Here is a 240,736-nt window from a genome sequence, read left to right on the forward strand (position 1 = left end):
AGGTTGCAGCATGATGAGCACTGAGCAGATGACAGACAGTCTGTTGATCGCGTGAATAAAGATCTTATCATTGCAACGCAATTTTTGCACTCTCACAAATGCTTACACCAAATCACAATGCAAACACGATGTGAATACACAGTAAGAGCTTCGTTGTGTAGTGTAACACTGTCATTATTTCATCACGAGTTTGGTAAGTGTCCAGATAAGCTCTCGCGGCTCGCGCTGTGCTGTTTGATTGACAGCTTGGGCGAATGGAAAGGGATCGTTCTTTGATCGCTTTCTGTACGTTAATTTAATAACAGTTTAAAAAAGATTATTTTCATAATACTACGAGAAATTATGTGAAGTTGATCGTTTAGTCACTGATGCATAAACAGTATTGAACGATTTAAAGAGAAAGATATCTGAACTTGAATAATTACACATCAGAAATCACTGATCGCAGATCAGGCATTAGAGTACACATGGTTACTTACATGTTGCTGGCAGATCCGTCGGGAAATTGTGATCGACTGATTTAATAAAGTTTAACCATGCTGGAATCCTAAGGAAGCTTAATGCAGACTGTCTTCTTCCACAAACAGGCACGCACAATATTTAGTAAACAGCATGTTTATTGCTTGTAAGTAGCTCGATCCGGTTTAGCAATCATCATGTCGTCCTATGTTATTTAGCATGTTTGGGCGAATCGGTGGGCGGGGCTAAACAGGCCGTGTTGAAGTAGGCGTTGATCTTCTTTTGTGGAGGCGGTGTTTTATCCTCTTTGACGTCATAGTTCCCCACTTTGAAAAACGAGTCGTTTGCTGAGCCTGATGTCTATAAAAGCTTTTATTGGACTAACAAGGTAGTTTTCAGTTCTGAAACTTACAGGATATTATTATAGTATGATGATCTCTTATATGTCAAAAGCTCAAGGAAAATTTGATTTCTCAGTTCATCACCCCTTTAATGCCTCTTCCGGTCTCGCATACAAGCTTCTTTGTTTGCTTCCTATGGTGTGTGGGGAAGTATCTGTACTGTTTTCCACGGTCAACGTGTTCGCAGCCCATTCACATGTAGGAACGCAGTTCTTTGTGGCGTTTATATGGCACTATGGTTAAAAGAAGACTTTTAGTGTGTGTGTGTGTGTGTGTGTGTGTGTGTGTGTGTGCGTGTGTTGTAAGTTTCCAAGGAAGGTGTTGTTTTCTTTGTTTGCTTGCTTTGTAAATATTTTCTTTTTCAGTTTTCTTTTAATGTTATTGGATTTGTTTTTGATTCTGTGTTATGCCAAGTTGTTTACGTGATTCATTTTTTTGTGTATCTTGGTTGATGTCTTGACATCTTTAAGGGTTATTTTGTGCATTTGTGGTTGTTAGTATTTATGTAGTATTGTCTTTTGTAACTTGTGTATTTAATGATTTCTTTGTATGTATGTTTTGTTAGGAGCTAAGAATCTAGGAGCAAGGGGAGTTGACTCGTAGGTTTTTCTTTTGTGATATGTGGTGTATGTGTACAGGTGTGTGAAGGGTTGTGTAGTGATTTGGTTATTTCTTTTTTGGGGGTTGTTTTACACTCATTTGAGTGTTGCCAGTGTCCTTCGAGTCTCCCCCTGCTGGCAACCCTCAGCCCCATCTTTTCATTTATTTATTTTTTGTTTATTTAGTTTTTCTTGTATGCTGCCCTTGAAATGTATAATTGACTTTTGTTTCTAATGAAATCTGTACTAGTCAGCACTTTAGTAATCTTTAAATGTATTGCACTTTTTTCTTGTTCTGTCTTTGTTTGAAATGGGTGTTTTGAACAATTTTTACAAATTTTTGGTAATTTAATAAAAGTGATTTATTTGTTCATCCACATCTCTTATTCTGTGAAGGGAAAGATCTGTGCAGCCTATTTATTGGGTTTGTTGATGAGCTGGTATTCCTGGGTTGGGAGCTCCCAAGTGGCATAGTCATTATACTGTGGTTCTTCAGTAATTCCACTTCTTGCTACATTAACATATTTTGAAATAGTTCTTTTAATATTATTTGGCCCTCGTTGTTTAAAAAATAAAAAAATCGCGGCTGACAATCTTTGCCTGTTTCATGCTCTGTTGTACATAGTACTAAATAGCTTTGTGTCATTTTTCCTTTCAACCTGATTGTGATGCTCTGCAGTCATGATCCTAAAGTTCTCTGATCATATCTGAGATGTTAGCACAGCAAGAATCAATACCACCAATTATCTTGTTCCTCTCCTGGTTAAATTAAATGTCAATATGTGCTTTAAGAAAGAAAAAAAGACCATCACTGTTAAAAGTAGCTGTCATTTAAAGGGATAGTTAATCTAAAAGTGAAAATTTTGTTATTTACTTATTATTTAATAGTATGACTTACCTTCTTCTGTGGAACACGCAAAAAAAAGATATTTTGGAGAAAAAGAAAAAAGTCTCAATGTTGTTTTGGACCCCATAAACTCTTCAAAATATTTTTCCTCTCTGAAAATGCCTGAACACAAATTTCAATATAATGTTAATATTGTTACTAGATGTCAGCTGAACCACCTGTGAGAGACTGGTCATCTTCGCTCCCGCCCTGCTGCTCACTTTCCACGTGAGTGTATTAGAACGGAGGACTCAGTTCACATGCTTCTCACTTACCACCGCAGAACAATCTGCTGCGCTATAAATGATCCGAGGACTATCAACATACAGTGTGAGTCACACTCTACTATTTTCAGATAACTTTTTCAGTGGCAACAGATCAACACTGATAGTGCTCTTTAACGCTTCTGAGTGAAAAGCGATTAAGATCTGGCCTGATTGACACAGTGGAGTGGCACTCTCATCAAGCTGTTTTTGTTAGTTGTGTAGGCACACATTTTCTGGCTGCGTGTTGATACAGGAAATTAGAGGCAGAAGTTCCTGTGAGAGGTGAACAAACATGTTCCTGTCATTCAAATGTGTTAACCCAAATGTAAGTTCCAGTAAACTAATATTTGGTGCAAACATCAGTGTGTAGGCAGAGAATTGAGGGCAGAATCACCTGAACTCTCTGTTACCTTGAATCTGTCACTGTCATGCCACAAATCTAAATAGATGCATTCATAATTTAAACAGGAATTTTATGCATAACATAAAAAGTTGCCAAGTCATTTATGGCCTCCACAGAGCCTCATCTGTTAGCATAATAAAGAAATAAGATATTCATAACTGGGTTTTCTGGTGCTATTTTTCTGAAACCATTCAAGCTGTCTAATTCACCTTAAGCTGAAAAAATGGGCAGACTTTTTCCTACTTTACTGTGTAGGTGCATGATGACAAAACTACACAAACAGGCAGACAGCTGTCCATCCATCCATCCATATCCGTTTGTCCATCCATCCATCCTTTTCAAAATTCAATATTTTTTGGCTGGTGCACATCTAAAGGGAACACTTTTGAGAAACAGTAAAGTGTGACAGTTCTCCCACAGTGCTGCTTTGTGTAGAAAAAGTCAGACTTCCAAAAGCCATTTATCTTTATTACTTTGATATGGGTCAAATACCTCAGTTCCAGTATGCCTCACAACCGGTTTTAAAGCATTTTACTTGAATTTGACAAGATGAGTTTGACATCAGAAGGCATTAGACACAAGCCTGGAAGCCGGCCTAGAATAAAGTTTTGCTTAGCTCTGGTTTTTGCTCTTGTTCCTGACCAACCCCTAGTTCACTCATCACAGAAATCAGAAATTAGAAGTGACTATCACCAACCTGAATGATGGAATGAAACAAACAGAGTTGCAAGATGTTGTTTTGAATGATAAGTACATGATGTTCCATCTGACTCTAAGAGGCACTCCAAACACTGATCTGAGGTCAGTCTTATAGTCTGTCCTGCTTTCTTGGATTAGCTCTTCATCTGATCCTGTTACAGCACTTAGACACACATCCTCCCCAGAGCCAGAAACAGAAGTGTGGATGGATAACTCTGCGCTTCAGCCAAATTGATCTATAATTACAGAAGAGTACAAATGCCAGACAGAACTGATCTCCCCTCTGTCCGCACTGTAATTAATATTAAAAAAAATATACCAATCACTTCAGCTTTAAAGCCTGTGATCTGACAGAGCGCCAGGGACATGTGCTCAGCAGCGTTATCTTTACCTCTAATCCAGAGGTTCTTTACTGAGCTTTACAAAATAATGCAAGCATCCGTTTTGTATTTGTATGGCAGATCTGTCCATTGATGTGCTACTTTCATTTTCAGCAACCAGATGTTAATGATTAAAGTGAAATAAGACACGTAACATTAAATTAGGCAAACACTGCAACCAAACTGTGGTAAACAAGAGAGGACTCATTGAGTTTTATGAGTGGTTATAATGTTTATGCAATTTAGCAATGCTGTGCTCCATGTCACGTTAGTGTAAGAGTTATTCATTAAAGGCGACAGCCTGTTTTATGTTTCTCAAAGCATCAGCACTCCTAAAAAGGTCATGTTGCAAGGTTTTAAGGTGCTTCACAAATGAATAACTTTTATGGGACTCTGCTGAAAGGGCCAGGATATGAATGTGTTGTGCACACAGCACATTAGTAGAGATACAAAGCGAGTTTTATTAAGGGGGTGATTTTGCTGCTCCCTAATGAGAGGTAATAAGAATTACAACAACCTTTCTGAACATTAGCTCAAAGGGCAATAAGCTCATTTGGCAAGTCCATCGCACACATCAGTCAAATGAATATAAAAAGAGTCTTGCCTAATGTAATTCAGTCTTTAGAAACCCAACTATAAAGGACTTCAGCTATAGGGAAACTCTTTCCTTTTGTTTGGTCATAGTGATGTGAAGTTATATTTTACACTTAAGTGAAATAAAATGCCTGAACCTTGTGTAAGCTGGTTTATAACTCAAAATATGTTTAATGCATTGCCTTAGCTTTGGCAATATATTGCTCCCAAAAGTAGTATGCTCTAGGGCCATATGGAGCCTTTGGTACAGTGACAATTCTTTTTTTCTAATGTCAAGGGCACTTTAACAAGCTTGCTATCTGTCTATTGCTGAAGAAATATTTTTGAATAACAACTTGGCATCCTTCCAAACCGAACTAGAACACATATGTCCTCTGATCCCATGAGGTGTGTGAAACTGGAAGAGTTACAGTGATGTAAGAGAGGAGGAGATCTGTCCCTCCAGACACAACGAACAGCCTGACATTCAGCTTTCTGAAGAAATACATGTAGTAGCAGCTAACAAACTACACAAAAATAAAAAGCATAAGACTGTTTTAACTGAACTCAGTAAGGCAGATTCTGATGCTGCTGTGAATTAATTTAACACGCCATTTACACTGCAGATATAAAAAAAGCACTTCCTATATAAAATATGTTGTTTTTTAAGCTGTTTCAAATATGTAGAGGCAGCACTTGCGCTCTCCATCCACACAGACTTGAATAAGCTGTAAAACTCTGACTGCAGGCCACTCTCTTAATTGGTCCGCCTATTATGTTTTTGAACAAGCCCTTGAAGATTTGTTGAAGTTAATATTTTATAGCCAACATTCTGCAAACTCCATCCAACTCTTGAATTAATGAGTTGAGACAAGAAACCAAAGACTTGCCAACAGCAGCTACTGGCTAAAAAGCATTAAAGAAAGCTACATCAGCAAGATACTGCCAATTTAGAAATGGAGGAGGTGAGATGAGAGACTGTGTGCGCACAGGCAAGAGAGAGAAAGAAAAGTGTCAAGAGAAGAAGTGTTTTTTTAATTCCACTTAGTTCTTTCCACTTATTAGAATGTTAGTGGGCATTTAACTGTGGTCAATAAGGTTGCAATGCTCACTGTTACAGATAAAACAGCTAAAAACCTTTCAACAGCTTTGCAGTTTAGTTGACACTTTTATCTAAAGGGACTTACAGCATATAGCCTACTTGTATATATGAACAACCCCCGTAGAGCAAACTAGAGCTAAGTGCCTTGCACAAATGCATAGTGTTGATGTAGCAACCCTTACAGGGTTCACACCTGTCCTGGACCTTTCAGTCAACTCAGGCCTTTACAACTTGGCTACACTGCTCCTCCACAAACTCAAAGGCCTAAAATCAAGCAAATATACAAATTGGTTTATCAAATGGAAAAATTCATAAACCGAATATGCATACTGCGACAGGAAGCTCGAGCTCCAGAATGCCTTGAACATGCTTAGGACTTTTCACGTTTGCAGTAATAATGTTGTAAATAATTTTTAGTTTCTTGCACAGACCGATTCATTTCATAAGACTACAATGTATCATCAGGAGCCATGTGTATTGATTTTGTTTTTGCCTGTATGTTTTTTGACTCTAGCCCTTTTTGTAATAATAGTGTGCCAATACAAAAGCCTTTATGTATTGGTACACTATTATTACAAAAAGCTACGCAGTGTATGTTCTCGCTAAATTGCTCCCAAATGTAAGAATGTTCATTGTTGCCAATCATAATACTAGAATAAGTACACCTCCGTTCTTAAATACTCACAGTACAAACAATTTGTTAATATTCCTGGTTGTTACCCCTTTATTCCCTTAACTTAAAGGGCCCTACACACCGGGACGAATATCGGCGCACGTTATTCGCCAGCATTTTTCAACGCGTTTTTTGTGTTCACACCCAAGCGATTTTCGCTGACGATGAGCCGAGTGAACATGCAAATTCATTCCCTGACATTAGATGGCGCTTAATGTAAAACAGAAACCACTCCATAACAGTTCTCTTTTATCAAGATTTTTGTAGTCGCTGTCGCGTTTGTCATATAGTTCTTTATGTTCTGACACCAACGAGACCAGCAGCTCTACATTCATCTTGCCTTGCATCTTCCTCGTCTTATTTCTTCCCGGCAGTGTAGACGCTACTTGCCGTATATCTTCCTCGCCGTTACGTATGTGTGCTCGGCAAGACCGTTTCGTGTTTGAGCGCCCCCAAGTTGTGTTTTACTGTAACTTCAGAAGCTCCAGACACGTGAACAAAAGCGCCAATCTCATTGGTCGGATAGTTTTTGACGCGGCGCGTCAAACCAAAAAAACACACCCGAGGCGTTTTTTAAAAAATGACGCTTTTACGCGGGGCGTTTTTTGCGCCGGTGTGCACACTCACATTGGCGCCCTTTGTTTAGTCACGAGGCGTTAAACGTTGGCGAATATCGCGCGCGAAATTCGTCCCGGTGTGAACAGGCCTTTACATATTGTTCCCTTATACCTACACGCACATACTTTATAGGTGCACTATAATTATCGAAAAGTACGCTGTAAATTTGTTTTACTTACGTAGTAGTTTCTGGGATGTAATCTAAAGTGTTACTGAATTTTTTTTTTTTTTTTTTGTTTCTGATGCTTTCCAAGGCTGCATTTATTAGATGAAAAATACAGTAAAATAGTAATATTGTGAAATGTTATTACAATTTAAAGTAAAAATATATATATTTTAAAATGTAATTTATTCCTGTGATGACAAAGCTGAATTTTAGCAGCCACGTACATACATGCATACATACAAAAACACACTATATATACACATACACTAGTAAACCTATTAAATTACACTGCAGTTCAAACCGCTTTACCTAACCACACTGATCTTTCTATAAAGGGAAAGCTCACACTACAGCAATCATCCAAGCTGTCATTCCAAAGGTGCTGTGCATTTCCCTGTGAGACAATCCAAGTGCTCACACTTAGTCCACATTGCTGTAATTCAACTTAATATATTTTAATGGTTGATGGCATTTGCTTGGAGAGCAGCATCAACAAGTGTGTAATTATCTCCATAATTAAGCTGCCAAAACACACGTACTGCCAGAGCACCTCTGAAACAGTGAGTGCTCTGTTCATTAGCATCTCTGTAAGCTTATTAATCATCTAACAGGCAATTAGCAAGCCGTTACCATTCATGCCTGCTGTGTAAATATATTCCTGGGTTAATTTTTCCCTCTGATAATATAGAAAACATTATGAAAATGAGCTCTGTGACCATATAAATTATCTGTGTTGGTAAAGGCAGAACAATGGTACTGCAAAGATGAGCATAAATACATTTGTTATATAAAAAAGGATCAACCGTAGGGGGAACAATTAACCTGACAGTCGTTGGCTCACCTCTGAGGCCCTTTATGGGCTGTAGTTATGGCCTCCACCAGGCTTCTGTTGGACAGATCACACAGCTTTATCCTTGCAGGAAGCTACAGATGATAGACAGTCCTATACTTACTACTGCAAGCCAACCTGCACCTTTGACACTAAAAATGAATGAATAAATAAAAACACTCAAACAACAAGGCATAATGAACCACAACACAGGGCAGCAAAGCTAACACTCCATTAGTAAATTAAAGCGCTGCCCCGAGCTGCCCTTCGAGTCACATCTTAGTCCTCATGGAGGATGGGAAATGGAGTGTAAATGGGATTTTCCACTAGATTCAAACCAAATTTGAGCGAGACCCACAAATAACACATACATCATAAATTTCATGCAGGCTCAGCCAGAAGCCCAGGTCCCTTCGGCCTGTGTTGTTAATGTGATGTAGTCTCTGAGAGGACATTATGTCAAGCGTTTCAGCGGTCTGTGGTTCAGGGCTCTGGGACAAACCAAGCTGGTGAAGTTGTGGGGAGATGATGTTCCGTGAAGACCAGTAAATTGCTTGTATTTTTATGCCATCATGGTGTTATCATATTTGAAGAAGCAAGCAGCAGTGTAGTTTTTCATCTACATGACAGCGGAAACACATGAACTCTTCAGTTTTTAATGAAAAAAACATTTAACACACTGCGGAACGCTGACAGACACAGAGGCACAGTGGACTATTTATCAGAGGTTCACAGAACGTTTCGAAGAGGGGCGACAGACATACACATGAACGCCCTTCGATTTGGACGAGAACGTGGAGTCACTCGCCAGATGGTTTAGCCATTTCTCTCTTCCCAAATGGCTGAAAACTCTTTCCCACTCGACTCTGGCAAAAGAGCGGCCACCATGTGCGTCCTAATCAACAGCAATGCAAGAGGCTTGTATATCTAAATATGCGTGACTGCACCAAGTTTTATGCGGCTCAGATGTGCCCTCTCCCCCTAACTGAGGTGATGTATGGAGACTTGGCTTTAGAGAGACACTATGGAGGAGCTGATCTGAAAAGCAGCCCACATCTGAAATTTCAAATGCTGTTTGCCAGACCTACTTAACAGGGTGCGCTTACAAAGTCTTCAGTGTGGGGAGTTTAACAATACAGGCTTGCCAAGGACGAACATTACCGCATGCATCCCAACTCAAAACACACATACATCTTAATTTATTCGGCATGTGATGTGAATTTTCTGTGGAAGAGAAATCTATTGCGTGGATAGACACAGAGCATTCGATTACGCTCAACCCGTGTGCTCCTTTGGGCTGCTGTTAAGAACAGTCGATGACTGAAGCTCTTTCAATTACAGCTAGTTTCTCTCCTCGCTAATTACTGCCACTTGTGTTGATTTCTTCTCAAAAGGGCCATAATTTCTCTCCTCCTCAACCCCTCACTGCCACCCAATCAATTAACATGAGTAATACTAGGGCTATTAGAGGACTGCACGCTGCCTCAGGAGGAAGTTTTGCCATCAGCAGGACGAATGATTGCTTAATTTAGCAGACAGACTCAGAGGAAAGCTTACCACAGGACAATCCGCTGAAATCAATAGCGGCAGTCAGCCTATATTGTTTCAAACTAGGAGAGCCAAGCCACGATAAAAGCGCTCAATAGGAGCGTCTGGGCCACTGAGACGCTGAGCAGGCATTAAGCTCCGGTGGCAACAGGGACACATTACTCTCTTTGGGCGGACACTCAGCACCCTGTCCAATAGCTCAATTTCTGGTGCTGAACACATGCATGCACCAAGAGGAAGTAGATCTTAGTGAGGCTCTAGGGATGTTTTCTGTGGTGAGGAAAAATATGCTGAGCTGTTGGGTCAATGTGTTTTGTTTATCTTGATAAAAGTAGGCAGTGGGTTGTAGGGATGGGTGTTTTTAATCTGCCGTATGGCAGGTTATCAACGCCATCAATGGCCGTATTGTTCTTTATCACAACTGAAACAAGGACAGTTACAAGATAGTTTAAAGGTGGCTTTAATCTCCTCTATTTGTTAAGCCACTTTATTACACTGCTTGCTGAAATACTTTATTCTGATTGGACAATAACAGCATTCAGCGGTCAAATATAACTGTCAAACTGTACGTTTAAATGTTGTCCCTGGGAACCAATCTCTGTTGTAGTTTCATGTCTCTGATATTCATAGGCATGAATAAATATGGACGTAATGACAGCATTTAAAACTTTATTAAGTATGCAAAGCTTCAGAAATTTGAAAATCTGGGCTGACTTACAACATCGCTTTGGATCCAGACCCTGTGACCTCTCTTCATCCCTCATATCAAGTTGCTCTTATCTACAGACTAGTGCAGAGAGGATGAAAGGAGAGAGGGATCATTTAAATCAACAGCAGCTGATCACTGAGCAAATTCACATTTTTCTCATTCTCTGTGCTATTCAGAGCTTACAGACAACAAACTTTCCACATAGGCAGATAGCAAAACAGTTAAAGGCCAGTGTAAAACATTCACTTTATTTATGATTTATTTATACATATATGACAACATGTTATGACAATAACATCATTAGCATATATGCATTAAAATTGATAGAATATCATATGCATGATATTCTAAGTTGTTTTCATGATAAGAGGCACTAATATTCAACAAGATTTATCTGTTTGTGAACACACAATACCATGCACACTTTAAAAGAACATATGAATACTAATCTAAGAGAACACAGCCTAAAGGCAAGACAATTTAATTGACTTAAGACTGTACATATGTGATGAGCCATATGGATACCGCTGCTGTGCATGCTAATTCATTCTTATACAATTATAGGGGGGAGGGGGGGTCTTTGAAAATGCCCCTGCCCTTGCCTCAAGAAAAATGAAATGATCTTGAAATTATGATAGCTAGGCTAGTATTCTCAAAACATATACATCTCCATATGTTATATTGCTAACCAGAATGATGATTAATTGCCTTGTGCAGTTTTGCTTTGTAATTTTCAGGCAATGCAAATGATGTAGCAGCCACTGAACTCTCATCAGCTTTTAAATCACTTCATAGGCCTGAATCTCTTCAAAGAAACAAAGCAGCAGACATGTAACAAAATGTCGCTATGTGTTGTTGTGCAAGACTCTTATGATCTCCCACATCTCTCTTTGCAGTGAAGTCTTCCTCAGAGATTTGCATTGAGCATTAAGATTCCAGAGGCGTCTCCCAATCTCTTCACTCCTTGTAGGGTCAGAGAAATCAAAGCGGCATACATCAGACGAATATCAGAGCAGGACTCAAGGATTAGTGCCCATGGGGTCCGGGCACTAATTAAAAAGAAGTGGGAAAAGGTTCCCATCGGCTCCTGGTGGACACGGTACGGAATGATTAGCTGTAGGTGATCGATACATCCCATCAGCCCATCACAGGTGTACTACAGGGAGTCGGCGAGCGTAGACCAGGCTATCTAGATTCTAAATAAAAACAAGCAAGTGTGCTTGGCAGAGAGGAAGGATAAATGATCGAACTTTTGCAGGGGAATGGAAAGAATGAAATCTGAAACAAACAGAGAAGCCTTGAGATGGCCCGTACAGACAGATCAGGTAGAGTGCTGCTGTAAATAGGCCTTTAAGCTGCCTGATGCCGCTGATGTTTCTGTCTGTAGATACACAAGTATTAATGGGAAGCTCAAGTAGAATCCATTAGACCAGCTTCCTGTGCAAACATTATAGACAGCTCTCCTGTGATGCAGTTAGGCGGCTTAGTTTAACCCTCATGGGAATACTTCCAGAATTTCTTCCAGTCATGTAACACAACTCCAGACAATCAAGCATATGTTATAACCAAAACTAATAAATATATATAAATATATATATATACACGCACACAATATACACACACAATATACACACACAATATACACACAATACAATATTATTTAATTATATTATATATACAGTCTCACAAAAGTGAGTACACCCCTCACATTAAAGCAAAAATGTTTGTATATCTACTCAAGGGACAATACTATAGAAATGAAACTTGGATATATTTTAGAGTAGTCAATGTGCTGCTTGTATAGCAGTATATATTTACTGTCCTCTGAAAATAACTCAACATACAGCCATTACTGTCAAAATAGCTGGCAACAAAATTGAGTATATACACCCTAAAGCCTGTTTTATACTTCTGCGTCGAACTGCCGCCGTAGCTACGTCGTAGGCTGTGTGTAGCGCGCGTACCCTACGGGGTACCCTGACGTGCACCTCTCCAAAAATGTAACAACGCGTCAATTCTACGCGGACACAAGCGCGGTGATTGGTCTGCCAGAACCCCTCCCTCTGGGTTTCACATGCTCCCTAGGTGCGCGTCAACGCGGACAACGACACAGAAGTATAAATTAAAACCAACACGTTGCCTACGGCGTATAGGCTCCGGCGTAGGTCCGACGCAGAAGTATAATGAGGCCTTAAGTGATAATAGCTGTACATCGTTTAACCCTGCAAAGCCACGTCCTATTCATCATGTTCATGTTTTTGTCTGCTTGACAGGACCATACAAATTGTTATATCTTGTATTTGAGCAAGTAAAATATGTGCTTTGAGTACAGTTCTCTCATACTGACCACTGGATGTTCAACATGGCACCTCATGGCAAAGAACTCTTTAAGGATTTGAGAATTAGAATTGTTGCTCTCCACAAAGATGGCCTAGACTATAAGAAGATTAGTAACACCCTGAAACTGAGTTACAGTACAGGCCAGGGCCATACAGAGGTTTTCCAAGACGGGTTCCACTCGGAACAGGCTTTGCAAGGGTCAATCAAAGAAGTTGAGTCCTCGTGCTATGCGTCCAGTGCAGAAGCTGGCTTCAAAAACAGATACATGAGTGCTGCCATCATTGCTTTAGATGTTGCAGAAGCGGAAGGTCAGCTTGTTAGTGCTCAGACCATATGCCTCACACTGCAACAAGTCGGTTTGCATGGCCGTTGTCCCAGAAGGAAGCCTCTTCTGAAGCTGGCTCACAAGAAAGCCCGCAAACAGTTTGCTGAAAGCAACCTGTCCAAGAGCATGAATTACTGGAACCATGTCCTGTGGTCTGATGAGACTAAGATAAACTAGTTTGGCTCAGATGATGTCCAGCATGTGTGGCGACGCCCTGGTAAGGAGTACCAAGAACATTGTGTCTTGACTACAGTCAAGCATGGTGGTGGTAGCATCATGATCTGGGGCTGCATGAGTGCTGCTGGTCCTGAGGAACTGTGCTTCATTGAGGTAAATATGGATTCCAACATGTACTGTGACATTCTGAAGCAGAACATGATGCCCTCCCTTCCAGAACATGCCAGAAGATGCCCTCCCTTCAGAAACTGGTCCGAACGGCATGATAAAGACCCCAAACACATCGCCAAGATGACAGCTGCCTTGCTGAAGGTGAAGGTGATGGACTGGCCAAGTATTTCTCCAGACCTGAAACCTATTGAACACCTGTGGGTCATCCTCAAGCGGAAGGTGGAGAAGCGCCATGTGTCTAACATCCAGCAGCTCTGTGATGTCATTATGGAGGATCCCAGCAACAACCTGTGCAGCTCTGGTGAACTCCATGCCTAGGAGGATTAAGGCAGTGCTAGATAACAATGGTGCTCACACAAAATATTGACACTTTGGACACAGTTTTGACATGTTCACTTAGGGTGTATTCACTTTTGTTGCCAGCTATTTTGACAGTAATGGCTGTATGTTGAGTTATTTTCAGAGGACAGTAAATATATACTGCTATACAAGCAGAACATTGACAACTCTAAAATATATCCAAGTTTCATTTCTAGTTTTGTCCCTTGAGAAGATATACTAAAATGTTTGCTGAAATGTGAGGGGTGTACTCACTTTTGTGAGGTACTTGTACACACACACACACACACACACACACACACACACACACACACACACGTCTGGTTCACTATCTTTGTGGGGACTCTCCATAGACGTAATGGTTTTTATACCGTACAAACTGTACATTCTATCCCCTTACACTGCCCCTGCCCCTAAACCTACCCATCACAGGAAACATTCTGCATTTTTACTTTCTCAAAACAACTCATCCTGTGTGATTTATAAGCCTTTTGAAAAGTGGGGACCGCTGGCTGGTCCCCACAATGTAGGTGATCTCAGGTTTTACTATTCTTATGGGGACATTTGGTCCCCACAATGTAATATAAACAAGGGCACACACACACACACACACACACACACACACACACACACACACACACACACACACACACCCACCATTTAAAGGGTTAGTTCACCCAAAAATGAAAATTATCACATAATTTACTGACCCTCAAGCCATAGGTGTATATGACTTTCTTCTTTCAGTCAAACACAATCTGATATATATTTAAAAATATCCTGCTCTTTCAAGCTTTATAATGGGAGTGAATAGTACCTGAGATTTTGAAGCCCAAAAAAGTGCATCCATCCCTCATAAAAGTAATCCATATGGCTCGAGGGGGTTAATAAAGGCCTTCTGATGCGAAGCGATGTGTATTTATAAGAAAAATATCCATATTTATAACTTTATAAACTATAATCACTAGCTTTCGGTTACAGCCGTGTGCAAGTCGAGTTCCGGCCGAAGAGTGACCTCAGACCCGACGCATGACGTAGGATGTAGGCGTAGCGTAAGCTTAGGTACGAGCTAAAAATCATCCTATGATGTACATGTAAAATCTTCTTCATAGCAAAGCACAGAGCTGTAGGTTACCGTGGTAACATGCCAGGGTTTAGATGCTCCCCCCTGTTGTTAACAGCATGGATCTTCTGAGCAGACAACAATGAGGCAGGTAATTTCCTCTGGCCCCCTGGAGTGCCTATCATCTCTCTTTACTGCCTCCTACACATCTCAATACAAACCTGAGCTTCTGCGCTCACACTGAAAACCAAAGAACACCTGCACTCTCATGCACAGCACAGTGCTCATTAGCTAACAGGCCTTTTACAGGGAACGATACCAGAGGAGTCAACATGTCATAGAGCGACGTTAGAAAAAAACAGCGGTCTGTTACAGCCCGTGCTAAAAGTGTTTCCAGAGACATCAGGCCTAATTTGCCTGTAAATAATTGATTTGCTATCGTTCGGGTCCCATCGGAGACCCTCACTTTGTCAGTAGACTGCAAAGCGACATCCACCGAAAATTAGCCTTTCAAATGTGTCTAACCCACCAGTTCATGGACATCACACACAAATACACATTCACACAAGCACACAGCATGCACAGCAAACATAGCTCCTTCCTCTTTTCATAGCTTCCCGTCAGAAATAACCTTCAACTAACCTTTAAACCATTCTGAATAATTTAGATCTCATTTTCATATCAATGCAGGAGTCAAGCCAGGCAATTATCTTTTATCTGTATATTTCTCTGTCAGACCAAAGCATAATAAAGTTTTCCCAAGTGGGCCTGGAGAGAGAGAGAGAGAAAGGAAACGAAGAGGAAGAAAGCATAGTGCGCTCCACTGTTATCTTAAGATATTAATGATTGATAAATAATGCTATAATACCTTTTGTGAAACACATACCCCACCTGCAGTTAAAAGAAGAGAGAGAGTGAGCATCCTGAGTGCAAAGATAAACAAGAGAAATTGTCAGATCACATATTCAATTAGGCTAGAGGAGCAGGTGTGTGTATGCACCAAGAGAGAGTTTCACCATTAATAGACAGTGACACACTTACAAGCCAATCCAAGAGCATAATGAGAAACACACTATTTAATTGACAGTGTCAAGGGGAACAGTATTTAGGCATCTAAAATAAATCAATTGATTTCAAAAAGAAAGAAATGGATGTTCTAAGGTGATTTGATTCCAGTGGAAATTGACTGCAATGTCCAGTCACATAGACTTTGTCTAAGAATGATCAATGATGATGACATAATTTATTTAGCGGTGTCTGAGCTGTGGCCTAGTGATCAGCACACATGATCTGACATTACGGTTCTTATGAGAGCAAACATAAGGTCAAATCTAGCTTGCATGATTTTTCTAATGCTGCTCTTCTCCCTATCATCTCATGGAGTCTATACTCTCCTTTAGATAAAACTGGCTGCAGGAGTTTAGCCCTTTAATGACTCTGGGAGGAAGTGGATATTGGCGTCACTGGCTTTGCCGGTGTTAGACAAGAGCACGCTACTTGAGGATGCCAAGCCAATAGTTTGCCTAAAGTATCACCTTTCATCATTACTTATTTGATCTTACTAGGAATACCATGGTATATCCTTTGTTTTGTTCTTTATTTATTTCCATTTTTTATATCACATTTGTGGATTTAATCAGACGTCAAACAGACAACAACTTCAAAATACAACTTCACATTCACCAATAACTTCAAGCAAGTTTTTAAGAGTCAACAGAATCAATGGCGCTGTAAGTAAACCACCCTTGTTATAACTCGCATGCTTGGCTAATAAAAATATGGCAGATAGAACAACCAATGTCATATCACTGGCAAACGGTCAAATCATGCCATATCATGGAAAAATGGATTTACACACAAAGATATCTCCAAAAAGTCCAAAAAGGGCTGCAAAAACAGGGCATTCAGAAATCATTATGGTTACAACATCACAACCATGATTGCCCAAATTGCATTGATGACTTGGAGCATCTTTCACTTGTCACTTTTGCACTCACTATAGTTTTATTATCACCATTATTGTTTTGTTCCTGTTCTATGTGTAATGTGGATGGTATAATTTGACTGTATACATGCATGTAGATAGAAACAATATACCAACTTGACTTAAATGCACTGATACTTGAGAGTATTTAACTTACAACAACTCAACCCAAAGAACATTTGGGTGAGGGTGAGAAAACATGCTTTGTTTTGAAATTCCTTTTAAAAAGTTACTGGGTAAATCACAGACTTTGCATGAATGTGGCGCTTGGCAAATTAATGTGACACTGGGTGCAATATCTCAACATTTCTAACCATGTTACATTCCTAACCGTTTTTTCATGGAGCTCAACATTAAGTTACTGGGAACAATTTTTTCTCCCGTTTGGCAGGACCACCTGAATGGTACTCTGAGGTCTTTCTTTCTCCACTGTGCAGTGCTCTCTGGATAAGGAAGCGAGTAATGATATAGCAGTTCCTTAGCCTTATGTGTGCTGTGCGTTCACGGCACTGTTAATTACAGAGGTGCATATAATATACATACACAAGGGAACAAAGCCAATAACATGCCCCCAGTCAAACAAACACACACACAAAGCGCATAAAAAAAACATAAAAAATAAAACATATATACTTTAGTAGAGAAGTATAAATATCATCATGTGGTATTGTGGGTAATTCATTCACTTGAATAAGGGAATATGGTTGCATATAAAAGATGAATCAGAAAGGCTTGCTGTAGTGTTTGACTGTAGCTCCCTGCTGAGAGAGTTATAAAAACCTCAGCCTAGCATTTTCTTGCCATAATAACACAATCTCTCTCTCTAATTATGGAAATTGGGACCGACATTAGCATATCGAGCGGAGAGATGCTTAACAGAATCTGGCAGCTGAATATAGTTGAAACTGGCGAAAAACAAGTGTGTGTTTGGCTTTCTACAAAGAACAAATAAAGATGTAAAAATATCTTTATCTCATTATCTAATCCATCAGAGTGGAATTATTGAGTGTTTGCGAGTAAACTGCATATTACTGCAATTGTTAGCAGATATTTTAAAAATGGTAATGGCAGCAGCAGTGCAAATTCATCCTTCTTCGAACAATCATTACCATCACAGTTTTTTTTCATGATTTTTTCAAGGATTAACTTCAGCCATCTGTTTATAAACGCAAAGCTAATTCAGAGGGTCCAAGCTGTGCTGTTTCAGCAAGTAAGGATCAAAGTATGGTGGTGGCATTGTGGAAAGTGGAAAGATAAATGACTGCAGTGTTTAGCAGGCCTGTAGACCACACGCATCCACATGTGTCGACGGAGAAATAACAAAAGAAGATAAATAGACATATACATATAAATAAAGTTCAAAATGTCTGATAGCCATGTGCACACACAAAAACTTTACAAAGATACAGTAAAAACCCAGAGTGTCACGGACTTGGACTCATATTTTGATCTTCTGTTGTATTTTGTTTAGTTCCTGTTTCTCTGCTCCTTTTAGTTTTGGTTACTGATTATCTCCTTGTTTGTTTCTATGGTTACGTATGAATTTCACCAACAGTCATTTGGTTCATCTTTTATTTAAACTCCCTGTTTTGTTCAGTCCATTGTCGGTTATTTTCTAATGTAAATTATTGTGTTACTCTCGTGTTCATCGTTAAAGTCTATTTAGAGAATTCCTAGAAATTCCAGAAACGTTACAGAATAACGACCCTCAAAACGAGTAAGATTAAAAAAATGGACATACCAGTGTGGTGCCTTCTCCTCCTCCCAGAACACCGGAATGTGCTGGAGTATTCAGGTTGGATGCTATGGCACGGCGACCTCCCCCTCACAGCCTGAAGCACCCACCAAGCTCATCCCAGAACCATCAAAGCATCGAAGTCTACACGCGTCCACTCAGTCCATCACAGAGCCAGGAGTGGACCTCTGCCTAATCGATCTGTGGTCCACAGACCCGGTTCCCTCCGGAGTCCACACCCTCGAGTTTTCACCTTTTCCGCCAGTCCCGTCCAATATTTTTGCCCGACGTCCTGGTCCCATCCGTTTCCAGTGTTCCGTCCAGTCCCCTGGATCCGCCAGTTTCACTGGTGTCGTTCAGCTCCTCGGCTCTGCCCCTGCCACTATCTCTGTGCGACTCGTCAGCTCCGCCTTCCCCTCCACCAGCTCAGCGTGAGGCTGAGTCCCCGTCTGCACCTCGGGCTTCCAAGACCATGTCTCCACCTCGGCCTGTCAGCTCATTGGCTCCGCTCCAGCTCTGCGTTTCCTGGTCTCCACCATGGCCCGTTTTCCGTCAGCTTCCGCCACGGACTTCCAGGTCCCTCCATCCCTTCGGATCCTCCTTCCTTCGGCTTCCCCATCATCCTCGCTCACTCCATCGTCACCCCGGTCAGCTGAGTCCCGTGAGCCAGCAGCTCCACCTTGGGCCTCCGAGCCAAGGATGTTGCCCTGTTCTGTCGGCCTCTCTGCTCTGGCGGATACTCCACGCATCCTGGTTCTGCCAAGCCCTTCAGCCAAAGCTTCACCCTGGCTCCTACCACCGTCAGCTCCACCATGTTGTCCGTCTACACCGACTCCTCTTCATCCAAAACTAGTGCCAAAGCAAGTGCGTCACATTGTGTCAACATTTTTATATTTAGAAACAAACTATTTGTAAAATCAGATAATAGTAACAGTTTAGCGGATATTCCGTATCAGCACTTATAACGTGTCAACTGCGCCCACAACAAGGCGTTTTGAGAAAAGCACTGGTGGACTCCAGTCTTCAATAACACATGATCCTTCAGAAATCATTCTAATATGCTGATTTGGAGCTCAAAAGGCATTTTTTATTATCACAGTTGAAAACAGTTTTGCTGCTTAGTATTTTTGTGGGAATTGAGATACATTTTTTCAGGATTCTTTGATGAATAGAAAGTTCAAAAGAACAGCATTTATTTGAAATATAAATATTTTGTAACTTTATATGTCTTTACTGTCACTTTTGAAGTAAAAAAAAAAAAACCTTACTGACTCCAAACATTTTAACTGTAGTGTGTGTATAAACATATATTCAAACATTTGGGGTCAATAAGATTTTTTTTTTTTATCTGTGAGCCTGCCCAAATGATCTTTCCTGCCTAAAACACCTATTCTTTTGAATGAATATAAAAAAAGGAATATGTATCTGAATAAATGTAGGATCTGTGCACAACAACCACACACCTCTACATATCTAATGATACACATTAACACCTTTGACACGCTCTTTCCACCTCACATCCCCATATTATCACAGGTGAAGTAATGAGCAGTGGGAAATTCATTTATTTCTCTCTCTATCTCTCAGTTGCCGCAGGCAGTCAGGGAGGGTTAGCATTTCTCTAATGTGTTCATAATTTAAATGGCAATGCTGTCTGTTGGCAGAGCGTGCCATGAATTATGCAACAAGACGTCTCAGTCTTCAAGCTGACAAATAGAACAGGCTCATACCTCTGCAAAACAAACAATATTCCAATCAAAATGCCACTATTAATTAGCTAATTAGCGACCTCAAACAAGTGTGAGCTCGTGACAGATAAAGAAACAGCGTTAACCAGTGATCATAAATTAAAAAGATATCATTAGCGCGTGTTAATTACAAAAGAGCATTCAAACAAATTTGAATATTAGTTTTCAGTAAAAAATTATTCCCTCTTTGCTGACTTCTGGTCTTGATCTCACTCTATGCGGAGCCTATGATGACACACACACAACAGGACATAGAGAGGGGGAAAGGCAGAAGGCATTTGTTATGAAGAGACGCTGATTTTGAAAACCCTCGTGTCGTAGTGAAAAAGGAATCATTACTAATGAATGAAGGGAAGATAAAAAAGAAAAGATTTCCCTCAAATCTTTCAGTGTTATGTGAATCTTTAATGCAAATGGAATTTCAAATGAGCTGAAGCTATCTTCAGAGACCTCTACGGTTTTCCACCAGCCCTCGATTAAAATTTATATCACCAATGATTTATAAATTGCATTAATAGCCAAGCTTTGAGGGAACAGGAGAGACAGCACGCATGCTTACATGCTCTTTCTCTCTCTATCCCTCGGTACGGAGTCTGATGTCTCCTGCACCCATTCTCCTCCAAAAGTCGTACTCTCCCTCAGTCTCCCAATCTCCAATTTAATATTCCATTTTCCTCACACATTATAGAAAAATCTAGTCTTGCACTGTCGTCTCCTTCCCTGATGTCAAAATCAGAGTGATTTTATAATTGGGCCCTTGCTCATTGTTATTCAAAACCCAGTAGAGCCAATTAGTTTTACCCTTTCTGACCTGTTCATGCTTTGCATGAGCACTAACTAAAGACTCTAAGTGAGGGAGCTGCAATGGAGGTCTTATCTTCCCCCCCATTCTGATTAATAATCCTGTCACAGCCATCTCGCTCTTTAAAAAGAAAAGCCTGGTTAAGGCCCAGCCTTTCTCCATCACTCCCTTCCCTTTAATGCCTTTCTATTAATCTTTAATGGTGGCTGGGTCACTCACTCCCTTTTGTCTTGTTAGATAAATGTAGTGTTAACAAGATAATGAGCGTTCTGGAGGATGGGGAAGAGAGGAGCTAAGCTAGCTGGGTGACGTGACCCCCGTTCTAGCTGAGATGGGTGGGCTTGGGGGGAACAGAACAGGGAGTGTGGATCAGGTTCTGTAGTATCATGATCTCTGCATGGTTTCATCATCTTGATCATTTCATATGATGAGCGAGAAGACAGGTGTCGAATCTAACAGCAACGAATAGCCCCGTGAATGCACAATCATTTCAATACAGCTCAGTAGACGGATATCATATAGTCACTGATGTATAAGATAAAGAGCTTCCCCAATGGATACTGATGCAATCATGCGCATTGTTTTGCATTCAAACAATGAATTCAATGCAGTAAGATGGTATCTAAATTATGGTGTGGGGGTGATCTGACACAGGTGATGCACCAAAATATTTTATTTATGAAACCAAACTTTTCATTAAGCTGAAAACTGACACCAAAAATAAAGTTTTGGTAATTTAACCTCTTACACTTTTCAGTAGGGTTGTCACGGTACCAAAATTTCAGTAGTCGGTACCAATATCAGTAAAATTACGCAGTTTTTGGTACCAATTTCGGTACTCTTATTTACGTCATGTTTACACTGTTGGTTATAATCAAAGGATTCTATGTTGAACAAAACAAAACCTTGTTTTCAACGTTTTCAGCTGTGTTAAGCTGACTAACTGACTAGCACCTCTGATTTCACATTCACACGCTCAACAGATAGGCTATGATTGTGATTGGCTACAATGCTCAGCATTGATGAAACCCTTGATGTTCAGAGAGCGCTCAAACAAATACGTACGAGAGCGTTTAAAAGCAGCGTCTACCGGCGGGTTCTGAATATCCCCTGTACTATTGGTGCTGCATAAATGCTGGCACCGTCAACTTTTTTTTTTTGCGCACAACCCTTTCTCAAACTGTCGTTCCCTCAGATGATACATTAAAACAGTTGTGATAAAGTTCTTCTGCAACAAGCCGGCTCTCAATAGTTCAGCTGAACAAATTTCATATATTGTTATAATCCAAGCATCATTTTTGGTCATGTTGAAGTGCATCCACACTGTTGACTTGTTTTCCTGTTGTAGCTTATCCACAATGTATGCGTGAAATGGTGAATCATTTACGGCCCTCCAAATTTTTTTTTTTTTTTTATCTTTTAAATTTATCTTTGTTTGCTAACATTTCAGTGCATCACAAGTAGATCTAAGGGATACAGTTAAAAGCAGAACATCAACAGAATTGATCCAGATCAAAAGCATTCAATTTCACAAACATCCTTTTCATCAAAACCAGATGGTGGACAAACTTTTATCCTGTCAGTGTATAGTAATATTTAAAGGAAATGAGAAATGCATCCTATCTACCAGTAAGACGTAACACAGGTGTTTTTCATTGTGCATTTTCATTAAAAGTGAATAGAAAAACTCAGTGAAACTGTAGGAACAATAACTCTGAGAGACTGAAAGGAAACTAATATTATGTCCAGGTAAGATGACTGACATCCCCAAAATAAGTCTGTTTGGCTAAAATCTTACATATAAACCTAAAAAAAAAAAAAGAAATACGATTAATTTAGTATATTTACACTCTCATAGAATTTGAAGGCTGAGATTCAGAGCAAAAATCTGAGTAAATTTGTTTTCTGACATCAAAAGCAATGCCACTGGTTCTGATTTTATCATATGCCTGTGTCCCATTTAAAACAGGCCTTCCTGTGCCATTGCTCATCTTAGAGCTACATGTTTGTCTATCTGTATGGTTTTAAGCAACAGCCCTTTGTTCATCTCTTCTATAGGAACAGAAGAGGGGAATGTAAAAGCAATATGTTGCAAGAATGGGAAATGAGGGACTTGATCCTTCCTGTTTTTCTTTTCTCCTTCGCTCTCCCTCCCTTTTGCAGGATATTGCAATGAAGGGATTGTGGCTAGAGGGGAGAGAGGGATGTTAAATGATGAACACTCAAGGTCTGGCCTTGTCTTTCAACGACAACATATTCCACACATTTGTCCATTATTCAGTCTCTTATACTCATATATATACTCTTATACTCATCAATGATATTATATATGGATATATATTATAAATGAACTATTTCTACACACAAACACTCACATATTGCATTTGCCCTCAGGAAAATCAGGCTGAGATGGGGCAGGTCTAATTGTCTCCCCTGCCTGGGCTGGTCGCCTAGAGGCCTCCTACACAAGCCATTACATTAAATCTGTTATCCAACCAGCTGAAAGTGCGCCGTGGGGGCATTTTAAACACATCCTCCATTTCCACATGCACGCAGACCTACTGCTGCTTTCTTACAAACCACATAACAGTCAGGCTGACTGACCCAAACCAATCAGTACAACCAGACCAAACGCTGTTCTGAAAATTAATACAACAACATTGATTTTCTGGGATGTTAATGGCCAACATGGTATGAGGTTCTATCCGCAAAACATCTCTGGCTTGGACTGCAAGTGTTATGTTAACTGTGCTGTGTCACAAGACTAGTAGAGGTTGGTGTGGTTTCGTAAAGAGGAAATGGTGCTTTAGCTTTGAGGGTGGTTACTGTGGCCAGCACTCTTGGGTCTGACCACGGGCCAGTGAAAAGAGAACTTGGGGCTTTCAGAGCAGTGAAGAAGTCAAGGGTGAGAGTGTAATGGTGGAAGGAAAAGAGGAATGGGTAGAGGAAGGGAAGATGACAGAGAGGGGAAGAGAACAGCATGCTACAGAAAATAGAGAAGCAGGAAATGTCATAGAAAACAAATGTCTGTGGTCTGCCTAAAGTTCAGGGTGGGGCAGAGTTTGTGGCTATGGCCATTGTCAACAACATGCGCAGACATAGTTCTCATACGGTTGCAGAACAACATGCCGATTGAGTCACATGAAAATGAGAGGTCTGAAATTAATGTCAAACCTTCTGGTCCAATAATCTGCATAAAACGCATCTCTCTTTCTCTCCCGCCCACATGATTTCCCCCCAAAGCAGTTCAGCGGAAATCCCCCCTGCAGATAATTTCATTGGTTAAGGTTACGGGTAGGTTTAGGGATCTGGGGGGGGGATCACCGAGAGCTTGCGCAGAAAGTTCTTCCAGTAAAATAAAGTGAACTATTCTAAAAACTTAAGACACAATAAACAGTTTTTAAATTGACATTGACTACACTCGATCGTAATTATGGAATACATTTAGTTCAAATGCATTGATGAATTATGATTTCTCTGTGAAAAGTTAGCAGATTTTATGCGCAAATTGCTGGCCGTGGGAAGATGTTTTCAGTTGGGGGTGCTGTGGGATTGGCGAGGATGCTATTCACCACATTGAATTAAGGAACAATGATGAGTTTATAAAACACGTCAAAACTCAACGAAGCACAAGAAGCGAAACCTCGTTAAAACAGCATTTCACGCTGTTCATGTGATAATGCTTGCGAACTTAAAGTCCAAAGTGTTGATGTAATTTCCAATGAAACAGGAAGATTGGGCGGGACAAACTGAGCAACCCCTTCCCTTTTTTAAAATAGCTAAAAGACTTTAGTTTATATCACAGCTCGACCAGAGCCGTTGCCGCATTTGGCCACTTATGACAGCCACAGGCTAATACATTACCTTTAATATGAAACTGTTATTTAACCAAACCCATCATATCAGAATTTCGCCGGAAATACTGTAGGGCACTCGGGTACTTTTTGCCTACACTTTTATGAGTACTGGGAATTCGGACATGCGTCTTTTGTGTTGACATAGAAACACATAAATACAAGTCTGATCCATGAACAGCTCCCGGTAGAACGTCACGGGTTGCCATCTCATAATTACAGTTACAACATGGCGTGAAAGCAGCATAAGCTTGTTGTTTTGGTTCAGGAGGAACTGTAAAAGGTGACTGCTGTTTGTTTGTGGCGCTCAGAGACTGTTTGTCTACAACTCTGCATAGCCTTACGGAACGCGCTGATGATGTGTTATGTCTGCACGAGCAGGGAGTGCGGAGGAAATATATATGCTATGTTGACATAGATTCAGACCGAATGCAATGATTGGACGAACATTGTTAAGTCCTGAGACTTCCACAGAATATATATGTTCATGTTTTAATATTTCGTCTACTTATTTTTGATTGCCATCAGGATGTGAAGATAATTTCAACCATTATTACAAAAAGTGTTTATAAAACAAATCGCCTACCCTACCTTTAAAATATAGCATTCTGTGTAGAATTCAAATTGGTCTGATACGTTATGTGGTCTGCGTCGACTCGCACACATGACCCACTATAGTGTCTCTGGCCCGGAGCTGGCTGTGTGTGCACTGCGGCAGTTTGCGTGACACTAATGCGAAACCAAACTTTCACCCCCAATGGAAAGCATATTCACACTGTCTGAATCGTTCCCTATCCCCTATATAGTGCATTAAGTGTCGTGTGTGTGCGTTAATTAAAATTCAAAAAGGAAAGATATGATAGGCTAATCCCGTTTTGAGAAATAAAACATCAAATGTAAAATGAATCCTATTAAAAAGAACATGCGCTTAAAATTCACTTACAATTTACATTTAAAGTGTTTATTTAAATAAATAAATGTAAGTGGACAAACATTTGCACTGCATTTACAATCCTGTGAAATGGGGGTGCTGCACCCTACTCCACGCACCCCGTAGATACTGTTAGTGAAAGTGACCCATTGCTTGTATAATTGTGGAGCTCCATTTTTTATTTATTTTTTTATTGAAATAAAGTTGTATAAAGATGCAAATGTTCATGGGTTGGTCAAAGCCTGAACAAAATGTGCACAATAGATACAAAAAAATAATAATAATCATCTATGCTTAAAAAAAAAAATAAAAAAAATAAATAAATAAAAATTGTGTAGAAAAAGGGCAAGGAGTCAGGAAGTTTTACAGCCCAGCTCTTTTCAGTGAGTGCTAAGTGAATCATAATTAACTGGGAGTTAATTACAAAAATCAGCTTGTGACCTTTTGCCCAGTTAATAGTGTCTGTCTGTCCGTCTCTGTCATGATTTTCAGAATAGCAAGCATTGCTAATAAACAACATTTTTAAAACAGGAGTGTTGAAAGAGAAGCTTGAGTCAATGAATTCAACGTTCTTTGTACTCATGACAACCCTGACATAGCCAAACACTCACCCTTGACCAGAACAATCCAGGACGGTATCTTATTTTGCCAATGAACACATCCTTTAAAACCAAAGGCCATAGCTTTAGGTCAAAGGCCAAAGGCCAAACTCTACAACCTTTATTTCAGAAACAATTTTGAATGTACAAAATGTAATGGTCTCAAAGTGCCCAAATACTTTCTTTTGTGATTTTTTTTCTCTGAATTTCTTATTGAACTAACAAGTCAAAAAAGGTATAGTCAATTAAGATAATACTTTTTTCCCCTCAGTACCCTTTAAAAAAAAAAAAAAGTTACATGAGACCATCTTAGCATGAGCAATGTCTGGATCCAAGGCAAAAGGGATGAAAAAAAAAAAACCCAAAAGAGCAAATCAGTATGTTTTTTTTTTTTTTTTGTAGCACAGTGATATTGTGGTTTTTGCAACCATTTCCTCTTTCTCCGCACAATCCACTTGTACAGAGGCTTCTTTCACTTCCAGCTAGATGTTAAACTAGACCCCCGCTTGCCTTTAAATGATACTCCACTACTCACGGTCATAAATATTTCATCCTTCAAACTACATAAAAGTCTTTTAGTATTGGAAATTTCTACATTTCTGCTGGTCTGTGTCCTAGCAGTCTGAAGCATTATAGCATTAGGATCAATCTGGATGGACCTGCCTGTCTTCACACCTGCCTGGCGGGTTGGTCTGAGGACAGGGAACAGAATTATAATATACAGTTCACTAGTGTAGCTGCTGTCAGGACTATATGAATAGAGCAAGGAGAGCCAAGAATGACAAGAGATGGAAGTACCCTAGATTAAATTAGGTTTTTACATAATTTTCCTTCTGCTAGAAAAAGACTGCCAACAGGATCATACATATATACGTATGCCACTGCTCACCAAACAAACTCACATTTGAATAATCATTGTCATCCCCTGAGGCTGACAAGACTTTGGAGTGGTTGCATAAGCATCATATTTTAATACTGCTTCAGTCAATGTTCAGTCATGTTCTCATATAAACTTGGATATTGAATACAGTCACTTGTACTGACCCTCCACTATACTGACAATAAATCACTGTTGATTGAAGAGAGGGTGACACACTGACAAAGTTGTGAGCCTGTTATGACTGAATGAAACCTCTTCATTCTCATATTAACAAGAGAGCTAAATTACCTCAATGACTATGTTTATCCAATATAATTGAAATAGACAGATAAACGACTCAATCGGGCTCAACTGTCCATAAAACTTTTGAATCGGGTGCTGGCTGCTAATGGCTTGATAAACAGGGCAAAGAGTAGTAGTCTTGTGTAGCCAAGGACGCCCACTTAGTCAGGAAAAGGCTGTCTGACTGACATGTACAGTGACCAATCACAGTTTTGTGCTGTGACTTCATATAAAAAAATGTAAGAACCAATGTTTAGTTGCTCCTCTGAAGCGTTCATTGCCAATCAGATTCAGACTTTTGCCCTTGTGAAAGTGTGTCCAGTTTTGTGCGTCATATATAGTCTCAGCCTCATTCGTCAAGCCCATGGACCGCAGCCTGAACGCATTAGGCACACAAAATGGGAAACACTTTCAAAGTCGTCCTCTGATTGGTTGAATTCTCCAGGATTTCCGGGAGACGTGTCTTGATTTCTCGATTGGACTGCAAAAATTGCATTAAAAAAGACAACTAGACACCAGTTACTGTAACAATGTGGTCAATAAAATAGCTGTATTCCTGTACAACTATTTCATATAGAAAAAAAAAAAAAAACTACAGTATGCATGGTATAGTATCCAGCGTATATTACAGTCAGTAGTACACATACAATACCAACATATTTCTTGATTCCACTTTCTAAAAACAACATAATTGTTTCCTCCAATCCCTATCTATAGCACAGAAGTCTGTCAAGATGGACAACCTGGGAAACAGGGAATTTATTGTCGTCACATTAACATGAAGGAAGTAGACACTGAGAGGGAAACAAAGCACAGTGTATGAGAAGAAAAGGTCGAAGAACATTCAATAAGGTTAGCAGCTATTACACAGGAACACTCAATAAGATTAGCTTTAATTGATTGGTTCCATTAAGTTAATTATATGGGGTTAATCAAGTTCATTTTATGAACTGCACTGATGGCGCAGTTGTAACCATGTATATGCTGCGACCATTTCCACTGGAAACACAAACTTTCAACTGTGCGCGCACCCAGGAGAGAATAACACTGAATGCAGCTTTTGAACTATTCCATCATGTTGAAGAATGTGAACACTGACATTTTTACCAAAAATAGGAAATTGGTCCATTCCTGAACAAAGCACAAACGTAAACTCTGTTATATGCAGCAACATCAAAGAGAGTCTAAATGAACAATGAAACTCCAAACACTTGAGGCAGGTTGACCCAGGTTCTTCTCCCTTGAGAAGGAAAATATCAGGTGGGGTCAGGATCTAACAACCACCTGGGATTCATTAGGGTCTCCATTATATCTGGGCTTCTATTACTTTCCCAGCTCGCAAAGCCTCTGAAGTGCGAGTGAGCACTGAGATTGCACGGCTGCCAAGGTTGTTAACCTGCAGGCATTTGTAATGTCGAGCGGGAGTTGCTTTATTAGCGGAGTGAAATAATCTCTACCAAAGTGGTTGAGATGATGACAGATCCAGATTTATGACCCCTGTAAAAGCCCCGGCATTGCAGCTGCTCCAGCATGCATCATGAAAACTAATAAGTGGGACTCACTGCCAATGGCATAAATTCATGCAGATTTTGATCTCAGAACATCTGCAAGGCTAGAATAATTTATGTCATACTCTCCACGAAGGGGCTTACAAGCCCTCTGATAACTTGTTTTGGTCTATTTTGTGAGGAGGCCTCAGGTAATCCTTTGCCTCAGGGACAATACCTGTCAGAACCGCATCCAAAACCACAGAAAGTGCACATCAAAAGCCACAAATTCAGAAGCAGATTCTCTCTGCTCTGAAAAGCCAGCATTTATCTACCGTTGGTGTAGCAGAAAGAAACTAATAATGAATTCTCCTAATATGATTTGGATGAAAATCCAATCCAGTTTATGCAAATGACAGAGATTGACAAGCAGGCAGTACTTACATACATATGCATTCTTATACGCTCACATGCATAGCTCTCTTTTTATGCCGACATATTGAGTTTTGACATCTAAATGGTTATGAAACGGCTCAATTACTTCTTTGTACACAAACACACTTCTCTGCATGTGGCATCTCTAGTTTCACTGCAATCTGGCTGGTTGGGAATCTCTGCAGGCAAAGGGAATAGTTTGGGATTGGCACTCAAGTCTGAAGGCAGCCAACAGCCAAATGCTGATCATTTAAGCCTTGTTGTTTTCATATGATGATAATAGCTCCCATATACATCCACTGCCTTTATAATTTTTTTTTTTTTTTTTTTTTTTTTTTGCCATGCAAAAAAAAAAAAAAAAAAAAAAAAAACAGCAGCACTGTATATGCTCAGATGCCTCGATCCCCACCTCACATCTCTACGGACCCTTTACAATCATTTTAGCAGATGTGGCAGCAGGTGAGCCTGGGTAAATATTCACAGAGGCATTATGATGAGAGCTGGCATGTTATTGCCCATCCAGAATGGGAACGAGTGGCCATGACACACCAGCAAATTTAGTAGATCACCTGCCAACACCTCAGCAAATGAAAATCAAGCATTAAATCACACAAATATTTGATGATAGACCATCTCACCTGTGTAAACAGATACAGGGCCAAAATATTCACTGCAGCTTGTACATTGCAAGAACAGAGATTTATATCCAAGTATTTCCAAGGTACTCTGCTGAACTAGTTGGCTTTTATTTAAAGGCCCTGGATGAGCTTGTTTCATGTTGCTAGACAGGAGTGCAGTAGCTGGATCATCAGGGATGAATCTATTTATCTATCTATCCATCTATCATATCCATCCATTCTTATCTTATCTTTTCTATCTGCCAATTTAATGGCAGACTAATCAGATCCTGGATTCTAAAAGCATCAGTGATCATTCCTGCTAGATCTTGAATCCAAGCCAGTCTTAAAACTTAATGTAGGTCTGCCCTCTGGATGATGGGAGTGGAACTACATCACACTCCTGTCTGACTGCACAGTCAGTAACTCCTGAGGGAAAGTCTTAAAATTCAGATATAAAAACTGGGGGACCATTCTGAGCCCTGATTCATGGTTATGACCCCAGACAGTGATTCAGAAAGGACAACGCTTACTACCAATAAAATGCACATCTCTTGACCATTTAGCCTGCAGAAGCTAATGAGGCATTAGCAGGAGAATATTTAATGGACTCTGCTGGCGTGGTAATTAAGGGCAAATGACAGAACTGGGGAGCGGAGCAATGGGGCCTTTGCAGTTATAACCACTTAACATGATAGAGTCTGTTAGGCACAATATCTTAATTCTAAAGAATTACTTCTTTTTTTTTTTCAAGCAAAAAACTGGATTGAAACTAGGCCATTAAAAGAAAAGCATATGATTATGCAATGTATTTACATAAATGGCTATTAGTTGTAGGTCTTTAAATTGTCATCCCGAACACATTACACTTGCAGAATAGTGCAAAAATAGTACCTAGGGACATCTTTGTACCTCTAAAAGGTTCCTAGTAGTATGTTAAGGGTACATATTACTTCTCTGAGGATACTGATATTCATATTTTAGGGGTAGATTTGTCCCTTTAAGGATACTGCCCTAGTGACTAGCTGTTGTACCCTAAAGGTGGCAAATTTGAATTTGTGATGTCATGATCTTAATTGTTCATTAGCACATCTGACCGGACCATTCCTGTGCAGCGAACCCATGTAATGTGTCATACATGATTTGTTAGACATTTGTCTCTCTCTGTGGGCATTGACACTCAGGATTCAGTCGTTTGTTGTGTAGATGACTAAAAAATATTTCTTTGGGTTTTATGAAGCAGGTGTGAAAGGTAGAAACTGGCTGAGTGAAAGTCAGAGGCGTCAGAGGCATCAAAGGCTGGACGCAGCAGCCACTGTTCCCAACAGGATCCTACTAACTAGCACCTGCAAGCATCCGGAAACTGTTATTCTAGGGATCTGCATTACGATCCAGGGCATGCTGCAATCTTTGCGGTGGAATCAAAGGCAGGCGACGCAAGCAAATCACAGCAACACAAACCTGCAAAAGCTACAGATGAAAGGGGGAAGATTAGAGAGATTTAAAGGACATTTAAAACCATTAATCCACTACCTTGCCTTATAAGAAAAGTGAAAAGCAATTTAATTAACATCTAGAAAAAAGCGAGATGAAGGCTACTTACACTTACACTCATTCCAACATCAAAAGAGCCTGATCTTGATTAAAGACATTTTATAGTAAATATCTGTTATAAAAGCAGGTAAGACAGTTTTTATGGAAATCTTTAAATCTAAAATTTCAAGGTAAATTTGGTTATAAAAAACAACAACAAAAAACACAATTCAAAGTGATTAGAATGTTCTTGCTTGTTAAAATCTACCAAACTCTCACTTTAGGCAAGCTTGTCCCTTTAACTTAACACTACAATAAAGCCTTGTGTAGCTCTCAAAACACATGGTATTCATTTAGCTATCCTTTTTTTTCTTCCAAATTGTTCAACAAGGGTTTGTTAAAGTTTACCAAATGTGGCTGAATTTCAAGAAAAGAAACAAATGCAGATGTAATTTTCCACTTTACAGCCTGTTTATGTATTGTGAATTCCTTCCTAGGAGACGGGGGCTTTCATGTCTTAATTGGATTGTGTGACTGCGGCTTTGTCTAACAAATGCACATTTTCAACGCTAATGATCGACAGTCACAACCCTGATTTTTGCCTAAAGCACTTTGACTGTGAGCCTAATGAGTAATGAATAAACTAATACCTTATGTTCTGCTAGCAGGAAACTCTCCAGGAACATTAACCATTTCAAACACCTCTATAACCGCACCTTCACCCTGCCGGAGGTATTAAATGAAGGAAGTAAACACTGAGAGCTGGGTGCAAAGGACTGCAAAATGAAAAGACAAGCTAACGCAAATCAGTAGAGGATGATCAGCAAGAAAGCGTCTTGGTTCATTAGCTCAATGGCAATAAAAGTCATTGGCAGTAAATGGTTACCACAAGCAATATACAAGTATACATATACACTGCAGATGCACAATATATCAGAAGCATATTGGTTATATTAGAAACTTTTTTAATTTATCAATAGATAATGTGTGTATACATATATTTATATAAACTCACGGTTCAAAAATTAGTATGATTTTTAATAATATTTTTTATTTAGTGAGAACACATTTAATTGATCAAACGTGTCAGTAAAGATATGTATAATGTTTTTGTTAAAAGATTTATCCATTTAAAATGAATTCTGTTCTATTAAATTTTCTTTTCAACAAAAGAATCATGAAAAAAAGAATCATGGTTTGCATAAAAATATAAAGCAACTGTTTTCAACATTGATAATAATAATAATAAATAAAAAGTAAAAATAAATCTCCTTCAATATTACATACTGTATTTAATAGTGCAAGTGCTCAATTATCCTGTTTTCATATTTACAATCTAAAAAAAAGGTACCACCCTGTCTCCTGTGGATTATTGAATTTTTAGAGCATTTCCTTGAAATCTTCATTTTCATGCGCTCTATATAAAGTCACCTGTTACAAGTACAACATTTATATTTTACACTTGCAAGTATAAATATTAATATCTACTATTTATCAGTTTTCAGCATTTTAGTATCTACCAGAATTTTAATATTGGTGCTTTTCTATTATAAAGACTCTTACAAATTAGTTCCTTGACCATTATGTATAAAATCTTCTAAAGTCTGCATGAATTAATGTTTTCTTCTGTGACTTCAGACTGTCAACCAGTTGAGGTCCTTAACAAAGTGAAAGTATAGCAAAGACGGACAAAAAGGGAAAACATAACGCTCTCCTCACCTTTCCCCTCAATTTACCTCTTAACAAGCTTGTAGAGTACCACAGCCCTGCACCACAGAGCAAGAAAAGCAGACAAAACCAAACGCTTAAAAAAAAAAAAAAGGTCTAGAAAGTACATTAGTTGCAGCACTATTTCCAAGCAGCCAACCATCAATTCCGCATGCTTATTCTGTTAAACCACGGACACAGCCCCATGTGTCAGCTCTTAGCAGACATGTGAATGCAGTCGATTTTCCATCGAGGCCTGGGGATTATTAAGAGGTTGAGCTTGGAAGAGAGGACGACCACATGTTTCTTGTTTGACCGGAAAAGGGGGAGAAAGTAAAAATGAGTTGATACACAAGGCATTAGTGGTTAACCGAGAGCTAATGAGGGAAAAAGAACAACAATGAGCTCAGATGTAACCGTTTAAATGGGCAGTTTAAAATTTCAACTTTGGAGTACAACACCCCTGCACAATTACCTCGCGGTTTAAGAGTCTGTTTGAAATGTGCTCAGCAGTATCAAGTTTTTGTACCTGTGTGATCTAAACAAACCCACCTCACCCTCAAACAATTTTATGGAGGTAAAACCTGTTCAGAAGGAAGATCTGGAGGCCAAAATGTGCAGAACACAACTCTATGGTCTTCCCTCGTGCATGAAAACTCAACCACGGATGGAGAGAGCCGCGGCCTGGCGGTGGTAGTCTCTCCAGTGGCCAGCCAATAAATCCTACAAAATAAAAGAGTCTCTTTATTTTTTCAACCATTTTTTTTCCCTCATCCCAGGTGTTAGATGATGGATGATGAGGTCAGGGAGGCACGGATCACATGGCAAGGATCAGAGAGGAGCTGGGCAGGAGACATGTTGAATCCATCTAGTCGAAATCAGCCCCATGTGTCCTCCAGAGCCCTGTTATCCTATAAATGAACTTTATTGAGGCTACAAAGTGCAGGGACCTCTGCAAAAACATTAAAGGGGTGAGCGGAGGTGACCGATCCAGGGTGGCTAATGAGAAAAGATGGGTTTTTTTTTCCATGACATTCTTTTAAAGGTACTAATCCAGAAAGCACAGCCAGCACAACCTAGGAAAACCAGGGTGAGAGACCAAAACGGGATGTTGTGCACATCTGCATTTGTTAAACTATTAAAAGGGAAGGTAAAAAAAACCTTCAGATCCAGATATCAAACAAAAAAAAATGGACAGAAAAGACGTGCAAGAAAGATAAAAAAGGAGAAAATCATTCATGACACGTGGAGGGCTCTGCAGTAAAAGCAAGCTTGAATCACGACACAGAGACTACCGAGTGAACAACTAACCACATTAAAGCAACCCCCCACCCCCCACCACCACCTACCAGGGGGCCAGCTAAACGACAGGGTTACACTGTGATCCTTATGGACATGATTAATGGTAGAGAGAAAGGGAAAGAAAGGGGAGTGATGGGAGGATGTCTGGTTCTGCTTATGGTCCTGGAAATGAGATTAAAGGGAAAGCTCCGAACAGATTGAATTGTATTTGCCATAATTGCTGAGAACAGCTTATGCAGGGCAGGCCACAAATAACAGACTCATAAAAACTATACACTGCTAAGGAAGGGGGAGAGTCATTTAAGCAATCAAATATACAAAAATGAGAAATTAATTAGGTGAGGGATGAGTTTCGAGCTTTAGAAAATAAGTGACTGAGACTACATAAAATGACAGAGACTATAGTGATTTACTAAAGCACATTGTAGAAACTAAGAGGGGAAAACAAAATTGATTATGTTGGAGTGATAACATTTTTACTCTGACCTTAATTTAATAAGAAAAACTATGACCTTTATGGGGAGAAAAAAAAAACAAAAGACTATTTTCTTTGTCTTTGTAAATCTCATTTTAAAGGTAAGTTAAACACTAAGGTACAAATCAATGCAAACCACATGAGTAAAAAAGCTCTCAATCTTGATCTGATTGGATTTAAAGTAACAACATGTGCGTTCACTTCAAGGAGAGCGAGCGGGGCTGGAAAGGCCTGCCAAAGGCAAGGTTCACCTCATGACACTACGAGACTGCTTGGATTAATCTTTTTCATTTGCACAGAGCCAGTTTAGTCTAAAAGAGGCACTTTTATTGATGTTAGACTCAAAATTCTGCAAAACAAAAGGGAAAAAAGGAGAGAAAATGTCCATGAAGGAAATGCACAGACTAACTGATAATCATAATAGCAGTTAGAATGTAATACTAATAAATAATGAAACCATTACAATTAGTCATTCCCGAAAAAAGAGAACCAACAGCATCAGTTAATTCCAATCAAACCAAACAGCACTACAGTGGTGTTTTTAAAATAAATCAAATGAATACTGAAAAGCCATGATTGGGAACTCTAATTCATTTTAGAATATCTGATTGGAAACTCAAATGATAATTTGACTTAAAAATAACAGTTTAGAAGGGAAAAAAACAGATGCACAAAGTATAAAGTGTGTCAGTCTACAGTCATGTTCTGAAACCTGAGCAGATTATTGTGCCTTTCCATTCCAGTCCTGCTGAATTCTGTAATAGTTACCACAAACATGGTGTTCATTAATCAAAAGTAGTACAAATCCATGTAAAAGGTGATATATCAGATTTGGAAAGCGTCAAAAGGGAGAATTCCTAAATGCATCACATTCTCCTACACAAAAGCACACATCAAACTTGGCCAGCCAAGTCACACCACTAGATGGCGATATCAGCCAGGATACAGGAACATGAAGGATAGAGTGTTATGAAAGTCCTCAGTGTTCAATGCTTTGCTCATTCGATCATCCATGAGATGTGGTCTGCTGTTGTCACTGCAGAGGCAAAGCAATTTTACATAAACACTTTATTAAAGACATACTCCATCCTATATCACCCAACCCAATAGACACTCACTGACTCAAATACATCACACGCATTTGAAACAAATGATCCAGTTTATGGACATATGCCCGGTCAAAACCGCAAAAGATACGTGTAAGATGAAGCTGCAGTAATGTGCTCTGATCTTTCATAATGTCTTTGGACTATAACAATTTTGGGACCCTCCAAAACAAGTGTACCAATGATTTTTACTGTGGTACTGTGCTGTTACTGTACACTGTATGAGCATAAGCTTTACATGTGATAAAAATGTAATATTATTACTGTGCAGGATTGCAGGATATTCAACCACTATGCCACTGGCATTTCATAAAACACAGACGGCCCAGGAAATGCCTCTGTGCCCACCACTCCACTAAAGCCTTAAAGCTAATTTCCCTAGTGTTGAAAGATCTATTTCCCCTAACCAGATCATTACTTTAACCATTGCAGTGGACACAGTAATGCTGGACTGAAACATCTCTCTAAAGGGATGCGTCCCTTATTAATACACCACACACGTAGCTTAGATCGAGGCTAAAAGCGTGGAGGGAGGGAATGTTCTTCTTTAAACTGTAGTTAGGTTATTTCAACATGAAATAAGGAGGTACATGAGACTCAATCACTGAATATGCAGTTTACATCTTCACTACATCCTGTACTTCTGATTGACTCTATAGCATGTAGCAACAACATACATAGATGAGCCAATATGCTTAATTATGATTAAATAATTATCCATTGCCTCTCATGTTTATGATTTATGTGTTTTTTGATGAGTTTAGTTATCCCTAGTGCTATATTTAGTACTGTCACTAGGCAAATCAATAATACAGATACTATATTTCATACCGTTAGAACATACAACACCGAACCTAATCAGAACATATCAAACATTACAAAACTTGACTTTCTGAGTGAAGTGCTCCAGAGCAGTATAAAACTGCACTGAGCTGAATGGGAGGTTACTGTGTGAATGATGAATTGGAGTCAGTGTGGTCTCGGTGTGTTGACTTCAACACACAAAACCTTGTCTCATTCGAATGATCTGCAGTAAGGCAGCTTGGACATCTTCATCCATGTGACCCTGAAAGAAAACAAGTCCGGTCAAGTTCAGTCAGGATAAATCCATCTTCAGAATTGCATCCAGAAACTTCTATGCAACTACATGCTACGACCTGCACACTTTTATAATGTCTTACTATAATAGTACTGTTGATCTCTGTATGTCATCTGTGGTACACAGAAGACCATGCGCTATAATATACCTAAGAGGTATGAATGGCCTTGTTATAGGAGCAAAATATAAGGAAATGCTACTGCAAAAGAAACCTTCACACTCAACACACATTCATATACAATTACCTGTGCTGCACTGAGAAGATGAGTTCGATAAATTGAAACAACTTCTCTGTGTTGCCTCTCAGCGTCCTGTTTAGATGGAAAAAGACAGGACATATCAGGCAGTGTTTTACATGCATTATATAATAAGATCTTGCAAGGTTAGATGGTCAATGTGTTTGTAAACACAATGCACCCTCAGTCTACACAAAATACTAAGCAACTGAGCTGACACACACATGTACACAAACATAACATGAAAGTAAAGGAGGGGGGATGGGACACATTGGGTTCATCTAAACCTACATCAGGGGTCAGAATTGTTTTTTCGTTATTTTTATGTCTTTTTCGTTAATGTATTTTTTTTCCTGTATTTAAAGACCAAAGCAATAACATTTACATTATTTAGGTCCATAGCCAACTCAATAGAGATAATAGAGAAAAAGCAACAAACTATAGGTAACGTTTCATTATGGAATTAATTGTGCAGGGCTTTCACGATGATGTTAAGTTTCCATCTGAGCATAAAACCTCTTTATTGTTGTGTGTGTGTCAGTCCAGTCACTGAATTTTCTTTATGCTCCTCTGAATTCTTACTTTTCGACATTTTTACAAACTAGCAAATGCAGCTGCAACCAGAGCACCAGAGGTTGCCAAGACTGTTCACACAGTAAGGTAAGTCCCGCCCCTTCCGTAAAACCCCGCTGGACCTCTAGGTTGAAAAATCGTCAATGCAAGTGAATGGGAGAAAATAATTATTTTCTGGTCCCGTTTGAATTGTGCCATGAATGTGAACATATGTTGTCTGTGAATTTTTTATATAACTTTTCATGTTACGAGTTTGACAGTATATGGTATGATTCTTTGGCTACCAGTTGTGGAAAAGACATAACGAGAAAGACTACATGTCGCCTATGTGACGTCACCCCATAAAGTTGACTTACCCGTGGTTTTCGCCAACCTCAACGATTTTGTCCTCTCCCTGAAAGAAGGCGGTGAAGTGCACCAAAGACACAGCCATGTTTAGCGGGATCCGTGAGCTAGTGTCCGTGTGCGAATGATGGTGACGTTTCAAACGCGTCGAAAGCAGCGAAGAGTTGTAGTCCACAAAGTGCTCTCACACAAAGTCTAACCATATCAAACTTCTACCCGCTAAATTGTAGCATTCTTCACACGAAAGATTATATAAAAAATTCACAGACAACATATGTTCACATTCATGGCACAATTCAAACAGGACCAGAAAATAATTATTTTCTCCCATTCACTTGCATTGACGATTTTTCAACCTAGAGGTCCAGCGGGGTTAGCGGAGGGGGCGGGACTTACCAGCTCTATAGAATATGGTTGTCAGTCCTGTATTTGACTCCTTAATATGGTTGTATACACGCACAGAGTTTAGTTAATTACGGGAGTGACGGCTGCATTCTATCACTGAACTCAAACCTGTAAATTTTCACGACTCACAACCGCATTCTCTGCAAACTCCCAGTGTTTGAACTGGACTGGACAACTAGTTGTCTGTCGCATCATACAGTTTGAAAGAACCACTCTGCACTGCACACAAGCATGTCTTGTGTGTGTGGCGTGTTTTCATTATGGTCCTGTGAAGTTTTTAGATTAAAGTGTAACTCTCGCCAAAATGAAACCTAGGGTATTTTTGTTAATATACCCAAGGCAAACTTTCGTTTAAAAGCATAATTAGAACGGAAACGGCACTTTTAAGTTTGACAGTATTTTCGTTTTCGGTCAAATTGCTTTCAAATTGCTTTGGTTTCGCTATTTTTAAAACACTAAGAAGGCTTGACACAACATGAAACTTTGCTCGAAGTATCACCAGGGGCTCTACACATGAACTCGAGCATTGAGAACATCGTTTGTGTACAGAGAGTTTACTAAAAAGAAAGATTTTGAACAACTCACTGTAGCTGTTGTTGTTTCCTTCCGCCGGCATTTTGTCAGTCAATCTCCGAATGCGAATGAACTGACTCTGAATTTTAGTATTGTTTCTTATATGAGGATCCTTTTTCAAATACAAGGTCAATATTGATTTTCACTAACGACAAAACAACAAATTATCCGTGAATTTAAATGGAACTAGGCTTTAGGAGCTTTCCATCTGTACTCTCCTCCCTGTTACGTTGCATTCGGAGATCGACTATTTTTGACTGACAAAATATTCTAATTGCTTTTAAACTAAAGTTTGCCTCGGGTAGATTAACAAAAAAAAAACCTAGGTTGCATTTTGGCGAGAGTTATGCTTTAAGTCCCTGTCTTCAATCGGAGATGCATAGTGTGTGGTCTGTGCGTGACTCAAATGCTTCGCTTCTCCACTCGGGTATAAAAGCTGCTGTTGGTTAATTAAGATTTGACTGTAAACAACTTAAAGAGCGCTGACTTGTACCACCTGACTGCTGCGGATTCATTTCGCCATTGATAGTGTTGCCATAGAAACGCATACATCCTCGGGCGTTCAGTAATTACGACATGGCGTGAACTTGGCATAAGCTTGTTGTTTTGGTTCATGAGGAACTATAAAGGTGGATGCTGTTTCTTTCCAGCGCTCAGTGACTGTCTGTCTATAACTCTGCATAGCCTTACGGAACGCGCTGATGACGTGTGATGTCTGCAAGATCAGGGAGCGTGGAGGTATGGAAATGCATATGTTGACAGGCAGGTAAGACATCCTATTATTGCATTTAGACCGAATGCAATTATTGGACGAACATATTTTGGTCCTGAGACTCCCACAGAAGATATGTTATTTTTTTTTATATTTAGACCACTTCTATTATTAATTGCTATGAGGAAGAGAGTTTCAACAAGTATAACAAAAAGTGTTTATGCAAAGCATTGCCTACCCTAGCAATAAGTAAAAGGAGACCATTTAAAAGGAGACCAAGACTTCTTAATAATCTAATCCAATTACTGCTGAAATAACCTGAGGGAGAAAGAAATCGGTCCCTCAGTCCATTCCATCACTCCCAGTTTTTTTTAAATATTATGATTATGATTTATATTATATTTGTATTATATACGCAAGTCAGTTAGTAAGTGGGTGTATTTTTCAGTCCAAGGTGATGGCATGTAATATTTGAGGGCAAACAAATCCATCGGTATGTGCATATGTGCTACTCACAGCCAGCTGCTGCTGGAGGCTCTTGACCTGGGCTTGGAGTGTGTCAATGTGTTGAGTCTGTCTCTTGTTGGGAGTGTTGCCAGCATAAGCCAGCTGGGATAAGCCATTCAGAGCCTGTTTCAGCCTTTCAACATCTGCCAACAGTTCCGTGATCTGAAACAGAGAACGCCTTGCTTATAATCAGACAAAATATCAGGCACTTATCGAAAAAACACTTCATTTATAACAAATGAGTATAACCTTCTCACCCTTTTGTCTTTAAGCTCAGTCTGCTCTGAAGACGCTTGAATCCTCTTCTGTAGTTCTCCAATGGTGCGGAGCGATTCCTCATATCTCTCTTTCAGATCTCTGATCTCCTTCTCAATGGAGGCACTTTTCATCTGCAGGGCCTCGGTTTCAGCTCTCGCCCTCTTTTCACCCTCCCTGGCCTGGGTTGTTTCCCTGTACAGATCCTCATATTGCTCATCCAGTCCTGACAGCCGGTCACCAAGTTCACACACCTTCTCCTCAAGCTTGTGCTTTTCAGCTCTGAGCTCGGTCACCTGTTCTTCATAGCTGCGGAGGTCATCGAGAGCGTGTGTGGCTCTGAGGAGCTCAGTCTGCAGAGTGGCTACATCCTCAGCCCTCTGCGCGCTGGTTTCTTCCTCGTCCTGTAGTGCCAAGCGAAGCTTGTTGACCTCATGCTCAAGAGCCTCTTTAACCTGGCTATACTGGGTCTCATCACAGCTCTGACTCTGGAGTTGTTTCTCTAGTTCATGAACACGCTGGACTTCCAGTTTATGAGCTGCCAGTAAGCCCTCGCACTCCTTTTGCGCCTCCTGCAGGCTCCCACTCAGAGAGCTCTGCATGGCCTCAAACTGATCCAGATGGATATACTCACTGTTCAGTTTCTTCTGGAGACTCTGGATCTCAGAGTTGCACAAGGCGTTTTGCTCCTCTAGTTCAGCTCTCTGGATCGTAACCTCTTTATATTGCTGCTCCAGCTCCACCAACTTTAGACTCAGCTCCTCCCCCTGGCTCTTGCAGCGGTCCTCCACTTCTTTGTACTTCTCGTGGGACACAAGCCCCATCTGAAGTTTTTGCTGCAGAGGCGCCATCTCTTCTTTCAATTTTTCATTCTCTAGCCTTTGGCTTTCTCCTTTGGTCTTTTCGTCATTGTACATCCCCTGCAGTTCAGCAAGTTTATCTGCTAAGTCCTTCAAAGTTGTGTTAAAATACATTTCTTTTTCCTCCATAGCAGTCAATGGCACAAACTTCAACTGCAATGCCTCATGAATAGTATCCAACTCTTTCTTCTGTGCTTCGATTTCCTCGTGTAGTTTTGATGCGCTCTCTTGAGCACACTGGTACTTTGAGAAGGCATCTCTAGCTTGTCCCTCTGCTTCTGATAACGCTTTGCTCATTGTGCTTTTTAATATCTCATGTTCCACAAGACTGATATAGTCATTTGCTAACTTGGTCTGCACATTCTCAAACTCTTCTTTCAACCTAGCATTTCCTTCTTTCGCCTTCTGTAACTCCTCATCCCGAACTTTACAATAACCCTCCAACTTTGCGATTTCAATCTTAGCTTTCTCCAAAGCCTCATCTAACACCATCTGCACACTCTCATACTCATTCTTTGTGACAAACTCAATGTCAAAGTTCTGCTTCAGTGTTTCTTTTTCAGCTGCCAAAATCTCAATTTCATTGACTTTCTCCTGATACTGATCTTGAAGGTTATTAAGATCTCCTTCCAGATCTGTGTTGCGTTCTGTGAGTGCAGCTATCTCGCTCTCATAACGTTCACAGGGGATGTACGTGCTCTTCAGGTTAGTAATGTTCTCACAAAGAGAGGTCTTCTCCTCCTGTAGCCTCTGTAGCTGCTCCTCAGCATGCTTGCTCCTCTCCGTCTCCTCTGTTAACCTAATCCTCAACTCCTCCACAGCGAGTCCCATAGACCTCTTCACCTCCTCGTGGTTTTCTAAGGTCACAAACTTGGTCTTCAGATTGTTGCCGAGTTCCTGCAGCTCCTCTCTGAGTAGTTCTCTCTCATCTTCACCCTCCTCCACTTCACATATTAATGACTGACACTTTACAGTGACATCAGCAAGTTTCTTCTTCAGGGTTGAGCTTTGCTCCTCCAGAGCAGCCCGGACTCGCTCATGCTCTTGCAAGGGGACAGTTTGTCGGTCGTCCATTACACGGTGGAGCTCTGCCACTTCCTCCAGCACACGGTCATAATCTTCCCTTAACTCAGCCAACTGTAGCTCCTTCTCATCCACAGCATTGGTGAGGAGGTTCTTCATGTTGTCAAACTTCTCTCCGGGAACCATTGACGTCAACCTGACCTCTGAAGTCTTCACTTGACCCTCCATGTTTAAGAGCGTCTCCTCCATGACTTTATGGTCCTCTTGCATTGCACTCAGCTCTGCAGTGAGCCTCTCAACCTCCACAGCCAGAAGTCCTTCACTTTTTTTATACTCCTCCAATGCTTTCTCACTCTGTTTCAAATGGTTCCTGACCCGTCCAACCTCGGTAGAAGCTCCCTCATATTTTGCCTTCATCTCATTCAGCTGTGCTTTGAGGTCATCAACAACTTGGTTATTGAGATGATCCTTTACCGCTACCACATGAGCCTGAAGCTGTTTCACCTTTGCCTCAGAGTCTATCATTCGCTTCTGCACATCTCCCATGGCTTCCTCCAGCTCATGTACCTGCTGGTCTGACTCACGTTTGATGGCCTCACACTTCCTGGTCAGCTCCTCGCACTCCTGGGACCTGCATGCTAGAGCCTTTTGGAGGCGGCCGACCTCCTCTTGTGCAGCCTCTTGCTGTCGGCGGACACATTCAAGCTCCTGTCGAGGTGACTCAGGATCACCAGCCACCGGCCGAGACAGCTCCAAAGGCCGGGCCAAAGATCGAGATGGTCCTGTAGACTGTAAGACCTGAATTCAAACACAAGTGGACATTCATTATTATGCACAAAAACATTGTCAGAATACCGAGTGGATACTAAGCTTAATGGGAAAAGACAGGAAAGAGTCTACAATTTTTATTTTTCAATAAAAAAATAATATAAAAAAAATTCTATAAGAACAAGAAATTAGGAAAAAGAAATCCAGTCTGTAAAAATCCATGGCCGGCATTCTGTTGAGGAACAGAAGATGGAATGACTCCCATCTTTTTTCTCACATGGGTTCATAACAAGGGGTTAAAACTTTCAAAGAAAACTTTATCTAGGCCACTTCCCAAGTCAAACATCTGATCCTACTTTAGCAGGTGCATATTTTCATATTTTTAAAACGTGTAGTGACCTCTAACGTAGGCTGGTGCTATATGACAACAAAATTGCATCCACCACATCTGCCCAAAAGCTAAAACCAGGTATATTATATCCCTTCAGAGAAAAGTGCTAATAAATCATAAACCCGTCTGACGCTGAAGGCTATGGAGGTTCTGAAATGAAATGAGAGAGAGCAACTTATTTGACTTCCTCTCCTAAGCTTAACACAGCTGACACAGACAGCCTGCTCGCTGCATTAGTGAACATAAGTAAAATTCCAAACCTTAGGAACCTTGTGCATGCTCAGCAAACCTTTAGAATTATTTCTTGATTTTGCATTTAAGCATTTGCACTTGTAGTCTGATGTTGTTGTTAGGCTTCATAAGGGAAATCAGACGTATAAATGTCTGTGTATGTACACTGAACTGACTAGTTCCTGGGTATTAACCCAAGTACATACTGAGTAAAAACATTAAACTGCATTTACGCACTGTGTAACCATTTTGTAGACCTGAATGTTACAGATTGTTATTTTATAGCAATTAATTATAATATTGTATTAGTAATTACTTAACAGTGCCCATGGTATACATGTTTAATGCATAAAAGTGTTACCCTCTTTCTTAATATATCTATAAGTATATATTTACTTATGGACAATGTTTGATATACACACATATTATTTTATTACCAATTGACCATGGTTGGAATACTGGAACAAGGTCAGCAATTTTAATTACAGTAGTTTCAGTAAAAAGTCAATTTTTTTAATTGTTTGTTTTGGAATTGGTTTACACAAAGTTAATGATATATTAGTTATATAAATAGCTAATATATAATATAGATTTTTTTTATATTTATGGTGATTAAGAAGAATTTAAAGAAATTTGTATTCACCTGAGCAGAGTCCAAGCTGTGTGACTGTCGAACTAGTACATTGTCTTTTCCTGCAGAAAATAAGAACCCAGAATGAAAACACACGTGACTGTACTTATAGAAATATGACATTTTAGACATCCCTACAATTAACATAATTTCAACATCAGCACAGTTTATATTGATGTCTCTAACATCAAGGTCATACTGTACTTAATCACAGTCTAAAGACCCAGATTTTAAAAGACAATCACCTTTGATCACGGACTGACCAGGGTAATCTCCCTGTAAAATAAAAACATGCAGATTTGTTCATCATTTCATCACTTTAATCATGAGTTTCTGGAACTGGAGTTAACAAGCAGCAGCCCTTGATGAGCATCTTGCAAAGATTTTCACTGACCAAATGGCTCCGCTGCTGGACTCTCACAGTCTCTATGGCCCGGGCTCCTTCTTCCTTCTCTTTGGCAGAAAGTAAAAGCTTCAGCTGCTCTCTCTGGTGTACAAAACAGATACACATGCATATTCAACAGCAACTCACACCCAACCTTAAAAAAACCCCAAATAAACCATTAAAACTTTGATAGGATGATCAGCCCTGCAAACTCAGAGGTGAAAAAGGTGGTTATGAACTATGTTGTTGTTGGGTGGTCAGGAGACATTCTCCACCAGGAGAATTTTTATTTATTTTTTGTGATTTTAACATGTAAACAAAGCATTATGGTGCACTCTGACAAGAAAAAGGGAAAAGACAACATTTGATTTGCACAATATTTTTTTTTATATAAATATTTAAATGTTGGCTGTCATAAAACAATCAAACATACATTAATTGAAGAACAGGTAAAAATACAACGAATGTGCAATATTGTGCATATGGAAAAATGCTCATCTCTTAAGTTAATTTTTCTTGCTGACTAACGTTTTTGAACATCGAATTTTCTGAGGTAAATGTGACGTTATATGACATTGTTTAAGAGCTGTTTTATTGATGGCTTTCTGCGGTTGAAACTAATTGAGCGATTACATGTGACGCGATTCGGATTTCAATAAGTCCTACTGTATCTTTCAACATATACCTTCTGATGTTCATTCATGTTTATTTCGTCTTGTAACTAGTTAAAGCTGCACTATGCAGGAATTGTGTTTTTGTCAAACAACGACCCCTAGAGTCGCTGTGGAATACTTGCACTGTCGTAAATTCAGTCACAACACAGCAATCAGAGGAAGACGCGCTGAAAACTGTAATGCTGTTCTCTTCCTTCATAACTCATACTGAGAAGGTTTGAGTTGCAGTGGAATTTGTGACTGTTTCACCTGTTCAACCACATCAAAGTTTCGTAATTAGTAAGTCCGTGCTTTTTTTCTTATGTGCTGAAGGGCCGCTGTGCCTTGGTGAAACGTGTTTGTATGTGAAGAGGTCTTTTCCAAAACGCAATAAACATAAAAAGCTGCCTCAGAGAACCAGCAAAAGTAATAATTATGAATATGTAAAATATTGAAATAAGACATTTTAGTTGTTTATTAATTTCTGTGTCGGCTGCAAAGATGAAGTTGACGATTGACTCGTGATCTTCGCAGTAGGCTAGTGAACGCACCGGAGAAATGCACATTTATTAGGCTACATAGTTTTATTTTGTTTTGGATGGTTTTGTTTAGAATCAGCTTTCTGTAAATATATTTCACATTTTTTAGGCCTGTGTGAGGCGAGGCTACGGTTCGGTTCATGATGATCTCCAGTTCAGTGATTGCTAGCCTATACTTTTTATGTAAATCCAGGAAATTGGTTAATTTATTAAAATTAAGATACAATTAATACAAAACGAAATTCGTTTTAAAGAAAGGCTTTGTGCTTTCTGTTTTGAGGTCTCTGTGAAAGTTTGAAAGTCTTATGCGCTTTCAGAGCGCTTTCACTTGCGTTTCAAGTGCTCACGGAAGAGATGGGTTTTCAGCTGGGGGTAGACTAGAGAGTTGAAGACTGAAAGAAAATGAAAAATAAGCATAGAATCCAAGATAGGCTAATTACCTTGAGTCAAAAATAACACTGAATAACAGCAGAACTGGTGTATTTAGAAAAACTACTTGCGCGCTCTCGCCGCGTCCACTAACTGACCGCTTGTCCTGTTTGTGATCTGAATCTCCTAGTATTTATATCTTTCTACAGTTGCTGTCTCGGCGAGCAATTAAGCAAATACAGCGAAAATGGCCCAAATCGAAACTAGCTGCTAGCAGGCAATATTTCAGTGCAATTAAACTGCAATAATAATTTTCACTCGCGGCTGTTATTTAAGTTATAACGCGTCTAGATAAAATACGGATTTGTGAGAAGGTAAAAATAAGTAGAGAATCGAAGATAGGCTTACCTTGAGTCAAATGAAACACTGAATAACAGCAGAACTGGTGTATTTAGAAAAATCACTTGCGCGCTCTCGCCGCGTCCACTGACCGCTTGTCCTGTTTGTGATAGTTTGTAAATTGTGCTCGTTTACACTATTTACAACCTCTAGGCTTATTTATGTCCTGATAATTGTGTGAGATATTGACAACTGTTCTCATGATAATCGCAGGAATCAACTTCAACAGCGTTGTTTCCAAAAAAGAGATTTACTTAGGCTACTAGTCCATCAACAAGATCGCCAGGTCAGCATCGCTGTTGCATCCAGTGCTGCTTTTTAGCTCGACCGAGTGGGACTATGGGACTCTTGTCCGGTTCCTCACACAGTCAGATTCTCTCTTCCTTTTCCTACACTCTTCCGACTGCGCTTTCTTTGTTTTTTTCCATCGTCGAGTCTTCCAAGAATCACGTCTGAAATGCGCGCAAGTGTCTTCGTGCTTCATGTTGTTGTTGATGTGTGTGACATCGTTGCCGTAAAGCAAGTCGTGTTCTCGCGAGATTTGTCGGGGGCGCCTCTCTCAAACTTGCATTGCTGGTTTTTCCAGAGGCGTCCCCCCCCCCCCCGAGCTTTACTACCAGGATTATTCGCCCTACTAGGAGTTTGTTTACCACCGAAATGACTTTGAAGCTGTTATATTAAGGTACAATTCTTGCATAGTGCAGCTTTAAGCGGAAGAGATGATCGGTTCATGTGCGCTCTGCACTGCCACTTCGCTTGAACTGAGGCGCCACAGTGTTCTGTCACACCACAAAAGATTGTGGCAGCAAGAGAGAGACGTCTATGGTCTCACTCCAGTCTATGGGAATTGGGAAATTAGCCCATTAGACTCTTGTGAGGTTTATTGAGCTTGCAATCCAACCACACACCCCTCCCCCCACACACACACACCAGATCTACACGATTCACATGAATGACATATTTTGATTCAAAATAGCAAATTTCTAATTCTAAGACTAATTTGCAGGTATAGATGATGAAGGAATAAAAAAATAAGAATAGACAATGACACTAGGACAGAAGAAAGTCTCTTCCAGGGCAACACATACCTCCTTGTGAATGTCCTCCACTGTTGACTTTTCCTGAAAAAGGAAAGGAAAGAAAGAGAGGTAGAGAAAACATGCATTACAAAAGATGTCTGCAAAACAACTGCAATATAAATACAAAACTGCCTGCTCAGATAAATACAGAAGAGTATTTTGGCTTCAATGCTGAAAACACCTGTGTAAGGTGCAGACTTGCAAATAAATTGGCCAATTATGAAAAGACTGAAGAAACACCTGGCTGAGTTGTTGCTGAAGCATATTAACTTTGTCAAGCAGCGTCCTCTGTTCCAGGTGGAACTTCTTTAGAGATTCCTGTTGGCTCTCATTCTTTTTCTCCAGGTCCTAAAAAACACATGTACACAATTCACACAGTCACTAAATGCCCACTCATTTGCAATAAATGTACAGCTCGCAATACAAAAACTGTCTAAGATCGATGTCTTACAACCCTAAAAATGCAGGTAAAAGAATGTGTAAATTAACATGTAAATGGAATAATAAGACAAGTCCTGGTCTAATAATAACAACATCAAAAGGATGAACAATTTACTGGCAACAGTCATGGAGTTGAATGGCCCTCACCTGTATGATCTTCTCATGGTTAGAGGTTTCAGAGACCATCTCCACAGACTGCAACTGACACAGACAGAAAATAAAATGATAAATCCAACAAAAATGGTCAGGTATAATACATAATTTCAGTCCTTGGCAAAAGCAAAGAAGAAAAAAAAAAAATATATATATATATATATATATTTGTAAATCAGTGGAGTGGTTAGGAGTCTGAGAAATGCTACTTACAACAAAAATTTTAGTCCTAACAGATGGGCTAAATGTTTTTTCTATACACTAGAGAAAACTATTATTCAGATGCAAAACTGTTCTGTGGGCTGTGGGCAGAAATAGCTGCTCTTCATACATTTCTGACAAATCCCAATGTTAGAAACGAGTGGCTGCAGTTTATTTCAACCATGATCCCTGAAAATTACAGCTTGACCGTAAGTGTTTTGCAGCACATTTAATGACTTCAAGGCATTTTTCAAATTATGATTGTTTAGTGCATAAAAAGTGTCTGAATTACAAAAATGACTGGATATGGTATTAGAGAAAAAATTATTTTGCCTTACTTTCATCGAACACTGGCTGGCAGTATTGTGTAAAAATTGCTACAGCACTGCAGCCGCTAATGCAGGTGGGGTCAGATTAATGCGTCAAGACATTGAGATTTGGCATGTGATAAGGAATTATATTAGCCTGAAATAGTTACTTTCCAATTAATATGACAGATGCACAAGTGCTGAAATGACACAAAGAGAAACAAAGAGCCTCTCTGCTCATTAATCATAAATCCCATTTGTATAATTCCAGTTTCACTGCTCTAGACGGCATCAGTGAAATTACAATGAGAATGAAGGCAGCCTTTCTCTGTGCAGTGTGTGGGGAAAAAACACTGTATATCAGTCCATTTGTGAGTCGGTGATAAAACGAAGACACTAACAAAAGTTAATCAGCAAGGGGGAAAACAGTTTTAGCCTTGTGTGATTGAGTACAATCTGTAAAGTGCTTTTTTTTAATCTCATCCACAGGGTGATGCTCAGAATAAAACAAAGGTGAACATGCTGTGTATACCTGTCTCTTTTTCTGTTCTATTTTGGCAGCTTCTTTTGCTGTGAATACAAATGAGTAATCATTAATTAGTAATTCATGGAGCAACTGAAATAAAAAAATAAAAAAGTGCACAGGAGGAGGATTGAGATGTTTAGTTTTTTTTTCTTTCTCATGAGCTATGACATGTATGAGTATCTTTTTCTTTTCAGCTTCCAGACACAGGAGGATTGAGAAGTTTTTTTTTTTCTCATGAGCTATGACATGTATGAGTAGCTTTTTCTTTTCAGTTTCCAGACACAGGAGGAGGATTGAGATGTTTTTTCCCCCCCTCATGAGCTATGACATGTATGAGTAGCTTTTTCTTTACAGTCTGGAAGCTGAAAAGACACTGCTCTACACTCTACTTAGAGTGTGTGCGTCATAAGCTCTTGGAGCTTTGATCTCTATAAACTTACTATATGTTAAGGCCTATTCACATCAAAAATGATGCAACAAAGTAACTGCAGGGGAAAGAAGAATTTAAAACCTCACAAAAAAATGCATTCAACTGATTTACACCAAGAATGGCAGAAATTTTCATCAGCCTCTGTAAAAAGTTTCAAATGTGTGAGAGAAAGCATTCACATACTGGAAAATAAAAACCCATCACTTAAATGAAATGGATAATGGAATGGAACAATGGAAGTAATGAGGTGACATGTTACAATGATAACTGGTCTGCTGTTCGAATATCGTCAGAAATTGCTTGGCATATTACTTCTTTTCGCTCTGCTCGTTTATTGCCATTATGGCTATTTGGAGTGCTTATTCTGGACACATCACCCAAAAGGTTATCGGTCCGTAAATCTACAATGAAGGACTACATTATAATCTTTTGTGCTTTCTCTCTCATTTACATCACTGACTGTCCAGCATATTAGATTTCAGACTACTATCTGTTCTGATGTGACAATACCTGATGCAAATAACTAAATACAACAACCATAAAATTGTACGTTCAATCAGACTTTACAATCTCTGGACACAGTTAACAGTCACTACTGTAATATGGCTAATATTAATTCAATATTTGGTCCAGTGTTCGTTCTATGTCTTTGGCTGGTGAATCTTGTTGTTCATGCATTTACCAACATGTTCCATTTCAGTTTATGTCATGTTAGTAATTTTGAATAGTGTTGGGGCAATTCAGTTGAGGCACATTTTAATTCCTTTCAATTTATGATTTTAAGCACTGCTCTACAATGCTGCTCACATATGGGAGAGAGAGATTTCATAAAAACATGAAGCATAACAAAACCTTTTGAGGCACTGTCCAGATAACTCTTGACAAGAGAGACAAGCTCCTGGTTTTTGCTGAGTCGAGCATAGTGATAACTGTCGTGGCCGAAACCATCCACAGCAGTGACATCAGCCCCATGTTTCAACAAAACGTCCACAGCATCCTTACACGCATATTCACAGCCCAGAATCAACGCTGTTCTGAGTGAACAAAGACAAACACATCTTTAATAGGACTGACAATGACATCAAAATACTAAAATTGCATCTGCAATTTCTCTAAATTAAGACAAGAACACACAAACATTTTAATATCCCTCTATCCACTTTGTTTTGTCAACACAAAAGTAAGCCATTTCCTGTGAACGTGTGAGACTTCAGATTAATTAGCCGCGATAGGTAAATAACTGGATGAATAACAAGATGCCGTTAAAAGTAAAACTGCTTGCGCTACAAACCAATGTGTTTATGATTACGATAATAAATTAAAATAATATGATAACAAACAGCAGCCTGAAATAACTGGTAGCGGCTGACACCAGAAGTCTTGCACATTCTTAAATGGCTGTGCCACTGCCAACTACTGCATTAAAAATAAATTAAAGAGAAGTCAGAGAATTCAATATCTGAATAAAGCATGAAGGGCAAGAATAACAAAAAAAAGAGAAATATGAATGTGATAATATTTACTTATTCTGTTTGTCTCTGACTGTGATGTCACTTCCTCGTTCTAACAGCAGCTGACAGATGTGTGGGTGACACATTTGAGTGGCAAGCACTAATGGGGTCCGACCATCCTACAAACACACACATATGAAAGTGCATAAACTCAAACAGAAAAATCTTGAGAGAACAAAAAAAAGAGAGAACATTTGAGGATAAAGTACATCTGAGGGGAAATAAATACAGAACATTTGTCCAGGAAAAAAATAATAAGACAATATAAAAACGTTGTCAGTATATTAAATATCCCACAAGCCACATATTAACTCACAAAGTCGCTGGCATTAACTGATGCCCCGCTGTCACAGAGCAGCTTCACGCTGGAGGAGCAGCCGGCCATAACTGGAAAGACAAACAATAATAATATTCCTAACCATTTCCCCCAAGCATCTGAATTAGATTCAGTAGACTTATCTGACATCACACTCAAAAAAAAAGAAAGAAAAGAATAAATAAACCAAACCTTCCACTGGGCAAGCGCTCTAAATTTTACATGAAAGCCTTCCGAGGAAAGGAAAATAATTCCATGAACTATATCTTATTGATTTCGACTGGTTCTGCCTCAAAGAATCCCTTTCAAATGTTCATCCATTACCCCTTACCTCCATCCTCTGATTCACTACTTACTGAACGAGGCACTAAAAATGAGGAATGGAGACGCAAGGAAAGTGGAAGGAGTGGGAAACCCCCAAATCAGGTTGAATAGAGAGGACTGCAAAGTTCAATTCCAACAAAACCTCAAAATGTACAAAGCTTTTTGCTTACCAGCATCATGCAAGGCCGTCCTTCCCTGCAGGTCCACATTTCCCACTGGGCAATTGTGCTGAAACACAAAACACTGGTCACACGCTGTCAGGCCATTCAACACTTTATGGCTATTAAGCTTTAAAAGGTCAGAATGACCATTCAAAAACATCCCTGATGACTGATTTCTTTTAAAAATATGAACACAAAACCAAAGAATGGACCAGAAAGACACGGGTGCGTGAGACTCTTGTTTGAATCTTTGAAATGATTCAGAACCCAAGAAACCAGGTCAAGCAAAGGAGACTGTTGCTAAGATACTGGCCTCAGTGGTCTGTATCCCACCACTCTCTGTGCCCTCATTTCTAAAATCTTTTTATTTTTTCCTCCATACTGCACTCTCTGTCCTACTTTCTCAAGCCCAATACTTTCTGTACTGCTTTTTGCTACCTATAACAAAAACAACTCCTCTGACTTCAGTCACTATAAAAACCCCTAATACTCTAGCAACAGCCTCCAAAACCAGTAGCAAGGTCACATGGTCCTGCTGGCTAACTGTGTCCTGGGTAACTCTATCTGATGGGCTCTAGGAGCCAGGCTCAGATTGCACATGATGACGGCATTAGAAATATAGACTTCAGGTTATAGTATGGGCAGCCTGTCAACACTGCAGACACCCGGAAAAAACTCTCATCCAGCCACTCAATCCTGTCTGCATAAGCATTACGCAGTCAGAACACTGGCAGAGCATTATTGTGGATTACACTTTACATTAGCTGGCAGCTAAAGGTGTCACACCAGTGATTTCAAAAACAAGAATTACACAAACTTTTTAACTAAGATTTATTTTTACATAATTAGTCTAGTCAGACTTTTCTAATTTTGCTCCCTGTGGTACAAGTAATTAACACCAACAAATCACTGCGACAAAGAGGCTGTTGTTGGAGTCATCAACAAGCAAGTGATAGGAATCATTTCCTATCTTAATTATCTTGAGTTTTACCCTCTTGCAAAACGTGTTTGTGGAATAATTGATTCAAATTTGCCCCGTATCTGTAAACAAGCTCTGCCCAATTTGCCTTCAAACAGCATAAATAAACACAATGTCAGGTTCAGCATTATGCAATTGAGTTCAGGTCACCCGTTTATTAGTTTGTGAAATAAGCACTGACTTTGTTTATGAGCATGTGGGCTGGAGTAGGCTTGCCAATAGCAATAAAGGTTTGCAAACTTTTTGCTGCTGGGTATTGTCCTATGATACATCAATTAGAATACATGCACTACAGTTCAAAAGTTAAAATTTGAATAGCATTTAAAAAAAATAATAATAATAATATTTGTATTCTGCAAGGATGCATTTAATTGATCAGAAGTGATAGTAAAGACATTTACAATGCCACAAAAAATATGTTCCTTTGAAAAGCATATTCAAAGAATCCTAAAAAATACATATTATGGTTCCACAAAAAAATATTAAGCAGCACAGCTGTTTTTAACATTGATAACAATAAATGTTTCTTGAGCATCAAATCTGCATTTTAGAAAGATATCTGAAGGATCATGTGACACTGAATGCTGATGCTGAAAATTCAGCTTTGCATCACAGAAATAAATTATATTTTAAAACATATTAAAATAAAAAAAACTGTTATCTTAAATCATATTAATATTTCTCAAATGTACCGATGTACCAGTATGTTATGATTCAACATACTGCTATGTAACACAATATCAGAAAGAGTGTTTCTCTTGTATTGTTTGCTTTACTTTTCAGCACTGCATCTCAAAATGTACAGCTTTAACAGCACTGGATGATATAGTTTAGAAAGCGCTTGAATTTCGGGGAATGATACGAGTCATAGTAAATCGTGCAAATATATAACTATAAAAATTGTGACGTGAAATATTGACAATATAGTGAGAAAAAGAACCGGGACACATTGATATATGTTTGTATTGGCAAAGCCCTACAATGGAGACTGCTTTCTGAAGTTCATATCACAGTCCTCAGAAAACCTCACTTACAAAATATGATTCAGTATTTTTCCTCCACATCAAAAAGAGGATACAATAGAGCAGAAATTGTCTGACTTAAAAAAAAAAAGAGAGCACACAAATACATTGAGTTTCTATGCTCTACTTTCAACTGTGTTGACTGTGAAAACAGCTTTACCTGGAGTAGTTTCTGCACGCACAATGACTGGGCATTTCTGGCTGCCAGGTGTAAGGCATTTTTTCCTACAGGAACAAAACACCAAATCAATCAATAAATAGGAGCCATTAGGTAACAAAAGTGTTTCAGATTAACCAATCTTAACTGCTTGTATAGACAAATGTCAACAGTGAGAGTATAACAAAAACACACCACATTAATCCCATTTTACATAAAATAGTTCTTCTATAGATTTCAGTTGATAATGACATATTTATGGCTTGTTTGTCAATACAATTCTTCAATCTCTGGTTCTCTCTCACCATTTACATTTAAAAATAAATAAAAAAAACACCTAAAACTGAAAATTCACTCACGTTGTTCCAAAAAAATGAAATGAAGATTTTTTTTATGAAAACAGAGATTTGTGTGGTCCATTCCACTAAAATGTTAAAAAAAGAGATCGTAAAAGAAATCTATACAAATAAAAGATCAATCCAAGTCTTCTAAATAAACAACCACTTTATATACCATGAACAGATGTATTATAGGCCTTTATTCACATATAAACATTGATCAGTGCACTTACATGGAGCACATCAAATATGGCAAACGGAAGCTAAATTATATTTGCTTGACATGTGAGAACCTCATTGGTTCTTGCAGAAGCTCCTTTCAGCAAAAGCCATTTCAAAACATTTGAATATCTGATAAATGTGGAATGCATTTATTAATGCATCTTACTGGTCATGCATTTTGCATTAGTTTCCAATAAAATATAAAATAATAATAAAAATAATAATAATATAAAAGTCTTGGCCTTTAAGAAATGGGGTACTGTGTTACTCCCAAATCCTGCCATATAAAGAATTGTTGTGCTTCTATATGGACCTGGATGCCTGTTAATTTAGTATTATGTATAGACTTTACTATTACAGCATTTATAAAAAAAATAAAAAAAAGTGATTGATTATATTTTCAGTTTTCATTTCAATATATTTGTGTATCGTTGCAGTTAGTTACCAAGGCAGCATTTCTAATTTTAGTTTAAGTTTTTGAAATTTAACTTTTTCATTTAACATTTTATGTACAAATTTCAATTACCAAAATTAAATTTTTAATAGTTTCAGGTTTAGTTAACAATAACACCACTGTTTTGAGTCCTGCTAGGGTCACGTTCCCACTCTCTCTTCCTGTACTTTTTTGTTGCTTGTGTGATACAAGAGAACAAACCTCATCCGCATATTTAAGCTTCAGTTTACCAAACTCTGTGTGTTCTATGCAAGTGTGTTGATCAATGTTTAAATGTGAATAAAAGCTTAAAACATAAAAACTTAAAACTATTACGATCACTTCACTAACCTTTTAAATCGTCAAAGTTTTGGTAGAACAGACTTTTAATGAAGGGACAAAAATCTTTCAGGTTTCATTAAAAATATCTTCAGTTGTGTTTTGAAGATGAACGAAAGCCTTATTGGTTTGGTACAACAACATTTTTGGGTGAACTATACCTTTAAGGAAATTCACACTCTTACACATAATGACTCTGATATGTTTTAGCATTATGCGTGTTCTCTGGTAAACCAATTCATGATCTAGACTAGAGCAACCCTCACCTGTGGCATCCGTGGCTGTGATATCCACACCATGATTGAGAATGAGACTCAGGCAGTCAAGATGTCCTCTGGAGGCAGCAAGATGGAACCTGGAGAAAAAGAGAGAGAAAAACACAAAATGCTGAAAATTGGCATCAGCATCATCAGCATTATAGAGGAGGAAAGGACTACCATCAGAAGAGAAACTGTCTCTCTCCCCTTAAATGCATCTGCATGCAAAACCCTTCACTTTACATTACATAAGCATACTTCTTATTCATACATATCTCACATTAACATACTTCCATTATTGTAATGCTGGCCATGTAGCTTAAAGTGTCTATAACTGCTTTAGATGCAAGATGAAGTTTCTATTTAACTGATTCACATTCATGTAAGACTCAGAATGGATAAAAATCAGCACTTTGAGCTCAGTTTAAAGAGGCGAGAATGTCCTCTGAGACATGTTGTAAAGATAGATGTGCAAATGTTCACCTTTCTTTGAAAAGTGTTATTTAAGACCATGTTGATGGTGAGAAGTCAAACATGTAGACAGGGCTCTGACCTGAAGCTTGACGTGTGAAGTTGTAGATAACTCCACACAGTCCCAAACAACCACCCATGGAGACATGGATGGGTGGCAAGTGACTTATTATTAGAATTGAGGACATAAAATATGTCTTGTGTGTTTTTAATACTGTTTCAGCAATGGGGTGACTCTCACATGCCTAGTGCAAATCACTTTTTGAAATTTAGTTATGATAGCTTTTTTGTAAGCCATCAAAACAACATTTGCCCAACTACTATAAACTTACATTTGATTCTTTCTAACTTAATCTAAGAAAAAAAATTTTTTTAAAAGCACAATTTCCAGCCAAAAGGGAGCCACAGCTCATTGATCTGGCAGGTTCCTGCAAATATGATTTCATAGCTAAAAACGACTCAATGCAATAACGTTAGGTATATGTAAAGAAGGTGGCTGTTATTACGGTAAGTGACCCTTGGCGATTAGACGAGACTGAAGGGCTCAGATGGTCATGAAGGCCCAGACATGTCATTCTAGCTTGGCTCCAACTTCTTGGCTGACTCGCATATCTGCGGCTCCAAGATACATTATGTATTTTTAGAGGTGCCAGAGAGGTGGGGTGGGGAGCAGTTTGACTTCAAAACAAGACTTTTGCATGCTGCACCAGTCACACCAGAATCTCTGCAGTTCAGCAAAATACATTTCAAAACATCTGAATATCTTAGAAATGTGGAACGCATTAGGAATTTGAATGCTTTAATGAACACAAGACTCATTGGTAACTAAAAGTCTCTAGCAGCAGCAAAACATTAAGTACCTCAATTTTTTTTTTTCCCGGATCTTCCAGAGAAATTTCTGTGGACATTCAGGGTCCAAAATGAACTTTGAGAAAACGTACTAGTGATATATATTCCTTATTGGTCATGCATTTTGCATTAGGTTTCCAATTTAATATTCAAAATAATAATAATAATAATAATAATAATATATCTGTTAATAATATAATAATAAGTCTGGCCTGTGTTACTCCCAAATACAGTCAAATAAAGAACTGTTGTACTTCTAGGGACCTGGAGGCCTGTTATTTTAGTATTATGTATAGACTGTACTATTACAGCATTTATACTTTTTTTTTTTTACTGAAATTGATATTTTCAGTTTTTATTTCAATATATTTCTGTAATATTTATTGCAGTTAGTTGCCAAGGCAGCATTTCTAATTGTAAGTTTTTCATTTAATATTTTGTGTACAAATTTCAATTCCCGAAAATGAAATGTTTAATAGTTTTAGGTTTAGTTAACAATAATACCACTGTTTTGAGTCAGGACTCAGGGCCACGTCTTAGACCTATTTACCTTCCCCCTCTTTTCCTGTACTTATGTATTTATGTTGCTTCTCAGCTGTCATATACAGTATGTTAAAAGGCAAGAATTTCAATTACTTAATTGTTTTTCTATTGTAACATTTGTCTATTTTCTATTGTAATCTTTGACCAACTAGAAGATGTGTGAGCTGTAATAGACTGACACTTTACTAACATCAGCGAGGGGCATATTACCATTTTTGTTTCAGTTCCTAACGAAGTTACTGGTCAACTTATTTACTCATCAAAATCAATTGTGCTCTCATTTGGCACTTGTCAAGTTTTAATTACAGATCTTGGATAAATCTATTTTCAAAAGTGGGGGTGTTAAAGAAACAAAAGGCATGGTCACAGCAGGAAGGCTTAGTCTATGTTTCCTGTGAACTAACCATCCATTAGCAAGATCTGTCAACCAGGTGTATTTCATGTCATACTCTTATTTATACATAAATCTACTCATTTCCAACTGCCCACAAGGCAAAAATGCTCTACTAATGCAGGTTACCAATTTATCTACCCGAACTACTGTATTACACCCTACAAGCCCTGTGGTCTGCCCTCCCTGTGAGCTATTCTGACTGGTGAGGAAAATAACAGGCTGGAGATGCAGTCTACATGTGGGGTCCTGCTATATATGAACAGAGGATTTCCACAAATCCAAAGTCATGTGACCTGTGTATTCCACTACTAGACAAAAAGGCTACATACGCTCATGTTCAGGTCACTTGGCAGCCATTAGGATGCACAGACGTCCACAAGCATGTTTCATATAACAGGCTGGTGTTTATTAATTGAGCTCTGTTACACAAAGGCCGACTCGACGACTGTGACGGCGGCGAATGCACTTGATTTAGTCCTGAGAAATTCTAGCACCTTATTACAAGTCAAGCTCATCTCCACCCAACCGAGCAAGAAGAATCTCACACTATGACAAAAATACCCAAAGGGGAATCTTATGGACTAAATGAGGGAATGAAACAAAGCTGTGGTTAAATCAAGCTGAAATGAGTCCATCGATGCCCTACATATACCATGTCAAAGCAGTAAAAACATCAGGGATGGACGGGAGGCCAGCTTGGCTTTCTAAAACAGGAAAAGACGCAATTGATCTGATAGTGTTGAAGTCTACTGTGTGGTCATTTAATAATGTGGAACATCAATCAGGGATACTGAATAAGAGGGTTCAGCGAATCACCTCTAACTTAAAATACTTTTCTTGCATTCATCCCAAAATAAAGAGGCATCATCTAAAGCTCTCTGGACTGGGAGCTTTCAGAAGATTACATAAGCAGTTAACATGCCAGTTTAAGAAGGAAAAAAACTCCAAGCTCCTAAATTTAGTCAGTGTACACAAGCATAGATTTACTCACTGAAGACCCATTTCCAGCCCAGGAGGCCCATGCTGTTCTGCGCCTGGTCAAGCTTCTCTGACCACATGTTTTCCAATCTTAACTTAAACCCTTGGTCAGGCACAAAATGCCTCAGCCCAGACTGGACAAAAACATAGGCCTATCAGTGCCAATCAAGTTCTGTAAAAACCAAAGCATTTCAAGTTGTTCACAATCATATGCTCTCAAGCACACCTTTACAACCAATATAGAAGAAAGTGCCCTTTTTTTTTTAAATGATCTTATATGTACTCAAATATTTAAATCACATCATTACTAATAATAAAACAAAAGTGAAAAATAAAAGCATAAATAAAAACAAACAACAGTATAAATAAACACATGCAAATATATGCATAAATAAATACCCTTGGGCAAGACAGGCTAATGAAGTGACAATCAGCCTGCTGCATGATAAAGGAGTGTAATATATTGAACGGGTTAGTTGAAGATCGTATTCAAGACAAGAAATGATATAATTCTTTTCCTATAATGAAAACTCTTGAACACAACTGTGTCTATACTATTACAGAAACTACAGTCTATACTATTACAGAAAACTTTATTACAGGTTTAAGAAATATGCAGACCTAAAGAGTGTGAAAGTATGTAAGATGACAAAGTATTATAAATAATCCTGTAGTTTCTATACTGTATGTGACAGGCAGAGATGTGCAACAAAAAAACACATTTTTAAAAGCAGACTAATTGGTATGCTGCCTAGTCGATTAATCTGTCTTAAGGATGCCCTGTACAATTAGGTTGATTTTGGGTTAATCCCACCAAGAGAGGCCACGTTTCTTAGGGACGTGTTCTTATGTTAAACAGTAAGACAGCACGCAAAGAAGTGGATCAGAATACAGGGTTCTGGAAAAAGGTTTTGAAATGTAGGACTGTTTAACTTACCACGCTTTCTTAAATGCACATACAAAAAAATCAAGATAAACTAGTTGACCTTAACAATAGCCTAGTCAGTTGTTGGGTGACAATCGTGACCCATCCCTAGTGACAGGAACTTACGCAGAGCGGCCCTCTACATCGAGTTTGGTAGGGATGATGCCCTTCTTGCCAAGCACTGCTGCAACCTTGTCCACCTCCCTCCTCTCCACTGCCTTCATCAGCCTGTCATCATATTTATTCCAGTCTGTGTTCTGAGAGAGAGAGAGAGAGAGAGAGAGAGAGAGAGAGAGAGAGAGAGAGAGAGAGAGAGAGAGAGAGAGAGAGAGAGAGAGAGAGAGAGAGAGAGAGAGAGAGAGAGAGAGAGAGAGAGAGAGAGAGAGAGAGAGAGAGAGAGAGAGAGAGAGAGAGAGAGAGAGAGAGATCAGCACATTCATAACATCAGCATATATACAAAGACAGCAGTGTCATGTTCAATAAAACTGCAGAGGTGACACCTATTGTTCATGATTCCTCTAATGATCAGGGTGGTGATCGCTAGTGTAATTAGCTGAATGAAGGAATGTGAACAACTCCTGTACACCACATATTCAAATATTCAAAAGCACAACAGGAAATAAAATGCTTGAAGGAAAAGAAAAGGCTTTATATCTTTGCAAAATAAAAAGGGATGACAGAATTAGTCAACCATGAACTGGAAAAATGGGTTTACTATTTACTAAATGGTGCAAGACCCCCATGGGCCTGATTTTATTTTCACAAGGTAATGGTTATGAGGTAAAGAAGATTACTCCCTATTTCTACATAGTCATTCTTTTTTCTTTTCTTTTTTGTGTGTGTTAATGTGCATACTTTCGATAAAGTACCATTTCGAGGAGTATGGTAAACATGAATATATGATATATACTATTTCTGAAATCTGCATCTAATGGAAAGGTTTATTTGATGTTGAACTGGTATGTCAAAACAACATCTGAGGAAATAAATAGCCTACTTTGTCTTAATACACATTTCACAAACCAAATAATAATGTGAGGAGAAAAAAAAGAAAAGAAAAACTATTTCATCATCAACAAAAAAAATGGCTTTTAAGGCATTTAAGCCTAGCATGATCATACAAGTTGACACGCTGTTCAAAAGACCTCTAAGCTCCAAAGATCAAGCAACAATTCACTCTCCAAAGAATGCTGCAGCATTCCTGGATTCCTTGAATTTATGGAGATAGCTATAAGTCATTCTCTCACACAAAACAAGCACACGCACACACACAGACACAATGAAATAACAGCCTCTCTCCCTCCAGCCTTTGCATAGAAGACAAAAAGAACAGAGCACAGCAAAGTTTAAGGGAAAATCACTACTAAGAATCTCTTGATACCTACAAAGTACATGGAGGTGCATTTGAGCCATCGACTCATCTTGGTGGTCCTTTTGCAGTGGTCTGGAGAAGTACAGAAATAAGAAAAAGTTCTTCTTTTGCCTGTCCAACAAAATGAACACTCAGCCAGCGAGTGTTTGTGTGTGTGTTTGTGGTCTTCAGATGAATCCCCCTCTCCAGCAGGCAGCCAGCGCCTCGCAGGGGGACCAGAAACCTCGGCAGAGTCCTCCAACTTCTCTCCAGGCCACAGCCTCTCCCCGAGACTTCATCACGGCATGAGAAACTATGCAAACACACAGAGAGAGAGCCGCTGTAGCGCAGGGACCAGCCCCGGGACAGCAGCTCCTCCTTTCGGGGTTGAGTCTATCTCTTCCCCTCTCTGTTAGACCGTCCTCCTGTCTGCACAGGCTCTATCTTCTAAAGCTAGGCTGCTTTCAGTTCCCTGCTCCTCTCCTTCTGACTCGATCTTCTTTGCTCATCTGTGCCAAATGTTAAGGTTGTTCAACCTCTGGCGGTAAATATGTGAGCTCTTCAAGGTCTAAAATATCCCTGTAAACAGCACGCAGACAAGCTGTTACCTCTTTATTTTTGACCCTCGGACCTTCCTCCAATGACTGATTGAGGTAGAACTGCTAATAATAAACCATCCTAGCATATCTAGTCCATGAGTAACCATTACAGTGACACCCGTGAGCAACAAGGCCAGCCAAACGAGAGGAACCTCAGTGCTGCCGGCACATACTGCATCCCCCTCCGCAGCCATGGACGCACATAAAGCCACAACCATTAATCTCTGGGAGATTAAAGTCTCAGGTCCAGACCAGGTCATCATCTGGCGGTCTGACGAGACGCTTCCAGCCTTTTGCTGGGAGGGGTCTGAGTTGACGGATGAAGCACAGAGTAGCAGGATTAGGTGTCGGCTTTTTACAATCAACTGTCTGGCATATGGAGCATGGAAGCCTGTTTACTATCGCCCCCTGCCATCTCTTTATCTGCAAGACAAACACTACGCAAAAGATCTTTTACAAAAGGCAAGATGTCAGCTTTTAATTTGGTAGATGAGAGATTTGAAAGCTATTCAAAAAGCAGCAGGGACGTGTTCAATTTTCACACCAGCGCCAGTGAGGGAGTTCAGTTACTCCTTAAAATGCCCCACTACCCCCACCGATACAGCAGCATACATGTGAGAATACCCACTCATATAGCATGTCATAAGGGAGTGCTGGGTAGGGTATCGACTCTCAAAACCTGCTCGGCCCCATAGAAACAATGAAACTGAAATGAATGCATATAGGGTCTAGTCCCTTAAATAGGCACAATAGAGAGTGTGTGGATGTGTAAGAGTGAGGACTATTTCGGTTTTGTCTTTTGCAGAGGACACTGGGTGAATGGACTATAAACATCTCGCAACTAATTCAGTGCCAAAAAAAATCTTAAAGAGCAAGACCATAGAAAATATACATTACATGTCAGTTTGGTTGGACACCATTGACTGAATATTATATTAAGAAATATTTATCGTTTAAAACTTGAAATGAAGTTACTAAATTTAGTTTTTTGACAAAGAGATTACTTTGCGAAACTTTGAGGAAGTTTACAAAGTAGTGACAGAAAGGTCAAAAGAAAAAGTGCCCAACATACATAAATTCTGTGTGTAGAGCTGTAATCCATTCTCAGCAAAGGGTGGCAAAAAGAAAGTTAAACTATGATAGATGGTTTTTATTAGTTCAACTGTCACAACATTATCCTCATACTTCCATTTGTGTCATTTCATGGTTTTGCAGAACTTACTATTGTTGTAAAATGTAAAAAAACTGGTGTGTACGCCATAAGACAAACATAAGACGCATACATAAATATTACTAATTCCAGTAATTTTAGCTAAACAAAACCGTTTTTTTGAATGTCACTGTACGATGTAGAACTATGCTGCAACAGTTTGGGGTGAGCCTTAATGAAAGCAACACCATTGTAAAGTGAAAAATAATTATAAATGTAATGCCATAATAATAATAATAATAATAATAATAATAATAATAATAATAATAAAAACCTTGCCTTCTGCTGCAGCTCTCAAATCAAATATGGCATCTTCTTTCAAATGACCTCAAGATAACTTGCATTAATAGCTTGAGTGGTCTATTATCAGTTGTGGTGGTTGTCATCGTAAAATAACAGACCACTAGATTGCGCTATTGAAGAAACAGAATTGAGCATTGAGTATAAAAATATAAATGAATGATGCATGCATTATTCTGCACTAAGCATGGACAAGTTTGTAAAAGGACTGCCAGTGCCAGGTAAACAAAGTAGACAATTAATCTACTGCAAATGACAACTACCAAAACAATGTGTCTACACTAGACAAAAGCAAATAGAAAACAATTATAATCAGTGATGCTTTCTACACTGGATGCGGTGCGGCACGACGACACATTCATGAAGTTCTATTTCTGACCAAGAGCTCACGCAACTTCTGACACAAGAGACAAACGGACTACGTTTTCTTTGTCACGTCCGGTGTAGACACAGTGATTTTATAGAAAAGGTAATATGATGAGGCATATCTCACCCTCAGATTCACCATTACAATGATGGGTAATGAAGAGAGACCAGACCACAGCCTGTTGTGGGTCTCAAAATATTAGCTTCTGACAGAATGAAGCCTTAGAGACTTTGCATCACAAACGCAATGAGAAGCCCATTGAAGTTGATTTGTTGTAGTAATGTATTATTTACGATGTTTCAAATAAATCCTGTAGGATTTTGCAAGCAGGTCAAGTTTGAGAATGTCTTTATGTGGGTGCATGTTGGTGGGGTGGAAAAAGTTTGGTAACCATTGCATTAAGAGAATAGTTCACCCCAAAATTAAAATTCAGTCATCACTTAACTAGGGCTGGGTTAAAAATATTGAATTGTGAATTGTGTGTCAATGGTCAGCCCTATCATTTACTCACCCTCATGTCATTCTAAATCTGTCTAACTTTTTTCTTTATGGACACAAAAGATGTTTCCTGACTTTCATACATGGAAAAAAAAAAAAAACACTTCCAAATGAAAGTCATACAAGCTTGGAACGATATGAGGGTGATTAAAAGAAGTCTTATTTTTGGAATAAAATATTGCTTTAAAGGATACATCAAGAACTTTGACAACCTTAGCATTCTCGCTGAATCATTACACCTGCGAAGATCAGTGCACTCATTTTCTGTTCCAGAACAAAATGAACAAAATCATGACATCCCCTATTTGTATGCATTTACTCAAGAAGAGTCTTAACCTCTGGGGACAGTAAACGAATAGTGTGTGTGTGTGCAATGCATTAACAAAACTCATTTGCATACAAGGGGCAGGTGCAAGCAGGTTGGTTTTTTATAAAGTTGAGCAACAGGGTGTGTCACATCTAGTGTTGATTTAACATGCACCTGTGAAAACTACACAAACACACACTCTCTATGGTGGGTTTTCAATGTGAACACGTTAATAAGACCAACGGGGAATGAAGTGATAAGCTCTCTGGTTGGACAATGTATCTAGGTTGAATCTTGGCTGCCGGGCAGTCTGGATGACTCTATGTGTTATAACTCATGTCAACACCTTGTAAAAATGAAACCCTATCCCTCATCCCAAATCACACCCACAAAGTCTTGCCTGGCAACAGCAAACGTACATGGCCATAAATCAAGACACACAGAAGAAAGCTATAGATACTTGTGTCCAGATATACTAAGATAACACAGAGAGAGAATAAGAGACTGAACATAACCAAGCAGTTATTATGGGTGTGACACAGTGATCAAGTATGTATGAAATTTATTTATTTTTTTATTTTTTTTAAAGAGTAACGTGTCAGTGCTTTAAATACTACCTGCACTAGCCCAGGGCCATATGTTGACAACTATGAATTATTAAATGGCATAAGCTGAAATCTGCACAACAACTCACTCAACAAGCTCATCTTCTCTGCTGCTCCCACATAAGGACACCTGCAGCTATGACATCGCATGACATTTAAATCTGTTTGTCATTTTCCCATAATTCTTACTCAGAAAATCTCTCATCCCATCAGACATGTGACATGCCATCCAAACATCAACAGGTCTGATTTAGTGCTGCACTGACCACAGATGGATGAGTTGCTGTTGAATTAGCCCCCCTGGAGCGGAGCAGAGAGCGGTCACGCTGTATTAGAAAGTTTTGGAGGCAGACGTAACCCTCTCATGTGACTGTAGAGGGTGGGATTGCTGAAGGTGGGAAAAGAGAGGGAGAAAACAGGGATTCTTGGATTTCAGCCTACCCCATCACTAATTCCACATCAAAAACACCGCACAGCTGGATATCACAATCCTTAAGCAGAACCTACTGATGGAATATACTCTTCTTTTTTTTTTTAACCAATATAAAATTATGCAGGAGAAAAAACATCTTGGGTCACATTTTCAATGTGATCCAAATCTTTAGTGCTGCTGAGCATGACGAACTGGTTTAACGTTTTAATGAATACAATTACCCACATCAGTGTTGTTGTTGTTAACAAACTATTAAAATCATTAATTTACTGTATCATATATAAATAAAACACTGGCCCACAATCAAATAAACGTATACCTTTTATGTTAAAAATATATTTTTTTATAATTTATTTCACAACAGCTACAGCTAACACATTCAGATTATATGCAATATCTTGATATTGTTTTATGAACTATTTAGTGAGTCACTGGTGGTTTTAAAGTTGTATTATGAGGGTCTAACCTGTATTACTGCGCACACTGACTGTAGTTAACTAGAGACTATCTGAAGTTCTACGGCTATGCTAAGACCCAGTGTCCGTTGTTGAGTACTGGGATAAACAGATGCTTTAATTAGGGCCTCTATCTTCCCAAAAGGCATCTTGATGATCTCAGCAAAGTGTGTCGGCATGCTAAAGAAAGGCAGAGAGGAACTGTTGGAAGACGTTGTGTTTACATCTACAGTATAGCTAAACGCAGACAGCTACTGGCTGAGAGCAGTCTCGGGCCCACTGACGTGCCGTTATTATGACTGACAAGGCATACTGCTGCCATGGCAACACCGAACATGGTTAATTGAGTTAGGGCGTATCGGTTTCTCACACATTATCTAATCTTCGGTTGTAACTATAGGCTAGTCGGCTCTGACCCCACCAGTTAACGTCAGTTATCTCCTATGGTGTCATTAGAGTCAGCGAAAAAATGCTACACTAGGGAGTAGAGATGCCAGAAATACAGGACAGTAGCAAGGCAATGATACCATGGTCATAATCATTTCTTGGTTAAAATGGCTGGTTGGCAAGGTATTAATTTAAACACCATGTCAAAAGTGAATGTAAACAAGAATAAATAAATACTATAATAAATATATAAAAATACTTATAAAAAAGTATAACTAATTAATAAATAAATAAAAATGTATAAATAAATTCAAAAATGAATAGCCTATATAAAATACATTGGGGTCAAAACATCAGATCAGTGCAACACAGAGACACACTTGGGTCTTGTCCAGCTGTTTGATCACAATGTTCTGATTTGACCTTTGACCCAGTGCCCAGACCACTTCCCTGCTATTTTCCTCCACTTCCGACAGCTGAGTAAAGTGCAAGATCAGATTTCTGCTGACCTGTACAGTGTCATTCTCAGATTTCATCCTTCTGCAGAGCAGACCCCCACTGCATAATTCTCAACACATCCTAAACCATCATGGGACAATCTAGCGAGATTTCAGCGACACTATTAAGAAACTTCATACATTTAAGTGTTGCCTCAGTCTCTTATAAATATTTTCTTATAAAGTCCTTGACCATTTGTCAAAAAGCTTCTCAATTAAAACTAAAAGAGAGTCATGTCTGAGAGCAGAGTGCTCATTATTCTGCAAACACTTGAGAGAATATCAACAGATAAGAGAGGAATGAAAAATTAACATCTCGTCGGCATGCCAGTGCCTGTATTTGGGTAATGTGCGAGCATTTGGCAACAGTAAAAAAAAAAAAAAAAAAAATAATATATATATATATATATATATATATATATATATATATATATATATATATATATATATATATATATATATATATATATATATATATATATATATATAATGTCAGAGGGCAAGATACTTTCATTAATTAAAAGCAAACATATTCTCACTACTATTCTAATATGCTGATTTGGAGCTCAATGTTGTGGAAACTGATTTTTTTCTCCCTCAGGATTCTTTGATGAATCGAAAGATCAAACGAACAGCATTTATTTTGAAACAAATATTTTGTGTAACATTATAAATGTCTTCACTGTCACTTTTGGTCAATTTAAAGGGGTCATGAACTGAGAAATCCAATTTTCCTTGATATTTTGACATGTAAGAGGTCATTGTACTATAAAAACATCCTGTAAGTTTCAGAACTCAAAACTTCCTTGTTAGTCCAAAAAGAGCTTTTACTGAAACCTCTGTGAAAGCTCTGAAATCAACTTTTTTCGGAAATGTCTCCACGATCCTCTTTTGAAGAAATATTGTAGTATCGTGCTACAGTGCATTCTATCAGTTGCAGTTCTGGTGCCTCCGTCTCAACATACTCTACAATGCGATGTAGGCTACTTCACATCACATGTTAACGCAGAGGTAGAGTTACACATACGGGACACTGCAATTCACAAAAGTTCATTATTTGGATGTGCTTTGAAGCCTTACTGATTAAACAATTTAATTTGCGTGCTGATGCGCTGTTCTAACGTGCGCTTTTCTGAGCACATATACCCGAAACACACAGGCAATAAAAGCCTGTCAAACAGCACCTACTGGACTAAGTTATCTTTCAAGTCTTATTGAGCTGATACTGTCAAATACACACAAGGTTTACATAAACGCAGTTGGTTATGTCTTAAAGGGATACTTCACCTCTGGGAAGATGAATGTGTATTTAAAATAGGTCATTTAAGTAGAAGAAATGTGAAGAAATTTTTGAATTTGGAGCTTTCTAGACTGAGAAAAGCCAGAAAATGTATTTTTGGCTTATGTGGATGAAAGACAACAACTCCCAGAATGCACTTGCTTCGCTGCCTTAGGAGGCCACGCCTACCGGTAAGAGTGCGCAGTTGTAAACAACAAAGCTAGCCTACGTGATGAGTTTGCGAGGGATTTAGAGATCGTACAAAATGTCCGGGATTCGGCTTTTGCGTTCTACAGTCGCCATTCATCATGTTTACTGTGGCGAGCAGGACGAGGCTGACGGCCGCGGGAGAACAGCGCGAGGGCGGTGGCGTCATTACTGAGACGCGCCGTGTCTCGCATCTCTCACGGAGGAGCGGGAATTTTTCTTAGCAATGGTAAAACGCACATCAACCGATCACTTGTTTAGCGTTCATGTAAACACTACATTCACATTCACCAATCGGAATGAATTCAGTTAGATTGAAAGGTGTGCATGTAAACAATGAATGGCGACCGCAGAAAGCAAAAGCTGAATCCCGGACATTTTGAACGATCTTGCCCGCTGGACAAGTCCGGGAAAAGGAGGATGGTTACTTACTCAGCTTTCTCCTACTATTCAGCTTTCTCCACAGAACAAGAGCCTGCTAGCTTAGCTTCCAAAGAAAGAGGCTGACAGTGACACTGTGTACATTCTGTGAGTGAGATCCCACCCTGTATGGGCGGGCTGAAAACATGCGGAACAACGCCATCTACTGGCTGTAGTCTTTAGCCTCTGTCCAGAAAATCCTCCGATGACGCAAAATGACGATTTTTGCGTCATCTGAGGATTTTTTCCAGACAAAAAATACATAAATCTCTTGTCTCAGGGGGATATGAGGGTGGAAAGCATGGTAATTCGAAAATACTACAGGTTTTCTACTAATACAAAGCTTAATGCTAAATCCTGAAGTAACCCTTTAAGTGAAAGCAAATATTTGAGAGAAAATCTGGTGCGTGTCATATGTATGTTTATTAGATGCGTACTTAAAGTGACAGTAGCCTAGTAGTAAACATGCTGCCGCTTGTTCTTAAAGAGATAGTTCACCCAAAATATTAAAATATTTTGTTCCAAACCTGAATTAATTTCTTTCTTGTGCTGAACACAAAAGAAGATATTTTGAAGAATGTGGCACTCCAAACAGTTGCTGGTCCCCATTGACTTCCATAGTAGGAATAAACATCAGTTGGGACCAGCAACTGTTTGGTTACCCCCATTTTTCAAAATAACTTTTCTTTTCAACAGAAGAAAAAAACTTATTTGAGTTTAAAACAACATGAGAGATCAAATTATGACAATTTTCATTTGGGGGGGAACTATCCCTTTAATGTTAATAAAACAACAAAACATGAGGAGAAAATCACTCACTGCTCTTGACTGAGAACTTTAATAGTAGCTTTAAAGGTGCATTAAGCAACTTTTCATGTTAAAAATACCCGTTTTCTAACCCATACATGCTTAAACAATTGCCTGATGGGCTGAATGAGCCCTTCTCTGATCACTGAGATTGTCTCTATAATCCTGTAAAGTAAAATAAATAAGAGGGATTCGGGCCGGAATTTTAGACTGGGCGTGACGTCATGCGCGTTCACGGCACGCTCACATAGAGCTGGTAAGTCCCGCCCCTTCCGTAAAACCCCGCTGGACCTCAAAGTTGAAAAACCGTCAATGCAAGTGAATGGGAGAAAATTATTATTTTCTGGTCCCGTTTGAATTGTGCCATGAATGTGAACATATGTTGTCTGTGAATTTTTTATATAACTTTTCATGTTACGAGTTTGACAGTATATGGTATGATTCTTTGGCTAGCAGTTGTGGAAAAGACATAACGAGAAAGACTACATGTCGCCATGTGACGTCACCCCATAAAGTTGACTTTTACCCGTGGTTTTCGCCAACCTCAACGATTTTGTCCTCTCCCTGAAAGAAGGAGGTGAAGTGCACCAAAGACACAGCCATGTTTAGCGGGATCCGTGAGCTAGTCCGTGCTAGTGGTGTTGACGTTTCAAACGCGTCGAGAGTTGTAGTCCACAAAGTGCTCTCACACAAAGTCTAACCGTATCAAACTTCTACCCGCTAAATTGTATCATTCTTTACACGAAAAGTTATATAAAAAATTCACAGACAACATGTTCACATTCATGGCACAATTCAAACGGGATCAGAAAATAATTATTTTCTCCCATTCACTTGCATTGACGGTTTTTCAACTTTGAGGTCCAGCGGGGTTTTGCGGAAGGGGCGGGACTTACCAGCTCTATAGCTATGCCTGGCAGGTTAGTGTATTCGCCGGCATTCTCCGTAGAAGATGGACTGACCTGCTTATAGTTCATTTCAAACACCAACGCAAACTCCACGTAAGATAAAAAAAAGAAAACTTTTGTCCGTGAGCGTGCACACCTCTGGTTGCAGCTTCGCTTGCCGCCAGAGGGGGCATAGTTCTGCAAAAACTCAGAGACTTGCTTAATGCACCTTTAATAAGAATCAATGTATAATTTCTACAGGGAAGTCTATGTAGTTCTCTATTTTTATATTTGTACTATGCAGTATTATTTTACATTTAACTACTTTACTGTTCAGGTAAGTAATATGGCCTAAAAAGAAAACTAATAATGTCAGTAGACATTACTGAAATTAAAAAATCTGTCCTATGTCTTCTGTATATAAAACACAAAAAAGCCTGCACCCTTCTGCATAGCATAGATGTTTTATTTGTTTTGTTAAAGCATTGCTTTTTCTTTTGCTATAGATTTTTATTTTACATTTCAAAATATAAACCAATATTAATTATGTTCTAAATTATTATTTTTTTCCTTTTTTTAATATTACAAAAAGAACCGATAAGAATACTGTTAAAGTACCGGATAGATAAGCAATATCGGTAAGAGTAGTAATACCGTTAAAATCTTAACGATACCCATCCCTAGCGATTTCTGATATGTAATGATTCATGTACAGTCAGACGTTCTTTGTTTCAAAATTGTTTTATTGTGTTTATGCATCAGTAATTCAAGCCTGTGGCTAAACGTCAACTTCACATTGTTTCTCTAGCATGAAAATAATCTGTTATTAAAACTGTGACTAAATTTCATATAGAAAGTGATCAAAGAACCTTCCCTTTATAATCGCTAGAGCTGTCAATCACACAGCGCGAATTTATCAGTGACTGAGTTCTGGACTCACACCAAAACTCCTGTTACAATCAATTACACAGTCTACACTCTTATTTACATCATGTTTGCACTGTTAGTTGTGATGAAAGCATATGTAAGAGTGGATAAATCGAGTTGTAATGACGAGATCACTGCATTCATGCGCTCAACGGACATGTCTGTCATCGGCTCATCGTTGCAACCTTTCATTCGACAGAAGTAGATCAAAATATAATGCAATAATCATCAACACTTTTCACCATTAGTTTATCTCAACAGCTGTAATAGTAAAAACTTAGTAAAAGAATTTGAGAGTGTTCTTATTTCTTAAATAATTTGAAAGTGTTCTTAAATACTTATTTCATTTGCAAAGATGTTAGCCAATCACAGCAGTGGGCTTTTACATTAAAGTCTCAAAGCAGACAGGGCCCTTCAAACAGAGCGTTCAAATCAGAGGGCTTAAATCAGGGTAGGAAAATGCATTTTATTTCTAAATTATGACAATTTGTGATATAAAAATCTTACTAACATTATAAGTGCACCTCAGGAAACATAAAATAATTTTAAAAAATGCAGTTCATGTCTTTAATGTGAATATTAGTATTTGTTCATTTAAAAAAAAAAAAAAAAAAAAAATTACTACACTTTTAAATGATACTGTATGACACAAATGCAATGGGTCAATGCTCTCGGAATGAGTGAAATGCCAAGATAAACGTTCAACCAGACTGAATGCAGTCAGATTGGATGCCTTATTCATCATTCTATCAGGAGGGGCAAAAAGAGACTGTGGGTGGCACAGCATATCTAAGTGAATGCTAGACAGGGGAGTGATGACTTCTGAGTTCATCCTCTGTTGGTTGGCGCCAGTCCGTCCAACGTCTCTATCAAAGCCGAGGCATCTTATTCCACCAGAGCAGAGTCCTATCACCACTCTGATGAATGAGGATGAATTCCAGACTAGAAAACTCCCACTATAAGTCTCTCACACAGTCACCCCTCTTTCAATTGTTATTTCAAACAAAATTAAATACGGCTCCTTCTCATGTCAAGGGGCCAAAATAAACAGCCTCCGCACTCACATTTATTTAAAAGTTCAAGTTTTATGGAGCTTTGGAGTGAGCCTCTCTTAAATGTGCAGGCTGTCTAAACCTAAACCATGAAAAATATGTCCTAGAAACGTGAGCTTGTGGTGCTCTGATATTTCTACAGATTTGTTTATGCACTTGCTGATCTTGAAAAAAAGTTAATAGAAATTATGAAAAAAGCTGGATAAAAGTGACAATCAAAACTCATACGTTTGATTAAATATCTATAACATCAGAGAAAAAGTGAAAATGAAAGGAGTGAAATATCTCAGAAGCCAATAAAGTGAAAAGGAAATGGTCTCTTTAATAACAGTCATGGTGGGGAATGCTTTGGATTTTTGGCATTACATTACAGTGACCTCGCCTGCTCCCATTTCTGTGGATTCTGGCAAGAATAGCAGAGCGTGACAGCACTTTCTCTCACACATTTCAATTCTTTCACCTACAATAACACTGGAGCCCCCTAACGGACTGACTTAACCACTGAGATGGACAACTGTTCCAGCAGTCCTTTCATTCATACATTAAACCCAGCACAAATTACATGCACATTCAACTTCTGATAAGAATTACAACCTACTTCGATAACTAATAATTACAGTCATTGGTTTAAGAAATCAAAACTTAAATTGTAGCTTTTATTATTGTCCATTAGCTCTATAGACATAATTTGCGGGTGGAACGGGTGGGACATGTCCCCACCACTTTTTGAAACATCTCGCGGCATGAATGTACCTAATACAAATGAAACATCTCCAGTGAACTAGCACAGTATTAATTTTGTTTGTTGTGTAAAATAAGAGCCAGTCTGGTGCAGGAATGTGTTGTTTTGAAATCATGCTGAGTGCTTGTTGCTGCTGTTATCTGTGGCTGTGGATACAGTGTTATCCTGTGGCTCGTGCACAGTCTACACACACACACACACACACTTCAATCTATCACTTAATGCCGTTGCGGGGACTCTCTCTTCATTTTGGTGAAATCACTTAACAAAATGCACACAAACGTGTTCTTGCTCTTGATAAACAATCACTGACAAACATCTTTGGTTTTATGAGAAAGAAAAAAAAAAGAATAAACAATTCGAGGGCTGATTAGAAACCAAAACCTCTGACATGCTTAAAATTTCTACCAACAGACCATTAGAGCAGACAAACGTTTAATGTGGAACTATGTATTTATTCAGTGATGTCAAAAACCTTGGGACTAACAATACATTGTATTATCGTAAATGTAAGGATGAAACTATCATGTTACGATGTCGATAAATTAAACTCAATGTTCTTTTGCAATTGATTTCTGGACAACAATATGTTATTATTTCTGCAATTGTTATTGTACATCTCTGATATAGCATTGTATTAGCAAATCATCCCCATCCCCACCCCCAACCTCCTGTCCCACCCACTTTTTAAAACAAAGTTACACCACTTAACAGCTCTGAACCAGACTGGAATGAGAACATGACTAACAAGTATCATGTAACTTGAGCTATTGTCAATGCCTTTACGATCTCTTCAATATGTCCCACCCAAACTTACATCAATACATCAATAATTCTTTAAAAGAACTGATTGCAAAAATTGCTTAGCATTCCAGAAATTCACTGGTCCACATATTTCATTAAAAAAATATTTGCCTGACCTCGATTATCTCATCTATGTCTCAGAAAAATCCCACTGGAAAAACAAGAGAAGAAATGTTCATCTGGCCCAATATTGCATTTGCCTGAGAGAAACACCTGAAACAACATAAAACTAAAACAACACAAGGTACACAAACACTCTGATGAGAACAATGAGAGTTGATCAGTGCAGATGAAGAACAGAAGCACAGATAGTAAAAGATGAGTGTGTGTGTGTCTGTGTTTGTTTGTTTGTGAGTCTGAATGTTAAGTGAAAGGACGGTGCCAGCTAAAGCCTAGCAACCCTCCCGCTCGGGAATCAATGTTGAGAATGGCAGGTTAGGACTTGTCTCACTACACCCTTTGCAATCTCCTTCCCACTCCCCCTCCTCCTCTTACATACCATACCACACACACACAGCCTACTAAATGGTTCCCAACTAAAAAAAAAAAAAAAGTATTCTTTGCATTAGTAGCTCTATCTGGGATGGTAGGCCTCCTTAAGACACTGCCAGGCACTTCTAGGAATTTAAACAAATAATAATAATAATAATAACAACACTTTGTCTAAGTTAAATATTAAATTAAACATATTTCACCCAAAAGTTGTTCACCCTCATGTCATTCCAAACCTATATGACTTACTTTCTGTGAAGCATTAAAGATGTTTTGAAAACATGTTTTTGCACATAAAATGAAAGTCAGTAGGGTCTAAAAAAAAAAAAAAAAAAAAAACTACACTACACAGTTTTGTCTTGCATTGTATGGATGAAAAACAAGAGACATTCTTCCAAATATCTTATTTTGTGTTCTACAAAAGGAAAGAAAGTCATACAGGTTTGGAACGACGAGATTGTGAGTAAATGACAATTTTAATTTTTGAAAGCCTATCCCTTTAAGAAAAAAACATAATAGCATAATATTATGTCAAGTAAACATTTACCAAGGCGGTATAAATAAAAGGGGTTGGATAGTCCCTGCAAGGGGGGGCTGGTTTAACAACAGTTATTTCATGATGGAGCCAAGTAGAAACTCAAGCTCTATGTAAGGGCAATGCATTCAAGCTAATGCCATGTCTCTCCTATAGGAGGCAGTCCTAATGCCTTATTTCCAAACTATTGTTTGAAACCTGAAGTGCATTCACAAGTCTTCTATGATGCATTAGGCAAGCTTGACTATTGCAGATTTGTTCAAATATAACCATCCAATGTGACTGACAAAAGTAAAATCAGCATCTATGCTCCTGTAATATTTTAAATAATTTGGGTGAGCTGTCTGAGAAACACCTTTTGTCAGGTTTCTTTACTGCTGATCATTGTGAACCAACGCAACTGCAGTCAAAGTTACTGTGGTTCAGCGTTGTGTGTGTGTGTGTGTGTGTGTGTGTGTGTGTGTGTGTGTGTGTGTGTGTGTGTGTGTGTGTGTGTGTGTGTGTGTGTGTGTGTGTGTGTGTGTGTGTGTGTGTGTGTGTGTGTGCGCGCGCTGAGGTCAGCAGAACAAGTGCCACACAAAATCACAAGCTGTCACACAGTGTTTGGAGACCCAGTTTCATAGTGTCTCTTTCCAAAACAGCATGTATACTGCATACCTGCACCCAAAAAAACAGATCATCCGCTAAAATGAAATTGCTATACATTTACTACAAATGCTTTGCTGAAGTCGGCATGAAACAGAAGTTGTGATAGTCTTTTCTTCCCTGTTGTGACATATTTCAGAGTGAAACAGCTTTTCGAACAAGAAAAAAATGTGGTACGGGAGTCGGGACTTAATTTTGTCCATCGGGAATTGATTGGATCCATTGACTGGATTTTTGTGAGTGACAGATTGAGAAGAGATGAAAAGAAAAGAGATGTCACTGAAAGTGGGAGGGGAAGTTACTTTGATTAAAGATTACGAGGGCACATGATTTTTTTTTAAATAATGATGTGCATGGACAAATCATTTTTATTAAACACTGCAATATTTCATAAAAAAAAAAAAAAAAGATTTTTTTTATTTTTTTTTATTTCATGGTGACCTTAAAATCAAATCAGCATCTGATATCTGTAATAAATAGAACCAATGCAAAGGTTTTGGGATCCCAGACCCCCCTTGGGGGTGATATAGTCTATGGATACCTGGTCAAATAGCCCATAATTAAAGAGAATTTTCATCAACATCGTGAATGCCATCTCTGCATGCAAGACTGCAGCCTCTTGTTTGTCAAGTACATTCCAAACGATCAATATGCAGCAACACATTTCGCTCATTATCCGACTCTCCAGCTCCTGAGCTGGCACTAAAGTGTTTTCTTTTGCAGATTATAAAAAAACAAGGTATTATCACCTTTTTGTCACAATAGTTGCTTTATGTTGAAACATTAAGTAGATGGGAATATATATATAATGAAGTCAATGATGTGCATCAAAAAAAAAAAAATTCAGTTCCATTAAGTTATTCAAAAATACATAAAAACATAATTTATATACAGTGATTTATTAACAGCCTGAAAAAAAATATATTGTAGAGATGTGCAGGAGTACTCGAGTACTCGGGCGTGACAGCAACGATCGATCATGAAATCAATGATCGCTGTGTGATTTAAAAAAAATATAATTCGTTTTTTCTGATTGGTTGTTACGGCATTTTTGCCGGTACCTAAGGTCTGATTGGTAAGCATTAAGACAGAATGCCATCCAGACCGGCGAAATACATTGAAACTGTGGCTTTGAAAGCTTGCAGTGATACCTGGAATTTTGAAATTTGCAGTGATACACTTTGATCATGACAATACAGTTAAAGGCAGGGTAAGTAGGATTTTTCTAAAAAAAAAAAACATTACAAATTTGTTTAAACTATCTTTATATACCAATACATAATTAAAATGTAAGTACTCTGAAAAAGAGAGTATAAAAATCGAGTGTCTGTAGACCTCTCACAACTGTTGTAAACACAGCTAATTATTTCCATTCACTCCACCCCCTCCCTTCTGGGCTCCTTCCAAAGCCACGCCCCCAAAACACATGAACGCACGACGCCAAACGCTCAGGCTCTGCTGGAAGACACATTTATTTACCTGAGATGAGTGGAGTTTATATACTGTCTATGGTGGAGAGGAAGGAGCGCAGTGCATGCAGTGACATGTCAGAATCACATGTAATAAAATACCTAACTTTATCACTATAAATATAAACAAATAAGATTTCTTTTAGTACTCACTATCAAGCTAGCATATCGATACTGGTAAAGTTTAAAATATACTTTGTTTGATTCGGTAACGAGCTATATTTATACAGACCTGCAAACTCCTCAGAGTAAAAAAGGTGACAGTGTCGCGCGCGCGGGGGGGGGGTCACATACAAATGCAAATGACACATTTCTGAGTGCTTTATTAAACAGAAATTTCATGTTTAACCCCATGCAACAAGAGATTAACACGTTTGCCAAATTGCTTTATGTTACACTTACTCTCGCATCAGCTGTTGTGTAAACAGTAGGGGTGTAACTGTTCACAAAATTCACGGTTCGATATGATACACTTGTGTCACGGTCCGGTTTGGTACATTTTTGATACAGCAAAAAGAAAGAAATACCAGAGAAATTTCCTGGATTTAATTTTTTTTAATCTTTTTTTTTTTTAATTAAAACTAACATCATAAAGTATGAAATTTTTTTACTTTGAGCAATTCTGGAGCTATAACTTAATTGACTCTTCTTAGGAGCATATAAAACAAAACAGCTCCTTGGAAAAAATATTGTATAGTTATAAACAAAGGTTTATTTTAGTTCAGAATGATTAACATTTGAGGCAATTGTATTCATAACATTGTCAAAATAAAACCGACGTAATGTTACTTGAAGGCATTGTAGCCTACTATTCCTGCCAAACTTACATGGTTGCAGTGAGTGTTACTACGGTAAATCCATGGTGAATGTTGCTGATCTGTGGACGCTGGATAGTTCATTCATGCCACAATGTTTATTCCTGGTTTCCACGTCAGAGCTGTTTGATCCGTTAATAACGGAGAAATCTGAATGTTTCTCACTAGATCTCGCAGCGATGTTATTACTTCTGTGGCGAATTCAAACGCTTTCTTTACTGGATCTCTTATCAGCGCTGTGTAGTAACAGTGTCGCTTGATCAAGATCGGCTCGCGCTGCTTTGGTCCAAACTGATAAACGGTCCGTCAACCACGAGCAGTTTCGTTCCGCTTGCATTACGTTTGCCATTTGATGTTGGACAATGTTGTGGTCGCGCCGGCGGATTATGAGCGCGCCCACCACGCGCAACGCGCCTGCATTTGAAATAACGAAATTTCAAATGTATTTTGAAATTTCAAAATACCCCCCCCCCCCCCCCCCCCCCAAACAAAAACTCTCCGGTTCTACGCGATTCACGTAAATGACCCAATTGACCAAGAAAACGGCGATTGTCGCCGAAAAGCGACAAGTTTGCAGGTATGTTTATAGGTAACGAGCTATATTTATAAGGCAAAGCTAAAAACAGGTTGCATTGATACACGTTTTTCCATTACCATCAGTTACACTGTGACGAAGGTGAATTTCGTGTAAGATTCATAACATATACGGTGTTTTGCATGTAAGAGTTTCCATGATGAAAACATTGTTGACATTGTTGACAAGTACTGCATCGTCGGTTCGAGGACAGGTCCGGGGTCGAGGGCGAAGCAGAGGAGGTCGTTCAAGAGTGCGGACAACCAGGGTCCGAGGAAGTAGTTTTTGCCTTGTTTGCCTTCGCTGACTGCATATGCAGGTGCTTTGAATTTTGAATGCTCTTTCTCTGCCATACTTTTACTCTTCGTAGGTTCCGCGCCTCTCTTGCACCCCTCAAATCAAACGGGTGCGCGCATATGGGCAGATCTAGCAACAGGGGTGGTAGCAATGGTTGCGAGAGTGAGTGACAGTCGCCCAAACCAATCAATTGTTTCGTCCCGAATGGAAATAATGAGCTGTGTTTATTGCAGATTAAAAGGTCTACAGTCACTCGATTTTTATACTCTCTGTTTCAGAGCACTTACATTTTAATAATTTATTGGTATATAAAGACAGTTTAAACAAATTTGAAAAAAGTTTTTTATAAAAATCCTACCTACCCTGCCTTTAAAGCAGCACTCAGTAGCTTCGGGATTTCTTCGCTGTATTCTCACTTTTTGCTCGCAGGTTTCTCTCTAGAGCTCCCCCCACAGCTTCGGAATAGATATTTGACAACACTGTTGTAAAAACTCGTTGGTGATTCTCAGACACCAGAGGCTATAGATCAAAGCAGATGGGACATTCTTTAAAACGTCTTCTTCATTCGGGTTCGAACAGCGTGAGGGAGCGCAATAATGACAGCATTTTAGCAGATTTCTTTTGGCCGTAAAGCAATTGTTTACATCGCGAGAACTGATATCACGCGAGACTTCCTGACGCAGCGGCTGGTGGCCCGCCGGCTCAAAGTTGCAAGTGCGTATTTTCCGCTCACGGGCACCAGGGGGGTGCGAAACGACCACCATTCAACCCGAAATAAGTAATATAACCATTCCAATGACTCCGAAGCTGTTCAGTTAAGGTAAAAAAAGTTACTTAGTTCACCTTTAAGTGCAAGATGCGCAGCTAATGAGATTATAATGAGAACACTATTGTAATGGAATGCTGTAAATTCTTTGTGCTTTAGTTGCCCGTGATTCAGCGTTGTTGTTTCGGGAAGAGCACATCCACAAGTGCACAGTCAAGTTCACGTGTGCATGTGTGTCCTTTTGTGCAGAATGATATTACTTTTATGTTGTATCTGATTAATCTCATTTAGGATGTGTTTGGTAGAGTTTATTAACCAGCCTGGAAAGCACTTCAGTTTACCGGTGTCATCCACTCTTCAGCGTCAGCTCAAATGCAATGCCCGACATTGACTATGATTGGGTTATTGGAGACAGTGATATTCCTTTTAGATGTTTCTTTTTCAAAACCTTTGATGATATTGTTAATAATCCAGCAGAGCTACTTTTCATCATATTTTTCAACCGTAGGCCAATTAAAATTGATTCTGGTCATGGCTTTGAAAACGCAGAGGGATGACTGGAATCACTTCATAAAGTAGATGAAAACAGTTAAGTACAAGATGTGCTATTATATAGAATCATCTATATATTTTTTTTTAATTCGCTTTGGTACCATTTTCACAGGTAAGGTGTACATTATCAAAACTCGTAGTACAAAAATTCAAACTGATCACACTTGTTACACAGCTAGTCATTCTTTCAAAACCTGATCCCATGCTTTCATTACAGTTATATACATTTCAGTCCACATAATCATTGTCTCAAACACAAGATTATTGTAATATATAATGAGAACATTAGGTTTAATCACCAACACAACAGTATGATCTTCTTTCAGTTTAGTACTTTTAATAGCAAACAATGCAAGATTCGTGTTTCAAATAACCCTTGTTGCTGAATTACAGTAATACAGGCTAAATTTGCAACATTAGAAAATTAATTACCTAGCCTAACTTATGTAATTGAATTCATGTTATACAGTGTGTTATCAAAAGGTGTGATTAAGTATGACACAGTCACAAGGATTTGATGCCATCTGTTTCCCTTCTATTGATGCATCTCTGGTCAATCTGATGTTACTGTACACCGTCTTTGACTGTTTCCTCTTCCTTGTACTCTATCCTGCTCTATGTTCACAAATAGCAAATCTCTCTCTCTCTCTCTCTCTCTCTCTCTCTCTCTCTCTCTCTCTCTCTCTCTCTCTCTCTCTCTCTCTCTCTCTCTCTCTCTCTCTCTCTCTCTCTCTCTCTCTCTCTCTCTCTCTCTCTCTCTCTCTCTCTCTCTCTCTCTCTCTCTCTCTCTCTCTCTCTCTCTCTCACACACACACACTCTCTGAGGCCACATCCACATTACTGCGTTTTCGTTTAGAAACGGAGACCTTTTGCTACGTTTGCACCTCCCGTCCACACTAAAACGGCAAAAACGGAGATCCAAAACGGAGAAGTTTAGAAATGCTGCCGACCCGTTTTTCGTTTTGAATCTCCGGAGGGCGTTTTGTGGACGGGTCAAAACGGAGGACTTTAGAAATGATGACGTAGTAGAGGCTCACGCTCGGCTCTATGATTGGGTGTCATCAGTCATGGAGTATATCTTTGCTAGCAGCTGTTGTCCAAGTAAATTCTGCCTTTTACAATGCTATAACTGCCTACATGCGCCGGAGGCAAGCTATTATTCGAGCGATCTGTGACAATTCCCATGTGCAGCGGCGGTATCGACCGTACATGGAGCGTCGGTTTTGGGTTAACCCGGGAAGAATCAGCGCATGGTGGGATAATTTTATCAATGAAGTTGTTTTTACACCTGCACGCGCATGCCCAGTGTTGGTGAATGGTCATGTGATCCGCGTTTTCAGTCGTTTTAATGTGGACGGAGATCAATTCTAATACAGCTAAAACGCTGGTGTGGACGGAGATCATATTCGTTTTAATTCTCCGTTTCTAAACTAAAACGCAGTAGTGTGGACGGGGCCTGAATATAGTGGTGGTTATAATCTAAGATAAATCACTTGTGTAAAAAGAAATCATTACATTTGGTAATCCATATCAGAAATTGCAAACATAGAAACTATGTCTATAGAATCAATACCTATAGAAATCTATAGCTGCACCAAATGATTCATTCATAAGATCAGTTGGATTAAATAATAGACAAATGTATTAACGAGAAGAGATGCAAATCAAAAGTTTGATAGTAAGAGCTTTATGAAAGGCAGTTACTGTGAATGGAACATTTATATAGATGAAACGGTTATTTTGTGTAGTGAAAAGGATACTTTGTGATTTTGTTAATCAAATTAAAATGAGCATAGGGTTAAACTGTGCTGCTGTTGACTGCCACAACAACACCAATAAACTGAAGAAATTACTGGAAAGTACGTGTTTTTTTTTTAGCACCAGCAAACCTGAAAAGAGTGTCCGTATATGCCGCCATATGCCTTGCATTTTATGCCAAAGAATGACAAGAGAAAACGAGCATGTCTTGCAGCTCTTAAGTTAAAATACTCTGCATAAATGGTATATGTGTGCTCATCATTTTGAGGACAAAAACACCGAACTTCACCCTGGGAGCTGTGTGTAAGATATGAGAGCCCATATGTTTTCAAAGTAGCAAATTTCAGTCAGCTTCTTGTCATCTATGCACTCATTAAACAAAAAAAGGGTCATTGCGACACTGTAAAGTGACCATTAGCGTTATTGTGAGCATTTACCTTGTCACTAGGCTACATGACAGTTTCATGCGTTTTTAGAATTTACTAGCATAGAGCAGATAAAATGGTTTCAATAAAATAAAAAAGTTCATATATGTGACTGCTTGTATGATTGACGAAAATGTAGCCATGTGCAGTAATATTGCAAAGCATCGTGATGCACTGTGATATTTAACTGAATTGTTGACATGATAAAACGCAATCGAACTGAATCGTGAGACCAGTGCCGATTCACACCCCTATAGGTCTAACATTAGATTATCAGATCGGAAAATGCACTAATTTGACTAGAAACACCGACTGGAAATGTTGTGAATTATTTGTGCTTCAGTTGCCTGTGTTACAGGAAGAGCGCATACACAACAGGAGTAACACCTTCTGGCTAGCACTTGCGTCCTTTTGAGCAGATATAAGTTTATGTTTATATTGTACATAATGTTTATGTTGTGCATCTAGGATATCTGATTAATCTCATATAGGATGTGTCATATAGAACGTGCTTCAGTTTCATTCACTCTTTAGCTTCACCTCAGCTATTCCTTTTAGATGTTTATTTTTCAAAAACATTTATAATATAGCAGTTATTTTTCCAAGTCATATTTTCATATTTTGATAAATTTGTCATTTTTATTTGTCAACATTAATTTTCATAACAGAGGTTTATTAAAATATTTTCATTATCGCCATGACGGGCACGCCCAGCCCGAGTAGGCCTACTCCTTTTTGAGAACTAACAATACTCAAAATGAAAAATTGAAAAATTGGCAAAACTCCCATCCTTGATTGTTGTGTACATTCACTTGTATTAAAGGAAAATATTACACTACATTCATTAAATAGTCATTAAATAAAAATAAATAAAAAAAAAACTATTTTCAACAACAACAAAATTTATGAATAATACAATGAACAATGATTTATTTTCTAAAATGACCGACACTGGTCTCAAATTGTTTTTCCATCCCAGTCCATTCCTACGGAGCCCCTAAAAGGACATGATGATGGAAGAAATATGAGACGATTGGAAAAATTTATTTCAATGCTTTTGCATTCTTGCCGTGGACGTGACACAAAAAATCTTTAACTTTTAGGTGGCAAAATATTTTTTTGTAATTCTGTGAATTACACTGCGCAAACCAAAAGTAATACTACCCACCGGATGAAGAAGGGTTGGCTCTCCACAGAACATAACATATTCATTTTATTTTTCATGTTCGCATTTATGAGGAAAAAACAATGTTACGAACGTGAGCGCTCTGAAAGCGGCACTAAAAGACTGTTTAAAACTTTCACAGAGACCTCAAACAGAAAGCACAAAGCCTTTCTTTAAAATGAATTTCGTTTTGTATTAATTGTATCTTAATTTTAATCAATGTTTCACCAACCAATTGCCTGGATTGAATAAATAAGAATAGGCAGATAATCACGGCACGGAGGCGCCGGCGCGTGAACTGGAGCTCATCTCATAAATGAACCGAAACTCAGCGTAAGGTAGCCTACTTGCCTGACAGACCTGCTATAGAAAGCTTGAAATGTCTTATTTTAAACAGAACAATTCAAAACGAAAGAAAACAGACTGCTGCTTGTGTAGGCTAATCCGTATGAAATGTGCATTTCTCTCTGGCGCGTTCACTACTGCGAAGATCGCGAGTCAGCATCGTCAACTTCATCTATGCAGGGCACTGACACAGAAAACACTTATTAATAAACAATTAAAATGTCAACAGGAGATTTTTTCAACAGGAAAAACTGATCAGAAAATGTAACGAAAATGTAACGAAACGTTGTAGAAATGTAGTGGAGTAGAAAGTATAATAATTGCTGCAAAATGTAACGAAGTAAAATCAAAAGTAGCCCAGTGTTTCCCCTACAATGTATTAAGCAGCGGCGCAGCGCCGCCGCTGGATTTTCAGCGCCGCTGCAAAATCTTCACATGATCAGTAATATCACGACATTCACTTACACACCTCAAAACACTGAAACATGGCCACCGGCGGCGCTGCTAATGTGATTGCTCTGAATCCACTTGTTGACAAAGGAGGAAAGAGCAAATGGAAATATTTTTGATTAGGCTAATGTCACGTTGCCATAATGGGCCGTTCACTTCACATTCACGTTCACATGCAAATATTTCAAATGTGGGCGCGCGGCAAGCACGCTCATATAGAAGCGACGCGGCGCGCTCGTTTTCTCAGGCGCGCCTCTCTTCATGGTTGCATAGCAATGACAGACGCCACGGGAGAGCGAGCAAGCGCTTGTGGAAAGGAGAATGCGGTACGAACTTTTCTCCGTTGAAGTCTATGGGGTCGCTGTGTCCATTTTTTTTTACTGTCTATGGAAAATATGCCGTCCCGCCCTGGTTTCATTCTCGCGCAGCTTGTTTAGTAACTTCACGTGCGGGTCTTTTCCGCTCCATGTTTGCGCCGCGCTCTCCGTTCCGTGCGTGTGTCCGCGTACTGCGCTCTCTGCTCAATGTTCCGCTCCGTCTTTGCGCTGCGCGTTCTGCTCCTTAACAGCCCAAACGCTCCGATCATGTAGGCTACCGATCATGCACTGGAAAAGCAAAGTCCGCTCAAATAACGTGAAATTTCTCAGTAGTAGACTTCTGTTTGCTGAGCTGGTATAGCCATGCTGGGCAACAATGGTAAAATGACCTGCTCTGATCACATGCTCTGGTAATAATAGCTTTGTATGACTACTTTATTTTGATAACTAGTCAACAAATAAATCTGTTAAAGTTGCATAGAACTGAATGAAGAATAATATATTGATGTTTTATATTTTAATATAGGGCTATTTTCTGTCCAATTTGTGTGGACATTTTTCTTTCCCCCCCTTTTTTGTGTGTTGTTTTTATTTAATTAGTGATTCTACATTTAAATATGGATGATTACAAGTTTGGGGGAAATGTGATTAATTGCGATTAATCACTAGAGGTTAGTGAAGTAAAATAGGCTATGCAAGCTAGTCATCTTTTAAACTAATGAAAAGTTTAATTTGGATTTTAATGTTCAAAATGTCTACAGGATAAAATAAATGAAAGTACTGGTTACATGATGATGTATCTAAGTGCTAAAGTGTGTTACAGAAAAAATATCAGTAGTGCAGATGAGGGAGGAAAGAGTTTCATTTTTCCACTATCAATTTCTACCTTACAGCTGAAAATTAACACAAAAGAAAAACAAATAATAATCCTGTCCTAACCCTGTTTGTGACCAGTTCAAGGTACGTGCTGCAATAATCATGCCTTCTGTTGATGGTATGTCAAATTTGTATGTCTTAAAATGTCCATTTCTATCCACAAAACTGGCCAGAAATCATGGTTTAAGGGGTAATTAAAAAAAAAAATCTTCCGGGGGTGCATGCCCCCGGACCCCCCGCGAGCGGCTTGGTAACCTCCGGCACGTAACAGCACCGCTGCTGGAAAAATTTATAGGGGAAACACTGTAGCCTATGCACTATTGATTCGAATTAAGTAAAGTACAGATACATGAAAAATGTACTTAAGTAAAGTAACAAAGTATTTGTACTTCGTTACATTCCACAACTGCTGATTAACAGTAACGTAAATGCTAAATGTCCTAATACCTGTTGATACTACAACAATGCAAAGTATATGCTCTTAACCTTGCAGTTTTTCACATGTCATGTAAGACTCAATTTCTCCATTTCTTTGCACAAAACTCTCCAGAAAATGCCATTTAATGGTTTTTTTTTTTTTTTAATTGCGGGGGAGCAGACCCCCGGACCCCCCCAGGGAGAGCCCCCCCCCCCCCCCCACAATAAATCCCAATTTAACCCCTGATTAGTAATAAGTACAAATGAACATGCGTGTAGTAAACACTAACACAAATACAGATCTTTCTTGAGTGACAAAACACTAATGCTTTGTTCAGCACAGATCTTTCCCTGAATCTTGTCCATTCTCATATTTTGTTTTTAGTGACAAGCATTAATGAGAATTTGGGGCCATTCATGACTATTTTTGCTCGATTGTTCAAATTAGGAGCCAAGTGAAATAGAAACAATATGTGAAAGTCGGAATACCAGGAATACATTAAATGTCTCAAAGTTATGTCACATGAAATGAATACTCAAGGCATTCTATAGAATCTCTGGAAAAAGAGCCAGGTGAAAAACAGGAGAAGAAAGAGCAATGGATGAGTAAAAAAAAACAAAAGTGTTAAGTATTCTCTATCGCATCATGTCTACAGATACATACTGTTATCTGAGCCCACTCTGGGGAGATAAAGAAAGACAGAGGAGAGTCCTGCCCTACTAAGGTCTCAAAATCATACATCAAAGTCATGGAAGTGTGTTGTTTGTACGTGTTTTGAACACACATACTCTAGTGTACAAGACGAGTGTGGGCAAGCATGGCTGTATGGCTCAACTGAAAAACAGCTGCTTTACTGCTTAGCAAGCGCAATGGCTTCAAAGCCCTCAGAAGCAACAGTTCTGGGGGACAAAAAAAAAAAGAATAGAACAAAAAAAACACAGAGAAATATTAATACTGAGAGCTTTAAACACATATCTGTAGCAAGCAACTTCAAAACAAAGCCAATTGCTGGTAAGTTTGATTATCTGCTCAAACTCAAAAAATTACTTAACGACCCTATTTAATGAACACACCATCTAATATAGTTATGCGTCTCTCTCTCCCTGCGAGTTTTATATGCATACAATCTTGAATCAGTCTCTTATCCTTTAGCAGGAAAGTGTCTGCTTTGGTTATGCAAGTTGATTTCAGAAAGGGTGAGGCAAGAAATGTCTCATGTCCTTTCAGATCCATTCCAAGAGAGCGAGACTGATACCGATAAAGAGATTTGGTTTCCAATACAGTGGAAGGGAGGAGTGAAAATAAGTCAAATAGGGGACGATGAGAAAATGTGCCAGATGTTATGCTGTCAACAGCAATCATACAACTGGGTGACATCTGGTACACACATCAGCTCATTCTTCTATCTCACTCCTTTTCCAACCATCCTCTGGATGACTTCAGCGAAAACAGAATGAGGAAGTGCAACAAAAAGCCTGCATACAACCAAAGACTTGCTGATAAGCCCTGCGTTTCAGGATCAATGATCAAATGGCATTAAACATTTGCTCAAATGGCTTCTACTATTTCAAATGAGCAAATAAGTACATAAAACTTGCTGAAATAAAAAGACTCAAAATTCACTTCACAAACTTCATAATAGTTTACCATTCATTGACAGAGTGTGCTACAACATAACGTGGCCACAAACACACATTGTAGTCTTTGTTTCAGTTGTGTTAAAATATGTTCCCAGGTAATTTGATCTTGATCCAATCATAAGCTGAACTGTGGTCAGACCGTCAGAGGATATAATACATAACCAAAAGGCTGGAGCTGCTGTGCAACTCCACATAGGAATGAGATGTCCATTAACTGAATGTGCACCGCATTGGCTGGTTCCTATGCAGACAGCTTTGTTCATACTAATGGGAGCAATCTAGTTTTCTGCTGTCTATTTTTGTGTTGCGTCAGTCTTGCAAGACTGTTTTGAAAAGTTTACTTGGTGAAAACATTATCCTGCCCCTCCACCCCTGGGCCTCTGGTGACAACAGTTCCATGATTCGAGACCGGGAGTTTTTATTGGCCAGCACAGAGCCAAATCTTCCGGCCCAGACCTGCCAATGCACATGCTAAAACTAAGCTGCATTAAAGTGCACACTTATTAATCAGTCTCTGAAATTCATGCAGTGGATCAGCTTAATCATTTCAAGTACAAAATAATGACATTCATGTTTTCAAAAACTGTCTGAAGACAAAAATTTTCTGAAACATCATCTTTCTCCTTTAGTCAGCCTTCCTGAATTAATGAAATCAGATCAAACGAGGCACCAATTGCACATGTTCAGAACAGAGCTCAGATGGCTTTCAAACCACAAACAACTCATAATGCATTGACCATCAGGTTTGAATATTTCTTCGATGCATATTTCTTATCTAACAGAGGATCATAATCAGCTGATATTGTGTGCGGTTCACATACGTGAAACTGAACCTGCTTAGGTGGTTTTCTTTTCCACTTTGAAAAAGCTAAAACCTTGTTTTGGACTTAAATGTACCCCTGCTGTCAATATAATTAATACTTCAGTTCCACATCAAAGCTCAAATGAATTCTCTTTGAGGAATGAAGAGAGAACTGGACTGCAACTACATGTTAATCAAATAGTTCAGTAGAAACTCATTTTACTGCGGTAACATCAGCTCTGCCATATACTGATGACTGGGTTCCGGGTTCCTGTCTTTTGAGCTGTACAGCCTGAGGGCTTTCAACTACAACTAATTCCCACTCCCTGAAATCCCCAGCCGTTTATTCATCCTAGGATAACCTTCAATCCTCACTGTCAGTTTCCCACTACATTGGGGGCCCGAGCTTAACACAGCAAAGCTTTCAGAGAGGCTCAGTGGGCACTAGAGACACGGACACAGCAAAGCTTTCAGACAGACAGGCACAAACACTGACACTGTTTATACACTCCTGAACTTCCACCGATCAATTCGGAAAATAAATAAATAAATAAATAAATACTGCACGATATTCCTGGTGGACTGGATGATTGATTCTTTTCAAAACATTTTACTGATGATGAAAACTAAAACTCTTTATACCATAGTCTGACTAAATACTTGATTCTGTAAGGTGTGTATTGAAACTGTGTAATGTTTCACAGACATGTTTCAGTCAGTTTAATGACTGTTCTATATTAATGTGTTGCCTTGAAGCACACATACACACAATCACACATAGAAACATTCTTACACAGTCATAACCTATCAATGCTGCCCCGCAACTTTTATTAATGAAATACGTTTGCTATTCACTGCATGAATAATTTGCCTCCGCATCGTGGATTAAAACTGTGTAATGCAAAATCAGAATTGAATCAAAACGAGAGCTTGGAAATTATAATCTAATCATGAAATCAGATCTTTTCTTCCACATTGTGAAGTTTTGACTCAATTCAAAAGTTGCAATTAGATTTGAATTCAATTCAATTTGATTGGATAATCAACTAATCGTCAATCAGGAACAGTACATGGCATGTTTCCTCAAGAAAAAAAAAATCTCTAAACTAATGCTGTAAACAATACAGGGAACACCAGTTGATAACATCACTATAATATTAAAGGTTGTGATGTGCGGTAACAGACCGGATTCAAATAACAGACCGCATTCTACATTAGAATTCAACCAAGCCATGTAATAATTATATTTATTACACGGCTTGGTTGAATTCTAATGTAGCCTAGAATGCGGTCCGTTATTTCTTGATAACAGACCACTGCTAAGTATAACACACCGTTGCCATGAAAAACAGAGCGTTGCTATGGACGCAGGATTCTAACCATAGAGACAGAACATACTATTTTCTTTAGCGGAAGCAAGACAATCGTTTTTAAATCAAGAAACTCCTTTTTAAATCAATATTTTGTGTCAAATTATTGATTTATTTGGTAGGTAGCCATGTAATTACTCCGCTTCGCGTCGGGATCCTGATCAGCCTGTCGGGGTTGTATTCGCTATAACAACCGCCTCGCCCTACCTTACCCCTTACTTAAATTGCACGTTAGATTTGTTAATACATTTTAATGACATAATTATGTTCCTACTAGTTTTTTTTAAATAAACATTTAAACGGTTTCTGTAATAAAAACATATATAAATAGAAGACTCGCATGTTTTCTCACTCGCTGTTCTTGACTGAATAACTTCGAACTATATTTGTAATGTACCTAATAATGTACCTGATGTACCTACTGTAATGTTTCTAGCTTGTTTCTTTCTAGCTGACTAACCAGTTTTAAATGGGTTTTCTGAGGTAAATGTAACATTACATTGTTTACAAGTGGTTTTATTGTCGTCTTTCAGTGGTTAAAACACTGATTGAGTGGTCACGTGATATGAATTTCGGTAAGTTGTACTGTGTCTTTCAACATTCCTTCTGATGTTCATTCATGTTTGTTTCATGCTGTAACTAGTAGTAAAGCGGAAGAGATGATTCTCATGCGCTCCGCACTGCTGCTTCGCTATAGCGATCTGTCACGCTACATTAAGAGTGTCAATACAGTATTTATTCTTTAAATTTCATAATAAAATTCACAAAAATTGATTGATATTAGAAGTTACAAAGCTTATTGCAATTTATTGGATGGAAGGCACGTTACAAAACTTTGTTCATTCATCAACTGAAAACAACAAAGACCAAAAGATCAAATATCGGGATTTAAGAATTGATATCGGTTTTTCAAAATGACAATCGATTAAAAACAAGTAATCAGTATTTTAACCCAGCCTTCAAAAATAAATGATTTTCCAAACAATATAGTTGAATGGCGACTGAGGCTGTTAATCTGTGTTTAGGGGCCCTATGATTTCCATGTTGCTGAAAATGTGGACAACAATCACAGAATCCAGTCATAAAATTGGAATTTCCTGTGTAATATGACAAAATTTGGATGAATAATCACAATTGCGATATGGACTAGTGCAAGAGAACCACGAAAAGACTGCTAGTCTGCATATTGACCAAAAAAAAAAAAAAAAAAAAAAGACAATCCTCAAAATATATTCTTTTGTGTTCCACAGAAGACAGAAATAGTCATACAGGTCTGGAATGTCATGAGGCGGAGTAAAGGATGACAATTTTCATTTTCATGTGAACTGTCCCTTTAAGCAGCTGTACAGATGTCCTGATTTCACCCTTTACAGCTGGAGAACAAAGAGGCCCTTAAAATGGTTATTTGTAATGCAAACAGCTTCAGTGATTAAACAAAGAAACCCTACTACGATATTTTTTCCTCCATCGAAAATCAATAGCCAATCTTGAAGACAACCGATGATGGTCATGTATAATATACCACCAGCAAATAGTATTACAGAAAACTATTTAATGATGTTGAGAGGCAGTGGATGCAGTACAATTAGTTTCAACAGTTAGATCAATTAGCCTAGATGTTATCAAAAGTAAACTCTGGAATTTGCACTCAGATAAAAACAATATTAAGGCAGAGAGTTCTGAGAAATTGATCTCTAAAGGTTGATAGCTTTAGGTAGTTTGTTCACTTTATTGAAAAAATGAAAACAGAAACTGCAAGTGAGATGCAGTACTAGGACATTGTGCATTCATTTAATTTAGCCCTCAGGCATGCTTCAAGGGCTCCACAGAGCAAGAAACACCACTGTGTGAACACTATGATACTTTTGAAGACAAAGTTGAGTAGAATGTAAACATGGCAGTGCGCTTCAGTGACTAAACATCTTCTCCAGGGTTAGTTCACCCCATATTGAAATTTGTGTCATCGCTTACTCCCCCGCACGTTGTTCCAAAATCGTTCTTCCGGGGAACATAAAATGAGACGTTTGGCTGAATATTTGGTAATGTTCTTCCAAACAATATAGGTGAATGGCAACTGAAGCTGTTTATATGCGTTTAGGACACTATGACTTCTATGTTCCTGAAAATGTGGACAAAAACCACTGAATACAGTCATAATAAAAATGGAATTTAGGATGAATAATAAATCACAATTGAGATATGGACCAGGGTTAGTGTACGTGAATGTACGAACGAGCAGCACAGTTTACACTCAGGCAGCGTCTGCGGTCTCACTATATAGAGTTCACTTCATGAGCATTTTATCATTTCCTCAGTCAAAACTTTTTTTGATTATTAATTAAAAACAAATTAAACCATGGACCGTTTTCACAGACTGTGATGAAGCGTTTTAATGCTCATCAGCATCGTAAATCCTGCGACGTTTTTTATAGGCTATTTTCAATTGATAAAAAAAATGTACATTTATAAACACTATACTTTGTATTATGTATTACCTTTGCATCAAATTACAAAAAAACTAGTTAACACTAGGGTGTTTCTGATACAGCAGCTGTGGGAGCGATGGTAAAATTTACATTTCTCTCTTCTAACTGCCGTTATCAATCTCTCTCTATTTTTTTCCTCTTTTTGTTAGGGAAACACTAAAGTTTTGAAAACACTACTGTGGAGTTTTTTTTTCTTTTGCTATTTGAGCAAATGGGAACACAAAAAATATATATATATTGAATGTATTCTCTCATTAAGATTAAGATTTGGGAAACAATAAAATAGAATTTGGATAAAAAAAAAAAAATTATTAAAAAAAAATGGATTTCATAGGACCCTTATGCATTCCACAAAAGGGATCATATGGGTGTGGAACAGCATTAAGGTGACTGTACATATAGTGCCAGTATGTTGTAAAGAGTACAACTACAAACAACTAATTTTGATCCAAAAGACACATTCTTTTTTTACTCTTTCCTCACAGACAAAAGTCAGTAACCATGTTAACATGCACATTGTTCACATTGATTAATGTCTATTTTCTGGTCATGCTTTTATTTGAAATAAGATGTTAAAGCTTGTATCAGTGATTTCAGGCCCAAAAAAAAATGATCACATTCATCTAATCTTTTCTAACGATCCGCTAGCTGCCCGCCCCATAAGCATGCCGTCAAAAAAACGCGTCTCTGTAGGCAGCCTAGGCTCTGAGATCTGCACACAAAAACAAATGGTTTCACCAACCACTCAAAACCAAAATAAATAGTGTTCCAACCAATCACCGACAGGGGGAGGGTGCTGTGAGGTTTTGTGCTCGTGTACGGCTGCACGCGAAGTCGAAGCTGAAGAAGAAGCTGGCTCAAAACCTCACAACACCCTCCCCCTGTCGGTGATTGGTCGGAACACTATTTGTTTTGGTTTTGAGTGGTTGGTGAAACCAACTGTTTTGTATGCAGATCTCAAAGCCTAGGCTGCCTACAAAGACGCGTTTTTTTGACGGCATGCTTATGGGGCGGGCAGCTAGCGGATCGTTAGGAAAGATTAGATGAATGTGATCATTTTTTTGGGAGGCCTGAAATCACTGATACAACCTTTAACATGCTCCACGGCTATTAGTTTCATACATCAGCATAATCCAAATAAACTTAGACATGTGTTTATTATCGCACATTCTTCTTCTGGAAAAACTAGAGATCCTCTCTCTTGCCATTTATCACTTATTTAGTAAATTTGGATGCACTGAAGAGTTCAGATGCAAAAGCCTCTAAGTGCCATCTGAAATTTTCTTCTAGATCATTTTTATATTTAAGTTTTAGTAATTTCACTTAAATGGCAATGAAAATTACCTATTAATTGCCATTTAAGTGAAATTACTTTACTTAAATAACCGAGCTTGATAAAAATGATCATTCTAGAAGAAAATTTCAGATGGCACTTAGAGGCTTTTGCATCTGAACTCTTCAACTGTAAAATTAATGAACTGCCAAATGTAGCCTAGATCTTGAGACTCCAGCAAATGTGTAAAAAAAAAAAGGAAAAAAAAGTCGTAATTCCAGAAATGTTTCTTCCATTCCTGCTTGACTTTTCACACTCGTCTATTTCTAATACAACCCAAAATTACATTTGTTTAGATATAAGATATAAATTATTGTTCATTTACAGGGGATATTTTGAATAAGGCACTTACATCGAGACAAAATATTTGCGTGCGTATAAATTTACTGAATGAATGCTGAAACTCTGAGAGAACTCATCCAGCCATCTACACACATGTCACAAAAAGAGAGGGTGTGCTCCCATGGTCCTTTGTGTTCTGTTAAGTCAGAGGGCAACCAGTGACAATAGTCCGGCTCTGAAAGCCTGTGGAAATGCTTCTTTCCTATGTGTCAAAAAGGCATCAAGTCAAAACAGAGCTCATAGAGTAAAGAAAGCAATGATCATCAAATGCTGAGTGAACATGACATCAGTTCCTCTGAATCATCTTCAGCACGCAGTGAGATCCCTTCCTTTTAAAGCCAATTCAAAACAAAACCCTTGAAAAAGCCCCTCAATAACTAACCCCCCATGCAGCTTCCCACACGGTTCTGTGTGCCAGGCTCTTTGACATGGAAATTAAAAAGAGGGGAGGGTAAAGATTCCAAGTGTTAGCTGCATCTGAATTTAAGGTTGTTTGTGTTATTTTAGATTGCATGTTCGAGGAAAATAAAACCATTTTCGTCTTTTTCAGAAGCTCAATGTGATATTCTAATAGAAAATGATCTCTTATCTGTACAGAATATATGTAATACACATTTTAAATACAAAATACAACAGCAATGAGAGGCAAGTGTAATTACAAGTTTCCAAAGTTCGACCAAAAAGTTGCACCATGCAGCACAAAGATTACAGTGCTCTATTAGACATGATGAGGTGTCAAAAGATTTGCCTTACTGCAAGGTGATCTGAGTAAAGCCTCTGAGAACAAAACAACTATGAGTAGTGCATGAAATGACACACCGGAAGATACATGAATTAATTCAACTATGCCAAGAAACAAATATCACGCAATTTCGATTCAGTCGTTTTCATAAAATAAAACAAACCAAAGCAAATCTGTTTCAACTCTTAACTTACTGTGATGGTCACTTCATGCTTTTTCAGTCGATACTTCAAACTCTTCATGTTTTCTCTTTGGTTGAATAAATAAAAAAGCAGCGCGTATATTAGTATTTGAATAAATTTCAACAACAGTTACGTTTTACGGTTTAGTTTGATTAAGCAAAAACAACTTTTAACGTCTGACAACACACTGCGATTTTTCACCTGACGCGAAACACCACCAGGCTTATCTGGACCCGTTTCCTTACCGACAACTCCGTAAACCAATAGTAGAGAGGCATAGCTGAATAAATTATGCTTTGGCCAATCAGACGTTAGAGGGGGCGGGACTTCCTCGTGATCCTAGCAGCGTTTGAAATTGTAGCAGGGAACAACAGGAGACGCTGTTGTGCGCCTGACGTCATCCTTACCTGGGAAAAGGCTGGACTTTGTCTCAGATTCAGGGCATCGAGAGAGATAGTTTGGAAAACATTTATTTGATATCAACTTGCTTTGGGTGGAGCTTACAGTTCAGGAAAGAAAAAGGTTACGTGGGCTGATGGCTAGCCTATGTATAATAGCGATTTTCACTATAGCCTAATAGCCTACTGATTACAGAGCCAATATTTATTATGATGCTAGTTATACTTTCATTGATGACTCAAAAACAGTCTTGTTTGAAATATGAGTTTGTAGTGATAGCTGGTGCAAAATAATAAATCACAATCGGAGCTAAATTTAGTTTTTTAGTTTTACAATACCAAAAAAATATATATAATAATGGTTTGCGTACCTTTAATTTTTTTTTTTTTTTTTTTAAATATATCTGAATTTATGTTTATCATTGGTTATATTTATGCAACTTAAGAGATGTGTTGCCCCCTTCTGGCCTTGAAAAGAACAAGAGAAACGAGAAGCTGGTTGATGACGCTGGTGACGTCATTTGCGCTTCTGCGAGGCTAGAGCAATGTCAGATTACAGGTAACACACACACACACACACACACACACACACACACACCCTCGGTTTTAAACGTCAGTCCAGATGATAAGATATGCTTCCCACACTTTATGCAGGAAAATGTTTGCATGTTAATCATTTGCAATCATTTGATTTTCAGTCTCTTTTGCCATAAATTGAATGTATTTCATTTTGTATTTCACTTTTGCACTATTCTCTCGTTATTTGGCACATCTGATCTGAATACATGTATATATTTACAGTATAAATTGATAGGTTGCTTTTTCTCATAAACCTGAGCGAAATTTTACAGTATTGTTGGATTTCTTTTTTTTTTTTTTTTTTTTTCTTCTATGCTTGTTTATAGATTTTGTCCAAGAAGTGAAAGAGGAAGAGGCCTGATTGTCCTTGTATAAGCCCTCGGGTCAACACCATACAGTTATTTAGCAGGAAATTTGACTCTCTCGCTGCCAAATTTTGGTTCCTGGACATACTGTCACAATAATATTAGCAGAACAATTTGATGAATGACTACGGTTCATTTATTAATAATCTGCCTCTGAAAGATTGTTGACGACCATTTCTTAACAAATTATAAATGAATTACAATGACAGAGAATTAACATTGATGTAACATTCACCATGTTTCGTTTATTTGGGAACTTAATATGCAATGATTTTTTTTGAGCCAGGACAAAGTACTGATCAGTGTTGTGGTCAAGAATACTGTAATTAAGACCATCAGCAGGACTAGAATTTCACAAAATGTGACTTATCATCAAGGATGACACTAAGTGTTTCGACACTCCTGTAGGCAACATCTGTGCGACCTTCAGCTGATAGTGAGAAATTTGGTGAGGTGGAATTTAGCTGGAAGGAAGAATAATTCCCTCTTGTCAAGTTTAAGTTTGAGGTGTCAGAGAGGGATGTTGACTTTCTGACAACGCATATGAAAAAAAAAAAAAAAAAAAAACCCTAAGGGGGGATGAGATGTATAGCGTCATGTTATCATTCCACAGCAGTTCATGAAAAGAAGCGAGCCTGGCTAGTTTCTCGTGTTGGTGATAACGGGGGTTTCTTGAGTACACTGTTGTACCCTTGGTGTAATTTCCAGGGTAAATATATGTAAAATAGCTAGTGTTTTTCTGCAATATAGGGGAACAGTATTTTACTGTAAAAAGCCTGGTAAGGTCTAACATTGTATTATGTTAAGTAGGGAAGTGAGATGGTACAGCACCACTACATAATGATTTGACATCAGAAGAGAGATAACCACCAGAGATCTCTCAGTAGAGAGGGGCTTATCAAGAGGGCAAGTTCACACGGTTTAGTGAAGTGCTTAAATGTCTGAAACAGTCTTATAAACAAGCATGACATATGAATGCTGGCCATAGTTATTGTAGCTCAACTGATTGAACCTGGTCATGGGTTCAATTCCCAGGTAACACACACACACACTGATAAAATACCCTAACTAAGGTTTATGAAATCCTCATCACTATGGACAGTGAGAAAGGATCCATTGTGTGTTCATTCTGCAACATCAAACAGATCTTTCATTTGCCTATATGCAAATAAAGTTCAAGCTTAATTAGTCCCTTAATTGTTTGAAATCATTTCCCGATAGATCATATTTCCATACAACACAACGGATGTTGAAAATATGATTGGATTTTGAAAGCCTGTTCAACTTTTATAGAATGTATTATGAGTCTTTGTCAGACTTCGAAATCTCACTAGAAAGAGCAAAACAAAACACAGACATGATCAAATGTATTTCATTTAAAAAGGTCAAACAATCAGGCCTAATAATAAAAAGAAATTACAACAACAGAGATAATAACTGTGCAAAAATACATGCAAGTCAATTACAATACATGTAGTACAGTACATTTACTTCTACTTTTTGGTTTATATTGTTACTGAATAAGTCCAGAGGCACACAGCAATATTACTGAAATGCTGTGGGCAGAATACAAGCGGGCGAATTAAATTTTAAATGTGGGTAAAATTCTTATCATAATGGGAATATGTTGATATGATTTGTGCATTAAGAAGTGACTAACATAACTCCTAACTCACTCGGTAATAGGAAACCCTGTCTCCACAGGAAATCCTGTTAACAGTGGGGATCTGATTATATCGGCACACTCAGCGGGAGACCAAAGTGAGCTTTGTAATATTGACAAACATCCATAGGCAAACTGGTAGATTTGCATCCACACAGCACAGCAGTGTAAATCCTGGATGAAACAAAGAGCCGTTTAACAGAAAGGGGAGGTAGTCCATATATACCATCACATGTGACAACATCACATCAAAATACAAGGAAGGATTGTTTTATAGCAGCAGCACTGGTCAAAACATACAGGCTACTTTGAATAGACACAAACAGGACCTTCAATGACATTTCAAATAGTATTCAAATGACATTTAAGTGCACACATAAAATGAGAGCAGCAGAGTTATAAGAGCCATAATAACTGTGCTACTGCTTTGTTTTTAAAGGATGCTTTTGGTTAGTCTACGATGGGAAATGATATGCATCCAAAAAAATATTGACTGCTGCCCAGACTGTTCCTCACAGTCCGTTGCCCTCTCTGCAGTCTGAACACGGGAGTGTGACGCATCGTAACCAACAGAACATTGTCAAGAGCATCACTTCTGTGCCGGGTGTCCATTAAAAGGCTCCTGTGCGAGTGTGACGGTAAACAGCAGCAGATGTACTGTCTTCTCAAATCTTCCAAATTGCCTGCAAATGACCATCATTAGCTTACTATGTAAGTGATTTAAAGCCACCACATTTAACAAGACGTTAAGCATTCTCATCGGTTATGAACCTGATCGCCCATTTCTGGGTAATTAACTGCATGCCGCAGAGCTGTCATTTCTACAGGATAAAAAAACATGTCCTGGAGAAACTGATATGGCCTTGCTCGACTAAATGAAACACATTTCTGCTTATTTTTGCCTAATGAATTCCAGAATGCTCTGATCGGGATGGTGGTTTTTCGGCTCGGAGCTTGTGGGAGTGTCTGTCAGTATTGCTAATTGAGAATGAGACAAAACTGGATATGGAAAGCACTGCAAGAGGGAACTGCAGAGAGAGTGTGTTGTCATTCCGAATGTGTGAGGGAGAGAAAATAAAGTTGACAAACGGTTGGCAACTTAACTTAGCCTTTTGGTTAACCAGGTGGTGTGGTCGTCCATCCTTATTAAGTTCTCTAAAAATATTAAATTAATTGTATATTTGGTAATATCACTAATGTAAAATGCTGAGAATGTGTTTATTTTTATTTTTATAATTCTAAATGGCTTATGATGAAAATAGGTACATATGGGAGACTAGTTTTCGTTACAATGTTTATTCTGATTAATAGTGGGGCAAGTTGTCTCAATGGAACTGGCCTATAGGCATCTCAGCTAAATTTAAACAGTAAAATATATATACAACAAAATAATTAATTGAATTGCAAAAATGGCAAAGGTAACATCCTATAATATCAAACCAACAAATATTGTAATTAATATGCTGTGTAAATTTGGGTAACACATTATTTTACAGTCTCATTGTTACACATTACATGTAGTTACTGTAGTAATAACTATAAATTATGCATAATTACATGCAACTAACCCTAAACCAAACCCCCAATCATAACCCTATAGTAAGTAAATTATTATTACACAGTACTTAAATGCATACGTAACACGGACACCTTAAACTAAAGTGTAACCTAAATGTACATGTACAAGATGCGACAACTTGCCCTGGCATGACATTTATGCAAAATACTCCTGAAAACACAGTTCAGCCTTTCGGTTTAAATCTAGTGTCAGTTTGTCTATTTATTTCACTTATTGTATTTCACTTTTCATTTGTTACCCAACAACTTATATAGCAAAATATGATGATATTGGAATTTGATTTTGGAGGATGAAATTTACAAAACAAAAACAAAACAAAAAAGGTGTATGAAACCAACATACAAAAACACTGATAGGGAAAACACATTTGTGTAACTGGACTTTTGACTCAAAGGCTAATACTGAGGAGTAATCCTCCCCGACAACATCCCATGTCTTATAGGTTATATTCTGTGTGTTTACCGAGTCATATTTGAATTTATTTTATAAATTAAACAAGTTTTAATTTAACATTCAAAAAACAATATAGGCTATAGCCTACACAATTACCCCTGGAATTGAGAACTAAAGTGCACAATAATGTATTAATTTAAAAAACTTCCCTGGAAGAGAAATAATGAGCATATCAGCCATTTGAAAGGTATTGCAACTAAATTTAATTTAGCTGCGTTTTTTTAAAATTGTTGGTTTTAACTGTAGGCCTAATGTAACATTTTATATCGAGAATTAGCCTATTTGACAACAATGTTCCACAACAATACAAAGACATTCACACAATTCAATTGATGTACACCAAGCGCATGAGGCAGTTCACCCAAAAATACCAATTCTGTCCTTATTTACTCACCCTCATGTTGTCCCAAACCTGTCAACTGACATCTCCTTTTGATCTCCACTGAAGGAATAAAGTCAAAAATGCTTGAAAAACATGAGGGTGAGTTTAAATAACGACATTTTGGGTCAAATAACTCTTTAGGACTATACACATTTGTTCCAGGATAGAGTCGCGGGAAACGCGCGTGCACTTCTTTAATTCTCAGACGCGTAGAAACAGGTCCTTTAGTTTTTTCCTGAACTCTCTGCGCATCAGACAGTAAATAAGTGGATTTAAACAGCTGTTTGCGTGCGCCAGGCACACAGTCACCGGAAACACATAGGTATGAACGATATAGTACGACTTATCCCAGTACACCACGTTGAATTTCACCAGCACGCCCCAAAACGTTATGGCATGATTGGGCATCCAGCAGAGGAAGAACGACAAGACTACTATGGTGACGGACTTTGTGACTTTGTGCGTTCTTCGCTTCGAGTTGCTCATCATGCTCCGCTGTCGGATGAGCCTCAATAGCAGCAGGTAACTGATGGAGACTATTCCCATTGGCAAAATAAAAGCGATTAGTATTTTCTGGAGATGATAGACTGCCAACCAATACTGTCCCTCGGGGAACCGCAACAAACAAAGTTTTTCTCCGGCCACGTTAGTGACTGTGGAGAAAATGGATGTTGGCGCGGTGGCGACGGTGGCCAGGGTCCACAGGACGACGCTGACCCACCTGATGGAGCAGCTGGTCTGTCTAGTGCTGTCCTTCAGAGCCGAAGCCACTGACCAGTAGCGTGTAATGCTCATCGCGGTCAGGAAGAAGACGCTCGCGTACATGTTCATCACGGTCACCGACAGGATGATCTTACACATGGCGTCTCCAAACGGCCAGCTGAAGTCCAGCGCCGTGTCCACGGCCCAGAAAGGCAAAGTCAATACAAACTGAAAATCTGTCACGGCCAAATTGAGGATGAAAAAGTTTATTTTGGACGTGCGTCTGTCTTGTTTCACGCGAATAAAGAAGAAGACCAGCAAGTTGCCAATCAAACCTACGACGCAAACCACCGAGTAGGTGATGGAGATCAAGCACCTCAACACCGGACTCCCATCGGCGCTCACATCAATGTCTTCCAAGCTTTTAAAGCGCTCCCGATCACTGATGGATCTGTTGATTACACCACTCTGATTACTGTCTCCCATTGTATCCAGCGATTTCACAACTTCAGTGTTGCCCATGACGATAGATAATGTAGGCTACTTTTATACACTAGATTCATATGTACTTATCTATAATAAGTAGGTTATGCCTATTATTTAGTCACATTGATTACTTAGTTTTAGGCTTTTTAACTGCTAATTGACAATACATCACTGATCCTACCCTACCATACAAACAAGTTCAATGTGCAAAAACTATGAGCACAATGCGGCGCGCCCAAGAATTTATCTCGGGCGCTTCTTTAATGTTCCCGCCCATCGAGAGCAGTGATTCGTCTTCCTGTTTGATTGACAGGACGACGCGGAGTAAAGGCACACACAACCTTGTTCCGCTTTTGCTGTTTATTTTTTTTTTTTTATGCTCAAACCTTTATAAAATAGCATACATTAATGGAAGAAAAAAACAACAACAAAAAAACGTTTTTAATAACAAAAAAAAGGGTTTAAACAGAGATGAGGTTTATTAAAGCGGCTTTGTGTGGAGTTGCAAGGGAACAGGTGGATCTTGTCATCTTGGTAAGTTTTCACTGCCATCTGCTGTTCACATGTAAATTTACACAATTTTCTCACGGTTTCTTACTACCACTTCAAGGCTTTGGTTTAGATGTTTCACTTTCAAGGGACACTTCACCCAAAATGAAAAAGTTATCATCATTATCATCAAAAGAAGATATTTTAATGAATGTTGGTAACCAGACAGTTGATGGTAGCCATAGTACTTTTTTCCTACTATGGAAAGTCAATGGCTACCCTCAACTGTTTGACTACCAACATTCTTTAAAATATCTTCTTTTGTGTTCAACAGAAGAGAAACACTTCATTCAGGTTTGGAACAACTTGAGGGTGAGTAAGTGATGACAGAATTTTTATTTTTGTGTGAACTATTCCATTAAATTGGGATGACAGTTGAATGAGAGGATTCACATGAATCTATGATTTGTTCTAAAGGATTTAAAGGCAGGAAATATTTCAAATGTGGCATTTGAGACACCATGGGTTAACAGAATGAGTAGTGAATAGAAGGTTAAAATTGTGAGAATCCATCTATTATGTTAATTTTAGAGGTTTTAAGAGTCGGTTGGTTAGCCTCATGTGTGGGTTTTATCATTCAAAAAAAGACAACCAAATTGATACATTTCATATAATCTTAAATCTGCCTTAGGCCTGTGTGAATTGAAAATGTGCCAGTTTGTTGCCCCAGATACAGTTGTTTCTGAAATATGAACAGGCACCTGGTTAGTTCTCAATTTAGAATCTTCACCTTTTCACAGATTGATCCAGGCTTGTCTGGCCTTTATACTGAACAGTATGCCATTCAACTCAAATGGCTTATGCCCATCTTACAGCGCAAGTTACTTTTCAGTGAGCAAGTTAAAGTAGCGGAGCTATTCAGCTCTAATGTAATGGAGTGAATTCCAAATTCTTCAAATGTACCAAAAGAAATGTAAATTCTTATACACATCATGCATCTCATTCTCAGCCAGCTCTTCTCTTTTTTTTCCATCAAGACAAAAGCCAAAGTTAGCTCAATGCATTTTATTACATCTAAATGTCTCTACATAAACATGTAACATTCAATAGGTAAACAATTTCTTTCAATGCATGTAATAAATATTTTTTTTACTTAGTACTTTATACAAACTGACATTGGTCTACTGTACAATATGTCTTCCACATCTTAAAAATCTTTTTTTGTTTCTTTCCATAAAACATGCCACAGACACAAAGTGGATGAAATTTAAGGCAGTGAGCATAGATGTCTGCTTACTGAACTGGAAAATAAAATAAACTTGGACTTTGACACCAAGCCCACTCATAACACAATTCTGCATCTAAAATATATAAATTAGTTTGTTGTGAAGTTGAGGATTCAACTTGAACACATAAATGCACATCACTGGAACATCCAAATTTGCACAATGTTTGCCTTACATCAAAAACAAAAACATGCACACGCGCTTTCATACACACATTCATACACACAACTTATCCCTTTATCAGTCATAACCAAAATGAACAAATTAATAAAAACTCTTCTGTTTGTCACTGAACCTTTCTTCTTTACCCTTGGTAACAAACCTTGTCAAATACATGTCATGTGAGACAGACACACTGAAACAAAGGACAAAAACGGTCCAGATTTACTTGTTAAAATATAGTCAATCATTAACACTGCTAGAGATCTAACAAGTAGTCAATTTGGTAACAAGGATTTTGCCATAACAGCATATGTATTTTTGTCGTGGTCATTTTTATCTCGTTAATTACTTAAACAATTACATTTCGAACCGATCTAAGAGTCAAGAGACAAATCGACTGATAAACATCTAATACTTTCAGAAGAAATGTATGTTAAAAGGAGGTTTAGAGGGCAAAGGAAACAGAGTGAGACTCATCAGTCTATCAAATAATGCAAGACGCAATAGCTAGATTCTGTCACAGGCAATTACCCCAGTCCGAAACCCAATTAGGCTTTAAAAAGAGGTCTGGTCAACACACTGAGAGAGCCACACCAGCAAACACACAGACACACAGACGCGCGCGCACACACACAGACACACACACACACTTTAGCCTGTTTGATGCAAGTACAAATAAAAAAAGATTTCAACTTCGTAATTTAACTTTTATTTTTCCAACATGTTTTCTTTTTGAAAACACTATTTTTTCCAATCTTCCGTTCTAATTTTCTCAAATATTGTTTGAACAAAAAACTTTTGCAATTAATTTCCTCTGTTAATCCCAGGCAGCACTTGAAAGGACATCCATTGGTTACTCAAAAGGATTATTCATTTAGAAACTCTAAGTCTGTAGATAAGAGCTCCAAATCTGGTGGGTGCCATGAGGAACATTTTAATACAGGCGAACTGAAGTACAAGAAATAACAGGTCCAGTCGTTCACATGCAAAAAACACTCATACAAGGCACACGTGACAAAACGGCAGAAGAAATGATGAGTGGCTTTAGGACTTCCCACACAGTACCAAGCACAAATGAACAGAGACCTCAGTCACTGTTCAATGTCGAAACAAAGTTAACAAGTTAAGGATGCACGGCAACATCAAAGACACCGTAACCTCACCATCTACGCCACTGCTGAACCTCCCAACAAATCATTCCTTCTGAAAAATGTTAAAAGAGAGGGACGGAAGGACGGAAGAAAGAATGAGAGAACAATCAAGCATGGTAGCCACAAAGAGAGTAAATCTTTACTTTCTACACAAGGTATGCGTTTAAGTTCACTGAACTCACAAGCTCTCACTCTAAAAACTTCAACACTAAAAAGTGTTCTTTTGGCATCGAGCAAGAAAAAATATGGATGTAAAACTGTTAGAGAATTACATTGTTTTAAAAACAGTCATGAATTACATTTCACATAAGAATCATGAGGTCAGATATTGGCAATCTGTAACAATGCTTTTACTTCCAGTTGTTAATCTGAAGGTGAAGGAATGCTTTTTAACGGCCCACCAACATAAAGGAATAGTTGACCCAAAAATGAAGATTTAGTCATAATTTACTCACCTTCATGTCGTTCCAAACCTGTATGACTTTCTTTCTTCAGTGGAACACAAAATATATTTTTAAGAATGTTTCAGTGGGGTCAAAAACAACACTGGAGCCCACTGACTTTCATTGTATGGAGAAAAAAAAAAAAGTGATGACATGAAAATGATGACAGAAGTGTCATTTTTAGGTGAACTATCCCTTTAAAAGCATTATATAAAATAATTCTGCATGTATAGGGGAAATGTGATTGGCAAAGACATGTCAAGTTTTGCTGGGAAGAGAGAAGAACCAAGGGTCCGGCAGACGGTCTGATCACAGCCATTGTGCCCTGTGAAATCAGACAAAATATAGACAAATCACAGAATATGATGGGGAAAGGACATAAAAAGTGTTCATATTATGTTAAAGGGGTAAAGCCGAAGCTGTGAAGGGAAAAATAGCGTCAGTTTCCAAGGAGCTAAAACCCAAAGTAACTTAGCAAGCCGTGTTGGGCGAAAACTCTTTCAAGTTTACATATACATTAGATAGCTAGATAGATAAGTATATACAAAAGTAAAACAAAAAATATATTTGTTCTCTGTACACGGCAACGATTATCATCGTTTACAAAAACACCCTTCAGTCATCCTGCATGTCCCGTTTTCTTCCCAATGTTTGGAAGTCTCTTCAGTCAGTTTCCCGTACGAGGGTTCGGTCCTGGGTCAGTCTAACGAGATGACGTCTGGGACGGATCCGTATATGGCAGACATGGGGGCCGATTCGGAGTTGGGGTGCTGGGCAGGTGGATGTCCGAGGCTTTCCCGTAGGCTGCTGGAGGACACCAGGCTGCTGCCGTTGACGTTAATGGGAGGGAGGTTGCTGCTTACAGGGGTGGAGGGAGGGTCCAGGAAGAGCTGGGACGAGCCGTACGGGAGGAAACGACTCAGGAGGAGGTCGTGATCTTCCGATGCAGATGCAGCCGCTGCCATCACCATGTTGTAGTGCTGGAGAGAGACAGCAGAAAAAAAAGAAAAAAAAAAAAGAGTCAGGTATAGATAAAACAGTCACTAGATTAGCAGTATCTATTATATTGCTAATCTATTTGCTATTAATAGCTATTGATAGTCAATCACAGCGGGCTGATAAATGTTTGGATTGTGTTACCTGATGATTCTCCCCTTGTAAAAAAGGGAAAAAGTTGAGATCTGTAAAAGGTAACAGGGACAAATCAGTATATTGAAGTTTAAATGAAACATTGATGTTTAAATGAGCACATTTCCCAAATTAAACATTTCTCTAATGATGTTTGTATGTTGTACCTGACAGGTCAGTGGGCGTAGAGTAGTAGTGGCGGTAGTCCTGAATAAGGGGAGGAGGTGGAGGAATGTAATTGGTGTCCACCTGAGGCATGCTGGGAGTTCGGCTTAAAGGAGATGCTTGTCTGTGGAGATTCAACACCCTATAAACACACACCAACAAACAAGTTAGCTTGAGAAAAGTGTAGCACAAATGACCCTTTGCCATTATTTGTGCATATTCAAAGAGTTGAAAAGAATTTGACATGTTTTACTGAAATTATAATTTACCCATTATCCATCTGAGGAGAGAGGCTAGACAGCGAGGGGCAGCTTTTCTTTTGAGGGGGTTCTTCATCTTCCTCTTCTTCAGACGAGCTGTCAAGAGTCAAATCAATCACCTCCACTTTTTTGCTGTTGCCGCCACTGTTGCCGTTTGTATGAGAGTTTTGCTCCGACACTGTCGTACGACACCCACCTGATTACACATGCACACACAGCGGGGTTGTAAACAAAATAGTTTCAGGGTGAAGGTTAATGTCGCATTCATCATTTTTCCACCATCTAACAGATCAGAGATATTAATTTCACAAGCCCCATTTACACCTGGTAATAACATGAATCAACACAAGTGAACTCTGTGTGCTGTTCTGTGTTTCACGGAAACCTGGCTGAACGAAGCCATTCCGGACAGCGCGTTACATCTACCGGACTTTCAGCTGTTCAGAGCGGATCGCGATATGGAGTCAACGGGGAAAACGCGTGGTGGTGGGACATGCTTTTACATCAATAGAAGGTGGTGTACTGATGTAACTGTGTTAAGGAAGATGTGCTGTCCTGATGTGGAAGTGCTTTTCATTAACTGTAAGCCGTTCTACTCGCCAAGGCGAGTTTTCCTCGCTCGTTCTCATCAGTGTTTACATTCCACCGCATGCACACGTGAGTACGGCGCTGCAACAGCTGGCTGATCTGATCACAGAAACAGAACAACAACACCCGGACTCTGTTCTTATCATTCTCGGAGACTTTAATCAGGCAAAACTCACACGTGAGCTGCCTAAATTCAAACAGCACATTACATGCCCCACCAGAGACAATAATATTTTGGACCATTGCTACACCACAACAAAGGATGCATATCGCTCCGTCGCCAGAGCAGCTCTAGGACTTTCCGATCACTGCCTGGTTCATCTTCTACCAACTTACAGGCAAAAACTTAAAACTGCTAAGCCAGTAATAAGGACTGTAAAGAGATGGACCAACGACACAGAGCAGGTCTTACAAGCCTGTTTTGAATGCACTGACTGGAGTGTTTTTGAAGCTGCTGCCAGCGATCTGGACGAGCTCACAGAGACTGTAACATCATACATCAGTTTCTGTGAGGATTTATGCATCCCTACCAGGACTTACTTATCATTCAACAATGATAAACCATGGTTCACACCAAAACTCAGACAGCTTCGTCAGGTCAAAGAAGATGCCTACAGGAGTGGGGATAGGATCTTGTTTAATCAGGCCAGGAACACATTGACAAAGGAGATTGAAGTGGCTAAGAAGAGCTATGCCAAAAAGCTGGAAAACCAGTTTTCCTCCAACGACCCTGCATCAGTGTGGAAAGGCCTGAAAGACATTACCAACTACAAGACACCATCCCCCAGCACCGACAGCAACAAGCATCTTGCGAACGAGCTGAATGTCTTTTACTGTAGATTTGAGACCCCCGATCAGACACCCCACACCCGCCCTGACCATCTCTCTACACAGCCATCAACACCTCCAGCCATCCCCCTCCCCTCCCCCCCTGCACTTCAGATCAGTGAGGATAATGTGCGTCAGATCTTCAGGAAACAGAAGAGAAGGAAAGCACCAGGCCCAGACGGTGTTTCACCAGCCTGTCTGAAAACCTGCGCTGACCAGCTGGCCTCTATCTTCTCACTGATCTTCAACAGATCACTGGAGCAGTGCAAAGTCCCTTTCTGCTTTAAACGCTCCACCATCATCCCAATCCCGAAGAAACCAAAGATCACAGGACTCAATGACTACAGACCTGTTGCCTTAACATCTGTGGCCATGAAGTCATTCGAAAGACTGGTGTTAGCATATCTGAAGGACATCACTGGACCCTTGCTGGACCCCCTGCAGTTTGCCTACAGAGCAAACCGGTCTGTGGATGATGCGGTCAGTATGGGACTGCATTACACCCTGCAACATCTGGACAAACCAGGGACCTATGCAAGGATTCTGTTCGTGGACTTTAGTTCTGCCTTCAACACCATTGTCCCATCACTGCTCCAGACCAAACTGACCCAGCTCTCTGTCCCTAGCTCCGTCTGTCAATGGATCACCAGCTTTCTGACAGACAGACAACAGCTAGTCAGAATGGGCAAAATCACGTCCGACAGCCGCATCATCAGCACCGGTGCTCCACAGGGATGTGTTCTCTCACCACTGATCTTCTCCCTGTACACAAATGACTGCACCTCTAAAGACCCCTCTGTCAAGCTCCTGAAGTTTGCGGACGACACTACTGTTATCGGACTCATCCGGAACGGTGACGAGTCTGCGTACAGACAGGAGGTGGAGCAGCTGGCTCTTTGGTGCAGTTATAACAACCTGGAGCTGAACACGCTCAAAACAGTGGAGATGATCGTGGACTTCAGGAGAAACCCCCCTGCACTCCCTTCACTCACCATCATGGATAGCACTGTGACTGCAGTAGAGTCATTCAGGTTCCTGGGCACCACCATCTCTCAGGATCTGAAGTGGGACACTCACATAGACTCTATTGTGAAGAAAGGCCAACAGAGACTGTACTTCCTGCGTCAGCTGAGGAAATTCAACCTGCCACAGGAGCTGCTCGTACAGTTCTACTCAGCTGTCATCCAGTCCATCCTCTGCACTTCCATCACCGTCTGGTTCGGCTCTGCTACCAAAACCGACCTCCGTAGACTACAGCGGATAGTTCGGACTGCTGAGCGAATCACTGGCACTACCCTTCCCACACTCAAAGAACTGTACTCATCCAGAGTGAGTAAAAGGGCTCGCAAAATCACTCTGGACCCGTCACACCCAGCACACTTTCTGTTTGAACTGTTACCGTCTGGTCGACGCTACAGAGCACCGAGCACAAAAACAACCAGACACAGGAAAAGTTTCTTTCCCCAGGCCATCTACCTCATGAACACTTAAATGTTCCCCTACTGTGGAACAAACATGTGCAATACTTCCCTCCGACATTTCATTATAGCACCTTATAACTTTACTTTATATATATTTATATTTATAATCTTTTATTTTAATTTTTTTATTTATACCTATGTTACTTGTCACTTGTCTTGTCACTTTATATTGTATGTGTACTGGAAGCTACTGTCACCAAGACAAATTCCTTGTATGCGCAAGCATACTTGGCAATAAAGCTCTTTCTGATTCTGATTCTGATTCTGAACAGTGCCAACAATAGGTGTACATGGGGTCCTAAAGTTTTTTTTTTATTTGATCACTTATTTGATACTATTGTTCAAAGCTTTGAGGTAGGTACGTTTTTATTTATGTTTCTAAATCATTCTAATATGCTGATTTGTGCTCAAGAAATATTTCTTATTATTATCAATGTTAAAACATTTGTGCTGCTTAATATTTTTGTATAAATGTGATAATTTGTTTCAGGATTCACTTACGTATAGAAAGTTCAAGATTTTCTGTAACAATGTAAATGTCTTTATTGTCACTTTTGATCAATGTAATGCGTGTATGTATAGATAAGTGTTATACACTGAAAAAAAATTATAAACGCAACACTTTTGTTTTTGCCCCCATTTTTCATGAGCTGAACTCAAAGATCTAAGACTTTTTCTATGTACACAAAAGGCCTATTTCTCTTAAATATTGTTCACAAATCTGTCTAAATCTGTGTTAGTGAGCACTTCTCCTTTGCCGAGATAATCCATCCACCTCACAGGTGTGGCATATCAAGATGCTGATTAGACAGCATGATTATTGCACAGGTGTGCCTTAGGCTGGCCACAATAAAAGGCCACTCTAAAAAGTGCAGTTTCACTGTATTGGGGGGGGGGGGGGTAGGGGGGGGGGTAAGGGGGGGGGGGGGGGTAAGTAAACCAGTAAGTAAACCAGTAAGTATCTGATGTGACCACCATTTGCCTCACGCAGTGCAACACATCTCCTTCGCATAGAGCTGATCAGATTGTTGATTGTGGCCTGTGGAATGTTGGTCCACTCCTCTTCAATGGCTGTGCGAAGTTGCTGGATATTGGCAGGACCTGGAACACGCTGTCGTATACGCCGATCCAGGGCTGTCTGCCATCTGCCCTATACAGTGAAAACCGGGATTCATCCGAGGAAGAGAACACCTCTCCAAAGTGCCAGACGCCATCGAATGTGAGCATTTGCCCACTCAAGTTGGTTACGACGACGAACAGTCATGGTCGAGACCCCGATGAGGACGCCGAGCATGCAGATGAGCTTCCCTGAGACGGTTTCTGACAGTTTGTGCAGAAATTCTTTGGTTATGCAAACCGATTGTTGCAGCAGCTGTCCGGGTGGCTGGTCTCAGACGATCTTGGAGGTGAAGATGCTGGATAGAGGTCCTGGGCTGGTGTGGTTACACGTGGTCTGCGGTTGTGAGGCCGGTTGGATGTATTGCCAAATTCTCTGAAACGCCTTTGGAGACGGCTTATGGTAGAGAAATGAACGTCTAATTCACGGGCAAAAGCTCTGGTGGACATTCCTGCAGTCAGCATGCCAACTGTACGCTCCCTCAAAACTTGCGACATCTGTGGCATTGTGCTGTGTGATAAAACTGCACATTTTAGAGTGGCCTTTTATTGTGGCCAGCCTAAGGCACACCTGTGCAATAATCATGCTGTCTAATCAGCATCTTGATATGCCACACCTGTGAGGTTGATGGATTATCTCGGCAAAGGAGAAGTGCTCACTAACACAGATTTAGACAGATTTGTGAACAATATTTGAGAGAAATAGGCCTTTTGTGTACATAGAAAAAGTCTTAGATCTTTGAGTTCAGCTCATGAAAAATGGGGGCAAAAACAAAAGTGTTGCATTTATAATTTTGTTCAGTATATATTTAATCTTACAAACCCCAAACTTTTGAACGTTAGTGTATATTTGAAGGTAGCCAGAAACAAACATACACACAAACCAGAAAAACCTTATTGCTAAAGAACCCTGGACCACAGCAAATAACCAGCTACTTGCCAGTCAATAATTGTGTCAAGTATGTCTTTACAAGAAAACTGTGCTGATATTTTTCCTTACATTACTCACCAAAATACAGTGCTACGCAAAATGACCAGTGCTATATTAGGGGTTTTAAGATGCTTTTGAACAATTCTTAATTTTCAACAATGCACCCAAAACGCTTCCTGCAGCAGTTCCTCAACAATATGAGGAGATGATCAGCAGTGACTGAAACTTACCATCGATGCCATTGTATGAGGCAGACACTTCCTGCACTTCCTTTTTCGACCTCATGGGGGCCCAGTTGCCATCTTCCTTGAACTGAATTTCATCACAATCTAAACAGCTGTTCAGAATCTCCATAAACAATCTAAGGATGAACAGAGAAATGTTTGGGAACAGAGGAGAGATTAGAGAAGAGAGAAAGTGAAAATTATAAGAGAAAAATAAAGGTGCGAGTTCATACATTCTACACTAAAACCTAAATACTGCATTCAATGGTCAAATGTAACATTTATGCATTATGTCCTTATTGTCAAATAAATTCCATGTGTAGTTTTGTTCTATTATGGTTGTGCATACCCATCAATGATGAGATGTTCATAGGGTGCTTTTTTGTCACAGACAGGACACACCCATGTGGGCTTCTTTTCATTCATCTGGATGTAGAGCGTAGCATCAAAACACTGCAGGTGTGAACACGTCAACGCCCGACACGGAATCATTAGCCGCATCTTTCCCAGCTGTGTAACACAGGCAAAAGCACAGACAATCATAGAGAAATTAACACACACGGACATACTGCATGGAAACAATCCAGGCACACACACACACACACACACACACACACACACACACACACACACACACACACACACACACACACACAGGTTTGGAGATGGACCAAAGAATGAAAATAACAAGAAGTGAAACATGAACAAAACTTATATAATCACAACAATATACAACTGACATTAAACAGTATAACTGTTTTAGACAGATTTATGAGTCATAATGTACAGAACATTCTGAATCTGATTTCATTTTAAGTTTAAAATCAAAAACATCTGTATTTGCTTTGTGTGATCTTTAACTACTTTGAAACATTAGAATCCTAAACAATAACGTATTTTCTAACTTTGGTTCTCATATGGTCTTTGTAAGGTCCTGTAGCCGACTGCAACAAACCTGTTAAGCAAAGATTGGTGATCATTCATTTCGAATTGTAATTAAGGGTTTTCTTAGCTTTAAAGGTTTGCTGCAGCCGGTCCCTGGGCTTAAACTAACATTTAGACATTCAAAAATATACATTACCGGATGTGTGTGTTTGTTTGATTTTGATGAGTGATCTGATAAAATGCTTACCGGACATAATAATGAAACTCTTAAACTGGTGGTTGCAATTTCACTGTCAGGGTCTGCCGTTAACTTTTCCTTTACTGCAGGACATGAGCAAAAGCACACATTAGCGGCACAAAACCCACAAAGATCTTTACAACTGCACTGCTATTAATACATATCTGTGGGTTATTAATACAACTGGAGGAATATGGTCACATTTCGCCTGACTATAATCAGTGTTGGTGTAACACATTACAAGTTATGTGAGTTACATAATCAGATTACGTTTTTTAAGTGGTGAGTAAAGTAACTCATTACTTTTAAATTTACAACAAACTAAGTAATATAAGTTATTTTGTTTTCCCATTTATTGACTGGCAGCTCTCCTAATCCCATGTTGACAGAAATTGTAAGTAAGGTGCAGAGGCGTTGTGTGTGCTGTGTAAACATGACGGTTATTGTAGTTCTAGACTAAATGTGAGCAGGCATTTACTCATCTCATTTGCACAAAAAATTCAGTATTCAGATTCAGTATTCCTCAAAATAAATAAAAACAGTGAAATGCAAACTCAGAATATGAAGCAAACCTGCAATAATTAAATGTTAAATAATACAAATATCCTTTTGCCCGGTGTCACAGACAAGGCTTAAGCCTAGTCCCAGACTAAAATGCATGTTTGAGCTGTTTTAACTGAAAGCAACGTTCGCTGTCATATTTTAAAATATGTCAGTGCCATTGTTTTGTCTCAAGATGCACACCAGTAATGTTTTTTTTGTTTTTTTCTAAGGCATGTTTATAAAAGCTACTTAAATGTCCTAATTTAACTAAGGCCTAATCCTGGAACCCTGTCTGTGAAACTAGGCCTTTATGTATTTAATCTCACTTTATTAACCAATGTCTTTGCTGCTGACCTTCGATGATCCAATTCAACCATATAAGCAAAAATGACATTAGGTAGGACTCTCTCTCTTTTTGCTTTTTTTTTTTTTTTTTTGCTTAAGTAAGTGTTGAACTTTCTTCTCCACATTTCAGAACGGCAGCACAGCTGAAAGGTTTGTTTGAACTGCGCCCTCTACTGTAAAGGCGTGAATTTGCATTTCCTTATTAATTTCACTTTTGGTGTGAAGAGACTTTACATTTACATTAAATAAAAAACAAACAAACAAGCCAATCCCAGGTGAGAAAAAATAATGCAAAAGTAACGTGTAACATTATTCGGTAACACTTTATTTTACAGTGTCCTTGTTACATGTACTTACCAGAGTATTAACAGTAAATTATGCATAACTACATCCAACTAACCCTCAACCAAATCCTAATCCTACCCTAACCCTATAGTAAGTACATTTAGTTGCTTAATGTTACTCAGTACATATATAATTACACTGTAACAATGACACCTTAAAATAAAGTGTAACCCATTATTCTTCCATAAAAAGTAACTAAGTAATGTAATTAGTTAATTTTTTAAGGGAGTAACAGAATATTGTAACACATTACTTTTAAAAGTAACTTTCCCCAACGCTGGCTAATAATAAAGGACCAAACACTTCAAATTAATACATCAAATTAATACATACATTACCACTCAGAAGGTTGTTATTAGTAAGATTTTTATTTCTTTTTGAATAAAATTAATACCTTTATTCAGACAGGATGCATTTGACTCATTAAAAGACGAAGTAAAGATATTCATAATGTTACAAAACATTTCTATTTCAAATAAATGTTGTTCTATTTAACTTTTTATTCATCAAAGAATCCTGAAAAAGAAATTCCCCCAGTTTCCACAAAATATTAAGCAGCTGTTTTCAACATTGATAATAATGAGAAATGTTTGAGCATCAAATCAGCATATTAGAATGATTTTTGAAGGATCATGTGACACTGAAGACTGGAGTAATGATGCTGAAAACAAATGTTAGTGCTTCAGAATTTGTTTGAACTGCCTTAGGCTGGTGTGCTGTAGCTTGTATACAACAAGGGCATCAGAGCGTTCTTTCAGTATTAACAAGCCTCTTCAGACAGTTTATAGGTTGATGCATAAAATCTTAAAGTATCATGGAAGGTTTGAAGGGCAAACAAGAACAAAGAGCAATCTGTGTAAAGCAGAACTGTGATGTTGTCTATCACTCTACGCTATATAGACTGAAACATTCTGGTATATATACACAATCAAGCACTACTTAGTTTTGATAGGTTTAAGAAAATGATTATTGACTGCAGTCCATGGAGCACAATTTTTAAGGTTTTAAATGGGATCAAATAAGATGCCAACCATTTATTAGGCCACAATATAGTTTATCTTTGGTGTGAGGAAGAGACAAGAAGACACAGAGACTATTTCTATTAATTAAACTAGCACTAAAAAACAGAGCGGTTCAGTCGTTTAAGTCCTCATTTAGCAACTTGTACGCAAATTAAACACAGAGGCTTCATAATTGCCATTTGAGGCAATTAGGTTTTAGAACTAAACGTGAAAACGTCAATTAATGTTAAACACAGACCTAAAGTACAGTTAAAGATTTTGGGCTGCGTTTTTTAAAATCAAAAATACAGTAAAAACTGTAATATTGTGAAACATTATTACAATTTAAAACAATTGTTTTCTATTTTAATACATTTTAAAATGTAAATTCCTGCGATGGCAAAGCAGCCATTACAGTCTTCAGTGTCACATGATACTTCAGAAATCGTTGTAATATGCTGATTTTGTGCTCAAGAAACATGTTTTATTATTATCACAGTTTAAAACAGTTGTGCTGCTTAATTTTTTTGGTTAATGTTTTTTTTTTTCAGGATTCTTTGATGAACAGAAAGTTCAAAAGAAAAGCATTTATTTAAAAATAGAAATCTTTTGTAAAAATGTAAAAGTCTTGACTTTTGATCAATTTAATGCATCCTTGCTGAATAAAAGTATTAAATTCTTTAACAAAAAAACAACAACAAAAAACAGTCGTGTAAATCCAAAACTACTGTTCTAAAATCCCAATGGAAACTCCAGAAGGAACCCATGGCTCATAAATGTAACTTTTTTTAGGACAACAAACTGAACAGCTCTATTCCTATGGAGAAAGTGTATGCTTACTGAGTGCTCTGGAGTGATCTGGGTTTCTGATGCCTTTAGCCCGTAGCCTCTGCAAAAGCAGTGTGGATGACAGCTGCTTGACCAGGTACACTGCCATAGAATAACTCTGAAAAAGAAAAACAATCCAACCGTGGATACGTTACTAGAGACAAAGTGACGTCCCGTAACATCCCATTGAGACAATGTGATGCTAGTACTAGGATATAACAGAGTGGGAAGTAGGTTTACTTCTAGGCATAATTTATTTATATTTTCAGGTCAGATCTTACATCATCGTTCTATCAGTGCCATATGAACAGGTTCTATAATAAAGTGCCTTTCAGATTCAGTGAGAGGGTACAGCTCATATAATTTTCACGACTCCTGAGAAAGAGTGAAAAATTTAAGGAATCTACCACAGAGAACGCTAGGATTGCTTATTGCTTGCCGAGGCAAGTTATACGATAAGAAATGACATAATTCATGAAGCTGAATATTACTAGTAGGTGCTGTGATGTTTTATGCGCGAGAAGATTAATGTGTTAGCTTATAAGATATAGGGATCTGTGGACGAAGTAATGAACTCCTGTCTGCCTGCAGTAGTCTCAGAAGTAAACAGTGGCCCATTTTATCAAAATCTAGATTATTTTTCTTAATATGCATTAACTGCTAATGAACAAGAGCAGTCATTCATCACAAATGCATTTCCTGAACATATAAAAAGTAGATGAGCATTCACAAAGAATTTCAGATAAATAAATCTGCAGGGAAATATATACATTTAGTGTAGAGCACAAAACCCAGAATAGACAAAGCATTTAAATGAATATAAAGCTCAAGTTTAATGTTTCTGTTTGATGTCATATCCATCAATATTCAACAAAAGGTCTTGTTTGTCTGAAAAAAAGACTGAAACAAGGGCAAGTTTATTTTGATATTGGTTATTTTTAGCTGTCCCTCAACTCGTCATTCAGAGAAAACTGCATACATGCCGACCTTTTCACATAAACTGCATAAAGCCAATGCTATAATTGGCCATCATGTGACTGCAAATGGCTGCAAGACACGTATGAGGTGCTAAAAATACATTTTCATTTCAACTAGAGTTCCTGTAATGGGCTGAGGTGAGGAAAAAAAACATTTGAAAACAAAGTACTTGTATTCACGAATTGGGACGTGGGGGATGGGGATTTTTTTTAACCTACCCGTCCAATTTCTGACGTCCAGGACACTACAATGGTGTTGGGAACAGTTGTGGACAGTCTGACCAGTGAGGTAATGTTGATGGGTCTGCTGGGCCTCTTTGGTTCCACGCCATTTTTGGTAGGAGGCAGATATCCCTGGTGAAAAACAATAGGATGACAATAAATGAAAAATGAATGATTTTTTTTTTTTTTTTTATGTTAAAATTCAAACAAACAGCATTGTGAAAATGTAATTTAGTGTAGAGGTCAACAGTTTGGACAATTTCATCATTCTTTAAAAAAGCTAAAGAGACCATGTGTCTCAGTTTAGAGTGATGGATAGATAGACAAATGGACTGTAGTTTAACTTACTGGGAGATTACACGGTTTCCCATTGACTTTAACACAAAGATTAGGGGGAAAGTGGTCCTCCTGGGGGCAGCTTGTCTCTGATAGACAAAACCTGGATAACGTGCATATTTATAATATAAGCAGAAAATATCAGGCTAGTGCTCCGAATCTTTACATCATATTTATGTGAAACATTTCAGTGCATTAAAACATGAATGGCTTACCGTAACTGTACTTGCACAGTAAAGTCACATTTGGGCCCCGATATGTCCCTGCAAAAAGAGAAAGTAAAAACTATTACTTTGAGATAACAATTGAATCCCATCACACAAGCAGTGCCTTATAAAAACTCCTCTTCTTATTTAGGGATTTTGCTTTGTTACACCAATATATAATTTCTGAAAGAAATATAATGAAAAACAATAACTTACATTGAGCTGCTGACTTGTTGGACTTGCTGTGGCGTCAATGCAAATGCAAAACATGTTTCCTGAAACCTCTGACTGTTATCTGAAGCTGTAAAGACAGAGAGAACGAGATCCAGAGATGAAAAATAACTACACTGAAACAACAGTCCACATGTAATGCTTTCTGTAAATAATTCCCCAACTATATTATACATGACTTTGAGATGAGAAACCATTTCATTCAAGGTTTGTGGGCTATGAAAAAGCTCAGAACAAGTTCAAATGTGCAAAGTATCTAATTATTTAGATCAAGTATTTTTAATGTTTCATTTTCAATAGCCAAGCGAGATTCTTATCCGCATAATTCCACCCATATGTGAGGGGGCTACAATCAAAGCAAAGAGTAATGGTACAGTCTTCTCCTCCCACTCTGACCCATGTCCAGCTTAAATAACATCAATATTTCTTCAAAACAATCTTTTCTGGGAATGTTCATATTATTCCTGCTCAGTTCATTTCAATTGTCATCAAAGGAAGAGACTCAAGCTGTTTTTTTCCAAAGGTTCAAGGACAAGATAAACAATGTGTCAGAAACCATTATGGTTACAGACGACAATCTGAAACAGTTGCTTTGACGGAGTGTATATTTGAAAACTAACTACCCTGCTGAAAAATCACCAGCATAAGGTATGTTTTGGATGATGGTATCCAGCATGGGAAGCCGGCGTGCTGGTGGACAAGCTACACCAACTCAGTCATTCAAGCTTGTTTATGCTGCATTTTTCAGCAGGTTACAGATTATGTGAGGATTGTTGTTACTGATTGAAAACATTTGTTGTTGCGCTACCAGATTCAGCCAGCAACAAGTCATGCAAAATTAATTTGGGACTGTGGTGTTAATAAAATATTGTAATACAAACTGACTGCAAATCACAGATCAGCATCTGTTTGATAAAGGTGAAATACCAAGTCCAGTTGATTTTTCTTACTTTTGTCCCACTGTTTTTAGTTAATTTTGTGCTAGTTTCTAGTTGACATTCCAACATACAGTAGTAGGGGGGGGGGTACCTAACCTTAATGCTGGTTTCCAACCCTCATAAAATGGGAAAAAGGAGACTGCGACAACAAAGTGTGTGGCTACTACTGCCACACAAAATCTGAGGAGTGTCTGAGGAGATGACAAATGAAAGCGACTCTTTGGTTCGCACCAAAAAGAAAAAAGATAGCTCGCCAGTCTGGGAGTTTATTGAATTCCGTAAAAGATACTCCAGCCTGCAGGACGTGCTGATCAACATTAAGTTTTTTATTTAATTTTTTACAATTATGTTTACAAACTGTCTATTTCCCAACACTCCTATTTGGAGTTTGAGTCATTGACCAAAAAAGAGAAAACAACAAAGTTAAAGATGAATTTGACTGATAGCATTTTTTTTTTCTTTTAAAACTTTTATAGATATCGTTATAACAATGTTATCATGAATTCTTCTGGGCACGATGATCGTCTAGTGAAAATCTGATATTGTGACCGCCCTATTTTAGACGAGGTTCCTGCCAGAACTGGTGAACATCAGGAAAGCGGATAACAAAGGAAGGACTGTCTGCAACTCATATTGTCGTTCAGTCACACATACTCAGATGAACACTTATCCACTCGCAACATTAAATAAAATATAACAAATATTCTGTACAATTTATCACACTAGTGTGCTTTAATGTTTAACCAGGAAGTTTGTTTTGAAATGCTTTGATCTTAAGTCACACTTAAGGTGGTGTTCTCTGTCAGAAATGACCAGCCTAAAAAAGTGCGTATAAATCTCTCGTTATGCTATATTATCATCAAAAATGGGATTCAATCTTTTTTGTCAACTTGTTTTCTATCAATTAGGACATGTTTTGTATTTATTTTTGAAATCCATTGAAAATGAATGGGGGAGATCCAAAATAAGAGAAACATTTCTTATTTTCATTCCTAGGAATTCATAGGCTTCAGGAGCATGTTCATCATTCATGTTCATGTTCACATATTTACATGTGTTTGCAAAGATAAAGGCCTCGGACCTGTGCATGCGTGGATACGCTACCGCACACACACACACACACACACACACGCACACGCACACGCACACGCACATTAATTTGCACAAGCAAACTATTTTCAGTATTACAGGCTTTCTTTTTCACAGAGATGAACTTTATCCTCAGATCAATGAGGCTCAGATCAATGAGGCCTACGATCAATCAGTTTCAAAAATAAATACAAAACCTGCCCTAATTGAAAGAAAACAAGTTGACAAAAAGTTTGAATCCAATATCTGGTGATAAAAAAGCATAACAAGAGATTTATGAGCCATATTTGACTGGGAACACCACAAGTGTAACTTTGTTTCATTTTGAACAAAATAAAAGCACTTCAAAACAAACTTCCTGGTTAAACATTAAAGCACACTCCTGTAATAAACAGTGCAATTTCTATATTTTGTAGAATATTGACAAATTCATCCACAAATAATGCATTTTCACTGAGGTGCATAAGCTCAGATAAAGGAGGCCTACGATCAATCAGTTCCAAAAAAGAAATGCAAAACCAATTCTAAATGAAAGAAAACAAAAACAAAAAGATTTAATCCAATATTTGGTGATAATATAGCATAACAAACGATTTACAAGTCATTTTTTAAAAGGCTGGTCATATTTGACCAGACACACACAGGGCCCTATTTTAACGACCTGAAACGCCAAGTATCAAGCGCGAAACGCAAGTATTTGTGGGCGGATCTCAAATGGGTTGGTCTGAAGTAGCTACATTACTCATAGGTGTGGTTTGGGCATAACGTGAAATAAACCAATCAGAGCATCATCCCACATATTATAACGGCAGATTTGCCAGGCGCACACCAGGAGCGGTTCACAGTCGAGGAGACCGACGTTCTCGTCAGGGCCGTAAAAGACAGAGAAGTGACATTGTAAGGGGATGGGAGAAACCAACCCAAATAAGCTTAGTTTAAACAGGCGTATAATAATTTTGGTAAATGTGTAAGCTAGATTTATGCCTATTTTTTCACATCTTCATGGACACCACAATGATTTCCCTCATGTGGAATATTTTTCCTTGTAATTATGTATGGTTTGTAAAAATGGCAACTGCTGCGTCTGTGTGTAGATGAGAGAAGCAAGTGTATGTGCGTTGTGCACACGCTACATTATGGCCAAGCATGCGCCCTTAAAATAGCATCTGAATAACGCGCCACTGACTTTAAACTAGGTTTTTCCTGGTCTGTGGCGGAATTGTTTTCTGAAACTGCAAAATGGCACCAAGGAACGTTTGCGCCGGAACACGCCTCCTCTTTTCGCTGAACCACCCCCGGGAGCTTAAGTTCATTCCCTAATTTATTGACGTACGTCTGTCGAGGGAAAAGTCCGCTGTGCGTCGGGAGCAAAATAGGAATGATACATGCGTCAGTGTACAAAGTCAATTGCGATGGGTGCAAGATAGGGCCTGTTTAACCGAAGCTAATCTGGGTGGGTTTCTCCCATTCCCATACAATGTCACTTCTCTGTCTTTTACGGCACTGACGAGAACGTCGGTCTCCTCTGCGGTGAACCGCTCCTGGCGTGCGCCTGGCAAATCCGCCGTTATAATAGCAATCCGCCATTGAACAAGCGTGCCTGCTTTTAAAGGGAATGTGAGATGAATGATTGGTTTATTGTTACGCCCAAACCACACCTATGAGTAATGTAGCTACTTCAGACCAACCCATTTTAGATTTGTGTCGGGCGCAAGAGTCATTGATCCCACCGGTATAATAACAACATCGCTCGAGATCCGCCCACAAAGTTCCTTGCGTTTCGCGTTTGATACTTGAGTTTCAGATCGTTAAAATAGGGCCCATACGGTGTTAGAGGATTTTCAACACAGCACAAGGGTTAACTGTCTCTTACACATTCACAAATACAGATAAAGAATGATCTTACTTACGCAAGTGCTCTCATCCAGAGAAATCTTCCCTAAAATAACATTCGCTGCAACACACTGACACACACCCAGCAGAGCCAAACATTTGTAATGTCTCTAATTTAGTAATTTAAATGTCTCTAAGCACAGAAGTTGTTTTCCATGTAAAACTAACACAAGCCACACACTCACACCTCATTTCCCTCTTGATCTTTCCTGCTCAGCCTGATTAATTCTGACAAATATCTGATATTCTTAGAAATATAAATAGACAAATACAAGCAATGATGCAAAGCTTAATATTGTTTTTATACAACAGTTCTACTTCTCGAAATTGATAGGTCAAGCTCCGTTTCCAAGACTTCTGATACAGAGTACAACAGCACTGTAATGTTTATTTGCAATGTAACGGTTTGTATCACTCCACTTGTTTGTGTTTGCATCGTTCCAGTGGAATGGACTGTAATATTTATTCTGAATTTACATTAAAGGTGAATTTAGTAGTTTGATGCCAATTTAAAAGGTTTTACACATTAAGAAATAAATAGTGTTTTTGTGAAGAGTTATCTGAATGGTGTAGACTTAAATTATAAGACTGTAGGCTACTCATGATAGTTTCTATAAAAAGTGTTTTAATTATATAAGCTGCAGGTCACGCCTCTTAATCCTCTCTCTTTCCCCATGCTGAAATGACGAGAGAATCCTCACACACACAGGCTGCCGGCTCTGTAGATGCGCTACAGTAGCGTAGTGTTGTTCAGTATTGTGAAGAATGAAAATTATACAACAGAACACACGTATTACCATGCTTTACCAGCGTAGACAATAGGAAAGTCAGCATCTTTGAGGCAGAAAAGGTCTGAAGCCAGAAGGGAGAAAGACCAACAACAACAAAAAAAAAAAACAAGGGTGAACATCACTATGGCATATACAAGGTGATCTGATGACTGAGAAAATCCTGACTAAGTAGTGATGCCCAAGTTGCTTTGTTTTGGCTGGGAATTAATTCTGCTGTACACTGCTCTCTAAAACTCACTAGTATCAGTGTAATTTACATAAAACTGATCATTCAATGATCGTCAATCACGTCAATAGATGGCAGCACCCAACACCATTGTGGTATTGCAATCCAATGTACACGAAGAACAGCAATTGCGAACGCTAACTAAAGAACTACTGAATGCACCTTTAAAGGGTTAGTTCACCCAAAAATGAAAATTCTGTCATTAATTACTCACCCTTATGTCGTTCCAAACCCGAAAGACCTTCGTTCATCTTCGGGAACACTTTTTGATGAAATCCAAGAGCTTTCTGAACCAGCCATAGGCATCGAGGTAATTGCCACTTTCAAGGCTCAGAAAGGTAGTAAAGACATCATTAAAATAGTCCATTGGACTATGGTGGTTCAACTTTAGTTTTATGAAGCAATGAGTATACTTTTTGTGTGCAAAAAAATAACGACTTTATTCAACAATTCCTTCTCTTCCGTGTCAGTCTGTGAAGCTGTTCACGTGAGCACCACGACACATGCGTGGGCCAATACATTGCCGGGCCAATACAGAGCTGGTGTTCGGACATATAACCCGGAAGCGCTGCGCTGCGTTTACAATGTTGTTACAATTGTTTTTTTTAACACAAAAAGTATTCTCATCGCTTCATAACATTAAGGTTGAACCACAGTAGTCACATGGACTATTTTAACAATGTCTTTACTACCTTTCTGGTGATTACGTTGCATTCTATGGGGGGGGGGGGGGGGGGGAATTTCATCAAAAATATCTAAATTTGTGTTCCGAAGATGAACGAAGATCTTACAGGTTTGGAACGACATGAGGGGGAGTAATTAATGGCATAATTTTCATTTTAGGGTGAACTAACCCTTTAAGAAGTACAGCTCTCTTGCTCACATGATATTGCAAAAAGCTAAAAAGTAGTTTTGCTATCGTGATAATTCTAAACTAAGTGGAAATTACGGGAATGTGGGTCGGCATTAGGCACTTGCGATTCGTAAGTGTTCTCATGCTGTTATTTTGACAGCGGTTATCCTGTACACACAGAGCTTCCACAATTATACAAAATGTCTTAATTTCCTGCTTCTCTGTGAACCTGTTTTTCAAGTTATTACCATTTTACTTTCTTGACACTTTGCTCTCCCCCTCCCGGTCGCTTTCATTCTCCATTCGTTTTATTTTCTCCATTGCCTTCATTTGTTTTTTTCCTTCTCATACACGTACAATACATCATCCTGTTGACAGGTCTATTGACTTGCTCTATTTCATCAGCATAGACCAAAAAGAAAGAGAGAGAGAGTTTTCTGAATACAAGTGTGTGTGTGAGGCATCGTTATGGAGCTAATTACTTCCCATTTAACTCTGAATATTGACCAGCGCCATGCTGATGAAAGGCCAAACAGGTGTAGCTATACACCCACCTACCCATTTTCACAGGCCATACCGTTCCTGCTTTGCTTGTATTCAGTCTGTCACTTGTTCTCTGCTTCACCTTCATCAAATCTCTCGCTTTCCTTAACATGAAACAGCAGGGGGTGCAATTAGACCAGGAGAATCGACTCGACGACACATAATTAGCCTGATCTCTATTCTCACAATCAACACTGTGGAGGTAAAAGACGAGAGAGCAAGAGAAAGAGAGAGACAGGAAGGAGGAGATACAGAGAAAATAACAGTGTTGAGATGGAGAGAAACAAAGGGAGATTGACGGGGAGAGGCGGACAGGGGTATATGAGAGAGAGCAAGAGAGAGAGAGAGAGAGAGAGAGAGAGAGAGAGAGAGAGAGAGAGAGAGAGAGAGAGAGAGAGAGAGAGAGAGAGAGAGAGAGAGAGAGAGAGAGAGAGAGAGAGAGAGAAAGCGCAGGCACTAGTTCCCTCCCCCATGTCTAATCTAAAAATAGCACAGCAGTCTTCATCATCTGATTTGCTTCAACAGTTGGATGAAAAGTGGACATGAAGGCCTGTGTGTTGCAGTTTGTTTCTGACAAACCTCCCTCTTCATCTGCATTCACCTAATTAAGACATAAATCCTGCTCTGTAACCATGTGCGAGGGTAACAGAAAGAGGAGCCTTTTTCAGGATACGATTATAAACGTGTGCAATTAAGTGAAGCATTAGGTGAACAAAATGAAGCATAAAGACCCAAAGATATGCATGTGTTCTTGTACAGTATGACAAAAAGCCGTGTGTTTATCCTAACAATAACAACTCACACTTATTGTTATTTGTAGCTGAATTTACATTAGAAAGGGCTAAATAAGCATTTTGTTTCCTCTTCTTTCACAGGAGGGTGTCTTGTGGATTAGACTCTTCATTGTGTTGACTGCACGGCTGGCTGTGTTGTGTGATTGATAGTGATGTCTGTGTGTTTTCCTTCTTCAGAGAGCTGGCTGAGTCATGCTTCTGGATACTGAGTTAAGTAATAGTTAGACTGACACTCACTGTGGCTGCACAACTTGCCCTGGAATTGGTGCAAAATCAAACTAACAAACCAAAATCTCGTATCATGAATGATGTAGTTATTTTTATTGGCAATCTAGCAAAACAAGTATATGAAATTACAGAGTGGCAATGCTTACAGTATATTTGTATAATCCAGTTCAGGAATGCACTAATATAAAAATTCTGGCAGACACTGATAAGCTGGTCATGGAATGGAATACAAATGAAAGGTGCTGCCATTGAATATATATATATTAATTCCCTGCACTAAAATTGATTAAAGGTGACATGTAAAGACATTTATCATGTTACAAAAGAATTCTATATGAAATAAATTCCGTTTTGTGGTTTCCATTCATCAAATCATCCTGAACAAATTTGAATATATAAAAAATGTGTTCCACCAAAACTTTAAACTGTTTTCAACATTGATAATAATTAGAAATGGTTCTTGAGCACCAGATCAGCATATTAAAATGATTTATGAAGGATCATGTGACACTGAAGACATGATGCTGAAAATTCAACTTTGCCATTACCAGAATAAATTACATTTTCCATTTAAAAAGAAAAGGGGGAAAAAAAGTGTTATTTTAAATCGTAATAATATTTAACAATATTAGAGTTTTTCCTGTATGTTTGTTAAAACGAATGCAGCCTTGGTAAGCATAAGAGACAAAAAGATTTAAAAAAAAAAAAAATCTTAAAAGGCCCCAGACTTTTGAATGGTAAGGGCCCTACACACTGGGACGAATATCGGCGCGCGTTATTCGCGAGCGTTTTTCAACGCGTTTTTTGTGTTTACACCCAAGCGATTTTCGCTGACGATGAGCCGAGTGAACATGCAAATTCATTCCCTGACATTAGATGGCGCTTAATGTAAAACAGAAACCACTCCATAACAGTTCTCTTATATCAAGATTTTTGTAGTCGCTGTCGCGTTTGTCATATAGATATGTTCCGACACCAACGAGACCAGCAGCTCTACATTCATCTTGCCTTGCATCTTCCTCGTCTTATTTCTTCCCGGCAGTGTAGACGCTACTTGCCGTATATCTTCCTCGCCGTTACGTATGTGTGCTCGGCAAGACCGTTTTGTGTTTGAGCGCCCCCAAATTGTGTTTTACTGTAACTTCAGAAGCTCCAGACACGTGAACAAAAGCGCCAATCTCATTGGTCGGATAGTTTTTGACGCGGTGCGTCAAACCAAAAAAACGAACCCGAGGCGTTTTTTTAAAAAATGACGCTTTTACGCGTGCCGTTTTTCGCGCCGGTGTGCACACTCACATTGGCGCCCTTTGTTTAGTCACGAGGCGTTAAACGTTGGCGAATATTGCGCGCGAAATTCGTCCCGGTGTGAACAGGCCTTTAGTGTAAGGCCCGTACACACCGGGACGAATATCGGCGCGCATTATTCGCCAGCGTTTTTCAACGCGTTTTTTGTGTTCACACCCAAGCGATTTTCGCTGACGATGAGCCGAGTGAACATGCAAATTCATTCCCTGACATTAGATGGCGCTTAATGTAAAACAGAAACCATTCCATAACAGTTCTCTTTTATCAAGATTTTTGTAGTCGCTGTCGCGTTTGTCATATAGTTCTTTATGTTCTGACACCAACGAGACCAGCAGCTCTACATTCATCTTGCCTTGCATCTTCCTCGTCTTATTTCTTCCCGGCAGTGTAGACGATACTTGCCGTATATCTTCCTCGCCGTTACGTATGTGTGCTCGGCAAGACCGTTTTGTGTTTGAGCGCCCCCAAGTTGTGTTTTACTGTAACTTCAGAAGCTCCAGACACGTGAACAAAAGCGCCAATCTCATTGGTCGGATAGTTTTTGACGCGGTGCGTCAAACCAAAAAAACGAACCCGAGGCGTTTTTAAAAAAATGACGCTTTTACGCGTGCCGTTTTTCGCGCCGGTGTACACACTCACATTGGCGCCCTTTGTTTAGTCACGAGGCGTTAAACGTTGGCGAATATTGCGCGCGAAATTCGTCCCGGTGTGAACAGGCCTTAAGGTTCATGCATGAGAACTCCTACAGTGAATCATGTGAAGGGGAAACAAGTGTACCACCATTGATTATACAATTAATATGATATGCATGTGTTTATTTTAGCATCTGTATCTGCATATCATACTGCTCATTACTTGTAGTGACTGTTTTATTTAGTCATGATCTGTATGGGCAGGTAAACACCCTAACCAAGCCAACATCCACAAGACCCACCTGACTGTAAGCAGATCTGTTTACACGCACGACCCACTAATAGCACGCCTGAGATCAATTTAGGTATTCGTGTAAACACATTCGTTGATGTTTTAAGTGAACGTAAACAGGAAGACTACTAAAAATAAAAATCAGACCCCTATATCCCATCACTACTTGAATATGTCCATTTGGCCAGAGAGTATAAATACAAGTGGTACGCATAGATTGAGTATTGTAGAATGCTAGTTAGAAGAAACAAAATTGTGAGGGTAACTGCGCTGTAGCTTTAGTGTGCCCACACACACAGTCCCATACTACGCCTCTGTAGATCATTCATTTTAATGAAAACACTGCTAGGATACTCTAAACCCGACATACACGCCAATAAAAATTCCTCTGTATTTTTGCAGAACATGGAGACAGAAAGAGAAACACAAAGAAATGGAGAGGCAGAGAGCGAAGCAGAAAGGAAGGCTGTGTGCAGTTGTAACTAATATTTACTAATCTAAGCTATTAATCTGTTACTGTCTGCTAACATGCCTTCTTAGCTTCTGCAATATCATGTTGTTTGCGGTCATGCCGTTAAAGCTAAACTGAACTTCAAGAGAAAGAGTCTTCTAAAGCTTAATCCATTTAACTCCTTATTTAATTCACAAAACTATTCTGACAGCCCTGAAATGGTTGTCAAATGATGCAGTCTTTATTCAGAAAGTGCATATATTGTTTGGTTCATAACTGAAGAATGCACACCGCACTGCTCTCATTGTGTGGGTGTATGTTCATGCTGAGAGCAGCAGCAAGACACATCTCAGCTAATTAATAAAAGACACTGACATCCTTTAAATGACGAAAATACGTCTAAAAAGTCCCATGTTCTTTAAATGCTCCTATATGCCAGCATGCCAGAGCCGTGATTGAGATAATGACTAATGTATGCATAGAGCATGAATCGCTCTGATGAGAGCAAAATAAGGATGACAATGATAATAATGTGATTATGGCAAATAAATAAACACTCGCTTCCTGTGGTGTAAGAAGCGGGGGGCAGTGCAATGCTGTTAGAGCATTCAGAGATAAATATGTCGCTAAAGCACAAGGAGAATCAAGCACACAAATCAGGAAAGGACAAATAATCCCAGAAAAAGAGCTTTGAAATGGACTTGAAAGTTTCTCTTCAAGTGAAACTTTTCAATGACCTTGATAACAGGTGTAACTCAGTATAAAAATATGTGAACATTTTGTGTGCTGTAGATGAAGAATAGCAATAGCAAAAATTGATAGAACATTGATTTATGAGTAGACTTAAGTGAACAAACTACATTCCCCTTTATTCTCTGTGACAGCTCAAGCATGGTCAAATATATAAGCATCAATTGCACAAATAATGTGCATCCTCTGATTGTCTTTATGTTGTATCAGCTTTCTACCTACACTACCAGTTTTTTAAAAGACATCAATACTTTTATTTAGTGTGCACATTAAATTGATCAAAAGTAAACACTTTTACAACGTTACAAAAGTTTTCAAATAAATGCTGTTCTTTTGAACTTTCTATTCAAAGAATTATGAAAAAATGTCCCAGGTTCTACAAAAAAATTAAGCTGCACATGTGCACAAGCTTCTTGAGCAACAAATCAGCACATTAGAATAATTTCTGAAAGATCACACTGAAGAGCTTTACCATCACATGAATAAGTGACATTTTAATAATATTATAAGTAAAAAAAAAAAAAAAAAAAATGTTTTACAATATTACTGTTTTACTGGATTTTTGATCAAATAAGTTCAGCCTTGGTGAACATAAAAGATTTCTCTTTAAAAAAAAAAATGTTTTTTTTTTTAAATCTTACAGACCCCAAACTTAGGTAGTGTACATAAGGAAAGGGAAAAAGAGAATGAGAAAATAAAACAACTGTCCACTGAGTTCATTTTATTCTGACTACTACAATCACCAGAACGTTTTCCGAATTTGTAAGTAGGAAGATCTCAGAATGATTTAAACACAGCATTAAGCAGGGTGTGTTGGCATGTTGTGTTAACATCATTAATTCTACCATTAATTTCTTATACAAATACCTAACCTAAAGACCTCTTCCCGGAGAACTAGCACACAACTGCTAAAATGGTCTTAAGCACTAGCAACGAAGGCTGGGATTGAAAGCCATTGGATGGAATATAATCTATGATTCAATAAAGCTCAATAAAAATTCAAATATGCACAGACTGATAGTTTGAACTTTATTGTCCAACAATGTGGAAATTCTCCTTCGGCTTCTCATAAAAACACAATTATATACATACACAATACACAAGTTATACAAATACACATAGGAAAAGTTATTCTCACAAAGAGTCAGACACATCATTTTTTTACCCAGACTGAAGGTGTAGGCTTATTTATTTAGTGTTTAATAACTAAACACATATCTAACTTGCCTGCTTATAAATTTAAAATAGGCAAATTTACACTTCCCTTCAAATATGCCATACTATACAGCAAGGTTAGTATAGTGCTCTCTTTAAAAGGCCACACTGTCACGCTAGCACTGCTGGGATTGAGTTTGTCTGTACTGCACCTTTCACATGTGCAATGCATAGCCTATATAACTGTGAAACATATCAGTTGGTGTGTGATCCAAGCACCTTATTATGCTTTATATTGTGTATATATTTATTATATATATTTTAATTACTATTATATATAGGCCTATATGTCCCTGGCTGTTTGGACCCCTGCAGTGTGTGCTCTAGAAAATTTTGTGGTAGTGTTGTAATGGTGTGTGTGTGTACTCATGGTTTCAACACTGTATGTAAATGAGAGCGAGAGAGACAGTTTAGGAAAAGAGAGAGAGAGACCAGGCTTGGTTGTGGGGATTGGCAGTCTATTTGAACAACACTCCTCAGGCAAAAGAACACGCTGATGCCAAACCAGCCAACACCATAAAAATGCTAATGTAGGGACAAACGGGTCTGCACATCTCTACGGCTGCCATACAACACACTCGGCTCTAAAAAACAAGCCGCTAAAAATGTGCATGAACATACACACACACACACTTCAATAGCACACCTCAAAAACTCACCAAGACTCGTAGGTTTAATGAGCTCATCCAGCACGTCATAGAAGGGCAGCCGTTGCAGTTTGACATCAGGGTGTACGGGGTGCAGGCTGGTGGGGAGATGGGGCAGGCCCAGCTCGTGTTTGGGCCCGAGGAGGGAGATGGGAAGCAGAGGGGACTGGGGCGCTCCGTGCCCATCAAATCCCAGCTGCGTGAGGCCGGGGGGCAAGGAAGCAGCGGCGGGGTGGACTCCGGGCAGGGCCAGTTCTGCCGGGGAAACCAACTTGGTGGGGAATCGTCGTCTGTAAAGCTCCTTGACTTTCATCTGAACGGCGGGGCTGCAGCCGGCTTTAAGGAGGTGTAAGGCTTTAGTCAGGAGCTCGTGCTTTCGTCCATGTTTGTTTCTGCCTGCGTAGCCCAGAAGAACCTGCAGCTCTGACACCCGCAGGCTCATCACCATTTGCTACAGGAGAATGAAAGAAAGAGAGCAGCAGAAATTAACACGCACATTCTGAGCCAACTTGATGACAACATCACACTTCCAGCGCCAAACACACTTCATTTGCATAGGCCAAACTGTTTACTGGGCAAACACACACACACACACACACACACACACACACACTTACTCACAGCTCAGACACTGATACACACATCTGAAGGTACACACTCAAGTACAAACACATCTCTCACACACACTTTTCCTCAGGCTAGGATAGTTCAGTAATGGTCTAAGCTATGAAATATGCAGGAACAGCCCCAAACACACACAAACACAACGGAAGTGTCACATTCCACAGGCTTAAAAACGAGACAGAGAAACCAAACAGGATAGGGCAAATAATGCAGAGCAAAGACGGCAATGTACACACTAACATTCTTAATAATAAGCCATTCTTCTCCAGAACGGCAACACATGCTGTCTAGTTTGATTGATATGCGTTTCCTAATCATTCTAATTCTATGAGAATAGGCAAGTCCACAATACAACTATAATGAACAACACAGAGGAATTTCAGAACTATTTTTCCAGCTGATGAACGATAAAAAATGAATAGCCAATCAGAATCCATCCTGCTTTGAAGAGCTTGAGCATTTAAAGTGGCAGACGCCATAACTGCAGTGCGCTGTTTGCTGTTAACGTCTGTTTGCGTTCATTCCTGTTTAAATATATATTAGCTTCTCCTTTGGACAAGATATTGGTTTAGAATTAACCAGACAATAAAAAGCTAACAATGCACTGATTAACAACTCAATCCCTCCCTGTGCATCATCACAAGAGAACAAATCAGAACAGATGCTCTTACAACTAAGAGCCTGCAAGACATTCCTGAATAAAACCCATGATGCATTTCTGCTTTAAAATGAGGAGAGGAGGCGAGCAGAGGAGAGGTTGGTTCAGGGAAAAAAGAGAATGACAGTGGGCATGAGAGAGAGAGAGAGAGAGAGAGAGAGAGGGAGAGGGAGAGGGAGAGGGAGAGGGAGAGGGAGAGGGGGAGAGAGAGAGAGAGAGAGGGAGAGGGAGAGGGAGAGGGAGAGGGAGAGGGAGAGAGAGAGAGAGAGAGAGAGAGAGAGAGAGAGAGAGAGAGAGAGAGAGGGAGAGGGAGAGGGAGAGAGAGAGAGAGTAAGAGAGGGGGGGCTGGGGGGAAGGGCAGAGACAAGAGCTGCTCAGCTTCCAAAACAAATGAAATTGCACACACACACACACACACACACACACACACACACACACATACAGAGATGGCTCCAGTAAAAATACTCAGCAGGCATGATACTGTTTGAAAGTAGAGTCTGCTGACAAAGATACCGTGGCTGCAGCTTACAAGACCAACACATTTTTGCCTATAATGACCCATAACAATGCAATCAGTCATTTATTCACTTACTGATCCATCATGTTCCAACAAGTGTCAGGAACAAATGCAGAAATGACAATCAATAATTGAGCTATTTAGGTGAAGGGATGGAGAAATAAGAACTAAAGCAGATGCAGACATTCATTCATGAAGAAATCATTCGGTCTGGTGAACACACTCAGAAAAAAAGCTAAAGAAGCAGGTGAAATACTGCAGACCAGCCAGTGACATCTCACATAACAAACACACTGACAGCACAGAAGACTGTGTGTGTGTGTGTGTGTGTGTGTGTGTGTGTGTGTGTGTGTGCGTGAGCAAAATGGAATGAGAGAGAATGTATGATTGAGCTAATATGAATCTGAACAGTTCAACTGAAAGGGGAAAAAGATAAAGAGAGAGTGAGAGAGCGCAATGGAGGCTCCGAATGCTTCACATGTAAGACTGTGTGCATGTCGGTCAGTTCTCTCTCTCTCTGAGTCACACTTGCTTTTTCACATGCCCAGAGTGTCAAAGTATTAACTTTAGTAAAAAAAAAAAAAAAAAAAAAATTTTTTTTTTTTAAAGAACTTTGAGTGTCTTTAATTAACCCATCCCCTTCTTGTTCTCCACAATTAATCATCTCTTTTTTTTTTGGCTCCATTTCCAATAGCGGTGAGCCGGCACCTGGTCTATCATCAAAGTAACATATAAAAACTCTATTTAATGCATGGTTTACAGTGTCATTTGCATCATTGCTCTTGATATACGGATATTCATATTAAAACACGATGTACAGTGTCTAGTACAACTAGCTGAGTGTTTTATGCCTGCTACAGAATGTGATTATGGCAATCCTATAAGATCATTACAAATCACACTGTGAGACATGGATCTAATAAACTTGGGTACGACATGTAAGAATGACTTACGGTGTTTCATGTAAAAGGAATTATGAATGAATGCACCATCGTCATTCTTATAGGTTATTCATAGTTCATCCTTTTCAATAACGTGAAAAACGTATACAATGTCATTTGCAGTGATGTTTTAAATAAAATGAAACTAGCTGTAATGTCTTACTGATGACAAAACAGAAGATGTCGCTCACTGAAGCTTATATTCAGAGTTACAGCGAATGGCTTAGATCAAAACAATAACAAAGCAGTTCTCTACGTTCTCCCGTATTCGATAATTCAATGCATTAACCCCATAAGTTCTGAAGCAAAGAAAAGAACAGCAAATCACAACTATTCACATTTGACTGTGACGCTACACAGTAACTACTCAGTAGATATCAAATGATCTGTATCAAACAAAGCAATAGTGACACATGGTAAAAACACTGTTACTCACACTTGTGTTTTGGAACATTACTGTTGGATCCAATATAGTTGTCACTGCGTTATCTTTTATTTTCAGTCTCTCTGAAAAGCCTGCGTCGAGCTGTGTCGTTTAAAAACGAATCCACAGTCAAATGAAGCGATCAAACAAACAGCCTTACTGACTCAATCTGACTGGAGCGTCGTTAAAATTAAAATTCATCTAAGCTTCCTTATTGTTAGGATCACAATCATGGCAATGCAAAGACTGTGTTTTTCCACAACTTGGCACTTCAAAGTGTCTTGTAATCCTCAGAGGCATCTCTATCGTTTTGTCACTGGAGTAATCCTGTGTTTGCGTCTCTCTCGTATTTACTACTACATGACATGCATGAATAGGTGGGCGGGGCTAAAGAGGCAATGATGTAGAAGTAGGCGTTGATCTTCTGCAGAGGCGGTCTTTCACCGCACTATGATGTAATAATGTGACAAAACCCAAAACGAGTCACTTTCTGAGCTAGGTTTCAATAAAAGCTGTTTTTGGACTAATGAGGAAGTTTTGAGTTCTGAAACTTAAAATTGTATTTCTCAATTCAGAAACGAATGGAAATTAATATGCCCATCACATATGCCCTGACATATCACATGACAATTGCAGGATTTAACCTTGAAAATGATACAAATAAGCTTAAAATACAGAATTTATCAAACACTTTTGTGAGCAGCCAAGTGTATAGCCTATTGCATGATATTCATGTCTTGTTTCCCTGATTTTTCTCACCAAAGTCAACCGCCCACATTCTATCCTTCTCCTACACTCAAACCCCTCTCCCTCATCACAGTCCAGTGGGTCTAATGCTTTAGCCCACAACCAACTAGAGCACAATGTCACACACAAAATTCCAGATGTCAGAAAGTAAAGGTCTTAGTTGCACCAGTGTCTCAACGTCAGATTCGGCCACCCTGCTGAGGTTTAATTGCACAACACTGTGTCATAGGAGTTTGAAACAACACCAACACTCTAAAACCCGCAGAGAGGAGAAACACAGATAGAAGTACACGCACTGTCTGCAGTGAAACAGTCAGCTTCATTCAAACAGGTACTAGAAACAGGTAATGCTAAAGCCTGCTGCAAAGTGAGCTCACTATTTTTAAACATATTCACATTTTTCCTACACCCCATGATGCTTTGCACTAATTATGGGAATAACTTCCGTTAAACTGTAAACAATAAGTAAAAGGCTCGCTCTATGAATGCAATAATAAGCTTTTTCTTTTTAACTGGGTACAATGAAGTGACATTATTCTGTTCACCCTTCAATCACTGAACATTAAAAGGCAACTTAAAAGTGTAAAAGTTGAAATTACCTTAAACAGACCATGAATTACCACAAAAGCTCGATTATTTCTGCAGCAATATGACAGACATGTTAGGCTAAATATCACTGTAGTAATATATGTCTGTATTTTGTAATACACGTTGCCTTAATCAAACATGTTCATTAACTTAAAATAGAACATGAGGGCAAACTGATGGATAATGTTTTATTTCAATCTTTTTGAGTGGAAGTTCCCCAACATTGTTTACATTGTCTTCCATTGTATAGACAAAAATCTATATATTTATATAGATTTCTCAAAATATCTTTTTTTTTTTTGTTACAGAGATGAAAGAAAGTCATACAGGTTTGGAACATCATGAGGATGAGTAAATGATGGCATAATTTTCTCTCTATAACAACGTATTTTGCCATCTTAAAGTTCCAATGAAATGAAAGTAGCGAGAGATCTTTTGTTCCACATTGTGACGTTATTCTGAGTTTAACAGATTATTGAAAATAAAAAATGCAGGACGGGGAGTTCTATGCATCGGTTGTTGTGCAGATGTGGATGATGAACGGCAGTTTCAGCGGCAGGGTTTAAGTGGTTGGAGAAGTCCTGCATATGTCACCAACATTTGAGTTTAGTTATTTTATATTTATTTTCATTTCATGCCAAATTTAAGAAAGATTCCACAACATGTTCAGGCATGTTGAATGTATGTTCAGGCAGTAGAGTCCTGCATATGAATACATTTGCAATAATCACAGTCAAGAAATAATTAATGCAAAAAAATTTCACTAAACGCTGTATTCCCTTATAAAACATGTAATTTAATCATCATAAATGTAAGGTATTTTGCTATAATTTAAGACATTTTAGACTTCAATAAAAAAAAACTAAAAAAAAACTACCTCAATAATACATTCAACCAGTGTCAAATAAACGTGCTGAAAAGGCTCTTGCATTTTTATTCAACTTTCTTGTAATTAGAAGTGGTAACTAGGAAGTTTTGTGAGTGTAAAGTGCAGCAGATAGGCAATGTGATCGTTAAAAAGCTATTATGATGGGTTGCATAACAGCCAGGTAAGATGATGATACATATATACTTATATTGAACATTGCAGGTAGTGATTTGATGACTAAATTTAATTTAGAGGTTCCAAGAGTGACAAATTATAGAACTTGAATTTATAATATATGCTTTTTTACATTATACCCTCAAAAATATAAAAGTATGGTAATCATGCTAATGTTACATCATCATACTCAAAACACCTAATCTGTGTGACTCGTGTTGTCTGAGTTTGATGAAGTTCCAAACAAATAAATTGTGCCAAGTGAAATTCTAATAATCCCCTGCTCAGCGTTCAGGGAGCAGTGAACACAGCTGGAATCTGACCATCTACTGAAGGGCTTATTAAACAGGTGCACCTGATTAGGGGAGGTCCCTGTATTAATAAGCGCACTCAACACAAACAGCACAAAGGTTACGACTGTTCAGAGTATGAGCAAAAAAAAGTGAATTGTTTATTTATGTAATGCAAATTTATGGGTTAGTGTATTTGTCTTCGGGCAGCAGAAAGAAGAGTACTTCCTTCTCATTTCTTCTGAAAAACATTTAAAATCTTTTTTCCCCCCAGCGTACGCAAATGTGTTTGTTTTTGTATATTTTGGCTCCTGCTGTTCAGGGTAAATCTGTGCCAGGTACATGCTCTAATATAGCCTATTGCTTCACGCGGGTGATCCAGCCAAATAATCTTCAAGGTCATGCAGATTTTCACTTAATAAAAACAGAAAGGAGAACATAAAATGCCACATACACCAGCACAAAACAATGTTTGTGGGATACAATGCAAAAACAGAAGCCTTTTTTGGGGCTCAGGTGTGTAACACATGTTAATTTGAGCTTCTGTCTAGGACAGGTGTGTTTGTGGTCTGTCTTTTGGGCTCAGGTGCACATGGGCCCATGATGAAGAAGATCATCTTTCCTGAAGTGTTATTTCAGAAAATGAAGGTGATTCAGAGACCGAATCCCTTCGTCCTTTCGAATGCCTGTCTGTCTGCAACTGAAGACCAACAACAGTTGAGGGGTCACAAACACACACCTATTCCCAATTTCACTTGCATGCACCCTCTCTTTCTCTCTAGCTAAGAGCCCAGAACACAATTAGTGTGCCAGCTTTTCCTCCAACTCTCTCTCTCTCTCTCTCTCTCTCTGGTCCACCCCTCCCCCACCATCTCCAGCCCTGCAGCTCACTGGCGGAAGATCAACACTCACATACCTCAGTGCTTTGTGTTCCACCAACACAGCTCAAGCGGTGAGCGCACACACATACATCCATGTAACCATACAATCATAGCATGATCTAAGGGTTCGAATATGACAGGAGTAAATGGCAAAGTCCCCAGCAGAGCCTACAAACACACTGCACACAAACAGCGCTACTATGCTGTGCACGCTACTCAATGGAGCTCCTTCAGAAAAGAAGGAACAAGTGACTGAACACTGACACCACAAAAACCCAAAATATGATGAACAGGTGCTGTTCAATGCGGCATTATTATTCGTAAAACATGTCAAATGTTCTGTTCTATCAAATAATTAATTACAAGTTAATCTTTTAGAGAAAGAGCACAACACATAGGCTGACGACCGATGCTGATATTTTCTAATCTATACTGAATATTTGTATGTTTATGTCGGAAAAGCGATATGCAGAACCGATTTTTAATGTATCTGTTTTTGTTCAATTTTATTTTCATATCACATCAATGTTTTTTATTACAACAGCAGCAGCATCAATAACATTAAACATAGCTGAAATAAACTGACAAAGTGTAATGTTTTCAAATTAAGAATATAAATAATGGGAGTATAACAACTTTGCTTAGCTGTAATAATTGGTTTTAAACTACAGCTTTAAATTAAGGTTTAGTGGTTGTTTATTAGGCTAAAGAGTAAATACAACTAGACTAAGTTTACTAGAATAATAAAAAAAAATTAGTAAAGTAAAAAACAAAACAGTAAATACATTACATTAGAGTAATCGTAAGTTATAAAAAATATTAACTTTACAAGACTTGTTCAATTTCAGTAGGATTAAAGCATTTAAAGGTGACCTATCATGCAAAAAAAAATGTATACTGTTTTTGAACATAATTACAGTATGTGTCCGAACAGTGTGAACTAAGCGAAGAACTGTAATGTCACGTGAGCCAAACGGATGTTTTGTTAGTTTTTGGCTGAGTATGCCAGGCACGCGCTGAACAGGCTCCGCAGCAGCTCATTTGCATTTAAAGATACATGCACGAAAACAGCATGTTTTTGCTTCAACTTAAAAATAGGCATTTACATTGTATAGTAAATGATCTATTCTGTACCGATCACATTTTAAAAAGATTAAATACGTTTTTTGTGAGATTGAAATCGAACACTTATTTGGTATTTACTTCATAAAAATTATGTTTGTTCAGATATTTTACAATATTATAATTGAAAATTGTGCCTGCAGAAGCGCAGATAAAATATTTAGATTTTCCAACATGTAGAAATAACAAATTTGGTCCAAAAGAGTAGTGGTCAATTTATATGGCAAGGCCTTCGGCAATATCAACAGTCAATATAACGGCCATGTACAGGAAGGCCTATAGCTGGACACTTTCTGAGTTGTCATTGCTGTTGTTTTTAAATTGAGACACAATACCATTTTAAGCAGCTAATGATCTCCATTTCACTATACAGAGAAAAAAAGAAAAAAATATGAAATACAAAAACTTAAGTCCCATTAAGTCCCATTTTACCTTTACTCACATAACACAATTTAAATGACAGTAACGAAAAATATACACAACATCGCCGAATTGAAACACATTTTTTCTTGAAAATGCACTCAAACTTCACACAAAAATAGAAATGTTTTTGGTAGATTTTTAAACAGTTAACTAACACTGCCGTTAATGGGTCAAGCAGACACAGTTATCGACCAATGCCAACAATTTCCCAATAGCCACATAATCAGCCTGATTGATACATTGGTCTATTATGATCATTGAGTCCCTGAGTCAATTAAGTTTGGTTTTTGAACACTTCCAAATCATTTGTTTTTAACAAGAGGATGTATTAGGTGGCCTTAAACATTTTCCAGAGTTGAGGCTTTCCGTTAATTGCTTACCGTTTGCAAGTTCAGAAACAAGCAAACATGTAAAACCAAGGATATGACAGCTTTCTGAGCCCACAGGCATTCATACGCACGTGTTGATTAAGCAGGTGCAAACTGCAAAGGCACTAATCACTAATGCATTGCAAAAAAAACAAAAAAACTTTTCCTGATGTAATTATGTGTGTCGGTGTGTAATACATTCACTTCAGGAACAGCCGGCTCTATCACACTTAAATAATATCTGAAACATCCAAACGTTATCCCTACAGAGTCCAGGACATTCAGATTTAAAGGTGTCCCATCTCTTCATGCTCTAATGCCTGGACACAGTCAGACTAGAGGACTTTTTGCAGGAGACATCACGAATTTTTGCAAATTCAGACCAAAAAACACAAACCAGTGTCCAAAGCACACTTGAGCTTTATTTTCCTGGAAGAGAATGCATATCATTGTTCCCGTGTTTACGCAGAGAAATATATTGAGTTATATTTATCACCAAATGCATTTCAAAACCACTAAATGCAAAAAACACTAATGATAGTTGTAGGGTGGTAAAAATGTGCACTTCAAGATAAGAAGTTTTACGTGATGATTAGCATGACCTTACACATCTCTTAAAGGGATACTCCACTTATTTTGGAAATAGGCTCATTTTACAGCTCCCCCAGTGTTAAACAGTTTTGTTTTTTACCGTTTTCGAATCCATTCAGCCGAACTCCGGGTCTGGCGGTACCACTTTTAGCATAGCTTAGCATAGATCATTGAATCGGACAGGACCATTAGCATCTCTCTCAAAAAAATGACCAAAGAGTTTCGATATTTTTCCTATTTAAAACTTGACTCTTCTGTAGTTACATTGCGTACTAACTAAGACCGGCGGAAAATGTAAAGTTGCGATTTTCTAGGCTGATATGGCTAGGAACTATACTCTCATTCCTGCGTAATAATCAAGAAACTTTACTGCCGTACCATGAGTCCAGCAGGCGTAATGATATGACGCAGCGCCTGAAAATAGGTCTAATAGTTAGACAAACTTAGTCCCGGTCACGTTGGAAGTTACCGAGCTGGGGACTTTCAGGCGCTGCGTCATATCATTACGCCTGCTGGACTCATGGTACGGCAGCAAAGTTTCTTGAATATTACGCAGGAATGAGAGTATAGTTCCTAGCCATATCAGCCTAGAAAATCGCAACTTTTCATTTTCCGTCGGTCTTAGTACACGATGTAACTACAGAAGAGTCAAGTTTTAAATAGGAAAAATATCGAAACTCTTTGGTCATTTTTTTGAGAGAGATGCTAATGGTCCTGTCCGATTCAATGATCTATGCTAAGCTATGCTAAAAGTGGTACCGCCAGACCAGGAGTTCGGCTGAATGAATTCGAAAATGGTAAGACTCAACTTTTTAACTCAGGGGGAGTTGTAAAATGAGCCTATTTCCAAAAAAAGTGGAGTATCCCTTTAAAGTCACAATGAAACAGAAGTAGCGAGAGACATTTTCTTCCGTATTGTGACATAAATCTGTGTAATAGATTATTGAAAAAGAAGAAAATGTAAGGCAATGTTTTGGCTCTATCCATCGGTTGTCGATTGGATTGTGAGATGTGGCTGTTGCACCCAAAAATGAATGTAAGCTTGCAGTCAATATTTTGGGTTTAAAACTGACTAAATAATTGGAGAAGTCCAGCATATACATGACCAGACAAAAGTCTTTTTCACCAAAATAACGAATTATGATTAATTATTACAAGGTCTAAAAAAATAATAATACGAATATGAAACATTTACAGGGATGAATGGTTCACAATAAGATCTATAACCTGCATTTACAAAAAACCCCAAGTACAAACAAATCGCAGAGAGAGCGAGAGTACGAGCTTCTCAGCATCCTCTTTATTCAGTCAGTCTGCATGTGCATCACTGTCACTTGGCAGCTTTAAAAACATAAAATCTAATTTGTTGGGCATGAGGAGCTCATCGTGTCTTAAATCTAAACCTCATTCATCTATAATGCTGTGATAGTGTGAAGTATGCTGAGTGGAGACAGGGAGAGTTTAATACACGATTTAGACGACAGTCCAAACAGAGCATGATTGCTGAGCTGACTACACATATTATAAGCCATAATAGCAGCAAATGACCCCAGATCAGTAGGATGATTCCACATTTTAGAAATTTCTATTTTCCAGTATTTGGTTATGTGCTGCATTGTGTGTGAGAATTTGCAGTGTGAGCTAAACCCCCAGGAAATTGGTACAGGAGCTAGAGCCAGGTAAGAGAACATCTGCTGAAGGGAGATATAATAAAACACACACACACACACACACACATAACCACAATCCCCACCTTAATCACCTCTGTGTTGATGGAGGCTATTTGTGTGGACGGATATAGCTGGCTACAGCCTGAGAGGGAATGAGCACATCAGTATGAGCGTGTGTGGATCTTATCAAATGGATAAAATAATGAATCGAGGAATGCGTGTACACTCAAAGTAATATTTTCTTTGTACTGACATACAGCAACATCCAAAAACACTACAGTAAAACATCTAGACCCACAACTGATAATTCCTGCAGGTAGGCAACAGGACTATGCAAAACTCGCATGCTTTAAAAACAGCTTAGGTTACATCAACTCTTACCTAATCACTATTATATAAATCAGCACCAGATAGATGTGAATATCATTCTCCAAATCCTCTGACTGAAAATGTAAAGAAGTATAGCCTAGGTCTAAGGAATTGTGAAGTTAAATAAGTAATCTGATCCATGACTAAAAAGGAGATTCTGTTGCAATTATCAATTCTTAAAATTTTTTAATTAATACATACAGTCCTGAGGACCCCCTAACATATCACTACTGAGTTAATTCAATGGACTCTATGCACAATCGCTTCCCTATTTTGTCTCAGCAGCCACCGCTACCTCCGGTGCAGAGAAGTGTATGGAAATTGTCAGAAAAATAAAGCACAGGAAGTGTCCAACAACAGAATAAACAAATCAATGTTGAATTGATATGATCCACCTTTACGCAAAAGGTATTTTTTAGAGTTTCTGAAACTCATTACTAATATAATATACTAAAATGTTGTTTACTATAGACAACATTATAAATATTGTTAGAGACGTAACAATGTATTGGCTGCCGATATTTATCGGACGATTTTAGATCAATTTAAAAACATTGGCATTTCGGCTATAAGATGATTTATTAATGAACAGTTATACAATAGTTATACAATATACAATATATAATGAACATTATACAACTCAGTAGGCACTGAGTTGTATAATGTCTGTGGCATACTCCAACATTTTTCTCTGGGTAAAATAATTAAATACTTGCTAAAACAAAATGAAATCTATACAAAATACAGCAGGGCTCGACAATATGGACTGCCCGGCCGGTGCCCATAGAGAACGACGATCGGGACAACTGACAGAACTGTCACTGTCCCGATCAGGCCAGTGCTGCATCTTTACAAAAGTTTATCCTTTGCACGTAAAGACGTGAAAGAGAACTCAATTCTACTCACTGAGTGAGAAGATTTGTGTGCGCACACATCCAAAGTGGAATCCCGGAAAGCTGCAAATACTGAATTGAGTTCTCATTCACTTCTTCTAAATCACACAAACTTATATCAAAAAGCCTGTCTTTGAGACTATCCTTGTAAAAATATTTGGTTATGTCTTAAATGAATGTAAACAGTTGAGAAATAAAACGCTTGTGTATCAGTAAATTGGATCCGTGCAGCTCTTAAAGTGTCAGCAGCAGCCTAATGGCGCTTTTCCATTACCAGTACCAGCTCAACCCGACTCGACTCGCCTCGGCTCGGCTCGCTTTTCGCTCCGTTTTCCATTGCAGATAGTACCTCCACAATAGTACCTGGTCGTCATAGCGATGCCGCAGGAAACTGCCGTGACTTAATCTTCTACGCGACACACACCCGCTACCCACTCACACACAGGACGATGGAGGAAATCGAGTGTATACTGTTTTTGTATGGTTTTTTTTTTCTGTTTTTTATTCAGGATACTCCGTCTGGCGTGTGCAATGATGACGCAGTGAATAGTGACGATTCTCTCTGACCAATCAGCAGTCTGCCGTGTTTTCACGTCACATTTTAGTATCGCCTCAGCTCGCCGGAGGTGATACGAAAAAAAGTACCTGAAAGCAGGTACAGGTACAACTTTTACACAGTGGAAAACCAAACAAAGGCGAGTCGAGTCGAGCCGAGGCGAGCTGGTACTGTGTAGTGGAAAAGCACCATATTGTTTAAAAGGCCCACTGAAGGCCGTCTGTTTTAAAGGCCCACTGAAATGTCTTGTAACGCGCAGCGTTTTTCAATGTGTTGATGTAATGTCCACTAAAACAGGAAGCCAGGATGGGACATATCGAGCTACTCCTCCCCTTTTTTAAAATAGCCAATATTGTTTCACTTATATCACAGCTCGGCCAGAGCCTTTGAGCTCGGTAAAGCCGCATTTGACAGCCACAGTCTAATAGATTCCTCTTTAAGATTTAATATAAAACTGTGACTAAAGCAAAACAATGATCATGCTGATGGTGTGTAGTTTGAAAAGTGTTATTTGTGTAGTTTTGAAATTTATGTTGGTGCACGGCACCAGTGTTTTTACATTTACATTTATTTATCAAGCAGGTGCTTTTATCCAAAGCAGCTTACAAATTTGGAGAGCAATAGAAGCAAGCAATCAAACCAACAACAGGGCAAAAATTTGCAAGTGCCGTGTCCAGTCCCAGTTAGTCCAGAACAGCACACGTAGCAAGGTTTTTTTGTTTTTTGTATTAATAGATAATGAGTAGTAGTAAGTGTTAGTATTAATGGGTCAAGTGTTGCCTAAAAAGATGCTTCTTCAGTTTCTTGAAAATGGCTAAAGACTCAGCAGCTCGGGTAGAGTTGGACAGGTCATTCCACCAGCTTGGAAAAGTCAGGGTAAAGGTCTGTGAAAGTGATTTTGTTCCTCTTTGGCACTCGTCAGTGCTGTTTCTAATGCCAAGTCTATCTAACCTTTTCTCCTCCTAATCATATCGCTTTAAAATATAGCATGCCGTGTTGAATTTAAATAGGTCCGATATGTTTTCTGGTATGCGCCGACTCATGCATATGATCCACTCTGTGCTATCGTGTCTCTGGGCCGGAGCAGACTGTGAGCATGCTGTGGCGGTTTGCGTGAGACTAATGCAAAACCAGACTTCATTCGCCTCACTGGAAAGCATATACACATATACATAACACTGTCTGAATTGTTCCCTATCCTCTATATAGTGCACTATGTGCCATTCACCATATAGAAAATGGTAATAGTGTGTGAACAAGTGACCGATTTCAGCTGCAGCTTCAGTGTCTATTTATTGTGCAGGGGGCGGGACGCTTCAGATTCTAGAGAGCATTTGATTGGACAGAAAATCTGATGAGAATCTGAAGTGCAGCGTGATGTCAAAGGCGTTGATCCATATTGGTTAGAAGTGAGAGACTAAGTTTTGAATGATTATATCTTCTAAATGCAAATTTTGTCATTGTTTTGGAGCACATTAGCTTAGGCTATAGATAACATTAAGGCTAACATATTCATACTAAAAGCCAAAAAAATTCCATTTTAATCTCATTGGGACTTTAATGTTAATCAAACATAAAAAGACAAAAAACTAAAAAAAATGATTGCTCAATATTCTTGACCAAATAACTTTATTAAAGGAGAACTCCAAAGTAGTCCAAATCCATCCAGTAGTCCATCCTGTTTTTCGGTTGAAGTCCAAAGTAGTCGATTGCAGAGTTCACACGCATAGGTTTAATACCTATGATCACGCGCGTGAACTCGACAATCGACTACTTTGGACTTCAACCGAAAAACAGGATGTAAACAAAGGTATTTGCGCTGGCTTAAATAACATCATATTTATACATATCTTTCACATCTACTGCAGTCAGACTCACTCGTGTTCACTCAGAAGGAATCACTCACATTTTCTGTGCACTTGTAATGACACATCAAGGATGTTAAGAGGCTAAAAGCAGGTTTAGTACTTGCCCCATTGAAGTCAACAGGGTGCAAATTTTAAAAATAGAATAACTCGGTGTAGGCAACACCGATTTTTGTCGTTGTTCTCTGTATTGACAGCACTCCAAATGTACAAAAAAATGAGCTCAATGTTAAAATTGACCGGAGTTCTCCTTTAACTTAAATAATGGTTAATGTATAGGCCTAGTTCATTTATTCAATGAAGAATATATTTTTCATTTGATTACTTTATTTCTGTACCTGAAAATTACAGTTGTACCTTCCTGAAAAGCTCGGTTTATTTCATATTTATCTTTGTTCTGTTGTATTTATGTTAGCCTGCTGAATTTTAAATGGATCCAATCCATGTCCAATAGAAATGATTTGATGATGCAGCAATATACTACTTAGTATAACTTCAATGCATGCGTTTTTAAAGGAACACTCCACCGTTTTTTCATATTAAACTATGTTATTCCCTTAAATAAGACGAGTTGATACATAGGCTACCTCTCTCGTCTCAGTGCGTGCACTCAATCGCTCTGGCGCGCGGCGACACTTACGACAGTTACACGACCAAGTATGGTGACACAAAATAAAACGTGGCGCTTTTCTAAGCGGGTAAAAAGGATAACTATAATGTATGGCGGTATAGCACTTGGGACTCAGGAGCACTTCGACTCGGCGCAGTAATATCATCACTCCTGAAAAATCCTCTCCCCCTCTCCCTCTCACTTCTGTTATTAGAACCAACGTGACTTTTTACTGCGCCGAGTCGAGCTATTCCGCCATACATTATAGTTATCCTTTTTACCCGCTTAGAAAAGCGCCACGTTTTATTTTGTGTCACCATACTTGGTCGTGTAACTACTCGTATAACTGTATTTAAATAGGGAAAACGTGGAGGTGTTTGGTCGCTTCTAACTTCATCTCTGTTTGGTCCCTAATGAATGAACTGGGCTAAGCTAAGTGCTATCAAAGTGTCGCCGCGCACCAGAGCGATTGAGTGCACGCACTGAGACCAGAGAGGTATGCATCAACTCGTCTTAGTTAAGGGAATAACATAGTTTAATATGAAAAAACGGTGGAGTGTTCCTTAAACTTTGCTCATTTAAACATGATCAAAACACAAATCTATTTTAATTACAAAAGTTCAAATAAGAGAGCAAGTGACAAATATTGTTTACATATGTGTATATGTATTATTATATTTATATATAAATATATAGCCTATGTGTGTGTGTGTGTGTGTAAACATACACACAGACACGCACACATATGGCCGCCTCCATCAAATTCGACAAAACTCAGATAGGAAGTCACATGCTCAGATACCATTTTACACCGTGGCGGTTCCGTAACAGGTTACCGGCCTGTGTCCATTTTCAAACCATATAGTTTGCCGATAGTGATGCGCGGATCGCGGTTATATCCTCGGGTCAGGCGAGCCAACTATTAAAAAATAACATTCCAATATAGCCTAATTGCGGATGGATGAGAGATGAATCATTAATGTGTTAAGTTTAATAAAGACACGAAACTCTCATCATCATGGTAAAACGCAATAACCGTGCGTCACTCTTTTACTTTCGTTTTCAACAATGTAGCCTAAAATTCTCTTCTGGGAAAACCAATCAAGGAAAACATATCAGGGTTCGACATTAACACTTGTGCGGGACACGTGGATTTTTTTGAAGGAACAAGTGAAAGAGAATTTTACTTGCCCAACTGGACAAATGGCCTGATTAAAACGTCTATATATATAACCGCGTTTTCATTACTTAATGAATTTCAGCGTTTTGAACGAAACAGTTGAGTCAAAGATTCAATTGCCTATTCATAAACAACCGCCTCATTCTGAATAAATCAGCTGTTTGAAAGAATCGTTTGAATGAACGACTCAATGACTCACTCATTAAGACAGTCACCTGCCGCCACCTACTGGCGGTTTAGTTTCAAAGTATCATTCTTTTCGAAATTTCTTATTTGTATAATATTATTATTTTCCAAACAATCTCATAATCTCATTTAATACGGTTTAATTTTTCAGTGTAAATTATTTAATTTGATTGGTTACAGCCATATAGTGCCTTATTACTCTAATTGAATTTCAGATTTAAGAATTTGAAATGAAAAACGAAGCATACATTTAATAAAAATTAGGGGGGAAATTTTATTAAAGTTAAAGTCCTAGAGGTACCACGGTCCACCAACGCAAATAATGTGGGAAAGACAATATACGATAGCCTTCCAAAATTAAAAATCAAACTATCTTACCATTAAAATACGATCAGTACACATATGATCGCTGTTTTACCACCTCCGCCTTGTTTTGAGACAGGAAAAACCCTGTATATTAATATATAGCTGACACACACATATATTATATAAACAAAAACTTTTATGTTAGATGTGATTAATCGATTTTTGACAGCACTAAATATAATAATATAATTTGTTGTGATCTACAGTTATTAGAAATACAGAAAGAGTTTCCTACTACCACAGTCTGCTATGGGAGAATACTAGTAAAAGAAGCTAACGTAGCACTGAGATATCAGCGTAAATACATAGTGAGCATGCAAAGAGTCGATTGAGTTTACCAGGAACACGGTCTGAATTTTTGTCAAATGCCTCAAAGCACAAAGAAAGCTAACTAAATATAGGCCTACAGTTCAGATTAGACTGTAATCTGCATTCTAATCTAAAACTGAGTTTAAGACTGCAGAAGTGCAGAGAGACAGAGCTAGAGACCTAGAAGGCATGATGAATATCAGTCCAGTAAGCAACATGTGGGCAAGTCTACCTCATCCACACCTTCGGCCAAACCCAAAGTAACAGTGTGTGTATAGTTGCTCATTACTGCCTTTAAGTAACTATTAAATATTTTTGCAAGCGAAGTAAAAAGAGAGTCTAATTTTGGCTTACAATTTAATCTTTGCACTTGTAAGTGGACCTGCTAAAGACACTGACCAAACAGTAGGTCGGTATGTAAGAAATGAATAAGTAGAAAGACAGGACCAGAGGACTAAATCCTTTTTCCCCCCTACTTTACAATAAAGCAAAAATACCAGATGAAACCTTGAATGAGAATGAATAAAAGAGAGCAGCACAAATCACAAAAGCACCGACATTTAAAGCAGTGTGACCTTATTCCAATGTGCAGAGGACTTCAGTTTCCATAGACACAAATCAAAAAGCTTTATCAGACATACACAGCTTGCTAAAATGAGAGAGAAAAACTTAGGCTAATAGTGTTTTAGCATGTTGTGGAATATTATTTTCCAGTTAGGACCCTCTTAATAAAGATTCAAGACATCACCAGAGTATCACAGTCATGCAACACCTGTCATTAACATATTACGTTAAACTTAAATGGTTAGTTCATGCAACCACAACAAAATTAGTTAGAAATGACATAGACCTATTGTCTTTTGTGAAACACAATAGAATCAGCAAGACAGCTTCAGTCACAATTCACTTTCATAATATCCTTTTTCCACACAATAAAGCGAATGGAGACTGAGGCTGTCATTCTGCCTAAAATCTCATACTTTTGTCCCACATAAGTTTTTTACATTTTGGTTCAAATAACACTTTAAATTAATCATGCAATATTGGAACTTTTTTTTAAGAAGACAAAGCTTGTTCAGTCTTATCGACTGGTATCGAAGCTTAAGGATGGTGAACTTAAATGTTCACTGAGCATCTATGTAATAACATCTGACTGAAGTTTGATGATCGACTGCAATGGTCAGTTGTTGTTTCGGTGCTGAAATCTGAGTGACGGTGCTCGTGCACTTCCTCTAACTTGATTGACAGCACGTCAACAGCGCTCGCGCCCAGCACGCGAAGCGGTGGAGCTTTCTAGCAAATCCACAAGTACAGGCGACTACATCACATATTAACCATAAAAATCCACACATACGGTCTACTAGCAGGAAGTTAAATATTAAAATAGCCAGAGTCTGAGACTGATTTTCAGCAGATACTCTTAGCGTGAGTTATTAGGGAGAAAAGAGTTAAAGTTAGTAATTCCCCTGAGGAGAGCGGTGGACAGACAGCTCCCTCTACATCAACAATAACACGCTGAAAGCTTTCTACAAGAGCTCCACTGCAAAATCATTTCTCATGCAACTTTGGCTACGAGAACAGAGGTTAAATGCATAATAACGGCCTCTTGATACAGCAGGTAAGTAGTACGCGTACTTCTGAGGGTACAATAAGATATCCCTACACACTATCCGACTGGAAATTGAGCGCAGCGTTTTACCTTTAGTTCCGCACTCTCCGCCATCTTGTGACTGCTAGCGCAGGCGTGACGCTGTCGGGTCACGTGGTATGCACGCGCTGCTCGTTGCCGGCGTAACCGCTCACACGTTTTTTAACGAGTAGTGGCTAAAATGCAGCGTGGAAAACTTATATTATGTTGGGAGAAAGCATGCTTACTACAAGTATCATGTCGGAAAGTGAAGCCTTTAAAATGCATGCATTCAAATAGATTATATCCGAACGTTGTTTTCAGTCATTACAAAGTAGGCTTTCTTTGAAACAGCATTTTGTCTTCTGTATTTTAATGCCCCACAAGTATAAATACATTTCTACAGAGGTGGGTGCACATGCCATCATTGAATTAGTGGATAATCACATTAAACACACTGTAATTAAAGGGTACTATTGCAGAAGTAGCCTATCACGTGTTTATTTGACAATAAACAAAGTTTAAACAACTCCCGCCGAAGCTAATTTCATATTCAGATGTATTTTTTGTACTGTCGTCTTTGAGAACGTAATTAAAATCTTCTATGTGAACCATATATCTTACTTTCATAACCCTGTTTAACAGAATAGTGTATTCGAACGCTCCAAATAGAACATTCGTGCACGAATAAACCCATTGGAATGTGCAGTGTCTGTTTTCACCACTAGATGGAAGTGTTGTATTTCACAACAGTAATAGACGCTGAGTGCGCTTGCAGTGTGCAGCTCTATAAAAATAGTAGGCTACTGAACACATTTTGCTGGCTAAACATATATTTATTGGAAATTATTACGCTGTATTGTTTGGAAAGGACCAATAGGCATAACATATTTAAATATTGCTGTTCAATATAGGCTTATATATTTTATTCGTCTTAGGGTAGCCTATGCGTCAGGCAAATGTTTTCAAGTGGCATAGTCCTAACGTTACAGTTTCTGGATTTTGAATTTGTGTGATCAAATATTTTATTTAATTCGTGACACTTAAAAAGTATTACAAATGTGAAGGAAATAGCTTGAATTCACGAGTCAATACTTGTGGCTTTGATCGAACGTTTTATTGAAGAATGAGGCAAGAGATCATTTTATTTTTGACAAAAAAAGAAAGAAAAGAAACTCTCCAGAGGTCTTATGACATTTAGTTTGAGCACTGTGATGTGGAATAACAACTTTTGCTGTATTCTCAATTGTTTATGGGAAATATGGGATAAGTGCTTGTTCAAACTTGTGTTTGTTATACACATAAATATGACATACAGCTGGTTTTGAATAATTTGGGGGTTGAATAATTTTGGATAGATTGATTGGTCTGAAATGTTGCTTATTTAAAGTGCTTAATATTGATGATACACAATTAATTTGGGATAGCACATCAGTGAATTCATTTAGAGAAAAACAATTACATGTTAAAAACACATAAATAATGAGAATAATCAATTCCAGTTTATGAAATTTCACATTATACAGTTCATTGCACATTGCCACATATTATGGATTGTATTGTTTAAAAAAATCAACCTATTTACACAAGTAACAGTATAATTATTTGAACGTTTATTGTAATCCTCTGGTTAGTTTTACTCTGTTTTCCTTAAGTAATCCTAGACACTTTCGTCCACAGTAGACTGTTCAAATGCCACTTGCCATGGATGGATTGTGATTCAGCAGTCCTCAGTGTTCAGTGTGCACACCGCGAACCTCTCAAACGGAGTGTAAGTGGAGAATTCCTTTAGGGGAGGTTTACAGATGTCACTGGGATCCTGGGATGCAGCTTTAAGCTAAGGTGGTAAGAGGGGCGACTTAAAGGTGCAGGTCCCTGTGCAGTGGCGTGGAGTGAGCATTTTGCAGGAGAAATGGTGAAGAGCGTCGTGAGCTTCTAGGGAAAAGGTTGATTGAGTTCAAAGAATCACAGCACACAACAGCTAATCCTTTACTGAGTCATGCAACTACATCCTCCAAATACTGCACGTCACACAATGACATATGATGCACATATGTTTAATAAAAAGCTATCACACACCTCTAATCATTTCTAGTATTTACACTTAATCAAACACGTGTTTTAATGCGTTTTAAGTACCTTGAATAATTCGTTTAAAAAGTAGCACTTGCATATTTCTTTTGTAACTCTCTTAGAACAATGTGAAAAAATCTTTTTCATTCCACTTTAATGGATGATAGTGTATTGTAGCCTATATTTCTAAATTACCTTTAAGCTTCTGCTGAATTGCATAACGAGCCTTTCTCTCCTGATCCAACTCGTTGCACAATGTGTCTAAATAAAATAAAAAGAAAAATGAATAAATCATTTGAGGTGGGTCACAAACATTAAATGTTTTAGATTCCCTGTGACCTAATATTTTCTTTAAAATTCAGTCTTTCTGAAAATATGCAAGTGTTACTTTTTCTAAACGGACCTTTTTTTGTCAATAGTACAAAATCTGCATTACCTCGTACAATCTGCAGCTGCTGGACCATCTCCTCTCGATAAGACAGTTCCCTCTTCATTTGATTCTGAAAATTATCTGTTAGAGTCAACACGTGTTAAGTTCTAAATTGAAGAAATCATGTAGGCTAGCAAATAAAATCATGTTGTGAATATACTATCCACTTCTTAATTACCTTTCAAACTTTGAAATTCCCGTTCCAGTTTTTTTCTCAACTCCACTTGCTCCAAGAGCTGCTTTTGGAGTTCCTCTGTGGAAACCATAGAAATCACATAATTTATCATACACTGTGACTTTTAATCACCACACATATCTCAATAGCTTTTGAGTAAGCTGCAATCTTTTTTCAGATTTTTTTTTTTTTATCATGCATTTTCACTCTCTGTTTGATTTTCTTGTCTAATAGCGCTATTTAGGTTACTAAGGCTAAACACACGGTCCCCGTGTTCTCAAGCATGACATTGCAAAATAATTAGGACAGTTGCCTGAGGGGTGTGTGGAAAACGAGCCTGGCAATGTGGATCGTCTGCAGTTCAAGGACAATTCTCAGTAATACACAACCGTAGCGATTACACTCATTTTTAAATGCATAATGCGTGCATAAAAGGGGGAAACATAGCTACACAAAAAGGCCTATATATTTGCTTTAAAAATAGACAATGCCTTGTTGAATCTGTGTTTAAACAATTAATCATAAAAAGATATTGGCATCCAGTAGGCTATTTGTAATTTTGTAACAGCTTGGTTTAGAATACAATGCAATAACACAGCTCAAAATTGTCTATAAGACGTCTAAATGTTAACTCTCGTGTACCTTTCGCCATATTTTCGATGTCTTTCTCGAAATTAAATCTGTTATCAGTTCTTCTCAATGCAGCATCGCCTGCCATAAAATAAGAAATATATTATTATTACGAAGATGTAGGCTAATATAGTAAAAAAAATAAAAAAAAATAAAAAGAACTATACAATATTTTTTAGATCTGCTACTCACTTGGGTTCTCTTTGCTAACGCTAATTTGGTCCGAACATGATTTTTGTGATTCACATTCGTCGTCGGTTGAAATGTGTGAATCTAAAGGGAAATGTTTTTGTTAGCAGGTCACTTATTCAGAGTGCATAATATATTTCTCTATAAATTGACCAAAATAAAAGTTATTAAAATAATATAGAATACATAAAAGTAATGAATTATAGCCTACATTTAAATCTCAGTTTATTAAATTGCCTTACCATTTGTTTCCGGCACGGCGCGAGGAAGTTTAGAGGCCAAACATGGCAGTGTGCTTTGAAGAGATGCTCCCTCCTTTTCATTTGAGTACACCTGCAAAAATGATCCAAACATTAAAAAATAAATACAAGCCCAATTATGCATCACTTTCTTTTTTCTTACGCAACCATGCGTCAGACAACAGACTGCGTTTAATAGTAGGCCTAGGTAGCCTACTCTTATAATGATCTACAAATAGGCTATTTGGCAACATCAAGGCAAATTACTCGTATTACAAGGTAAATTCGGTCAGATGGACAGACAAAGAGAATCATTTGTGCAGTAACCACAGGGGAACCCTTAAACCAATGCACTAATAGCCCGCGGGCGACAACAGAAATGACCATTCATTCTAAACATTTAATTTACTATAATTACGCGCCGCTGTGTTCTTTTATTTAGATCGCTCTACACTAATAAACAGAATTTAAACGAGCTGTATCCATAACAACACAAATTACAAAGTGCTTACAAATAGAAAAGTATTAATGTAGAGTCCATAGGCTCATAATAAGGCGTCATCATCACTCGCTATTAGAGCTGAAAGACTGCTGTATCAGACAAGTGCCATTCGGAGCAATTACCTCTTTTATTCAGTGTGTCAATTTGTTGATTCAAAACCATTTTACACTAAGCTGTAGATATGTGTTTGATGTTTTAATACTGGACAGATTCAGATGGTTTCAAAACCACTGAATATGATAGTTTATGTGACTCACATCGTAAGCAATGGCATCATTCTTCTTTGCCACCTGCTTGTTCTGATTGTGTTCAGGGGAGCCCGCGTCACTGTAATCGTCCGGCTGCGGCGTTTGACTGTTTTCTCCCACGGGACTTTGCCGATCATCCACGGAAAGTTGTATAGAGTCCTCATCATCTGGAATTCTGTGTGTCTCCACGTCCACGTCTGGTTCTTCCCCGCTATCCACACACGGAGAGGCTGATCTGTAGCTGGAGCTCTCACTAACAAAGTCTGGCGACAAATGGCCAGGATGAGCTCCGCTGTACGCGTCCCTGTTTCCGTAGAGCTTGGCTATGCTCTCTGCATCTTTAACGACTGGTCTGAACGCAGAAATATAGCTCAACTTTCTGGGGGTGCTGGGTTGACCCTCACTTGACCTGGCCTCGTCCCCAGATTTGTCCTCGTCGTTCCTTAGGGACTGCGAGCTGGAGCAGCGCTCGCTGTCGAACAGACTGTCTCTAGGTGTGTTCCCTCCCCGCTCGCTTTCTGACATCTCAGCTTCGGTTTGCCGGGCACTCATGAGCTCCGTGTGCGGCTTTAGTTGTGCTGGTTGATAGGATGAGAGCGGCAGGCTGCCCGCGGTGGGCCAAAACATGGGGAACGATGGATAGATACCGTCCTTCGCACCTGGCCAGAACACACCAGGTACATTAGTCTTGTTCTGCTCACCAACTCCATCATCCTTCTTTTGACACAGTCCAAATGCTGGGAAGCTATACGGATGCGGGAAGATGGGTGGCGGGATCTTCTGGAGCATGCCGAAACTCTTACTAGGCACAGGAATGACCGGGTAGTTACGCACGCTGTTGGTTAAACCGAGGTTGCCACGGTTGTCGTCGCAGCGCAAAGTTTTGTGAGGAATGTCAGGGGAAGCGGTCTGCGTGATGTTACCAGAGGCCTGCGGTTTGAGCGGGGAGGACATTTCTGATCCACTCCCCGGCATTGCCCGTTTCCGGCTCCCGCCGTTAAACATGGCCTTGACGTCCTCCCACGCGTGACAAATGTCATCAGACAAGCTTTTGTCGGTGAGTTTTAGATGGCGTCTCCATGAATTAAAATTGGCCGCGTCCGGCTGTGTGTATTTTGACTCAGGTGTGCGGTGCGAGTGAAATATAAATTTGTTGGGTGAAAAATACATATTACAATAGGTGCACTTGATGCATTTTGCCCTGGAGCTGTTGTACCTCGCAGGTATGAAGCTTCCTCGGCTGCCCCAGGCGCACTCGTGTGAAACATCGAATGCAAAATTCTCGGGTAATTTGGGAGGGTTGTGAGCCCCGAGGAAAGATTTGCAGAGGCGCTCGGCCTCGCGTTTGGTAATCATGCCACAGCGGCGCGAGGAGATGGGCATGGCCCCCGCGCGCCTCAGGATCTCCAGCTGCACCGGTGTGCACTGCACACACGTAATTCCAAGCGCCACGCGTCTGTTGTGGATTTCGTTGTAGCTGTAATTCTTCAGTAAAGTGTTGGAAATCTGCGCCAGACACAGTCTTTCCTGGCCGTCGATGACCAAAGAGACGATGGGCACTCCGTACAGCGCAGCCTCACTCACTTGATTTGGCTTCAGCGAGCTGCTGCCAGAATAAGGCTGCAGTTCTTGCTTCGAGTTAGGGGAAGAGCAAGCATCTCGTCCCGTGGAAAGCTGACCGGGTATCGACTCCATTCCTGGAAGTCTGTGAAGAACGAGTCAGAAACGTAAAAAATTACACTCCAATTCAAGAACTGGAGTTGTAGGCAATTTTTTATGCAACTCTTGAGAGATTATCAATCAATGTTTGCTTTGTGTAGCCTAAGCGTTATCCTAATATAAACACGTTATTTGTTATAATTATTATCTTTCATTTTTATCATAATATAGGCCCGCAACATTATTTAAATAAAATGGCTAAATAAATAGAAAAATTAAAACGGCAGTATTGGCTTTTTTGTTTGTTTAACATGTCTCCTTTCCAATTAGTTCGTTTTTTTTTTTTTTTTTTTTTTTCATTATAGAATTACCTTTGCAAGATAATAGCCTAAATGTTATTTTTTTTTAAAAATACAATAATTATTTTAGAATTGTGTTACAGACTGTAGGCTACAGTTATTTTTAGTTAGCACTTTTAACAGCTATTATTAACAGCTGTATGCCTACTAATTAATATTTCAAATGAATGCTTGGCTTTTTAGGTTGACAATATTGACGGCTCTAACACTATCTTTAAAAGCTCGCACTCTCTGACCTGAGAGCCTGCATCATTGCTTAATGTATCCAAATCGGCTAAGAAGCCGGAGCGATTACTTAAAGGCCTCTTACGGCGCTAATACGCAAAGGGGCAGAAGGGAAGGATCTTTTAGCTACTCCAATAAGCTTAGCAACAAGGAAAAGAAGCTGTAAGCCGCTTTCTGTGTAGGCTAATTACCCAGCCTGTGTTGTTCGACTTTGATCTGTTAATAAAAGTTTTTCATTTATAATTAAACCACTGCGCAAGGAGCCGTTATATTTCAGTCCTGCACATTTTCGTTTCCTTAATGTTTTAATGTTTACGAATAAATATTCTTTAGATTTATCGTATTATTCTGAATCGCCTGATTTAGGTGCTATAAATTCTCTTTCGTAATCAAGGATCAGCATATTTTAAAACATTACAGGCTAATCTTTCTTCCGAGTCCTAATCATTTCGTTTAATGCAGACCAGAAATTATTTTGACAATAATAAGCGCGTTAATTTAAGAAAATACAAGGCTGATTATAATTTTGAACAACTTATTATAAAACATAAATATATATATATAAAAAGAAACCTACCTTTTTATGAAGAAACGGAGTCAAATGAGCGAGTGTGTTTGCCTCAAATTAACAGGCCTAAAACAAGTAGGACAAATCGTCCGCCTGTAATGCGTGATGAGAAATGCAAGGCTGGATAGAGTCTTCCCTCTCAAAACAGCTTTAGAGTTTCCATCCCACTCAGCTCTCGTGCGTGGTGACGGGAGCGCGAGCCGAGTGACCACATGGCAGTCCCGGAGCTCGTGCCTCTTCTTAATAGGTTGTGCGCGATCTACTTCAAGAGAGGGGACGCCAAAAAGAATAAGAAGGCACACCCACTGTGATCAAATCCGATTCTGGTATTAACCGTTTGCTTCCACTACTCCAAAACAAAGATCACTGCCAATTTATAGTTGAGCTGCTTGATAGATTAGTTGAGCTGCTTGATAGATAGATAGATAGATAGATAGATAGATAGATAGATAGATAGATAGATAGATAGATAGATAGATAGATAGATAGATAGATAGATAGATAGATAGATAGATAGATGCCACCAAAAACAGGGCGCTTAATGTAATTTAAGCGGTTTTGCGCACAGTCGATTGCGCATGAATAACGGCGGAATATGATGGGTGAAGAACAATGAACAACGGTAAATTATGATGCTTATCCCCCCACCCCACCCCACCCCACCCCATCCTACCACTTATGTCATGTACACCTGCGTCTTTTTTTCTCAGAGACTAATAGGCCCAAGTTTCCAATGAATTTTAGAACTTAATAATGTTCATGTTTGAGTGACACTTCTGAAACCAAACAATAAATCATTATGAATTTGCATTGAACATTTCCTCCAGGCAACATGTCCACAGGCCATGCAGTAGCCTAGGCTATAAACTGCATTAGAAGCTCGCGGTCATCGCATTTTACGTCACGTCTCCCGGTGAATGAATGATGCACATTTGTTAAACACACCAGCCAGTGAGAGCGGCTAGTGTGTACAAACAGTGATATATCAGAGCAATGGACTGAGGTAAGTGGTGCAACCTTATATGGCCGTATTAACTATTTAAAACCTGATCAATGCCCTACAGTTAACCCCACTATGTCTTGACGTAAAGATATCAATATCGAACCGGGCAAAGTTGTGCTGTCTACTTTGGAATACGACACTGGAAAAGTGTTATTCTCTCAGAAATGTTTTGGCGATGTGTTCAGGACAGGTATCATCATCACTCAGTCACGCGTTTCAGTCCGCGACGCGTCTTCCACTTATGAGGGTTCGCAAAGAGACACTGGATTAAAAACAAAGCAGAACAAATCCACTATAGTCTGTTTTGAATAACTGATAGTATCTTGTTTTCATTTAGCCTACCTATTATTTTGTAAAATATTACCAAGTTATTTTAATTATTCCATTTTTTTCAGCTACATGCAGTCTTTCAAAAAAGAGCTTTGATTGAACGGTAATTAATTATAAAAAATGTTAACAATTAACCGAATCAATTAGTTATGTCAAAAATTGCCTTAGAGGAATGGTTCATCTCAGCTACATTACATCAGAACTGCCTAGTTCGAGTTTACGTGTATTTTGCATGAACTGAACATGTAGGCTATCTATAGGCTATATATGTTGTATAAGGCTATTTGACAGATAAATAGATGTTTTTTTTTCAAACTTTTTTTTTTTTTTTTTTTTTTTTTTGCAAAATATTCGAGCAATAAATAAATGAAAATAAATGTCGAAGGTATAGTTAACTTATATCGTCACACAGAGTTGGGAAAAGTTTAAAAATGCTCAGTATGTCCTGTGACCAAGAGGCCACGGCTTAACCTAATTCAACATTAATAGGAAGGGAAACTTTAACCAGATCTGCTTTGCCGTGTCTTCTTTCACAACCAAGAAGCTTCGTTCTGGCCCAACAATAATTACAATTTTATTCTGTAATTATTCCTTTCTTGTGAATTATTTAGTGGTCAGACTCAGCAGCATTGTTAGCGTTTATGGAGGGGAGACAGGGGCTCACATGTCCTACAAGACTGGATCCTCCCACAACGCCCTCTTTAAACAAGCCATCCTGCCATCATTTAATCAGACCTTAGAAGAATATCCCTTTAAAATGTGTAGGCTAACTCACTCACGTTAATGTACCTCCTCACAAACAATATTAAAAGCTCTCGAACAAAAAGGCATTTATATTCATTTAAAGGTTGCCTATATAGCATATTACGATGTCCTATTAATTTTAGTATACCGACCAGGTTACTGTATTAAACTTGATGTGCTTAGTAACCTCTTTGACATGCTATTAAATAATCAATGATTGTTTTTACATAACGGTTGAATCAATACGATAAATATTGTGTTTCAGGACGACATATGCCATTATTGGCTCATTAATATACGCGCTATTATATTACACGGGCATGAGTAAACTAATTAAAGAAACTTTATATAGGCCAGTAGCTAAGAAAGAATTGGGGGGGAAAACGTCTTTATTAAATATCGCCCTGCATATGATCTTTTTGCATAACATTAGGATTAAATACAAGATGACTAGTTGTAGTAGGCTATGCTACCGCACATGAAGTTATGAAGCAAATGTGGTGGGAGGAAACAATTCAATGAAATGAGATCTAGTCCAACATCAGAATTGACCATATTACCGAAGTAAACTATCTTTATTTTTCAATCTGTCAGTGTGGTGAAAAATGGTTTGGACAACTAAGTCTTTGAAATAGAATAGACAAGAAAGAATGAGTAGCCTAGTCCGTATGATTAAAGTGAGTCTGGCACAAGCAGTTCTTTTTAAAGGAATGCCTTTTAAGGCTAATGCCATCATCAGCCGGACAGTTTGAACTGATGCCCTCTGGTTGCCGTTTCAGAGAACTAAAGGCAATGACCATGAGATCAGGCAACTCATTATTTCCACAGCGATTTTAAATTTTAAAAACCACTTTCAGCTAAACATGCGGAATAACATATTTAAGTCTATATACATTACGCAATAACTTTTTTTGGTATCTTAAACCAAATCTATAATTTTATTTTACCAAGAAGCTCATTCTGTTCAAAGAACGCACTAACAAGTTCACATAAGAACCTCTTCAGATTTAAACCAGTGTGTTTTTGAAAAATAAGAGATCCTGTTTTGGAGGTCATTTTGAAGATTGGCACATAAATCAAAGGCAGACTAATTCAGCAAGAGAGGTTTAATAAACGCATCAGCTGAAAAGCAGTGTTCTACAGTCACCGTTATATCCGCGCAGTATAAAAGCACGACCCCAATAAATTCCACTTTAGCGCGAGATCAATCAGCTTCTCTCATATTGATCTCTGTCGCCTTGACACCCTCGAGTCGCCTGCCGCAACCTTTTTGTTTCGAGTGAAAATAGCGTTTCGATTACTGTTTTTATTAGGAAAGGATTGCTACAAGAGGTTCACCATGGCCTGAAAATTAAGTGGTGACATTTTAATTACTAGACATTGATAAAGGAATCTTGGTAATGGCTGTGAACAGGTCTTTCAGTGCTCGTGCGGCCCCCGCGCAAATCAAACTGGACTGCAGGAGAAAAGGTCGCATTAGTGCATCAGTATATGGGGCCCAACAGCTGAAGGAGGAGGAATACTGAGGGTCTTTATAGGTGCTGGGCTGGGGGTCCACATAGGCATATACTGCTGTTCTAACGAGACCTTACTGCGGTCCAGTTTGATTGGACTGCTGTTTGACCCTAAAATGCATCTGTGGGACAAAATTACTTCTAATTGTTTGGCTATATTTTTCATTAACAAAGACTACCTAATCTTCTTCACCATATATATATATGTATATATGTAGAGAGAGAGAGAGAGAATATAGCAAAAATTGCACACAAAAAAATTCAGCCATTTTTATTAAAAAATGTGTGTGTATATATATATATATATATATATATATATATATACACACACACACACACATTTTTTAATAAAAATGGCTGTATAGTGTCAGTAGGAAATATCAGTTTACATTTTCAAAAATTCATTTAGCCATTAATTGTAATAATCCAGTGAGATTTTTGTATGCACAAGGAGTCTGACAACAGCCCATCTGTTCCACATGGAGATTTGATCTCACCATCGAGTCCATCTGGGATTACATGAAGAAACTGGGAAAAACAAAAAAAACTGAGACAGACTAAATCCAGAAGAACTGTGGCAACTTGACCTAGCTCCAGCTTAAAACCATTTTTTTGGGTGAAAATAAGGACTGTGTGTGTGTGTGTGTGTGTGTGTGTGTGTGTGTGTGTGTGTATATATATATATATATATATATACATATACACACACACATTCTCTCTAACATCATTCTGTCTGGATATTCATTATGCTTTTTGTATTGATCACCATAATGCTACAGCCAATGCACAGTGTTATTGTAAACATTAAGGTTGGACTGTGTAAGTGAACACTAACACTGATCCGGTTCAATATGCACTCATGTGGAGAGGAGAGTGACTCCGACCTCCGTATCAGATTCCTGTCCTCCTCATTGTAGTCATCCTGTATGGACCCCAACACTCTGAAAACACTGGACCAAAACTGCATCCCATGACCACTAATGAATTATGTGTAATCAAATACCATCCTTTCAAACACACAGTGTAAACTATGTAATGCTAATCATCTGAGGAATAAACTTAATCCAGAGGAGTATGTTTAAATGAATAGTCTTTGAAGATGGAAGTAGGTTTATAATACTATATACTAAATTATTTATCTTATAAATAACTTAAACAGGCTTTCAGAATACAGATAGCCACATGTAATTACATTTAATCAAACATTTCATGGTCAAATCCATACAGTCTTGCATTGCGGAGTTTTATTCAGAGAAAACCTCGCCCTTCATGTTTTTGTTTCAGACATGATTGATACCTCAAACGGTCTGGAGAGGTGTGCTTTGAACACCAGCACACGTTTTCTTTACAAATCATATAAATCTAGTTCATACCCTGAAAAATACACTCCAAAAAAAAAAAAGGTTCTTTAAAAGTTATTCACACGTAGTAACAGTTCTATTTAGAAGCTTATTGTCCTGAAGAACCCTTTATATGCTGAAATGGTTCTTTGAGTTTAGGGTTCTTTATTCCCGCCTTTTTGTTTTTCAAATCTTTAACTGTCAAAGCCTCCTCATTACTGATTTTCTGGAGCTCAACTACACAACTATACACAGACTGTCAACATACTCTCAACAGGTAAATTATTTCTTTCTTAAAATGTCTATAAATTATAACTTTCAAAATTGTAACAATCATTTCCTAACAATCATGTCCTTTTCTCTTTTTAGTTTAACAGAACATGTAGTGTGAGCACCTCTGTTCAGTTAAGGATACTCATCTTCTCTTCTCCACAAAGTAACAGCAATATGGAATTTATGATCCATATTGTTTGATTATTATTATTATTTTTATTATGACCTTATGCCTAAACATACCAGCTACAAAAAACATTAAGGCTATCTCATGCTTTTATATCATTTTTTCCTTTTAACATGGTAAAGGGCACATTCTGTCTGCTAATTCTGGTGTTCATGAACATAATTGTTTTTACATAATCAAATGGAAGAGACACAATGTAACTCTAAACTCAGTTGTGTATTTCAGATGCTGTCCCGTACCATAACCTCATCATCTGCAGAGAGAAACTGCCACTCAGAATGCACACATAATGAAGGACGTAAAGACATCATAGGGGATTGTGAAGATATTTCACTGGAACTTGGTCTTCATCACATCTATATCATGTTCAGTGTCAATTGTTATTTATTAATGTATTCAGCTAACAACTGTTATTAGACCACTGTAATTTTTGCGTACAATCTGCCATGTCAATAAAAAATAAAAGTACCTAATTGACACAACATGCTGTTTAAAAAAAAAAAAAAAGTAAACCCCAAATAGATGCAACAAGATATAAGACCAGGCACTTAGGGGACTAAAAAACAATATTAATAAATAATTTATAAATAATAGTAATAATAATAATATGAAGATACTAATATTAATGAAATTAAATATTGTTGAAAAGGTTATTTATACCACCATTAAGGTCCTATATAGCCCTTTCAAAGCATGGTTCTTTATGGAACCTTATTAAAATGGTTCTGCAATTGTTACAAGCCGAAGAACCCTAATTTGGTACTGTTTAGATTAGAACCATTTTAATAAGAGTGTAGGGAAACATTATGAAATGCAGATAAATGAAACAATGAGATCTGAAAAGTTTTATTTAGAAAAATCACCTTTATGTGCAAACAGTATTAGGTAGTCACATGGTTGTTTTCTTCCTCAGATTTTGTTTTGGCCAATTGTCTTTTTAATCTTTAATTCATTTTTAAGTAACTATTTGAGATAGTTCTACATATTAGCAACAAATAATATAACTTATGATACAGTTAAAAAAAAAAAAATCAACAATATAATGTATTTGGCTTTGGTATGTGACAACTACATTTTCAGAACTATACATATTCGCCATTATATAGAAAAACTCTTTTCTTCCACTGTGTTGAGTCGTATCCAGTAATAATTCTGAATATTTTCTCAACAGACACAGGCACTGATGAACCACAATATCTAAATAAGAAAATATATTTTGATCTTGCAATTAAAAAAAAAAAAAAAAAAAACTTTAAAGTAATACTGATGAGATACTAAAATGGCTAATATCAGAAACGAAGGCAGGTGTTATGGCTTGGTGTGGCTAATGAAAGAGGTTGTGGATTTGTTTGATAAAATCCTCAGACAAATGAAGTCAGTTAATTCAGATCCATACAGTTGTAATGGGAGTTTGCTTAATATTTCATGAAGTACAAGAGAAAAGCGAATTCGGTTTCAAAGGGGTGCTATGGGATTTTAAGAGTCACTATTACCATTCTTGCAACAGTTCAGTGGATCCTGCTGTGCTATGAAGAGGAATATGTTGAGACTGTCTTAAGCTAATGTGATCTAAGAGAATTCACAGGTTCTCATCTAAATTCTCAACTGAAGTTAATTTTTATTTTCCAAATGGCTAGACTCATCCCATTTTCTGTATAACTTTGAAATGAAGAATAGTGTACCGTTCAAAAGTTGGAGGTCGGCAAGATTTATAAAAATGTTTATGAAAGAAGTCTCTTATGCTCACCAAGGCATTTGTTTGATCAAAATACATTAAAAACAGTAATAATGTGAAATATTCTATTTGAATACATTTTAAAATGTAATTTAATCCTGTGACCAGGATTCAGCATCACCAGCATCATTACTCCAGTCTTCAGTGTCACATGATCCTTCAGAAATCAGTCTAATATGCTGATTTTGTGCTGATATGTATTATAATTATCAATGTTGAAAATAGTTGTGCTGCTTAACAGCATTTAAAGTTTTAATCTTTCGTACCGACCCCAAACTTTCAAACGGTAGCGTACACAGAGTTAAAAGTATATGGAATGAACTTTAAAAATGGGATTGCATTAATCAAAGCAATCAATTCCCATGAACCACTTCATGAAACTGCTGGCATCTAATGTAGCATTACAGTCGGCTACTGCTGGACTATCTAAGAGCTCATCTGCACAAGCTGCCATCCACGGCCTTCCACTGTAACAAGGCATCACATTTTTCTAACTTCAATAGGGTATCGCCACAAGTGGCAGGCCATTTGTGAAACTCAACAAAAAGTGGCTTTTAAAACAACAGCCGCATGACTTGCACTGCAGCAGGGAGCGATGCTTGACACACCCCCATATATTTGAAAACTGTAATGTTTCACTGAACTCGAGATGATTTATGACATGCCCACAATGTTTTGGCAAAACCAGATTGTGGCTTTAAGTACAGACAGAGACACCATTTTTTACTCGATTCGAGTCGAGCGAGCAACAGCCCCCCGCAAGGATCTTCTGTGAAAACATTTACTTTGGAATCTGCACAAAAAGTGAAAAGAAACCCACGGCAGAAGAACAAAGTTAAAGATTTGCTGCATCAATGCAAACCCATACATACGGTTAAAATCCTCTTGTGCAGGATGCTTAATCTGCATAAGATTCGTAGCAGTTGTCTCACCGTGCACCATTAAACTCAAGCATGGGAGGAAGAGCTGCAAGTTCAGCTGCTGCTTTTCTGGGATCAGTGGAAGAATAAAGTAAGGAAATGTGGACACCATCTCCCATAATTCCATCCTGTGCCACTGTTGTTCACATGAGTATCTGTGCCTGCTGGGCTTTGCGGTCCTCTAGGCTGCGGCACACCCACATGGACACAACCTCAGTGTTGCCGTCATTGTATTGCACGATAAAGGGGTGATCCTGAAAAACAGAAGGAGGCAGATGAATAAATGATTTTTAGTTTTCAATGTGATTCTTCACTGATTCATAACAGCAAAATCAATTAGTAATGGAGAGTGAACAACAATTATGTTCACTTGTTCAAATAGCTGATATATAAACAAATCATTCTGAAACGTGACAAATCTCACTGGAGTGGACCATAAAAACGAGAAGGGCTGATACAATATGGCTGTCAGTCGTGTGCATGACAAGGTGATGCCTACTGGTTTTCCTCTCCATGTTCAACAGAGATGAACAGATTGAGCAGCGTAAATAAGCACATCAGCCCTAATTTCTCTGGCACAAAGCCTCTTAAGTACTTGGTATTAAATAGTTCAACTTGCAATAGAATGACAGTGATTCAAATGCAAAATCATTAGGAAGCCCTAATGAGGAGATGTACATGGAGGGGGAAACAAAGCTAAATTGAACTGAAGCTGAAAAATCAGATAGATCCTAGGAAACTTGTCATCAGCAAACAAGCAACTGTTTCTTAATCGGATGTTCATTTGATGCAGACTCAACACTTTTGATGATCTTCTCATACCCTTTCACCATCACATCATCCCCTCTCATTCTTTCCTTCTTTCTCTCTCAACGAGGACAACGCTATACCATCAATCGTTCTGTCCTCTTAATGGTGAGCTCTGCCTGTGCCACAGTGAGGTTAATCACTCTCAGTGCTGGAGTGTTGGAGAGGGCAGTCCTACCAGCCACCCATCTCATCAATCACACAGCCTGGGCAGCCCAACGCTCGCTGCCAGATCCACAACCAGCTCTGCCTCTGCTCGGGTGAGGACCTGCTTTCTGACCTGACAGAAGAGGCCAGGGAGAATGGAGAGAATTCATGTAATAACTCTTCAGCTATGGGCTCGTTTGAACTCGGAAATGAAGTCTCTTAAAACACACTTTTTATGCTTTCACTACTTAAAATTGTCCACTAATAGACAGCAGAAATGGTCATTTTCATTTTTTTTTTTTTTTCCTGAAAGTAACAATTATTTCCACTGCAGTGTCATCCTTTAATATGGTTTAATAACGGAACGAAAATTTTAAATAAAATGACCAACTCAGGCTGTTTTCAAAGCTTGCATTTATGTGCCCTAAATACACAAACTTTAATAAGTTTTGCATAATTTGATTACAGCTTTGCTGGGATAAAACTTGTGATTAAATATGAAACTCACAAGCGATATTTACCTTGATTTTTCTTTTTTCCCCCTAACACATCATGTCTCATCTCAAGCTTTTCAGAGACACTGTTGTCTCCAAGTACTAACTTTTTTGTTTAATTCATATAAATCTTTTTCACACAATAAATATTAAAATTTGTGTAATTATCATTGACTTTTTTGCAGTAGACTTTCAATTTCTGGGACAAGGATAAAAAAATTTTTTGCTACATAAAAGACACTTGAAAAGTAGCCACAAAAAAATCAAAACCGCATTTAGCAAAATCAAAAAAGTTTGAATAAAACCCTCAGACATAAGAGTGTCCAAAGTTAAAAGAAACAATAAGAGCTTAAGCACATTAACAATAAATGTCAAGCACGGACACGTATCTAGCAGAAAGTAAGTTGATAGGATGTGCGGGTCTGCTAACTAATGCAAACACGTACAGTTGGGTGTGTGCCCGATGACCTGAAATAAATCAGAGCTTAGATGGTCACCCGCTTGTTTGGATGTGCTGAGATGGATCACAAACACACAAAGCGCACCACCTGTGTGTCCCTCTGTTCCGTGTATGAGTGTGTGCTGGAGCATGCCAGAAACAGGACCTCCATTAATTAACCCACCTGCTGCTAGCTTAGCACACTTGCAGAGTGGAGAGGCAGTATAAATACTCTGTTAGTTAGGTCATTATCGTCTCCCTGCTTTACTTCTCCAACACGTGAACAAAAAACTAAAAAAAAAAATGGCAAAATCTCATTTAAAAGTGTGGCTACATTAATCACAGCCTCATATCAAAGTGTGATAATCACCTGAATTCTCTATTAAAGTAAAACTGCCAAACCCAGGGGAAATCTCACCTCTCTCTTTAATTGTTTTGAGTCTGTTAAAAGCTTTTTAATCTAAGATTAATTTATGCAATTTTAAATAACTCTACATATGATTAATAAGCTTGAAAATTAAAGAGTCCAAAGCAATTATAACAAGTGGTTGGTCATCACCTCATTAGAATGTGTTGGTGAACAGCGACAGCTCGGCGTAATGCGTGTCATTGTGTGTGTGTGTGTGTGTGTGTAAGGCTGATATTGAAGCCGAGAGAAAACACGAGAGAGAGAGAGACAGAGTAAGGAAGGTGAAGAAGTCGGAGTAATAACTAGGTCTTTTCAGATTTGCATACTAACGACCTGTTCCCTCTAGATACAGGACGATGTATATGACAATGTTAAGATTTCATAAATGCTGATCTTTTAATTCAGCAGTCACCATGGGACAGACCATCTATCTGGATTAAAAAGCTGCAGGGTAGGTCTACTTCACTTATAGTTAAACTCCCCCTGTGGTGAAAATCAAGTTTTCAATGTTGTTTATATGCCTATGTGGTGTTTAACATGGTTTACGACAAACCGTGTGCAAATTCATAAGTCAACACCATTGCTGAGTATTTTCTCCTTAAAACTGCAGTGAATCAATGACAGTCTCAAAAACGCAGTTTGAAATCGCTGGTGTTTCTGGCGTCACAAACTAACTTGTAACGAGTGGATCTCTGAGCTGGTGTGAGTGAGTGGAGGCGAGTTAATTTGCATATTCATAGAACTGCGTATCCTAAATGAGGTGGAAAAAAAGGGTGTAGAGTAACATTCAAGCTATTTTAAGGCACGAAGACTTTTTTTTTTCCAAGGAAAAACGCTTAAATACGTAATTTTGGTGATCAATGATGTGTTTTAAGGGATACAATTATTGACTACAGGGGGACTTTAAGCTATATCTGTGAGTGAGATGGGAGGGTCGGCTACCAACACCTATGAAACACAAGCACCTTAATAACACCCAAAGATTTCTACATCACTAAAACAGATCACTAAAACAACTCAGTAATATCATAGTTAAAATATCATAATATCACAAATATCATAGTTAAAATAGTTCAAAATACACTATTGTCTGAGGTCACTGAGGTCAGTCCAGATTTGAACTTTCTATTCATCAGAGAATCCTGAAAAAATGTATCACGATTTCCACAAAATAAGAAATGTTTCCTGAGCAACAAATCAGCATATTAGAATGATTTATGAAGGACGTGTGAGAATGATTTCAGCTTTGCCATCACAGGAATACATTACAATACTTTAAAATATGCTAAAATAGAAACAAGTTATTTTAAATGGTTATAACATTACACTATTGCTCTGTATTTTTGATCATTTAAATGCAGCCTTGGTGAGCATAAGAGACTTCTTTAAAAACATTCAAAAATCTTACCAACCAATATATTATTTTCTTTCCACATATTTAATCATTTTAAAAAATGAAAGTAATCATTAATGGAAAGGATTAATTCCAAGAATCATTACTATTTACACTATTACATTAATGTAAACCGGAATTATTAAGAGGAACTGATAATTCCATTAAATTCTTTAGAATTCTCATCCCTAATTTAAAGACAAACCCATATAAGGTGGCTTTTGACAGACTTTAAAAACTGCCTCAGCTAAATTGAAATTGATTGAGTTTTTCTGATTTTCTGAGCTCTAACATTTGACCAAGTCTTTGTGGCAAAGAGAGTCCGGCAGCTTTGAAGACCCCCCATTATCAAGGGGGTGGGTGAGAAGGAGGGATGGCAGACAGACACAGTATCAGAGAGCTAAAAGGTAGGATTACCCTCCGGGGAGTTCAAGAAGCTCCTCAGCGTGCTAATGTGTAAACAAGTCATCAGAGCGGTGTCAGAGGGCTTTCAAAGCCTGTTCTCATCCCAATCCCCACGGCACAGGCCGCTGGCATTCAGAGAGACTGTGTCTTTTTAAGAGCCGCTCCCATGGGTCTTAAAACACATGAACACAAGCAATCGCTCCTTCAGCCCACGTAATCAGGAAACGTGGGGGTGGATATAGGAGCGCTGTGACAGATTCTGCGAGTTTGTAGGACTCTTTCAGCTTTTTGTCCCTGGCTGAGGCTACTGCAGCTGAGCCCCCCGGACAGCCCGCAGGGAAAGGGGCGGGGGTGGCAAAGGCCAGGAGGGGACAAAGGGTGTTAAAAGGCTGACTGACAATGAGAGAGAAAGATGTCAATCACTGCACTGCATCTAACTAAAACTAAGAGATTACACGTTACAGACATATGAACAAGGGGGGGGGGAAACCTGGATCTCCAGAACTGAGTAAAAAAATAAAGTGAGTAGAAAAGTTGGATAGAGTTGATCCAACATGATCCTTCAGAAATCATTCTAATATGCTGATATGCTCAGGAAATATTTCCTTTTATTATCAATGTTGAAAACCGTTGTGCTGCTTAATACTTATGTGGAAACATGATTCAGGATTTTTTGATGAATAGAAAGTTCAAAAGAACATTTATTTGAAATATATTTGAGATTTGAGATCTTTTGTAAATTCTAAATGTCACTTGATCCGTTTAGCATCCCTGCTGAATAAAAGTATTCATTTCTTTAAAGGAACTCTCCACCGTTTTTTGAAATAGGGCTTATTCACCTTCTTTCCTACATTTAGATAGGTGGGCAAATGCATTTTTGTCTCAGTGCATGCATTGTTTTAGTTTGACAGGGTCAGCGCTAGCTTAGCTTAGCACAATGAATGGAATCCTTTGTTGCCAGCTAGCATGTCCAGAGTAAAAGTGATAAAAAAAAATAAAAATAAAAAAAACACCTAATTACTATTTGTTGTTTTGTTTTCAGAATTGTGGTTTGTTTTGCACTCCTCGGCCACTGTAGACATCTGATATTAGAGGATGAAGAAGATACAAAAACATCCCACAATCTCATCTATACTCAGAATGATGAGTTAAATGCTGTCTGTCACTAGACGATGAGAGAGCAAACACTGAAGCACAGGTAACACACACACCCATTTACACCTGGTGTTTTAATCCATCTCTTTTGTCCACTTTCAATCACTTCTGTCCCGATTTCTTCAAGGGGAGGGTCTATGGGCAGGTAAATGTAAGTTTTTTTCAGATTTTTCGATCTAATGGACAAAATAAGCTAGTGCAATTTACATATGAACGCGCCCGGAGATGACGGAAAACATAAGGAGAGCTCTGATAGCCGCAAGATCACGCCGAACGCTGTGAGTGCGCGTTAGAAATCAGGAATGGTGAGAGAACATTGTACGTTTTCATCTTCAAATCAAACATTTGTCTTCAGGCAACAAAGTTTAAATCCCGTCTGGCTAGCGTTCTTCCCATGATGTTTACGCATTAGATCAGTAGGCGGTCTTTTGTGGCTGTTCGAACACATTCGACCACATGAGCGCTCACACTACGAAAGCAATCCGGTCAAATGCGTTTTGGAGTACATCTGGAAGTGGTCGAAAGTGGACAAGCTCAAAACGTTTTAGACCCCGCTCACACCTGTATTCAGCATCGTCCGCTTGTGATCCGATTGACTACAACACATCTTAATACCAGGTGTAAACAGGGCCACAGTGTGCAGCATCTCTGCATTAGCAGTCAGATTATTGTGGACTGCGCTGTCTGACTGCGCGGTGTGGAGAAAATCCAGCAGCTGTGCTGACAGCTTTTAAAGGCTCTGAGTGCTAACTTTTGTGACAGTGTGAGCTGACACAACCTCAGATTACATCAGCCCAGCCAATGGGGGAGTTTAAGTTGTTCCAAGTGGCACAAAGACAGAAGGGAGACAGGGAGACAAGGGCACAGCATTTTTGAATTGAGTTTTCCGTTATTAAGCATTAACAGACTTAGCCTAAGCTGAGAATCAAAATTCCAGTGGATAAATCATTGATATGTTTCCTTTTTGGCTGAGGACAATGTGTTAAAAAAAAAAAAAAATCCCCTTTTCGCTACATGACAATTTCCATGAATAGGTTTTACTTTAAACATAAAATGCATATCAAAATTAAACATTTATACACTAAAAACCTACACCCTCCCTTGTGTTCACTAAGGGGCTTCTATTCAATTTTGAGTATGTGAATTATTTCATTACTAATTTACAGAGCCAAGAAATGCATCAGAAATCTTGTTACAGCTTTTAATTAACCTCTGGCTGACAATCTCAACAAACTTCACATTGTTAAAAGTTCCTGTAGATTTTGCTCCCTGTGATCCCTTTTATATAACCCGATAGAAGAAGCCTCAAAGAAGTGCTTACATTTACAAGAACATTAAAATGTACATGTTTTTAAAGAAGTTCAAATTGAAACATTTAAAAGGGTTTAATATCACAATGCTCAAGCACCTTTTTATCCGAGAGCAACTAATAGCCGTGTGCCCTTCACAAACACACAAAGCATCCTCACATTGATGCAGAACTAATGCACACAGCTGTTTTTTTGTCCTTCCTCAACTGAATCCACAGCAGAAGTGTCAAAGGTTACCCAACACTTACAAAATTCAAATCAATAGCCTGACGGTCATAGAACTTGCATGGTGTAAATTAGTGGAGTATGGAAAATAGGATATACTGTATGTAGTTTTCAAACAAAAACTAGAAGAAACCAAAAGGTCAAGGTTTTAAACAAACCCCTACACAGAGTACCAACAAAAGCATCCCTACCATCAAATACACCCATTCACTTACTCTGTCCATCAAATAATTTCCATTTCATGTTATAATCCTCTTGAAGGCTTATTCTGACTTTTGGGGGAAATGTAAAAACGAGGAAAAGAAACTCACCATAAGGTTGTTTGGAGCTGGTCTTTCTTTGGGTTGCTTCCTCATACTGTGAGAACAAAAGCAGAAGAGGTAATTAAAAATGTGATGCATGTAGCAATTAATCCTCCACCGTTAATTCAAAAGCATGAAAGCAAAAGAATCATGTCAAAACTCCTTGATAATGAATAGAGATGTGTTTGAGGAGGACAAACCTTGAATCGCGTGAGGACTAATTTTACTCAATATTATGATGGCAAGTGTTCACGAGTTAAAGCTTTAGTGATATTTGTTCTGTATTTTACACAAAATATTCACAATATGTGTTTACACAACATTTAACTGTCAATGTATTGAAAACACACTAACACTGAATCGCAAGGCAGTCTAAGTGCATAATATAGACTTTTAAAGGACTGATACATGTATTTTATCATTTACTTTTTCCCCCATACACATAACATTAGGTGTCTCTATGCAAGAGAAAGACTGTTCAGTATGGTTGAATTTGCACTGCACATCGTCTTCAATGCCAACCACTTAAGACAAGTTTACAAAACAATCCATGTTGAAATTTTACACTGCAACTGTTAAGGTCAGGCTGAAGGGATGGGGGGCTAGAGAAAAATAAACTTTAGTCACTCTGACTGAAAGCAACATAGCAGACTTTATAGTAGCAGGTGCTACACACAGCCAGAAACAGCAAACTCAGGGTTACCAATCTTTAATGAACACCAGATTAAAGGACTTTTTCAAGTATCTGCCATTTCATCAAGAACCAACTTTAATCATGCTCCAGTATATATGGTGTACATAAAGGCCTCTATTATAATACATCAAGCATAATATTTAATGTGTGAACATACATTTTCTTTAAGCTCAATATAGACATCCCTATGCTTACAATTTGTCAAGATTTTCAGAGGTCATTTTTGTTGTGCAATAGCCTACAACAAATCTGAATTTAAAATCAGAACCAACGGACACTTTTGTGCTGCCCCTCTGACCTCGCACAGTTGTTCCTGTCAAAAAAAAGGGTTACATCCTGTGTGTCAGTACACGTGCTGTGTCGGGAAAGAACATTGGATTTAATTTATCATACATCGCAAACTCTTTAATAGGCGACTACAGATTAAAGGTACACTGTAATGTTTCGCCACTAGAGGTTGGCATAGCTTGATGGCGCCTTGATTTCGCGGAATCATGGGAGTTGTCGTTTTCTTCACTTCTAGAGCCGGTGAAGAAAATGACGGGACTCGGGCAGAAATCATATTCATGGATGACAGGTAATGTATTGAAGATTTATTAACGTTACGAAAGCCGTTGGAACGGAACGAGGCCGCTGGAGCGATTGCTAATGAGAGACAATCATGACGCACAACTCGAAAGCAGTGGAGCTTTTATTATGCCACAGACGCCGCTTTTCCTTCTTCTGGTCATGCGTATGTGGGGTAACGCAGCGCTGTTTTATCATATTAGATACACTTGAGTGTGTTGAAAGTTATTATAATGCTACTCTGTGCGTTCACTCGGCGGCTACTATATGAGACACTTGTTGCAGTGAGCTAGATCGATATTAGGCATGGTGTTGAGCTGTGTTGAGCAGCATAACAATTAGTTTTCTGTCAATTAATGTATCCAAACAGTTGCTCACCTGTCTAATAAAACACAAAATATATTAAAGTGTCTTTGGTGCTTTAATATATTCCATTTTTCTACAAGGTTCCATGGTTTCTACAAAATAAAACAAATAAAACAAAATAAAACAGGAAATCGAGAGTAACGGGGGTATGTCATTGATAGCCGACGCACAGACACAGTCCGTGTCCTGGTTAAAACTGCTTATTTCTCTGGATTTAAACATTCTTAGAAATATTTGGGATAATGTACACAAATCAACATTGTTAAATATATAACATTGTTCAAGTGGTTTTTGGATATTCTGATCCAATAATCTTACATAGTGTGCCTTTAAGGCCATTCTATTTGTTCTGCTATTATACTGTAGGAAATGTTCAGTCATATTGTTTCCCATCCATTGTCATCACTGTATACCATGTCAAGTCTACCACACTACCCATGAACCTGCAAAGAAAACTTTCATCCTCTCCATTCTGCTATTTCACAATCCATTTTACATTATCACCATCGTCTGTATCAGAGTTCTTATAATAAATTAAAACTAGATCTAAAACTATATAAAAAAATAATTAAATATCATAACTGAAATTAACTTGAACATGTTTTATTTCAGCTAGTTGCCAAAGCAACATCTTGTTGAAGAACTAAAATAACTAAATTTAAATAAACTAAAAATAATAAAGAATAGTATACAGACACATAAAAAACCCCAATAAAATCACTAAAACTTTCAAATTAAAGTGAAATCAGAAAATATAAAACTACTCTCATCTTCGCTCTTTGGGACTTTGCAAATAATCGTATCTCCTTTCTCTATATTATGTCACTGTGTACTGAATAAGCGTTCGAGCTGCACGATTCTCGATATATGGAGAATCATAATTTTTTTTGGTTTAAAATAGAGATCACGATTCTCTAATAAGTGTGATTAACATGCAAAACAAATCACGTTTATGCATTTGGGTTTCTGACACCAGAAAACCAAGAATGAGAACAAGCCGTTTCGTAGCTTAGTGTCAAAACACAATCATTTTTAGACTGAGGAGGATGTTACATTTTCTAACAAAGTTTACAGTATGTTTTCTTAATATAATGAACTCAATAAATACAGACGTAAATCTAATTTTTCTGAATAAATGCCTTCTACAAAGCTCCTAGATCTTGCATCCAGGATATCTTCTACACCATCTTTATCTTCTCATCATCTTTATCATTGTACTGTTGAGGTTAATATAACTGCATCACAAAGTGATAAAGGGAGAGGTAAGTAATTATCAATTCTCCTTGGCACAGATCACACCTATGTGCAAGTAAATTAGTCAAGCTGACCCAGATAAGAAATGGGAGGGATTATAGGAACAGAGCAGCCTACAGAGGGGCCCATTTGGACCATGATGAATGACACACACTCAGAGCAGGCTAATAATAGAAAAGGATGTTGGAAGAGCAGTGCCAGGCAGGGTGGCACTAGTGAGCCAGGTGACCTGTTTGTGTAAATAAAGTGTGTTGCAGATAAACATCAGCTGCTAAACAAATCCCAAAACATCTGGCTTCACCCACCATGCCCACAGGCCCAGAGTGCCAGAGAAACCATGAAAGAGGTTGGTGGGGAATTCTGGTTTCTTGGGGCATGACCTGTGGAGGGCAAATTTGAGTGCGGATGTGTTTGAGAAAGCAAGGTCAGCAGACCAGGGACAGATGTTGTATAAATATTTACTGTTGTGTATAGCTAGTCTAACTGCTGTACTGTCTGGTGTGTAGACCCAGGAAAGGCTATTGTGTGTTGGATCACTTCATGTTACATGTTTTATACATGATTTCACACTAGTTTAGGCTCAGTACCATTTTTTTTTTTTTTTTTTTTAAAGAAAATGCTGTATTTTTTTTATAAAAAAAAAAAGTTAAAAAACTTATGACGATTTTAAAATTATATATTTACAAACCCATTTCCAGAAAAGTTGGGACATTTTGTAAAATGCAATAAAAACCACAATCTGTGATTTGTTAATTCTCTTGAACCTTTTTTTAACTGACAAAATTACAAAGAAAAGATTTCCAATGTTTTCACTGACCGACATAATTGTATTTTGTAAATATAAACAAACTTTGATTTTGATGGCTGCAACACGCTCCAAAAAAGTTGGGACAGAGGCTAAATAAAAGTGAAAAGATTATATAATATCCAAGTTAAACTGTATTTTAAACACCATTAGCAGGTGAATTGGTAATAGGTGAGGGTATCTTGTTTGGGTGTAAAAGAGTTTCTCAGTCTTCTCAGCAAGCAAAGATGGGTCATGGCTCACCACTTTATACTCAGTGTCGTGACAGAATTGTCAAACAATTCAAAAATCACATTTCTTAAAGCAAGATTGCAAAGACTTTATGTCTTTAACCATCTACCATACATAATATTGTGAAAAGACTCGGTTGAATGTGTATGACCTTTGAGCTCTCATATGGCATTGCATGAGAAACTATCATGCTGCTATGTTAAATACAACCACATGTGCTCAGTACAGGAGTACTTTAGAAAACAGTTCGCACTTAACACAGTTTGACGCTGCATCAAGAAATGCCACTTGAATCTCTGTTATGCAAGGAGAAAGCTACATCTGTTCAATGCAGAGATGCTGCCAAGTTCTCTGGGCCCAAGCTCATCTCAGATGGTCTAAAAGACAGTGGAAATGTGTGCTGTGGTCAGATGAGTCCACGTTTCAGCTTCAACGGACATCGAGTTCTCAGTCCCCAAGACGAAAGTACCATCCAGACTTTCATCACCGACAGGTACAAAAGAAAACATCTGTCACGGTATGGGGGTGCCTCAGTGCAAATTGTATGGGTGACTTGCATGTGTGTAAAGGTACCATTGACATGGAGGCGTACTGTATATTGGGATTGTAGAGAGACATTTAATGACATCAGGATGACATCTTTCCTGGGAAGCAAAACAAAGCCAGGCCTCATTCAGCACGTGCTACAACTGAGTGGTTTCTAGACACTCTTCACCACTGGATGTGCCTGCAGTCCAATCTGTCTCTTATTGAAAAAGTATGGCCCATCATGAAAAGGAGAATCAGACAACGATGATCACAGACTGTTGAGCAGATCTCTTATATCAGGCAAGATTGGGTAAAAATTCCACTTGCAAAACTGCAACAACTAGTATCCTCAATTCCCAAATAATTAAATTGTAATTAAAAGAAAAGGTGATGTGACAACATGTGCCTCTGTCCCAACTTTTTTGGAGTGTGCTGCAGCCATCAAAATTAAACAGTATTGGAAATATTTTCTTTGTAATTTTGTCAGTTAAATAAAGGTTCATGAGAATTAACACAGATTCTTGAATTTGTATTGTACAAAATGTCCCAACTTTTCTGGATGTATATATATTTGAAGTATTTTTTTAATGTCCTGAATTTATTTTTTATTGAATCACATGTTTTCATAGTTTTTATTCTCATTTATCAGTGCAAATTCATCACAACATGATATGGATTTATTTATTTATGAGAGGCACAAGAGAAGAAACAGGTGTTCGGTTCGAAACACTCACCATTGAGTAATGAAGTGGACAAATTTCTCACTGAACTGGCCAACTGGAAGTACGGGAGGATCCTAAAAATAAACAAATACACACACATTGTCAAGATCATTATTTACAAAAACATCCACAAAATATAATAAAAAAATATCAGTAACATGTTTATACTTCACAAAAAAATCTATGGTTTATAATTGTAGGTTTTGTGTGGCCTTGCAGAAAGGTTACAATCCATAATGAGGTATAATATGTGCGGAAAGTCAAAAGCAGCCTTGTATATTCAATTTTGGAAGCACCTGAACCCCTTTTGTTAGACAGTCGAAGATTTCTGATGCACAGAACATGGAACAAACAGACAAAAAGCTTGGAGAAAGAGAGCCATTCATGGGCTCCTGAAGCAGAAAGCATACAGTTGATAAGAACATTTAGTTACGACCTCAACCTCCAAATAGTTAAAATGGTAACCAAATTAAATCAGCCACTTGTAAAGGACAGACACACTGAAACTAAATGAAACAAGTGAAAAAAGTCAAATTCCAGACATCTTTCTCATTGTGTGAATAGGACACTTGCATCAATGCATGTATTCAGACACCACTGAGATCAAACTGACACATTCATTGTAATATAATCTTTAGCAGAAAAATGGACTAGTAAAGAAAGAAAAATATGGCCTGTTTCAAAGAGAAGATTATTTGTATTCCAACCATAAAAAAATATTTAAAAGAATATGACCTTTAGGAAAGAAAGAAATGATTAAATCAACATGATACACAGACTCAAAAGCCTTGATGTTAAAGACAGAATTGAGATTCATGGTGTTTGGGAAGGATTGATGTATTTGAAGGGAAAGTGTTCTGTTTTCACAAAAACACAAGGGACAAAGAGAAGAAACTGCTTTAACAGCCAGTTGGAATTAAAGGAAACCTCTCCGGCACAATACGAGGTAAATGCCATTTACAAAACAAGAACGGATAATGGAAATAAATAATCTGATCTGCTGTTTTGGGTTTGCAGGGCTCCACATTGTGACTAAAATGGTAATGCATGCAACAAAAAAACTAAAATCTAGTTATCATTGGTGACAGTCAGGAAAACCTTTGTGTACATTAACAGCCATGATGTCTAATTCAACTCTTATGAACTGGTTCTTTTTAATGACTGATTCACAAATACAACCTTACGCAGAACTTATAGCGTGAATCAGACTCAGTCATTGATTCATTCAGAGCTGTTACGGATAAATACAATCATGATCACTAGATTGACAGCATAAAAAGTACAAACACAAATTATTATTATATATATATATAAAAAAAAAAAAAAAACAGTATTATATAAGGCCACATCCACACGAAACCAGAGCTTTCCATATCCTATCTTTTTTTTCCCTCGTTCTTAAAAAAAAAAACATTCCGTAAACACGGCGTCGTCTTAAGAAATATCTGCGTACACACGAAACCACTGAAACCGTCTCAAAACTATGTAGTATACATGCCAGACCAGTATGTGGCGCTGTAATTCTGCCACAGAGATACACTAAAAACAGAGAAGAAGACTTGGAGCATACCTTGTGCACTGTATACAATAAAAGGCTCAGTAGCTTTTACTTTTTTTTTTACCAAGAACTTTATTGAACAATATAAACAACTATAAATGGCCTGGTACAAAATATGAAATGTCTCAATCAGACAACAGACAGGCATCATAGCATAAGAAAGAAAATATAAATAAATGAAGTAAAATAAAGAAATAAAACAAAAATACATTCAAGTAAATAATAAATAAAGACATAAAAAAGGCTCTGTAGCTTCTGCAGCACGAACACAAGTATGTAGTCCGCAGTTGTTGTTGCCGTCACTGTGACGTGACACATCGGTGTCCGAGTAGGGTCGAAGTGGGGTGATGATAATCGTTTCACAAAATATACGGAATGGCTGGCTTTGGCTGTACACACGAAAATGCAAGGGTGTCGTTTTCAGATTTATAAACTCTGTGACCCGGTTTAAAAAAAATAGCGGTTTCAGGCTCCCGATTTGATACAAAAACTTTACGTATACAGCTAAAAGCGCCTCCGTGTGGACAAGGCCTAACTGTTTATACAATTGTCGTGGAAAGTAGGAAGTGAACTAAAGTGCTTTTGAATACCATGTTTATTAAGTCTGTAATTAGTCATCTAAACAAGTAATTTGGCTCCTAAATGTTTCCTTTTAGGTGCCTAACATCACCCTAGTCATTTTCTAGAGAGTGTGAAACAAACACCTATTCAAATGAACAAGCACAGCTATACATCATTACGCAGCCAAGACTCACAGCCTGGAGGCCACAGTACACATACATGTCCCATGCCTGGACCAAAAACACAGATTCAGAGCAACACGCATAACTGTAAATGCTGTACATGTAAATACAGAGAGATCTACACGGCCTCACAAACGTACGCGTACACAAACAGTTGCACATACACTTATGCCGCACGCATAACTGTAAATAGGCACATGTAAATACAGCGAGATGCACTCGGCCTCACACACGTTCGCGTACACAAACAGATGCACATACACTTATGGATGCACAAACACCTTCATTTGGGGGTCTTTGATGTGGCGGCTGCATGAGGAGGAGGATGATGATGGTGATGAAAGCACTGTTACATTATGCAGCTTGCTGCCATTATCCAACACTACAAACAGAGCCAGACCACGGCCCGTCTTCCTCCACAATACCAGCAGTAAATATACATGTAATTGCCCAGCGGCAATTATCAGGCAAAATTAGATCAGTAATTACAGAGGTGAATTTAAGCCTGAGTCTTATTAGAAGCATCAGGGTTGTTTCAATACACGAGCAAAGAGGGACAATTAAAGATGGGCTGCCGTGCAGATCTGAAATAGAGCATCTCCTATAAAGAAGTGCGCTACAAATCAGCAAGACACTGAGAAGGGCTGGACTTGATCGCGAGAAAGTAAACAAGAGGACAAAAAACAGCTCTGGCGTGCTTCACCTCATTTAGCCATTTATTCACCCTTCCCATGAGTCCTCTGAGACCTTACGGCTGATTATTTATACCGAGGTCACCATGGAAACCAGCCATACACACTCAAACACAATGCCCTTCAAACAAGCTAGACAGTCATTACCCACATCCTCTCTAAGTACAAGTGGTCAGATTACTAGATCAACTACCTTTGACCTTCCTGAATTTCTCCCGTGTACTTCATGACATGTCTTTGCTATCTAGTGATATTCACCATTACTGATGGTAAGCTCATGTTTAATGGGTCTCAGATCGTACATTCACACCACAGAATATTCTTTCCCGTTTTTCTGATAGACTGGGTCTTGATGCCCTTCTCGGGTGGATATCCTCTTTATTCTGCCTGTTTCTCATATTCTCTCAGGTACAGTTTCTAAATGTTCTCTTTTCTCCTGCTCTTTCAGTCCATCACATTCACTTTGCTTCTTTCTCGGTCTGTGCACTAGATTACTCTTTAAAGTAGGTCCTGGGGAGCACCCACAACTCCCATCTCAAGCTCCCTCTCACTGTCTCTCTCCGAAGGTTGTAAATCAGTGGCAGTGAGTAATAAGGCCTTGGTCAGCTGAATGCAGTCGGCAGCAGCGTGGCGGCGCGCTCTCTGGCCTGAGGGAGATGGAGCGAAGGGCACGGCAGAAAATAGTTTGAGTGATGCCTCTGCCGGGTGAGTAATGAACAGTTCACGCGGGTCAACTCATTACACGAGCGGCCGTTTAATTATTAATTACGTGCAGCAATCTATAGCAGAAAGGACACATTCGGTATGTTTAATGTGTGTTTATGCTTCCCTCTCCATCTCTCTGTGGCGTTCTGTTATTAGCATGTGTCAGTGAGTAGCTCAAGCAGAGAGGAGAAGGGAGAGGCTCCCCCCCCACAAACACACACACACACAATTAACACAATTACTTATTAATTACTCACATAGCGGTGGAAAGCGTATTTAAATGTCGGAGTTACCGTGGCCTACGGGCTTTAACTAAATGTTGAGGAGGCCGATGCAAATTTGGGTATTATTTGAGTGTTAAGTGAGGTAAAAGATGACCTCCTACTTCCTCAGATCTGCTAATTTTTAATCTTTATTTTACAAGTAAAAAGCAAACGGTGTCCTGGGGTGAACGTGTAGGGCTGCTGTTGAGTGAACAACAACAAATGTATAATAGCTAGAGAGAGCACAACAGAATGGGAAAGAATGTGGGGTTGAATGCTCTGAATTTTGAACTTAAAAATGCAATGTTCATGCCGCGAGATACTAAAAAAGTGAGATCAATAAAAATATATTTATAATATGCCGATGTGCTGCTCAAGAAACATTTCTTATAACTTATAATTGTTCTTATAACTTCAAAATTGACAATAAAAAAGAGCTGTGCGTGTAAACTTCACTCCCCTGGCCTCAAGGCTGCAGTCTTTAACGTCCTTGTTTGCGCCCCCCGGTTTGATTCCCACGGGTCGAGTAGGACCGGTTACATTTGGTGCCGTTGAACCGGTTGGGAGTTAGTTGTGCGTGTAAACCTCACTCCCCTGATCTCAAGAGGCACTCTAGCGACTGACTCTAGAGGCTGTGGTCTTTTGTGTCCTTGTAAGTGCGCCCGCCTCCCACGCCGGAGACCAGATTCACATCCCGCTCGGAGCGGGTCGAGTAGAACTGGTTATATTAACAATGGTTACCTCCAAAGAAAGATGTAAAACCATCATCGCTTTGCATCAAAATGGCCTCACATGCAAGGAAATCGAAAAGAACTGGACACTGGATCATCAATAACTTCTAGGAGAGAGGTTCAACTGCATAGAAGGAGGCTTCAGGACGTCCCATAGTGTCCAGCAAGCGCCAAGACCGTCTCCTTGATTCTGTAGCTCAGCTCAGCTACAGAATCGTGTCACCACCAGTGCAGAGCTTGCTCAGTATCGGCGGCACATGGGTGCGAGTGCATCTGCACACACAGTGAGGCCAAGACTTTTGGACAACGTAAAGAAGGGCAGCAAAGAAGCCACTTCTCTACAAGAAAACATCAAGGACAGACTGAAATTCTGCAAGAAGTACAAGAATTGGACAGCAGAAGACTGGTGCAAAGTTATTTTCTATGATGAAGCCTCTTTCTGATTGTTTGGGACATCTGAAAAATCGATTGTCCGGAGAAGAAATGGTGAACACTACCATGAGTCCTGTGTCATGCTAAAAGTGAAGCATCCTGAGATCATCCAAGGGAGTGGGCTCTCTAACAATTCTACCCAAAAACACTGTCATGAATAAATAACGGAATCAAAACGCTCTGCAAGGGCAACTTCTCCCAATGACCCAGGAGCAATTTAGGGATGATCCGGGCATTTTCCAGCACGATGGAGCACCATGTCACAAGGACAGAGTCATAATGAAGTGGCTCGGAGATCATTACATTGAAATTTTGGATCCGTGGCCAGGAAAATCCCCTGATCTTAATCCCACAGAGAACCTAGGGTCAATCCTCAAAAGGCAAGTGAACAAGCAGAAGCCCACGAATTATGATAAACTCCGAGCACTAATAAGGCAAGAATGGATCGCCATTAGTCAGGATTTAGCCCAGAAGCTGATATCCAGCATGCCAGAGCGAATTGCAGAGGTTATGAAAAAGAGCACTCTAAATATTGACTCTTTACATATTGAATGCTTTTGCCAATATATGCCTTTAACAGTTATGAAATGCTTATCATTGTTTTCCAGTATACCATAGAAACATGTGATAAAATAATACTGAAGCAGCAAACTTTGCAAAACAAAAAATTTATAAAAGTAAAAATTTGAAGAACTACTAGCCTGACTGGGTGAAATACTGCATGCTCCACATACATGCCATAGTTAGGTACATCAGAAAGGTGTTTATATCAGAGAAGTGAGTTTAACACAGAGCTGTATCTATTTCAAGGAATATCTGAGTTTAACTGACCCTGACCCAACTCAAAAAGATAAGGGTGAGAAAATGTGCCAGGGTTTAGCTGGGTGTATTTTAGCGCCTAACTGATGTCAAGGTTAATGCAACAACTCTGTGGTCCATAACCCTCAGTTGTCCAGAGCCCTGTCATGCTACATTAAACCAGCAAACTGTGTGTGTGCGTTTTTTTTTTTTTTACACAAGTGTGTAAGAGATAGAATGAGGAGAGAGAAAAAGACAAAGTAAGAAGTTATTTAAAAATGTTGAGCTGCAGACTGTTTGTACAAATAAGAACATATATTACACAATTTATAATTTAGTCACATTTATTAAACTATGATTATTTTACAAGTCAAATCGGGAGTTAAGCCAATTGTTCTGTTCAAGGCCTTGACATCAGCACGGCCGAGCTCTCGACAGCTCCAGCTCTTCAGAGCTCAAACCCTGAGCTTAGCTGATAATACACCTCGCTTCATTAGGAAACAAAATATCAGCTTTCCACCCCATTAGGGACGGTTTCGTACATGGGACACAGACTCACCTCATCAACAATGCACTGCAATAACTGAAGAGGCTGTGATAGAGGGGGGTAGGAGAAAAAGAGATTAGACCCCATACAATGTCCTTACAGTGCAAAGGAAATAAAATCATTAATGCAATAAAACAGGTAGCAATACAGCTTAATCAAATGCACTCTGACTTGGGAAAAGCCATTTGATCTGTAATGTTTTCTTATTTCTAATGGCACCTAATCTGAATACAGGCTGTTAAGACAGAGCGTATTATTATCTGGTATTAACTTCCGAGGGAGGCAACCAAGCGAAGTGAGGAGAAAACCGCGAGGGGTTGCGAGAGGAGCCGCCTACATCTCCGAAAATACATGGAAAAAAACACTTACCATTAAGGAGCCCTGGTTCTTTTGAATCTGTATGGAGAAAAAAATAATAGAGAAAGGGATTTAGGTGAGAATAAGTAAGCGAGAGCGAAAGCAAGCTACACCCAATTAGCATGTTACAATCACAAGCATTGCACCAGAACATGTTTATGATCACAGGCGGAAGATTAAAAAAAACCCTGTTGGCAATATATGGGCATCATGTGTTAACATCGTTTACATAATGAAAACACAGTCACTAAAAGTCTGATCCTCAATTAGGATAAGCTTTGCCTAGCCTTTATTTATTATTATCAATGTCATTTTCCTGCATTTTATTCACCTCCAGGTTTATATGTTTGACTCAAGTACATTCATGATATATTGTATATCTCAAAATGCTCAAAGGGTGCGTTATTTCTTTGACAATCATATAACTTGATAAACAGGCATTGTTTTATATTCATATGAGCATTTTCATGTATAATCATGTGATAACAATAAAACACATAAGGTTTCTATTTAGCATTTCTGTTGGAAAGGGGAGTCCCAGTTAAAAATCTTCAGGATTTTTTCAATTTCTGCAATTTCTGAGGGAGATCATTGAAGAAGTAGATGGAGAACGCTTTCCCATATTGTGCCGCGATATATTTTTGATATGCTTCCATGAGGCCAATGCTCCACTTATGCAATCTGGTCAAAACTTTCTGCCTGGACTGCATAATTTAAGCTAACAGCTAACGGTCTGAGGCCACTCTAATGACATTACGCAAGTCATTGATTCTCTTTCTCAATTAAACACGGCCCAGCTCTCTTTAAATACCTGGAGACACTGGACCTTTAATGTAGGAACTAAATAACACACAGCATTGCCTAAAACTGCGAAGCAAGGCAATCACAGGACAATTAAAGGCATAAATATTTGTCGCATGCGCTATTTTCCAATTAAACCACTGGAGTAAGATGAAATACTTAAATGTGATCTCCACTAAACAATCAAGACGACTTTAAACACAACTCAGCTACTTTTTTAAAATGTTAAAGTGTTACAATTCCTAAATGGAAACTAAATGCAAAGCAGTGCTATTCTTTATTTATTTATTTAAAAAGAAGCTTTTCCAAAGTAGTAAATAAAACTATTATTTCAGTAGGTTTTACAAGAAAATAACATTTCTGTTTTTCTACTTTGAAATTTCATGTTTAATTTTCTTAGTTTAGTTTCTTTGTAATTTGTTGTGAAATGTACTAGTGATTTCTGAGTGAAAACTGTTTTAAAGTATAAAGAAAATTCTGTGGATAGATAAAAATGAGCTAAATAACAAACAAAAAAATAACGATTATTGTCCAAACAATAATAGTAAGGTGGAATATACAATCAAACCAACTTCACTACACTCAAAGATTGCTGTTATTTAGTAATGACACTGGGAAGTTTCTCTGTTTGTATCGCTCTATTTGTTTGTTTGCAATGTTCCAGACCAAAATATGTGAGATGTGCGGAGTGGAAGCAGAGTTGTGTTATTTTGCCTGATAAGGCCAATGTTTTCTCTCACTCCAGGAATGCTCACAATGAGTTTTCACGAGAAAAACCTGAAGTGGAGCTAGAGCAGAGTGACTACACAACACTTGGACCTAATTCTTTCTGAACTGCAAGTTACTCAATATTAACAGTTTATAGAACTGTTGTATAAAAGCAATATCACACTCAAAATTGTGCTGCTATAATAAATATGCCCACGGCTGTGATTACCTTCAGCCTCAACAGCTTGTTGTACAACAACACTCTTGCTAGGGTGATATTGCTTAAATATAGCATTAAAGCTCTGGGAGAGCAAAATCATACAGTATATTCAGATGAATATGGGGCTTAAAATGAGCTGAAACCAAAACAGCCGGAAAACAGAAAAGGCAACAACAAATCAATCAGGAGGAGAAGCGCTGGAGGCTGTATACACACGCCAGCCAGTCTGCAGTCTTCAAAGATTTTCCGAGCGAGCCATCGGGAGACGCCATTAACTCCTGACAAAGAATGCAAATTAATCCCAACATGGGGTGAGACGAAATTAAAGAGCCTTTTATAATCAATGACAAGATAACACATAGAAAACACACACACACACTCTTGCAATCATGCATGCACTCACACACAAAACATCGGCAGATTTGTGGCTCTGAGTGCGGGTGGAGCGGGGGCAGGGCATCAGAAGTTTATGCAGAAATACAGCGGGCATGTCTCGAGATCTCGCCACACAATGGACAATGGAGCGTGTGCGTGTGTGTGTGTGTATGTGTGAGAGAGAGAGAGAGAGAGAGAGAGAGAGAGAGAGAGAGAGAGAGAGAGAGAGAGAGAGAGAGAGAGAGAGAGAGAGAGAGAGAGAGAGAGAGAGAGAGAGAGAGAGAGAGAGAGAGAGAGAGAGAGAGAGAGAGAGAGCGAACAGACAGATGCCTGGGCTGATGTGAGTGACAGGCCAGGCCTGAGGTAGCGTGTGTGCTGGCTGGGTGGTGTGCGCAAGCGTGTGTGTGTGTGTGATGCCTGCAGGTGAAGAGTCTGCAGCACCATATGGAGCTGTGAAAATTAACATCAAGAGCAAAAACGCTCTAGCAGTGGGAGGTTTAGCTCTCCCTTTCTTTCTTACTGACTAACCCCCTCCCTCTTTCTCCTTCATGCTTCTCTCTCTTTCTCTCTCCATTTTCATTCCATATGAATTCTGAAATGCAGGAACAGAGAAAAGGAAGAGTAAGAAAGATTAAAGGAGGAAGTAATAAATTAATGGGGTGTGTATACATGAAATGCTTCAGTATAATGCCTCTGGCACTATGGGCCTAAAACTAAAAAGTTTTGCCATTCATTGGTTTCAATCGCTATCACTTTAACTGATAATGATATATGATGATGCATTCGGAGAAGAACCGCAGACCTGAATGGATTTCACACATCCCCATGTCGTGGTCTATGAGTATTTTTTTGTTTGTTTTGATGGGTTAGGTACAGGCCAACTGCTAAAAGACAAATTTCAGAAGAGAAATACTGTACAATATTTAACATTAAAAGATCCAATCATGGTTCCAGACACTATGCGTGTATGAAGGAGTGTTTGTGTGTACATGTGAATACATTAGTTTATGTAATAATACTCAGTGGATTAACATGATAATGGCCCTGTTAATAGATAATACTGGAGAGCAGAGAAAAACAATTTCAAATGAGACGAGCCTCCAGGCCCCGGGATAATGCACACACACAAATGCAGGCCTCTAGCCTTCTAATGTTCTTTCTACCCATCAACTGTTCATCATCTCAAACAGTTTGCTCATCCTATATTTTGTCTTTCTATTCTGTTACAAATATCTACACTAAAAATGTATTAGACCTTATGATTAATCATAGCACTCCTCATAATGTACCTTTAAATTTCAAGTATTGCACATCAATTTTATTTAGTAACTTTTGCAATTGTGCACAATAGATTTGCATCAAGTGATGTGTGAGATAAAGCACAAACACACACACGACGCCAAGCCCAGCCTCCGTGACTGTACGATGCTCAAGGCTCTGGCTCTAGATGCAGCCTCAAAATGTTCCTTTCTGATTTCCCCTGCATGCCCTGAGTGGCTGCTTTGTTTTAATATGCTAATTAACCCAACAGGCATGCTGGGAGTAATTTATTGAGCATTAGTCAACATTTCCCTCATTAAACTCACTGCACTCTTACATGCAGAACTTTAAAAGCCGAGAGTCTGATTAGAAAAAAATAGGGCACTGAATCAGAATCGGCTATACAGTATATTTCTATATACACACATCTGAAAATCAAAGTCATCAAACTAAATAATTCAAGTAACATTTTACATTTACATTTTAAATGTATTGACATTAGTTAATGCATAAGGCATTATGAACAAAATAATAATGAATAATCCTTTCACAGCATTTACAAATCTCTTATGCTCACCTAGTCTGCATTTATTTGATCAAAAATAGAGTAAAAACAGTATTATTGTGAAATATTATAACCATTTAAAAAAAAACTGTTTTCTATTTTAATATATTTTTTAAATTTAATATATTGATGTGATGGCGAAGCTGAATTTTCAGCATCATTACTCCAGTCTTCAGTGTCACATGATCCTTCAGAAATCATTAAAAAATGCTGATTTGGTGTTTAAGAAACATTTCTTATTATTATCAATGTTGCGCTGTTATTAATATTTCTATTACTATTACTATTATCAATGATGCAATGCTGCGCTGCTCAATTTTTAAAAGAAAGATCAAAAGAACAGCATTTATTTATATATATACACACACATATATATACAAAAGTGTGTATAACTTTTGATCATTAAGATTAAATCTAAATTAATAAATTTAGTAAAAAGTATTATTCATCATGATACATCATGAAATTAACATTTTTGTAAAGTGTATGTATAAACTAATTAAAAAAAAGAGAACGCAGTTTACAAAGAACCAGAACTGCCTTTAAAAAAAGACTGAGATGTTTAAGTGTTAAGAATCATAAACTCTGTCTACTAACAATACCGTTATAGATCTAACTTATTCATTAAGTTTTTTTCACAACAAGATCTTGTTCAATTAAAAATAGAAGTAATTTAGCAAATACGGTTAAAACGAACATGGCAGTTTAATTAAATAAGTACAACTAAGTACATTAAAGGTGCTCTAAGCGATGTTGGGTGACGTCACTTCTTGTTGACGTTCAAAGTATTGTCAAACAAAATGGAGGCTAGCTCGACCCTCCCTCCTCATCCCGTCCCCTCCCTTCCGTGCTTTTCCGATGTAAATTTGGGACTTTGCGCGTTCCTTCTCCTTTTTCCCTCTTCTTTGCTATTTGTTCATCGGAACGTCGTCTCTTTGGTCGTGTGTCGGCCATATCAAAATTCAAGAGAAAATCATTTTAACATTAGTCGTTGTCTAGGACATCTCTCCTCTAGCTAACTTCCCTCTTCATGCTTCTCTCTCCTCCACTCCCCACACCCCCCTTCATGTGCACGTGCACTAACCCCCCAACCCCCACTCCCAAATCAGTCTTGTCAGTTATTGGCTGGAACACTGTTTGTTATGTTTCGTGGACCAGGTTGGGCCAGTTTGTTTTTCTTGCTTGTGGAGCCTGGGCTGTCTACAGAGACCGCGTTTTTTTACAGTGTGTTCAGGGGACAGGCAGCTAGCGGATAGTGAGGAGATGTTTGCTGTATGTGCCAAAAAATGTTTTGGCCTAAAAAACACGTGACATCGCTTAGAGCACCTTTAAAATGGTCTACACCAAGTCATCCTACACTAACAGGCACCATAAATTTACATGCTTTGTGCATTGGTGCCATGTGGTTCCTAAACTGGGAACCCTCCAAATCTATCCGGATTATAATCCGGGTTTGTCATTCTTAAACTGGGATAATCTTGAAAAATCCCTGCATGAAATCTTATTACAGGGTTGATGGGATTGAGGAATGGAACGGGTCAGCAGGACTGTATGTAATGTAAGCTGAGTAAACAAGGGTGGGATGAGCAGTTGTGGGACGAACAGCGAATTAATTACTGCCCATACGCTAAAATCATGAGGGAACATTTGTCCTCCGTGCCTCCAGGGCAAAGAAATGTTGAGAATTCAAGAGCTAAACATTAAATTGGTTAAACTGGTATCTGGTTTGATGAAGCAGACTCACCTGTGGATATGGAAAAGAGCCAAGCGCCAACTGCGAATGAAAGAACAGAGGGAAAGTTAACTTTTAATGAAGCACACAGTTATAGTCACATACACACTTACAAACACCTGCATAAGTACATGAACTTTCACATATACAGCTATGATGGACGATGTCTCAAACATGGTTTCTGGACAATCAAATCTGCTTAACAGGAGCATATTAAAATCAATTCCTTAATAATAAATTACACATAGAATTTGAATTGAATTGTTGGGGATTTGTTTTCAGGCATGTTAATTGCAATTAAATGACAATGTATAAAAGTTATATTATATTAAATGTAATTAAACTTTAGAGTTCTTTTTTTGACCTACTTAAGTAGGCCTTAAGTAGATCTTTATATGTTATTTCATAATTCTATTGTCTTGGAAATGTGGTTAAAGAGTACTACTGAACGTACTGACCAGCATTTATGGTACTAAAAAAACCTTTAATGTCATTTCTATTGAAACTTATATGCAATAGGCCTATTAAATAACACACTACAGTTAAAATTATAATCAAGTACTTTACTTTACTTCTTAAAAGTGTGACAAAAGACTAATAAAGATAATTTGACATGTATTATACTATTTTGTTCCATCCATTATTATGGTTATTACTGTCAATCGGATTCAATCACGCATTTAAATATGGTTGTCATTCCAGAAATGTTGCAATGTGTAGTTAGCAGCATGAAAAAATATATATTATATACAGAAAGCGAGCAAAGATCTCTGGCATTATAATCAATGAAGATGTCAATTACAACGCAGGGTACACAAAGCCGCACTTTTGCGTAAACTCCTGTTATAATCAATGAAGCCATTTACTCTACATTTTGCAATAAATCTCTTATTGACACACTGCAAAAACATTGTAAATAGAAAACTTTGATGCCTAGAAAAATCCTGCCTAAATCCCAGCATCACAGCAGGTGTATATATACTTCAACAGACGTTAATCTCTGAAGACTACAACACATGCTGGAGATCATCAAAGAACAGATGCAGAAAAAGCACAGCAAAACTAGCAAAACCCAAAAGCAAAAGTCTATCTATTTTCAAACCATACTTCGATTACATTCCAGTTACATTTAGAAAATTAATCCAACTCAAACCACAGTGCATTCATTTATTAAATCAAGCATTCCCATCTCAATTCAGGAGGTGACTTCAGTTCATTGGTTAAGAATATTGCCAACAAAACAGAGGTACTTCACCTGAACCGCCTAAACATTCCAGGCATCGAGACGAATCGATCAAATCCCTAACAACATGGTAAGGTCAATAATCAATCATAATCAGATCAATATACTGTTCATCAACTCATGATGATGTCAATCCATATGACCCTTGATATTTCCCACCCTAAACATCTCACCGATAATATCTAACAGTATTGATAAATGCAATCAAGGGATTGACTTAAGGGATACAATAACAATTCATCACAGCCAATGAGAAGCGTTGACAATTACAAAATGGGAATCAATAAAGCCAATGAGAACTACCAGCACGGCATTTTCAGTACAGGAGTCAAACAACCACACTAAAATCTAATCCACGCGATTAGATGAAATACGTACATTTCATGCTGCTGGTTTCTGCTTAGAAAAACATCCATTACAAAAAAGAAATTCACTATACTCATACACCTCTCCTCTATTCTTTTTTAGGAACACACACACACCTCTGAAGTAGAGAACACAGCACTCTAATTACTGGACGTTCTGCTGGCTGAGTGATTGATAGCGTTTTGCCACACTGACTCCACATCTTTCACAGTTACACACACACACACACACGCGTATACTCATTTTCTTTAATGTTTCACTACTCACACACATTTCTTCTTTAATAAACAACCATAGTATTTATTAATTCTTTATAGTATATATAAAGAAACCACAACATCTCTATGCTAGCAGAGCATGAGAGAGAGAGAGAGAGAGAGAGAGAGAGAGAGAGAGAGAGAGAGAGAGAGAGAGAGAGAGAGAGAGAGAGAGAGAGAGAGAGAGAGAGAGAGAGAGAGAGAGAGAGAGTGTGTGTGTGTGTGTGTGTGTGTGTGTGTGTGTGTGTGTGTGTGTGTGTGTGTGTGTGTGTGTGTGTGTGGCAGTCAGTGGGAGATCTCAAGTGTGATCCATGCATAGCTGTAGGCCAACATCTGTTTGGACAGGGTGCCTGCAGGGACTATCAACAGCACTCAGCAGAAACACTAAAACACCAGTCCACTCGATCTGTAAATGCTGGGCCATGTGTATATGTGGGTAAGGGTGGGCGATATGACCAAAATCTTACATCATGATATGAGTAATTTGATTTCACGATGATATATATATCACATACTATATAGTTGTTTTTGCTTTAAATCAAATTTTTATGATACGAAAATGATTGATAACATTGAAATTTCATAATTCTTGGCACCATTTTTAATATCACAAAAAACAAATACTTGCCTAAGTAAAAAACAAACAAACTCAAGCTAAAGACACTCGTGCATTTTCTTTCTCAACTGTTTATGTTCACTTAAGACATAAATAACTGTGTTTTTCAAAGATGGTCATTTTGACACAAAAGTATGTGTATATAATGTTCAAGCCCAAGTAGGCGGCAAAAAGAACTGCGTTATGTGCTTTATGTGTGCGAGGTAAGTCTTTCAGATAGAAAGTGTCTTTCAGACAGCGCTTAGAAACCTTCTCTCTGACAGCATGCGCATATAACGAAATGTTGTCTTTCTCTGCTTACTGCGCTTTAACGGTTTTAAGTCACTTGTTTTTAAACCACAATGCGTAAAAACACATTCAAATGATAAGCTTTTGTGACTGTGCCGCACAGCAGCATCACATGAGCTTAATCACAATAGAGCCCACCCCTATATGTGGGCATTTCTAAGAAATGATTATATGACTGTTTTACCTCCATGAAAGAGATCCCTACGCTCCACACGTCTGAGTGAATACCATACTGTTCCCCAGATATCCGCTCTGGCTATAGAAGCAAAGACACACAGACACATGAAGAATCATTACAATGCAGCTTGCAATATGAATTGTGCTTGGAGTATAACTGGCACTGAAGGTCACACAGACATTCATACTCTCTGTGCAGATGTTTAGCTATTTAACTCAGCTCTAAATGTGTGTAAATTGTACTTCTGAAAGAATTAGACTTTTCCGTAAAAGGCTAAATAGATTTTTTTGTGTGAATTATAGGCAGCCTTTACAACCAAATATGTATGACTGATAAGAAAGACCTATGCCTTCCCTGCTTCCGTAAGTAGAAATACTGTCTGAAAAGAAACACTATTAAAGAAATGACTGCTGCTTACCGCCATGTATGCATTGGTTCCGACGTATGTTTTAGCAATGGAGTTCACCAACTGTGGAAGAAAGCAGAAAAAATATTGGTTACACTTTATTTTATGATGTCCTTGTTACAGTGTAATTATATATTTAAAGTACCGAGTAACATTAATCAACAGCATGTAGTTAGGGTTAGGATTAGGGTTTGGTTTAGTTTAATTAGTTGCATGTAATTATGCAAAATTCACTGTTTTTATTAAAGCAAGTACATGTAAAATGTTTAACAAGGACACTGCAAAATAAAGTGTTACCGAAATATTTTTAGCAGGAGATCAACAAGAATCTCAAATAGAGGAAATAACATATCAACCGTGTGTCCATAATCCTTCTTCTGTGGTGTTAAGAAGATTATTCAATGCAAAGGTTTTGTCACAACACCAAAAATTCAGTCATTTGGGCCAATAGCAGTAAAATTTACATTTTTTTGTCCTGTCCATTGACACGGTTATCACTGTCTATCATTACAACTTAGAATTCAACCAAGCATTTAAATAAATCTGTCACTCCCAAAACTTTGCATTGTGTACTTACCAGCATAAAAAAAAAATGCATTGCAAAATAATGGAAACATTTTTATTTTGAATGGATAATGTACAGATAGTGAGCAAAGAGCACTCCCTTTATAATTAGCATGATTTTCAGCATGAGCTCACTTCTGAAAATAAGGTATTTTAAAAAAATCTCACAATAGAAGTCTATGGTAACCAAAACCAACATTTTTCAAAATATCCTCTTTTGTGTTCTACAGAAGAAAGTCATGTAGGTTTGGAACAACATAAGGGTGAATAATTGATTACATGATTTTTGGGTGAACTATCCTTTTAAGTACCAAATTTTATTCTGATTATGGGTATGTTCAAATCTCTAATCCCAAATATGAACAATAGTAATACTAATGTAGTACTATCACAGTTATCATTTAAAAGGACAAGAAGACAGATGAATACATTAAAAATGGTAACCCTTAACAGCAAGGTTCAATTTGTTAGCATTAATTAAATAATGAACAACACTTATTTACAGCTTTATTACTTTATTACTAAATTAACAACTCAAATGTTAATTTATAAATATATTTTCCTTAATTGTCAATTTATGCTTGTTTATAATACATTAACATAAATGTATACTTGAAACTTGAAGTGTATTTGTACACCCAGAAATGAACATTAACCTACATTAATAAATGCTGTGAAAGCACCGTTATTGTTCATGATACTTAATGAATTAACTAATGTCCATAAATTAAACCTCATTGTAATGTGTTATCTTCAAAACTACCTAACTAACAGATTCCTGTTACTCATCCTAATAGCTGATGAAGATCTTAGCAGTGACAGTATTGGATATCTAGTACCATCAAACACACACAACCTCAAAGGTGAAACACTATCCCCTAAACATTATGTGTACAGCCAACAATAATATAGAGAAGCTGACACATTCAGTCCTCTGATATAAGCAGAACAGTTATTATCTCTGTTTGAACATTGAAATTCAGTACAGATGTGACAGCAGGTGACCTGAGATCTCTGCCATAAGCTAAAGAACACAGTATGAAGAAACTGATTTAAATCTACTGAAAAGAGCGTGTTATTGTGAAGTGTTATTGAAATGCCAGCCTGGTTTAATTTTAGTCTGTACTCTCACAAGGGAGAGACAGTGAGATCCGGGCACAATGGCACATGTCAGCAATGACAGGACAAACATAATGAGAGCGTTCCCCCGCGGCCTGACGTGCGTCGGTGTGCGCGTGTGTGTAAGTGAATAAGAGAGACATAGGTTTACTATACAGTGTCATGGTCTGAATGGGCACAGAGGAGAACGCACACATGCACCTCATCCAGGGGTCAGCTTCAACTAGAATGTCTTCGGGGAACATGGGTATGAATATTAATTAAAAGAAGGCTGTTTGGAGTGATTGGGCTCCATTGTTGGACTCCTGAGTGTATAAGAGGAGGGGAAACTGATGCTGACTTTCTCAGTCTGAGCTATTGTCTCCAGCCACGCGCGCACACACGCCGTCACTCACAAGCACTGAATATCTGCTCAATGTGGTAATTAGAAAGAGCGAGAAGTGAGAAGTGAGGAGCAATCTAAGGGGTATCTGGGGGTTAGGGAGCAAAGGCAAGAAGTCCCTGGAGGAATGAGACGAAGAAGAGACATGGAAGCTGATGGGACAATGGCTGATCTGATCTGACTGTGCTCACACCATACACAGATATACACAACATAAGAAGCACTTGTGTGAGTATACGCATTCAAGCAGACAAACAAACATGCAAACAAATAATCACAGGATACAAATAAGAACATACCTGCGTGCTGACTCCAAAGTCACACAGTTTCACCTGACCCCGTGTGTTAACCAGCATGTTGGAGGGTTTCACATCTGCGCAGAGAAACAATGCATTTACACAGAGACACATTATGTCAGCATCTAATACCATTGTGACTTGATTACTTCTGCAGTGTAATCTGGTAGAGAGTTCAACTTTTATGTAAATTTAACCAATACACTTTGCATTAAGTACAAAGTAACACTCCTTTTATGAATAGCTAACTAGTTAGTTCATTTTTCGAAGGCAAGGATTACATTGCACTGTGATGCTATGTGTGTGTCTCATTTGAAAGTCAGTCTGTATGTCTGTTTTAAAAATTAGGGACACAATCAGCAAATTAATTAACAACAAATGTATTACACATTATTGTGTCACACAATACATAAAACAAATCTGACTCTGTATATAACATGTCTAATCATAAACACTTGATTTCTGTAATATGATTACACAATTTAGATTGACATGTAGGTCATTACTACCCAACATGTGTGTATTATCACATTCACAACAGTTCAAGTCTCTTATGTGCACCAAAACAGTCACAGCAAAACTAATATTGTGAAATTTGAAATAACTGTTTTCTATTTGAATATATTTTTAAATGTAATTTATTCCTGTGATGGCAAAGTTACATTTTCAGCAACCATTTCTCAAGTCTTCAGTGTCACATGATCCTTCAGAAATCATTCTAATATGATGATTTGGTGCTCAAGAAGGATTATTATCAAAGCTGAAAAGTTGTGCTGCTTAATATTTTTGTGGAGATCGTTATACTTTTTTTATTTTATTTGATGAATAGAACATTCAAAAGAAAAGCATTTATTTGAAATGAAATTCTTTTATAACTTTATAAAAAATATTTTATACTTTTAATTAAAAATACTTTTAATCAACTGAATATGCCCTTGCTGAATAAAAGTATTCAAAACTTACTGTCCTCGATTTTAAACCGTGCTGTACTTAATTCACTTCTAAATACACATGCCTAAATGACCTAAATGAAGATCTTACACTGATAGCAAATATTTGGATATTATTATTTCAGATGTTTTACAAGTTACATAAAAGTGGCTTTCTCACCTCTGTGTAAAATCTTCAGGCTCCAGAGGTATGTTAATCCTTTTACCACCTATTGACACACACAAACACCCATACTCATTGAAAAACTCAGAAGAGACTAGAAAGGGTGTGTCTACATCTTCTGTCAGTAGAGGATAGAGCTGTAAATTATCTAAACAGTGGCATATCTTTGATTATTGTGAGAAAGCGTGAGGGAGAGGGTAATGAGGGTCAGAACAGGGTGCAAATGACAATTCAGCACTAATAAAGTGTTACAAAGACAAAACACACAAACACAGGGCCGGCGCATTATTGCACTTATATCAACAAATCATGTAGCTCACCTTATTGCGTGCGTAATATTTATATACGCCATATATTAATATTTATAATATTTTTAACCGCTATGAAGAGCTGTGCACGTGCAAGTGACGGGATTTCAGGTGTACAAGCACCGCTTGCACACAGTCGCTTCACCGAGCTATCATCGATTTGCCGCTTTCCGAGACTTGTAGGGTCCCGTGTGAAACTGTCTTTATGTCGAAGTGGTAATGCTGCCAACCCAATTTATCAGCGGCCCAAAAGGAAATCTCCCGAATCGTCCAATGTCCACTCTGGGCCTGCATTTTCTTATTATATAATATAATATAATAAACAGAATTTGCATTTTCAGCTGTACTAGTGGTTTGCGTGCGGATGTTTTACGTTGCAGAATGAAAAAACACATTTAAAAAAAAATCAGAAAACATGCTTGTGTATGCTTTTATTTTGGTGCAGTCTTTCACATGCATCTCAAAGATGTGTTTAATTGTGAGTGTGAAGTGGGAGCCGCACAACGGTGTTTTGCTAGAGCGACAGTTGAGCTTGTTACGGCCCTGCACATACACACAGGAGTCTGAGCTGTAACATTCTCGGATATGCCGATATCTTCCAGTTTTCAAAATTCCCTTATATGCTTACTCGACAACAGTTTCAAGAATTGAAAGGACTTACTGCAACAGCAATCCTGCCCAAAACATGCTCTGGGATTCTCCAATAGACATCCAGAGACCCCCCTACATCAAAAACAAATAATTCAATTAAATTTGTAGAGATGCTGAGTGATCTCTTCCTGTGCAAATGTTGCCTCCCAGATACTTGACAATGTCAAAACAGATGAGACTCACCATCCATAAACTCAGTGCATATTGATATTCTGTTCTCCACAAAGAAAGCACTGTAGAACTTTATGATGTACGGAGAATCACACTGTAAACAACACAATCAAATATATCAGCACTATCACAAATCACTAACTCACTAACAATATCACTAACTTTATCACAAATGTGCACTACAGTTAAAAAATTTGGGCTCTTCAAAAGTAATATTTCTTATGTTTTTGAAAGATGCTGACCAAGGCTGCATTTATATGATCAAAAGCACAGTAAAAACAGTACTACTGTGAATTATTATTCCCATTTAAAGTTTCTGTTCAAATATATATTAAACAAACATTTATTATTTATATGAATGTTGAAAACAGATCCTTAATATTTTTGTGGAAACTGTAATACATTTGTTAGGCTTCTTTGATGAATAGAAAGCATTAAGAAATAGAAAAGCATTTATTTGAAATAGAAATATTTTATAACATCATAATTGCCTTTTCTGTCACTTGTGATCAATTTAGCATGTCCCTGCTGAATAAAAGTATTCATTTCTTTAAAAAAAAATATAACTGAACCCAAACGTTTGAATGGTAGTGTTATGTGGTTATGAAAAGAACATTTATTTATACTTTTAGGCTAACCGTTTATTGACTAATTTGCATGATTCACCTGATGGGTGTCAAAGATACTTTATTAATAAGAAAAATGTACCACTGATGAAAAGATTAGACTAATTGTTTTCATTAAGTATTTGGTTTGTAGTTATTTATAGTAAGCCATGTGATGCTAATGACACCGTAGTATTTCATTCAATATGTGGAACTGGCTAATTATTCGATGTGATTGGCTCGTCACTGCAAAGAGTGATTGGTATCAATTAAGGTCTATCTAGCAGCTGTTGTCAGAGCAGGTTACTGGAGCAGATGGACTAAACTACATAGGCACTGATCCCTGAATAATTCATGACACTTCTTTCATACTTATCACAGTCATACACCTCAAATACACCTAATCTGAAATCTGAAACCCCACACAGATCTAAATGAATGTGGTTTCCACCTGGAAAAGGACTGCAAACTTAATCAAACACAAAGTGAGGAGTACAGAGCAAATTATTTAGATTATTTATGCGTGTTATTTTTCATTTTTTAAGGCTATATTCATCTCTCACTCAAGTTTTGACATCTTCAAGGACAGAAAGCTAACAAAGCGACACTTGAGTGCTTAAGATAGGGCAAAATGCTCTAAGTTTAATTAGTGGAATTGAGAGGGAATACAGCATTTCAGGTAGCTGATCACACCGGGAGTGCACATTTTAAGTGCTCTTATCCACTGAAAAGAGGAATGAACTACATTGAAAATAATATATAGATACAGATCAAGTAATCAAGCACAGAAAAAAAGGTTCAGACCTTATAAAGGATCTCAAGCTCTGACATGATTTGCTTCTGCAACTCCACCGTGATGTCGAGAGGAATAACCTGGAAAACAAGCACAAGGCCATAAAGATATTTATTAAATAAGCACTTATTTACAACCCATTTACACCCAAACAGAACTCTTAAGCTAAATAAATGATATCAAACACACATATGCAATACTAGACTCTTTGCCCACCCATCGGGTAAATACAACTTTTCTGATTGTGATCATCTACATGAACTGCATCAATACTTCTGTTTCAGCTCACTTTGAGATTGAGAATGTATGCTTGAGAAACATGCTCAAAGAGTTTTCTCTTCAACTAGTATTGACAGGAAAATCAATGGTCTACCATTTAAAATAGCAAAAAGATATTCCACGGCTGTATTTTCATCCAATACGTTTTGAACTAGAAACGGGTGTGTTTGTTGCAACCAAGGCATTTGCTCTCTCTCTTCCCCACTTTTGTAATGAAGCAGCGACTAGTTAAAATGCTTCTTTAGTTAAGGCTAGATTATCAGCCTCCTGCTGAAATAATTGATTACAGGTAAGGCAGTAAGGCAAGGCCACACAGTTAAAGCTCAGCAGAGATCACTTACAGCCTTAGCCAAATAGATAGCCCTGCTCGAGCAAACCCAGGCAGTGCGCAGACGGAAAGATGAGCAGACACAGCAGAAGAAATGAAAGGAAAGGAGGACAGATAGGAGATAAGACATAAGAGAAGTGAGAGGATAACTAAACAGATGTAAATGAGGATGACGAGAGAGGGAGAGGGATAAAATGTGAGAAAAGAACGGAAGAAGTGACAGAACAGAGAACAGCTAAGATGGAAAAAGAAAGAGCCTCTCTGTCGTATGAGGGCCACAGGGTCTCAAACATGCTTAACTGTGGTGGCGCGTGCAGGAGTGTTGGATTTGCTCTTTTGTGCTCTTCAATTAGCAGAGCACTTTTAACATCTCCAGCAGTCATTCACTGCATCCTGCCGCCGTAAAGTCCACCTGTAACAGACCCGCTGAGGTCTTGCTCCCTGAGTTCACCTCTTCTGCACTGCTTTTTTTTTTTTTTACTGGCTGAATGATTTTCTTATCTATTTGTTGAATGTGAGTTTCAATATCAAATGTTGGGTCTTTGGTATGTTTTCATGGTTTTCTATGTGAGCCAAGTAATTCTGAACAATAAGCCAAAATGCAATCTAAACAATATGTACAAAAATGTTATTATTTAAGGTTATAAAAGAGCATCAGTGAATTCTTTTCACTTTATGTAGCTTGAGGTTCTAAAGCTTATAGACATTTGTATTGTTCTTACCTTCACTGCTACAATTCTCTTCCCAAGCAGGTGATATGCTCTGTCAAAACAGGAACGATTCATGATTAATGACAATGCACACATTAATAAACGGAAAAAAAAAAAACACTAAAAAGCAGTGAGATTTTTTTTTTTTTTAAAGAGCTAACATTGTATTGTATTGTATTTGTACTTGTACATGTATTTGTTTAGGCAGAAACAATGAGCTATCATGTGATCATGTGACACTGAAGAATAGAGTAATGGCTGCTGAAAATTCAGCCTTGCCATCACAGGAATTAATCACATTTTTAAATATATCCAGGTAGTTTTTCTTTTGAATATTTCACAATGCTACTGTTTTTATTGTATTTTGATCATTTCTGAACTGCAGCATTGGTGAGCAGCATAATAAACTTCTTTAAAAAATATTTCAATATCTTATTGGCCCCAAAGTTTTATATATAAAATACATTTTACATAGACATTTAAATTATCTATCTATTATATATTTGTTATCTAATTCAAGGATAGACATTCAATAACTGACATTCAAGGATGGAAACTATGTTCAGGGTTTTTTTTAAGTCACAGCAACCTGAGATGTACATCTATATGACTAAGTAAGACACTCAGGTGCTTTTTAAACATTTGTATTTATTTACAGATTATCAGCATCTTAATCGCTTCAAAAAAGAGCACAGAGGAGGGGTGTCCTCATCCTAAGTGTCAAATGCAGGTGAGGTCAACCCTGAGTCAGTCACCTGCGAAACCTCAGACATTCTGAGCTGTGGAGCGTTATCAGCTCCGTTCCCGTTTCAGCGTGAGCTCTCCCAGACAGGCCTCCTGTTACAGGTCGAATTAACGGCAAAGCCACAATTATTTAATTATGATCCTTGCTCATTCCGAGCAGTGGATCTGGTTACTGCAGTAGGTGCTGAAGAGGGTTTGGGTTACAATAACCCACGACACGGTCCATTCCACCAGATAATATACTATAACAACAGACAGCTGCCAAACGAGGTTGGATTCAACAACACAGGCACACTGTATGTGTGTATGAACACGAAAGAAACAAACAAAAGAAAGAACAGAACAAGAAAAAGATTTGTATATGACGCTCCGTACGTAGGCGCGTATACATCTGAAGTAAACAAATTCGTAATGGTTCATGTTTGAGACAGTGCATGTGATTTATGGGAAATAGATGGCTGATCTTGTTACAGCTCCAGACACCTCGTAACTCCAGCAAGCCTTTAATTAATGTCGCTCTAAGTGACGCGACGGCTAACTTCCCTCATTTAGGGCGACGACACTCGATCCCATCTCACCTCAGAGTACTCTGCAGGTACACTTTACACTTCGGAAGATTCTGAGCCATACAAGATACAGAGTTGCCCAGTGATACACCCAATATGTGCTTATTGGGAACACATATTATTAAATTAATATGTATGGAAAATTAAATCTTAAAGACCTGGTATCACAGACAGGGCTTAGATTAAGCCAGGATTAGGCCTTAGTTCAATTAGGACATTTAAGTAGATTTTATAAAACATGCCATAGAAAAAAAACATTACTGATGTGCATCTTGAGACAAAACAATTGCCCTAACATAGTTTAAGATATGACAGTGCAAGTTGCTTTCAGTTAAAACAGCTCAAACATGCATTTTAGTCTGGGACTAGGCTTAAGCATTGTCTGTGAAACCAGGGAAAAGGTTTCTAGTAATTTCTGATCAATTGAATAGTCAAACTCAAGCGATTTCACCTGTTAGAGGTGGTACGACTTAATGTGTAGTGATGGGTATAGCTCAGGCATTATCGGAAGGCAGCGAGTTCCACATCATGCATGTAGCGAGTCATAAGCCATCACCATTGTCCCCTTGAGCAAGACACTTAACCTTTCTTTCCATAGGGATTGTCTGTGTAATATGTAAGCTATAAGTTGCTTTGGATAAAAGCATCTGCTAAATGACTACTTACTGCTTACTAATGCCAAGTTTGCCAACCCAACCAATGATGTTGTCTTAATGGTCGCTTCAGGACATCCTGAACAGTAATGGATCCTGCTAAGCCCATTTACAAAGTTCAGCTAAACTCCTTGAACTTTGACCCTGCTGAGTAGTCATGCAGGGATGATTTAAGACTGACAGACGCATGGTCAGAACAAGGTGACGTAGTGACGTGTGGTCCTGACCCCCGTAAATGTGTCCCTATTCTCTGTTTGTTATTTACACTCCAGAGCCCAAGGTAATGAAAGCTCTGTCATGCAGTATTCATGGACCTCCAGAAGACAGCCATCGAATGCATGTGCGTTTGCCGACGAACACACACGCACGCAACCACACAAACAGGTTTCGATTACAGTGGCCAGTGCGGACCAGACAGTTCTCTCCATCTCTTTCTCTAAGCCATCTAACCTGAGATGACCAGATGATCACCTGAAAAGAAAGCCACAAAAAGAGAGGTGCGCAGGTGCAGTGTGTGTGTATAATATACAGTATCTAACAAAAGTGAGTACACCCCTCACATTTCAGCAAACATTTTAGTATATCTTCTCAAGGGACAATACTATAGAAATGAAACTTGGAAATATTTTAGAATAGTCAATGTGCTGCTTGTATAGCAGTATATATTTACTGTCCTCTGAAAATAACTCAACATACAGCCATTACTGTCAAAATAGCTGGCAAAAAAAGTGAGTATATACACCCTAAGTGAACATGTCAAAACTGTGTCCAAAGTGTCAATATTTTGTGTGAGCACCATTGTTATCTAGCACTGCCTTAATCCTCCTAGGCATGGAGTTCACCAGAGCTGCACAGGTTGTTGCTGGGATCCTCTTCCACTCCTCCATAATGACATCACGGAGCTGCTGGATGGCGCTTCTCCACCTTCCGCTTGAGGATGACCCACAGGTGTTCAATAGTGTTCAGGTCTGGAGAAATACTTGGCCACTCCATCACCTTCGCTATCAAGCCCAATACTGAGCTCATGTACTCGTAAAAATGCTCCGATACCAACAACCGATACCAGGCAGCGTTTGTAGGCTACACTTGTGTCCAGACAAAGAAACACGGACAACAGAGAGTATAATGGGGATAAAAAAGAAGGCTGTCTATGAAGTAAATGTTTCTTATTAGTGGAACATTAAACAAAATATAGTAACACATAGCTGTGGTGCGCGAGCAGAACAGACGCGCGAGCTGGTCGAGCGTATCACTTTTTTTACAGACGTCAGTGGAAAGTTTGTAGTTCAGTCGGATATCAATGGCAAAGAAAGTTAAACGAGGCATGATGTAGCTTATTATTTACGTAAACTGACGAGAGAGAGAGAGAGAGAGAGAGAGAGAGAGAGAGAGAGAGAGAGAGAGAGAGAGAGAGAGAGAGAGAGAGAGAGAGAGAGAGAGAGAGAGAGAGAGAGAGAGAGAGAGAGAGAGAGAGAGAGAGAGAGATTTCTTGAATGCTCTTGATTGCTGATCGTTCACTCAGCACGTGTTATTTGGTTTAAAACTAAATCGTATGTGTAAGTAAAACATGAACTGTTACCTGATTTATGTATAACGAGTGATTCCCTACATTATTACAGGTCGTGTGCAAGTCAATAAGTTCCATGAACGCAAACATTCAAAGTGCGCTCCCCGAAAACCAGCGTCTTTCCGACAGTATATTAAATGGGGTCCGTGCGTTCGGCCTTAAAGGGGCGGCAGTCTTATTAACCTGCTGCTGTGTTTTAATGTTAATCAAACAAAGGACAAATAAATTACTCACTGCTCTTGACTAAATAGGCTACCTTTTGTAACTTTACAAAAATATCCATCTATATTTAATTTATTCAGTAATGAATATGCAGTGTTTTTTTTCACATTTGATTGATTACTATAGTTTTTGTTGTAGTATCTAAATTGGAATAAAGAATTGATATTTCACTGGTGTCTAAACATTTGTACCACTGAACCAATCTTCAGCATTGAGCCCTGCTGGAGCAGCTCTAAATATGTGCTGTACTATTAAATGAAAGATAAAATATGATAGAGCAATAAAATGAAGAGTGAAAGTAACAGAAGCTAATACAATGCATTTTAGCAGGCTTAATTAAGCATTAAAATAACTGAAGGAAATATTTATTTGATGAACAAATTAAGCCAACTAATATGATTTATATTCTTTTGGTTTCTCTAACAATACATTTAAAAATGACAAATGCAGTGAAAATACAGGTATCGGTTAAACGGTATCGGTATCGGCGAGTACCAAAAAATGCAAGTATCGGTATCGGACTCGTTCTGGAAAAAGTGGTATCGGTGCATCCCTAGTTTGTACTGACCATAATGTGTTTTGAGTGGTGTGTTATTGGGTGCTAAGAGCACAAAACCAAGTCAAGAGAAATGTAGAAAGTGGCATTTTTTTCTACATCACTACTTTTGTATATTTTTGGATCTATGCAGGTGTTGCAAATAATTTTTCAGAATTTTAGTCTATGAATATAGGAATGTTTGGTTAACTTTATCTTTTCTTGGATATGTAAGAGAGACGTGGGTTATAAACACAGTAACACAACATCGAGGGGTGCAGGTTAGGTTAAAGCTTTACAGAATTTTTTTTTATTATTTATTCTTAAGAAAAGCAATTTAAGCAAATACCCTTGGCACCATCCTGTATGCAGTCTGACGGTCACAAAGGTGTGTGTTTTGCATAAAGGAGTGTGTGTGTGTACATGAGCAAGCACAGTAGAGGTGATCGAGGACAGCTGTGGAGATGGATGGGAACTGGCCTAAATTTCCCTACGAGCCACATCAGAGATTATATTACATTACATTACATTTCACCTCCCGCTACCTGTACTGCACTGCAGCTGTCAGTCTGAGCAGGAAACACAATAACAGTGAATGTTTCCTTTCTTTAAAGATCATGAATATGCAGTGAACAAAAAATAAATAAATAAAAACATTCCTGGTATTACGGTCTTTTAGAACAAATTACACATCCTTTTTGCTATGTGAGATCAAAGTTTTCATTGATTTTTAATGGATGTTCCATACAGACTTAAAGTTCCATATCAGCTGTATTTCTTATCTATCACTTAAAAGAGAGAAAAAAAGGGGAAATGGTTTGAATTAGGAGATGAATGCAATATTCAGCACTTTCTTTTGTTTGAGGGGGGAAAAAAATTATTCTAGGCAAACACATTTAGTGCTGAGCTTGTCAGACTGCATTTATGTTTGGGTTGCAGTATTGGCTTTTTTAAAATGGTTGAACAATTTCCAACAACACAGAGGTGCTCCTCCAGTAATAGAAGAATATGATGAGTGTTTGGGTTATCCACAAAAGCACACAGACCCTTATCAACGGTCACTCGGTTCAAGAAATTAATAAAATGAACTGTGTGTGTAAGATGATGGCTTTGACCAGTCCTGTCCTGTCATTGTATCATTTAGGATGGGTGTATAGTTTGGGCACCGAAAGGAGCATCTCCCTTTACTCTGATGTCTAAAGACATTTAAAGAATCATAATATTGAAAAGGTTTTGAGGGATGTCTGAAAACATGACCAATGTAAAATGAATCAGAACATGAGTGCAGACAACCTATAGATTTGTACTAAAGGTTTTGAAAAGGCTGAAGACAATCGGTCTAATTAAAATCTCAAACACGAAAACAGCACTCACTTGTAAACAGTTCCACCATTTCCATGGCCGAGCTGCTCCTGATACTGGAGGTCATGTTCATTTATCTAAACAAACAAAGAAAAGAAAAAAACTGAGAAAGAAATTCCCCTCTAGATACTGTTTTTATTCAAGGAGAGCAAAATTCACCGACCCTACTTTATCTAAATAATCTAAAGCATCTTCAAAAGTAAGTTATTATGTGTGTCAGTGTGTATGGCAAATTCCAGCCAGATTTTCAGCTTTGAACCAATTCATCCAGTCAAAAAACTTACTCCCACTCAATCATTGACATTAGAATAGAGTTTAGAACCACAATTCTTTTAGCAACTGAGAAGATACATGACATTTCTCAGTAGCGAGGTGGCAATGCCGCTGTTTTTGAAGCAATTAAACTTACACTTCACTATTAGTAGAGACTCTACTGACAAACACTGTTGAAAGACACACAGACTGGTAATATACACAAGCGTAATCTCTCTCTCTCTCTCTCTCTCTCTCTCTCTCTCTCTCTCTCTCTCTCTCTCTCTCTCTCTCTCTCTCTCTCTCTCTCTCTCTCTCTCTCTCTCTCTCTCTCTCTCTCTCTCTCTCTCTCTCTCTCTCTCTCTCTCTCTCTCTCTCTCTCTCTCTCTCTCTCTCTCTCTCTCTCTCTCTCTCTCTCTCTCTCTCTCTCTCTCTCTCTCATAACTGCATTAGTCTGCATATCAATGGCTCAAGCCTCTGTTCCTAGCTCTAAAATTACATTTTGGAGAAATTAGGTTTAGACTATTTTAAGGTGTCCGTGTTACAGTGTAATTATTCAATTAAGTACTGGGTAATAATAAATTAACTACATGTAGGGTGTGGGATTACAAATGTAGGAATCTGTTTAAGATCTGCTGATCCTACATCCATACCTTTAGCATTTAAGGTAAAGATGATGACATCAGATGAATGATTCGGTTAAGCAAAGATTTTAGCAAGAGGTTCCTGCCAGTCCTGTTCTCTTTATTGTAAGTCAAATGAGTCAGATTACTGAGACTCTCACCCTTTGTCTTCAATGGCTGTTGGAGACCATGTCCCATTCTTTGAATAGCTATGCTGATTGGATTAGGACTGGTAACACTCTAGAGTCTGGGGTGGGTTCCTATACATGGATACTTCTTTTCCATGCTTTGTTTAAAGTCATCAGCCAGGTGCTTTGTCTCCATTTCTAAGCACTGCCTCCTAAAATCTATATAAACTACAATGTACACTGCCTTAGTTAGACTTGATGACTGCAGCTATACCCAAGCTTGTGTTCTCAAATAATCTTGCTGAAGATACAAATGAGTCTCTCGTCTTCGCTTCTGAGTTTCCTACAAGGGTTAGTGGGGTTTGTTTTAGGGTTAGCTGTATGTAATTATGCACAATTTATAGTAATTACTATAGTAACGTGTAACATATAATGGACACTAAAATAAAGTGTTACAGAAATTAATCCTACACACAAGCTTTTAAGGACAAAAACCTAATAAATTTCTTGAAACATCTAAACAATGTTATTTTTCTAATAATTGAATGGCTCGTCATCAATTACTCCTTACTTGTACCACAATAACAGGGTATTGTTACGTCTGATGTGAAAGCATTCTGCTTTTATTAAACTGCAGAAAAGCAAACAAGATATTTACTTATAAATAAATAAATGTATTAAAAGCATTATTATCATCATCATCATCATAAACAACGATAACAATATAATATAATAACATATTTAAATAAAATAATATTATATTTTAATAAAATAAATTAAATAAGGACTATTGTTAATAATTATAGCATTATAATAATTAGTGTTGTTATTATTATTATTATTATTATTATTAATAACAGCAGTATTTTTCATTAACAACAAATAATAATAATAATAATAATAATAATAATAATATTACTATATATGTGAACAATCCAATCCAAGTAATTTGTTTGCGATTGCTAATGCAACTGGTTAGTCAGTGTTTTGTGTGTTATTGTAGGGGAAGTGTTTCCCCTTGTGAACTGGCCCTGATGTGAAGCCAATGCTCTGCTGACAGGCCTCACCCCGACTACAGGGGCCCAATGCAGGACATTTGATTAGGCTGAAGTGTGGGAGAGAGACATTGTGTGTGTGAGAGAGAGAGACACCGTGTGCGTGTGTGTGTGTGTGTGTGCGTGTGTGTGGATGCTAGTGCTCTATTAACTGTGCATGTTACTGGTGTCACAGGGGATGTGACTGTCTTAATTGTCTATCTGACATACTTTAGTTGACAGACTGGTCAGCTAGGGGCCTGTGGAGGGGGGAGAAGAGGTGACAGGGAAAGGAGGAGGGGTGGGCAGCAAAAGGACACAGCTCTGTACACTCAAGATAAAGATCTCAACCATCTCAAAGTGTCAGTGAACAGCCTGTTATGTGCAATCAATAGATGCTTTTGCACATTCACACAGAGAATCTAAAGTGACAAATTAAATGGGATGAGTGAAGCAACACTGATTGATTGGTACTGATGATACTGTGCATTATTTGTGTGTGTATCAAAAAAGATATGAAGAAGTAAAGTGTGTAGTGTGAAGAGAGGGCTACTATACCTGTCCATTCGTCAAAATCTTCTTAAGCTCAGCTGAAGACTTTTTTAAACTGCTGAAGAAAAAATTAAAATTATGAAATTGTATATGAGAATAGAATACTTAATAGAAGGCTCTGCAAATATCGGACATGCATCACTGCTGAATACACACACACTGGCCTTCAGACTGCAGGTCTTTGTCCTCTGCCAGGGTTTTTTTATTATCTCAGACCAGATCCAATTATAACTGACAAAATGTTTCTGCTATATGTTTAGGCTATGAAGACTACCAGCTCCTGTTAGTGTTTATCTTATTAAAGGGAATTACATTATTGAGACATCAATATCACCTTTAAAGGTGCAGTACACAACTTCTGAGAAACATGTTAATATTTGAAATCAACCCAAACAAACACACCCCTCTCTTCATTGCTCTGCCCCCAAAGTGCACAAACATGCCATGCAAGAGTGGATGTCTCTTTATCATAGCTGAAGCGAAGCAAAATTAGCCTGACTACGTCAGACTTCGTACTTCCGCTCAATTTCATTTTCGCTTCTGTACTCAGTCTGAGACAGCTTCAGAGCTTTCTGTTTGCCACCGGTCTGGAAACAGCCGGGCCAATCAACGAACAGAGGGCGGGCTGAGAGCCGTGACGTACACGCTGATTGTACCGTGGATGCGTAGATTTACTTAACTTAACCTGCAAAAGTCGTTCACAGCCATGTTCACTCCGGTATTTCGCTCGATGGTTTTGTTTTCGCATCATACATGTGTTTACAGTGAAAGTTAAATGCGGCCGAGCATGCGCATAACACACGCCATAACCAAACGTTATGTGATTGGCTTACGGGTAACCAATGATTTTAAACTTCAGACAAGCGCCCCCTAGCAAGAGAGAAAACACTTCTCTGTTATGCCATTCCAGACTCTGTCTACGAAGCAAAGTGAAGTAGCAGAGTCTGGTATTACCAGGCTAAAGCAAAATAATGCGTCGCAAAAAATAAAGTGAAGATGACCAACGAACGACAAGGAAGAACAAAAAAATGGACACAGTACACAAGGGTATATACAAGTAAGAGTTTGTTGTTTAGTCACCAGCAGCACATCAGCTCAAAACTGTCCTGTTACTATAGCTAAAAATCTTTTTAGGCCCTGTTGATTAATATCTTATTGTCTAAATTTTTACTATAAATTCCTTTTATAGTTTTTTATCTTTTTTATTATTTTACAACTTATTTCCTAAGCACAAGGACACCAGAATTGGACAATTATCCATAAAGAAACAGGAATTAAATTTGGTAATGTACACTAATGTTCAAAAGTTTGAGAGAAGTAAGATTTTTTGATGATATTTTTGTAAGTCTCTTAAGGCCCCGATATACTTCAAGCGAAATCGAAGAACGAACTGCTGTGATGTCATTTCGAACAAAATCAGGCCAAAACGAAGTTCGTTTAGAGTTCGTTTTGGAAGTTCAAAACAGCTTGTCAAAGCGAACTTTCCGGAACAATTTTCTATGGGTGGTAAACACCTTTGAACTACCATTGGTCTGTGACGATTACGTAATAGGCAGGTGTGTGCGGAGGCTCCGCCTTCTTTCACGTGAAAATATTTTCCCGTTCATTTCTCCTGTTCAGTTTGTCAAGGTCAGACGTCCACAAGTTAAAACATGAACACACTGGAGACCTGCTTTATAGTAGAAAATTAAGTTGTTCTTCAGATGAAATGAGACACTGACAGTTTTTCATGTATAATAAGGTAAAGCTGCTTGATTAAGCAATCTATTGTATAAAGTGTTATAAATAAACATAACGTGACTTAACTTGTCACGTGCCGAATAGTAGAGCTTGTGCAAATGTATCCACATTGCTATGATCAGATGCTTTTCTTTTGGTTTATTATTAAAAAAAATGCTTACTGGTTTATCAATTTTGTTGTTTTTATTTTGTTATTGAGAAGAAAGCACACAGAACATATTTACATACTCATCTAAACTTCGCTCTCCGCAGTGTGGGCGGCGTCAGATGTTCGCCAACAGATATCGCTGGTCACGTATTTCGAACTTCGTTTTACCAAGCGAACAACGAAAAAGAACATCGCCGTGAGTATATCGGGGTCTTTATGCTCGCCAAGACTGCATTTATTTGATCAAAAATACAGTAAAAACAGAAATATTGTGAAATATCATTAAAATTTAAAAGAACTTCTCTAATTTAATATAAATATTATTTCCGTATAAATAACATTTATCCCTGTGATGGCAAAGTGAATTTTCCTTCAGAAATCTTCTAATATTCTGATTTGGTGCTCAAGAAACTTATTATTATTAATTATAAAAACAAAAATTTAGTTTTGTTGCTAAATAGTCTTTGTAAATGACCTTTGTCATTTTTTCAGGATTTTTGATAAATAGAGAGTAAAAGAACAGCATTTATTTGAAATAAAAATATTTTATTTCAAATAAATGCTGTTCTTTTACTCTCTATTTATTTGAAATAAAAATATTTTGTAATAAAAATAAATGTATTAAAAAATAAAATAAAATAAAAGTTCATCCACCTAAAAGGGTAGTCCTAATTTAAAAAACGCTATTAACAAGCCACAAGACGCTGCAAGTTACAGTGATTTTACCACAGGTAAGAGGTGTTCTTAGACATGATGGATGCCGGATTCCTCTGATTAGAAATATAGTTGGTAACCCTAAGCTGTTTAACAAGCAATGCAGAAAACTTGAGGGATTAATATAGAATTGTATTACCTATCGTTGGACCGGGAATCAGCTGCAGAGGAGCTCCTGCCACTCGAGGATTCGGGCCGTGTGTTCACCTGCGGGCAAACAAAGACAATCAGAACCCTGTGCTAATTAACCTGTGATTCAACAGCAAACTGCCTGGTTTGGCCGCAAGGTTAATTGGCTTTTGTGGGTGAGACAGAGAGGAATAAAGAGAGAGGCTTGAGGAAAGGGGTCACTTCATCTATCAGGCAAAATTAAATATAACTCTGGGAACATCCTTGGGTTAAAAAAAAAAGAATGAATCAACATCACGTCCTTTATTTGTCATTAAAGAGGATTCATGAAGCCGCTTCTTGTCAGAGCCACGCTAACGGATCGCAGTGGGAGAATGAAGGAAAAAAGCTCAAAGAGAGACACTATATAAATAAGTAGATTAATTGAGGTCTGTAGGTCGTGTAGTGTAGTGCAGTAAAGCAGTGATTCTGTTCTTAATTAGTGTCTATGAAGACCTCATTTAGATCAGTTTATCAGGTTTTTTTTTTTTTTTTTACCCTTTTCAAGCCAATTAATTCGGAATTAAACCAAAACAAGCACAAAACAAGAACAATTATACTATCTAGGTAAACTACACTACCCTTCAACACTTTAGGGTTAGAAAGAGTTTTTTTTTTTTTTTTTTTGCTAAAGAAATTAATGTTTTATTCAGCAATGATGTATTAAATTAATCAAAAGTGACAGTAAAGACATTTCCATTCAAAAGATTTCCATTTCAAATAAATGTTGTTCATTTGAACTTTCTATTTTTTTTAAAGAATCCTGAATCATGTTTTCCACCAAAACATTAAGTAGCACAAATGTTTTCAATTTTGATAAGAAATGTTACCTGAGCAATCAACATATTAGGATGATTTCTGAAGGATCATGTGACACTCAAGACTGAAGTAATGAAACATTTTATAATATATTCAAATACAAAACAGCTATTTTAAATTTCATTAATAGTTCCACTAGGCTTTGATCAATTAAAACGCAGTCTTGGTCAACATAAAAGCCTTAACGTTTTTGAACGGTTTATCAAATAAGCAGATAGAAATACAATGAAAAACATTGAGGGGGTAGAAAATGAGAGAAAGATAGAAAGAGAGAGTCTTGACTTCAATTGACATTTCAATAAGTGTACGCAGCATAACCGATCCATGGCCAATTCTGCAGAAACAATCATTGAGACACATACCTTCAGGCCGTGTATGTTGCGGATCCCTGGGGTCTTACCGGCTGAAAAGAAAATTGACTAGATTGTAGATCAAGTGAGGCCAGAGTAAAAGAACATGAGCAGAATATTTTACAGAAAATGTTTAAAAAGCCAGAATTAGTCTATGCGCAACATTACAAAACATATTGAAATACAGCTTAGGGAGCTAATAAGTATATCATAAAGAATAATGCATATGTGAATGTAAGAATTTGCTTCCTCACAGAAGCCACTGAGCATGAAGTAATTTGGGATTTGCTAAACAGAAAACGCTCTCAAACGCACGTGAACAGGGCAGTGCTGAGTATGGGGTTTTCAACAGTGATCTAGGCTCTAGATGGGCCTCGGGCACGTTTACTGTTGCGGTGTTAAACTGTAATTTGGGCCAACACACTAACACACACTTTACACACCTCGTGGAAATATCTGTAAAGGCTCAGGTAACAGTCCATTGATGCGGTGCTCCATCACTGTGTTGCAGTACTGTGAAGAATAAACAAACAAACAGACAAAAAAACTCTTAAAAACAGCCCAGTTCCTTTTTTCAGTAGTTCACACAAATCAATATTACGCTCGGTGAAAGTATTTGAGAAAAAAAGTCCCACGGCGTATCAAAGCAATATTCTGTTCATTCTCTGTAACACTTCAGTATGGGGAACACATAGCCTATTCACTATTTACTGCAACTTTTGCCTCAATAAACTCCTAATTTACTGCTTATTAAGAGTAAGGTAGTTTTTGTAGCGTTTAAGTTTCGGTATTGGGTAGGATTAAGGGATGTAGAATAAGGTCATGCAGAATAAGGCATTAATATGTGCTTTATAAGTACTAATAAACAGCCAATATCCTAGTAATATGCATGATAATAAGCAACCAGTTAATAGCGAGAATTGAACCCTAAAATAAAGCATTGTCACATTCTCCTTCTCTCAGAGCCACTTGCAGTATTGGGGGGAAAAGAAAAGACGCTAAATGAATCAGGCACCCTGCTCAGGTAATCTTTTTGAAACCCTCTGTATCAATTCATCCGTTGTAATGGCTGCCAGGCGCAGCCCAATCACTGAGTTTTCTCATTTCAGCCTGACGTAAAAAAAGCAATCTGCCAGTAACGGCTGCCTATTAATTAATTACACTGCATAATAGGCTGAAATGGAGTCTGGCATTTATAAACCTTGTATTATACTATTAATGATATTATTAATATCATGGCAAGCTTTTTGTGTAATTATTTTTTCTTTTTCTTTAATTAATCTATGCGGTTAATAAAGAAATTTAACTTAAAGCAATCTCGATTTCAAGTTTTGCTGGCACTGTGCTTGTAGTTACATATGAGACATCATGTCGTATATTAATTACGTTTATTATATTTTATAATATTCAATATTTACTGAAGTTGATCTTGCAGTTGCAGTTTTAAAACTACAGAAACTGTACATTGACTTACATTCGAGACTCTACAAGATATTCTGTATGTATATATTCTATTTTATTGATTTAATTTGTATTATTACTATTTTATATATTATTTTATTAATTCATATCATTGTATAAAATATTCAATATTATTTTGAAGTTGATCTTGCAATTGATATGTCATGTAGCACTTTTGCTGATTATATTTCAAAGAACTCAAACACGCGCACAAATTTGTCTCCCCTGCCAAAAGAACATTCAATGGATGTTTCGGTTAACAGAACCATCTGGTCGCTCGTCCTCTCCTCTCAGTCCAGCACGAGACCTTTGTGTCCAAACACAGAGCACCCATCGCACACAATAAAGCCATTAAAAACCACAGATCCAGATGGACAAGAGAGGAGGGGAGAGTGTCAGTGTTTGAAATAAAGACAGAGACAGAGAGAACGAGAGACAAAGGCAGAACAAGACAAAGGTCAAAAGCAAGCCTAACCAAGGCCGTCCAGCACCGTCCCTCCGCCGCGTGCGGATACGTGATGAATACGTTGTGGCGCGCGAGGACATGCAGAGGAAGCAGTGTTAGAGCAGCTGTTATTAAATACCCTATTTATCACTGTCACCTCTCTGCACTGCCTGCAGGCACTGAAACCATGTAGCTCTACCAAAACACACACCTTTAATTTTCCACTCGGTTGCTTTATCGATTAGGGCTGCAATTACCTAACTAATCTGTAACAGTGTATTAAAAGAAACCTCCCTTTGTTGGACAATAACTAAAGGCAGTTTGATCACAGGAAGGCAGCTTGAAAGCTGGAGGGAACAGAGGAGTCGGACCTCCGCTCTGTTGGACCCCGATCATTAACACACCCCAAGTAAAGCGCTCTGTAATTAGCCGTCCCAGCCTGGGAGATCAGTGCCTGTGTGTGGTGTGTGTGGTGTGTGTGTTGTGTGTGTGTGTGTGGCTACATCTGACATGGGTCAGTCTTTAACTTTGAACTAACATCCTGGAAAGGCTAACGGTAAGAAGGGGTTCACCGGGGACCCAGAACATCTCAGAGACCTCAGACTGATGATCGCTACCAGAGCAGTCAAGACAGTTTGAAGGTCGGTTTTCACCAGAGAGCTCTGTGAATTAGCTTTCGCACCTGTAATGCAAGAAGTCATCTCTTAATTCCTATTAAGTCTACATAACAGTAGATCCCTTCACATGGAATTAATTGAAGCAAATTTATAAAGGTCCCCACAGAGACCCCAAGAGCCACCAAGGCAAAGGGCACACGCTTGAAATATGACCACAATGATCAGTTAGACATAGGCACAAGCCACAGAACATGTTACACGCATATTAAATTCCACCCTTCTCAGCAGCTTGCACTCTCCCCAGAGAAGCAAACAGCATCATGGGAGGAAAAGCTCATTTTCAGAAAAAGTGGACTCAGTTGTGCTGTTAACCAAAATGCAAGGGGGAGGCAATCTGCAACAGCAACGAGCGGTAATATTCACTGTCAGAGTAATATGGGCTCAAAGATTATTTTTTTTTTCGTGATGTGCGATGGCACGTTCCTTAAGAGGAAAGTCTCTCCGTGTATAAGCATTAATGCAGATTGCTGCGATAACAAATGAGAATACTCGCATTCCCGCAAATATCTCCAATGTCAGAATGTGCATTTCAAAACTAGAATTAATCAAGACAGGGGAAAAAAGTTGAATTACACTCAGGCAGAGCAGGACACCCGCGAGACATCATTGTCAGTGTGTCACCTTCTGGCCTAATCTGGCTAATGACTCCAATGGCCTTGAGAGGTACAACATTGATAAAGCATCTAAAAATAAATAAATATCAAATATAAGTAATTTCATTTCCTGCAGAAGCGGTGGTTTTAAAGCCCATGGCTACTCGAGAGTCATTGAGAGCTGATGGGGGGTAAAAGACAACACCAGCTGAAAGTGGATTTTGAAAAATTCCTCTACCCAAGAGGGCTGTGCTTCTAATGAGGCGAAACTTTAAGTATTGAATAATAAATAATAAAAGTTGATAGTTCATTTAACTTCCACTGTACTTCACAGGGGGAAAAACTATTACGAGTCATTACGTTTGGTGTCCACAATGTGAGCAGTAAGTACTGAAAGCACTTTTACGGCGGTCTCAAAAGAAGAACGTTAAAAACAACACATAAAAAGCAGAGAAAGAAGAAGAACAGACTGTGGAAACAAGAGTAGGCTACAACATTCCTTGACTTGAAAAGGAAGACCGTTAAAATCCGTAATCGGAGAAAAGTTCACAATAGCTTTTTATTAAACACATGACACAAATATTTTGAACATTTTCAATTTGTGCCTGGTCACTTGGGGAGGCCACTGCCTGAGTCAACACAAAAATAATGAATATTAAGAGAAATAAGCAGGAATTTAATATTACACTTTTCCCTTTGCTAATCTTGCTTGGTTAACACCTGTAAAATTTAAAATAGGGGGTGAGAGCCAGAGACGCACGTTGCCATGGAAACATCGAGAGGTGAAGCCAGAAAAAAAGGAAATAGATGAAGAAATTGAAAAGAAAAAAGAAAATATGTAGCTACTTGTCATCCTTGCCAATCAGCAAAGTAATGAGAACACTTTCCCCAAGGGTGAATAGATCTGGAATAATAGATTTGTAATAGCTTTTCCCTCCCAACAAAACACTTCCAGCATTCAAAGGTCTAATACAACAGACTGTAATAGAGCGCAACGGTGACCACCCGCTTTTCCTCAGCTTTGGTTCCGGAAGTATATTTCTTATTTTATTTGCTCCATAGGCATTTCATTAAAGCCTTTTTATTGAAGTGTCTCATGAACCAACCGGCTCCAAGAAGAATCACAACAGTGCAAACAAGGGTTGTTGCTAAGGATTCACCGAAGTGAAAATTCTGGGCTGAAATCGAAAGCGAAGATTCTGCATGCACTTGGCCAAGAACCGAAACCCAAAATGAATTTCTTATTTTAAAATCTTTCTTTTTTAATAATTGTATTAATATTAGACTTTTTAATTAAATTCAATAATTTAATTGAATCTTATTTAAAAAATAATACAAGCCAATAAAATGAAATAACCACACTTACTTAAAGAAACACACCAAAATTGGACAGAAAATTTATTAAAATGACTTTTTATTCAGTTCTATGCAACAGAATCAGATTTAACAGATTTAGTTTTTGACCAATTAGCAATAAATAAAGTATAATACAAATGGAATTACAAAAAATCCTGCATGCAAGTGAAATCTGAGCGCTGAACACTGAGGCATTTGCTGTATTTTCAGCTCATATTTTCAGCCTTTTTTCCCTTTCGGCCAAAAAAACGAAAATACCATTTTCTGCGGACGAAATTTCTGTGTATCCCTAGTTGTTGCAATATATCGGTAATGACGACAGCAGCAATATTTAAAAAACTAAATGCTGATATTGTGTTAATATTACACATACAATATTAGCCTATTGTTAATAAGCCGGCACCAGTATATCGATGACACTCAAATACAGTAGATGGCAGTTTTACACCTTAACCTTAGTTACCACCAAAAAAAGGAAAAAGTAGTACATTATTTTTGTACACTTCTGTACAGTTATGGTTACAAACTCTCGATTCACCTGCCTACACTCGTATTTTAAGTGTTTCACTGGCCCAAAAAAAGAAAAGTTAAGTTAAGGATAATAAAGTTAAGGATGAATGTGACTGATTTTGACTTCTTGGTTTTTTTTTTGGTCACAATAACCATACAATGAAACTCTGATATCATGACAGCCCTATTATAAACTATGATTTGAATAAAAAAAAGAAAAGAAAAAAATTATTTTAGAAAAAGAAAAGAAAAAAAATAAGAAATATAAGAAAAAGGAAAAAGTACAACACTTGCACTTAATCATAATGAGGGAATGAACTACAAATTCCATAAATTATTGCAAATGATGTTGTTTTAAGCATCTGAATTAAAGTAATTAAAAAAACATTATAATTGTTAATAAGTATAAATTAAAAACAATATATGTTAGATTTATTGTAATATTAATATATAAACAAAATATATAAGCAGTGAGAGAGATTCAATTACATCATTCACAATGCTTCACACAATAGACCTTAATAGATCTTAATCAGAGTAGCGCCATTTTTAATTTTTTTAATGCATGAAAACGATGCTGTGAGGGATATACAGTATCTGTTGAAAGTTTGGAAACATAAAAAAAAAATGTTTTGTAATCAATTTATTACGCTCACCAAGGCTGCATTTATTTAATCAAAAATACAGTACAAACAGTAATAGTGAAATATTACAATTTAAAATAATTGTTTTTGATTTTAATAAATTTAGAAATGTGGTTTATTCCTGTGATGACAAAGCTGAATTTTCAGCATCCTTACTCCAGTCTTCAGTGTCACATGATCCTTCAGAAACCATTCTAATACGATGATTTACTGCTCAAGAAACATTTCTTATTATTTTTATCAATGAAAACAGTTTTAGCTGCTTAACATGTTTGTGGAAACAATCATCAAAAGTGACAGTGAAGAAAGATATAATGTTACAAAAAATATATTTAATAAATGCTTTAATCAATTTAATAAATGAAAAAAAAAAATGCTGTTCATTGAATGCTTTATTGTCATCAAAAAATCCTGAAAAAAAGTATCACCCTTTCCACAAAAATGTTAAGCAGCACAACTATTTTCAACATTGATAATATTGCTAAATGTTTCTTGAGCAGTAAATCAGCATATTAGACTGATTTCTGAAGGATCATGTGACACAGAAGACTGGAGAAATGATGCTGAAAATTCAGCTTTGCATCACAGGAATAAATTAACATTTTAAAATATATTCAAATAAATAAATAAATAAACAGTTATTTTAAATAGTAATAATAGTTCACAATATTATTGTTTTAACTGTATTTTTGATTAAATAAATGCAGATCATTGCAGAAATGATGAGCATAAGAGATTTCAAAATCATAAAAAATGTTAATGTTTCCAAACTTTTGACAGCTACTGTAAGGACAGTGGATTCAATGAATACGGTTGTATAACAACCTACCGATTGTTCAGCAAACTAAACTTTCAGTAGACAAAAACTCCATAAAACAGTTTTGAGAAAATTGTGAGTTGTAAAGTTGATTGTGTGATCTCTTTTATTTAGTGTGCACCGTTGTAAAGACTGTACATCTATCCATCACAGCCTCGTTTTCATCTGCATTAAATTCAATATGGTGTCAAACTTTACTTTTATCGGATGTTTTTTTTTTCTCATGGTAACAGTGACGTTTCTGATGGTGAGTTTGGTTTACAATTAGGCAATATACTAGTTCTTCAATGGCAATCTGGCTATTAAACATGTTTTAGAAATGATGCTGAAATCACACTGTTTAACAGCTGAATCAAAGGACTCAAAGAGCTTGGCTGCATTTATACATGAGGTATACTCACATATGACAGCATGGCTTTGAGCTCCTCATCACTGCGAACTGTGATTCGGTCGCCAACTTCATCCTCATCTGAAATATAAGAGAATCATTTGAATCTAAAACAGCTAATCATTTGCCAATTTAAAACAACCATTTTATCATGCATTCTGCAAATGTATGAGTTTACTTTTTTGCATGCCTTTAGCCTGACCGATTAGTTTTGTTCAATAAAGACAACAGCATTGATAAGAGAAAATGACAGTTGTTCAGTCCTATTTTCTGGTTAGCCTATTTCATACATACTTTTTAATTGGCTATCATGAAAATAGTAAAATAATTAAAATATAATAACAATGCTCACATTCAAAAGCGGTGACTGTGGTTTCAGGCATGACATCCCTGATCGCGGCCTGCCAAAATAGAGAATCACTGAGCAGACAAACATTTGACTGACAGCTGTCAATCAGCACCATTAACCTGAAAACCACTCATTAAGGTATTACATACTCCATGAATGGTTTCTCCCTCTAAAATGTACGGAGATGTCACATGGAAAAACACTGTAAATACAGGTAAAACAGCAACTCACCAGCAAATCGTTAAAGTTTAGATGTGATGGATAATCCACTAATGAGTCCATGTCCCCCACCGGCGTCTTTATCCGGATGACGATTCCCTCAGATTCCATGCTGCACAGGTTAACGTTATTTAAAACAAGTAAAAGCATAACAAAAGCCCACCGAGAAACATAATCTTGGCTTTCAGTGCAGATTCCCAGACACACAGCAGCTGTACAGCAGGATAGGCGGCTAGCTTAGCTCACTAGCAGTGAAGAAAACATTCACCACACAACTGACGCAGCGGCCACTCCGACTAATAAACGAGAGACATGTCCTTCCAGATGTACGGACAACAGTTAATGCGACTGTTAACTAGGATTTGAAAAAAATATTTGCCCACAGTTAACAAACTGTCAACAATGAAAGTAAAGCAGAGGAAGTTTAGCGGAAGTGTTTCGAGAATTACCCGGAAGCTGAACATCAGCTGGAGGTATAAAAGCCTCACAGACTGGGAAGGAAGCTGCCTACTAACTTAGACAGTATTCGCGACGTGTCTTTATCTGTTCCTTTAGCTTGTATAAGTAATATTTCAGAACGTGGCGTCAATTTGCAGGCCAACCCGGAATACTGATATATTTTTGTTTAAGTTGTGATCAAGTTGCAACATAAGGCTTTGGATAAACTATATAACGTTACCTTTTAATTGAGCTGTTTGTATCATTTTGACCCATAGCCTAGTCATAAATCAAAAATCGCCATAAAAACAATTCACGTTGAATGAAAGTTCATTTTTGCTTTACATTATAGCCTAATTAGTTTACATATATGGCCTAATGTATGCTATTTGTTAAATAGCATTATTACATGGCTTGGCTGAATTCCAATGTAGAATGCGGTCTGTTATTTCTTGATAACAGACCGCTGCGAAGTATAACAGACCGTTGCCATGAAAAACAGCGCGTTGCTATGGACGCGGAACGGACTATTTTCTTTGGCGGAAGCAATACAATCGTTTTTAAATCAATAAACTCCTTTTTAAATCAATAATTCGTGGCAAATTATTTATTTATTTTGTAGGTAGCCATGTAATAAGCGGGATAATGTATAGAGAGGAGGTCGTTATAGCGAATAACAACCCCTTCAGGCTGATTCAAGACCCCTCCGCTTCGCGTCGGGGTCCTGTTCAGCCTGTCGGGGTTGTTATTCGCTATAACGACCGCCTCTCTATACATTATCCCTTACTTATTACATGGCTTGGCTGAATTCCAATGTAGAATGCGGTCTGTTATTTCTTTATAACAGACCGCTGCGGAGTATAACAGACCGTTGCCATGAAAAACAGCGCGTTGCTATGGACGCGGAACGGACTATTTTCTTTGGCGGAAGCAATACAATCGTTTTTAAATCAATAAACTCCTTTTTAAATCAATAATTCGTGTCAAATTATTTATTTATTTTGTAGGTAGCCATGTAATAAGCGGGATAATGTATAGAGAGGCGGTCGTTATAGCGAATAACAAGCCCTTCAGGCTGTCAAGACCCCTCCGCTTCGCGTCGGGGTCTCGTTCAGCCTGTCGGGCTTGTTATTCGCTATAACAACCGCCTCTCTATACATTATCCCTTACTTGTAGAATGGTCATTATTATCCTACAAAATAAACACCGACAGGTTATTTGACTTATGCAAAGACAATTTTTTTTTTCTTTTCATTTCACCTCAAATAAATATTTCATGTCTAAATAGCCTACTTATTTATTTGGTATAAGCAGGATAATAAATTCAGGCTGTCTTTATCCTTGTAAATAATTTACTATGTCACTGCTATTTAAATCTACTTAATATTTCACTTCTATTAGTACCTCTTTTCTGCTTTTCTTATATAAAAATTTAAATAGAATTAAAGATTTCCACTTTGCACAACTCATTAGATTGTAATTGAATGTACAACAAAGAACATTAAGTGCCCTACAGCCTTATCTTAGGGGAAGACTCATTCAATTCATTCATGGTCACAGCCTGATTGCAAAAGCCTCAACAGACATTGATCCTTCAGCAAAGTAGAGTTTTGTTTCTTTCGACCTCAGAGTCCAGCTAATGCAGTCTTGATACCTTGCGGGCAGGATATAGAGCAATGTGTAATGATAAACAGCTATGAAAACTAAGTCTGACCCATTGCAAGCTGCAATCCACAATGATATGATCACAGCCTTCCAAATAGGATCAGGTCTCACATCAAACTTTAAAACAATAGTGTTTCCAGGCAGCCTATCAATGCCCTGACCTATTATTGGCTCTACAGCTGCCCTGTCAATAGCACAAATGTGTAGTCTGAAAGAGCAGTGGAAGAATGCCACCTTAAATGTTTTCTTTGCTCACTTTGAAAGAGGACAAAAGCTAAAAGCTTAAATACGCCATGGGGTTGTGCACAATTGAATGAAGACCATTCTCCTCTCAAACTACAATTGAAACAGTCAGGTTGTTGTAAGTGAAAACTTACTAAGAGCTCTGAGTTTAATGATCAGATTATATTACTCATATAACAATTGTCAACCGAGGAGTTAGTTTTGATAGCTCTAAAATGTACAGTTTGTGTAAACAGCTGAATCCACAAGTGGCTCATAAACACACAATCAAACCTAATGAGTGGTTAACCCTTCTTGTTCTGAATGAGTCATCAGCTGCTCTGCATGACATTGATTGTGTGTCACACAGCATAATAAGTAATGGCTGAGTCTCATTGTTGCAGGTTTACAGAAATGGAGTACCAGAGTCAATGTATCTAGCAGTAAAGTGCTGATTACAAGAGAGATGTAACTGCAGTTTGTCGTCCCTCTGTGGACCTGCTTATAAGGTCTGGTGCAGTATTAAAAAAAAAAAAAAACATGCCACATCAGCAAACACAATTATCAGAAATCAAACTGGACCTGTAGCCGTGAGGAAAAGGAGAGATAGGGTGCAAGAATGCAGTGTCTGGTAATTAAAAAACATTTTATCAGCCCAAACGGTCTTCTCTCTCTTCCTCTCCATCGACAAGTTGCTTGGCTGAGACAGAGCAGTTTGACTACAGACACATGAGCTGCTGGGGTTTAACTCTCTGCACTGGAACAAAAGACAAGCGGGGAAATTTTCCACTACACCAAAATTGGCTGTAGTGAGGTCTTCCCGCTTTTTCCACAAAGACAAATATTTTCTGATATTATTGTTTGTAAAATTCCAAATTAATCTTGGTAGAAAAACCACATAAGCTCTTCGGACATCCTTATTTTGAACATAAGTACAAACAAGCACCAGGGAGTTCATAGAAATCAGTGGGGCAGCAACTGAAGAGATATTTAAAGTTGTCTTGAAATGGAAATTCACCCTATCTATTTTCTAAATGCATGTTTTGACATTGAAATATAGTTATTGGACCTTAATTCCGGTGAAAACAGACTTCTCTCTGATGACGAATGCCGGACTTTTCCAGTGATCTATTCTGTTTAAACCCCGCCCCTTCAAGCTCTTGTTCATCCGACCTGAATTTTTGAGTGCAGTGTCCACATCTCGAAATCCAATCAACAAACGATGAATAGATCAAAGACCCCACCCTACATTTTTTCTTTTCCAATAATCTATTAATTACGGATATAAAAGATCTGTCGCTACAGTACTTCCGTTTCATTGCAAATTTCAACCTGATAAAGTAGGCCTAGGCCTGTAAGTGTGATACATGGCTTACATTCTATACTGACTCCTTGATAATCATAAAAAAAGGTTTAGTCAAGGAGTTTGATTAGCCTGATAAGTTCAATCATACAAATCAGCAAGTCTTGAACTGTCTGAAACCCCACACACTTATTCCTCAGTTTGTAAAAGATCAGCACTATATTCAGTATTGACCATCACATCGCTCACCCACCTGATCCACTGCATGGAACGAGTTCAGCATTTCTCTGATTGTAATGGCTAAAGTATGAGCAATATGTAAATGAGATCCTCCTTGCATCCATAAAGTAGTGATGCACATGCATAATTAATTGGCTTGTGAATATTTTATTACCTGTTTATTTTATGTTCATCCATCACCACAGGAGGGGTCTGCATCGGGTACCATCTATTGGTGTTCTATTATATTTATAGTTATTTTTTATCTGCAGTTTATGACTGCAGTCTTATCATATCCCGACCAATAATTGTATATTTAGAAATTTCTAAAATTCCATCACAGGAATAAATGATATTTTATATTATGTTTTATAAAAATTAATTATATTTTATATAAATTATATTCTAAAATATATTAAAATAGAAAACAGATATTTTAAATTGTAATAATATTTCACTGTGTTTTATCAAATTAATGAAGTCTTGGTAAGTATGAGAGACATCTTTCAAAAACATTAAAAAACCCAAAACACATTGAATCTCAAACAAGACAGTTCTAAACCAGCTTTGCAACATCAGAATTTGTACTAGATTCATTCATTTTAATATTAATATTCACAATGACAACCAAGGAATATGTTGTTATGCTGTGTGTTGACGGACAAAGGCGCTCACTTATCTTTCTAAGCATCTACTTCCAACACCACATGTTGTGGCCTGGCTTTGCCGTGTCTGCCCTAACATCTGTTTGTTAAATGGGATCATTATAAGCATATTAAGAGGTCAGTGGGATCAAGGTTTTGTGTTTAAACAAGTCCATTTCCACAGTCATATCTAAGCAGAAACACTGCGAGAGGGGAGTTGATAATCAAGCCTGAGGGGATCTGGTAATAGCTCTGAGCCAGGTAGCACAGCCCTCTGAGCTTATCCTATTCGTCACCTTAAACGTTCTGCCAGCGTATATGCTAATGTACTCACGCCACTGCCTCTAGATCTGACCTATACTGAAGACATAATAAGTGCTGCTCCTTCTATTTTAGACTCCTCCAGTCTTGTTACGATATCTAGGAATGTCTGCGGTACCATCAGTGTCTACAAGCACACTCATACACATCTTATTTTACACTTTAAATTGATTCCAAGATCTATATGTCTTGGTCATTAAAATTGAACCTGCATGGCACAATCAGAATCAAGTGTAACTTGGCCAAGAAATGTATTTAATCTAATTCTGATTGAATATTAGAAATAAATATGAATCTGGTCTCTCACAACATTCACAATCTAGTTTAATTTTTCTCTATCAGACTGATCACATATTCCAGTCTTCCCATCTCGGTTATATTTATAATAAGTCTAAATAAGACAGACTTAAAGGAGAACTCCGGTCAATTTTTTTTTGTAAATTTGGAGTGCTATCAGTACAGAGAGCAACGACAAAAATCGGTGTTACCTACACCGTGTTATCCTCTTTTTAAAATTTGCACCCTGTTGACTTCAATGGGGCAAGTTTTAAACCTGCTTTTAGCCTCTTAACATCCTTGATGTGTCATTACAAGTGCACAGGTCATGTGAGTGATTCCTTCAGAGTGAACACGGGTGAATCTGACTGCAGTAGATGTAAAAGATATGAATAAAAGTGATGTTAATTCAGCCAGCGCTCATACCTGTATTTACATCCTGTTTGCGGTTGAAGTCCACAGTAGTCGATTGTCGAGTTCACGCACGTGATCATAGGTAACTAAACCTATGCGCGTGAACTCGACAATCGACTACTGTGGACTTCGACCGAAAACAGGAAGAAAATACAGGTATGTGCGCTGGCTGAATTAACATCACTTTTATTCATATCTTTTACATCTACTGCAGTCAGATTCACCCGTGTTCACTCTGAAGGAATCACTCACATGGCATCAAGGATGTTAAGAGGCTAAAAGCAGGTTTAAAACTTGCCCCACTGAAGTCAACAGGGTGCAAATTTTAAAAAGAGGATAACCAGGTGTAGGCAACACCGATTTTTGTCGTTGTTCTCTGTACTGACAGCACTCCAAATTTACAAAAAAATGAGCTCAATGTTAAAATTGACCGGAGTTCTCCTTTAATGGGCAGAACTACAGGCTGATGTATGAAGGTACTAGAGGTATTGAGGTATATTCTGCCCAGTATCGATCCTAAAGCAGCTCCCATATGCCTAATCCAGCGGCCCGCATGATGAGCATGCAGGCTCCAGAGGGTCATTTACAGTGTCTGTAAGAATCCAACCGCACTGCCTCATTGTAAAACATAACAAAAGCAGCTGAAATACAAGCCTGGTCTGTAGCTACCTGTGCTCTATAGCATCACTTTTTCATTAAAAACCACAATCCTGCAGCTGAGCCTCAGGGAAAGCCACAATGCAGCCCTCTAACACAAGGGCAAACACACAGGACCTGACGCTAGCCTTCATAAAATAAAAAAAGCAGTAAATAAATAGATAAATTGAAGTAGGTTTTTGCAAAAGGGTTGAATGTAAATGGGGAATTGAATGTAACTGGGTTTGTCCAGCGCTCTGTGCAACATTTGGGCTTTTATGTTTGTGGGTTTCTTTAATGTTTTGAAAGACTCCAGCTCCCTTTGTGTGCAGGAAGCTGATTTAGTGCACTAAAGAGTGCTGTGAGTACCACCGCACATAAGCAGCTAATGTTACATAGTCTAAAATAGCCTGTAAATAACATACAGAGTGTGGAAAACATCTATAAATGGCACATTTAACAGACAATGGTCTGTTTACTACGCTGCAGTGCTATTTAGTGATTTTGTGCATCTTTGTGTGTGTGGCACTAGCTTTAGCCTTTGTGTAATCACAGAGTAAAAGTTCAGACTATAAAAACCCTCAATGACACAGGAAATGTTTGACTGTCATGTCTTGTGACCCCTGGCTGACTGTGATGGAGACCGGCCATATGATTCAGTCTTGCAGGGGTACACAGGTTAGAGACGAAACGTTTGATGAATGGCACTTGGCCTTTATAAATCATCTAGATATGTGTTTTTTTGTATTTGAAATCTGAGGGTTATTTTAAAGTCAAAGAAACTGATCTAAACCAACATGTGCTAATTTGAAGTTAAAGGAAGGATCCTGATGGAGTTCCTTCCCATTCTGTCCATATAATGGTGCCCTCTGGTGGTGGAACTGACTTAAGCGCCTCACAACATTGACCCAACATACCTCAAAAGAATCTGCTAAGAGGCCATAGTTCTGTACAAACAGACAACAGCTTCTTGGCAAACAAAGCCATTGTGAGCAGACCTCATTCCATGACTGTGTGGAAGGAAATGGAGATGGCTCATTAGGTGTGCTCGCTTTGTAGCAGGGGATCCATCTGTAAAACATGCAGCACATGAGGAAACAGGAAGGAACGACGAGTAGGAGATATGGTATTGACACATCCTTGATACAGTCTCACTCTCTCTCTCTCGGTTTCTCATTCCCCCATCTCCTTCCCAAGAGATTTTCTCTCCTGTCACAACCCCGGATGGTCCAGCCACTAGAGGTCAAAGGTCAAATCCTAAAAGAGAAATTAGTTTATTGACGCAATAAGACCTGGCAGTTTATTTGATGCTCCATCAGACAGTGTTCCAACCTTCCTCATGTTTGCCTCTCAGTTTCACAGATCCCACGGGAGGGAGAGAAACAGAAGCTATATAAATGAGAAATCTATCACGGCTGTTGGAATGCTTTGAGGTCCCTTGATCCTTTGAGTCCCGATCACATAGTAGCTAATCTGTTTTAGAAACCTCATATAGAAATGAGAGAGAATTTGTTGTTCGGCAGAATAATAAATGTAAATGTAACTAGATAATTGCACAGGTTTAATCACACTTATAGATAGATAGACACACATATATACATACACACATTCATATTAATATGAAAACATCAAACAAATATAATTACACAATTCTCAAATTAACGTAGAACCAACATAAAGGACGTATGTTTTCATATTTGTTTCATGGCATCTTTTTAGTATTTTTCAATTACTATCAAGGTCAGTTTTACAAACACTGATACCAATACTTCTATTAAATTTCTTTTCCAATTTCTGTGGATAAATAAATCATATTAATAATTATAGCCATTCAACACTATTTGAAAAATAGGATTTTTACATTAAAGTGAAACTAAATGATCAAACTACTGTTTGTGTTTATCATTTATAAACAACTTGAACACTAGCTATATAAAAAACTAGAACATTATTTTAAAAAACTGAATAGCTGAGTTACATGGTATATGGATGTAACATTTAACAGACATACAATCTTACAAAATGAATCAATCAATGTCACAACAAGCAGTTCAGTAGGGAATATTGAGCTTTTAAATATTTTGGTGTTGGCAAAAACACATCTTCAGTCATTACATTCCTGGAGCACTGAATGAAAAGCGCTTAACCTTGCTGTACACCTACATCTGTTCAATCAGATGAGCAGACATTCAGTAAGGTGGAATTCTGCGCAATGACAGCTGATCTAAATGAAGAAGAAAAAAGCAGAGGATGTGAAATAAAAGAGCCATTTGTTTTTTTTATGTTTGCATATGTGGAAATACACAAGTGTGCATCAGGCACATTTAAAATATAGAGCCGGATGTGACAGCTCATTAACACACAATTGTCTAATGATGTGAAAAACAAGGCCTCTGACACTTTACCAAGACTAAGCACATTATCTCCCCAATAAACACAGACATACTCTCACTCTCTCTCTCTCTCTCACACTGGAGAGGGTGATAAATGCCTGTGCAAGCAAGTCAACTGGACGATCAATCAGAGGCCAGCCCTCCTTCATCTGGTCAATGGCACTCTTGTTTCTGCTGTGGGAGAATGGCACAACGACTTTACTACTTAATTATGTTGTTAATTGCTGTGTTAAGATTTCTGCAGGAGGTCCCTCAGGTTAGTAATTGAGGGTGGCCGCACCTGCAGACTCCAGGCATGCTGCATTTATTCACAATTCAATAACTTGAGTCAAGCGATAATGATCATCTGCTTTCAAATGCTGCTGCCCTTACTGTTAACCCACTCTCATTGTAAATATTGATTTTCTCCCCAGCAAATTGCATGATTTGTAAAGCAATGTATTTTAAAAGATTTCTTGCCCTCGAGAATGTTGTTGATTAAGATGTTATTTACATTGCTTTTAAAGAATTATTAACACTCACTTTGAAATTGGTGAATTTTAAACAAACATTTGTGGTCCGAAAGTTTCTTACGCTCACCAAGGCTGCATTTATTTGACCAAAAATACAGTAAAACAATAATAGTGAAATATTTCATTAGAAATATTGTGCAATTTAGAATAACTGTTTTCTATTGTAATATATTTTCAAATGTGATTTTTTCTGTGATGGCAAAGCGGAACCTTTACTCCAGTCTTACATGATGCTTTGGTGTGAAATTTGAATGCAATTGTCAATCCTTTCTGCACTGATGTATTATCTGATAAAACCAATAAATCAAATTAAATGCACACACCCATTTGCAGGGAAAGGCATGCCATTTTTTAACATACCACACTCAAAATCTTAACAGAACAGCTAAACTTTTTTTTGTTTTAATCTGGTCACTTTTATAAAGGAAAGATTTATCCATCTGCCAATACTATAAAGAGTCAGTGTGTGAGGAATGAATATAATTGAGTACACTGCTGCTGCCCAGCCAGTTACTGCCATAAGTCAGTTGAAACACACTTTTTGCCTCGGGCTATTAACCTAAATATGCCCTAATACAACCACTTCAGCAACGGGCACACTTGACATCCTCTCCATGAAAAAACATGTGGTTTGATTACCTTGCATAGTACAGAAGGAGTAACCTTGCGTTCATCTTGGTATATTTCAGTGGGTTCCCTCCTGTGGTGCTCCAGAACAGCCAATAATTAAACAATATGCGCACAGACTGGTGAATAGCAGGAGCCACTCTCAGCTTTGGGGAGGGTTTGGGCATAACTGGGGCAAGGGAGGCCTAGCTGTGTCTACAGCTGGGACTGTAGCAGTTAGCAATCTAAATGCACCATTAACACAAACTATAACATTTGACTGAACCTGCCATGCACTCCTACACACACATACACACGCTCCATCACACTCTCTGCCCCATTAACACAGACTATAACATAACAATGAAGAGTTTCACACACAAACACACTATTACACACAGTGTAACCATTACCACAAGCTCTAACATTAGGCTTCACCAGGCATAATGATTGCACTAAGCCAATAGTGGAGAATGAGCAAGCCAAACTGTGATGTGGCTGTTTGACTTTGTATAACCTGTATCTGGATGAAAGCATTATACAAAGTTTGTAATTTATTTTAATAGTGTATTTCTAATTCATATCTAATTCTATTTTTAATTCATTCTACAATGAGTCTTTCATTGAATCATTGAATCATTTATTCTACTGATTTGTTCAAAAACACTGATTCATTCAGAAATGAAACAAGTCTTTGGGCCTGTCATAATACACACACTTGCGGTCTTTGCACTGACCACTTGTCTACTTAGATGACGTATTTACAGTATTTGGCCCCGGTGTTAAAGTAGGTGTGAAGACTGCAAGTGTGGGCAGAACTTTTACCTGATGATTTTTGATTACCCACTTTGTCACAAACACAGGAGGAGACAGACAGGTTTAGGTACAGTGTTAATTAAAAGCAGAGTGGTGGTGGAACAATGGCAAACAGATGATGGTGACTTGTAGAATGATGATGGTGACTTAGCTGGCGATGACTGAAGTGGATTCTCTGTGCAGGTGACAAGTGAACACGAAGACAGGCGATCTGGATCAGGATGATGGACAGAAGAAGGACAGGAGACTGAATACAGGACAAGACGATCTCAGGTGAGTAGATTGATAAGGAATCTGACATAAAGCAGTGTATACTGCTACGAGACCAGACAAGGAGTGAAAGGTGAACGGGGCATATGAAGGGTGTGTTGATGAGGGAGTGCAGGTGCAGCGAGTCAGAACTCTGGTGATTGTGAACGAGTGGGCGGTTCCTGGTGATTGAGTGATGATTGGGGCTGTGACGGTGAGGCTGACTCTGTGACACACTTATAGTGTTTTTAAAGAGCTTGTTCTTTTCATACTTTAAATAAACATAGGGAATACTAAACAATATTTGTGGTTTAACAATAGTGGTGCTTCTAATTAAGTGATAAAAAGTAGTTGCAAATGGTATTTAAAATACACATACTCATCTCTGCACCAATGACATGTGTAACACTTTACGTTTTACAAACAAATGTAATATATTACAATGTAATGTAAATGTAATTAACTGATACTGGAAAGTTTTACTGGACGTCTTGTGATTTCAGGCACATTAATTCCAGAACATGATGATACGCTTACCCTACCAGTGTGGATTTAGTGTGTCTTGTAGATCATTTACTTTCTGTTGCGTACATGTGCTCTCAAATGGCCAAGACCACAAGTATGGGTTTTTGTTAAGGTCCTTTGAATCACTCACTCCATCAAATCACTTGAAAACACAGAATCATTAAGTGTCTTTACGAGTGAGTCATTGAACCATTCACTTCAGCGATTCGTTCAACAATACTGATTCATTCAGGGACACCGTTACTGTATTTTGCTTGGAAATGAGCAATGGTTAATTCTACTTTGGCTTTGTTTGGAACCCCTTTTATTGGCAGAGAAAAATAGACAAAGTAAGGGAACATTCGCTCAGAAAACGTTTTAGCACTGAAAAACAGGAGACACAGGCATTGGAACAGGTATGTAAAAAACTCACAAAGTCTCAAGATGCGTTTTTTAAAGGATGAACTTCTTTTAAGTGCAGAGTTTTTAGAACGCTGTGTCAGGCACAAGATGCTGCAAAATATTCAAGCACAACGGTCAAAGACATTTGTTTAGCTCATGTTTACATAGAAAAGCAAAGGAAAAGCAGCATAGAATTAAATATATTAAATAAAGTATATTAATAGATCACCATATTCACCACACATCACCATAGTCCACAAACAAGATATGTAAAGTCAAGTGCAAAAGTTTTCTGGAAGCAAGAAAGAAACAATCAAGCAGAAAAAAAATCCTACTGACACAGTGCAATAACCTCTGTTCTCTGTGTCCTGTGAACAGGCTTGCCATTGATTAAAACAGCAAGGTGTGCAATAAAGTGCAGGCGAAGTGCTGGCTCCATATGGCCTCAGACCCCGAGGCTGTGAGCTTGCTCTTCAACCTCCCCCTGCTCCTTTGCTCCCCTCTCTCCTCTTCCCAATTCTACAGATGGTAAAAACACAATTCAAAGCCCCAACACAATGGGTCCTTGGCAGCAGTTCAACCATTTACTTCAGTAATTAACAGTGCAGATACCACTACAATTAAGGGATGGATACTAACTATGTCACCCTGAAAATTAGAGTGAGCTAACGGCTTGTTCTGTGTGATACAGAAGGTGGCTCTACTGTAAATATCTATATAAAAGAGGATATTTATAAAAGGTGATCAACAACATGCTTGCAGGACACCGTGATTACTTCATAATTAGTTTACATAAGCTTCCTGTCTAGCGGTGAAACATAGTAATTAAAGCGTGACAGAAAATCTTTGTAAGTTTACATTACAAAAAATTTTTACATTTCAGGCCTATGTGTACTGATTACATATTAAATCAATGCACTGGCAACTGTTAAGCACAAATAAGCCTTACACTGAAGGGTCTATAATTGCAGCAGAACGAAGGGCTTGCCTCACACTGCAGACAATAACTTCAAAGCAAGGCCTTTCGCTTACTCCTCCATAATTACGTCCAAATCCCACTTAAATTATCCTATCGAATCATCTATTCTCTACAGTCATGCTGAATGTACACTACATATCTAAAAGGTTTTATGATCTGGACACTCATAAGCCATCAAGCACCCTTTTGGATATAAACAAATACACTGCAAACGCAAAATCTAGACAGCTGGGCTACTTGAGCCCACAACAGCTCATACTTTCTATTATACTTAGTGTTGGTAGATTATAAAATATATGAAGAGAATACTTTATCACACAGAAAAGAAAAGAAAATGGATCTTTGCAATTCGCAGAAACAACCGGACTCTAGGCAGCAGGCAGGCCCGATTCCTGGCCACATGTCAATGTCCATGGACTCCATGGACCACTGGTTCTTTGGTGAGTTGTGAAGATCACTGTTGAGTCGAGATGCCTTTAATTTAAGCAAATAATCGCAGTTTCCCCTATTAAAACCAGTCATGCTGCAGGATGTTCTGCCACTCAGTCCGACTAAGGGGGCGTGTCCTAGAGGCAAAGAGACGTCAGTGCATACCCTCATAAAAATGTAAGACAGGGCTTAATTTTGTCCATCGGGAATTGATTGGATTGTTTTCGTTTGCTGTTGCTGTGATAGTCACAAACAGCAAAGCACAGACACAAGGAATATTCAACACTGGACTTTACTGAAGAATCGTCAGGAGGAGTCAACTCAAGGGACGTAAATGTAAGTAAGAGATTAAATTGGTAACTTCTCATTTTCTCATGTGCAGTTGGATACAGCATGACTGGCAGTAGATCAGAGGGAGACGAGGAAGGTGAAGATGATGATTGCCACAGGGAAAGGGTAACCGAGTCAGGTAAGTCAGACACTTGTTCCAGGGACTGGGAACGAGTGGGAGGAGCTGAGGAATCTGGCGCTGGCATAGAGGATAAGTTTGTGATAGTGATCTCATGTGAGTGACAGATTGCAGGAGGGGAGAGGTTAATGTCCCACATCATCATAATATGATGATAATGATGTGCACAGACAAATCATTTATAATAAACACGGCAATGTTCCATACACGCATATGATTTGTCCATTTTGATTACATAATGACTTTAATTCCTTAGGCCCAGGCAAGGTTTGGGGGCTTATGAGAACTGTAACTATTTGTTGTTGTTGGCAAATTACAAAATTGCTCAATGTAAAGCATTTTAAGCCATCTTTCAGTAGTATCATCAGTAGTATTATTCTCATCAGTAGTATTATTCTCTCATAGATTCAAGTCAACACAAATTAACAGCCATTTTTCAAGACAGAGGCCAATTGCACGTAATCCAGCGACAATCCTAGTATAAATATAATGTCAATATTCACAATCAAACACCACAGCTCAAACTACAGCCTGTTATACAACTACATTTCGGGTAATGCTGTTCTGTCCTATGGAATGCATCTATACCCAATGGAACAGGCACATTACACAAGACCATATGCTGCCAAAGTTCCAACAGGGGCCGCATTACCATCTAATTCTGCATTGCAGGAAATGAAGGAATCATTGCTGGCATTGAGTCTGATTAACTCTGCATGACTCCATCAATACCCCAGTGAGCTGGTCTGCTTCTCTCTCCACAGGTGAGCGCTGTGTTCCCATTCCCAACAACAACACACAGACAGGCATAAGTGTCCATCTATCTCCAGAGGTGAGGAGGAATTGTACGATCTGCAAATGATCTTACAAGATGATCTCCTGCATGAATAATAAAAAATAATTGCATTTAGAGGAGAGAGAGAGGAAGCTACTGCTGCTACTGAAATACAAATATACCATTTTTGTTATGCCAATAAAGCACATTGAGCAACAATCGAGAATGCTTGGATTTAAAGGAATAAATGTAATCAAATTATCAAATTAGCACTAATTAACATTAGGGTGCTGAGTCTAACTATTAAAGCTCACAAAAGACCAGAAAAAAACAGCTCAAGTCAACTTCTTAATTATTCTTGTGCATGCAGCATTTCCAAGACTCGTGCGCCCTAAGTGCAGATAAAGACACCATCTGCTGGTAATTAGAGCTAAATAATATCAGACATTATAGCTAATCATTTTGACTGCAAATTTGATTAAAACCTGTTTATAAATCTGGATGGTTTTTGTTTTTCTACACAAAGGGTCCATGTGCTGTGAAACCGTAGTCGGGGAAAAAGCAACACATTAAAACAGACTGATTATTCTTTTCCATAAACCTTGGGAAACATATAAACATAAAAGGAATAACACGCCCAGTCCTAATCTTTTATAGCTCATTTGCGTTAAATGAGAAGGAATTACTGTGTATCACTACGGCCTGCTACAACAGCAAGGCATTGGCCTTAATGGCTTTTTATTAGCTTAATCTCCAAATTAAATGGTGTTTGAAGCTGAAGACGCTCTCTTTTCCACACTGTTATTACCCCCATCATCATGAACCCATTTTCCTGCCGAGACCAATTTGAATAAGACGAGAAGGCTGCCTCAAATCTGTGATGGCTGTGTGTGTGCGTGTTTGTGTGATGGACCTGCAGGCGAGAGAGAGAAAAAGAGAGAGATCCATAATGAGGGATGCTGGGGAATTGCCCTCCTGGAAGACCTGATGTGTTTCCAGTTGGATGCCAGCTGCCAGAAATCAAGACAAACACTGATCATTGACAGGAGGATTAACACAGCTATACGCACAGACATACACACCTCAACACGCCGGCGCACAGAGATCTTATAACGGGCAATGCTTAAAGCAAAATCTGCATTAATTAAATCAGTTACAGGCTTTCAAACATCTTCAACTCATATATTCAATTAGTCAGCAACATGGTGTAGCTAGCAGGGAAACATTATGGGAGTAATTAACAACGTATTAATGTGTAAATGAGACAAAGCTCTAGCACTCCCCCTTTTTTCCTAAGAAATTCACTTATATAAGAGTAAATAAATACATATTTGACTACACAAACATGTTTGCACCATATATTTGTATTATAGTGGGTGTTTCCTCAACTATGGGCACTTTTTGCTCTGTGAACTTAAACTCTCTCAAAACAAACTCTCTCTATGGTTTATTTAGTTTGTCTATTAACAGTGGCAATACCTGTACCAGGAGAATTCTCTAATTGTTGTCATTCTGCCAGAGTGTCATTCCCAACTCATCTCAAATTATTTATATTTTGATAACAATTTGTGATGGAAAATGACATTTTAAATATAGATGTATAGCTCAACAGAACCAGCTTGACACACGAGAACAAACCTCATTGGTTCTTGCGGAAGCTCAAACTTGCTGCGTAACATACAAGAATGAACCTCATTGTTTCTCTCATGTCAAGCAAACTTCCATTTACCACAACTGATGTGTGAGTTGATGAATGTTTATATGTAAATAAAAGCCTAAATTAAATCTATTCATCATATAAAGTGATGATATCTCTTCAGAAATTTTGGACTAAACTCAAATCATAGATTAGTTTTACAATCTCTTTATGAAATTTCGAAGCGTCAAAGTGTCAGTTGCGTAACTGTCATTGAAGGGTCAGAAAGGTCTCAGATATCATCAAAAAGATCTTCATTTGTGTTTTGAAGATGAACGAAAGACTTGGAACAACATGAGGGCGAGTAATTATTGAAAGAATTTTCATTTTTGGTGAACTAACCCTTTAAATTGACAGATAACGTTTATACCGAACGTTGTGAGCCCGCTGAAACTGATCTAAACCAGCTTTTGTCAACCTACTTTGAAAGTTTGTTCAATAGCTTTATGCAACAGGCCTCAGATCTGAGAACCACAACGAAACATCCAACAAAGGACCACACCAGAGGCCTGTTTCAGAGTAGGTTTAGAGTTGACAAATCCATATAAAAATATAAATATTTGTCTTTACGGCCTTCCATACTAATGTGTCATGTGCAGCGAGCAGCCAATCACACAGAACAAAGATGGAGAGCGTTAGTTTGATTCACTTCTCACAAGAGAGACAGCACAATTCACTTCTTTATTGGAGATAAAGAGATCATTTTGAAAAATGTCATGAATTTAAATGCATTTCCCAAGGCAGAGATTAACACTGCTGCTGCAGCGAACGTTTGGGAAGGCAGCTGAAATAAAATATCTGCCTATATCAATGCATGTGAATCAACTGAATTTAAATAATTTATATGTGACCCTGGACCACAAAACCAGTCACATGGGTCAATTTTTTGAAATTGAGATTTATACTTCAGCTGAACGTTGAATAAATAAGCTTTGTTAGGTTAGGACAATATTTGGCCGAGATACAACAATTTGATAATCTGGAATCTGAGGGTGCAAAAAAATCGAAACATTGAGAAAATCCCCTTTAAAGTTGTCCATTTATGTTCGCGATCTTGCTGCATTCACTCACAAAAATATTTGTTTTATATATTTACGGTCGGAAATTTACAAAATATCTTCATGGAAGATATTTACTTAATATCCTAATGATTTTTGGCATAAAAGAAAAATCAATAATTTTGACCCATGCAATGTATTGTTGGCTATTGTTGCGACTTGTGACTGGTTTTGTGATCCAGGGTCACATATAGGTCCACAAAGAGTTCAAAAGAACACACGTAAGCTTGGTCAGTTTAAATGCTTTATATTAGTCCAGTTTTGGTTTGCAAATCTCTAACCCTGAATAAAACCTGCTCCGGAGCATGTTCTTCGTGAAGTGTAAATTACCGTGGCGAATGGCGATGACCACCACTAAAAACATCTCTGGTTACTCAACGTAACCTTGGTTCTCTGAGAGTAGGGAACGAGACATTGCATCATTGCTGATGCTATGGGAAACTCCCTTTCTCCTAGAATACTGAAGCCCTATTGAATGACACCGTGCGCATTGAGCCAGCCAATGACATTCAAGCGTTATAAAACAAAGGCCAGGCGCTCCCGCTATATAAACCGCCACTGACGCCACTGCATAAGAATCTTTCTCCTTCATGATGACACCTGTCTACTTGAGCCTGTATTCGCCGTTAATCAACTCCTCATCAAAGTAGATTATTTCCCTTTTGCGTTCTGGTGAACTTCAAGATGACATGAATCGGGTCGTGCCCATGCGGAAACAGCGATGGAAGGGTCTGATTGCACCTACTGTGAAGAGATAAGCATTAGGACCCTTCACCTCTGTATTGCCATTGTAAAATGCCAGTGAATATGCTTCCCCCCTCCGCCGATGTCAAGCCTTGGAGAAAGAAGCAGCGCCAGCTGGAGGGCGCTTACTCAGGAGACAAGCTCACAGCGGCCCAACTCCCGCGTGCATCGCGCTCACCTGAGCCCGCTGTCACTTATGCCAAAGACTCCCTCCGTCCCTCCAAAGGAGCACGCGGATTGGTGTCTTTTGGCGAGTCGGAGGACGACGCCGACGCCATGTTGACTACAGCTTTAGAGAGAGAGGATTGGTCACAGAGTCCAGTCCCAGAACCGATGGCATCCCATATCAAGGTGACCAAGTGCCAGCCGCTGGGGACAACGAACTGCTGTGCATTCTCACTAAAGTGGTGGAAGAGTTGGGTCTGGAGTGGTCTCCTCCCGCCGAGCCAACTGGACGAGTGGTTTCTGCACTCGGGCTGCCACCAGAATGAGTGGTTAAGCCAAGCTTCCCCCCAATGAAGAAGCGGTTGCGGCACTCCTTAAACCTAAAAAAACAGAGTTTGCTCAAACTTATCTCAAACGTACCTAGGTAGCAACTGAAACCGGCTTCATGCAACAGGCCTCTGACACTAAACAGAAGAAACACTGGGGATTAATGCTACATTTTAGACAGCTCCGAATTTGGATTTGTGGATTTTGGGAAAAAATTTGGAAACTTGTACTTGGAAATAACGTCTGGAACGCCACTCAAAGTCGGACATTCATATCTATAAAAATAACCTTAAAAAATTCATACACTACACGGATGAGTACATGGTGAGTAAGTGCATTGTGTATAGTGCGTCATTTGAGATGCAACTTAAGAAACAAAGGGCTAAGGAGGGACAGGTGTAGGCCATAGAATGTATACATAGATTCCACATTCGATTACTCCAGATGCGTTGACATGCCCACCATATTGCTACGCTCATCGTGTTGTCACAGTAAAAATCAATAATGCCACACCATTGTACAACTTCTGGTTGTGAAACAGCCGAGATTTAAATTCCTGAAGAAATGTGATAACCTTTCAAAGGTGAGAATGTGTTGGTTTGTGTTTGTATTGACTCAACATTACATGTTTTTAAACTGGAACTTTTTAATGTCGTATTAGCTGATGCCTTCGTCTTGTTGTATTGTGTTAGTTTCGAAAAATCATCTGATGAACTCTATTTCCTATAGATATTCATACATGCATCTAACTACGGTTACAGACACTCAGTCAACTTGCTCTCGAATGTTCATAGACCGGCTTTGACCATTTCAATATTTCCATTGAAATGGCTGCTAATGATGCATCTATGTATATATCTTTATGGGTGTATGCAATGAGTAGTCATGGTAACAAATGAGGGTAACTGTGGAAACTAAAAAGGGACAAAGCAAACAGGAACTAAATACAGGAAGTGAATACAGACAATTTCATAAAACATAAAAGTCCTTAAACACAAGACAGGGAAACACAACCATAAATCATGGCACTGGTCTGGGATGGGGTAAAAATATAAAATATACACATAAAAGGCATTTGACAAATAGAAAAGAGAACGTCAGAGAGAGAGAATGAGATAAAAGCAGATCTGCAATTAAATCTGATATATTTCTCCATCCAAAACCAAATAAACTGTTTTACTTAAAGGAGAACTCTGGTCAATTTTAACATTGAGCTCATTTTTTTGTAAATTTGGAGTGCTGTCAGTACAGAGAACAACGACAAAAATCGGTGTTGCCTACACCGTGTTATCCTTTTTTTTAAATTTGCACCCTGTTGACTTCAATGGGGCAAGTTTTAAACCTGCTTTTAGCCTCTTAACATCCTTGATGTGTCATTACAAGTGCCCAGCCACGTGAGTGATTCCTTTAGAGTGAACACGGGTGAATCTGACTGCAGTAGATGTGAAAGATATTAATAAAAGTGATGTTATTTCAGCCAGCGCACATACCTGTATTTTCTTCCTGTTTTTGGTCGAAGTCCACAGTAGTCGATTGTCGAGTTCACGCGCGTGATCATAGGTAACTAAACCTATGCGCGTGAACTCGACAATCGACTACTGTGGACTTCGACCGAAAACAGGAAGAAAATACAGGTATGTGCGCTGGCTGAATTAACATCACTTTTATTAATATCTTTCACATCTACTGCAGTCAGATTCACCCGTGTTCACTCTGAAGGAATGACACATCAAGGATGTTAAGAGGCTAAAAGCAGGTTTAAAACTTGCCCCATTGAAGTCAACAGGGTGCAAATTTTAAAAAGAGGATAACACGGTGTAGGTAACACCGATTTTTGCACTGACAGCACTCCAAATTTACAAAAAAATGAGCTCAATGTTAAAATTGACCGGAGTTCTCCTTTAACGTTAAAACGTTTCTCTAAAATCCAGAGATCCACCTGTTATGAGATTTGAGTTATTAAAAATCTTTTGTTATTGCACAACATAACCGATCAATAATATTATTAATCATATTAAATGACACCAAATGGTCTGTTTTACTTCTTTTTGAACACTAGAACATAAAAACGTCCGTGATGCTGACAAGAGGACAACATGACATGACAGCACAACTAGAACAGCACAAG

General features: G+C 38.3%; 5 protein-coding genes across 14 annotated transcripts; all 5 read right to left on the reverse strand.

The window, feature by feature from the left end:
• Positions 1-35,402: 35,402 nt before the first annotated feature.
• Positions 35,403-95,674, reverse strand: uacab (uveal autoantigen with coiled-coil domains and ankyrin repeats b). Its single transcript, XM_079866931.1, has 20 exons — positions 95,457-95,674; positions 60,641-60,771; positions 56,364-56,452; positions 54,769-54,833; positions 52,617-52,674; positions 52,123-52,193; positions 51,819-51,925; positions 51,148-51,329; positions 49,872-49,909; positions 48,825-48,878; positions 48,477-48,584; positions 48,246-48,278; positions 45,207-45,299; positions 45,058-45,088; positions 44,825-44,874; positions 40,911-43,589; positions 40,663-40,815; positions 37,548-37,613; positions 37,212-37,269; positions 35,403-36,133 (listed from the first exon to the last, which is right to left on the reverse strand). Exons 1-20 carry the CDS (start codon positions 95,502-95,504, stop codon positions 36,096-36,098), a joined length of 4,152 nt encoding a protein of 1,383 aa, XP_079723057.1. The 5' UTR covers positions 95,505-95,674; the 3' UTR covers positions 35,403-36,095.
• Positions 95,675-98,893: 3,219 nt separating this feature from the next.
• Positions 98,894-102,246, reverse strand: rxfp3.3a1 (relaxin family peptide receptor 3.3a1). The gene is made up of 2 exons (XM_079867384.1): positions 100,876-102,246; positions 98,894-99,132 (listed from the first exon to the last, which is right to left on the reverse strand). The coding sequence occupies exon 1, from the start codon at positions 102,085-102,087 to the stop codon at positions 101,065-101,067; it is 1,023 nt and encodes a 340-aa protein (XP_079723510.1). The 5' UTR covers positions 102,088-102,246; the 3' UTR covers positions 98,894-99,132; positions 100,876-101,064.
• Positions 102,247-104,707: 2,461 nt separating this feature from the next.
• On the reverse strand, positions 104,708-150,097 carry pias1a (protein inhibitor of activated STAT, 1a). The gene is made up of 14 exons (XM_079867869.1): positions 150,027-150,097; positions 131,120-131,558; positions 118,446-118,530; positions 118,239-118,286; positions 118,036-118,126; positions 117,685-117,819; positions 116,501-116,606; positions 113,436-113,509; positions 112,653-112,813; positions 112,310-112,440; positions 107,145-107,331; positions 106,878-107,017; positions 106,723-106,763; positions 104,708-106,562 (listed from the first exon to the last, which is right to left on the reverse strand). Exons 1-14 carry the CDS (start codon positions 150,048-150,050, stop codon positions 106,281-106,283), a joined length of 1,944 nt encoding a protein of 647 aa, XP_079723995.1. The 5' UTR covers positions 150,051-150,097; the 3' UTR covers positions 104,708-106,280.
• A 954-nt stretch (positions 150,098-151,051) lies between these two features.
• skor1a (SKI family transcriptional corepressor 1a) lies at positions 151,052-157,532 on the reverse strand. Of its 9 annotated transcripts, none has more exons than XM_079867872.1 (9): positions 157,261-157,505; positions 154,450-156,145; positions 153,694-153,784; positions 153,455-153,535; positions 153,275-153,343; positions 152,636-152,710; positions 152,464-152,538; positions 152,223-152,288; positions 151,052-151,889 (listed from the first exon to the last, which is right to left on the reverse strand). In XM_079867872.1, the coding sequence occupies exons 2-9, from the start codon at positions 156,133-156,135 to the stop codon at positions 151,792-151,794; spliced, it is 2,241 nt and encodes a 746-aa protein (XP_079723998.1). In that variant the 5' UTR covers positions 156,136-156,145; positions 157,261-157,505; the 3' UTR covers positions 151,052-151,791. The 9 variants fall into 9 exon arrangements, with proteins under 9 accessions (XP_079723998.1, XP_079724000.1, XP_079724004.1 ...); XM_079867874.1 differs by having other exon boundaries at positions 151,052-151,886; positions 157,261-157,324; XM_079867873.1 differs by having other exon boundaries at positions 151,054-151,886; positions 153,275-153,346; positions 157,261-157,324.
• A 5,941-nt stretch (positions 157,533-163,473) lies between these two features.
• Positions 163,474-220,808, reverse strand: map2k5 (mitogen-activated protein kinase kinase 5). Of its 2 annotated transcripts, none has more exons than XM_079866302.1 (22): positions 220,359-220,808; positions 220,131-220,179; positions 219,792-219,859; positions 213,331-213,400; positions 212,900-212,940; positions 211,690-211,757; positions 208,955-209,006; positions 206,372-206,436; positions 200,723-200,762; positions 199,405-199,473; positions 198,008-198,089; positions 197,835-197,896; positions 196,863-196,911; positions 195,756-195,829; positions 193,404-193,454; positions 192,992-193,063; positions 190,050-190,079; positions 184,389-184,415; positions 184,032-184,064; positions 177,563-177,624; positions 172,393-172,438; positions 163,474-165,551 (listed from the first exon to the last, which is right to left on the reverse strand). In XM_079866302.1, the coding sequence occupies exons 1-22, from the start codon at positions 220,494-220,496 to the stop codon at positions 165,441-165,443; spliced, it is 1,359 nt and encodes a 452-aa protein (XP_079722428.1). In that variant the 5' UTR covers positions 220,497-220,808; the 3' UTR covers positions 163,474-165,440. The 2 variants fall into 2 exon arrangements, with proteins under 2 accessions (XP_079722428.1, XP_079722429.1); XM_079866303.1 differs by having other exon boundaries at positions 220,131-220,198; positions 220,359-220,427.
• Positions 220,809-240,736: the final 19,928 nt, after the last annotated feature.

The sequence above is a fragment of the Squalius cephalus genome (assembly GCF_949319135.1).
Source record: "Squalius cephalus genome assembly, chromosome: 3".
In the NCBI taxonomy this organism is placed as follows: domain Eukaryota; kingdom Metazoa; phylum Chordata; class Actinopteri; order Cypriniformes; family Leuciscidae; genus Squalius; species Squalius cephalus.

What these genes read in the sequence shown, in the direction of transcription:
- rxfp3.3a1 (XM_079867384.1), bottom strand. Translation starts at nt 102,087, where the DNA reads ATGGGCAACACTGAAGTTGTGAAATCGCTGGATACAATGGGAGACAGT.
- skor1a (XM_079867871.1), bottom strand. Translation starts at nt 156,135, where the DNA reads ATGGAGTCGATACCCGGTCAGCTTTCCACGGGACGAGATGCTTGCTCT. An exon ending in CGCCGTGCCGGAAACAAATG is followed by an intron (nt 153,536 to 153,693) that starts GTAAGGCAATTT and finishes ATTTCCCTTTAG; the next exon opens with ATTCACACATTTCAACCGAC. An exon ending in CGTTAGCAAAGAGAACCCAA is followed by an intron (nt 153,347 to 153,454) that starts GTGAGTAGCAGA and finishes CTTATTTTATGG; the next exon opens with CAGGCGATGCTGCATTGAGA.
- map2k5 (XM_079866302.1), bottom strand. Translation starts at nt 220,496, where the DNA reads ATGCTTTTACTTGTTTTAAATAACGTTAACCTGTGCAGCATGGAATCT. An exon ending in TTTACAGATATTTCCACGAG is followed by an intron (nt 212,941 to 213,330) that starts GTGTGTAAAGTG and finishes TTTTCTTTTCAG; the next exon opens with CCGGTAAGACCCCAGGGATC. An exon ending in ATGCACTGAGTTTATGGATG is followed by an intron (nt 197,897 to 198,007) that starts GTGAGTCTCATC and finishes TTTTTGATGTAG; the next exon opens with GGGGGTCTCTGGATGTCTAT.
- pias1a (XM_079867869.1), bottom strand. Translation starts at nt 150,050, where the DNA reads ATGGCGGAGAGTGCGGAACTAAAG. An exon ending in CTCATACAATGGCATCGATG is followed by an intron (nt 107,332 to 112,309) that starts GTAAGTTTCAGT and finishes ATGTGTAATCAG; the next exon opens with GTGGGTGTCGTACGACAGTG. An exon ending in TACGCCCACTGACCTGTCAG is followed by an intron (nt 106,764 to 106,877) that starts GTACAACATACA and finishes TACCTTTTACAG; the next exon opens with ATCTCAACTTTTTCCCTTTT.
- uacab (XM_079866931.1), bottom strand. Translation starts at nt 95,504, where the DNA reads ATGAAGAGTTTGAAGTATCGACTGAAAAAGCATGAAGTGACCATCACA. An exon ending in TCTGGACAGTGCCTCAAAAG is followed by an intron (nt 49,910 to 51,147) that starts GTTTTGTTATGC and finishes TTGTATTCACAG; the next exon opens with CAAAAGAAGCTGCCAAAATA. An exon ending in TAGAACAGAAAAAGAGACAG is followed by an intron (nt 48,879 to 49,871) that starts GTATACACAGCA and finishes TGTCTGTGTCAG; the next exon opens with TTGCAGTCTGTGGAGATGGT.